This window comes from Odocoileus virginianus, chromosome 13, assembly GCF_023699985.2.
Source record: "Odocoileus virginianus isolate 20LAN1187 ecotype Illinois chromosome 13, Ovbor_1.2, whole genome shotgun sequence".
Classification (NCBI taxonomy): Eukaryota; Metazoa; Chordata; class Mammalia; order Artiodactyla; family Cervidae; genus Odocoileus; species Odocoileus virginianus.
Window position 1 is genome coordinate 60,946,452 of NC_069686.1, and position 288,358 is coordinate 61,234,809.

The 288,358-nt window shown below is 43.2% G+C and overlaps 3 protein-coding genes, 2 long non-coding RNA genes, 1 other non-coding gene and 2 pseudogenes across 16 annotated transcripts in view; 5 read left to right on the forward strand and 3 right to left on the reverse strand.

The window, feature by feature from the left end:
* The first annotated feature begins 768 nt into the window (after positions 1-768).
* Positions 769-159,839, forward strand: EPB41L5 (erythrocyte membrane protein band 4.1 like 5). 6 transcript variants are annotated; one of them, XM_070476323.1, is made up of 26 exons: positions 769-914; positions 6,691-6,877; positions 28,042-28,146; positions 42,147-42,251; positions 49,864-49,906; positions 50,875-50,953; positions 51,889-51,933; positions 52,102-52,154; positions 55,578-55,698; positions 55,818-55,905; positions 56,831-56,919; positions 60,012-60,081; positions 64,366-64,535; positions 66,021-66,127; positions 67,499-67,526; positions 73,567-73,609; positions 74,031-74,146; positions 110,426-110,577; positions 114,972-115,069; positions 129,699-129,827; positions 132,700-132,764; positions 144,292-144,382; positions 146,271-146,345; positions 149,597-149,638; positions 149,994-150,115; positions 155,552-159,839. In XM_070476323.1, exons 2-26 carry the CDS (start codon positions 6,698-6,700, stop codon positions 155,616-155,618), a joined length of 2,283 nt encoding a protein of 760 aa, XP_070332424.1. In that variant the 5' UTR covers positions 769-914; positions 6,691-6,697; the 3' UTR covers positions 155,619-159,839. The 6 variants fall into 6 exon arrangements, with proteins under 6 accessions (XP_070332424.1, XP_070332425.1, XP_070332426.1 ...); XM_070476324.1 differs by having other exon boundaries at positions 149,997-150,115; XM_070476325.1 differs by having other exon boundaries at positions 110,426-110,565.
* Positions 15,099-16,096, forward strand: LOC139038083 (kidney mitochondrial carrier protein 1-like; annotated as a pseudogene).
* LOC139038084 (zinc finger CCHC-type and RNA-binding motif-containing protein 1 pseudogene) lies at positions 18,013-20,991 on the forward strand (annotated as a pseudogene).
* On the forward strand, positions 108,922-109,059 carry LOC139038122 (U4 spliceosomal RNA). The gene has a single exon (XR_011491065.1). It is a non-coding gene; the product is annotated as a U4 spliceosomal RNA (small nuclear RNA).
* On the reverse strand, positions 147,039-153,792 carry LOC139038085 (uncharacterized). Of its 4 annotated transcripts, none has more exons than XR_011491023.1 (3): positions 152,207-153,768; positions 150,680-150,949; positions 147,039-150,151 (listed from the first exon to the last, which is right to left on the reverse strand). It is a non-coding gene; the product is annotated as an uncharacterized lncRNA (long non-coding RNA). The 4 variants fall into 4 exon arrangements; XR_011491024.1 differs by having other exon boundaries at positions 150,680-150,757; positions 150,860-153,761; XR_011491025.1 differs by having other exon boundaries at positions 150,680-150,757; positions 152,207-153,756.
* A 15,642-nt stretch (positions 159,840-175,481) lies between the features above and the next one.
* Positions 175,482-177,283, reverse strand: TMEM185B (transmembrane protein 185B). The gene has a single exon (XM_020894623.2). The coding sequence runs from the start codon at positions 177,269-177,271 to the stop codon at positions 176,219-176,221; it is 1,053 nt and encodes a 350-aa protein (XP_020750282.1). The 5' UTR covers positions 177,272-177,283; the 3' UTR covers positions 175,482-176,218.
* Positions 177,284-177,579: 296 nt separating this feature from the next.
* RALB (RAS like proto-oncogene B) lies at positions 177,580-247,747 on the forward strand. Of its 2 annotated transcripts, XM_020894642.2 has the most exons (6): positions 177,580-177,668; positions 183,182-183,278; positions 231,647-231,806; positions 239,068-239,276; positions 242,836-243,013; positions 246,142-247,747. In XM_020894642.2, exons 3-6 carry the CDS (start codon positions 231,693-231,695, stop codon positions 246,259-246,261), a joined length of 621 nt encoding a protein of 206 aa, XP_020750301.1. In that variant the 5' UTR covers positions 177,580-177,668; positions 183,182-183,278; positions 231,647-231,692; the 3' UTR covers positions 246,262-247,747. The 2 variants fall into 2 exon arrangements, with proteins under 2 accessions (XP_020750301.1, XP_020750304.1); XM_020894645.2 differs by lacking the exons at positions 177,580-177,668; positions 183,182-183,278 and adding an exon at positions 203,217-203,375.
* Positions 246,965-288,358, reverse strand: part of LOC139038086 (uncharacterized) — a 43,966-nt gene continuing 2,572 nt past the window's right edge. For both annotated transcript variants that reach the window (XR_011491027.1, XR_011491026.1), the window contains one exon: positions 246,965-248,414. This is a non-coding gene — a long non-coding RNA (uncharacterized lncRNA). The remainder of the gene's footprint in view (positions 248,415-288,358) is intronic.

A 288,358-nucleotide genomic window follows, 5' to 3' on the forward strand; every position in this document is an offset into this window, starting at 1 on the left:
GACACAGGAGACGCAGATTCAATCTCTGGGTCTGGAAGACCCCAGGGAGTAGGAAATGGCAACCCATTCCAGTATTCTTGCCTGGAAAATCCCATGGACTGAGAAGCCTGGCGGGATACAGTCTATGGGGTCGCAAAGAGTCCGACGTGACCGAAGCGACTTAGCACGCACGCACGCACGCACGCAACCCTAGTGCCCAAGGAGAACCACGAATAGTGCTGAATTTTACTAACCGGTGACATGCACTTTCTCTCTTTCCTGCCAGCTCTGAACGCCTACGAGTGCTCTTTTTGCCCCTTTTATCCGTGGTATCGCCACTGTCCAGAATACACCCTGGCCCATCGCAGGCACTTCCCTGAATTCTCCGTACACAGAAAGGATGCAACGTTCCCTGCTAAGCAGAAATTTCCTATCTCCCGCCGCTGCCTTACTGTTCTTGTCTCCAGAATACAGCCGGGCAAGTAAATATTTGCTGAGTGAATTAATTTGCTGAAGGGCTGACAGCATGTCCTAGCGGTACCTGACGCCGGACTCCGTCTGCAGGGTAAGCCGCCTCTGTGACAGGACTAACGTGGGGGCGCCGCGGGCGCGCACCCTCAGGGGACCCGGCTTTGGCAGCGCCCCTTTAAACCTGCGGTCAGCTCTCGAGCCAGGTCGGCATTGCCGCTTTAACCCGAGCATCGCCCCGCCCCGCCATTTCCGGGGCGGTGTCATTGCCCATTTAAGAGTGGCGTGCCCCGCCTCTAGGGCGGAGCTTAGAGGCTTTAAGGGAGGGGCGGTTGCGGCTGGGGTCCGCCGGGATTAGTGCGGTGGGCGCGCCTCTGGCCGCCATTTCTCAGCGTTTCCCCGGAGCCGCCCCCTCGCCGCCTCGCGCGGCCCTCTCCCCTCCAGTGGCCTCGAGTGCTCGCCGCCAGGTAAGGGTGCCACCCGCCTGGCTCCTCACGCCCTCCTCGCCTGCACCGGGGCTGCGGCCTCGCCGGGGACCCTCAGGCGGCCCGGTGCTTCGAGGTCGGCAGCCGAACACGTCCCGCGAGGGGCGGGCGGGCGGCGGCCGAGGGGCCGGCGTGGAGGGAGGGAGGGAGGCCGGACGAGCGTCCACCTGCGGGCGGACGTGGTCGCTCCGGGACGTACCGAGGACTGGTAGCGAGCGCGCTGGGCTGACGCGCACTGGAGGCAGACGGGCAGGTGTCCGGGGCGGGGATAGGGGTATGGGGGCTCCGGGAGCCGCTCTCCCTTGCGCTCCGCGGCCGGGCCCAATGCATGGCTTCTGGGGTCGGCTTCAGTAGTACCACCGTTTATGGTTCTGCTGTCTGACCAGCAATAGCCGAGTGTTTTATACCTTTTGCCTACGTTTTAATATCGTGTGTTTTTCAGAGTTAGGGAAAAGTTTTCTTTGATTCCATTTCTGTCCTCTTAACAGATTGCTGAATCTGACACAGTGGATTGTTTGTAAATAAGCTAGTTTGCAGGTTTTCTTTAGGTAAAGTTCCCTGGGAAACCATATGTGTGATTAACTGTTGAATTATTCCCTTGCAGATAATTTCTGTGTTGGGATGACTAGGATGAAGGGTGTTAATATCATGATGGTGTTCGCTGTAGGTTGGCTTATAACTTTGTCAGAAAGCAAATACTGGAGACAGGGTTTTAGAAAGACCCAGGGTGTTCTTAACTTGCTGCAAGTAATAGTTCCTTGGGGTGGGGGTAGCAATTGTTTATCAAAGGTTGCGTCCACCAGTCACAGGAGAGTGTTTACATGTCACGACACACTTTTGAATTTTAGGTATGTATTTAAAAAAAGTTAATTTAGGTGGTAAATGGATGACTTCGGTTTGCAGTTTTCCACTTAAAACTCTTCCTAGTTCATAGCTGAAAAGTCAGGCGTAATAGATTCAATACTATTTTTTAAAAAATGTGTGTACACACACACATACATACACACACACACACATACATACATACATACACCTACCATCCAAAAATTCCATTGTGTCATTTCAGACACGCTCCTTATTGAGTGCCTGATGCGCATATTGCATTGCCCGCTGGGTCAGCGTGGGGAACGAGTCAGACTGGGTCTCTGCCCTTGCGTCTTGGTGGGGGAACAAGTTGGTATCTTAAGGGTGGCAAAGAGCACCCTGGTGGTACTAAAAGGAGACCCTGATTTAGAAAGCAGGGATTGATTTTCTGAATTAAAGACATTTCAGCCAGAAATCTGAAGATGGCCATGTGAGGTGGGAGGCGGGGGTTAGGGTGGGGTTGGGTAGCGATGGGAGTTGAAGGAGAAGTGGCATTCCAGAAAGCTGGAGCAGCTAAGGCGGAAAAAAGGCCCCCAGTTGAAAGACGCCTGGGCCGAGTGGAAGAGTTATTAGAGCGGAGCGAGCTGAGGGGAGTGGGCGCCGGAAGGGTCGGGGCGGAGGAGGAGCTGGAGCCGGGAGCAATGCAGTTAAAGATTGTTAACAGGAATCTGATTGGTGGTAGCTTAAATCCACTGCTGCGGCTTGGAGAAGGGTGCTGGGAGTGGGGGCGGGGTGGGAAAAGCGTGACGGGGGGTGGGGGGGAGAGTGAATGTGGCAAGGCTTTTAAAAATGAACAATAAATTTAAAAAATAAACTCCTAACATATTCATATATTCTTATTATAGAAAAGTTAAGTACCTCCACACGACCCTTTCTAGAGATAGCCTCATTTAAGTTTGTGTGTCCTAATGCTTTTGTGTGTGTGTATATATAAAGTGTCTGTGTCAGCTGTATTTTATAAAAACAGCTGTATTGTATGCCATTGGATGAACCATTATTTAACTACTTGCGTGTTGATAGAGGCATTTAACGTTTTCTTAATTATGCCTTGGAAATTTTTGTTTCTATGGCTTGGAGCGCATATGGGACATTTCTTTTTAGGATATCCTACCAGAAATAGAATTGCTGTGTGAAAGGGTGTGTGTGAGCGTCATTGTTTTTCACATGTCCTTTTCAATACTGGATATCTAGAGTCTTTTAAAAGACAATATCTTTTCTTAATTTGGATTTCCTTGGTTACTGCTGAGGTTGAACATCTTTGTAATGAGTATTTCTTTATTGCATGTCTTATTTTAGAGCTTGTTTCTTCATATCGTGTCCATTTTTTGTCTTCTGGGTTGTTTATCTTAACTATGTGTGATAGTTCTTTATTAAACTGCATGTTAATCCTTCAAAAATTTTTTTTGCAGAAAACAATTTAAAAGCCCATCACCCTAATAGAATATTTGTTTTCTCCTAGTACTTCTTTTACTTGTTTAGCCCATCTGAAATTTGTTTTCATATAAGTGTTTTCATATTTTTTTATTAAAAAACTTGCTTGTGGCATTGAGTTTCATAGTTCAAATACATAGTTATTAAATAAGAAAGAAGTTGTATTTTTCCTTAGCAAGTTAACTCTACTTTTATAATGAATTTTATTTTTAAGATGTAGGATGAGGTGAAAGAAAACTTGTTTTAGAATTCAGTTACTTCCTAAGAACCATAAAGTTGTAGTGCATTTGAGCATTTTTTCCCTTAAAAAAGCTTTTTTATTATGAAAAATTCAACATGCACAGAAGTAGTCAGAAGAATATTAGTAGTCTCTATGTACCCATCAGCTTCAACAGTTGATGGCCAGTAATCTGGTCAGTTTGTCTCATCTCTTCCCACTTAACTCTCGTCTTGTATTACTTTGATGAGTCCGAGAAATCATATCATTTCTTCTATAAATGTTTCAGTATGTATTTTTAAAAGATTATTCTTAAAAAACGTATTTTTAATGCCACTATTTTATCCAAAAGAAAATTGGCAGTACTTCCTTGATTATCATAAACAATCCAGTTGGTGTTCAGATGTGTATGTGTATAATTTGTGTCCTTAGAAAGTTCAGATGACAACTGTCATGGTTTTGCGAGTTTATCTAATTACATAGGAGTATTCATACTTGTAAAATGAGGTTGTAATTCTCAATTTATAGCTACTGAATTATTACTTAATATTTCAGCTTTTATTTTTATCGTGTTTACAAATGCATTTAGTTTAAAACATCAGCTGGTTATGCAAGACTTCTTGTAAGTTTTATATATATAATAGTAAATGTATGATTGACAAAATATTTTAGTTTGAGATAATTTTAGACTTAGGTCAAATTTACAGTAGTACAGAGTTCCCATGTATATTTCACCTAGCTTCCCTCATTGATAACATCTGATAACTTAAGAAGAGTCTAAAATAGGTCCACACCTTGTGATTATCTCTGAATCTGTAGTTTCCCTTGTATCTCTTTTTCATCCGCTTGCCGTTTATTTCTTGAATATGCCAAATTAAGTTTTAAAAAACAAATTCATCATGTATGTTTTATGATTGCATCTTTTAGCTGTGGTCTTTGATAATTTCTTTCTTATTTCTATAATGTGAGTTTGGCATGAAAGACCAAGATTTGGAGTCAGAAAATGAGTTTGAGCCCCTGTCTTCACTATTTACTAAATAATGGACTTGGTCAGTGGTTTAATTTCTGTGACTTTTAGTTTGCGTATCAAAATAAGACAATATTTTTAGGGAGTTTTTCTGAGTACCAGCGGAGATTGTTTACTCCAATCTCCCAAGTAAACATTTGTTGCATTTGATGATGAAATGTGCTAAGTGGCTAAGTATTCAAAGTAGGAATTGTATCCTCAGGAGCTTACAGTAAAGGAGACAGGCATGTAAATGAATAATTAAAATCTGATTAGTGAGACAAAAATATTTTCATGGTTCAGTGAAAGTCTTGTGGGAATGACTAACTCTTTAGATGGCAGAGAATGTTGCTCAGGAGAGATACAGGTAGAATTAAGTTAAAAGGAACAAGTGGGGATCTTCTGACATAAGGGTGTTGGAAGCCTCAGGGTGACAAGTACAGCCTTTTGGAGACGGCTGAGATAAGACTGGCCAGCGAGGTCCAAAGGGAGCGTTGTCCGCGGGAAAAGAAGCCTGAGGAGGAGACTGGGCCCAGATGCTACGTGCGAGCGCTTTGTAAACTGGAACACTGTCTGAAATTTTAGCTATTTCTTTAAGGTGTAAACAGATGAATGTACAAATGAATTATGCTGGAAGGTGGCTCAGCTGGTAAAGAATCCACCTGCAATGCAGGAGACCTGGGTTCGATCCCTGGGTTGGAAAGATCCCCTGGAGAAGGGAACGGCTACCCACCCCAGCATTCTGGGCCTATAGAATTTCATGGGGTCCATGGGATGACAGAGTGGGACACGACTGAACGACTTTCACTTACATCCTTACTTGTAATGTGTGTACAGTAATCTTTATAGATACTTATGTTTTCATGTAATAGCATTTGTTTATTTTTAAATTAGCTTTTATATTTATGAAGTTTATTTAGTGGTAAGAGTCATCTGATATTGTCTTCTTCCACAAAAGAGCATTCTCCTGAATTTTTCTTCCTCCTCAAGGCAACCACTTTCATATTTTAAATAATAAGCTCATTGTTGCTTCTTGATTTTTAGTTTCCTGTAGTTTCATGAACTACCTATTGAATTCCTACCAGGCAAGATGAGGAATTAACTCTAAGTTCACCCTGACCTGTATTAGCCACCTCCTCTGAGTTATCGTTACTTTATACTTAGGGTTCAGTCAGTCAGTCAATTCAGTTGCTCGGTCGTGTCCGACTCTTTGCCGCCCCGAGAATTGCAGCATGCCAGGCCTCCCTGTCCATCACCAACTCTGGGAGTTTACTCAAACTCATGCCCATCGAGTCGGTGATGCCATCCAGCCATCTCATCCTCTGTCGTCCCCTCCTCCTCCTGCCCCCAATCCCTCCCAGCTTACTTAGGGTTAGATCAGTATTAATGTTAATATATTATGACTTAATTATTAGCTGAGTCATAAAGTGCACTGTGATTTTTTTCCCTCTCTGCACAACTTGTTTTCTCTGTAATTAATAATTTATTTCTTGGCTTAGTTACATGTACTTATTTTTCTCAAACTCTTCTTAGTTTTGGAAGTTAAACTTTAGATTAGCAAGGTAGTTTTTAATATTTTCATTTTATATGTGCTGTATTTAACCTCTTAATTATTTCGATTAATAATTGGGAAAAAAATTATTTCGATTAACTTTAATGTTCTCAATGGAGATAAGGAAAGAAGTAGCATTAATTTGACATTGTAAACAATTGTTTCTATTATGTAGCAGCTTAAAGTCTGTAAATAATAGTAGAATATGTGATTAAAACGTTCATTTGAATTACATTTGTATTTTAGCTAAAATAGGTGATTATTTTTGTGTTAGTACTATAAATGGTCAGAGAAGGAATGAAGCTTGTTAGGATGGTTGTTATCATCAAAGGGCACCTTAGTGTATGGCATTGTATCCTAGTGTTTGTAGAGGTATATGACTGTTGTATACATAATTTATTGACTCAAAAGACCTGCTGAATTTAATAAATGCTTACCCCTCTCTTGGCAGATTAGCTTCTTACAACATAGTCCAGAAAGCTTAAAATTGCTCTGAGCTCAATGCCGTGAGGTCTATTTTATGTTAAGGTCTTTAAAGTAGCCAGTTTTCATTTTTTTCAAATTTACTTGACCAGGTGTTTTTTTAAATAACATATCTCTAATGTCCACAGAACTATACTAAACTACACCCTTTGTCTGAGAGCTTATTGTGGGAGACTACTGACCCCTTTTTCTCTTGGTTCCGCAGTGACAAGATGCTGAGCTTCTTCCGCAGGACGCTCGGGCGCCGCTCGATGCGCAAACAGGCCGAGAAGGACCGGCTCCGTGAGGCCCAGCGCGCGGCCACGCATATCCCTGCGGCCGGGGACGCGCGGGCCGTGATCACCTGCCGGGTGTCCCTTCTGGATGGGACCGACGTCAGCGTGGACTTGCCGGTATGGAGGGCAGGCTGACTTGTGTGTTCGTCCTGAGGTCACTTGCTTCTTCTGAGCTGGTACCTTCCTGGGGGACGAGTTCATACCAGCTGGTGCCAATGAGACGCCGTGGTGCACAGGTGCCTGTATCAGGTGGCCTGAGATAGCTGTAGGGATAGTAAATGCTTCGCTGGAATTAGTGGCAGCTGACTGGTACTCTCAGATGTCAGGGCAGTTTCTGACTGAGTCCTCTGTGTGTGTGTGTGCGTTCTTTGGGGTGGCGTTATGCAGTGTGCTTTCTGGGGAGTTCTCACAGTCCTGGTTGAGCAGTTATTAAAGCAGTGAGACTCTTTGGGAAGAATAATGATACTTACAGGGATCCCGTAAGACTCATAGTTCTCTGAACTTTTTTGTAATTTTCAAAACACTTTCCTTTCCTCAATACAAGTACTTTCTCCATCCTTGGGTGTGCTTGTAGTAATTTTAATGGAATGAAGTGAGGAAAAGGACTCTGTTGATATCCCTCAACTCGACTGCCCATCTCTTTCTTCCCAAAGTAGTTTGCAGGGTGGTTTTTCCATACACTGTACTCTTTATTTCAAGATTGGATGTTGTAATTATATTCAGATTTGGGTGTTATTTTTTTTGCAGTTATGAGTAATCATAACTCAATGTGAAACAATCTAGTGTGTTTGAAAGGACTTCACTTATTCTTAGCAGGTCTTTTTCTGAGGGAGAAGAGGTAGCTGTATGGTTTGGGGGGAAGTAGAGTTTCTTTCTGAGCTGTTTGCTAATACCAAATCTCTTTCTCATGCCTTTGTCCTGTATAAAAAACTTTACATAACTAAGCTGTAAAATGTGTGATTTGAGGTGTCGTTGAATGTTCTCGTATCTTCCCTCTCCATAGATTCTTTTTAGTACACGCACCTTCACCCAGAATGCAGTTTTTAAAAAACCCTTTGGGTGAGGTGATGGCTTGGATGCTGCTATAATATATAGTCCAATAAGTTCTGGAAGACCTTCAACTCAAAGAGTGAGAGGTTAAGGAATTGGATGACTTGTTTTAATGAATATTCTGATTAATTGAATAATTTAGAACATACTAGTATATATTTTTTACATTTTAAAAATAATGGCATATGATAAAATTGCTCTTAAGACACAGGATATCTTGAAATGTTTTGAAGTCATGTTTATGAGTATTTATTATATTTATACATTGCTCAGTCGCTCAGTCATGTCCTGACTTCACAGCCCCATGGACTGTAGCCCACCAGGCTTCTCTTGTCTGGAGTTTTCCAGGCAAGAATACTGGAGTGGGTTGCCATTTACTACTCCAGGGGATCTTCCTGAACCAGGGATTGAACCCACATCTTTTATGTCTCCTGCATTGGCAGTATTGTCCAGTATTCCAATATGTGATACTTCGTGAGGATAGTTTGCATATTCGTTTCTTATTTGACAGGTATCCTAAGAGTTTTGTGTACTAGTCGATTAACATATTCTTAGGTATGTGGCAAAAAACTTGAGATTTCTGTATAAGAGAGTAGAAAGAAGTCTCTTATTACCTAATGTTTGAAGTCTCAAGTTTGCTGGTGGAGGAGAAGATACTAGGAAAGAAGAATTTGGAAAGGAGTTTTTTAGAAAGGCAGTGTATTGTGGAGGAGAAAACAGCACTGGGTTTTAAACAGCTAGTGACTGGTATGGAATGGTTTCCTTTGCTTGTGCTCAGTGAGGGCCTCTGATGCTTGATCAAGGCCCAAAATGTTAGCCAGCCTCTCTCATGCAGACAGTTGCGGTGAAAGAGCCAAGAGTTTTAGATTTGACTCTTTGTGGAAGTAGAATAGTTGCCTATTCAACTCTGCAGTGCAGGTGAAACCCTAGAGTTGGTAAACTCTTGATGCTTGTGTGGATATAAAGTGGGCATATCCCCCCTCCCCCTCGCCCCAGTTAAACTGCCTTACTGAAGCAAAAGGCTAGAGGAATAGTGATTTCTGGGAAGAAAAGTCTTTCTCTTTTTCTAATTTAGCTTTTCAACCATTAGAGTTAATTTTGGAAATTGAATGAAGCACATATGTATCTCCCATTGGGGTTAGCATCAGTATTGATCGTGTCTATCAATACGGAACTCAGATGATTGCCCAGGCAATCTGTAAGAGATTACCTGTAATTAAGTAGAGAAATCTAGGTCTATACACTTCAAATTAATATATACTAGTAGTAATGGTCATTTTCTTCAGTTCTCTTTTCCTCTCAAAATTGGAGGAGGGATTTAAATATCTTCTACTTTTTTTTTTTTAAGGAACTAATGCCTCTTAGTAAATGATAAAGGCATCAGGTAGAAATTCCTAATTATCTCTGATTTTTAAACTTTCTCTTTGGAAATGCCACAGTATGTCCTTTGACTTATGAGCTTAGAATTGGTTAGTAAACAGCTTGTATTGTAAAACTCTGCTTTTCCTGAGTTTTAAATTAATAGGAAATATTTGATTAACCATTACATAATTTTTATATATCTGCTGGTATAGATGCTGAAGTCTTTGAATTATGTAGACCATTATATCTTAAAATAAATGAAAAACACCCCATGTTCACTAATTGTAAGACTTAACATTATTAAGATGGCAGTACCCTCAAAACTTTACAGGTTCAATATAATCCCCAACAGAATATCAGCTGATTTATTTGTGGAGATAGACAAACTGATTTTAAATTTCACGTGCAATTGCACTGGACCGGAATAGTAGGACTTATATATCCCAATTTCAAGACTTACTATAAAGCAGTAGTAATCTAGATGGTGTGCTTTGCTGGTACAAGGACCAATGGAATACAATAGAGAACCCAGAAATAAGCCCAGGCATCTATGGTCAGTTGAATTTTGATAGGCTGCCAGAGCCATTCAGTGCAGGGAAAAAGAAAAGTCTTTTCTGTAGCCTTTTGTATGTGAGTAACACACAGAAAAGAATGAAGATGGACCCTTAACTCCTACATACACAGAAATTAACTCAAAATGGATCAAAGTCCTAAACGTAAGACTATAAAAGTCTTCGGGGAAAATATAGGAATAAATCTTCGTGACCTTGGGTTTCATACTAGTTTCTTGGATAATGACACCGAAAATATGAACAATAAAAGAGTAAATAAATCGAACTTTATCAGAATTATTACCTTTGTGCCTTAAAGGACACCATCAAGAAGTGAAAAAACTGTCACATAATGAGAGGAAGTATTTGAAAATTATATATCTAATAAGTAGCTGGAATATGTGGAGAATTGTTAGAACCCAATAATAAAAAGACAACCCAATTTAAAAATGGCCAAGGGATCTGAGTAGACCTTCCTCCAAATAGGATATGCAAATGACTAGCAAGCACATGAAATGCTTGACAACATTAATTGTCAGAGAAATGCAAATAAAAACCATACTATTTCATACCAACTAGGAATGCTAGAATGAAAATGTCAGATAATATCAAGTGTTGGTGAGGAAGTGGAGAAATCTGAACTGTCTTACATGTTTCAACAGGAATGTTAAAGTGGTCCAGCTGCTCTGAAAAAAAATCTGGCAGTTCCTCAAATCATTAAACGTAGTTACGATGTGATTCAGCAATTTCATTTCTAGGCATCTGCCCAAGAGACTTGAAAACACGTTTACACAAAAACTTGTACACAAATATCCATAGCAGCATTATTCCAGATAACCAAAAGGTAGAAACAACCCAGCTATCTGTCAGCAGGCCAGTGGACTAACAAAATATGTCACATCTGTAAATAGAATACTGCTGGACCACAAAGGAAATAGGACTGATAGCTTCTACATGGTACGTGCTACATAGGTGAACTTTCAAAACACTATGCTGGGTGAAAGAAGCCAGTGACAAAAGATCACACCCTATGTGATTCCATTCATGTGAAAGTCCAGAATAGAGAAATCCAAAAGGGGGAAAAGGTACGTTAGAGGTTTCCTAGGGTAGAAGGGTGAGAGAATGGTGAAAAGGGTAGTTGGGCCCATAGCTAAAGATTATGAGGGTTCTTTTTGAGGTGATGAAGATTTTCTAAAATCAGTTTGAATATGTCTTTGAATTGTATACTTAAAAAAATATTTGTTAGGCTAAGCCAGGTCTTTAATACAGCATATGGGATCTAGTTTCCTGACCAGGTATTGAACCTGGGCCTCCTGCATTGGCAGCACAGCATTTTAGCCACTGGACCACCAGGGAAGTCCTGAATTGTATAGTTTTAATGGGTAAATGATGATGTTGTTCAGCTGCTAAGTCATGTCCTACTTTTTGTGACCCCATGGATTGCAGCACTCCAGGCTTCCTTGTCCTTCACTATCTCCCAGAGTTTGCTCTAACTCATTCCATTGAGTCAGTGATGCCATCCACACATCTCATCCTCTGTTGCCCCCTTCTCCACCTTCCCTCAATCTTTACCAGCATCAGGATCTTTTCCATTGAGTCAGCTCTTCACATTAGGTGGCCAGAGTATTGGAACTTCAGTTTCAGCATCAGTCCTTCCCATGAATATATTCAGTGTTGATTTCCTTTAGGGTTGACTGGTTTGATCACCTTGCTGTCCAGGGGACTCTCAAGAATCTTCTCCAGCACCATAGTTTGAAAGCATCAATTCTGCAGCACGCAGCCTTTTTTATGATCTAGCTCTCATATCCGTACATGCCTACTTGGAAAAACCCATAGCTTTGACTATAAAGGACCTTTGTCAGCAAAGTAATGTCTCTGCTTTTTAATACACTGTCTAGGTTTATCATAGCTTTTCTTCTAAGGAGCAAGAGTCTTTGAATTTCATGGCTGTGGTCACCATCCTCAGTGGTTTTGGAGCCCAAGAAAATAAAGTCTCATTGCTTCCACTTTTTCCTGTCCTGTTTGCCATGAAGTGATGGAACCAGATGCCAGGATCTTAGTTTTTTGGATGTTGAGTTTTAAGCCAGCTTTTTCACTCTTCCTCTTTCACATTCATCAAGAGGCTCTTTAATTCCTATTCAGTTTATGCCATCATCATCTGCATATCTAAGGTTCTTGATATTTCTCCCGGCAATCTTGCTTCCAGCTTGTGATTGATCCACCTCAGCATTTTGCATGATGCGTTCTGCTTGTAAGTTAAATAAGCGAGTTTACAGTATACAGCCTTGTTGTAAATGATCTGGTATGTGATTTATATCTCAAAGCTGTTTAAGGAAAAGAACGCATAGTTTTTTTGTATACTTATGTTTTATTCCACTTAAGGTTTTTCAGTAGTTAAGGAACGTGGTAAAGATGATACATAGCTTTTATTTAGAAGTGATATGGTTGATTTATTACAGGGAAGAGAAGCAAGAGACTGTACAGTAATATAAAATGAAAGTGAAAAGTGTTAGTCAGTCATGTCTGACTCTTTGCAACCCCATAGCCTGCCAGACTCTGTCGATGGAATTCTCCAGGCAATCAGACTAGAGTGGATAGCCATTCCCTTCTCCAGGGGATCTTCCAGACGCAGGGACTGAACCCGGGCCTCCTGCACTGCAGGCAGATGCTTTACTGTCTGAGCCAGCAGGGAGGCCCCGTAAGATACTGGGGCTGCAGACTGAGCGTGGCTGTGGGTTTGCAGTGGAAGAGATGTGTATATAGGAGGAGGAGAATGAAGGTGAGAAGTGAGCGAAATATAATTCGAACTCTGGTATGGAGGGTAATGTTGATTGTGTGGAAGATTGTGAAATGGTAGTCAGGCTGTCCTGGAAATAAGGGGCGAAGTGGGGAAAAGAGCTTCATTGTGATGTGTTAGAAGGCTTAAAGGAATTATTGGGGACTGCCTTATTTTTTGGCTGTTTTAGAGTCCTTTATGCCTATTGGGTATTTAATAAATAGATATTGTTTAGTTGTGTGAGGATATGCATGAAGGGAAAATGGGGGGTTGGAGAATGGGGAAAAACGAGATTTGGCAGCAAAAGGAAGACAGGAAAACAACACAGTGAAAGGAAGACAGCACAGCAGGTGGAGAATGGCTGCCTGGGGAGAGCTGAGTTTGTTTATATGGATTTATATACACAGGTGGGAATGATAGGAGTGTTCTGGGAGACTGATGGGAAGATGCTATCTTAATGCTCTTAGTCTTCATCAAAAAGAGGATGTGAAGTAAGCACTGGGTCTGAATGAGGTGATGACCTAGATGAATTTGTTAGGAGAGAAAAGGATGTGAGTAATGAGCACTGGTCTAGTTTTAACGAAAAAAATTGTTGTTTGTCAGAGCTGTGTGGATCTTGTTTTCACTCTTTGTTTTCTGCTTGGTTCATATTCAGTAGCTGCAAGGTGAGAGAGTATGTGAAAATGAACAGGATGTTGACCCTGGGATTGCGGATTTCACATCCATATTCTACACAGTATGGATACTACTGGACCTTCTTAACTCTTTGCCCAGGCAGTAGACCACTTTGCAACTGTGTGCCTTTGCCCAGGTTTGTACTAACTAGAATTACAGAGAAGCACAGGAAGGAGGATTTAGTGTCACCTTTTTGGACAGTAACACAGATGTACTGATTGTTGAAATCAGAGTTCATTGGAGACCTAAAGTACATTCTAAGCAGAAAGAACTGCATTTTGCTAAGGCTCAGGTAAGACTTACCGGGGAAATTATAAACAGGTAAAAATGCTAAAGTGTTAGGAGAGAAGGCTGTAAGAGTAAGCAAGAAACACTTGTTGTTGTTTTCTAGTTGCTAAATCTTGTCTAGCTCTTCTGGACCCCAGGGACTGTAGCCTGCCAGGCTCCTCTGTCCATGGGGTTTCCTTCTCCAGGGGGAGCTTCATGATCCAGGGGTCAAACCCATGTCTCCTGCATTAACAGGCAGATTCTTTACCACTGAGCCGCCTGGGTAGCTCAGGGAACGGTTAGGAAAAACTGTTTTATGCCCTGGAATTTGCACCTTAATCTGTAGAGAAAGAGGAATAATTAAAGGGTTTTAAAGATGAGAGTGTCGTTCTGCTTTGCAGTTTTAGGAAGAAGGACGTTGGCAGTTTCTGCCTCTTGATCTTCTGACTCTTGCCTGTCTTGAGCGTCTCTGTTCTCAGCCCCACCACAGACTGTCAAGATTCCGTATCTTTCTTCATTTTGTTTCTGCCTAAAGTGGCAGAGTTGTGTTAACACTTTCCTTTACTACTTTTAGGCAGATTTAACTCACCTGCATTTCCTTGGCGTTTTGTTTATACTGCAAGAATAGCACACATATGTATTGTGTTTAAACTAGTTGTGAATGATTTTATTCTTACTAAGAACCTTGTGATTGAATTGAGGATGAGAAATACAAGCATATTCAGCCATATGTCTCTAGCGGCTAGTACATAATAGATGTCCGTTCAGTAATTGTTAAATAGAATTGAAAGATATACTATGTCAAAAATGTTAATTTTCTGTAAACTAGGAAGTGCATAATGAAGTGAAAAATCTTTAAGAAAGTAAGGGATGAGAAAGAAACAAAAACACTAATTCAAAAAGATACGTGCACCGCAGTGTTCATAGCAGCAACATTTACAGTAATAGCCAGGACATGGATGCAACCTAAATGTCCATAGACAGAGGGATGTATAAAGAAGATGTGGTACAGATATACAATGGAGTATTACTCAGCCATAAGAAGGATGAAATTTTGCCATTTGCAACAGTGCAAATTGACTAGGAGTATATTATGCTAAGTGAACTAAATCAGATAAGAGAAAATCAAATACTGTATGATATCACTTATATGTGGAATCTAAAAAATAAAAGAAACTAGTGAATACAACAAAAAAGAAGCACACTCACAGACGTATGGAACAAACTGGTGGTTACCAGTCGGGGGAGGAGAGATGGGCGGGGCAGGCTGGGGAGGGAGCTGTGAGATACACATTACTCTGTATAAAATGAATCGGGATGTGTCCTATAGCAGAGGCATACAGTCAGTAGTTTACAATAGGTGTATATAACCTTTAAAGATTGTGAATCACTGTATTGTACTTCTGTAACTTATATAATATTGTACATTAACTATACGTCAATAAAAAAAATTTTTTTAAAGACACTATGTTAAAAAGATATAATGGGATAGATCCAATTGTTTCAGGAACTGTTTCCAGGGTTGATAGTAACAGATTGATACCTTTAAAAATTATGACTGAGTCAGGTGTTCACCTACCCAGGATATTATCCAGATCACATTTTCTGTCCAACTGCTGCTAAGCCTGGGCAGGAGAAGGTGCAGGGCTGCCCCTACCTAGAAAAATCCTGTTGGAGGCTATGGTTCTGTGAACCAAAGGAGAAGGGACAGCGATGAGCTTGTCGGCCCTGAACTGGAAGCCCTTTGTGTACAGAGGCCTGACCTCCACCCTAGCTGAGTTCAGTAAGTTTCCAGTTGATTTAACCAAGACACGGCTCTAGATTCAAGACCAGAAGAATGATGCAGACTTTAAAGAAATCAAGTATTGAGCAATGTTGAATGCGTTAGTGAGGATAGGCAGAGAGGAATGCCTGAAAGCACTGTATTTGAGGAGTACCCTTCGATGTTACACCAGGCTTCATGTGGAACCATCAAGATAGGCACCTACCAGAGCTTGAAGCGGCTATTTGTCAAGTGCCCAGAAGATGAAACCCTTCTTATAAATGTGGGTCTGTGGAATTCTCTCTGGAGTCATATCCTCAACCGTTCCATTCCAGCTAATGTGTTGAAAATTCAGATGGCAGCACAAAACACCACCTTCAAGGAGGAATAATAGGCGACTTCATTAACGTTTACTAGCTAGAGGGAACCAGAAGACTGTGGAAGGGCGTGTCCCTCGTTGCTCAGAGGGCCACCGATGTTGGCTGCATGGAGCCGTGGGTTTACTGCCTCACTGAGAAGCATCTGATCTTCTCGTGCCTGATGGGAGACACTGTGTAACCCATTTCCTCTCAAGCTTCAGCGCTGGCTTGGCAGGGGCCCTGGCCTCAAACCCTGCCAGTCTGGTGAGAGCACGCACACTGAACTGGAATCCTTCAGAATGGCAGACACCCTGGTCTCACAGGCGCTCTGCAGTGCTTGCTACAGACGTGGGAGGATGAGGGGCTTTTTGTTCTGTGTAAAGGGTTTTGGCTAAGTTGATTGAGACTTGGTCCTTGGAATATTATTTTCTTTGTGACATACAAGCAGTTGAAGGAAGTGAATTTGTGACAAGACTGCATGAGACATCCTTCTGAAAATGCTCACTTCTGAAATAGCAACGCTTCCAGTCTTTCCCACTGCTTTGCCCGCCACAGATGCTTAGGTGTCCACAAGTGAGGACTGTGTTAGTGTGAGTTGCTGTATCTTGGCCTTGGGTGCTCTGCACCAAACATTTAATGGCATAAACTGTAACGTCCAGACACTAGTTCTTACTATCCAGGTACCCTTCCACATCAAATAAAACATGAAATGCACGTTTCTTGCTAAGGAAAACTTGCATGAATGTCAGGAACTGTGGGTCATTTCCTTTGCAGAGAGTAACTCCTGCATCTCAGATCATAGCGGAGACTCCCGGATGTTCTAAAGAAGCTCATCCAAACCATGGAATAGAGCCTCTGAGAAAGTGTCATTGTTCTGAACTTCTGGGGGGCTTTGGCTTGGTGTCTGCTGAAGAAGTTCACACATAGAGACATGGTATACCTCAGGTATAAACAATGCAGGATATGGATCCCTGGAACGTTGCAGTGCTTTGTAGTTTCTTATTTTGGCAGGGTCTTTCACTTATTAAAGTAAGTGATTTTTAAACCTTTACCACTTGAGGTTTGTGAGGAATTGTTGTGAAAGTGTTAATTTCTAAACTCAGGATGGTATAATATGTTAGCTTGGAAGGTGGCAAAGTCTGTGTTGGTGGGAGATGTTTTTGAGCAAGTTGGGTCCTTAAGTAATGTTCCTAATTTTAGATTTTAGCAAGTTTCTGTTTCCCAGTCTGTAAGATGATGGTGATAACCTCTACTGATACTGAGAATAAAGTGAAGAAAACTTGACTTGTAGGATAACTGTGTTTACATCATGCTTTCATATAGCCATAATACAAAATAAATGGTCTGGTGTATTGAAGAGAATTATTTTATCATGAGCTGCTTCTGAGTGAGGTTCTTTGATAAAAGCCATGTGAAAGAAAGAGGTTAAGGTTTTATTATGTTTTCCTTAGCAAGAGGTTGCAAGTAAATCAAAGAGTTGATTTTTATAGATTTCCCAGGTTTCACTTTAGTTCTGGTCCTGTTTATTAAAGTATTTCTTGTCCTGGACTTCCTAAGCGGTTTGGATGGAAAATGATTGCTTGAAATCTCAAAAGCGATTTTTCATGTACCTAGAGTTTGAGAAGAGGTACGTAGTGTCTTCCTTCTTGTTTTTCTGAAGACAGGATGTCATTCTTCTTTGCTGTGTTCATCTTACTCTTTTTAAAATAGTGACTTTGAGCTCCCCATGACCTTTACACTTCAAGAAGACATCCCCAGAAAAGGAAATATTTAATATTTACGTGGGTACCTTTGTTTCTACCCTTTGAGAGTAACTTAAATACATACTTGCTGGGGCTCTAGGACAGACACTTCTGCAGTAAATGCAGGTTCCCAGTCGGTCGAGTCCCTGGGCTGCTTCCTCCCTAGAAGTGACATAGAAGCCACACAGGTTTTTCTGGGGGATTGGACAATTTTCCTCCCAATCACCTTCACCTTGTCTTCTTTGTTAATGCTGACTTTGAAAACAAGATTTTTGTGAAGCAGAATTTTAGTTCCAAAAGTAAGATATAAGGCACGAAAGGAGGTTGGAGGAGCAGGTGAGTGTTGATTGCTTCAAGACTCAGGTGGAAGTCCAGTCAGTTCTCCCTGACCAGCTCCAAATGTGATGCTGAAGAGCTGAGCCCTTTCAGGCCTCATCCCTTGTAATGAATCATATCTTTACAGAGGAATTTTTTTTTCTTCTTACCAGAACAGTTCCACTGAGCTGGTAATGGTTTTCTATTAGAAAGGCTTTCACTTTTGCGTTCCTTGAGTTTAAAGGATGACTATTTTATGAGATTTTTTTATGAGCCACTCTTTTTTTTCTTTTAATGTAGAAGACATTTTAAGTGTACATATAATCCCTAGGACAGTAGAAGCAAGTTAATTTTGAAGACCATGTAAAGGTTGAATACCATTCAATATTCATTGTATCAGTTTCTTCAAATATGTACATGTTTGTGTGTGTATGTATTTGCTCAGTTGTGTCTGACTCTTTGCGACCCCAGGGATTGTAGCCTGCCAGGTTCCTCTGTCCATGTCCACACCAGAATGAAAAGAAAGCCAAGCCTCATTGTAAAAGCACATTTTTAAGATAAAAATATAGTATTTCTTTAGTGCAGATTTATTAAATACCTTATGGAACAGTCTTGTTTTGATTTTTTTCTTCTTTTTTTGCTGCTTCTTGAAAATGTAATGTAGTTGTTGAAGTTTCTGACCCAAGAAAGAAGTTGAAGAACTGGGAGACTCGGTCGCCTTGTTTCCAGGGCTGTGACTACAAGTCCCCGCATCCCCCCATTCCCTTGGGCAAATGTGGCAAAGGGAATTTTACCTTTTATAATCAAAATGAAGAAAGTGGATTTTTTTTGTTTGCTTGTGGATTTGTTTAATCATTGATGCTAAGTATTGCCTGATTGAGATATAAAAAAAGTTTCTGTTCTCAGTATTTGTTCATGTGTTGGAAATAGTGTATGTTATATAAAAACTATAAAAGTTTTCGTAAGCCTTTATATTTCAAGATCTTCATTTAAACATAGTTGGAATGTGTCGCATAAACCTTGTATCATTATTTAATAAACTGGAATAATATTTAAAAGAAGACCACATTTCTAACTCATCAGTGATACATTTTTTCCTGGATTAGAATCAGAACTAGAACTTCTAGAACTAACACGAAAAAAAGATGTCCTTTTCCCAGGACCCGTGATGCTGAGGCAGCTGCAAGGAGCGACGAACTGTCGGGGTTGAGCCCCAAGTGAGCTGAGGGCTCACGCTCTTCTGGCCCTATCCTCCGGGCCCGCCCCACTTGAAGAAATGAGTAGTGGATTGGCCCCAAGTAAAAGCACAGTGTGTGTATCCAATCTGCCCTTTTCCCTGACCAACAGTGACTTATATCGGATATTTTCCAAGTATGGCAAAGTTGTAAAGGTTACTATAATGAAAGATAAAGATACCCGGAGGAGTAAAGGGGTTGCACTTATTTTATTTTTGGATAAAGACTCTGCACAAAACTGTACCAGGGCAATAAACAACAAACAGTTATTTGGTAGAATGATAAAAGCAAGCATTGCTATCGACAGTGGAAGAGCAGCTGAGTTCATCCTAAGACGAAACTACTTTGATAAATCTAAGTGTTATGAATGTGGGGAAAGTGGACACTTAAGTTATGCCTGTCCTAAAAATATGCTTGGAGAAGTGAACCTCCAAAGAAGAAAGAGAAAAAGAAAAAGAAAAAAGAAAATTCCTGAGCCAGAAGAAGAAATTGAAGAAGTAGAAGAAAGTGAAGATGAAGGGGAAGATCCTGCTCTTGACAGCCTCAGTCAGGCTATAGCATTCCAGCAAGCCAAAATTGAAGAAGAACAAAAAAAATGGAAACCCAGTTCAGGAGGTCCTTCAACATCAGATGATTCAAGACGCCCAGGGATAAAGAAAAGCACATACTTCAGTGATGAGGGGGAACTTAGTGATTAAAACTATATATATTATGTAAATATCATTAAAATCTTTTTTAGGTCTTGGAGTACCAAGTTCCCTTGGGATTAAAAATTACTTTTAGAATTTGAACATAAGAACACTTAGTACCAAATACTTTTTTACTTTAGAGAGTTGATAGGAAATGGTAATTTTATAGTATCATGTTTATCTTGCATCAAGATTTGCTAATAATCATTAATATTTAAAATAGTTCATTTGAATAAAAAAGAAAATGTAATACTATCATAACAATGCTATCCCAAGAAGAAAGTGAAAGTCGCTCAGTCATGTCTGACTCTTTGTGACCCCATGGACTATACAGCTCATGGAATTCTCCAGGCCAGAAATACTGGAGTGGGTAGCTTTTCCCTTCTTCAAGGGATCTTCCCAACCCAGGGATCGAGCCCAGGTCTCCCGCATTGCAGGCGTATTCTTTTACCAGCTGAGCCAGAAAGGTAGATAGTAAAAAGATTTGAGAAGTTCATTATAAAAGTTTATTCATGACTAGTTTATATAAGAACTTTTGAAATAAATTTCATCTTTAAAACAAAAACTTCATAAAGACTGTGGAAACTTTGGAGTGATTTATTGTTATTTGTGTTAATAAAGTTTTCTCAAGAGACCTTTATTTAAAAAAAAAAAGATGTCCTTTTCATTATAGGGGACTGGAATGCAAAAGTAGGAAGTTAAGAGATACCTGGAGTAACAGGCAAATTTGGTCATGGAATACAAAACGAAGCAGGGCAAAGGCTAGTAGAGTTTTGTCAAGAGAATGCAGTGGTCATAGCAAACACCCTCTTCTAACAACACAAGAGAAGACTCTACACATGGACACCACCAGATGGTCAATACTGAAATCAGACTGATGGTATTCTTTGCAACCAGGGGTGGAGAACCTCTATACAATCAGCAAAAACAAGACTAGGAGCTGACTGTGGCTCAGATCATGAACTTCCTATTGCCAAATTCAGACTTAAATTGAAGAAAGTAGGGAAAACCACCAGACCATTCAGGTATGACCTAAATCAAATCCATTATGATTACACAGTGGAAGTGGCAAATAGATTCAAGGGATTAGATCCGACAGAGTACCTGATGAAGTATGGACAGAAGTTCCTGACATTGTACAGGAGGCAGGGATCAAGACCATCCCCAAGAATAAATGCAGAAAGGCAAAATGGTTGTCTGAGGAGGACTTACAAATAGCTGTGAAAAGAAGAGAAGCAAAAGGCAAAGAAGAAAAGGAAAGATACAATCATATGAATGCAGGGTTCCAAAGAATATCAAGGAGAGATAAGAAAGCCTTCCTCAGTGATCAGTGCTAAGAAATAAAGGAAAACAGTAGAATGGGAAAAACTAGAGATCTCTTCAAGAAAATTAGAGATACTAAGGGCACAATAAAGGACACAAACAGTATGGACCTAACAGAAGCAGAAGATATTAAGAAGAGGTGGCAAGAGTACACAGAAGAACTATACAAAAAGTTCTTCATGACCCAGATAACCACGATGGTGTGATCTTTCACCTAGAGCCAAACATCCTGGAATGCAAAGTCAAGTGGGCCTTAGGAAGCAGCAATACAAAGCTAGTGGAGGTGATGGATTTCCAGTTGAGCTATTTCAAATCCTGAAAGATGATGGTGTTAAAGTGTGGCACTCAATATGCCAGCAAATTTGGAATACTCAGCAGTGGCCACAGGGCTGGAAAAGGTCAGTTTTCATTCCAATCCTGAAGAAAGGCAATGCCGAAGAATGCTCAAACTGCCACATAGTTGCAGTCATCTCACATGCTAGCAGAGTAATGCTCAAAATTCTCCAAGCCAGGCTTTAACAGTATGTGAACTGTGAACTACCAGATGTTCAAGCTAGATTTAGAAAAGGCAGAGGAACCAGGGATCAAATTGCCAACATCCTAAGATATGCAGATGACACCACACTTATGGCAGAAACCGAAGAACTAAAGAGCTTCTTGATGAAAGTGAAAGAGGAGAGTGAAAAAGTTGGCTTAAAATTCAACATTCACAAAACTAAGATCACGGCATCCGGTCCCATCACTTCATGGCAAATAGATGGGGAAACAGTGGAAACAGTGACAGACTATTTTGGGGGGCTCGAAGATCACTGCAAATGGTAACTGCAGCCATGAAATTAAAAAGACGCTTACTCCCTGGAAGAAAAGCAATGACCAACCTATTCAGCATATTAAAAAGCAGAGACATTACTTGGCCAGCAAAGGTCCGTTTAGTCAGAGCTATGGTTTTTCCAGTAGTCATGTATGGCTGTGAGAGTTGGACTATAAAGAAAGCTGAGCGCAGGAGAATTGATGCTTTTGAACTGTGGTGTTGGAGAAGACTGTTGAGAGTCCCTTGGACTGCAAGGAGATCCAACCAGTCCGGCCTAAAGGAGATCAGTCCTGAATATTCATTGGAAGGACTGATGTTGAAGCTGAAACTCCAATACTTTGGCCACCTGATGCAAAGAGCTGACTCACGAGAAAAAAGGCCCTGATGCTGGGAAAGATTGAAGGTGGGAGAACGGGACGACAGAGGATGAGATGGTTGGATGGCTCACCGACTCAATGGACATGAGTTTGAGTAAACTCTGGGAGTTGGTGATGGACAGGGAGGCCTGGCATGCTGCAGTCCATGGGGTTGCAAAGAGTCGGACATGACTGAGCAACTGAACTGAACTGAAGGTATGCAGTTGATAACACTTTAATGCAGAAAGTCAAGAGGAACTAAAGAGCCTCTTGAAGGTGAAAGAGGAGAGTGAAAAAGCAGGCTTAAAATTCAGCATTCAAAAAATGAAGGTCATGGCATCTCGTCCTATCACTTCATGGCAAATAGAAGCAGAAAAAGTGAAAACAGTGCCAGCCTTTATTTTCTTGGGCTCAGGAATTACTATGGACAGGGACTGTAGCCACGAAATTAAAAGACACTTGCTTCTTGGAAGGAAAGCTGTCACAAACCTAGACAGCATATTAAAAAGCAGAAATATCATTTTGCCCATGAAGTGTTAGAGCTGTAGTTTTTCCAGTAGTCACACAGATGTGACAGTTGGACCATTAAGAAAGCTGAGTACTGAAAAATTGATGGTTTTGAACTGTGGTGCTGGATAAGACTCTTCAGAGTCCCTTGGACAGCAAGGACATCAAACCAATCAATCTTAAAGGAAATCAGTCCTGAATATTCATTGGAAGGACTGATTCTGAAACTCCAATAGTTTGGCCACCTGATCCCAAGAGCTCACTCATTGGAAAAGACCCTGGTGCTGGGAAAGATTGAGGGCAAGAGGAGAAGGGGGCAACAGAGGATGTAATGGTTAGATGGCATCACTGACTCAATGGACATGATTTTGAGCAAACTCTGGGAGATGGTGAAGGAAAGGGAAGCCTAGCGTGCTGCAGTCCATGAGGTCTCAAAGAGTGGGACATGACTTAGTGAATGAACAACAACATCAAAAATAAAAGCTTGTTTCCTTTAAAGGACACTCACTATCAAGCGAGTAAAAAGACAACTCAGAATGGGAGAAGATATTTGCAGATTGTTTATCTGATAAGAGATGAATGTAGAGAATACAAAAAGAACTCCTACAACTCAGCAACGAAAAAGCAAGTCAAATCAAAAATGGGAAGAAGACTGGAATAAATATTTCTCCAAAGAAGATACGCAGATGTCCAGTAAGCACATGAAGCATGCTTAACATGACTAGGCATTAGGGAAACGTAAATCAAAATCACAACAGAGAGACTTCCCTGGTGGTCTAGTGGTTAAGAATCTGGCTGCCAATGCAGGTGACACAGGTTCAATCCCTGGTCCAGAAAGATCCCATGTGCCATGGGACAGCTAAGCCTCTGCCCCACAAATACTGAGCCAGTGCCCTGAGCCCGTGTTTGCAGCCTGGAGCTCATGCTCCACAACAAGAGAAGCCCACATAGCACAGCTAGAGAGGAACCCCCACCTGCTGCAACTAGAGAAAGTCTGAGCACAGGAACAAGACCAGCACAGTCTGCTCCCCCCCCACCAAAAAAAATTCACACGAGATACCCTTTTACACCCATTTTGTTGGCTGTTACCCACACAGAAAAAGAAAGTAAAGAACAAGTGTTAGATTAACAAATTGAGAGATAAAAACCATATGATTATCAATAGATGCAGAGAAAGCCTTTGACAAAATTCAGCATACATTTATGATTAAAAACCCTCCAAAAGCAGGTGTAGAAGGAACATACCTCAACATAGTAGAAGCCATATATGATAAACCCAGAGCAAACATTATCCTCAATGGTGTAAAATTGAAAGCATTTCCCCTAAAATCAGGAACAAGAGATGCCCACTCTCACCACTACTATTCAACATAGTTTTGGAAGTTTTAGCCACAGCAATCAGAGAAGAAAAAGAAATAAAAGGAATCCAGATTGAAAAAGAAGTAAAACTTTCACTGTTTGCAGATGACATGATCCTCTACATAGAAAACCGTTAAGATTCCACCAGAAAATTACTAGAGCTAATCAATGATTATAGTAAAGTTGCAGAATATAAAATTAACACACAGAAATCCCTTGCATTCCTGTACACTAACAATGAGAGAACAGAAAGAGAAATTAAGGAAACAATTACCATTCACCATTGCAACAAAAAGAATAAAATACTTAGGAATATATCTACCTAAAGAAACAAAAGACCTGTATATAGAAAACTATAAAACACTGATGAAAGAAATCAAAGAGGACACAAACAGATGGAGAAATATACCGTGTTCATGGATTGGAAGAATCAATATTGTCAAAATGGCTATACTACCCAAAGCAATCTATAGATTCAATGCAATCCCTATCAAGCTACCAACGGTATTTTTCAGAGAACTAGAACAAATAATTTCACAATTTGTATGGAAATACAAAAAGCAATCTTGAGAAAGAAGAATGGAACTGGAGGAATCAACCAGCCTGACTGCAGGCTATACTACAAAGCTACAGTCATAAAGACAGTATAGTACTGGCAGAAAGACAGAAATATAGATCAATGGACCAAATAGAAAGCCCAGAGATAAATCCACGCACCTATGGACCCCTTATTTTTGACAAAGGAGGCAAGGATATACAATGGAGAAAAGACAATCTCTTTAACAAGTGGTGCTGGGAAAACTGGTCAACCACTTGTAAAAGAATGAAACTAGAACAGTTTCTGACACCATACACAAAAATAAACTCAAAATGGATTAAAGATCTAAAGGTAAGACCAGAAACTATAAAACTCCTAGAGGAAAACATAGGCAAAACACTCTCTGACGTAATTAATAGCAGGATCCTCTGTGACCCACCTCCCAGAGTAATGGAAATAAATGCAAAAATAAACAGATGGGACGTAATTAAACTTAAAAGCTTTTGAACAATGAAGGAGACTATAAGCAAGGTGAAAAGACAGCCTTCAGAATGGGAGAACATAATAACAAATGAAGCAACTGACAAAGAATTAATCTCAAAAATATACAAGCAACTCCTGCAGCTCAATTCCAGAAAAATCAACAGCCCAATCAAAAAACTGGGACAAAGAACTCAACAGACATTTCTCCAAAGAAGACATACAGATGGCAAAAAAACACATGAAAAGATGCTCAACATCACTCATTATTAGAGAAATGCAAATCAAAACCACAATGAGGTACCATTTCATGCTAGTCAGAATGGCTGCTATCAAAAAGTCTACAAACAATAAATGCTGGAGAGAGTGTGTCGAAAAAGGAACTCTCTTAGACTGTGGGTGGGAATGCAAACTGGTACTGCCACTATGGAGAACAGTGTGAAGATTCCTTAAAAAACGAAATAGAACTGCCATATGACCCAGCAATCCCACTGCTGGGCATATACACCGAGGAAACCAGATCTGAAAGAGACACATGTACCCCAGTGTTCATCGCAGCACTGTTTACAATAGCCAGGACATGGAAGCAACCTAGATGTCCATCGGCAGATGAATGGATAAGAAAGTTGTGGTACATACACACAATGGAATATTATTCAGCTATTAAAAAGAATGCATTTGAATCAGTTCTAATGAGGTGGATGAAACTGGTGCCTATTATATAGAGCAAAGAAAGTCAGAAAGAAAAACACCAATACAGTATATTAATGCATATATATAGATTTTAGAAAGATGGTAACGATTACCCTGTATGTGAGATAGCAAAAGAGACAGATGTAAAGAACAGACTTTTGGACTGTGGGAGAAGGCGAGGGTGGGAGGATTTGAGAGAATAGCATTGAAACATGTATATTATCATATGTGAAACAGATCGCCGATCCAGGTTCGATGCATGAGACAGGGTGCTCAGGGCTGCTGCACTGGGATGACCCTGAGGGATGGGATGGGGGAGGGAGGTGGAAGGGGGTTCAGCATGCGGAACACATGTACAGCCATGGCTGATTCATGTGAATGTATGGCAAAACCACCACAATATTGTAAAGTAATTAGCCTCCAATTAAAATAAATAAATTTAAAAAATAATAATAATAGAAAAGAACAAGTATTGGTGAGGATATAGAGAAATTAGAATGCTGTGCATTTCTGGTGGAAATGTAAAATGGTGCAGATACTATAGAAAACTATTTGGTGTTTCCTCAAAAACTTTTAACTGGGGATCCTCATGTCCAGTGGTTCAAACTCCCATTTCTGCAGCAGAGGGCACAGGCTTGATCCCTAGTAGGGGAAGATCCTGCACATGCTGGCTGGTGAGGAAAAAAAGTAACAGAGGCAAGGTTGAATTGACATCACACTTTTCAACAGCAGCATAGACAGTGGGAAGACAATAGAGTTATATATTTTGACTAATAGAATATTGACAGAAAATAGCTTTGAACCTAGAATTTTATATCCAGCCAACTGTCATTCAAGTATAAAACTTGATTAAAATATTCTCAAACATAGAAAGTTACATATTAACATAAAGTACCACATGGGAAACATTTCTTGAGGAAAAACTCAAATGAGTAGAGAAATCTAGCATATGCTGCTAGGTGTGTGTAATGTCCCTGTGTAAGACATGTAAAGAGTGACTGAATACCAAGGTAAAGATTGTTAAAAAAAAAAAAAAAATTAGCCACAACCAAAGAAAAGAAATAGAGGAGTTGTATCCATGAAATCAGATGAGGGTTGGGTGGAGTCAAGATCAGAGCATGGTGTTCTGTCTTGATGAAGGGATGACAGTTTATCAAATAGAAAGATGTCACAATAGAAAGTGCAAGGAAAGCAGTGGACAAATTGTAAGTCATCAAGTCATCAATTAAAAAGCAGAAACTGATGATTCAATAAAAAAGCTAACTACATTTTTTTTAATAGGAAACAGTCTTAAATAATTTAAAGCTATATAAGAGAGGGACATGGATAGGACATATATAAAAATTGAGGATATGTGGGTTATATTTGTGGTTAGTTACCGTATTAGAGATTACAGCTGAAAAATTGTGGACTGATCTGGTCCACAGTGGATCAGTGGTTAAGACTTGACCAGTGGTTAAGACTCCATGCTTCCAGTGTAGGGGGCACAGGTTCCATCCCTGGTTGGGGAACTATGATCCCACATGCCACATGGTACAGCCAAAAATAAAAAACTTTACTGATTAATTTAAAAATAGCAATATATACCTTTTGAAGGTTAACAGAAGTAACATTTTATGAAGAGTCTTACTGAACAACATAGGAATTTAGTGAGAAGAGTTTTTGCAGATTTCTTTAATGCCTGATGTATATAGACTGTACTGAGAGTCTCTTACCTGCTATTATAACACACTCTGTTGCAATATGCTCTGATTGAGGGTACCTGAGGAGAATCCTGGGACCGTGTGGATCTTCTGTGTGGGGCCCCTCGGAGGTCCTGAGATCATACTTGACAACCTGCCTTTTCCAGGCAAGTTTCTTCATCACCATGACTGCTTCCAGTTTGGTGTCGTCTTGTTGATCTCAGAGGTTTCCTGCTGTCTGTATTCCCTCCCCCTTTCCATTTCTGCTTTTGTTATTTCCCACCCTATATTCAAGTCCAGTTTGAGGCTGATCTTCCTGTCTTCACTGACAGTTCCTCAGTAACTCTTCTTTTTGGCAAAACAGTTTCACATAGTTGGTGCTTAAGTGTTCTAAGTTTTCTTGTTTACTCTTTCCAGCTATACTATAAAGCTCCTTTAAAATAGGGACCCTAAAAATTGAAAAGATAAAACGAGTTGCTCCTTACATGAAGTGCTAGGTAGAAAGTAATACTTGTTGGTTGATAGGTATTAGCACTGCCCAGGAAAGCAAATAATAGATCACAACTCTTTTTTGGTCTTAAACGGCTTATTGGAAAACCATAGCGTCTTCCCCATTACCTGCTACATGGTTATGCTTTTGGTGTTGCAATTAATATTTCTTTAAGAGCTCTTGTGTGATTAAAACTATCCTCAGTTCAGGCTTGTTGATCTTATAAGCCACTCACTGATTTATTTTCTTGCCATTTCAGAAAAAAGCCAAAGGACAAGAGCTATTTGATCAGATTATGTACCACTTGGACCTTATTGAAAGCGACTATTTTGGACTGAGATTTATGGATTCAGCACAGGTAGCGGTGAGTATCTGGTTTTTGGAGGCTCTAAAATGGGTACAGAAATGGAAAATGTCAGATGGTGTTCTCAGTGATAGAAGGTTACATATACTTAAATGTCTTCTTTTTTCCTGTAATCTTCTTGGAATAACCTGAAGTGCTTATTTTTTTTTTTGAAAAGTTCTAGCCCTAAACTGTGTTCCCAGAGCATGATCTCTGCAGGTGAGGCTTGGAGATCTCAACCACTGGATCGGTCTTGAGCAGAGTAGAGTGACTGCTGTGGGAGGGGAGGGTGCTGGAATGGGAGTTTTTTGGGCTCTTGGGTGAATGATAGAAGTTCCTAATGTGCAATTAGGGTGAATATTGGACTAAACTATTTCTAATATCCCTTCCAGCTCTGTGATTCTCTGTCTGTAAATAGATGCTCTTTGATGTGCATTTCAGGTTAGAGAACAGTATATATAATAGGATAGGAAGCTGGGGGCTTTTCAAAGAATTTGCCCAGTATTTGAAAAAGAGTAGTGATTAGAAGATGGATCAGTGGCCACATCATCCACACTGAGCTGCAGAAGTATTAATAATAAGTTGGCAGTATTCTCTAATAATTGGGATTAGGGGTTTTTCATTCAGGGAGGTTATGTTTTGCTTTAGGAAGTTTTACATAGGAATATTGGGTAGGATTGTTTGGAGTGGACAGAGATGGAAGTCAGAGTTAGTGCAAACATTTTGGGGATAAAAGTGATACTAGGGTCTAGAGTAGGGCATTCATAGGGGTGTGGGGGCAGAAGAGGGTTAGGATATCAGGATGTTGAGTCTTGTTTTCTGGACGTCTGTGATGGTGTTTTTGTGTTTAGTGACACAGTAACTGCAGTATTTAGAACCACAGGAACAATATATATTCTGTAAGAATCTCAAAGTCCTTTCCGGAGAAGGAAATGGCAACCCACTCCAGTACTCTTGTCTGGAAAATCCCACGGATGGAGGAGCCTGGTGGGCTGCCGTTTATGGGGTCGCACAGAGTCGGACACGACTGAAGCAACTTAGCAGCAGCAGCAGCGAATTCCTTTTGAGTGGGTTTGTGTGTGTGTGTATGTGTGTGAGGGGGTGATATGGTGTGATGGATAAATTAACTGGAATACCTCTGTGAGATACTTTACAAAACCCACATTTCTTGGAGATGAACTTCAAGACTGATTTTATAGAACATCTTCAGTAAATGTACAGCTCTTAATAATGTCAGCCTCACTTGTTTTCTCTGATTTCCCTGTACCTCAATTTAAAAAAAGCATGAGCATTTATTTGCAGGGAATTGGTTAGGTAAATTTTGATACATCTTTACAATGGAATATCTGCAGCTCATTAAAAATGGTGATTTTTAAGTACTAATTGACATGAATGATGTAAACATTAAAAGGATTTATAAAATAACTTACAGTAAAGCCCACTAGGCTCCTCTCTCCATAGAATTCTCAAGGTAAGAATACTGGAGTGGGTAGCCATTCCCTTCTCCAGGGGATCTTCCCAACCTAGGGATCGAACCTGGGTTTCCTGCATTGCAGGTGGACTCTACCGCTTGAGCCACCAGGAAGCATATAAAATAACTGAATTTTTCTATTTTTAAGAAATTCTGGGTTTATGTTCACACATAAACATGAAAAAATTTGAAAAGCTATTTTCTCTAGTTTGAGTTCTGATCTTTGGATGGATGTTGTATAAGAGGCATTTCTCTTATTTCTTCTTGTTAATCTTATTTCTTTTCTATTAGACGAAATCCACTAAGGGTAGGAAATAAATCTTAGTTACCTCTGTTATTCAGTATGTATTAAGTAATAAACTAGACTGTTTATTGAATTTAATTCTGGTCTGCTACTTAGTTTGATACAGGCTTGGTTGACTGTTGAGTTTAATATCATTAAACTCTCATCTCTAGAGTTTAAGTCTTCCATTCAGATGAAACAGCAAATGATTCTGGGGGTAGATAGTTTGTACAGCTTCCTGTTTTTTTGAGGAGTCAATATTAGGTTTTAGGTACTTTCTTTTCATTTCTTAACATATTTAAGTAATTATGGGAAGAAACAGACATGCAACTGTTCCTGAATTGCATTATTTGTTCTTTGCTAATATCAGCACTTACTGAGTTACTAGATCCTGTCTTTTTTCCTCTCATTTGATTCACATGGTTATAACAAGCGTCTGGTAAAGCCGGCATTAGGACTTGTAATCCCTACTCTTTTTAGTTTTAGTTTATGCCTCCCAATGCACAGAAATCTAGGCATTAAGATTAAATTTATTTTATTTTTATTTTTTTAAGATTGAATTTAGATAGGCATACGTTTTCCAGTCTCTCCTCTGGCCGTCACTCAAATACTTTTTGAATTAAACTGTAAGAACAATAATTGGGAAATTAAAGCTATTAAAAATCAGCTCTCGGTAACACTTTAAATATTCTTAAAGTGTTGACTCACTTGATTCCATAATGGTCTTAGGACATAAGTAACCATAGAGATAGATGAGTGTCAGTTGTTTATAGTGTGGCCAGATTTAACCCCAAAAGTAAACAAAATTGATACTTGACAAACAATTCAGTTTGTCAGTGAAGATAACGAACTTGGTAGATCATGTGGCTTTTTTGGTGAGGATCATCTGTTTAAGTTAACCCGTGGTTTCCATAACTATTTATCATACTTACTTTGTTGACATAACTATGAAATCTAAAGGGAGTGAGACAGGGTGAAAAAGAGCCAAGGAATTACATGTTACAGTTTAACCTTGGATATGTGGCATGTCCATATTTGTTAAACTAGTGTATTAAAATTTAATTTATTGATCATTTTAAATCAGTTCAATATATGTATGATTAGAATTATGCATTCATCAAGGAGATAGTCAAAGTAAATTGATGAGGTCATAATTCACTTTTCTTCTTATGTAATCAGATAATCTGAGTTTGCTGTTTTTTAAGTTACTTACTTTTGGTTGCACTAACTCATTTTAGTTGAAACTATAGTGCATTTATAGAAAAGTTGCAAGAACAATATAAGTAATTATTTTTCTGGAATCATTTGAGAGAGAGTTGCAAGTATAATGTCTCATTTCCCTTGAATTTCCTACAGACAAGCATGTTCTCCTGCACAACTCAATATAGTCATCAAAGCCAGGAAGTTATTGTGACATTACCACTATCTAATCTTCAGACCCCATTCAAATTATGCCTTAAGAGTGTCATTTATAGCCGGAGGTTCACTGTTTACCAGTTGCTCCCCATTCCTCCTCCCCATAGCTCCTGGCAAATGCTAATCTTTCTGTTTTTGTGGATTTGCCCATTTTGAGACTTTCATAGAAGTGGAATCAGGTAATTTGTGGCCTTTGAGTCTGAAAATGCACTTGGCATAATGTTTTCAAGGTTCATCCATATTGTAGCATATATCAGTACTTGATTCTTAACAGCTGAATAATATTCCACTGTATGGATATACAACATTTTTATTCATTCACTGATACACCTTTAAGTTTATTCGTTTTTGGCTGTTAAAAACAACACTGCTGTGAACATTTGCACACAAGTTTTTGCACTCAGCATAACTCTTCAGTTCTTTTGGGCGTGCATCTAGGAGTGGAACTGCTGGATTACAAGGCAACTTCACATACAAGTCTTTGAGGGACCGCTAAGCTGTTTTCCTCAGTGACTGCGCCGTTCTACATTCCATCAGCGGTGGTAAGGCTTGCGATTTCTACATGTCCTCACCAACATGACATTCTCCCTTCTTTTTTTTTAAAGTTCCTTTTTTTTCTTTTTTCAAAAAAATGATTTATTTGGCGGTGTTGGGTCTCAGTTACGTCGTGTGCTGCAGGGACTGTCTACTTGGGGCATGTGGGCTCCAGAGCTGCTGCGTAGCTTGTGAGAGCCTGGTTCCTTGACCAGAGACGGAACCTGCATCCCCTGCACTGCGGCAGATTCTTAATCAGTGAACCACCAGTCAGGTCCCTCCCCTTCTTTTTGATTCTGATCATACCATCTGATATGAACTGGTCTTATTGTAGCACTGATTTGCACTTCTCTGATAGAAAAGATATGTGAGCATCTGTTCATGTACTTATTGATCATTTGTATATCTTTTTTGGTAAATGTCTGTTCAGATTTTTTATCCACTTGAAATTCGGTCATTTCCTTCTTACTGAGTTGTAAGGGTTAACTGTTACCTAGTCTGCAGTCACAAACATTTATATATTTTCTTCTGTATCCATTTGGAGTTAATTTTGGTATAAGCTCTAAAGTAGGGGGTCAGACTTCATTCCTTTGCATGTGAATGCATGTGTATATCCAGTGATCCTAGAACCACTTGTTGAAAGGGTGGTTCTTTCCCCATTGAATGGTCTTGGCACACTTACTGAAAGTCAGTTGAGCATAGATATTTGGGTTTTTCCTGGGTTCTGAGTTCTGTTACTTTCACCTATATATTGATTCTTAGGCCAGCACCACATTGTCGTCACGTGGTGAAGTAAGTTTCAAACTTACTTAATTTGTAGTAAGTTTGAAAATTGGGAAATGTGAGTCCTTCAATTTCATTCTTCTCTTTTAAGATTGTTTTGGCTGTTCTGGGTCACTCATACTTCCATATACATTTTGGATCAACTTGTCTATTTTTGCAAAGAGGGCAGTTGGGAGTTTTGATGAAGAATTGCCCTGAATCTGTATATCTGTTTGGGAAGTATTGTCATCTTAACAACGTTAAGTCTTACATATGAATTATGTTTTTATATTTCTTAAAACAATGTTTTATAGTTTGTTTACACGTCTTTCATCTCCTTGGTTAAACTTACTCATAAACATTTTATTCCTTTGATGTTATTGTAATATATAATTTTCTTAATATCATTTTTAAATTTAGTTTGGATTCTAGTATATAGAATTCATTTTTGTGTACGTTTCTTACTGAAACATACTTACTGAACTTGTTTATTAGTTTTTTTGTGTTTTATGTATAAGATCGTGTCATCTACAAAAAAAGGATAGTTTTAACTTCTTCCTTTTTAATCCGAATGCCTTTTATTCCTTTTCCTTTTCACTTATCTCTTTTTCTTGCCTAAGTGCCCTGGCTTGAACATTTAGTAAAGTGTTGAATAGAAGTGTTAAGGGTGGACATCCTTGTCTTATTCTTGATCTTACGGGGAGTGTTCAATATTTCACCATCAAGTATGATGTTACCTGTGGGATTTTTCTAGATGCCCTTTATCATTTTATCATGAAACAGTGTTGAGTTTTGTTAAATGCTTTTTCTGCATCTGCTGAGAGGGTCATATGGTATATTTCCTGTATTCTGTTAATATGATATATTACATTGACCACATTTGATGGTTTGTTGAATCATCATTGCATTTCTGGGATAAATCTCACTCACGGTGTAAAATTCTTTATATATGTTGCTTGCTTTGATTTTGTTGAGGACTTTGATGTCCATATTCATAAGGGATATTGGTCTATAGTTTTTTTGTGGTTTTTTCCTTGTGATATCTTTGGTTTCAGTAAGAGAAGTACTGGCCTCAGAATGAGTTGGAAAGTCTTTCTTCTATTTTTTTGAGGCTCTCATGAAGGATTGGTATTAATTCTTACTTCAGCACTTGGTAGAATTCACCAGTGAAGCCATGGACTTTTCTAGAGCTTTTTGATTAGCAGCTCAGTCTCTTTACTTCCTACAGGTGTATTCAGATTTTCTGTTTCTTCAGTTTTTAAACCAGGCAAATTTAGAGAGCCAAAGTTGGATTTACTGGATGAGAGGTTGGGATAATAGGAGTAAACCAGGATTATTCTGGCATACTAGGATTTGTTGTTAAATTGCTAAGTCATGTCCCACTCTGTGATCCCATGGACTGTAGCATGCTAGGTTTCCCTGTCCTTCACTGTCTCCCAAAGTTTGCTGAAACTCATGTCCATTGAATCAGTGATGCCATTCAATCATCTCATCTTCTGTTGTCCCCTTCTCCTTCTGCCCTCAGTCTTTCCCAGCATCAGGGTCATTCCCAATGAGTCGGCTCTTCACATCAGGTGGCCAAAGTATTAGAGCTTCAGCTTCAGCATTAAATCCTTGCAATGAGTATTCTGGGTTGATTTCCTTTAGGATTGGCTGGTTTGATCTTGCTGTCCAAGGGAATCTGAAGAGTCTTTCCCAGCACCACAATTTGAAAGCAGCAATTTTTCAGCGCTCAGCCTTCTTTAGGGTTCATCCTTCACATCCATATGTGACTACTGGAAAAACCATAGCTTTGACTATGTGGACTCTTGTCAGCAAAGTGATGTCTCTGCTTTTTAATACACTGTCTAGGTTTGTCATAGCTTTCCTTCCAGGGAGCAAGCATCTTTCAAATTTGTGGCTGCAGTCACTGTCTGCAGTGATTTTTGAGCCCAAGAAAGTAAAATCTGTCCCTGTTTACACTTTTCCCCCATCTGTTTGCCATGAAGTAATGGGACCAGATGTCATGATCTTCATTTTTTGAATGTTTAGTTTTAAGCCAGCCTTTTCACTATCCTCTTTCACCTTCAAGAGGCTCATTAGTTCTTCTTCACTTTTTGCCATTAGGATGGTGTCATCTGTGTATCTGAAATTGTTGATATTTCTTCTGGCAATCTTGATTCCAGCTTGTGATTCATCCAGCCCAGCATTTCATGTGATGTATTTTGCATATAAACAAGGGAATGATACATAGCCTTGACTTGATCTTTTCCCAATTTTGAGCCAGTCAGTTGTTCCATATAAGGTTCTGTTGCTTCTTGACCCCATACCAGTTTCTCGGGAGACAGGTAAGGCACTCTGGTTGGTATTCTCATCTTTAAGAACTTTCCACAGTTGGATGGAAGCACAAGCTGGAATCAAGATTGCTGGGAGAAATATCAATAACCTCAGATATGTAGATAACACCACCCTTATGGCAGAAAGTGAGGAAGAACTAAAGAGGCTCTTGACGAAAGTGAAAGAGGAGTGTGAAAAAGTTGGCTTAAAACTTAACATTCAGAAAACTATGATCGTGGCATCCGATCCCATCACTTCATGGCAAATAGATGGGGAAACAGTGGAAACAGTGGCTGACTTTATTTTTGGGGGCTCCAGAATCACTGCAGATGGTGATTGTAGTCATGAAATTAAAAGATGCTTACTCTTTGGAAGGAAAGTTATGACCAACCTAGACAGCATATTGAAAGGCAGAGACATTACTTTGTCAACAAAGGTCTGTCTAGTCAAGGCTGTGGTTTTTCCAGTAGTCGTGTATGGATGTGAGAGTTGGACTACAAAGAAAGTTGAGTGCAGAAAAATTGACGCTTTTGAACTGTAGTGTTGGATAAGACTCTTGAGAGTCCCTTGGACTGCAAGGAAATCCAACCAGTCCATCCTAAAGGAGATCAGTCCTGGGTGTTCATTGGAAGGACTGATGCTGAAGCTGCAACTCCAGTACTTTGGCCACCTGATGGGAAGAACTGACTCATTTGAAAAGACCTAATGCTGGGAGAGATTGAGGGCAGGAGGAGAAGGGGACAACAGAAGATGAGATGGTTGGATGGCATCATTGACTCAATGGACGTGGGTTTGGGTAGACTCTGGCAGTTGGTGATGGATAGGGAGGTCTGGCGTGATGCAGTTCATGGGGTCGCAAAGAATCAGACATGAGTGAGCAACTGAACTGAACCTAATCAAAGGCTTTAGCAAAGTCAGTGAAGCAGAAGTAGATGTTTTTCTGGAATTCTCTTGCTTTCTCTGTGATCCAACAAATGTTGGCAATTTGATCTCTGGTTCCTCTACCTTTCCTAAACCTATCTTGTACACCTGTTAAGTTCTTGGTTCACATACTACTGAGCTTAGCTTGAAGAGTTTTAAGCATAACCTTACTAGCATGCGAAATGAATGCCATTGTATTGTTGTTTGAACATTCATGGATCACATCTTTGTTGTGGCAGAAGAGCTTGTGTAACTCAATGAAGCTATGAGCCATGCCAGGCAGAGCCACCCAAAATGGACATGTCATAGAGGAGACTTCAGACAAAATTAGCGCACTGGAGGAGGGAATGGCAAACCACTCCAATTTTCTTGTCATGAGAACCCCATGAACAGTATGAAAGGGTGAAAAGATATGACACTGGAAGATGAACTCCCCCAGGTCGGAAGGTTCCAGTATGCTCCTGGGGAAAAGCAGAGGGCAATTACTAATAGCTCCAGAAAGAATGAAGTGTCTGGACCAACACAGAAATGACACTCAGTTGTGGATGTATCTGGTGGTGAAAGTAAAGTCCAATGCTCTAAGGAACAATATCGCATACTAGGATATACAGTTACCCTTGTTTTAGTTGACTGCACAATACTGCTCCATCTTCTGTTTTCAAATGTAAACTTAATTTAGTATCCTTTTATATAGTGTAATGATGATCTTAAACCTTAAGTTATGGTGATGAAGTCTGTGGATGCTTTCCCTAGAAAAAGGCATGTACATATAACCTGATGTGCACATATATAGGTAATTCAGGTATGGCTGAAGCCCACCTAGGAACTCTTGTTTAGTGATTCTTTTTTAGTAAATAAATAACCTATATTTTAAAGAAAAACAGATGGTGGTATTCATTTCCATGAATTTTCTTCAAGTCTTTATGATAATAGTGTGTTTGAAAATTTATTATCTTTTATACTGTTGGTGAAACCTTGTTACTAAATCTCATTGTGTGACTCTACAAAGAAGTTTATGGTAATTTAATATTTTTTGATGAACAATTTAAGGAAACTTTCTTCCATGAAAATGACAGGATGTGTAAAGAGTTGCCTTATGACAGCAGAACTGCCAATATTGATGGTTTTAAAAAATGATAATTTGTAATTTTATTGTACAATAGAACTTTCCAATGTGTAAATAGTATGTCTTAAGCCAGGCAAGAAGGAATTATTCTTTTGATACCAAGTGGTTTTAGGTGAGTCCATTAAGAATTTGCCAAATTTTGGAAAAATAACAATTAATTGTTAATTAATTTAATTAGTGGTAACAATTTGCCAGACAACATGTATGATTTATTTTGAAGGAATAATATTCAGTTGAGAACAAAAGAGAAGGAAGATGTCATGCATATTAAAGAATGGGAGTTTTATTTACTTCTAAGAAGTATAAGTTTTCTCTTTTTTTGAATTGTGCTATCTGCTTGATATGTTTTCTCTTTTTTTAATTAAAAAAATTTTTTAAAAACATATATTTTTAAATTGAGGGATAATTGCTTTACAGAATTTTTGTTGTTTTCTGTCAGACATCAGCAGGAATCAGCCACAGGTGTACGTATGTCCCCTCCCTCCCGTCTCCCTCCCCATCCCACCCCTCTAGGTTGATACAGAGCCCCTGTTTGAGTTTCCAAAGAAATTGAGCAAAGTCCCATTGGCTATTTTACATATAATAATGTAAGTTGCCATGTTTCTCTCTCCATAGATCTCACCCTCTCCTCCCTTCTCTGCTTGTCCATAAGTCTGTTCTCTATGTCTGTTTCTCCATTGCTGCCTTGCAAATAAATTGATTGGTACCATCTTTCTAGATCCCATATATATGCATTAGTATACGATATTTACCTTTCTCTTCTGACTTACTTCACTCTGTATAATAGGCTCTAGGTTCATTCACCTCATTCAGTTTAGTTTAGTTCAGTTGCTCAAGTTATGTCCGACATTTTGTGACCCATTGGACTGTAGCACGCCAGGCCTCCCTGTCCATCACCAACTGCCGGAGCTTACTCAAACTCATGTCCATTGATTCGGTGATGCCATCCAACCCTGTCATCCTCTGTTGTTCCCTTCTCCTCCACCTTCAATTTTTGCCAGCATCAGGGTCTTTGCCAATGAGTCAGTTCTTCCCATCAGGTCGCCAAAGGATTGGAATTTCAGCTTCAGCATCAGTCCTTTCAGTGAGTATTTAGGACTGATTTCCTTTAGGATTGACTGGTTTGATCTCCTTGCAGTCCAAAGGACTCTCAAGAGTCTTCTCCAGCACCACAGTTCAAAGGCATTAATACTCCAGTGCTCAACTTTCTTTATGGTCCAACCTTCACATCTATACACGACTACTGGAAAAACCATAGCTTTGAGTAGATAGACCTTTGCTGGCAAAGTAATGTCTCTGCTTTTTAATATGCTGTCTAGGTTGGTTATAGCTTTTCTTCCAAGGAGCAAGTGTCTTTTAATTTCATGGCTGTAGTCACCATCTGCAGTGATTTTGGATCCCAAAAAAATAAAGTCTGTCACTGTTTCCATTGTTTCCTCATCTATTTGCCATGAAGTGATGGGACTGGATACTATGATCTAGATTAGTTTTGTAAATGTTGAGTTTTAAGCCAACTTTTTCACTTTCCTTTCTCTTTCATCAAGAGTCTCCTTAGTTCTTCTTTGCTTTCTTCCGTAAGGGTGGTGTCATCTATACATCTGCGGTTATTGATATTTCTCCCGGCAGTCTTGATTCCAGCTTGTGCTTCATCCAGCCCAGCATTTCGTATGATATACTCTACATATAAGTTAAACAGGCAGGGTGACAATGTACAGCCTTGACATACTCCTTTCCCTATTTGGAACCAGTTTGTTGTTCCATGTCCAGTTCTAACTGATCACGGTGATGTGATCACCAACCTAGAGCCAGACATCCTGGAATATGAAGTCAAGTGGGCCTTAGGAGGCATAACTACAAACAGAGCTAATAGAGGTGATGGAATTCCAGTTGAGCTATTTCAAATCCTAAAAGATAATGCTGTGAAAGTGCTGCACTCAGTGTGCCAGCAAATTTGGAAAACTCAGCAGTGGCCACAGGACTGGAAAAGGTCAGTTTTCATTCCAGTCCCAAAGAAAGGCAATGCCAAAGAATGCTCAAACTACTGCACAATTGCACTCATCTCACACGCTTGTAAAGTAATGCTCAAAAATCTCCAAGCCAGGCTTCAAAAGTACGTGAACTGTGAACTTCCAAATGTTCAAGTTGGATTAAGAAAAGGCAGAGGAACCAGAGATCAAATTGCCAACATTTGTTGGATCATCAGAAAAGCAAGAGAGTTCTATAAAAACATCTATTTCTGCTTTATTGACTGTGCTAAAGCCGTTGACTGTGTGGACCACAACAAACTCTGGAAAATTCTGAAAGAGATGGGAATACCAGACCACCTGACCTGCCTCATGAGAAATCTGTATGGAGGTCAAGAAGCAATAGTTAGAGCTGAACATGGAACAACTGACTTGGTCTATATAGGAAAAGGAATACATCAAGTCTGTATATTGTCACTCTGCTTATTTAACTTATATGCAGAGTACCTCCTGTGAAATGCTGGGCTGGAGGAAGCACAAGCTGGAATCAAGATTGCCAGGAGAAATATCAGTAACCTCAGATATGCAGATGGCACCACCCTTATGGCAGAGAATGAAGAGGAACTAAAAAGCCTCTTGATGAAAGTGAAAGAGGGGAGTGAAAAATTTGACTTAAAACTCAACATTCACAAAACTAAGATCATGGCATCCGGTCCCATCACTTCATGGCAAATAGAAGGGGCAACAGTGGAAATAGTGGCAGACTTTTTCAGGCTCCAAAATCACTGCACATTGTGATTGCAGCCATGAAATTAAAAGACACTCCTTGGAAGAAAAGTTATGGCCAATCTAGATAGCATATTAAAAAGCAGAGACATTACTTTGCCAGCCAAGGTCTATCTAGTCAAAGCTATGGTTTTTCTAGTAGTCATGTATGGATGTGAGAGTTGGACTATAAAGAAAGCTGAGCACCGAAGAATTGATGCTTTTGAACTCGTGTTGGAGAGGACTCTTGAGAGTCCCTTGGACTGCAGGAAGATCAAACCAGTCCATCCTAAAGAAAATCAGTCTTGAATATTCATTGGAAGGGCTGATGCTGAAGCTGAAACTCTGATTCTTTGGCCACCTGATGGGAAGAACTGACTCATTGGCAAAGACCCTGATGCTGGGAAACATTGAAGGCAAGAGGAGAAGGGACGACAGAGGATGAGATGGTTGGATGACATCACCAACTCAATAGACATGAGTTTGAGTAAACTCTGGGAGTTGGTGATGGATAGTGAGGCCTGGCGTGCTGTAATTCATGGGGTTGCAAAGAATTGGACACGACTGAGGGACTGAACTGAACTGTTATTCCATGTCCAGTTCTAACTGTTGCTTCTTGACTTACATACAGATTTCTCAGGAGGCAGTTAAGGTGGTCTGGTATTCCCATCTCTTGAAGAATTTTCCACAGTTTGTTGTGATCCACATACTCAAAGGCCTTGACGTCGTCCATAAAGCAGAAGTAGATGTTTTTCTGGAACTCTCTTGCTTTTTCAGTGATCTAACAGATGTTGGCAGTTCTAATTCACCTCCTAAGAACTTTTTCCTTTTTATTGACATGTTTTCTTTTCCCATTTTTTGATAGATTGAGAGACAGGAAAAGACCAACACGTTGCTAAATGGTAGCTGACATGTAGCTGTCTGTTGATTTGTAGAGGAATTGTGGTGAAGTAGGGAGCATAGCACTTTTCCCTCAGAGAGGAATTGGAGGGGCAGATACCACCTATCTCTCGCCATTTGTTGCCAAATAACCTTGCTGGATCTTCAGGTGTTAATATTTTAAGAGAAGTTAGAGATCTATATTTTTAGAGTAAATCTTTCACTTTTAAAAAACATGGGTTAAATTTTAAAAAGCAATGTGACTGATGAAAGAAATCAGAAAAGGGCTAAGTAAATGGAGAGGCATACTGTGTGCATGGCTTAGAAGACTCGGCAAAGTAATCAGTTCTTCCGTAGTTGATATTCATGTTTAATGCCATTTGTGTCAAAATTCAGAAAATCCTTTGTAGATACAGGCAAAATTATTTGAAAACTTACATGAAAAGGCACAGTATCTAGAATACCTAAAAACCAATTTTGAAAAAGAAAAATATTGGGAGGTATTCCTCTATTTAGCTTCAAGACGTATCAGTTCAGTTCAGTTCAGTTGCTCAGTCGTGTCCAGCTCTTTCTGACCCCATGAATCGCATCACACCAGGCCTCCCTGTCCATCACCAACTCCCGGAGTTTACTCAAACTCAAGTTCATGGAGTCAGTGATGCCATCCAGCCATCTCATCCTCTGTTGTTCCCTTCTCCTCCTGCCCCCATTCCCTCCCAGCATCAGGGTCTTTTCCAATGAGTCAAGTCTTCCATGAGGTGGCCAAAGTATTGGAGTTTCAGTTTCAGCATCAGTCCTTCCAGTGAACACCCAGGACTGATCTCCTTTAGGATGGACTGGTTGGATCTCCTTGCAGTCCAAGGAACTCTCAAGAGTCTTCTCCAACACCACAGTTCAAAAGCATCAATTCTTGGTGCTCAGCTTTCTTCACAGTCCAACTCTCACATCCATACATGACCATTGGAAAAACGGTAGCCTTGACTAGACGGACTTCTGTTGGCAAAGTAATGTCTCTGCTTTTTGTCTCTGCTTTTTAATATGCTGTCTAGGTTGGTCATAACTTTCCTTCCAAGGAGTAAGCATCTTTTAATTTCATGACTGCCATCACCATCTTCAGTGATTTTAGAGCCCCAAAAAGTAAAGTCTGACATTTTTTCCACTGTTTCCCCCATGACGTATAACTACTGTAAATAGGACTGTGTGGTATTGGCAGAACCACAGACAAATAGATGAATGGAACAAAATAGGGAGCTCTGCATGAGTATGGCCGGCCAACTGACTTTTGACAAGATACCCAGTATAATTCAGTCAGAGACGGGTAGTCCTAATAATTGTGCTGGAGCAATCGGATATCAAGCAAAAATATGAACCCTGACCTAAACCATATACCTGTACAGAAATTAATTCAAAAATAGTGTATATTAGTATAAGATGTAAAGCTATTTTAAACTTAAAAATATGTGAGAACCTCTTTGAGACCTGGGGCTTGAAGAAGAGTTATTAGGCATGATACCAAAAACATGATGATTTTTAATCAACAAAGTGGATTTTATACAAATTAAAACATTTTGCTTTTCCCCAAAGAGGATATATACAGATGGCAAATTAATACAGAAAAAGATCTTCAGCATCCCTTGTCATCAGGGAAATGTAAAGTCGACCTTGGTGAGATGTCATCAGTATACATCTGTGAGTACAGCTAAAATAAAAAATTATGGTAACTCTAAATGCTTGTGAAGATGTGGAGAAACTGGATCTCTCAAACATTGGTTTTGGGAGTGGTACAGCCAGTATGAGAAATAGTCTGGCAACTTCTTAAAAAGATAAACTTACATCTGACTCAGCAGTTGTGTGTGTGGTCATTTATTTCAGAGAAATGAAGATTTATTTCTTCACAAAAACTTGTGCATGATTGTTCATGACAGCTTTATTAGCAATAGGAAAAAACTTGAAAAAGCCAGTGTCCTACAGTAAGTTAATGATTAAAGAAACTGTGACACATTCATACCTTGGAATACTACTCAGCAATAGAAAACAAAAATCTGTTGACACACATAACTTGGATGGATATCAAGGACATTATGTGGAGTAAAAACAGTCAATCTCCAAAGGTTACATAGCGTGTACTTCCGTGTGTGTAACAGTCTCAACAAAATTAGAGATCAGGTTAATGGTTGCTGAGGTTTAGGGATGTTGGAGGTAGGAGTAGATGTGTCTATAGAGTAGAAGTATGAGGGAGCTATTGGTGGTAATGGAATATATCTTTATCTTGATTGTGGTATCAGGTCAGGAATTGAGATGTGTGATAAAGTGACATAGAACTGTATATGCACGCTGTGCAGTGTCTGATTTTAGTACTATACTGTAATTATGTAAGCTGGAAACCTTGGGGGAGAAAGGGGAGATAGCAGGACCTCTTGTTATTATAATTGCAGCTTCCTGTGAACATTTCAGTAAAAGAATGTGAAAAGTATAGCGTGAGCCAAACAAAACATGTCTCAGCAAAGATTTAATCCTCTTATCTGTCTTATATGTTTGTGACCTCTGGTTGATGAAGTTTTTCAAACTTCATATTTGGAGCTTAGAATTTTAACTGGCCCAATCAAGGTTTTAAAGAAGAATGAATTACATAGATTGTAGACATTTATGTTTAGGAAAGGGAAACATGGATAGTAGGTCTCATAATACTTGGGAAACAAGGAGAACACCACATCAGCAGTTACTTTTTGCCTTTTTCTTAAATCAGTTTAAGTATTGGTTTGTTTATATATATAAATTCACTTGGTCTCTGTGTAAAATCCTAAGTAAAATAGCAGCATACTATGTGTGTTATTATGTGTTATTTATATGTATTATTATATTTAATATAGCATTTTCTCATGTATTTGTGTTTAATGTTCATTATATGTGTTTCTAGGACTTCCCTGGTGGCTCAGACGGTAAAGCGTCTGCTCATGTATTATTTATACTATTAAAGGTATATACTATTGAATAAAATAGAATACACTATTAAAAGTATGAACAATACATAATGATCAGGTGGGGTGTATTTTCAGAAACGTAAAGATGATGCAGTATTAGTTGATGTAATTCATCACGCGTTGTATGTCATGGGATTGGTTCCTGTGTTTGCTGGAAGGCGCTGCTCCTTTCTTGCTCGGTTGATGCTCGGTTTTGGCCGTTGTGCTCGCTCTCACATGTGATAGAATGTGAGTTTGTCTGATGTGTACCACTTCTGAACAGGCACCTGACACTTCACTTATGCTCACCTCCTTCTACCATATAGTTAAGTGAAACTGCATTTAAAAAAGATGGACACTCAAATACCAACCACAAAAGAAAGGTAAGTAACTCAGTGAGTTGGAAGTTTAAGGCCTTTAGTTCGCACAACGCTCAGTGCAAATGGAAATGGAGGTGCTTGATCCAAAGTTGAGAGCTGGAGAACGCTTGACTGGGGGGCCACCAGGGAGGGGAGGTGTTCCACAAGTGTACCCCTGGAGGCTGCCGCAGTGGATCCTTCCATGGTGGATCTCCAATCACTGAGCCAAGGGAAGAGGCAGTTCTTGTTCAGGGTTAGAATGCACCTCTTTCAAGCACTGCAGACGTTGTGTGGTAAGCTCTGTCTGGCCTGCAGATGCTTGCTCATCTGCAAGGTCGGGCAGATAATACTCTTCTCTCAAATTCTTATCAGATGGTTTTGGTGGCCTGTGAAGCCCCTTCTTCTTGGCACCAGAGTGCCTTGAATAAACCTCATGGACTTTCACCTATGTGGAGCTGACCTTCCTTCTCTCTGTGTTGTGGGTCTAGCCTAGCTTTGGAAGGTGTGCCCATCTCCAGGGATGTTGGTAGATGTTGGGCAGATAGGTGGCCCACCTGTGAGAACAGACCTGTGGTTGCTCGAGGGCTCTACTCCCTTTATGTGCAGAGTTTTGATGATTTAAATACAACAAACAACTTTAATAGAGAAACGATAGACGCATTCCTACTGCAGACAACATACCTGCATGCTTAGTTGCGTCCAACTCTTGGAACTCTGTGGACTGTAGCCCACCAGGCTCCTTTGTCCATGAGATTTCCAGGCAAGAATACTAGAGCAAATTGCCATTTCCTTCTCCAGGAGGTCTTCCCAATACAGGACTCTAACCTGTGTCTCCTGCATTGCAAGTGGATTCTTTCCCCACTGAGCCATCGGGAAAGCCCCTATTAACGACAGGCAGGTGACAGAGATACCCCTTATTACCACTGCTATTAAATTATTTTAATAGAAGTAACAGCAAATGCAGTTGTAAACATTATAAACTTTGGAAAGGAGGAGGTGAAATGATCACTGTTGGCAGCTGATTGGATGGGATTGTTACTGAGAGCTTAATAAAATTCAGTGAAGTAGTGGGGATTGAAAAATACATAGAAATAACCTATATGTTAAGTATGCATATATATTCTATATTGTAAGAAACACACACAGGCACATATATTTGCTAAACAAGGAGGAACTGTTTTTGTTAAAATAAGTATATTTCTGAAATAGTTATGTGCTCTTATTTCCAGAGTGGATGTATAATCTGCTTAACTCACTTACATCTCCATTATAAATTTGACTTTCAAGATTCCTAAGAAGGCGTACTAATAATACACAGAAAGGTATTGTGGGAAATATATTCTAATGGCTCTTTGAAGCCTGCATTTGGAATTTTTTATAATACAGAGCTTTAAAAAAAAGAATTTTATTTATTTCTCTTCGGCTCTGCTCGGTCTTGCTTGCTGTGTTGGCTTTTCTCTAGTTGCTGTGAGCCAGGCTGCTCTGTTTCGCAGGCTTCCCTCCAGTGGCATCCTTGTTGTGAAGCACAGGTGGCAGGGCTTGCGGCTTCAGTTGCAGCGCGAGGCCTCAGCAGTTGCGGTAACCAGGCTCTAGACTCCACGTCCAGTAGTTGTGGCATACGGACTTAGGTGCTGTGTGGCATGTGGGATGTTCCCAGATCAGGGGTCAAAACTGTGTCTCTTGTATTGGCAGGCGGAGTCTTTATGACTGAGCTACCAGGGAAGCCCAGCACAGACTTTTATCACCAGAAGAGTAATCCCCCAGGTAGAATTTATGATGGAATCTAAAGTAAATTGAAGTGTTTTCAGTTAGATTGATCTTCTGTTTTCATGGCATTGATTTTTAACATTTGTTAATTGGTTAAAGTGTTAAAATTTGCTTTAAAGTAATAATTTAATGTAGAGCATGAGCCAGGAGAAATATTTTTTGCAGAGGCAGTTGTTTGGAAAGATGGCTTACATTTCTCTACCACCAGCTTTTTGCCCTTTGAGCAAAAGTGGTGTATCTGCTGCTAGCTGTGTAGGTGTTAGAAGTCAGGAGTCATTCATTTGAAGAACTGTAGGGCCCGAGGTGAGGGTGTATGTATGGTAGTGTTTTGGAAGCTTCCTAGGTGACTCTGTATGGTTTAGCTATGGCTGTTATGCTTGTGATTACATATTATTTATATTTTAAGGTACACAAGTAAATAATTGTTCTTTTGTTCCTAGCTCAATAGGATGGAAATAAGTGTAGCTTCCCATGTTCTTTGAATTCTAAGTTTACCTACCACACTTTAGGAAATTAGGCGATTTATTTTGTTTTTAATGTACATGAGGAAGAAGAGCCATATGAGCTTCACTCTGTGCATCCAAAAGTCTATATCTGCATGTTCTCACCTTTATCTTCTGCTGTAATTTAACTCAACCCCTAAAGGCCTTGATTCAGAGAAAATACTATCAGTGCCTGTCTCTGAGCTCTGAATTTTCCAGTCCCAGGGCTTGGAATGTGGAGGAGATGAAAGAAAACAGACTTGAGAATATGCAAACATGAACTCAGACCTTCCCCAGAGCATCACCAGGAACTCCCCCAGTTGCTGAATTTCACTTTAGAATGTGCTTGATGCTTTATCTGAGTTTCGGGTTGGGTTAAGGGAGTGCAGAGTGTAGAAGCTATTAGATGCACATAGAAAGACTGAAATGCTTACTTGGAAGAAAACTCTGAACCTTCATCTCACCAGGAGAATTGTATGTTTAATGTGCTTCTTAGACTTTTAGGGCACAAATTAGAGATTACAGGTTTGCTTTTAAGACTAGCCATAAATGTTCTTAAACTGGAAAAATTTTGTTACAACCGTTCAAGAAAGACTGAGTTGTTCTTGAAGTAGTGTTGGTCTAGCTTATGTTAATGGTTCCTTACAATTTATTCTGTCAAAATTTATATTCAGCCTGTTGATTTCCAGTCCATTGTTAATGTCTTTACTCTTTACTAACACACAGGTTTTTTTTTTTTTTCCTTTGAAGAAACTTGAGGGAATCAGAAACTAGTAATCTTGGGAGGTGGGGGAGTGCATATGGTGATAGAAATTGGTATTGCAGGGGTTGGAGGGACTGTTGACTGTACAACTTTTAATATTACCAAAAAATTAACCTTATAAATATTTATATAAAATATTAAAGTAAGGGGGGCCTAATTGTTGTGTAAAAATGTGCTTGTTGTAGAATAAGTTGAAAATATAAGAAAATACAAAGAAAAATTATAGTCAACAATCTCAACCATCTAGATGTAACATCTCCTAGGTTGCTTCGGTCTGAAAGAAAAGCTGTGTTTATACGTACAGTGTTGGCTCAGTCACTCAGTCGTGTCCAGCTCTTTGCGACTCTGTGGACTGTAGCCCGCCAGGCTCCTCTGTCCGTGGGATTTTACAGGCAGGAATACTGGTGTGGGATGCTGTTTCCCCCTCCAGGGGATCTTCCCGACTCAGGGATCAAACAGGTTCTTCACCACTAAGCCACCTGGGAAGCCCATATACGGTGGAGCCATGACCAGTGTTGGGGTTTGGGACGCAGTTGAAAATCAGTGTATAACTTTCATAGTCTTCTCTGTGTCCAGGGTTCAGGATCTGTGCGTTCAGCCCACCAAGGATTGTATGGTACTGTGCTGCTTATCTAATGAAAAAACTCCACATGTGAGTGGACCTGTGAAAGTCAGCTCCTCGTTGTTTAAGGATAACCTGTACAAATTTGTACATTTTGACAAAACAATTTATAATGTGTTGTTATTTGAATGAAAGCAAAATAATTAATAAAAACTAAAATTATTTAATTTTCTAGATTATTAACTATTTTGCTTTCATTCTTTTTCATTGCTGCATAGTTCTACCATGTTGAAATACTTGATTTCACCAGTTCACTATTGTTGGATATACAGATTGTCCTACTTTTCTTTGATTATAATTCCTTGTGAGTTAAACCATCCATAATGATTATTAGATGCAGAATTGCTGAGTCAAAGTCACAGGTTTTTTTTAACTTTTTAATTTGCACTGGGTATCGCCAATAACAATGTTGTAGTATTTTCAGGTGAACAGAGAAGGGACTCAGCCATCCATATACATGAATCCATTCTCACCAAACTCCTCTCCCATCCAGGCTGTCACATAACAATGAGCAGAGTTCCATGTGCCATACAGTAGGTCCCTGCTGGTTATCCATTTTGAATATCCCCGACTCCTTAACTGTCCCTTCTCCCCATCCTTGCCCCCTCCCCCCATCACAAGTTAGTTCTCTACGTCTGTGTTTTGTACGTTCATTTGTATCTTTTCTATTTAGGTTCCACATATGAGGAATGTCATATATTTCTCTTTCTCTGTCTCTGACTTAACGTCACTCCCTATAACAGTCTCTAGGGCCATCCAGCCACATAGTTATTTTTAAGGCATAATCAGATTGCCTCCCAGAAGGTGTGTGCTTATTTGTGCTCATTACGTGTGTGAGCATCTCTGTCACTGTGGCTGCATGACATGCCCTGTTGACTGGCCACTCACTTAGGAATTCATTGCAGTATAATAGATGGGAAGATAGGCAACTCCCAGATTCCTGGTTGTATAGGGCATGCAAGTAAAATTGAGTAAAATTGATCTCATACCCAGTATGTGATTGCCATTAGGCTGTAGTAGGTATTTTGCACAATTTAAGTCTAGAGTATTTGAATATTAGGTTCCTGCACTTAGCCATGATGGGTGAACTTTTCACTGTCCTAGTTGAACTCTTCTCAGCTGATAGATTGAATTGTATTCTGCCTGCTGCTGGCCAAGCATTATAATGGAATGATGTATAAAACTGAACATTTGCTAGATTAAAATATTCCTAAAAATGGATATCTAGCTGAATTTATCAAAAGATGAGAGATGGTTGACTCAGTAACTTGCACACCTGAATCCAGAGAAGACACTGCACCATATTTCACTGCCTTTCGAAATGTTTACTGACCATCTTGTGTCCACGTGCAGAGGCACTTTGCTGGCACATTAGTGGTTCTGTGAATTTCGCTTTTGGATCTTGGCAGAGAAGGGGGAGAAGAGGCTAGGCAAATAATTGGCAAGAGAAGCAAATAGTTACAAGTCTGTTAACAATGAAGTCTTGTTTGCCCATGCTTGGCCTGTCTGCGGTTCTGACTGGATTTCGTAGCTCTGTGAACTGTGTCACAAGAGCACTCCTTTGGTTTAGGGTGCGTGGGACTGTAGCATACTGAAGAGAACACAGTCATGTGTATCTTATTGGGATGAGTATGTCCTGTCCCTGTTAGTGTAAAGGCATTAATTGTAGGAAGTGGGCTAGGAATGGTTTATCAGTGCAAGTCTCTGGAATTGCTTCTTACATCTGTTTGTGTTTTCTGTGTTTCAGAGTGAAAAGGTTACAGAAATCAAGACTTACTTTTTTTTTTTTTTTGGTAAAGCAAAGGAGCAAAGACTGCTTGTTTAATAGGGTCTTGGTTGTGAGAAAGATCTAATTTTATAGTGTAAGCTTTTGCAACGACTACTACTTTAGTAGTATCTATTTCTAATAAGTAAAATTGTTATTTCACCTAACTTGGGGTTATGCTCTGTTAATAAATGTCATAGTTTTATTACAAAAGTGAACTAAGAATTAGAAAATGATGATATATACTTATAATTTTACCAGTTTTGAAAGGGTCCTCTTTTTTGGGAACAGTGAGAAAAACTGAGGGCAAAATTAAAAATACCATCTTTATTACTAAGAGCACATGAAATGTTTTTAAGAAGTCATGTATCTGATTGTAGGTCTTTTGTTCATATGTGTCCTATGTTTCTGTGTTATGGATAAGTAGATTAGCATTCACCTGCACCCCAATTTTTAGTCTCACTGCTGTTTTTCTCTAGTGAAATATTTCCTTCAGCAAAAGCATGATGAAAATTAACTTGTAGTAATTAAAATGTTAAATTCTCTCTCGGCTTAACAGCTCACTTTTTGTTTTTGTTTTCAGCATTGGTTGGATGGTACAAAAAGCATCAAAAAACAAGTAAAAAGTAAGTGTTGAAAATTTTTTGAAAAAAAATTGGAAACTGAATTATATATAATTGCATATTAGAAACTGGTTTCTCATAGTTGGGACATAAATCCTGTTTCTGATGAGCTTCTTAGCATCTCCATTTTTGTAAAAATAATTTCAATCTGATATATTGACACACTCCTTAAATTATGTAGGGGTGATGGTAATCTAGATTCACGTGGTTTGTTTGTTTGTAGTTTGTTTCTAGGACAAAGGCTTGCAGTTTGGAAATGAGATTGAGTTCCCATGAGATGCTTAACTTCTGTTTAGTAGTTATTTACATTGGAATTTCTCTGTTTGGTATCTGCCCTGCTTTAGAAAGTATTTTGAGACTTTAAGGCTGTAACTTTTTTTTTGTTATTAAGACTAATGAAAAGAAGTTATTCACATAAAATGTTAGTATTATTCCTAGCGGTAGGGAAAAATACCAGTGTCCAATCCATAGTCCATCATGTTTTTTTGTAGAAAAATCCATCAGATTTTAGGGCACCTCAACTCTTTTTACAAAATAATGGGATCTCTGATAATATAGAGGTTAGTGAAGTGCTGAAGTGAATTGGAAAGAATGTGAGTGAATTTGCCATGTTCAGTTAACAACACGTGCTCTCTTTGCTCTCAAGAAATACAGCTCAGCAGCTGCGTAGGGCTGTTAGTGTACACAGTCAAGACTTTTTTATTTGACACATTTGCCCCTAAACTTTTGGAATTCATCTGGAGCTGTCTGTTCTTGGGAGGACAGGTGATGTGACATGGTGGTTGGGACATTTAAAAAGTCTACTGATTGTGTTAGGCTTAAGCCTACAGTGTAACCTCAATTATTGCTGCAATAATCTAGTCTCTTCTGTCCACTTCAGTAGATTTTTGACAAGTTTACTGACTGAAAATCCTATTTAAATAGCTGTATTGAAAAAATTACCCCCCCCCCCCCTTTTCTTTTAATGGCAGTTGGTTCACCCTATTGTCTGCATCTTCGAGTTAAGTTTTATTCCTCAGAACCAAATAACCTTCGTGAAGAGCTGACCCGGTAAGACCACTATCTAGAGTTATATACAAGAGTCTAGTTTCAGGTAGACTAGCTAAAGATGTTGGAAGATTACCTCATTAATTCCTTCAGTTTTACAGACAGCTTATGAAATGGATACTTTGTCCTGGTAACAGGAGACCTGACAAGTGAATTTCATTTTGAGACAGTGTTTTTTTAAGTGTAGGATGTTTTCCTTTATTTACCAATTTTCAAAATAAACAGTTGGTTCTCTAACATCCTGCAAAAGTAACTAGTGAGTTCTGAAGTATCACTATCAACTCATGAATAACAGGGCTGTCGTGTTTTAATATATTACCTTTTTATGTTTATTAATATTCAAAATTATCTATTTTTCGCCACTGAGAGTTATTTCAGGTTGGCTCCTGACTTTCTTTATTGACATACCATTGAGTAATGAAAATATTGAATCCTGATTTCTCTTGAATGGTCTTAAATAACTTTAGATAAGTTACAGAAACTTATTTTTATTTTGTCTTGCCTTAGTATTTATCCATTGAGTCTATATTGTATTTCTGTGACTCATGCACATGTACTACTTTTATTAAGTAAAAAATTGAATTGCTGAATCCCAGTAGAAGGGTTTCCTCTGGAATATTCTCCTGATGGGTAAGAGCGTAGCTGCCATCTGTGTGCATGTAGCTGTATCCCTTTACTTATGAGGCGGCTGTGTTGTCAGATCACAGAGTTCATTCTCAACGAATTTGCTTTAAACCTTGTCTTTTGAGAGTGTCCTGAACTCCAGTGCTTCCTTCTGGTGTTGAATGCCCCTTGTTTCATATTCTTTTTCCTTTATAGACTTTATTGTGGGTAAAGTTTTGTAGTTTAGAATGTTTCTTCTCAAATTAGAAGGGCAGGATTATTTTTCACGGTAGATTGTTCTGTTTAGTAAAATTTGTGCCTTTTATTTTTCTTAGGTATTTATTTGTTCTTCAGTTAAAACAAGATATTCTCAGTGGAAAGTGAGTATTAGTTTAAGGTAAACCATGTTTTCTTGAGTAGTTGAAAAAATAAGTTCATAGTTAAATATGAAAAAGAAGCAGTCAACATAAAGTATGTCTTATTTCCATTTATCATAAAACAGGGGTTGTGACATTGGCTCATTTAACACATTTATGTTTTGGTCTCAGATTAGAGTGTCCCTTTGATACAGCGGTTCAGTTGGCAGCTTATAACTTGCAAGGTAAGCAGTTTTTATGTTCACTGTTAAGAGTGAAGCATAATTCTTCTTTGTGTGTGTTTGAAGCCTCTCAGAAGATTCACAGTGACATGCCAGAAAAGAAACACCTGTGTTTGTGTAATCTTGCATCAGTATCCAGCTCTGACTCCCTTGTTTCAGAGCAGTGCCTTCTTTTCCTTCCATTTATTTGCTACGTTTCTGTCCAATAGTATTTTCAAGCAGAATTTGCAGTCTACTTGATAATTCAATACATGATATGGTTGGACCCTCAGCAAATTTTTTCTTTTTAGAAAGAATGCATGATGTATGAGTAAATTGTTGCTGTCGCCACCTGGCCTGCTTACTTTTGTCTTATTCTTAAGAATCAGTCCATGAAAAGAAATACTAGCATGTATTTAGAAGTTCCTGATGGTTATTGTAAGAATTTTTTTAAAAGTGTTTTCTAGTCAATGAGATTAATGAAAAACTTACCCTTTTGTACCTTGTTACACTGATCAAATATTTGTTAAACTTAGGCATTTTTCTTCTGAAAAAATTGGCATTTTAGGCATTTATAATTTGCCTTTGTTGATAAAATGGAAAGAAACATTTTGGCTGGAGTATCTGTATATACTAGAATGAAAATAATATTTAATAATTAAGACATTAATAATTTTATGCTTTTTGGGGGGTGATTCTGTATTATCCCCAACCTCTCTAAATCAGTAGTATTTATTTTCCATTGTATGGCTAATAGACTAAATTTTCATGTTTTATGGTAAACCTAATCTGCTAATTTTGTACTTCTATTTTGGAAAGCATATTTTTCTGTTGATAGAGTAATTGGTGGCTGAAAGAAATTTCTGTACTTCAGAAATTTGCTGCTAATGTAAATTGTAGTCTGTCTACAGACTAAAATTTGTTTTCTCTTGCTGGAGAGAAACATTCTTGCTGCAATGTTGAATGGATACTATTTGGAAGTGCTGTACCTTTAGAACTGTAATGATCACAGTGCATAATTGCACGCATCATTTTTTGAAAGCACATTTTTAATGTTCTACTAATTGCTGTGTGAGAATTCTGAAACTCTCAGATCTATAGAAAAGCTGTCATTTTCAATATCTGTGTTCCATCACTTATGGCTTCATACATTCTGTGTCTCATTTTGTAAGTTTCATGGCAGCCAAAGTTTATACTTCTTGAAAATGATCTTTGTGCATGTTTGTGTGTTTAACAAAACACTTAAAGTAATGCTCACTAAATATTTACTGTCTGATTCATGCATATAGCTCTGTTATATTGTCTCTTAACCCTATTTATATTTTTTTCCCTAAATAAAATCTCTTTCTTACTTTCTCTTTTATCCATGGTTACCATTTTTTTTGGGCGGGAGACAGGAGTGGACACGAGTAAGGAGGGGACAGTGCCAGGGCTCTCATGAGTGCAGGGCCCACCATTTGTCCAGGGGGTCACAATTAGGGATGTATTTGACCCCACAGCTATCTGGGATGAGCTGTATTTTCAAATTCATCCATATTAAACTTAGTAAATACACCTTCTTGGAGATGTGGATCTATTAGAAGCCAAGAAACTTGAACTTGCCTCTCAGTAGGGCCTCAATCTCAAGCTCCGTGTTCTGCAGCTTGACATTATGATTTGGCCAATGTGGACCCTAGCCTCTGTGCCCTGGGCTTTCCAAAGGTACCCTGCATGCCTGTCTGGAGCTTATCAGCTCCAGTGCAGGACAGCATGGTGCAAGGGATGGAGCCCACTCCGATGTGAAAACCGTCTTTGCCACAGCTTTTCGCCATGTACTTATTGGCACAAATACGGGCAGCCCTCAGGGCCTCCGAGGAGAGCTGCTCATACTCACCTGACACTGTGGCTGCAGAGTGGGCGTGGTGCAGTTGTTTTTGTGATTCCTCGAAACTTCATACTGTGTCTTATGCACCTCGTTGTCCTGTGTCTAATAGGTTACCAAATCCTACTGATTATTAAGGTCCTTAAGAGTAAATTAACTGAAGTGTTACTCACTCTTCATAAAATTAGCTCCTTGCTTCTTGTTTATGACTTTTTTTTTGCCCACACCTTGTGGCACGTGAAACTTCCCCAATCAAGGATCGAACCTGTGCTCCCTGCAGTGGAAGTGTGGAGTCGTTAAGGCCCACCATAGAAGCCCTCATATATGGTTTTCTGTTTTATCAGAATAATCTTTGTCAGTTTTATCACACACTCAAGCTTAGTTTTTCTACACCGTATTAGTGTATATCCTGAACAGCATTATGTAGCAGATTTAGTTTGGGGCTTTTAAAGAACCTGTGTTCTACTTATGTTGCCAGGAGGGGGTGAATGGAGGAAGGGATAGTTAGGGAGTTTGGGGTCCGTGTACACACTGCTGTATTTGAAATGAACAACCAACAAGGATCTACTGGATAACACAGGGACCTCTGCTCAGCGTTAGGTGGCAGCCTAGAGGCAGGGGCGTCTGGGGGAGAATGGGTACATGTACATGTATGGCTAAGTCACTGCTGTCTGCCAGAAACTAGCACAGCATTGTTAATTGGCTATACTCCAACATAAAATAAAAAGTTAAAAAGAAAAAACAAACTTATGTTCTAGGCAGAAGAGCAATTTCTTTAGCAGTGAAGTGGGGGTGAGAATATTTTCCAAGGTTGTTGTGAAGTTAAATGACAGTATGTCTGCAATATGACTATTGTGTAAAGTAGATGCTTGGTAAACAGTTATTACCATTTTTATGATTATCTCAAAGTAGGACTCATGTACTTTTTCTCTCCATGGCCGAATTTTTTATCAAAATTGAAGTGTTTTAATTTAATATAAGTAAAATATTTTTTAAAGGAAGATTTTCTAAAGAACAGAAAATGAGAATCATCATTTTCCCTCCATCCCCAAACCCCGTTCAGAGGTAACCACAGATGGGCGCATAAATGTGTCTGCACTATCCAGTACTTTTCTTTTTTATTTCTTTGGGATTAATAATTTAAAATTCCAGGGGGACAGTGATTATATCTTACAATGATGTTTGATGTCATGTTCTGTGCATAATAGCTTCTTCGCTGATGCTAGCTAATTGTTTTTTTTTAAAGGATTGCTGAATATTTTTGTTTATTCAATATACAGTCAAAAGCTCTTTCTCTGTGGAAGGCTAAAAGAGATTTTCAAAAGCTAAGCATCATACAGTATGACTCAGTTAGGAGTAAGACATTTAATTGAAAATATACTACTAGGCACAATTGTGATTTGTGCATACAGACAGATAAGTCACAAGTCTAAGATGGATTTATTTTTGGTAATGGTCTGGGTGTTATGAATGCCTTGTAGTTTAAGAAAGTCTAATCTTCTATTAATAAGTGGGTTTTGAAGAAGGATTCAGCAGGAAGTAAACTTACCAACAAAACATAACCTTGTGGAACTTACCATTTGTAGCTGAACTGGGAGACTACGACCTTGCTGAGCACAGTCCTGAACTCGTGTCTGAGTTCAGGTTTGTGCCTGTTCAGACGGAAGAGATGGAGCTCGCTATATTTGAGAAATGGAAAGAATACAGGTACTTTTAACATCACCACAACAGTGATTCCATGTTTGTTTTCTTCTGTTTTTCTTACTTAGCATAGAATTCCTTGTATATTTGTAATCATCTTAAAAGGTGTTGTTTTTAAATTTCAGGGGTCAGACACCAGCGCAGGCTGAAACCAATTATCTGAACAAAGCCAAGTGGCTGGAAATGTATGGGGTTGACATGCATGTGGTCAAGGTGAGCTCTGTGTCGGGGCGCTTTCTAAGGAAGTTATTCCTGCAAGACTCAAAGTAGCTATGGTATCTCTTGGTGTGAAGGAGAGTGTGTAATTTGCAGGGACTATACTGGGCGCTTTGGATGTGTGGTTATGAAGATTGAGAGTAGATACTGAATGATGAGAGTCTCACACAAAAACTTGTTATAAGAAAGAAGACAGCCACAATTTCCAAAAAGGTGTGTGTGTGGTTTTAAGTTATCACTTTTTTTTTTAGTTTTTGAATCACTTTTTATTCTTTCACTTCATATTAATATCATCTTTTATCATGTAAGCTTGAGTAGGCTCTGTAAATTTGTAAATAATTTAGAAGGTAAAGTTGAAAATTTGTAGCTTGAGGAGACTTTGATAAGCTGTGCCTGCATGCGTACTAAGTCTATTCAGTCATGTCTGACTCTTTGTGACCCTATTGACTTTTAGCCTGAGGGAACTTCTGTCCATAGGATTCTTTCTCCAGGCAAGAATACTGGAGTGGGTTGCCTTGTTCTTCTCCATTGATAAGCTCTAGTCTAGTATAACTTATGGAGTGATTTGTTATTTTTAGTTTTAAAAGCTCAATTTTCCCAGAAATGCAGTCTTTTTCAAAATCTGATTTAAATAGTGACTAGGATTTGGGAAGACTCTGGAAATTTGGTGTGATAGTGTCACTACCTGTATGTCTTCCAGTGAACACATACCTTAAAACTATAGTGTCTCAATGAACTACATATGCATGAGTTTTCCTGAAAATGTTATTTTGGATGTTTTAATTGTTGAAAGCACCTTTCACATTAATATTAACCTCTATGTAATTAATATAATTCAGTATGAAAAGAAAAACAGTCCTGTGAAAATGTGAACCCTGTTTTATGCAGATAAAGCTAACATATGTTGCTCCCCTGAAATTAGGCCAGAGATGGGAATGACTACAGCTTGGGACTGACCCCAACAGGAGTCCTTGTTTTTGAAGGAGAGACCAAAATTGGCTTATTTTTTTGGTAAGCAGAGTTAATGTCAAAGATAACTACTGTTGTTTTGTTTTTTAAATGAATAAAAACACTTATATGAAGTTAGACCATAAAATAGAATTTGGACATAGTTCTGACAAGCTTGAAAGTGAATTGCAACTCTCTCCTATTCATCTGTAGTCCTCCTTCCCCAAGCCAGTTTTTAAAACTCTGAATTGCATTTTCTGTTAGTTTCAACATATGCCAAAATACATACCTTAGCATAAATACTATCTGGTTCTGTGTATTAGCTGTTGACATGGACATGCCCTCTGTCATGTGGTTATGTGTCTGTTTTAGTGTTTCTTGTTCCACAGGGATCCGTTTACTCCCTGCTCCTCACTGTATGCTGTGCTGTGCTTAGTCACTTGGTCATGTCTGACTCTTTGCGACCCATGGACTGTGGCCGGCCAGGCTCCTCTGTCCAGGCAAGAATACTGGAGTGTGTTGCCATGCCCTCCTCCAGGGGATCTTCCAATCCAGGGATTGAACCCGGCTCTCCCATGGGTTCTTTACCGCCTGAGCCACCAGGGAAGCCCAAGAGTACTGGCGTGGGTGCCCGTCCTTTCTCCAGGAGAGCGTCCCTACCCAGGAACTGAACCTGGGTCTCCTGCATTGCATACGAATTCTTCACTAGCTGAGCTACCAGGAAATCCTGCCCCTCACTGTATAGGAAGGAGATACTAATACTTTTATCCTCCTCTGGAGCTGTGCTTCTCTTTCTGAGTCCCAGCTTCTGTCATCCATATGTTTCAATTATATTTGCATGTTACTTTTACATTAAGGATGGATATTACTTGGATTTCATAACCATAATTAAGTTCTTTAGCTTTTTTTTTTTTGGTTGCTTCTAAAAGCTGAAAATCAGGAAATAGTTTTTATTTTATAATGTCTTTGTTGGAACTGGTGTGAAGCTTAGTAGTACACTGGGGTTATATGCAGGGGCTGAAGAGGGTTCTTGTATAATATACTAGTTTGTCTGTTCCTCTGTTCTTTCCTCCTTCAAAGCACGTCAGGACCCTTCACTTGAAGTCTGCCAGTGCCAAACTCAAATTCTTACACACCCAGTTGCTTTAAATATAGGCCAGCAAGTAATAGTTTAGCCTTTCAGAGGCTGCATGGTTTGCATGTCTCATTGCACACTGCACTTCACATCTGTTAGCTGGCTCTAGATAAGCAAATCCTGTAGCTCTAAGAGCCCCCACACCTCTGATGCCATTTGGAGCTCTGTGCCTCAGAGGCCTCTCTGGGGAGAAACCCATCCCTGGCACCCGTCCTTCCTCAGGGACCTTCTTCTGCTTCTTCTGTCCTGCATGGGGGCCTGGGCTGCTTTCTTGGGAACGTCTGCGGTATGAAGGGATACTTCTCAGGAGAGCTTATTGTTGATACTGTTGTCTTTGCTCCTGTCTTTTTCTTGATGAGCTCTGAAATCCTTGAACTCAACTGGGATTATGTTTCCTTTGTTATCCGAGAGCCTTAGCTCTTACTCATCCCACACATCCCTTTAAGTGGCCTGCCTTTGTCGTCTTCAGTTCAGTTCAGTCACTCAGTCGTGTCCGACTCTTTGCGACCCCATGGACTGCAGCACTCCCGGCCTCCCTGTCCATCACCAAGTCCCGGAGTTTACTCATAACTCACGTCCATTGAGTCGGTGATGCCATCCAACCATCTTATCTTCTGTCGTCCCCTTCTCCTCCCACCTTCAATCTTTGCCAGCATCTTAAATTATTTCGAATTCCTGAGATGGCTCTTTTCCAGTTGTAACTGTTGACTCTTCCAGGCTGCTCTTTGTCTTAGGACTTCTTTTTCCTGTTTCCTCAGTTATGAATCTATGTTGTCTTCCACATTTTCCTTTCTTTGCTTTTGTTTTCTGATATATATCCTCAGGTGACGCTTAAGAGGTAAATTATTTTAATCCTTGGATGCCTTAAAATTATTTAGTCTTCTTTTGTGCTTTCTTGATAATTGGGCTGAGAATGGATTTTTAGATTTAAAATTATTTTCCCTCAAAAAATTGAAGATAGTATTTCATTTATGTGTGCATCTCCTAGAGATTCCCTAGGAGATTTGAATGTAACACGTTTTTATAATTGTCCCTTGATGGGCTGTGTATTTCCCTCGTTCTTTATGTGTTAACTCTCTGACCTTTCCAGCCTGCCATGGGGCAGATGAAACATTCTTATGGCAGAAAAACTCCAGGTCAAGAGATAAGGAGAGCATCTTGTGTACTACCTCATAAAAATCTATTGAATTAATAGACCACATAAAACACTTGGGAGAGCACCTGCCACTTACTCAGCATTGTGTAAGAATTTGTTACACCTAAGTGCCAGATTCTCCTATGACATTTCTTCACTCCTTGTTTTAGTACAGCTTTTGTAAACAGGATCTATTGTGCAATTCTATTTTATGTAAGGTATATTTAAAAATTAGTGAGAGTCTTATTGTTTTCACACTCACAGTTCATAGAAGCACACAGATAAGTTTGGTGGGTTGCTTAGGATTTTAGTACAGGGGGAGATGGGTTGGAAAGTAGGCCATGAAGTGAGGTTTACGTTTTTTATTTTTTAAATTAAAGATGTCTTTGACCATAAAGTGGCTATAGAAAAGAACTGAAAATCAGTAATCTGGGTTTTTTAAGGCCTTTAGAAAGCTTTTCTCTTTCTTCCTGCATCCACTTGGTGTGCTGCTGCTGTAGCATTATTAGGCTTGGAGAGTTTCTTCTACCATAATAGGAACCTGTGGATATATATGGTGCATGTGTGTATATATATGTGTGTGTGTATATATATATATATATATATATATATATGTTTCTTCAGTTTATTTTTTCCTTAACCCTTTTAATGTCTTATATATATGCAGCATAAGTTTTGCCAAAGGTATTGCTTTTGAAATTTTTTTCTGGTCTCTTGACTATTTTTTAGATTGGAGATGTTTTTGCTGAGCAGTACAGGTTATGTTTACCCTCTACCAGCTTTCAATTCAGAAGTTAGATGATCAGTGTACTTGAAGTAACAGCAAATTTTTAAACTTCTAGGACATTTATTTGAAATCTGACTGTTATGCTCATATTGTTATAGGCCCAAGATAACCAGATTGGATTTTAAGAAGAATAAACTAACATTGGTGGTTGTAGAAGATGATGATCAGGTAGGAATTATATTGTATTACATATTTAACAGTGACTGTGTTATATGGTAACTTAATTCTCTAAAAGGGGAAACTTAGTATAATTAATAACGTAATTCCTTGCTTTATGTCACACCATCTTCAAACTATAGTTTTCTGTCTTTAAGATTAAAGAATAAATAAAGACTATTCTTGTTCCTTTGTTGATGAGTGTGTATCTCAAGTGTATAAAAATTATAACTAAATGGCTTTGTGCCTTTAGTTCCTGATCAAAAAGATTAATCAGAAAGATGTACCTAATAATATTTTTTAATAAAGCCTTCTATACTAAGGATTATCTGTTTTTCAGTTAAGTCTAGTTCCTAATTGATAAACTCATAACAACATGAATGAATCTAAATGAGTTGTGCAAAGAGTAAGAAGCCTGATTAAAAGATTATGACGGTATGATTCATTCTGTGACAGTCTAGGAAAGGCAGCCCTTACAGGAGTAGGGAGTCACTCACTGATCCTTGGGGCTGGGTGTGTGAGGAGGCTTGACTGCAGAGAAACGGCATGAGGAATTTGGGGCTTCAGAACTATTCTGTATCCTGATTTGGGTGGTGGTTGCATGATTCTGTGCATTTTCAAAAGCCACAGAATTATGAGTAAATAAAAATAACTTTATTGCATGCCAAGTAATACATTGGAAATATATAGACAGATATAAATAAAAGCAGACAGGTCAAATGTTAAAAAGATCTGTATGCTCAGTAAAGTGTGAGTAGGGCTACTTAGCAGAACCTGAAAAAAGGAGACCCTGAAAATTAGATAAAACAACTCCAGGTTTTTGGAAAGTTTTCAGTTGTATTACTGAGATACATGCAAAGGATTACCCTGTCACACAGCTTGGAGGAATATCAGAGACAGTAATCGAGCATTTATTGACAAATGAGTTGAAAATGCTTCAGAAGAGTCAGGTTTCACATCTAAAGACCATCTATTTTACAAATATTTTCCTTTTAAGCACAGATGTGATTAAATGATATTTGTATCTAAATCTAAAAGAATCACTCAAGAAGAATAAGGTACAGTTCTATATGATAAAGAATATGGTCATAGTTTAATTGGTGATACTTGTTCTTTTTGGGCCATAAAATAATTGTACATCTTAGAATTGATGGAATTTCAGATTTAATCTAATACATTGTTAACTTCTAGGATATCTTTTTGAGGGTGTTTTATACACAAGCAAATGTGTGTGTCATTTCTGTGCAGAGGTCGCCATGCTTATGTGTTCCTGCTTATCTTTTTTAAACTTTATGTTCTGACTTGGAATGCTTTCTGTATCAATATGTAAAGTTGTTCTCCATTCTTATAAAAGCAAACTAAAATGCATAGTGTTCTAGTATATGGTGCACTCTTATTTAATCAGTTATCCGTTAAGTGACATTATTCACTGTTCATTAGCTGAGTATAATTTATACATTGGTGAGTATCTATATGCATAGTGTTCTAGTATAAGGTGCACTCTTATTTAATCAGTTATCCGTTAAGTGACATTATTCACTGTTTATTAGCCGCGTATAATTTACACATTGGTGAGCATCTGTAAGATAACTTCCTTAAGGGGGATTGGTGGGACCGAATGGTCACGTGTGTTTGTCCTGGGTGCACAGCGATCCTACCCGCTCACATAGTTCTTAGTGTTCAGGCTTACCTCCAGGAGGGAATTAATCACGTTTGTATCTGAAAGGTTAAAAAAAAATGGAATTTCATTGTAGGGTTAAATTTTATTTCTGGGTTTATGAGTGATACTGAACATCTTGTTATACATTTGAATTACTTGATTTCCTTTTTTGCCCATTTTTCTTCTGGGTTATTGGCTTTTTTCTTACAGTTTTACTGTTTGTCACTGACATTATAAATAGTTTATCTAATAGTTGTTTGTCCTTTAACAGTGCTTATTGTGGGGTTTGTCATGCACTTTAAGAGTTTTTAAATAGGTGAATATATTCATCTTTTATGGATCCAGGGTTTTATGTCACAGAAGGCTTTTCCCTGTCTTGAGAAAGACATTCTCTCTCTCTTTTTTTTTTTTCCTTTGTGTAGATTTTGTTGGTACATTTCATTGAAATATAACCTCCATTCAAAAAAGTTTAAGAATAAATGTACAGCTTGTTGAGTTTTTATGTACACTTTTATGACCAGTACCAGGGTGAGAAAATAGAATTCCAGCAGAATTAGGGGATTTCCCTTGTGTGCCACTCCAGGTCCAGTTGACCAAGGGTAACCACTCACCTGACTTTTGAACTTGGTATAAATGACACCTGACTGACTGTTCTCTTTGAGTCTTCCTTCTGTATTTCAGGGCTGTGATTCTGAGCTTTCAGCCCTGCTGTAGGAGGTGACTGTAGTTGGCTCATTCCTACTGTTGAGTAGTGTACAGTTACATGAATAGACCAATATTTATCCATCCTGCTGCTGATGGACATTTGAGGTTTTTTTTAAATTTTTGGCTGGGGAGAAGAGTGCTACCCTGAGCCACGGGATGTGCATCTGTTTGGCTTTTATGGAAACAGCTGGACTGTGTGCCGGTGTTGACACAAGTGAGCCACTCTCCCACCTGAAATGTGTGATGGTTTAATCTGTTCTTCTTTGGCTTGTGTTCAGTGTTCTCTTTCTCATTTCATCCATTCTGGTAGAGGAATTATTTTAGGGTTTTACTTGATGACAGTTTCAGTATAGCACTTACTTATATTTGTTGCATGTTTGGATATTCTTTTTAATGAAATGCCTGTTTAAGTTTTTCATTTGTTTTTCTGTTGTGTCATGTATTTTTCCTCTCACTAAGGAAGTTCTTTTTCTATCTGGGCCTCATTTCTTTGTCAGATGTATATGTTGTAACTATCTTCACCTTGGTTTGCCTTTTGACTCCTTTATTAGTATCCTTTGGATAAAAAAGATTGTAATTTTAATGAAATGTAGTTTATACATTTTTTCCTTTGTGACCAATGTATGTTTTGTGTCTTAAAGTATAAGGATCTCTGCCTGTATCAAGGTTATTAAGAAACTGTGTATAAAGTTTATGAAGTATTTTTAAATGACAGAATATTCAAAAATATACTGAAAAGTATAATTGAAACTGTTAACCATTTTACTCACTTTAATTTAACATTTTTGGCATTGCTACTTCAGATCCCTTTTAGAACTGATAAATTAATAAAAGTATATTTGATACAGCTAAGGTCTAAGCCAAAGCTTGTCCCTTTCTTCCTCATTCTTTCAGGGTATCAGTCTCATATTTTCTAACCTTTTGTAAATATAACCACATCATGATACATGGTAGAACGTTTTAGAAATCTGCATATATATGTATATTGCATATATACATTAAGTTGGGGATTTTTTTTTTTTTGCAGCTTGCTTATTTTACCTAAGCATCTGTAGCCATGTAGTTCTAGTTCATTCACTTTAACCTATGTATCATATTCTGCAACATGAATCACCAGTAGTGCATTAGTTCATTTATCTTTTATTCATTTATCTATCTGTGTACTTTTAAAATAATGTTATTGTTTACTTGATTACTTTTCTCATGTTTTGAACAATTAGGGTTTTATGCCAGCTTTTACTTTTATAAATGAGATTGAAGAAAATCTTGGGGTGTAAATTTTGGTTTTGAGAGTCTTTTCCCCTGGAGACACAGTATAGCTTAGTTGTTATAAATGTAGGTGCGGGTGTCTCAGTGGTTAGATTCAAAGTCTAGTTTCTTTTCTTACTAACTTTGTGACATTGGGCTTAATTTCTTGATCCTCAGTTTCCTTATCTGTAAAATGGAGCTAATGATAGTATCTACTCATTGAGACAATTCATGTGAAATTCTTAGAAAAGTGGCTATGAATATTAACTAGTATAATTTGATTCCTGTGAGTATGGTTACTAGGACCAGGAATGTGGCCATTTTTAAGGCTCTTAGGTATATTGCCATATCTTATGTGAACCTTTTAATTATAATTATACATTCATTTATCCTGAAGTATGGCAGAGAAAGGTTCATTTAATATCTCTGAGAAATGAGATCGTGTAACTAGAGAGGAAACTCTTGGGAATAATTTTATATTGGCTGAGAAAATGAACAGTTTGATTTTAACTCTGCCTGTCTCTGTAGGTGACTCTAGAGAGTGTCAGAGTTTCAGGAAGCAAACCAGGTGCTTCATTAGTATTTGACTTTTGATATTGCTGTGGTTATATTTGTAGCTGAATAACAGGCGACAAGAGTATCCAAGTTAATAATTATTTCTGTTAACATCGTTTCTTTTTCAGGGCAAGGAGCAGGAGCATACGTTTGTCTTTAGACTGGATCATCCCAAAGCATGCAAACATTTATGGAAATGTGCTGTGGAGCATCATGCCTTCTTCCGGCTGCGAGGCCCTGTCCAAAAGAGTTCTCATCGCTCAGGATTTATTCGATTAGGATCACGGTTTAGATACAGGTGAATGTTTGTGGCTACTTGCTGTATCTTTCATAATTTCATAGAGGCCAGAAAATGTAGCCCAGTTCCTCATTTGCAGATGTGGAAGCTAGGGCATAGAAAGATGAATCAGTTTGCCAGTGTTTTTCATTGGCCAAAATCAAAGAAAAAATGGTATATATTGTTATTGGTTGTAATTTCCTGAAAAAGTATTGTAAAGGTATAATGGATTTCATATCCCTCTTGATGTTTTCTTTTCTTTTTTCTTTTTTTAAAGGAGTAATTTAACAGAATTTTTCCTGTTAAAAAAGTTTAGTTATGTAAAATATTGGGCATATTGCCTGTGTTGTGTGCTGTATCCTTGCAGCTTGTTCATTTTATGCCTGGTGGTTTGTACCTCTTAGTCCTCTACTCGTCTTTTGCCCCACCTCCCTTCCCTCTCCCCGCCAGTAGCCACTAGTTTGTTCTCTGTGTCTGTGAGTCTGTTCTGGTCACTAGTTTATTTTTTAGATTCCACGTGTAAGTGCTGTCATACAGTATCGTTCTCTTTCTGACTGACTTCACGTAGCGTAATGCCCTTCAGGTCCCCCATGGTGCTGCAGATGGCATTGTTCCATTCTTCTTTAAGGCTGAGTAACAGTCTGTGTGTACATCTACTACATCGTCCTTATCCTTTTATCTGTTGATGAACACTGATGTTTGCTTTATATATTTATTAACCCCTAGTTTAAATCCACGTAGCAGGAGTTTTAAGGAGTCTTTATCCAGCAGCTGGATACCATGTAGAAAATGGGTATGGTGTTCTAGTGGGATATTAATCTGGATAATATTTCTGGTCCTTATAAACCTGATGTTCCATTGTTCTTGCATATTCCATGTTTGTTAGTCATAAGCTAGAAACATTTTGGTTTACTCAGAGTAGCTTATTGATGGTGAGCATGATTTCAGCATGTTTCAGTGTGATTTAAAGAAGGAATGGATATCAGTAATGTGGCAAGTTGACTGTATGTGGAATTCATGTAAGAAAGCTTCTATTTTACTTACATTAAGCAGGGGGGGCATTTTCTTGGCAGAATTTAAATGGCAATGAAGATAAGTATCAAATATTAAAATAGTTTTAATATTTCTGAAAAAGTCTTCTGAAAAACATATCACAATTAGAAAAACTAATGGAAAATCTTGAGTTAATTGTACATCTTGCATTGAGGAGTGTGGGTGGGAAAGAGAGGAGTTCCATAAAAGCACAGATATTTCAAACTCACTTATTATGTTCTTAGGTGATGTGCATAATTAGGAAAAAACAACATAAGTTGTGTTGCATCTTTCACACAAGCCTGAAGAGTGAAAAGAATGGTGTGATAAAGAGAGTCATCAAGACTATCTTGATAAAGTTCAGGAAGGTTCTTTTAAGGAAAACCTCAGGATAGACTTTCTATTGTTTTCGTGTATCTGGTTACTGCAAGCCTGAAATTCTCTTGTTCCTGTTAAATGTCTCATTTATTTTAGTGGGAAAACTGAGTATCAGACCACTAAGACCAATAAAGCAAGAAGATCAACATCCTTTGAAAGAAGACCCAGCAAACGGTATTCTCGACGAACTCTGCAAGTGAAAGGTGAAATGCAGTCCTGTTTTCCAAGGACTGTTCTTTCTGACAGTTTATCTTGTGCTGTATTGGAGGGGAAGATGTCTCAGTCTTACCTCTGTTATATCAGAGTGCTAAAATACTCTTAATTTAAATAATTGCATTTGCTCCTGGCATAATCAGTTCTAAAAAATACAAGGGGTAAAACTGCCTATACTGTTGCTGAGATTAAACTTGAAGCTAATCACTGCTCAGACACTGTGCCAAGTTTGTGTTCAGTTTTTGTTCTTACTCTTTTAGTTCTTCTGTAGAGCAACATCTTCCCTCCCTTTGTGACTTTCAGATCTCCCTTAAGTATTTTTTAAAACATTGGTATATGATGAATAAATTTTAAGTACAGATTATTTTGTATTGTGTTAAAATATTAAAGATTCTGTTAAGTGTAATTTTTATATCTAATCATCAGTGTACATGGTACATAGATGTTTCCAAATTCATAAATGTTCCTTGTGGTTTGTTACTTTAGTTATATAATACAAAGAATGGTTTACTTTGACCAGTAAGCTAAAACTTGCGATTGTTTTCAAATCAGAGTTGAATTTTTAAAAATCATTTGTTTGGCAGTGCTGAGTCTTGGTTGTGGCACGCGGGTCCTCAATCCCTGTTGGCGGCATGTGTGACTTTCAGTTGCAGTGTGTGAATTCTTAGTTGCAGCATGTGGGATCTAGTTCCCTGACTAGGGCTCAAACCCGGGCCCCCTGCATTGGGAACACAGAGTCCCAGCCACTGGACCACCAGGGAAGTCCCTAGATTGCATTTTAAGTATGTCCAGTGTCAGAGTTAGAAATAATTGCCATGACCTGATGTTGGCAGTATCAGTTTTTTCAAAAAACTGACTTATAGTCATATGTTTTGATGTACCTATAAACTAAGTAATATGTAGCTATAAATAAAACCATTTCAGTTTGTTTAATATCCTTAAATACCTCATAGACTCCATTGATGATTTTTCACTATCAGCTTATTCTAGAGGCTTGCAGATGATTCTTTTCTTTTTTTAATGTATACTTATTTTATTGCCTTATTTAAAAATTGGAAATAATTGTTATTATGCACTTTAATGGCATGAACCCCAGAACACCTTTTGTGAAATGAAGATTTTTAAGTACAGTGGAAAGTAGCTTACAAAGCAGTTAATCAAGATTTGCTTTTGTAGGCACTTCCCTTGGTGGGCCAGTGTGCTTCCCGTGCAGGGGGCACGGGTTCAGTCCCTAGTTGAAGAACTAAGATCTTGCATGCTGTGCTGTGGGACAGAAAGTTAAAAGAAATAATACTAATAAGTGGTAAAGCAGTTTATCATGTTGGAGGGAAACTAATGGGATGTTTTCTCTTTTCTGTCAGCAAGTACCGGAAAACCTGAAGAACTCAGGTGGGTGATGTCTTGCTCCTTAGGAGTTGACACTAGAATGTTTTAACAGTTCTGTCGTTGCTGTTATTAATCCCACCAATATTTGTTGAAGGCCTGTTAGAGTGTTCCCTTGTCCGTGAGCATGGTGGACATGGCAGGGAACGAATGAATTCATAGTGCCAGATAAAGTTGGCGCAACGCAAATAAAGCGATTTAAAGAAAAAGTGGAGTTGGGTAGCTGTGCTGTTCATAATACATGCATCTGTTCTTGGTGTGTGACTGAGGGTATGCAGATGCATAAACTGTCACCCTTGCTCTCAGGGAGCTCAGAGAACAAAGGTTGATTTGTAGATAAACAGTTCATTTTATTCCTGGGTAAATCCCACTTAGTCATGGTGTATAATCTTTCTTTATGTTATACGTTGCTGGATTTGGTTCACTAGTTTTGTTGTGGATTTGTGTGTCTGTATCATCAAAGACACTGGTCTGTAGTTTTCTTGTACTATCTTTATCTGGTTTTGGTATCAGGGTGGTTCTGGCTTCATAGAATGAGTTGGGGAATATTTCCTTCTAATTTTGGGGAAGAATTTATAAAAAATTCTTTAAATATATGGTAGAATTCACCATTAAAACCATCTGGCCTGGACTTTATTTATGTCAGATTTTTAAATTTCCAGCTCAGTTTCTTGTTGTAGATGTATTCATATTTAATTTCTATCTTGAATCAGTTTAGGAGTTTGTGTCTTTCCAGAATTTTTCCATTTTACCTAAATTATCTAGTTTATGGCATATAGTTGTTTATATTTTTCTCTTTTCCATTTTATTTTTGTAAGCTTTGTGGTGATGTCCCCTCATTCAGGACTTCCCAGGTGGCACAGTGGTAAAGAACCTGCCTGCTAATGCAGGAGATGCAAGACACACAGGTTTAATCCCTGGGTGGGGAAGATCCCCTGGAGGAGGAAATGGCAACCTACTCCAGGATTCTTGCCAGAAAAATCCCATGGACAGAAGAGCCTGGCGAGCTACAGTCCATGGGGTCAAAAAGAGCTGGACACGACTGAATAACTGAGCACACACACCCCTCATTAATTTCTGATTTTGGTTCTTTGTCTTTTTCCCTTGGTCACTCTAGATAAAGGTTTGTCAGTTTTGTTGGCCTGTTTGAAGAACCAGCTTTTGGTTTCATTTGGTTTCAGCCAGCTTTTGGTTTTGCTCTATAGACTATTTCACTAACTTTCTCTCTGCTATATTTTTTCATTCCTTCTGCTTGCTTTTTATTTAGTTTTCTTTTTCTGGTGTCTTTAGGTGGAATATCAGTTTATTGCTATTTGAGGTCTTTATTGTTTTATAACATTTATAGCTATGAATTTCTCTCCAAGCACTGCTTTGATCATATTTCATAAGTTTTGGTCTGTTGTATTTTCATTTTTATTCCTTCAAATTATTTTCTAATTTCTCTTGTGATAGCTTCTTTGGCCTAGTGACTGCTTGGGAGTATCTTGCTTAACATACACATTTGTATGTTAAATTTTCCTCTCTCTCTATTTTATTCCATTGTGGTTATAGAATGTACTTTACATGATTTTGATCCCTTTGCAGTTGTCAAGGCCTGTTTTATGGCCCAGAATGTAGTTTGTCTTGGAAAGTGGTCCAGGTGTGTGTACTTGAGAATACTGTTTATTCTGCTGTTGAGCATCATGTCCTGTAGATACCTGTTAGGGCTGTTTGGTGCTTACTGTTGTTCACTTCCGTTTCATCATTGATCTTGGGCTAGTCCTATCCTTTATTAAACATGGACTGTTAAACTCTCCAGTTAGTTGTCTGGTTCTTTCTTTGTGCTTCATGTATTAGAACTTCATGTGAGGTGCACATATTGTTTATGATTATTTTATTCTTTTATTACAAAAAAAGTTCCTCTCTTTTTCCAGTAACTGTTTTGTATTAAAGCCTACTTAGTCTGGTGTAAGTGTGGTCAATCCAGTTCCCTTCTGGTCGCTTTTTTATGGCTTACCTGTTTTTGTCAAGTTTCGGAAGTTTTCCCTCATTATTTCTCACATTTTTTCCCTGTTCCTTTCTCTCTCCTTCCAGGACTCCCATTACACGCATGTTGCTCTCCTTATGGGACCTGCAGACCTCCGAGTCTGTTCATGTTCCCTCATTCTTTTTCTTTCTGTCCCTCAGACTAGATCATCTCATTTGACCTACCTTCAAGCCACTGGTTCTTTCGTCCGCTAAAATCTGTGTGTTCCTCTAGTGAACTTTTTGTTCTAGTTATGGTACATTTCAACACCAGAATTTCTTTTTTTAAAGATAATTTCTTTGTTTAAAATACTCTTTATTTGTGAATGCACTGTTGTCATACTTTTATTTCTCCACATGTGGTTTTTTAGTTCTCAAGTATATTTAAAATAGCTGATTTACATTCTGGATGCAGGGAGCGGATTGTCTTCTTGGCCTCACCTACGTGGAGTGAGGCTTCCACAGCACTGAACACAGGAGAACCAGGAGGAGAGAAAACTGGGTTTCAGGTGCCAGACTCAGCTCTCAGACTGAGTAGATTGTCTTGAATAAATGTCTCCACTTGATGTATTCCTTTTAATGATTTTTTTTAAAAAATAATTTTCACCAGCCAAATGTTTGTTTTGCTGGGAAGAGGATTTGCCCCGTCTTCAAACCATGATTCTTGAAGTCCTGCTTCTGATGACTCAATTAATAGTAATAGTGTAGTTTCATGTAATGCTTCTCAACCATTGGTGTGAAGCAGAGGCTCCTGGAATGCCTGGTAAACTATCAGATTCGAGTCATACAAATCTAGTATTGTTCTCTTAAAAAAAAAAAAACTTGTATAATCTCCTATGCAGCAAGTGTATAACTAGAGCTCCTTCAGAAGGAGTTGTTTTGGGTGCTGAGTAGGGTTGGTCTCACCTTGTGATGTCGTATTCAGTTTTGTTTTCATTTAGAAAGCCGGTAAAGCCAGGCTATGATTAGTGACTCATCACAGAAGCACTCTGTTTTTTGAGTAAGGATTCCTCTAAAGTTCCTTTAAATGTCAGTAAGCGGTTAACAATAAATAAATCGGTAGAGTAGGAAGAAAGGTGAGGGATTTTTTCACTGTAAATTTTTGAAAGTGAAAGTGTTAGTTGCTCAGTTGTGTCCGACTTTGCAGTCCCATGGACTGTATCCCGCCAGGCTCTTCTGTCCGTGGGATTTTCCAGGCAAGAATACTGGAGTGGGTTGCCATTTCCTTCTCCAGGGGATCTTCCCAACCTGGGGACTGAACTCAAGTCTCCTGCATTGCAGGCAGATTCTTTACTATCTGAGCCACCAGGGAAGCCCTGTGAATTTTTAGTTAAGTAAAAACATTTTCTGCCTTTTCTGAGCTATGCACTTTAGTTTTTCTTGGGTTTATTTTTAAGTTATGCTTTTAAGAAGAGTGGTGGAGAAATGTTAAGAGGTGTTCCATGTAAAGTATTTTATTTGTCTTTTGTTTGTCTAATTAATCATGTCTTGCTTCCCTGAAAAACAGGCTGGGACAGAATATTAGAGCTTAAAGTGAAGAGATTCTTGCAGAAATGTAAAAGAAAACATTCAAGAAGTGATATGTAGTTGAAAAAGTATTTTATCTGCAGGAGTTTGTCCTCCTTTTAATTTTTATGAAATATAGATTTCTGACCAAAAAGTGAATATGACTATATAGTCTCTTTTCTAGAATTGAGATTAGTTTAACCTTATTAAATTTTACTCTGTCTTCCTGAGCGATGCTTTTGGCTCTGGAAAACAGAGCAAAAATGGGGTAGTTAAGCATATACTTTATTACTTTTTAATTAGAATAAAATTTTAGGAATGACACTTATAGGAGGGCCACTCTCCTGAAAGTTATTGAGCCCTGCTCCTAACAGTGCTTGAGAGAACCTGGCCTGGGACTGGCAGGAACGCCCTTTCATTCCTGCCCTTGGACTTCTGTTTGCATGAGCAGCTCTGCTCCAGTGAACCATGGAAAACAGTACTGTTTGAAAAAGCACAACCGTTTGACCTAAAAAACTGTGCTTGTTTGAATAACAGGTTTTTAAATTGGCTGAGGTTAGTTTCTAACTACTCCCTCATGAGTCTTGACTAATATAAACTATCTTAGGAAGAGGTGACATTTTAAAGGACAGTTCACATTTCATTTAGTAGTACTTCTTGCACAGACTTAGTGAACAGTCTTGAAGACAGAAAAGAGAGGAAGAGAAGAAATGGTGGAAGAAATGATACATAGAGACGGCATTAGAGCAAAACATTTCTTTAAAAAAGAAGCTGCATTGGGTCAGTAATGAAAAGTAATCTGTTACTTTCATACTAGTGGAGGTGAAAGAATAGGTGCAGTGATGAGAGGATAGTGCTTCCTGTCTTCCAAATTGTTCTAAAACAGGGAGCTAGAGTCCTGTATCACTTATTATAAGTGCTTTTTTCCCTCTCGTTTTATTCCATCATCTTTTACCTATCACCTACTGGAGTTATTCCCAGTTGAAGGAAAAGCTTCAGAGTGTAACCAAAGGGCCATATAGTGATGTGTCATTTTTGAACCATACAGATTGAGTGGGTTTTCATTAACATGGAGATTTAAGAGTTCCTGAATATAACACAGTGTGTTTTGGGAATTACAGCAAGATTAGTAAAAGAAATTCTGCCTGACAGGTGTTTTCTTCCCCACTGGCCTTGGCAACAGATTCTACACTAAACATATTTTTTTAAAGATTTAGTTTATTTGTTTAGTTGTATTTGTCACTGTTCTTTGTGCTTTGCTAAGAGCCCCATGCAAATAAGGAAACTGCAGTTAAGAGAGCAAAGCTAGTGGTTCTGTTTGGATTTGAACCCAGGCAGTGGAGGTGCTTGTTCTGGTGACTTTGACTTGTAGTAGAGCTGTGGTTAGTAAAATACGAGATATAAAATGGTTATTCCTCCTCCCCTAGCCTTTTAGCAAGGCCTTTTCATCTTGAGTTCTTTCTTAATTGGTGTCTTCCATCATCATTTACTTCTGTTCTGTTCTCCCTCTCTGAGAAGGCTCCTGGATCCTGTATTCAGAGTAGTTTTGTGTTTGTGAAGCTTTGCCCATTTCCTGTTGCTGGCATGACATCCTGGCTGGGTATGGTATTCTTTGAGGGTTGCCGTGGAGAACTCTGTGCTGGCCTGATACTGGCAGTGATGTGCTTTTACATTTCTTTAAACTCTTCTCTGAAGTGTTATTTCCTTGTCCTTGAAGGTCAGTAATATAACAATAAGGAACTGAATGTATTTAATTCTGCATTTTATCTCCTTGGAATACAATGTTCTCGTTAAATCTATAGATTATTTTTCTCACTTTCAGAGAAGTTTTTTTTGTTTTGTTTTTTAATGATACTGAATATATTTTCAGTTACCTTAGCTGAGTTCCTTTTCTCAGGATACGAGTTACTCTTGTGTTAGTAGGTCTGAAGTTAGTGAATTCTTATATTTACCTTACTCTGTTGTGTCAGTATCTCATCTTTGAGTTCTTGTTGAATATTTGTTCTTTTTTTAGCCAGCTTTGAGGTTTGTTTTTGTTTATTATGTTGTATTATATGCTGAGTTTTTTAAGTGCTTTTTTGGGGGAAGTGGGAAGGGAATGAGCACAGCCTAAACTAAAGATTTAACGGCATACTTGTAAATCATTTGGAGGAGAAGGATGTATAGAGAAGCTTCTAAGTTTATAGTAAGGCCTATTGAGTTATAAAATGCTGAGTGACCTTGGAAAATCTTGAGAGGGTAGGAATATACAGAAGTGACAGGTAAGTTTATGTGGATGTTTGCACTTAATGCCTCAAGGAATCATTTGTGCAGCTGTCTTTATTTTGCTGTCTTTGACAGATGTTGTCCAGTGAATAAACAGGATTAGGAGTGAAGTGTGTATCTAAAGCACAAGTAGAACACAGGTATATGGAAGCATCAAGCGAGCAGCAGAGTGTCTGCCAGTGAGAGCAGGTGTTTTCTGGACGTCGTCTGTGCTTAGTTTTAGGGGCTCATGGTAATTTTTTTCTTTTCTTTTTTTTTTCCCCTGTTACAGTGTTCACAACAATGTTTCAGCTCAGAGTAATGGTTCCCAACAGGTAAGAGAGATAAGCTTCTAAAGCACTAGAATACTGTGGTTAATTATCAGTGTGATAGACAGCAGTAGTATTAACCCAGTTCTCATACTAGTATAACCTCAGGAAAGTTTTATGCATTTTCTTTTTCTTATCTGTAAAATGGCTCAACCATATGAGACCTGCTACTTTATTCCCTTAAGATGTTATAATAGAAAAGGTTTTAATGTTATAATAAAACATTTTCTGACCCTATAAATCCTGTAAAATGGAAAAAATACTAATGTTCAGTTAGATTATTATCTGTCCCAAAGGTGGTATATAACTTTCAAGCATTTGTTTATTGCTGTGTTTATTACTATCATATCTGTTCACTGTGTAGCTAGTATTCCATGTTAATATTCTACTTACCAGTGAAGAGATCTTTTATAATTTATGTCCAAAGGCTTGGGGTGTGAGGTCCACTGTGCCTGTGATTCCTTCTGTTCCCGCTGGTCCTGTGGTCGCGGAGGTCGAGAATCTTCCAAGGAGTCCTTTAACAGACCAGCGCGACAAGAAATGGTTCGTTTATTCATTAAACCAAAATAAAGTGTTGCTTGCCTAAGGGTGTTCTGAATCCCCAGCCATAATCTTAGGCTACTTGAAATATGATTGAAAACAAATTATTCTTATTTGTAAGCTGACAAAAAAAGCATATTGTTGAGCTATCATATTGGGATGAGTAAGGGATGCAGATGAAACAGGGTGACAGTGTCAGTGAAGCCTGTGAGATGGCTCTCCTGACTGGTTAGCGTGAGCTGGGAGTGGCAGTGGTTTTCTGTTAAAAAAAGACTTTAGTGCTACTCGATAGGACCTTTCATGTCTTCAGTCCACGTTATTCTACACAACGTGATGCTATTGCTTTGGCTGTGTTTTCTTTCTTAAAGACTAGAGATAAAGCCAAAACAGAACCGTAATTATAGTCCAGTAAAACAAAGCATGAAATATTCCATGGGGAAGAGTTGGAGGAATAATCTTATGATGGGAAGATACTTCATTTGTTTAGAGTCCCAGGGTTTTTTTTTTTTTTTTTTTGAGACTAATAGTGCACAGATATGGATACTTTGTGGCTTACGGGGTTAATCCATGAGGTTCATCCCTTCCTGAATGAATGTATGTGGCCTGGGGGGCTCCTTGGGGATTATTTGATTGAGTGGTCATGTTGGGCATCATCTGTTCAAGTTTTATGTCTGTTTATGAAATGAACTTTGATAATTGATAGGGTCTTTCTCTTTTTCTCTTGCTCTCAGTTTATGTAGTACCTGAAATCTAATGAGTTTCTGTTGGTGATCTCAAGGTTTGGGTCAGCTTTCTGTGCAACCAGCTCTTCCTTCATGGTGGTGGGTCAACAGTGGTTGGTGATTATTTTCAGTCTTTGCCATGTAATTGTTTTTTCACTGTTATTTTGGCTTAACTAACTGCAAGGTGCTTTGCTTTTGATGATTGGACATATTTTTGCTTCAGTTCCAAATAACTTGATGAGTTTCTAAGATCAAGGAGATTTTTGCCCTTGTTTTCTCCCATTATCCTTTTTTCCCCCCTTTCTACTTGAGAATGTGGTTGGGGTACTTTGTGTGTGTGTGTGCACGTGGGCACACACTTAAAGGACAAACAGTGAGGTTTCTACATGTCAAATTTTAGTCTTTTTTTTTTTAAGCCATTAAAAACAGTTTCTTCAGTTTCCTATGAAAACGCAGCTCCAGTAAGAGGCTATGTTTTGTCTCCTCGTTACTGCCACGTCTTTGGCAAGGAAACATAGTACTGAGATTTCAATTAGAAAAGAGCTCATTTAATACATGCTTACATTTTATGTTAATACAGAATGAGAATCTGGTTTGTTTGTATCTGTATAATGTTTAAATCTTTAGCTTCTCAGTTTTAATTGGTACATATTTAAATCTGTTTAAATGATTTGTTAGGCATTTACTCAGTTCCTTTGATGCAAACTTTGAAAAAAGAATGCTGAGTCTCTGAGTATTGAATTTCAGGAAGAAGGAGAAATCTGGAGCTGTGTGTCCCCCTCTATATAACTGTATTGTGACCACCTCTGCGGAAATGGAGCAGAGTGGTGGCCCTCCGGCCCAGCACGCCTCTGTGTATGTCAGCAAGGCCTGGCACTAGGCGTGGAGCTGGCCTGTCTTGGAGCTGATGGGTTCCCCAGCCTTAACTTAAGATAAATCTACATTTCCATTTCTGTTACTGCATGCTTTGATTCTAATACTTTCACATGAATATAAAACAGTCCTCCTTTAGAAAGTGATGTTAATGAAATTTGGAAATGCTCCCTGGGTTTGGACGGTTGGGTGGAATAATGGACTATTCTATTTCTGGCAGATAACTTTTAACCAGTTTAATCTAAATGTACTCCTTGTTCAGTTCTGTAGCTTTTTATTGCTGATATCTTCTAAATGACATCATTATTTGAGTGAATGATTTGGTATGTTAGTATAGAATTACCCAATATTTAAACTATCTTTTGAGAATGTATGTATTTAAAATTCATTAACTATTTATAAACAAAACTGAATACTATGCGGAAAATCTTGCATATGTACGGGAGAACATAAACCTAATTTTCTAAATTTTTAGAGACCCTATATTGAGGGCTAGATCTGCTATTTCTGGGTTAGATCTGATGAACAGCTTGTATTGCAGTTGAAGGCGATAATTTTATTGTTTAAAAAAACAAAAAAGGCTTCCAAATTTGTCCTGAAAATCCTTTTAGCTAATTTATTTTCAGTTTCCTTAAGGAAGAAAGATGAAGATGCAGGCCTTAGTTGAATAGAATGTCTGTCCTTAGACATTTTTATAACTGGGGTGATTTTTTCCCTTTGTAGTTACCTTACATGTGTGCTGCCCTTTTGGTCATGCACAAAACTCTGGCAGCTGTTTTCTTTCTACGGGAGGACTCTGATCATTTCTAATCAGAAATTGCTTCTTTGCATGTTTCACTCTCTTACTTTCATATGTTTGCTTATAGCACTTGTGATAAAAGGCACTAACACTTTCTTGGAGGGGCTTTTTCTCATCACATTATCTGTATCTGTTGAATTTAATTCACTGTAGAAGGAACAGTGTTTCTCCATTGTTAATTGGAAACATTGATGTCCAATTACATAGCCTCTGTGAGGGCAGATTTTTTTTTTTTAATGTTCTTTCTGAATTTTGTTTCATGGACTTCAGTTTTATGCCACTTGATTTGTGAAATAACTTTTCACAATTGCCCTTTGCTGTATGTGGCTTTGTCCTTATGTAAACTTATCCTTTCAGATACTTGAATGAAGTAGATTATAAGCATTTTTTCTTCTCATTAGGACCTCAGGCAACTTTTCTGCCTCTGATTTTGATAGCAGGATTGGGGACAGATGCAGAGTGTCTTGCTCTCGGTGAAATTCCTTCTTCATTTAATTCACCTGACTCTGATTACTTGACATGTTTCCATATTGCCATTTTCCACTACATGTAACTTTGTGGATTTCCCCATTTGTTGCTCTTGAATACTCTCCTTGCATGGAGTAGATGCTGGTAACTGCTTGTGGCAGTTTTGCATGCTGGTCCCATGGCCGCCTTTATTGCCTCTTACACCTTCATCTTCTCCTGTTGACTAACTGTGCTCCCCTCCCACCCCAACCATCCAGGCTCTCGGCTGCCGGTGATCGCTCTCAACGTGGTGGAAACCAGTGGGACACAAGGGCCTTGTCCCCACCCCATCCTGCACCTAGAAACTACCCTGCCTTTGTCCATGAGCACAATGTGAAGAATGCAGGAGCCCAGCAGAACGCTCATTTCCCTGGCCCTGCAGCCATGACTGACATATGAGTGTTGAGCCTCTTGGGCACTGGGACTCTGTTGTGCAAGTTGACGGTATACATTTCTAGAGTTTATAGAGGATCAGTGACATTAAGAAAATTTGCAAGAAGATATTTTACACGAAATCACTCATTGGGTAGTGTTGTTTGTAATTGAAATCTTCTGTGAAAGGGAAAAGGATCTGAAGAAGCTAGATGCCATCAGTGATAGTGACAAATATTTTTGTGTTGCAAAGGGTATTTTGGAAAGATTTTCTGTGATTTTAATATGTTAACACATCACTTAGAAGATGTTTCAGGAGAAGATTTGTGTTTATGAATAAACTGCCCATTATCACCCCAGCCTCCATGCAGCACCAGTAGATGGAGGTGAGAAGAATCAGTCCCACTGAAAATGCACACAGAAGGGAGCATGTCCAGGCCAGGCGGATCAGCCTGTGGCAATACTTTTATAGACTGCTCTTACACACTATCTTTAATACTTCCAAAGTGACCCAAGTCTTAATTTCAGTTGAGTGCCTGAGCTTCTATTATTTAATTACTGTTTAAATCAAGTTTAAAGCTTACTTTTTAATAAACACAAGTATTTTAAATTAGCAGAAGGTCTAGAAATCACTGTAATGTGCCTCATGTGAAGAGAGGCATGTGAATGGTTACTTTGCATGATTAACTGAATCGATGGTGAGCTTGAATGGTTATATTACTACTGAATGATTGTATACATGGAACATGTATTTACTTTTGCCTTTTCACTTTTCTCTTTTATCTCACGCATCTGATAGATTTCTCAGGTTTGCAAACAGGCTCATAGTCTGGCCTTGCACAACCTCTAAAATAAAATTCTGAAGCCAAAACTATATCACTTTTAATACTTAATGCATATCACTTTTAATCACTTTTTGCATATGTTATTATTTTTGGTCCTTTTTGAACTTCAGAATGTAATTGTGGTCTTTGGTTTAACTCAGAGAGGCAAATTAACTGGAAGAAATATATTTCTGATGTAATGGGAAATGATGTAAAGGGAAGAATTTCTTTTGTCTTTTTAGAGTTTTAAAAATTTAAGTTTTTAAACATTTAAACTATATTTATAGAGAGAGTCATTTTATAGTCTGAGAATTCATAGTACATCAAGATAATGAAGATTTAATTAAAAATAACATAACTTGTGTACCATTCTGCTCACCTCAGAGGTCAGTCTTACTGTCTGCTAGATGAAGGTGAAGTTTCAGAGGGCCTTATATTAGTGAGTTCTTGGTTGCAAATATAATACAACTTGTCAGTAGAAGACATAAATAAGTGGAAGTAAGTAATATTTAGGGAATTTAATTTATAGGCAGATTTCAATCTGAATTTATTAAGTCATGTATAAGTATTCTTTAATGTATCTACATATGAGCAGATACATATCTTAAATAGCTCAGCTGAAAACTCTGGAAGGCTATCATCATAGCATGCTTAAACATGGCCACTAATGTGTACCCCTCATGATTCTGCTAGACTTACATAGCTCAGACTCTTATTGTCAATGGTGATTATTTTTTTTAAGGGAATTTGAATCATAACATTTTAAGCACAGAAACTCTGATTTGTTCCATTTAAGAAAAGATTTCATGTGTATGAATATGATTAAAACCTTACAATGTTTATAATAGAAACCAGAAAGAGGGATAATATGAACACAGCTTTCTGGTCTCTTAGAAAGTCCTAAGGTTTGACTTCTCTCACTTTGAAATTAATCTTAAAATCTGAACCCCTGATACAGTGCCTCATGTTCGTCTTACCCAGAATCTTAACTTGGGGAAGTACAGAAGGACTGTGATTGAAGAATAAACTCTTGTTTATAGTAAAAGTGGTCATTTCTGTACTTAGAATCTTAAGTCAATGCTGTTACATTTAAGTAATAGAAGAGTCACGTGGTTTTCCTTTGTTTGAAAGCATTGTTATAAAATAGCTCTTTGCATCAGTGGGAGCATCATAATTGTAAATTCCTGCTGATGGAGTCTGGGTTGGAGGGGTGACGGAGCAAGAAGTTGGCAAAGGGTAGGGGTGTGAAGGGCTAAAGGCTGAATGGTCGTGGAATCAAACCTTTCTGCTTCATACAAGTTCCTGTGCTCCAGGGTCTCAGAGTGCAAGTGTTGGGAATGTTTGCTACTTGTATTTTCAAGGTGGTTATACAGATTGTTTCCAGAGGTATGAAGACTTTATCAGCGGTTCATCCTAAATTAAATAAATTGTCACCAACGTTTTTATACTCTGCATTTTATTCTAAAAGGTCAGTGATCCTACGTCGTTGATTGGGGACCTAATACACTCCAGAAGCACCTTACTTGGCTGTTTACTCTCCTTTTGATCAGAGGGATCCATCAGCCCAGAACACCAAGATCATGTGATTCAACTTCAGGGCTTTGGCTAATTTTGTTTAACTAATTTTAACATCTTGAATTAAGTTGGTTTTGTGTCAGCTGCCTTTCTATAGAAACAGCAAAGATAGTGAAGCGACCTTTACACTTTGATGCATGAAAATACATGCACTTCTTAATATCATTATTTCTTTTGATAGTAAAAGCACTTCTGAGGCATTTACCTATCTCTGAGTATAATCTAACATTTCTGATCTTGATAGGGTGTAATCACAGATAAACTTTTAGATGAATTTACAGAGAAAAATGAACTTTATCCTATTATATATGTCTATATATTACAGAGAAAAACTTTATCCTATTATATATATGTCTCTATTTTAAAAAAGCAGCCCGTGTACAAATATTGTAATATCAGTATAATTTAGATCATTTTTAAGTGTTTAGATCATTTTATTTAAAGTGTTGACCTGGAAGCTGTTGTTCATGACAACATTCATGACAGTTGTATCATTCTTTATTGTTAAAATTGTTCAGGATGTAGAAGGTGCCATGTAAACATATCAGGGTTATACAGCTTATGTTTCTCCTGAATGGAAGACAGGGAGGTAGCTTATTTCATGGGATAAAACCATTAGCTGAGCCTTATTTATGGGAGATTCTCTTATTTACTAGATTTTTGCATATTTGTTGATTTGCTAGAAAATAATTTTGTTTAGTAACCTTACTTTATAACTTTCATGTGTCTTGATACCCCGTGTTTCATCTTTCTGTCTTGCCAAACAGGAAAACAGATGAAAGGGTAAGGAGTGGAGGGCTCTAGTGTTTGGGTTTGAGGAGGAAGAAGAGTATTGTGAAAATGACTGGCTTTATAGGCATAAGAAGACACTTTGATCCCCTCTGCTTTGATCCCCTTCCTGTCCATGTTCACAGCCATAAACTGAGGGAAGTGGGAGGATGGTTGTCCTGCGTTACGGCCGTGTGCTCTGACGGTGGAGTGGTCAGCGCTTGAACCACAGTGCTCTATCGTGGTTGAAGCAGACTCTTCATTCGTAAATCATCATTAACTGCTTTGAAAAATCATTGTTTTGTGTGCTGAGCTTTGAGTATTGAGTTAGAAAATATCACATTGCATTAATTTATTTTATATCCTGATATATAGGACTTACATGAATTTGCAGAAATAAAATCATCTTGTGCCAATGACATTTAATCTCTTTACCCCCACATACTTCTTAATTTTAATATACATCATGCCACATTATCACTTACACCTTGCTTCCAGAATTGCTGTGAATGCTTGCATGTGAGATGCTTTTATGTAAGGGACAGAATGTGAAGATATGCCTGTGGTGGGGAAGTCCCTCTCCATGTGCCTCTGTCTCATGCATAAGATGTGATTTGTCAGACCTTTTCTAGATGTTATGAATCATGTGAATTTAGGTATGGTGTTCTTCCTCAGCTTCTCCTTTTCAAGAACATATATCTTTCTCCTCCTTTCTTCATATAAATTAACTTTTACTTCAGTCACATGAAATCGTTGTGAGAATTTTGTTTGCTCAGCTGACATTTACTTGGATGGTAAAGATACTAGGGCACAGACCTGTGGAAAATGTGTTTTTATATGACTTCAATTCTTGACCCCTGCTAATTTGTAACATACTAGCTCCTTTGAACTCTTTGCGCTGGTGGGAGAATCGCAAGAGCCTCAGAGAAAGTGAAATCAGAGAAGAGAAAATTTCAAAAGAGATTGCGGAAAGGAAAAAAAAGTTTAATGATATATTTTATTATTTATGCCAAAGTAGAAAAATAAGTGTTCCTCTTTTTCCTGAAGAAATTGTTCTCATAGACTTTTTGTTTTTAGAAGATTACATAAGCCTCTGTTCTCCTAACAGCAGGCCATGGCCTTAATTCTGGGTGATGGTGCTTGAGTGAACTTTTTCCCTTTTTGTTCCTGACAGCTGGCCAGCATTTTGTTTACATTGGCATGGGAATAGATACCTGCCTCAGTGAACAACATTCTCTAAGGAGTGTGACTGGAACCTCCCTTGGTGGTGTAATAAACCTATACCTCCTCCTCTTGAAAACAGGTTCAGCAGCTGCAGAGCTCATTTCTTGTTGTCAAAGGAATTCTTGTTTGTTTGTCTTTAACTAATTTTAATATGTTAAAAACAAAGACATATACCAAAGTATGATTAGGATTTGTAAGAGGTTGCAGATTTCTTAATAAAGGCTTGATCTGCAGACGAAACTGATTATTGTTAATATATAATGGAAACTTTAAATTATTAGGGACGGAACAAAAGAAAAGAATGAAAGGTGAGATGATATAGGAAGACAGCTGCTATCTTGGTTTTTCTTGTGGAGCTAGTTAAGAGGGGCATCCAGAGAACTGTGGACACACCCAGCATGTAAATACCATCAGAATCTATATTACACAGAAGGATTTCCTACAGCAAAGTTACATTTGCAGCCCAGCCACTAGGTTCAGTGATTATTTAATTGCAGGCTTGCTAGTTTGGGCTTCCCTTGTGGCTCAACTAGTAAAGAATCTGCCTGCAGTGTGGGAAACCTGGGTTTGACCCCTGGGGTTGGGAAGATCCCCTGGAGAAGGGAAAGGCTACCCACTACAGTATTCTGACCTGGAGAATTCCATGGACTATACAGTTAAAACTGGACATGGAACAACAGACTGGTTCCAAATAGGAAAAGGAGTACATCAAGGCTGTATATTGTCACCCTGCTTATTTAACTTATATGCAGAGTGCATCATGAGAAACGCTGGGCTGGAGGAAGCACAAGCTGGAATCAAGATTACCGGGAGAAATATCAATAACCTCAGATATGCAGATGACACCACCCTTATAGCAGAAAGTGAAGAGGAACTAAAGAGCCTCTTGATGAAAGTGAAAGAGGAGAGTGAAAATGTTGGCTTGAAGCTCAATATTCAGAAAACTAAGATCATGGCATCCGGTCCCATCACTTCATGGCAAGTAGATGGGGAGACAGTGGAAACAGTGGCTGACTTTATTCTTCTGGGCTCCAAAATCACTTGCAGATGGTGATTGCAGCCATGAAATTAAAAGATGCTTATTCCTTGGAAGGAAAGTTATAACCAACCTAGACAGCATATTAAAAAGCAGAGACATTACTTTGTCAACAAAGGTCCATCTAGTCAAGGCTATGGTTTTTCCAGTGGTCATGTATGGATGTGAGAGTTGGACTATAAAGAAAGCTGAGCACAGAAGAATTGATGCTTTTGAACTGTGGTGTTGGAGAAGACTGTTGAGAGTCCCTTGGACTGCAAGGAGATCCAACCAGTCCATCCTAAAGGAAATCAGTCGTGGGTGTTCATTGGTAGGACTGATGTTGAAACTGCAACTCCAATACTTTGTCCACCTGATGCAAAGAGCTGACTCATTTGAAAAGACCCTGATCCTGGGAAAGATTGAGAGCAGGAGGAGAAGGGGACGACAGAGGATGAGATGGCTGGATGGCATCACCGACTCAGTGGACATGGATTTGGGTGGACTCTGGGAGTTGGTGATGGACAGGGAGGCCTGGCGTGCTGCGGTTCATGGGGTCGCAAAGAGTCGGACGCACCTGAGTGACTGAACTGTTAAGATATAGTCCATGGGGTCGCAAAATTGGACACCACTGAGCGACTTTCACTTCACTTCGGCTAGTTTGAAGATAAGGCCCATTTTTAACAACTTGTGTTAATTCTTTCTGGTTGAGGACGAACTTCTTCCAGCAGAGTCCCGGGAAGCCTTTAGAAAAACTTGGGAAGACTTGGTACCAGAGGGTTTGCAGGTTGACTCTGTGGCTGAAACGCCAGTTATGTTGGAACAGTAGCAACAACCAGTGATTGAATGGGTTGGAAAGACATGGACTGTCCGTTGGAGGAGTTTGGATTTGGTGAAGAGACCTGGGGCCATCACTGCAAGGTTTTAGGTGAAAGATTTTGGGAATCTCGTATCACTGTCTCCTTTTATGATTCACCTCAGCATTTGCTGAATATCTTCCAGAACACCTCCTCCTCTCTCTCTTCCTCACACAGTCACTTTGCATGATCCTTCCCCTAATGTACCTGTGCTGTTTAGTTGCTTAGTTGTGCCCAACTCTTTTGCGACCCCATGGACTGTGTAGCCTGCCAGACTCCTCTGTCTATAGGATTTCCCAGGCAAGAATACTGGAGTGGGTTGCCATTCCCTTCTCCAGGGGATCTTCCCAACCCAGGGATCAAACCCACGACTCCTGCATTGGCAGGTGAATTCTTTACCACTAAGCCACCAGGGAAGCCCCCCCCCCCCACCCCAATTGTACACGTCTAGCTAAATTCTGGGCCTAATCATGGGTAAATCCAACTCTGACCTCTGTGCACTTGGATGGGAATTGTGAAATGCCACGTCATTAAATGGTCTCACTTTAAATGTTGGCTATTGAGCTCGTTTCAGTCCTTCAGTGCTGCTGAAATCCTGTCACACTTCCTGAGTCTGTCGATTTTCCCACTTGGCGGCAGTAATGTCTCCTCTTGCAAACCTCCACCATCTCCTTGCTTCTCATTCACTCCGTCTCAGGTCATGACCTTGCTTCCTGTTCACTGAGAAGATGAGCCATCAGAAGTGATCCGTACATCTTGCAGTCTGATGGTGGATTAGTGTCTCTCTGTCAGAGCATCTGTGCTCAGTCTGGCCTCCTGTGCCCGCATGGACTGACCCCAGTGAGGCCCAGTGCTGTGCACGTGCTCTCCTGGAGACGCTGCTCCCCCTGAGGCAGGAGAATCGCTGGCCTCGATCTCGGCACCTGTCATCGTCTTGGCTGCTCCTGTCTCTAGTCAGCCAGTAAGTTCTCCCAGTCCTGACTCTGTATCCAGAGTTTGCTTGTCACTGTTTACTGCTCCTGCCCTGTTCCCATATAATTCGTCTTAACCTGGTCTCCCATCGCCCTTGGCGCCGTCCTGTCTCGTATTCCGCATTGATGGTAGTTTAGACTATATCACGTTCTGCTTCTGCTCAGACCTTCCAGGGTCCTCGTCTCAGACTGAAACCCAAAATCTACATGTTGAAAAAAATTTAATTTTTCCTGCTCCTTGACTTTGCCCACCTTCCTCCAAAGACTTGGTCAGACATACTCTGCATGTTCCATCTCTAGATTTCTGAACTTTACCTCTGCCTAGATATTCCTTCCTTGAATTTCCTGTGGTTCATTCTTAAACCTTCAGGCTTCTTACTGGAGAACATTGCTGACCTCTGTAAAATAATAATGGGCCCCCAACCTTCTTGGCCTTTTGTGTCCCCGTTACCTTGCTCATTTTTTTTTTTTCTCTTCATTTCATCTTACATGTATGTTTTCTTTTCTTTCTTTATTTTGTGGGTATGTTTTCTTATTTGTCATCTTTACTTCCTTTAATAGAATATCGGCTCTATCAAGGGAGAGTGTTTTGTGTATTCCTCCATCCCTGGAGCAATCCTGGGCTCAGCACTCCATAAACGGTAATTGATGGTTTGTCACACTTGATGATGAAAGGATAGTCAAAATGTTGTCCCTGGCTTCAAGACGTTTACACTCTAGTTGTGGAGAAGAGCAGATTTACAAATAACAGATACACGTGCAAAGTCATTTAGTAAGTGAAGTCATAGAAGGTAGATGAGGTTGAAACTAAAGAAGGCTTCCTGACATTTACGTCAGATTTTGAGGGTCATAGAGGCAGAAACACTGGGTGGATAAATCATTAGGGACGAAAGGACTGTAGCAAAAGAAAATTTTAAAGTAGCATAGGCAAGTTATGGGTTTCTCTGGTGGTTCAGATAGTCAAGAATCCGCCTGCAATGTGGGAGACCTGGGTTCCATCCCTGAGTTGGGGAAGATCTCCTGGAGATGAGAATAGCTACCCACTCCAGTATTCTTGCCTGGAGAAGTCCATGGGCAGAGGAGCCTGGCACGCTACAATCCATGGGGTTGCAAAGCTTTGGACATGACTGAGCAACTTTCGCTTTCTTTCAGGGCAAGTTACAGTCAGGAGTGATGAATGGGATTTGAGTAGTTAGTACAGAATTCATGAGGATGTTTAGTAATAATGACAAGTTGACATTTGAGTGCTTCTGTGCCTGGCCTCATTCTGGAGTTACAACAGTTATCATTTACCCCAGCAAGTCACTGAATTCTAATACAAATCTAAGATGTTTAGGCCAGTGAAGAAATGAGGCATGATGAGAGTGTGTAAGTTCTCCAAGCTATGTTCCTGGCACGGGGTACAGCTGAGCTGCAGACTCAGCTTAGTCTATGGCCCAGACTGGGGTCTGCTCTGCTGACTTGCTCCATCACAGTGAAAAGCTCTGTGAGGCCTGCACTTCTTTAGAAAGTGCACTCTGGAGGCCTTGTGAAGAGTTAACGTCAGTTGGTGGGAGATGGGAATAATTAAGTCATGCCGTATCCATAGCATAATTGTTAAGAAATGAGGAAAGTCTCCAGGAGTTGCTCATTGGAATGTGTCAGTGCTACATTGTTGAGTTAACAAACTCTAGTGAAGTGGCTCCTTGAGGTATGTCCCCGCTTCTGTAAAAACCACCAGGCCATGTGTCTGTCTGTAAGGTGCACAGAAAATGCACCTGGATAGAGTGAATTTTCAGAGAGTGGGGTGAAGGAGACATGGGTTTTCTTAGCTAGCGTGTACTACTTTAAATAAATAAATACAGATTAAAATGCCCTAAAATGTCATGGGGAACAAGACAGATTGCTTCAGTGTGTTCAGGTAAGTGTCCGTGAAAAGGAAGGAGGTGGACAGGTGTGATAATGCCCTTGCGTGTTCCTTTGTGCATGTTGAAGAATGGATGTGTGCAGAAACATTGCCAGAAGCCACAGAGTGAAAGTGCAGCATCTCACTTGTGTTTGCAGACTTTAAGTGTATTCATAGAAGCGTTAGAGCCATCACCACTTCTCAAATTCCAGAACGTTTTCATCATCCTCCAAGGAAACCCTCACCTGTTAGCAGTTACTGCCCACTGTCCTCTCCCCCAGGCCTGCAAGCACCAATCTACTGCTGTCTCTGGATTTGCTCATTCTGCGCATTTCCTATAAATAGACTCGTACAATATGTGACCTCTTGTGTCTGGCTTCTTTCACTTAGCACAGTGTTTCCAAGACTCCTCCATGTGGTAGCCTATGTCAGTATTTGATTCCTTTCAACGGCTCAGTAAATTCCCTTGTGTGATATACAGCATTTTGTCCAGCAGTGGGTGGACATTAGGTTTTTACTTTCTGGCAGCTGGGAACTTTAATGTACAGGTTTTTCTTTTTTAATAAACATGTGTGTTCGTTCCTTTCAGGCATGCATCTACATAGGAGTGAAATTGCCCAGTCATATGGTAACTGTTTAAGGTCTTGAACTGCCAACCTGTTTTCCAAAGCAGGTACACCAGTTTACGTGACATTTTCGTCTCGGCCGTCCCGGTTGTTGTGAGGGTGTTCTCTCTCCTTGTGACTTTGTTTTGCTTTTCAGGAGGCTAATGATGTTGGAATTTTTATAAACATACTGGCCATTTGCATATTTCTTTGAAGATGTGTCTCTTCACACCCTTGCCCATTTTAAAAATTGGCTATAATAATCTTATTTACCTATAGCTTCTGAAATTTTGTCTCCTTTTTTGTTTGTGAGTTTTTTCTTTTTATTCCCCTGAAGGCAAATTTGTGTATTAAGTTTTTTCAGAGAACTAACATTTTGCTTGAATGTTCTGAGGCATTGTCTATGTTTGTCCCTACCTACGCAAGACAGAATGTGTAGAGTGAAAATAATGCGCAGTGACATTTACATTAAATAGTCTTCAATATATGAACAACTCTTATGCCAGGACAATTAGTTGTTTCTCTGTTTTAGAGAGAATAAAAAGTTTTGTAGTTTACATCTACAGAAGATGGGATGCTCAGGGATGAATTACTCGTATATTATTACATTTAAAAAAATTCTCTCTGTTGAACCTTGCCTATTTTTAGATGGTAATCCTGTCTATTTGTGAGTTGCAGTGGGACAGTTAAATTCATCTTTCTTGATGAAGGGCAGTAAGAATATTCTGTTTGAATGACATGTGTATTTCCCTTGAGAGATTGCAATGAGCCTGTTTGGGTGACTAGGGGTAAGCCCTGTAACAGGTTATCCAAAAATGACGTAAGTCCTCACCTCGTTTTTGCAGACAGGCTTCAATCGGGAGAGGTGTTTTATCTGAAGTTACCTATTAAAATCTCAGTAACTCACACAAGCGTCCTTGAGATAAACCACAGCCTGTACTCAAAGGCAGGGGTGTGGTGGTGAGCGAGGAAAGATTGCTTAGAATCTTTGTGACTCAGATGTATCAACCACAGTCTTAATAGAATATGAGGGGTTGGGGAATGAATTCTACTACCTTTTTGGCTTTGTTTTGAGACAGAGTTTGGAAAAGATTGAAAAAGAAAACGTTGCTGATGTCACTCACAATGGATGTGCTGCTTTTAATCCCTCTCCCCTTGTTTACGCATCCTGTCCCCTTAACCCCTCTTACCGTGGAATGAAATGGTTGGGAGTCAGAGGGGGTGTGTGGAGTGTTGTTTCTGTGTGACTCCTGACCTGGTGACGGTGTGTTTACTCTGTAGAAAGTTGACAGGCCTTGTTTTTTCTTGCCTTTTTCCTCCTCAGTACTAACCATTTAAAGTTACACTATTTTATTTTGGACTGTTCTGTACTCTTTTGAGTGGCTTCTAAATGAACATTTGAGATTTCATGAGGATTTTCATTATCATTATAGTTTGTGTCTTTGTACACACAAAAGTTAGTAACTCAGTTATTCAGTGACTAGTTGTTGAGCACCTGCTGTATACAGTCACTGGCCTGTATTTTAGAAAACAGTAGTGAGCAAGAAAGGCATCAGTTCCTACTCACGATACCTACATTCTAGTGAGGGAGACTGATAGTAATTATACACACAGATGAAGGTGCTGGGGTTTCAGTAGTGGTAGATACTGTGAGGAAAATAAGGTAATGTCAGTGTGAGTGTAGGGGAGGGGCGGGCAGGCATTGGAGGAGACCCTTCAGTTGACATGTAAGTGGTGTAAGGGTCAGCCATCCGGAAGAGGAGGAATAACTTGGGCAGAAGTAACAGCTGGCACAGGGGCCTTTGAGTTGCCTTTTGAGGGTAGAAAGGAAAGTGGATGGAGCATAAGTGAGGAAGACACTGGTGTGATAAAGGTTCTGAGGGTGCTCGGCAGGGTACCGGGCAGGTGGGGCCTTGTATATCAGGGACAATATTCAATCAATGGACATGAGTTTGAGTAAACTCAGGGAGTTGATGATGGACGGGGAAGCCTGGTGTGCTGCAGTCCATGGGATCGCAAAGCATCGGACACGACTGAGCAACTGAACTGGACTGAATTTGGATTTTATTCCATGTGCACTGGGGAGCCTGTGGTGGATTTTAAGTAGGAGAGGGATGGGTTCTTTACATGCTCTTAACTTTTTATTTTTCTTTTTTCTTATTTTTGTGATACACTCTTTCAGAAGATGACTTTGTTGTAGAGGAATCTAAGGCAATGCTAGATTTTTTTCCTGACCAGCCAAGAGTTAATTTCCATAGATTTTTGAGCCTTCCCATCCAAATTCTTCAGCAGGTATGTTTTTTTAGAGTGATAACATTATTTTCTGTGGTCCATGTACAAGGCGTTTACTACATACATCCAGAGAAGCCCGTATAATACCCTATTGTTAGCTAATACACACTATCCACATTCAGGTTTCCTCATTGTCCTCATACTGTCTTTCAGAGCAGCTTCTTTGGTGCAACTCAGGATTCTACATTAGTGTTGTGTTGATTCTTGAGCGTCTTAATCTGCAGCAGTTCCTTGACCTCTCTTTGTTTCGTAGCATTAGCATTCCTAAGTAGTACAAAGTTATTGTTTCATATAATGTCCCTAATTTGGGTTTCACTGATTGTTAAGTCACTATTCAAGCTAGGCAATTTTGGCAAGAACATTGTGACGTGTCTACAGGTCTGCAGACACCGGGTGTCGGTAGTGCATCACATCTCGGGGTACTTGGCATCTCTCTCCGTTACTGATGGTGTTACTTTACTTGGTTAGAGTATGTCTTTGCACTAAGGGAGTTATTTTTCTTTGGTAATTAAAAAGTTATTAAATTCCTTGTGTAAGGTTATTTTCCTTTGTAATTGAAAAAATATCAGATACTTTGTGTAAATATTGTTTCCCAACAAACTTGTACCTAATGGTGAAAATGAGTTATTACAGTTGTTAGAAATGGCGACCTGCTAACCATCATTCTAAACCAGTTAGTTGGTACTCTACGGGAAGAACTTTTCTCTCTCTACTTACACACGGATCAAGGGTACTCTTAGTTGGTTTTGATTGAGTTATCCATGAACATTGTTACTTCTTTCTTTAAATTTTACTGGAGTAGAGTTGCGTTACAGTGTTGTGTTAGTTTCTCCTGTACAGTGGAGTGAATCGGCTGTGTGTGTCTGTATATTCCCTCTTTGTTGGGTTTCCTTCCCGTGTAGGTCACCACAGGCCATTGAGTAGACTTCCTTGAGCTGTATAGTAGGTTCTCATTAGTTATCCATTTTATAAATGCATGCCAAGTGGCTTCAGTCATGTCTGACTCTTTGTGACCCTGCGGACCGTAGCCCGCCAGGCTCCTCTGTGCATGGATTTTCCAGGCAAAAATACTGGAGTGGCTTGCCGTGCCCTCCTCCAGGGGCCTTTCCCCACCCGGGGACCGAACTATGTCTCCTGCCTTGGCAGGTGAGTTCTTTACCACTAGCGCCACCTATTGTGTATATGCCAGTTACTGTTACTCCTTTTGTCCCAGGGACCTTCCCAACCCAGGGATCGAACCCAGATCTCCTGCACTGCAGGCAGATTCTTTACCAGCCGAGTCTCCAGGGAAGCCCGTGAATACTGGAGTGGGCAGCTTATCTCTTCTTCAGGGGGTCTTCCCGACGCAGGAATTGAACCAGGGTCTCCTGCATTGCAGATGGATTCTTTACCAACTGAGCTACCAAGGAAGTCCAAAGAACCGTCCCACATTGGCCAATGAGACCCTATACACTGCATGCTGTACCTTTTAATATGTCCTCCCACTTTTTAACCACTTTCTTATTTTTTCAGCATAAGAGTTTCCATATTCATCTTACACTTTCCTTGCCTTAGCCCTGAAATCAGCCATTTCTTTAAGAGCCCTGATTCCTTTAAGTTAAAATGGTGTTTAGGAACCAGGATCTGGGTACTGCTTATGTTTTTTACTGCTATAAATGTTACTAACCTGTGGACAGTTAAAAAACTAATATGTAGGGCTTCCCAGGTGGCTCAGTGATAAAGAATCTGCTTGCCAATGCTAGAGATGTGGGTTCAGCGCCTGGGTCGGGAAGATCCTCTGGAGAAGGAAAGGGCAACCAACTCCCGTAGTTTTGCCTGGGAAGCTACAGTCTGTGGAATTGCAAAGAATCAGACACAACTTAGCAACTAAACAACAAACAACAAAATGTTGAAATCACAAATACATTCAGATACTCTTATTCCCAGTCTAGTACCTCAGGTTCTTCTCTGCCACCCAAGTTCCTCACTTCCACCTCCCTTCTCTTCTGGTGAGAAACCTGACCTGGCATGGATACCTCCGTGTTCACCCAGTCATACTGTAGATGCTACATAGTTTCAGAGTTGGTGTATTCATATCTCCATCGGCAGCAGGCCTACTAAGTACACTTCAGTATTTCTTCACAGTTCTTCCTCCCCGTGCTAAGAGTAAATAGTTCCAAGTGTGATGCTTAAATTCACTTGGATTAATTCCTTTTTTTCCCTTCTCCAATTATGGCATTCTTTCTTGGTAAACACATTTTAATTTTTCTAAATGATGACATGTTCCCCTTCATTGCAGATGAAGTATATATGTTTTTTTCTTACAGCTTTACTGGTGTACTGTGACATACAGTAAAATACATTTATGTAAAGGGTGAGATGGTTGGATGGCATCACTGACTCAATGGACATAAGTTTGGGTAAACTCCAGGAGTTGGTGATGGACAGGGAGGCCTGGCATGCTGCAGTCTATGGGGTTGCAAAGAGTCAGACACGACTGAGCAACTGAACTGAACTGAAAGTCTTTGATAAGTTTTGGCACTTACACACCTGTGACACCAATACTAATAAGGATTAATGATGGATATGTTCAGTGTAGTTTTAATTTAGATTTCTTTTTTTATGAGCATATTTTTTATATGTTTACTAGTCTTTGCATATTTTTTTTGTGAATTGACTTTTTATCTCTGGTGTCTCTTTTTCTTTTCTATTTTTAACCAGTTTTTTATAAATATTAAGGATATTAACTTTTATGTGGGAAATGGCAACCCGCTTCAGTATTCTTGCCTGGAAAATTCCATGGTCAGAGGAGCCTGGCAGGCTACAGTCCATGGGGTTGCAAAGAGTCGGGCATGCGTGCTTGCACACACACACATATGATATCAGTAACTAACTCATGTAATATTAATCCAAGTACATTTTCAGTTTGTCATTTGTCTTTTTATTTTGCTTTTAGTAAGTTTTAAATTTTTATATAAACAAATTTGTCTCTTTTTCTTCGGTAGTTTCTAGATTTTAATAGGAAAGTTTTTCCCCCTGCCACATTTTAGAATTCAGCCGTTTTTGTTTCTAGCACTTTTGTGCTTTCATTTTCTTAAAATATATATTTGAATCTCAGATCCACTTAGAATTGCCTCATTACTAGGTGCGAATAATGAGTCTGTTTTATTCATTTCCAGATGGCTTTCCAATTATGTCAACACTAGTTTTTTAAAAATTCATTATGGTGCTAGGATAACTGGATATCCACATACAAAGGAATGAAATTGGACCCCTACCTCACATCATATAGACAGTGAACTCCAAATGGATCAGAAGCCTAAAGTTAATAGCTAGAACTATAAAAATCCTAGAGGAAAACATGGGACCAAATCTTTGTGACCATGGACTCAGCAATGGTGTTTTAGATGTGATACCAAAAGCACATGTGACAAAACAAAAAATAGATAAATTGAAATTCATCAAACATGAAAACTTTTGTATCTCAAAGGATGTCATCAGGAAAGTGAAAAGCATCCTGTGGTATGGGAGATAATATTTACAACTGTTCCTGAGTTCTGTGGAGTGATTTGGCTTTTTTCTCGGCTTTCCCTCCTCCTGGAGAGGGTTTGCCTTTCTTCGGTCTTTCTAATCAGTGAACACTTGTCCATCTGCTCCACCACCTGCAAACTGTTCTCTCCCCTCCTGTGCCTTTTTTTTGTTTGTTATGAGTGAATGTGATTTTATGACCTTACACTGTCATTTTCGAGTGATTTTATAAGAAAGCAGGAGTAAATCTTGGATGTTCAGTGTGCAGCACGTAATCCCCACGAATGTCTTTTGCAAAGTTTATAGTCCTGTCTCCTCTAATATTGCCCCTCTTTTGTTATCTCTTTTCCTTTCTGAAATGTCTATTAAATGTATGTTGCAACTTTCAGTCTATGTTCGTCTCTATTTCCTGCCTCCTATTCACCATGCCTTTTTATCTAGTGCCTTCTTGTTGGTTTTCTTCATTTTTATCTTTTAATTCAGTAATTCTTTAACTCTGTTTAGTCTACTGTGTCCCATCTATTGAATGTTGAATGACTCATTTAATTTCTCATTTCTCAGAATCTACTGTTCAAGTTTTACAAGCTCCTTCCTTGTTTTACCGATTCTGTCCTTGCTTTCTGTCTTTCAGCACATTTAATATACTTACTTTAAACCCTCTTTTAGATCGTGTTATCCTTTCAACTTCCTCAGCTATAACTGCTCCTTCTCGGGTCCTTCTGTTTGTCTGTCTCAGTATCACATTTCTTAACTTGCTTTGGAGGCTTTGTGAGCTCATAGACTTGCCTTGTTTTCTTTCAGTGTTGTGTTCCCCCCCCTCCCTTCTCCCCCTTCTTCCCATGCTCACCCTCTCCTCTAAGGCACTTCTGAAATTGCCGCAGCCTGACCCAAAGTACTGGAGTTTCAGTTTCAACATCAGTCCTTCCAGTGAACACCCAGGACTGATCTCCTTTAGGATGGACTGGTTGGATCTCCTTGCAGTCCAAGGGACTCTCAAGAGTCTTCTCCAGTACCATAGTTCAGAAGCATCAATTCTTCAGCGCTCAGCTTTCTTTATAATCCAACCCTCACATCTATACATGACCACTGGAAAAACCATAGACTTGACTAGACGGACTTTTGTTGACAAAGTAATGTCTCTGCTTTTCAATATGCTATCTAGGTTGGTCATAACTTTCCTTCCAAGGAGTAAGCACCTTTTAATTTCATGGCTACAATCACCATCTGCAGTGATTTTGGAACCCAGAAAAATAAAGTCAGCCACTGTTTATGTTCTCAGCTCTGAAGAAGTCTTACAATAGGATCTTTCAGGGAAACTGCCTTCAGTCCTGAGTGAGCATACAGAGGTTTGATTGTCATTTGCAAAGATACTTCTAATTCTTCCCTTTGTCGCAGGTAGGTACTTTCTGTTCATTTGAAACTGGATTAGAGCTTTTTCACCTCTGTTGCTGTCCAGAAGGTCCAGTCCCCTGACTCTGCGGTGAATCTGACTCTTGTTCTCGGCCTCCCAGGAGCTGTCACAGGTTTCGTTTCCTCCGTGGAGTTGGGTTTCTGACCCCAGGGCTTGTTTTCCCTCTCAGCTCCCTGAGTCCTTCTGGCTCCAGCACCAGTTCACCACTGGGAGTTTATGGCTCTTGCGTCTGGAAAGGACTGAGTCCTCTGCTTTGTCTGTGTGGTTTTAATCACTGTGTTCACCTGTTTTTCCAAAGTCACCTACTCTCTTCCCTTTCTCGCCTAGCATTTGTACATACAAAGACTGTCTTATTTTCAATAACTGAAGTGTACTTTTAAGTTACAGAAAGTTCAGTTCTAATCTAAAAGATTTCTCCTTTGCCCATACATACAGTAGTGGGAGTTTGTTCTTTTAATCTTCACATTCTCCCACTTCTGGTGGTGCATGCTTTCAGGGTTGAGGAAGAGGAAAGAGAAAAGGAGCAGGGTCTGATGTGTGTGACGCTGCTGTGATCCAGCCAGGTGTGGTGGCATGAACATAACCATTGGTCTTGCGTGCCACACTTCAGTGTTTCCTCCGCGGCCCTCGCAGAACCCAGCCATAACTTCCCCAAAGAGGCAGTTTTCTTCCTACTCACTGTTTGCCACACTCTGTCTCCCGTATTGCTGGCTTTGGCTCTTGACTCTGCATACACTTCTTCGCTTGGGTCCTCTTACCCTGAGACACCTGTCCCAGAGTTCCAGTGAATATGCTTCAAACTGCACTCTCACGTGGCACAAGGGAAGCATGCATTTTTTTCTCTTCTCGTAAGTTTTTATTTTGAAAGAGCTCAAGCCCACAGAAAAGTTGAAAGAATAGTGAACGGAATAGTTATATGACCTTCCCCCTAAATTTTCTACCTGTTAATATTTTGCCTATTTGCTGACACTGAGTTTTTCTAAACTGAAATAATTGAGGAGCACAACGCGGACGCTACAGTGCCGTACCCATTAATGCTTCTTTCTGCACGGCGGCGGCGTAGGCACTAAGTCGTGTCCAGCTCTTGTGACTCCATGGACTATAGCCTGCAGACTCCTCCACCATGGGATTTCAAGGCAAGAATCCTAGAGTGGGTTGCCATTTCCCTCTTCAAGGGATCTTCCCTGACCCAGGGGTCAAACCCACAGCTCCTGCACTGGCAGGCGGATCCTTTACCTCTGAGCTGCAAGGGAAGCCCTTTATCTCCAACAATCAAGGATAATCTTATGTGTAATGTATTTGTTACTCAGAATTATTTTTTCCCCCCGCTGTGCTGGGTCTTTGTTGCAGCACATGGCCTTTCTATAGTTACCATTTGCAGGTTCAAAAGTTATGGCGATCTTAAGTTCCCTGACCAGAAATCAAACCCACGTTCTCTACATTGGAAGGTGGATTCTTAACCATTGGACCACTAAGAAAGTTCCTACACCCAGAGATTTTAACACTGCTGTAACTATTAAAGTCCACATTAAAATCTTTCCAGAAATCGCGACAAATGCCCTTCATAGTTGTTTTCCTGCCTGATTCAGGATGCAGTGAAACTTTCAGTTAGTTTCTCATATTTCATTGCTCATGAAAACTTCCCCCTCCTGTTTAAAGAGCCTATGCTGATTTCTTTGTGGAATACCTTGCAACTTAGATTTGTGAGATTATCTTAGATTCAGGTTAAACATTTTTACTGTTATTTCGGTTAAGGCGATGTCCACCAGATGTCTCTATAAAAGTACCTTTTTCACCTTTAATCTGTGGAGTGTCATTTTAAAACTGAGAGTAGATAGCCTATTCCCTCAACTCTCTTATCTGGTGGTTTTTGCATCCATTGATAATTTTTACCTGAATCAATTATTATTTTGGTATTTATAATATGTTGGTTTTTAAGTTCTGTCCTCCTTTCTACAAATATAAGGTGGCATTCCTCTGTAAAAGAGGGCTTCCTCTTTCTTCTCACCTTTAAAGGAAATAATTTGTTACTCATAGATTCGTGGATTTTTTAAGAATGTAGTGTTATCTACTCATGTTACTCATTTTGATGTGTGTCTTACTCTAAATTTGGCCTCTGAGAATCTATACATGCTTGCCCTGCCCAGCACTAGAAATGTACCTTGTCCAGCTGCTGGCCTTCCCCCAGTTTTTACAGTAAACTTCCTTCAGCTCGTGGAGCTAAATCTCTCCATGCTCAGAAATGCACTTCCCTGCATGGGAGGTGCACTTCTATATACTCCAAGACTTGCAGATTCATGCACCATGTTTCCTGAGAGCTCTCTCAGCATACATGATGTGGGCCTAGCAGTTGGTAAGCTTCAGTTCAGTTTAGTTCAGTCACTCAGTCGTGTCCAACTCTTTGCGACCCCATGAACCGCAGTACGCCAGCCCTCCCTGTCCATCACCAACTCCTGGAGTTCACACGAACCCATGTCCATTGAGTCAGTGATGCCATCCAACCATCTCATCCTCTGTCATCCCCTTCTCCTCCTGCCCTCAATCTTTCCCAGCATCAGGGTCTTTTCAAATGAGTCAGCTTTTCGCATGAGGTGGCCAAAGTATTGGAGTTGCAGCTTCATCATCAGTCCTTCAGTGAACACCCGGTTCTGATCTCCTTTAGGATGGACTGGTTGGATCTCCTTGCATCTAGAGTCTTTTCCAACACCACAGTTCAAAAGCATCAATTCTTCAGCACTCAGCTTTCTTTATAGTCCTTTCTTTATAGTCCAACTCTCACACTGGAAAAACCATAGCCTTGACTAGATGGACTTTTGTTGACAAAGTAATGTCTCTGCTTTTCAATATACTGTCTAGGTTGGTCATAACTTTACTTCGAAGGAGTAAGTGTCTTTTAATTTCATGGCTGCAGTCACCATCTGCAGTGATTTTGGAGCCCAGAAGAATAAAGTCAGCCACTGTTTCCACTGTTTCCCCATCTATTTGCCATGAAGTGATGGGACCGGATGCCATGATCTTAGTTTTCTGAATGTTGAGCTTTAAGCCAACTTTTTCATTCTCCTCTTTCACTTTCATCAAGAGGCTGTTTAGTTCTTCTTTGCTCTCTGCCGTAAGGGTCGAATCATCTGCATATCTGAGGTTATTGATATTTCTCTCAGCAATCTTGATTCCAGCTTGTGCTTCTTCCAGCCTAGCGTTTCTCATGATGTACTCTGCATATAAGTTAAATAAGCATGGTGGCAATATACAGCCTTGACGTACTCCTTTTCCTATTTGGAACCAGTCTGTTGTTCCACGTCCAGTTCTAAGTGTTGCTTCCTGACCTGCATACAGGTTTCTCAAGAGGCAGGTCAGGTGGTCTGGTATTCCCATCTCTTTCAGAATTTTCCACAGTTTATTGTGATCCACACAAAGGCTTTGGCATAGTCAGTAAAGCAGAAATAGATGTTTTTCTGGAACTCTCTTGCTTTTTTGATGATCCAGAGGATGTTGGCAATTTGATCTCTGGTTCCTCTGCCTTTTCTAAAACCAGCTTGAACATCTGGAAGTTCACGGTTCACGTATTGTTGAAGCCTGGCTTGGAGAATTTTAAGCATTACTTTACTATCATGTGAAATGAGTGTAATTGTGTGGTAGTTTGAGCATTCTTTGGCATTGCCTTTCTTTGGGATTGCAATGAAAACTGACCTTTTCCAGTCCTGTGGCTACTGCTGAGATTTCCAAATTTGCTGGCATATTGAGTGCAGCACTTTCACAGCATCATCTTTCAGGATTTGAAATAGCTCAACTGGAATTCCATCACCTCCACTAGTTTTGTTCATAGTGATGCTTCCTAAGGCCCACTTGACTTCACATTCCAGGATGTCTGGCTCTAGGTGAGTGATCACACCATCGTGATTATCTGGGTTGTGAAGATCTTTTTTGTAGAGTTCTTCTGTGTATTCTTGCCACCTCTTCTTAGTATCTTCTGCTTCTATTAGGTCCCTACCATTTCTGTCCTTTATTGAGCCCATCTTTGCATAAAATGTTCCCTTGGTATCTCTAATTTTCTTGAAGAGATCTCTAGTCTTTCCCATTCTATTGTTTTCCTCTGTTTCTTTGCATGGATCACTGAGGAAGGTTTTCTTATCTCTCCTTGCTATTCTTTGGAACTCTGCAAATGGGCATATCTTTCCTTTTCTCCTTTGCTTTTCACTTCCCTTCTTTTCACAGCTATTTGTAAGGCCTCCTCAGACAGCCATTTTGCTTTTTTGAATTTCTTTTTCTTGGGGATGATCTTGATTCCTGTACAATGTCACGAACCTCCATCCATAGTTCATCAGGCGCTCTATCAGATCTAGTCCCTTAAATCTATTTCTGACTTCCACTGTATAGTCATAAGGGATTTGATTTAGGGTCATACCTGAATGGTCTAGTCATTTTCTCCACTTTCTTCCATTTCCATCTGAATTTGGCAATAAGGAGTTCATAATCTGAGCCACAGTCAGCTCCCGGTCTTATTTTTGCTGACTGTATAGAGCTTCTCCATCTTTGGCTGCAAAGAATATAATCAATCTGATTTTGGTGTCAACCATCTGGTGATGTCCATGTGTAGAGTCTTTTCTTGTGTTGTTGGAAGAGGGCATTTGCTATGACCAGTGCATTCTCTTGGCATAACTCTATTAACCTTTGCCCTGCTTCATTCTGCACTCCAAGGCCAAATTTGCCTGTTACTCCAGGTGTTTCTTGACTTCTTCCTTTTGCATTTCAGTCGCCTATAATGAAAAGGACATCTTTTTTGCGTGTTAGTTCTAGAAGGTCTTGTAGGTCTTCATAGAACTGTTGTTCAACTTCGGCTTCTTCAGTGTTGCTGGTTGGGTCATAGTCTTGGATTGCTAAGCTTAGCAATCCCTTTTCCCCCTTGAAGTAAAATGGAATCCTCTTCTTTCACAGGTTCTTTCAGAGCCTCATTTTCTTCATGTGACTTTTTCTCTGCCCTGGTGTCCTGCCCTTGCAGAATGTCCCTTTGGATGTCTTATATTTTCTTTTATGGTGTGGATAGTGCAATCTGCTCAGACCCTTTTTAGTAAGATCTGCTCAAATCTTTGGAATGTGACATGTATTAAGTTTCCTAGGACTGCTGCTATAACTAGGTGACCACAGAATTTTCTCATGATTCTAGAAGCCAGAAGTTCAAGAGATGAAGGTGTAGGCCGGATGCTTCCTTCTGAGAACGGTGAGAAGATCTGTTCCACCCTCTTCCCTGTTTGCTGGTGGTTTGCTGGCGGATTGCAGAGGTACCACCTTGTCTCTGCCTTTATCATCACATGGCCTTCTTGAGTGTATATCTGTGTCCATACTTGCCCCTTTATAAGGATGTCTTTTCAAATGGGCTGAGCTGAAGGATGTCAGTCATGGTGCATTAAGTGCCTGCCCTCCCCTCCAGTATGATTTCAGTTCAGTTCAGTTGCTCAGTCATGTCCGACTCTCTGCCACCCCATGGACTGTAGCACAGAAGGCTTCTCTGTCCATCACCCAACTCCCAGAGCTTGCTCAAACTCATGTCCATTGAGTCAGTGATGCCATCCAACCATCTCATCCTCTATTGTCCCCTTATCCTCCTGCCTTCAATCTTTCCCAGCATCAGGGTCTTTTCAAATGAGTCAGCTCTTCACAGCAGGTGGCCAAAGGATTGGAGTTTCAGCTTCAGCATCAGTCCTTCCAATGGATATTCAGGACTGATTTCCTTTAGGATGGACTGGTTGGATCTCCTTGCAGTCCAAGGGACTCTCAAGAGTCTTCTCCAACACCACAGTTCAAAAGCATCAAGTCTCAGCACTCAGCTTTCTTTATAGTCCAACTCTCACATCCATACATGACTACTGGAAAAACCATAGCTTTGACTAGATGGACCTTTGTTGGCAAAGTAATGTCTCTGCTTTTTAATATGCTGTCTAGTTTGATCATAGCTTTTCTTCCAAGCAGCAAGTGTCTTTTAATTTCATGGCTACAGTCACCATCTTTAGTGATTTTGGAGCCCCCCAAAATAGTCTGGCACTGTTTCCATTGTTTTCCCATCTTTTGCCGTGAAGTTATGGGACCTGATGCCATGATCTTAGTTTTCTGAATGTTGAGTTTTAAGCCAACTTTTTCACTCTCCTCTTTCACTTTAATCAGGAGCCTCTTTAGTTCTTCTCTTACTGCTATAAGGGTGGTGTCATCTGCGTATCTGAGGTTATTGATGTTTTTCCCAGCAGTCTTGATTCCAACTTGTGCTTCATCAGCCTGGCATTTCGCATGAAATACTCTGTATATATGAGGTTGAAATGCCAGTACTTTGGCCACCTGATGCGAAGAGCTGGCTCATTTGAAAAGACCCTGATGCTGGAAAAGATTGAAGGCAGGAGGATAAGGGGACGACAGAGGATGAGATGGTTGGATGGCATCACTGACTCAATGGACATGAGTTTGAGTAAACTCTGGGAGTTGGTGATGGACAGGGAGGCCTGGTGTGCTGCAGTCCATGGGATTGCAGAGAGTCGACATGACTGAACGGTTGAACTGAACTCTGTATATAAGTTAAATAAGCAGGGTTACAACATAGAGCCTTGAGGTCCTCCTTTCCCAATTTGGAACCAGTCTCTTGTTCCATGACCAGTTCTAACTGTTGTTTCTTGACCTATACTATATATGGATTTCTCAGGAGGCAGATAAGGTGGTCTGGTATTCCCATCTCTAAGAATTTTCCATAGTTTGTTGTGATCTACACAGTCAAAGGCTTTGGCATAGTCAATAAAGCAGAAGTAGATGTTTTTCTGGAACTCCCTTGCTTTATCGATGATCCAGCAGATGTTGGCAATTTGATCTCTGGTTCCTCTGCCTTTTCTAAATCCAGTTTGAACATCTGGAATTTTACGGTTCATGTACTGTTGAAGCCTGTCTTGGAGAATTTTGATCATTACTTTGCTAGCATGTGAGATGAGTGCAATTGTGTGGTAGTTTGAACATTCTTTGGCATTGCTTTTCTTTGGGATTAAAATGAAACCTGACCTTTTCCAGTCCTTTGGCCACTGCTGAGTTTTCCAAATTTGCTGGCATATTGAGTGCAGCACTTTTACAGCATCACCTTTTAGGATTTGAAATATCTCAACTGGAATTCCATCAGTTCCACTAGCTTTGCTCATAGTCATGCTTCCTAAGGCCCACTTGACTTGAGTATGATCTCATCTTGACCTAAGTAATGTATACCCGCAACTCTCCTATTTCCAAGTAAAATCCCAATCCAAGGTCACGGGCCTGAGGACTTCTGCATATGAATTTGGGGTGGGGCACAGTTTAACCCATAACATGCGTACTTTTAAACCATTGTTCTTCAGAATTCCAGGATAACTCAACATTCTTTTAGATATGAATATCTATTTCATTTCTGATTCATGAAGCTTTTAATCTTATTTTTGAGTAGGATGGACTGAGCATTTGTGTCCCTCCAAAATTCATATGCTGAGATCTAGTCCCCAGTGTGATGGTGTTTAGAAGTAAGACCTTTGGGAAGTTATTTCATCAAGGAGGATTTAAGCCCTGGTGAATGGGATTAGTGCTCTTGTAAAAGAGACCGCAGAGAGCTCCTTCATTTCTTTCTGCCACATGAGGATGCAGCAAACAGACAGTCTCTGAACTAAAAAGAGGGCCCTCACCCAATACTGTTTCTGCTGGTAAGACTTAGCAGACACTAGAATTGGGAGAAATAAAGTTCTGTTGTTAATAAGCTACCCAGTCTCTGGTATTTCTGTTAAAGTAGTCTGAGCAGGCTAAGACATATGTGTGTAGTTAAAATAAAAAATTTCTATCATATGTCCATCTTAGGACCACAGGAAGTGAACTACCAGTTCTCACATTCTTTTATCCAAAAATATTCGTATCCATATTTTTAAGAATTTATAATGAAAATTTCAAGATTATATATAGGTACAACATATGGTGAACAAAAACGTTCTTATCAGTCATTCTCATTAGTCGGCTTCAACAAACTCCTGTATTCTGTCATTTTTGTTTCATCTCTTCCTTGTTACCACCATCATCTCTTCTTTTGATGTTGTTAACCTTTTTTAAAAACCCAAGTTGCACTGGTTCACATTTAGGAAGGATAACCTTTGGAGCAGTACAGAAAGAATTGAAAATGAGCTGAATAGATGGTTTTACATTAATAGATTTTTTTTAAGTGTTGAAGATGAAAAGTGCCTAAAGTACCTTTACTCCTGTGGTTTCCAAGTGAGTTTTAACTGAGAAACCCTTCTAATTAAATTTATCTGGGAGTTCCAAATAAAATCTCATAAAAAAGTTACCAGGGGAAAACCAAAATTCTACCATCTTCACCACTTTCTGTGTAGCTCATTTGAGTTTGAAATCCTTTGGCCTCTGTAGAACACACGTTGATGACCACAGGGAAGGAAGTTGTTTGAAACTGTACAGCCAAGTGGTTGCAGAGATAGGGCTGGGACACAGAGGTCTTGACTTGCAAAGAAGCTGTCTTTGTTCTCACTATCTCTTTTAAAATCAATTTTTGAAGTGTTTTGTTTTTTTTTTTTTTCTCATTTGTGTCCCAGACCCAGGCTGATTAAAGCACGGCCTTCATTCCTCTAGGAAAGCACGCAGCAGTGGCAGTTGGTTTCCTTCAGCCTCACTCAGTATTAGGTCAACAAAATAAAATGTCTACATCGACCTTGGAACTTTGCCACAGCAGATAAATTGAAAATCGTGTTTTTTAAAGAACTGTTGCAGGGCTTCTGTGATGGCTAAGTGGTAAAGAATCCACCTTCCAATGCAGGAGACACGGATTCGATCCCTGGTCTGGGAGGATCCCACATGCCATGGAGCAGCTGAGCCCGTGTTCCACAATGTTGAGCCTGTGCTCTAGAGCCCAGGAACCGCAGCTCCCGAAGCCCGCTCGCCCCAGAGCCCACGCTCCACAATAAGAGAAGCTAGAGGGTAGCCCCCGCTCACCGTAGTTAGAGAAAAGCTTGCCCAGCAGCGAAGACCTGGCGCGGCCAAATAAATAAAATTATAAAAAAACATGTTAGAATACTTGCGTTTCTAGATGATTTTTTTTTTAAACTGTTTGACTGTACTTCATAACATGCAGGATCTTAGTTCCCTGACCAGGAATTGAACCTGCACCCCTTGCAGTGAAGTCTTAACTGCTGGACTGCCAGAGAAGTCCTGGAATTGTTTTCGTATTTCATTTTCCTGTTGTTCATTTCCTGGATACAGATACATAGTTGATTTTTGTATATTGATCTTGTATCCTGCAACTTTGTTATTTCAAGTTGAACTAGATTAGTTTTGAAATCCTAAATTTTGACTAAGGTTTTTACATACTCAAAAATATTTGTGCACATTATAAAATTCATTTATTGGGACTTCCCTGGTGGTCCAGTGATTAAGGACCTGCCTGCCAATGCAGGGAACACAAGTTTGATTTCTGGTCCTTGAAGGTTCCACATGCTGTGAGGCTGCTAAGCCCATGCACCACAACTACTGAACCTGTGCCTTAGAGCCTGTGAACCGCAACTAGTCAAGCCTGCGCTCCACAACATACGCCGCCGCAGTGAGGAGCCCACGTACCTCAGCTAGAGAGTGACCCTCACTTTCTGCGATTAGAGAAAGCTCGAGAGCAGCCACAAAGACCCAGCATAGCCAAAAAATAAGAATAATAAAATTTAAAAGTTCATTTACGGTAAATGTACAAGTCCATAGTTTTTAGAAATGTATAATATTGTACAATCACTACAGTCTAGTTTTAGAACCTTTTCATGATCTCCAAAAGTTCAGTCTTTATAAATTTTACTTAACTAGACATTTTGTATGAATGAAATTATACAGTATACAAGGTTTTATGTCTGGTTTTCTCCTAGAGTAATGTTTTTCAGATTTATCCATGTATTCTACTGTGCTGCTTTCAGTTGTGGATTAGTAATGCATTTTATGGATATACGGTGTTTTGTTTATACATTCCCTAGTTGTTGGAAATTTGCATTTGTTTCTATGTTTTGGCTGTGAATAATGTTATAAGCATTCCTGTACATATCTTAGTGTGGACATAAAATGTCATTTCTCTTAAAAAGACTCCTGGAGGAAAATTGCCGGGTTGTATGGTGAATTTATATTTTAACTTTTCAAGAAATTGACAAATGATTTTTAAGAGAGGAAATGCTTGAATGTTCCAGGTCTTCACATCCTCGCCAACATTTGTATTTTCTATCTTTTTGATTGCAGCTGTTTAAGAGAGTGAATAGTGGCATTTCCTTGTTTTGATTTGCGTTTTCCAGAGGGTTACTGATGTTGAGTATCTTTTCATGTGCTTGTCAGCTGTTAATCGATTGTCTTTGCAGGAATGTCTATTTGAACCTGTTGCTCATTTTTATATGAATTATTTATCTTTTTGATATTGAGAGTTCTTTGTATATGTTGGATAGCAGTTCCTTATGAGATACATGATTTGCGAAATTTTTCTCTTCATCTGTGACTTCTCTCTTCATTTCAATCAAGACTGTTTTTTTGAAGCTCAGGCATTACATGGTGATGAAGTCCAACTTCCCATGCTTTTGTTTTTATGGGTGGTACCTTTGGTATCATATCAAAGAACATTTTGCCAACCCCAATTCACAAAGATCTTTTCCTCCTGTGTTTTTTTCAGATATTTATAGTTTCAGCTCTTAACATTTCAGTATGTTATCCATATTGGTCTAACTTTTGTGTCTTGTGAGGTAAGAGTCTAAATTCATGTTTTTGCATGTATTTTTAGTTGTCTTGACACCAGTTGTTGAATGCCTGTTCTTTTATCCATTGATTTGTCTTGGCGGAACTCAGCCATAAATATAATGAATTCTAAACTCTCAATTTCATTCTGTTGATTTGCGTATCTATTTTTTAAAATTTTTATTTATTTCTTTTCGGCTGTGCTGGGTCTTCATTGCTGCCCAGGTTTTCACTAGTTGTGGCGAGCGGGGGCTCTTCTTTACCATGGTGCTTGGGCTTCTCATCATGGCAGCTTCTCTTGTTGCGGAGCATGGGTTCTGGGGCACATGGACCTCAGTAGTTGAGTACACGGCCCCTGGTTGTGGTTCTCAGGCTCTAGAACACAGGCTCAGTAGCTGTGGCGCAGGGGCTGAGTTGCTCTGTGGCATGTGGGATCTTCTCAGACCAGGGATCAAACCCATGTCTCCTGTGTTGGTGGGCGGATTCTTCACCACTGAGCCCAGGAAACCAGGGAACCCCCTACATACCTATTTTTGTGCCAGTACCACACTGTCTTAATTACTGTGTTTTTATAGCAAGTTGCAGTATGTATCCTCCAACTTTCTTCTTTTTCAGAATGCACTTGCCTGTTCTAGCTCCTGAATTTTCACATGTTTTTTCCATCTAATTCATGAGCATAAAGTGTCTTTCTGTTTATTTAGATACCGTTCATTATAGTTTTAAGTGTATAAACTGTGCATGCGTGCTCAATCACTTCAGTCATGTCCAACTTTTTCAACCTTATGGACTATACCCTGCAAGGTTCCTCTGTCTATGGAGTTCTCCAGGCAAGAATACTGGAGTGGGTTGCCATGCTCTCCTCCAGGGGATCTTCCCTACCCAGGGATTGAACCCAAGTCTCTTGTATTTCCTGCATTGGCACGACGGTTCTTTACCACAAGCGCCATGTGGGAAGCCCAAGCTCTGCATATCCTTTATTAAATTTATTCCTGTTTTTATCCTTTTGATGCTGTTGTGAACAGAATTATTTTAATCTCAGTTTTCTATTGTTCATTGCTAGTTTATAGACATAATTGAATTTTGCATGTTGATCTTGTGTACTGCCTCCTTGCTCAACTTGTTTATTACTTTCCAGGAGCATTTTGTGGATTCTTTTGACTTCTACATATAGAATTCTGTCATCTGCACATAAAAACCTCTTTGTATATCTTTCTTTCTAGTTTGGGCCCTTAATTTACTCTGCCTTTTTTTCATACTGCACCTTTTTTTTTTTTTCTTCTTTTCTTTTTTTTTCGATACTGCACCTTTTAAAACCTTCTGTGTGCTGTTGAATAGAAATGATAAGAGTGGAATCTTTGTCTTGTTTCTGACTTACAGGATAAATGATTTGGTCATTCATCGTTCAATGTAATGTTGTGCTGTGCTGTCCTTAGTTGTGACCCCATAGACTGTAACCCACCAGGCTACATGGAGCCCTCCAGGCAAGAATACTGGAGTAGGTTGTCACACCCTCATCCAGGGGATCTCCCCAACCCAGGGATTGAACCCAGGTTTCCCACATTGCAGGTAGATTCTTTACCATCTGAGCCACCAGGGAAGCCCCAATGTAATGTTAGCTGTTGGGTTTTTTTTTTTGGGGGGGGGTATATTTCCTTTATCAGATTGAAGATGTTCCTATCTATTCTTAGTTTGTTGAGAGTTTCACCATTAGTGTTGTTCAGTTCAGTTCAGTTCAGCCACTCAGTCGTGTCCGATTCTTTGCAACCCCATGAATCGCAGCACGCCAGGCCTCCCTGTCCATCACCAACTCCCGGAGTTTACTCAAACTCATGCCCATCGAGTCAGTGATGCCATCAAGCCATCTCATCCTCTGTCGTCCCCTCCTCCTCCTGCCCCCAATCCCTCCCAGCATCAGGGTCTTTTCCAATGAGTCAGCACTTCGCATGAGGTGGCCAAAGTATTGGAGTTTCATCTTCAGCATCAGTCCTTCCAATGAACACCCAGGACTGATCTCCTTTAGGATGGACTGGTTGGATCTCCTTGCAGTCCAAGGGACTCTCAAGAGTCTTCTCTAACACCACAGTTCAAAAGCATCAATTTTTTGGCACTCAGCTTTCTTCACAGTCCAACTCGCACATCCATACATGACCACTAGAAAAACCATAGCCTTAGTGTTGTTGGATATTGTCAAAGGCTTTTTGTGTATCTATTGAGATGATCATGTGGTTTGTTTCTGTTAATATGTAATATTACATTAATTGAATTTGGAATGTTAAACCAACTTTGCATTCCTGTGAAAAGTCCCAGTTGTTCATGGCGGACGGTCCTTTTTATTTCTTGCTTGATTTCTTGTTGTGTGTTTGGTATTGCTCCTCTGTCAGGACAGTAATGGGCTCATAAAATGACTTGGAGAACGCTGCCTTTCCTCTGTTTGTAAGATAGTTTGTTGATGGTTAGAATTATTTCTTCTTTTAAACATTTGATAGAATTTTTCAGGAGGTTCCCTGGGTCCGAGCTTCTCTTTGTGAGAAGACTTTTAATTACCAGTTAATTTCTATACTTTTCTGCATCTATTATTAAGATTTTCTGTTTTCCTGGAGTGAGCTGTGGTGGTTTGTGACTTCTCAGGAATTTTTGCATATCATCTTAAGTTGTTGAATTTATTGGCGTGCAGTTTATAATATTCCCTTAAGCCTTGTTAATGTTTGTAGTATCTGTAGTGATTTCACTCTTCTCATTCTTGATATTGTATATACATATTCTCATGTTTCTTTTTATCAGTCTAGCTACAAATTATTAATTACATTGAGCTCAAAGAACTAGTTCTCACTTTAATTCATTTTCTCTATTATTTTTCTTTTATCTTTATTATTTCCTGCCTTCCTCTTCCTTTGCATTTAATATGCTCTTTTTTCTAATTTATCAAGGTATAAACTGAGGTCATTGATTTGAAAACTTTGTTCTAATGTAGATGTTTACTGTTATAAATATTCCTCTAATTATTATTTTAGTGGAATCCTGCAAATATATATGTGTTGTGCTTTTGCTTTCATTAGTCTTAAATTCTTTTCTAATTTTCCTTTTCATATCTTTTTTGATCCAGTGGTTATTTAGAAGTACATTATATAGTTTCTGAATATTTGGTGATTTTCCAAGGAACTTTCTGTTTTGATTGATTATTTATGTTCTGGTCAAAGAACATACATACTTTGTATGATTTGAGTCCTTTTGAATTTATTAACTCTTGTTTTATGGCCCAGAATATGACCTATCTTAGTGATGATTGTGTATGCCCTTGAGAACAGCATGTGTTTTGATGTTTTCGGTAGAGTATTTTCTAAATGTCAATCAAGTAAAGTTGGTGGTTAGTGATGTTCAGGTCTACTGTTATCCTTGCTGATTTTCTGTTCTATCACTTATTGAAAGAAGGGTGTTGAAATCTCCAACCATAATTGATTTGTTCGTCCTTGCAGTTCTTTCAGTTTTGGCTTCATGCATTTTAAAATGCCACCATTAAGTTAATAAATATTTAGGATTTTTATGTTCTCTTGATTAAATGACCCCTTTATCCTTGTGAAATGGTCATCTTCATTTTAAGTACTGTTCTTTGCTCTTAACTCTACTTTGATATCAATACGTTCACTGTAGCTTTGACTAGTGTTAGCATAGCATATCTTTTCCTGTCCTTTTATTTTTTATCTTCGTTAATTTGTTTCTTCATAGTTAAATTGTTTCATGTAGGCACCACATAACTTGGTTTTGCTTTTTAAATTTTAACTGATAGTCTCTGCATTTGAAAATTGGTGTTTCATCTTTGCATTTGAAAATTGGTGTTTCATCTTTGCACAGTGGCAGTACAGTCAGTGAGGTTTATCTGAGCCACAGTTATTGTTAATTGGAAACTTTTCCCAATCCTCTGCTGTGATGACTTGAAATAGAGTTGACATTGGCAATTTTTTAAAAGTATTGAATTATTGACTAGACTGCATCTCAGTTGAGGCATGTTGGCTCTTTAATGGGCATGTGGGATCTTGGTTGTGGCATGTGGCATCTTAGGTCCCTGATCAGGGGTTGAGCCCAGCTACCCTGCCTTGGGAACTCAGAGTCAGCCACTGGACCACTAGGGAAGTCCCGACATTGGCAATTTTTGACAGTCTCTGCAGGGATTGATTTTTTTTTTTTAGTGGTATGTTTATACTGTTTCCTTTTAATATGATTATTGATATGATTGAGTCTGTCATCCTTCTGTTTGTCCCATGTGTTTCTTGTTTCCATCTTCTTCTTTTTTCATTTTTTAAAAATTTCATTTATGTCCTTTTCTTATTCCTTAGCTATAACTCTTGTTTTGTTTTGTTTTGTTTTTAACTTTAATGATTACTTTAGCATTTATCAGTCAACTTTCAAAGAATATTATATGGTCTCATGTGTAGTGTAACAACTTTACAGCAGCATGCTTCTATTTCTCCTCTCCCAGCCTTTTTACTGTCATTTTTCAAACATTTTTCTTCTGTATATGTTTTAGACCCTATAATACATAGTTCATTTTACTTCTGCCTGTGTGTCTTCTTTTAATATTTTTTTAGTGCTGGTCTTTTGGTCATGAATTCCTGTTGTCTTTCTTCTTTTTTAAGATATAATTCACATTGTTTACCCATTCACATCCAACAATTCAGTGTTTTTAGCACTTTCATGAAAGTGCAACCTTTATTACAATTTTACTTTAGAATATTTTGTCCCTCACTAAAAAAACCCGAGAAAACCCACTCAGTATTCTTGCCTGGGAAATCCCATGGCTAGAGGAACCTGGCAGCCTACAGTCCATGGGATTGCAGAAGAGTCGGACACAGCTTGGCTACTAAACAACAAAAAAGAAGCCCCGCACCCACTCTCAGCTGTGCTCCACACTCACGCACCCTTTTGGTAAGGGAGGGATCCTCTACCCTAAATACTGTTAGATGGCCCAACATACAATGCCCAGCCCTGTCAGCAGTTTATTAAACACATATGCTCATGGCCCTGAGGAGGACGAAACCTCACAACAATGGGGATGCATCATGCCTCTCTTGGGAGCAGTGTGAACAAACATGGGCTTTTTTGGGAGGCAGGCTTTATAGGAATGTGAGAATGAGTTGACCCTTGGTTCCCATCAGGGAACATCCATCTTGGATGGAAGAGAATCTGCTCAAAGGTTTTAACAGATGAATAAACCATTTGGCATATGAACTTTTATATGAATTTTTTTTTCTTAAATGAAATTTTTTCCAACAGATTTTCATTAGTATTTTAAATTCTTTTCATGATAAATGTCTTGGTCTAAGTATGTTTTCTGTTACCTTTACAGCTTGCCTCTGCTAGATAGTCCAGACTTATTGGAAACAACCATTGATGAGGTAGCTGGGGCAGCTGACACCGTGGACACCTCCCAAGCCCCGGGTGAAGTGAGCACAGCCACCAGGCAGGCTGGGTTAGAGGGACCTGAAGGTGAGCACAGGAGTAAGTAAACGTTCTGTGCGATGTCAGTGTCATTAATCTAGTCTGCGTCTCTTGAAATTAGCTGTTTGTCAGTCACTTCAAGAGTATTTTATGCAGCAGTAGCTGAATTTAAAATTTTAATGCAGAATAGTTTACGCCTTCTTGCTTTTTTGACTTAAAGGTGCATTGAAATGTTTAAGATCACATAATTGATACCATTAAACATTTGTGTCATTTATAAGTCATTAAACGTTTTTGAATTTTCAAATTTGCTTTTTGTTTCTTGAGTGAAAATTAAGAGAAAAATGTTTCCTTAGAGATGACCTAGGGCACAGGACTGAACAAATGTTTGGACATTCCATTAGCGCATAGGAAATATTTTGTTATTAATGAGAGCTGTTGTTGCCCAGACCCACAAAAATAAATAATCAAGAAAGAATGCTGCTCTCCTTAACTTTTTAAAAGGTTAAAAGGAAATAATAAATTGCACGTATTTCTGTCTATTTGTGAGTTTGGCTTGATATTGAAACATAACTGTCTTTAAACAAGAGCTTTCTGTTGAATTTCAGTGTAACTGTGATCATTTAAAAGCAGCTTATGTTTACATGGCTCTTGGCAATTTTGATTTCTTTTTCTAAAATTAGGCACCATCTTTTAAACAACTTACAGGAAATTGCCAATGAGTATGCTGTTCTCTCTGAAGAGTGTAGAATACAGCAATAGGATTTAGTAATTTAGAAAGACGTGATAAAACCTGTCACAGTGCTTCTGGTTCATAGAACATGCTGGCGTGGGCTTCCATAATTACTGCTGGTGGTGGGCTTCCCTGGCGGCTCAGAGGTTAAAGCGTCTGCCTGCAGTGCAGGAGACCTGGGTTCGATCCCTGGGTCAGGAAGATCCCCTGGAGAAGGAAATGGCAGCCCACTCCAGTATTCTTGCTTGGAGAATCCCATGGATGGAGGAGCCTGGTGGGCTACAGTCCACAGGGTCACAAAGAGTCGGACACATCTGAGCGACTTCACTTTCAGTTGATTTTAAAAATCTGTTCTTTTGTTCCTGAAGTAACCACTACGAATGCACTGTTAAACAAATGTTCTGGCATGTTATATGTTATGTTTTTATTGACATCTACCATATTTAAATTGTTATTCTGAGTCTGAGGTCCAGGAAACATAAATTAGCTTTGAGTTATTCATAATTTCAGAATGATGTTCTAATTTGATTTTTTAAAGGTAATAGCTATCAGGTTAAGAAAACATATCTGTTACTCCGAGCACTTTGTTTTATTATACTTTGCAAGTATTATGCTTTTTTGCAAAATGACAGTTTGTGGCAACCCTACATTGTCAGATAATGGGTAGCATTTTTTAGCAATAAAGTATTTTTTGACTGAAGTGCGCACATTAATTTTTTAACATAATGCTATTGCATGTTTAATAGGTAGACTGCAATATAGTACAAACATAATTTACATGCACTGGGAAACCAGGCAATTCACATGACTCAGTTCACTGTGGTGATCCCGAGCTGAACCCACAGTATCTCCAAGGAATGCCAGTATTCCTCATGTACTTTTTTTGCAGCAATTGCTTTTGGTTATTTTCCAGTTTTCACAGCCTTGCTCTGGACTCTGTCTCTTGTTAGAAATAGTCACTCTTTGTCACTAGAAAGTTGTGATATGTAACAGATAGAGGCCATCGGTGTTTAGAGTCAGCCAGAAGCAAGACTAGCTTAATGTGAAGTATTTTCCAGATTAAAATAAAAAGTCTCTTTTATAGAATGGCAGCATTGATTCTATTTTCATTTTATATCTGTCCATTGTATGTATTAAAAGTTGCTTAAATTAAAATTTTAATTTAATTAATTAATTTGGAAGAAAAGCTATGACAAACTGAGATAGCATATTAAAAAACTGAGACAGTACTTTGCCGACAAAGGTCTGTCTAGTCAAAGCTATGAATTTTCCAGTAGTCATGTATAGATGTGAGAGTTGGACCATAAAGAAGACTGAACACCAGAAAATTGATGCTTTTGAGCTGTGGTGTTGGAGAAGACTCTTGAGAGTCCTTAGGACTGCAGAGAGATCAAATCAGTCAATCCTAAAGGAAATCAATCCTGACTGTTCATTGGAAGGACTGATGCTGAAGCTGAAGCGCCAATACTTTGGCTACCTGATGCAAAGAGTCGACTCCTTAGAAAAGACTCTGATGCTGGGAAAGATTGGAGGCAGGAGGAGAAGGGGACAATAGGGGAGGAGATGGTTCGATAGCAACACTGACTGAATGAACGTGAGTTTGAGCAAGCTCCGGAAGATGGTGAAGGACCGGGACGCCTGGTGTGCTGCAGGCCATGGGTCGCATGGAGTCAGACTCAACTGAGCCGCTCGAACAGCAACAGCAGTTGTCTGGGCTTGAAGAGTGTTTAAAGTTCCTTCAGCACACTGCAGTGGTGTTGTGTGAGCAAACAGTGTTTATTTAGTGCACACTTTCTAGGAGGTTATATTGGTTTTTAGGAGTTTGGTAGAACAAACTAAGGATGCTTAGAAATGACAAGACCAACTGAGACGTAACAACTTCAAATATTCAGGGAATTTATGTCACCTTCTTAGTGAATCTTGGATCAGCAGTTTGAAAATACAGCAAAGCCAAATTGAAATGAGTTTAGGGAAGAATCTTTTAAACTGTTCTTGCCATATATCAGAAGAAGCTATCTTATAGTGAGTGGGCCCCCCATTACAGAAACTATACAAGCAGAGCTTAAATACTGTTGAAAGTTAGGACAGAAGAAATTCTTGAATCATGTAGAGGTTTCATTAGTAAGACTTACCCAGTTGAGACTCAACACATTTGCTCAGGGTCAATCAGTGAAGCTAGAGCATTTTGATATTAAGGTTTTATACCAAGATATGAATCTTGGTGTCCAATTTATTCTATATTTTATTTTGGTTATGATGTCAAAACCCTGATTGACTTAGGTAAATAGTTAATAAATAGTAACTTGAAAAGCATTTATCCTACAGTCTCAGGATATTTCTCAGTCAAACAGGAATAGCAGAATAAGTTTTATTTTAACCAGTTTCCCCTCACCACCATAAGCCAGCAGTATTAACAGCATAAGCTAAAGTGTTGTGGGCCCAGCATCATCATGTTAAAATGTAATGTCAAATCATTTGAAGCATAAGAAAAACAAGAGGTGGCCATTAAGTAAGAAAATGAATGTAGAAGATTTTGAGATTAATGTTGAATTAGTGATTCTCAGTTTTGATTGTACATTAAAATCACCTCGAGGGTCTTAGAAACTACAAGTGCCACTCAGAGCTGTACACTGGGACAGCCCTGAGGGATGGGATGGGGAGGGTCCTGGGGGGGTTCAGGGTGGGGGACACACGCACACCCGTGGCTGGTTCCTGTCAACACAGGGCGAAAACCACTATTGTAAAATAATCAGCCTTCAATTAAAATAAATACATTAATTTAAAAAATAAATAAAAACTGCTAGTGCCAGAAAACTACCTTCAGAAATCTGGTATTGTTATTCTAGGGTCAGCTCTGGGAATCAGTATTTCTTAAAAGTTCCCAATCTGATTCTAATGTGTAGCCAAGGGACAGATTTAGAGTTAATTGATGAACACTTTAGAAGATCTCTTTCACTGAGAGAAAGTGACTTCATAGTTTTCCCTCCTTTCTTCTACTTGATTGCTTAGAAATTATTAGGCATTCAGTAGCTTTTTCAGTTCTGTGGACAGTGTATAAATTCAAATTCCTACCAAATTGATTTCTGCACAATAAGAACAACTATCAGTTGTTAGTTGAGATAGAATTCATTGTATTTAATGTATCTTCTTTTCAGTGGTTGGAGGATTTGACTTGTAATGTATTGTGCAGCCTGGTTGCAGGTAGTGAAGATAAGATGCTTGTCCTGCATCACACCTGACTGATGGCACCAGTATGTAATAGGTTGAGTCAGTGAGTGAGTAGATGTGTGCTCTTCATCGGTGTAGTTTTAGGCCCCATGTAGTCAGGAAACGAGGAGGAGAACGGCCGGGTGTAAGGTTTGCAGGAGGAGCTTGGGTTGCACTTAGGAAGGAAGGGTGGTGTCCCCGCTGCTCTGTGCCTTTTCTTTGAATCATGTAGCTGGTGAGCTTTCTTAACCCCTCATGCCATGGAGAGTCTGCATCCAGTGGCGTTTTAGGAGCAGAGCAGATACAGGAAATGTTCCTGTTCAGGTTAACTCTTACTGAAATTAACGGTGAGTTTCCTGGTTATAGGAAGAATGTCTGGTCCGAGGTGATCTGGATGGTTGCCTTTTACTGGTGGTACCTGGCATTGGGGGGGCGGTGAGGAAAGCCTGAGTCTCTACACTTAGAAGCCGTGACAGCGTGGCAGACTAAGTGGCTGTTTTCCTTTTTCCCCCAGCATTCATAGGTGCCTCAGAGAAGCTCAAACACCTTGAAATGGAAAACAGTCCTGTGCCAGCTCCTCACCCCAACGTGGATGTTAACATTAACAACCAGGTATTCTGAGTTCTCCTTCGCATGCCTGTCATACAGCCCCAGACTTCCCAGAAGTCTTTTCCATCCAAAGCTAATATTTTTTCTTTTCTTTCACTGGGAAATCTATCTGTGCTGAACTCTTAAAACTTGCTATATAATTTAAAAAGGTGAAATTTGTGAATATTTAGGAGGAAACTTGGACAGCAGTGTTAAGAATTATAAGATCATCTCATGTTTTTTCTTTAGATTCAGCCCATCCCTTCTCTAATTCTGTTCAGTGAATCTTGATTTAGTTGAAAAAATTAATTGAACACCTTTTAAATTATAAATGGATTTGTTTGGAAGGAAACTGCTCTGAAATAAGCGAGCATGAGATGCTAAAGTATCATCCCTCATACCCTTCACCATCCTGTCCTCTTGAAGTCTTTAGGCATGTGGTGGGGTGACATACCAGTTAAACCAATTAAACCTCAATTAACTATTTGACTGTAATTAAATTTTTTTATTATTTCTACATTAAATAACTTATAGCAGTAACTAAAGTGGGAATAGGATAAAAATAATTGTCCCCAATAATGGAAGAGTGAATTTTAGGTAATAATCTGGAGACAGCCTTTTATTTTTTTTCCTATATCTAGGCAATAGATAACAAAGACCTGCTGAATGAATTTTGTTTGGCTTGATTTTAAAGAGGAAAAAGGAACATCTGACTTGCAGTTCTCTTTCATCCTTGGATAACTAGCTGGACTTCTTCAGAGACCAGTATGGAGCACAGAGTGGCTTCTTTCCTTCATAGTCATTGTTATAACTGTCCTTTAGAATGTGTTTTTTTTTTTTTCATCCTATTACGTTTTTCATTGAAATGTCTTTTAGAAGCTGATTCAATTTCAGAAAGCCTTTCCGTTTTTGACCCCTCAGTAATTCTCAATTATATGGTCTCTTTCCTTCACATTGTCAGTTTTTCTGCTGTCTTTGTAAGGTAGGGGAATGCAGGGTCAAAGTCAGAGGGTTAACTGAAAGCTTTCAATGAAAGCTTAGGTAGTTGACAGTTTGACAAAAATTTAGTGGAGGCCTGGAGTGAACCTGAAGATTGAGGCCCTGACAGGGAGTTGAAGGGTAATTGTTGAAGGGTAATTGTTGCACAGGAAATTCATTGAGCTGCTGCTTGTTTTTTTAGCAACATTCACTGCACATTTTGCTGTAACTTAGCTGAACCTCTGGACCAGACGATCTATTAGATTAGTTATGAAACCTTGGAAAAATAAGTACGAGTGTGGGTTTAAGATAGGAAAGGGAATATGAGAGAGGGTTAGGTGAAGGATGATGTGCCATGAAGAAGTGTTTGGGGCTCACGTAACTAGGAAGATAATAGCTAATATTTGGTGAGGGCTTACTCTATGCCAGGCAGAAATAAAAAGAAAGAATTCAGTGCTGTACTGACAAATAAGAGATGTCAGACTACCCTACCTCAGTGCTTCAACTAGTGCTGTGTACAAGTTTGTTAACTGAAGAAAAATAAAGCACAGCCTAAAAGTTGAGAGTTATGTTATTTGACAGACTTTCTTAGGACTTCAAGCGTGGGAGACAGTATCTCAAATAACTGAGAGACTGCTTCAAAGAGGGGAGGATGAGCCTGGATTCATAGGAGTTTTTGCAACAAAGACCTGGTCATGATCATCAAAAAATTAGTGTTAATAAAAGAAAACCAGCTATTTCACATTAAGGAATTTAGTACTTTTCTATATATTAATGTTCAGTCTCTTAAGTTATGTTTAACTCTTTGCCACCCCATGAACTGCTGCACACCAGTCTTCCCTGTTCTTCAGCGTCTCATGGAGTTTACTCAAACCCATGTCCATTGAGTTGGTGATGCCATCCAACCATCTCATCCTCTGTCGCCCTCTTCTCCTCTTGCCCTCAGGATCTTCTTTAGTGACTCAGCTCTTCACATCAAGTGGCCAACATATTGGAGCTTCAACATCAGTCCTTCCAATAGTATTTAGGGTTGATTTCCCTTAGGATTAACTGGTTTATCTCCTTGCAGTCCAAGGGACTGTAAAGAGTCTTCTCCATCACCCAATTTGAAAGCATCAGTTCTTCAGCAGTTAGCCTTCTTTAGGGTCCAACTCTTACATCCATACGTGACTACTGTAAAAACCATAGCTTTGACTGTATACACCTTTGTTGGCAAAGTGATATCTCTGCTTTTTAATATGCTGTCTAGGCCTGTCATAGCTTTTCTTCCAGGTAGCAAGCGTCTTTTAAAGTTGTGGCTGCAGTTAACATCCGCAGTGATTTTGGAGCCCAAGAAAATAAAATCTGTCACTGTTTGCACTTTTCCCCACCTATTTGGCATGAAGTGATAGGACTGGATGCCATGATCTTTGTTTTTTCAACGTTGAGTTTTAAGTCAGGTTTTTCACTCTCCTTTTTCACCCTCATCAAGAGGCTCTTTAGTTTCTCTTTGCTTTCTGCCATTAGAGCGGTATCATCTGCATACCTGAGGTTGTGGATATGATCCCGGCAGTCTTGATTCCAGCTTGTGAGTCATACAGCCCAACATTTCACATGATGTACTCTGCATATGAGTTAAATAAGCAGGGTGACTATGCACAGTCTTGATGTATTCGTTTCCCAATTTTGAACCAGTCTGTTGACCTCATAGACTGTAGCCCGCCAGGCTCCTCTGCCCATGGAATTCTCCAGGCAAGAATACTGGAGTGGGTTACCATCCCCTTCTCCAGGGGAATCTTCCCAATCCAGGGATCAAAGCTGGATCTCCTGCATTGCAGGCCAGGGAAGCCCTGGTTTACTGTGTATGGGAAGATGTGAGTCTGGGCTCACTGCAGTCATTCCTGTGATATGCACTTCGGCTGTCTGGGGCCAGCATCGTGAGTTTCCTCGGAAGCACCATCAGGGCGGCTGCGGAGGCTGACCGCTGCGTGGGCTTCAGTGGGCGGTCGTCTGTCTGCATCCTGAGTTGCCTCAGGACTCACTGTCCGGTGGCTGAAATGTGTTGGCGTGATGACTGCAGCATCCTTTGTTTACCGTTAGAGCAGCAACATTTTAGTTCTCAAGTTGATTCATGTGTTTTCTTATATCTGTTTGTTTGATGGTGCTGGATCTTAGTTGCAGCACGTGGGATCTTTTATTTACAGCTTGTGGGATCTTTTTCCCTAACCAGGGTTTGAACCAGGGCCCTCTGTATTGGGAGTAAGGAGTCTTAGCCCCTGGACCAGCATGGAAGTTCCCTTGATTAATGGTTTATTTATATGATGCACTTTTAATCCACTCTGATTTCTCTACCTCTGCCACTGACTGTTAATGTTTGCTTAAGGAATGCTAATTAATCTTAATATCAGTTTTACTAAGTATAGTAATTTTAGGATGAAACACCTACTGTAAATAGAATATATTCTAAAGCAAAGTGTCAGATGTTGGATGTTTAGCTCTAAAAATTGGGTAACTGAGAAGGTTTTAGGCTAATGGAATTTTCAGATGGAAACAACTGGAAAGTACAGTGTGAGAGACAAAGTCAGGATCTATGAATACTTTGAAAGGCTGGAATGACGGATTGGGTTTAAGACTAGTCTGACATAAATGTAGGCATTAGGATCAGGAGGTAGAACTTAACAGGCATGTGTAAAAAAAGTTTGAGAATTTTGTAAACATTATGAAGTGTAACTGCTGAAACATATCCATTATGTTAACTGAAAGGGCTTAAAAGGGGAGCTCCAACCATAGTATTAAAAAGGAAGAGAGATAAACATGATTTCGGAAAACTAAAGTGGTTTGAGAAGAGGAGGGGTACAGTGAAGAATCTTGAAGCACAGTTGTAATGATGCTCAGCGATCTCAGGAAAGAAGACTTCAGTTATCTGAGGAGCTATGATACGACAGGAAGTAAAGTATTGATCATGTTTTTTAACAGTCTTGGAGAAGAGCTAACGTCAGTGAGTGGCGAAATTAGGCAGATTTCACCTTAGTATAAGAAAACACATCTTAACACACCTGGAAATTGAACAGATAGCTAAGAAAGCAGCAGCTTCCCTAATGTGGGAAGTTCCTCAGGCTAAGACTGAAGTCAGCCTTTGGATATTTTGGAGGTTGGATGTACTTGGAGGTTGGAGCATTCTTTCCACCTTGGGACACCCTGAATCTCGGGTTCATTTTTCTGGGTGCCTCCTGGTATGGGGAATGTGTTCACAATGTCTGCCTGATCTCTGTCTTTGGAGTCCTTTAGGGCTTATGCTGTGTCAAGACTTGAAGACTTTTCAGTTACCTTCCTCCTCTTAATTACTTGAGACAATTCCAGAATTTTCTTTATCTTCAGATTTGAAGGATAATTTTTTTTCTTGGTCCTTGATCAGAAAATTTTTTAAATGCTTAAAGTAACAGAATCTAAGCTGCATTTGTTAGTGAGGATGGGGACATGATTAAGGCATGACCTTTAGCAGCTAGTCGTTCTAGTGTAAAGGTTTGAAAGAAAGGCGTGATGACCATGTTCTCTTGACCACGAGTTGGCAGCCTCTTTCATTAAAGGTCAGTAAATATTTAAGTCTCAGTAGCCGTACGGTCTCTGTCATTGTACTCAACTGTGCCACCGTGGCATGAGCTAGCCATAGCCATGTGGGCCTGGGCATGGCCGTGTTCTGGTAGAGTTTACTTACTAAAACAAATGGCGGGCCAGCTGTGGCCTGTAAGTTGTCTTTCTCTTGTTGTTGGGAATGTAATCCTACAGCAGATTGCTGCCACATGTGACTTGGAATAATCTTTGTCACTTTTAATCTTTTGATTTTTTTTGTACCCAAACCTTAAGAAAGTATAACCAAAAAGTATAACAAAAATCAAAATCTGCAGTCTGAAGAAAGCAAAGGAGAAAGATGAATATATTACCTGGATTTTGACCCATGAACCTTAGAACTCAAGACTGTGAACGTAGTAAGTTCTGAGTTGCTGACAAATTTAAGTGGTTTTTATGGGATAAATACAGGGGTTATTTGTTATTGTCAGCTGGTTAGTTGCCTGGTGGTCTTCTTTCTTACTTGGATCAGAGTAGCTGAGTCAGGGGAACAGGGAAGCATAGAGCTGCCATGAGCTGGCTTGCGTGGGGGCTCGGCTGGTGTCCTGTGCCAACCTCTGGGAAGAGTTGTACATCCCCATGAGGTTAGGTTAAGTGTCCTCTGTGTGCCTACAGTGGCTGTCTTCATTTTGTCCCTGACATAAGTGACTCTAGGCGTTTCAGTTTGGTTCTATAAGTAGTTAACTTTCTTTCCTTCTACTCTCAATTTGGACACAAAAGTGTGGCAGTTGGTCTGACCTCCCTTTGGGAAATTGAGCTTCAGATGTTAGCCTTACAAAGGCCACACTTCTCCAGGGATCAGTGAGCTATTGCATATTATATAAGGTAAGTAGAAATGATACTTTTACAAACACAAAGGCTAATAATACTGTCTATTTAACAGTAATTGCTGTAGGGGAAAAAATAATTTTTCCCTCTACTCCTCTGAGTTGTTGGCTGAGACTTCTGTGATAAAAGACAGATTAACAAGAAAAAAAACAGAAGTTTACTGTTATGTGTACCTCATGTTCAGATGGGCGATAGCAGGGGAGAATGAGTAACTCTCAGGCTTAGAATTCCAGTTAAATCCCATCTTCAGCTCAAGTCAAGCAAAAGGAAGTGTAGGGGAGGGCTCAGGGAACAGCAGGGTAAACAGAGGCAAGGCTTCTCATGCAGCTTCGAGTCCTTGCTATTCAATGGTGAGGGTTTGAGTCATTTGCAGGGATGAATGTTGGTCTTTCCTAGTAGAAAGGAAGGAGGGACTCCTTTTTAGATAGATAGGAGAAGGACAAAGCTTTTCTTATATCTCCTGCTTCCCAGTTGCCTTCAGCTCAAAATAACATGCCACAAGGTGGCATATTTGGGGATGGCACATTCTGCTACCCTCACTGCCATGACCTTTTCAGCTGGAACAATAGTTGCTTGCTAAGTCACTTTAGTTGTGTCCAACTGTTTGCGACCCTATGGACTGTAGCCCACCAGACTTCTCTGGCATGGCATTCTCCAGACGAGAATACTGGAGTGGGTTGCCATGCCCTCCCTCAGGGGATCTTATTGACCCAGGGATCGAACTCATGTCTCTTGTGTCCCCTGCATTGGCAGGCAGGTTCTTTACCACGATTGCCACCTGGGAAGCCTGAAACAATAGTTACTAATATTATACTAATATTATTTGTACAGGTGTTTTAAAAAATGATTTTTAAGTCTGGAAATCAGGCTGTTTAACTACTGGTATCTTAGAATTTATTAGTTTATATAGTAGGCCAGACCTAAAAATTCACATCCCCTTTTTCATGATCTCAGGGACTCTTCTGAATTTATGTAAATACTTTCAGCACTTTAAGGGGAAGAAACAGTTTATAAAGTGGTTAAAACCATTGTGTATATTTAGTAAAAATTCAAGGTAAATTGTATTTATTCTTCTAAAGCAAGATTCTTGCAGATCACAGATCGACCCACAAATAATTATAAGAGGTGTCTTAAACCCTATGAAATTGAACACATATTCTTTTTTATTTTTTGTTTTACTTATTTTGGCTGCACTGGGTCTTAGTTACAGTGAGTGAGGGGCTTCTTTCTGGTTTCAGAGAATGAGCTTTAAAGTGCTTGGGTTCAGTAGTTGCGATGTATGGGCTTAGTTGCTCTGTGGCATGTGGAATCTGGTTCCCTGACCAGGGATTGAACCCACATCTTCTGTATTGGACAAGGTGGATTCTTAATCACTGGACCACCAAGGACGCTCCTATTCTTGCTTTAATTCAGTTACGTATTTTTCAGGAAAGTGGGTCCAAATTTTATTAAATTCTCAAAAAGAGTAAACCATACCAATCTTAAAATAACTCTTTGCATCTTCCCAAAGTTAGTGCTAAAAAGAACTCCACTTTACTTAAAAGGCTTATATAATTTTTTAAAATTAAATAATTTCAAATTTTCTGAGGCATTTAAAGAAGGAGCTCTCAGAAATAAGATCTCTCTGTGTTTGAAAAAAAAAAGTACCATTTTTCTTTTGAGTTTTACTACTTACACCAATACTTTGCATTATGTGTTTGAATGTATAAATGGCCTACCTATGTTTTCTAGCCAAGATTGTTTCAAGAGTGGTTTTGAGTCTGGATCTAATGGCATTCTGGTTCAGAACTTGAAACCAAGTCCCCCTAAAACTGACTTCCCCTGCTGAGTTTGTGATTAATCTGTCTAAAAATTGATTCCCTTCCTAATCTTACCCCTTTTCCCCTCAGAATTGAGGAGCATCAAAGAAAAGGGAGAATTGGACCCCAAACAGGACCCTGTGGGGCCATCCCAGGTACAAAAAGCCTCTCCACATCCCTGTTTCCTGTTTGTAGGAAAAAGACGGTAATCTCCTGGACCTTCCCCAAGTTCCAAAGAGCAGAGTCTAGCAGTTAATGTTTAGGACAAGAGCATCGCAGGACTCCTCGTTCGTTCTGAAGGGAAATGGATAACTGTGCCTGTCTTTGAGTTGTTCTGCAAAAACTAAGACCCACCCCCCCCCACCCCTAGGTGGGGAATGATGACTACATGATGACCACAGGCAGGTGGTCCCCAGACTGGTTGGAGCCAGAAGGTTGAGGTTCTGAAGATATCACCCTATTACCTCATCACCAACCAATCAGAGGCCTTCCCCAGTGGCTGAGACGGTAAAGAATCCGCCTGCAATGTGAGACACCTGGGTTCAATCCCTGGGTTGGGAAAAGCCCCTCGAGTTTTGAAGGGCCATCACTGCTTCAAAAGGTGACGATGCCTGACTCCTCTTGAACATTGACAGGAATCCCAATATCCCTGTGGCTACTGGAAAGGGACCCTGGGTCTCCCGCCTCACCTCGAGAAGCATCCCTTTTGCCCTGCCAAGCCTCGAAGAGATTCCTGAGGTGTCCCTCGTAACTAGACAGGAGTCCTGACGTCGCTGAACAAACAGCCCTCGAGGAGAGCATGGCAACCCACGCCAGTATTCCTGCCTGGAGAATCCCACAGACAGAGGAGACTGGTGGGCTACCATCTGTAGGGTCACACACAGCTGGACATGACCAAGCAACGAAGCACAGCCAGTCAGAAGAAGGTCTGCAGGCTGACCACACGTCCTGGACCCCATCCCCTCACGCTGTCTTTAAAGGCCTTTGCCAGAAGGCGTCAGGGGGTTCTGGTCCTTGTACGTGAGCTGCCTGTCCTCCTTCCTGGGTGCCCTGCAAATACACCCCTAGTTTTCTGCAAACTCCTGCCATCAGTCTGGCTTTCTGCACTGCAGGCGCCCGAGCCCTGGCTCGTTAGCAAACTGAAGTGGACTTTGGATCCTCTTTAACCTGACATTAGCGCCTAACTAAGCTGATTCTGACAGTGAGGACGGCTCTGCAGGAGAGTTTGAGCATCCAGTCTTGTTAGAACAGGTCTAACTTGGGGTGTTTAGGAATCAGGGTGTCTTTTTAATTATTTTGGTTCTCTGTTTGCACATGTTGGCCATCCAGGGCAGACATATCAGCAGCATAGTAACTGGATATTGTTGTATTTGCATCCTGTAATAAAACTATATGAAAGTATTTTATAGCTGTTACACTGAACTTGTATTTTAGTAATCTTTTTCTTTTATATACATGGAAGGTAACTTTATAAAATACAGATTTTATTTATGTTTATTTCTGGGGTTTTTTTTGGTCATGCTGTGTATTTCCAGGATCTTAGTTCCCCAGTCAGAGACTGAATTTGAGCCCTGACTGAAAGTGCTGAGTGCTAACCACTGGACTGCCAGGGAATTCCCCACAAAATGTAGATTTTAAAAAGCAAGAAATTATAAAACTTCCATTATCCCAGTCCTAAGAGATAACTACAGTTAACATTTTAGAGATACGTACTTCCAACCATTGATATGTGATAAATGTTTTTTAAATTAAAAATGCAATAATATTGTTCTATAGCTAATCAATTGTAATCTCTTTATTTCAATGACACATTACAGATAATAGTTAAATGGCATGCATAGGTCAGTGTTGTGTTTACTCAGTCTCATATTAGACATTTTGCTAATTTTCAATGTCATAATCAGTGTTGTGACAGTCTTATAAATAAATATCCTGCATTATCTTTGATTATTTTCCTAGGAAGTAGAAGTGTTAGGTTTGGGAATTCCCTGGTGGTCCAGTGGTTAGTACTCAGCTCTTACACTGCTGAGGGCTCATGTTCAATCCCTGATCCGGGAGCTAAGATCCTGCAAAAGCCACTTGGCATGGCAGAAGTGTTAAGTCAAATTTCAGAAATAATTTTAAAGCCTTTGGTACTTTTGCAAAATTGCCTTCCAGAAAGATGGTAACAAGCACAAGTACTTTTGTGATGTGTGTGTTGAATTCTTGATTTTTCATGTAGGCAGGAAGAGAAATATCTGCCTAGGTCTGTGGCAGGTTGCTTTGAGATGCTATGACATGGAAATATAAATGTTGAGCATATAATACAAAGTCTGTAATGTAATTCTCTCTGAAAAGAAAATGTCAATGCACTTGAACTAGCCGTTCTTGTTCAGTCGCTCAGTCACATCCAACTCTGCGACCCCGTGGACTGCAGCAGGCCAGGCTTCCCTGTCCTTCACCGTCTCCCAGAGCGTGCTCAGACTTGCGTCCATTGAGCTGGTGACGCCGTCCAGACTCGCATCCATTGAGCTGGTGATGCCGTCCAGCCGTCTCGCCTTTCGTCCTCAGCGGGCTTCCCTGGAGGCTCAAACAGTAAAGAATCTGCCGGGAATGTGGGAGACCTGGGTTTGATGTCTGGGACGGGAAGACCCCTTGGAGGAGGAAGAGAGGAATCCTTTTGGACAGAGGATCTTGGCAGTCTACAGTCCATAGGGTCACAAAGAGTCAGACACACTGTGTGACTCAACTAGCTAAGTATGCTATTTTTCCTGCCTTCATCAGTCAGTTCAGTTACTCAGTCGTGTCCAGCTGTTTGTGACCCCATGGACTGCAGCATGCCAATCTTCCCCATCCATCACCAAGTCCCAGAGCTTGCTCAAACTCCTGTGCATTGCGTAGGTGATGCCATCCAACCGTCTCATCCTCTGTCGTCCCCTTCTCTTCCTGCCTTCAGTCTTTCTCAGCATCAGGGTCTTTTCCAGTGAGTCATTTCTTCTCATCAGGTGACCAAAGTATTGGAGTTTCAGCTTCAGCATCAGTCTTTCCAATGAATATTCAGGACTGATTTCCTTTAGGATTGACCAGTTGGATCTCCTTGGGACCCTCAAGAGTCTTCTCCAACATCACAGTTCAAAAGCATCAGTTCTTCAGCGCTCAACTTTCTTTATGGTCCAACTCTCATATCCATACATGACTACTGGAAAAACCATAGCTTTGAGTATATGGAACTTTGTCTACCGTATTTAATATGCTATCTTTGTTGGTCATAGCTTTTCTTCCAGGGAACAAGCATCTTTTAGTTTCATGACTGCAGTCACCATCTGCAATGATTTTGGAGCATAAGAAAATAAAGTCTCTCACTGTTTCCATTGTTTCACCATCTATTTGCTGTGAAGTGATGGGACTTGATGCCATGATCTTAATTTTCTGAATGATGAATTTTAAGCCAGCCTTTTCACTCTCCTCTTTCACTTGCATCAAGAGGCCCTTTAGTTCCTCTTCACTTTCTGCCATAGGGTAGTATCATCTGCATATCTGAGATTATTGATATTTCTCCCAGCAGTCTTGATTCCAGCTTGTGAGTCACACAGCCCAGCGTTTCGCAGGATGTTCTCTGCATAGAAGTTAAATAAACAGGGTGACAGTATACAGCCTTCTTGTACTTGTTTCCCAATTTGTTTCATGTCTAGTTCTAACTGTTGCTTCTTGACCTGCATACAAATTTCTCAGAAGGCAGGTTAAGTGGTCTTTTATTCCCATCTCTTTAAGCATTTTCCACTGTTTTTTTGTGATCTACACAGTCAAAGGCTTTAGCATAGTCAGTGAAGCAGAATGTTTCATGTTCCAGATTTTTTTCTGGAATTCTCTTGCTATTTCTGTGACCCAACGGATGTTGGCAATTTGATCTCTGGTTCCTCTTCCTTTTCTAAATCCAGCTTGAAATCTGAAAGTTCTTGGTTCACGTACTGTTGAAGCTTTAACTCGGAAAATTTTGAGCATTACTTTGCTAGCTTGTGAGATGAGTACAATTGTGCAGTGGTTTGAACATTCTTTGACATTACCTTTCCTTGGGATTGGAATGAAACCTGACCTTTTCCAGTCTTGTGACCACTGCTGAGTTTTTCAAAATTTCTGGCATGTTGAGTGCAGCACTTTCACAGCATAATCTTTTAGGATTTGAAATAAATCAGCTGGAATTCCATCACCTCCACTAGCTTTGTTTTTATTGATGCTTCCTAAGGGCCACTTGACTTTGCACTCCAGGATGTCTGACTCTAGGTGAGTGATCACACCATTGTGGTTATCTGGGTCATTAAGATCTTTTTTGTATAGTTCTGTGTATTCTTGTCACCTCTTCTTAATATCTTCTGCTTCTGTTATGTCCATGGTGTTTCTGTCCTTTATTGAGTCCATCTTTGCATGAAATGTTCCCTTGGTAGCTCTAATATTCTTGAAGATATCTCTCGTCTATCCCATTGTATTGTTTTCCTGTATTTCTTTCCATTGATCACTGAAGAAGGCTTTCTTATCTCTCCTTGCTATTCTTTGGAATTCTACATTCAGATAGATATATCTTTCCTTTTCTCCTTTGCCTTTTGCTTCTCTTCTTTTCTCAGCTATTTTTAGGTCTCCTCAGACAACTATTTTGTCTTTTTGCATTTCTTCTTCTTGGGGATGGTTTTGATCACCGCCTCTTGTACAATGTTATGAACCTCTGTCCATAATTCTTCAGGCACTCTGTCAGATCCAATCCCTTGAATCTATTTGTAGCTTCCACTGTATCATCATAAGGGATTTGATTTAGATTTAGTGGTTTTCTGTACTTTTCTTCAACTTACGTCTGAATTTTGCAATGAGGAGTTCATGATCTGAGCCACAGCCAGCTCCCGATCTTATTTTTTGCTGACTGTATAGAGCTTCTCCATCTATGGCTGCAAAGAATATAATCAATCTGATTTCAGTATTAACTATCTGGTGACATCCATTTGTAGAGTCATCTTTTGTGTTGTTGGAAGAGGGCATTTGCTATGACCAGTGCGTTCTCTTGGCAAAACTCTGTTAGCCATTGCCTTGCTTCATTTTGTACTCCACGGCCAAACTTGTCTGTTACTCCAGGAATCTCTTGACTTCCTACTTCTGCATTTCATTCCCCTGTGATGAAAAGGACATCTTTTTTTGGTGTTAGTTCTAGAAGGTCTTCTAGGACTACTAGAACCTATCAACTTCAGCTTCTTTGGCATTAGTGGTTGGGGCATAGACTTGGATTACTGTGATACTGAATGGTTTGCCTTGGAAACGAATAGAGATCATTCTGTCATTTTTGAAATTGCATCCAAGTACTGCATTTCGGACTTGTTGACTATAAGGGCTACTGCATTTCTTCCAAGGTATTCTTGCCCTCAGTAGTAGATACAATGGTCATCTGAATTAAATTCACCCATTCTAGTCCATTTTAGTTCATTGATTCCTAAAATGTCAATTTTCACTCTTGCCATCTCCTGTTTGACCACTTCCAATTAACTTTAATGTGTGGACCTAACATTCCAGGCCCCTTATTGAACTGTAATTGACAAAATTTAAACACATTTAAAATGTGCAATTTGATAAATTGATAGAAGTTTACATTGTGAAATGATTCCGACAGTCAGATTGATAGTTAACACAATCTCACCTCACTTTAGTTAGTTTCCTTTTTGTTTGTTTTTTGGTGAGAATGCTTGAGATCTACTCTCAGCACGTTTCAAGTATAAAAAACAGTGTAATTAACTTTAGTCACAGTCCTGTACATTGGGTCCCCAGGATCTGATAACTTTTACCAACCTCCCCCTATTTCTCCACCCCTAGTCTCTGGCAACCGTTCTACTCTCTGAGTTGGATTTTTTTTTAAGAATCCACAGTTAAGTAATACCATGAAGTATTTGTTATTCTCTATCTGACTTAGTTCACTTAGCATAATTCCTTCCAGCTTTGTCTGTGTTGTTGGAAATGACAGGATTTCCTTCTTTATAAAGGTGGAACAATATTTCATTGTGTGTGTATATTTATGTGTGTCTGTGCATTTTACATCTTCTGTATCCTTTCATCTTGATGGACATTTAGGTTATTTCCATGTCTTGGCTGCTGTGCATAAAACTGCAGTGAATGTGGGGGGTGCAGATGCCTATTTGGGATCGTGAATTTATGTCCTTTGGATGTGTACCCAGAAGTGGCATTGCTGGCTCATATGATGTGAACTAGTCATGACTGAAAAAGGATATAGGGTCTTCTCTCAATTACTGGGAGCCATTCTGTAGACTTGGAAGATACAGTCTAGTACAAACTAGTGATTCTCAAACTTTTATATATATCAGAGTCACATGGGAAAGCTTGTTAAACGTTCAGATTATGGGATCCCAGCCAGAGGCAGGTATGTGGAGACCACACTAAGAAAAGCCAGATTAGAATAAGCACATAGTTAAATTTTTTCAAATCTGAACAAACGGTGCAATATGTAATCCTGTACTTTGGCAGATGGCCTGTTTTACAGAACAAAAGCTATATCTGAGGCTAAGAAAATGTTCAGAGTGAGTTTGTTATTTAGAGCAGTGTTAAATGGTAACCATAGTAAGGACAGGGCTTCTCAGGTGTCACTAGTGGTAAAGAACCTCCCTGCCAGTGCAGGAGACGCAGGAGACACAGGTTCAGTCCCCGGGTCGGGAAGGTCCCCTTCAGAAGGAAATGGCAGCCCATTCCAGTGTTCTTACCTGGGAAATCCCATGGACAGAGGAGCCTGGCAGGCTCTGGTCCACAGGATCGCAAGGGGTTGGACATGGCCGAAGCGACTTAGCATAGCACACAGTAAGGATGATGGTGATGGTGATTGTTATTATTGATTGTCATTTATTTTAAATTAGGTAAAATATCAGCTGTAGTGTAGACAATTAAAATTATTAATTTTTCTCCCATTTCTTTTCTTAATAGTTAATGTATGTTGTTTTAATTATGATCTTCATTCAATGGACTTATGCTTTATTTTATCATTTTAGTAAGTTTTTACCTGAGAGTGGCCTCTTTGTTGTCAAATAACTTAAGTCTCAAGCACAGTCATCTACCCAGTAAGAGCTCTAGGGATCAGTTAGTTTAGGGCCCGACCTAAAATCTGTTGAAATTAATTACAGCAGATGGCACATATTCTTCAGGTGTGGTTTAATTCAGGCATTTTTCCAGGGTGGTATCGTTAGTTATTCAGTTGGCTTAAAGACAGGAAATTGGGCTCAATGATTTTCAGGGGTCCCTGCCTTATTTGTGATCCCTGATCTTAGTTCAGAGCCTCAAGTAAGAGCTGACTCCTCCTGGAATAAGATGGCTACCTGAAACACGTGACTCCCTAGTTGTCTGAATAGGAACTTTCATCTGTCCCTTTCTGTTTCCATTTAGTTGAATCCTCTCAGAGTTGCTTACAGTGTGTTTTTAATGTGCAGGAGGAAGTGGTAAAATTAACTGAGAAATGTCTGAATAATGCCATCGACAGCCCAGCACTGAATACCAGGAGAGTTCCTCCTGACTTGAAGAGTAATATTTTGAAGGCTCAAGTAGAAGCAGTGCAGAAGGTAAGCTGCCTTCACTAGGGTCCCACTGAGGTGGAAGGAGACCCTATGGAACAAGAACACACGCAGATGGTAGACATGAGTGAGCAGGCTGGTGGTGAGATAGAGGGTAAAACCAGGAAGCACGCTCAAGGTGGCAAATGCCTTTCCAGCTCTAAATTCTAGTCAGAGTAGATTAGGATGGGGCAGTCATGAAGTAAAAAGAATGAAGTTTTTTAAAGTCAAATTCCTATAGAAGTGAGTCCCTTATCTTTTGTCACTTTTATAGCTGGAAACCCTAGAGTGATTTTAGGTCTTTGTCAATTCACTTTTCTTCCCATCCGTCTATCCCAATTCAGCAAAATTATTAGCTGAATAGCTGATTCAGTAAAGTTATCAGTCATATTATTAGCAACTGAGTGATGGTTGCAAGACGAAGCGTTGGTTGTGACATCTTGTGAAGGACGCAGTGTGACCAGCCCCCAAGAAGTTAATGGCATCCGTGCTCTCAAAATCGGCTTTTCCTTGGCCCTCCCACCTGTCAGATTTACGCTCTGTGCTGAAACAGGGCAGATGCCTGTCTTACTGCATCCTGTTGTCAACGAGGATTTCCCAGCACCTTGTTGTTGAGAAGAGGCTCTTTACCCATCCTGGCCCAGGCTCAGGCCTTGAAGAGAACTGGGAGAACTTGAGGAATGGTGTTCGTGTGCTTTCTGTACCTTCTCACCCAGATGGAGATGTAAAACATAATGCTCACATGTAAAAATAATTACAAAATACGTCATTACAGGCTCTGGAATTAGACAGCTGGAATTTGAATCCTGTTTCTTATCTACCACCTACTAGCTTTGTGACTTGGCAACTTAGTTTATGTCTCTGAGCCTCAGTTAAATTATGTTTAAATGGGGGTAATGGTAATACCTACTCTCAGGTGGATTGTGAGGATAAAATAGAATAATAAACATGAAGGCCATGGGGTGACTCCTGAGGCACATAGTGAGTGTTTAACAAATGTCGACCCCGCTGCTGACACTGCCTCTTGTGGCAGCAGAGGTGGTGGCGGCTGTCATCACCTGGCATTTCAGTTGTGTTTCGTAATCTATCTTGGCTGAAATGAGAGAGAGAAGTAACTTCAGTAGCTCTAAATGAAAGAGATTTTGTTTTGTAGTTTAAAATCATCCTGCAAGGAAAAACTCAGGACCAGATGCCTTCACTGTTAAGATTACTGAACATTTAAGGAAGAAATAATAACAGTTCTGCATAAGTTCTTGCAGGAAATAGAAGAGCACGGAGCATGTCCCAGCTCACTTCCAAGGCAGGTTTTACCCTGATACCAAAGCCAGAGAGTGATTGTACAGAAAAAGCTGCTACAGACTGAAAGCCCTAAACAAAATAGAAGCAGGTTGTACTCAACAGTTTATAAACAGGGTAGTAACCATGGCCAAGAGTTTATCTTGGGGGAAAAGGTGGTTTATCATTCAAAAACCAGTATAGTTCAACATATTAAAAATTAAGAAAAATGTCTCCACTTACATGGAAAGGACATTCCACAGGATTTAAGACCTGATCATGATAAATATTCACAACAAAATAGGAATAGAGTGGAACTTCAGCTTGATAAGGGGTGTCTATGCAAATAATCTACAGCTAACCTCATACCTCATAGCTAAAGTTAACAACTGACCATCCCCATGTGGGCAATAATGGACTGCCTGCAATGCACACAGCTGGTAAGAACATAAAATATTGCAGGTAATTTAGAAAGGAGTTTGGTGATATATTAAACATACACTTCTCGTGTGACCCAGCAGTACCACTTCACTCCTAGGTGTTTATCCAAGAGAACTGAAAACATAGGTTCATACAGATACTGGTACATGAATGCTTTGCTTCTGGCAGCTTTGTTTTTAATAGGTAAAAACTAGAAGTGATCCAAATGTCCATCAGCAAGGAAACAGATAAACAAATCAGGCTATATTTGTAAAGTGTAAATCTACTCAGTACATAAAAAGGAATATGTTGATGCATGCAACACCATGGGTGAACCTCAAGAACATCATGCCTCTCTAAAGAGGGAGGCACAGAAGACAGGTGTTATGAATCCACATATATGCGGCTATAGTGCTGCAGCTACTGAAGCCCACGTACCTAGGAGCCTGTGCTCCACAGGAGAAGCCGCCACAATGAGAAGCCCATGCGCTGCAACGAAGAGTAGCCCACGGTCCCTGCAGCTGGAGAAAGCCTGCGCGCAGCAACAGAAACCTGCAGGCCAAAAAAAGTCCAGATCATGGCTGGCTGCATGTGCGGGTTTTTGATGGGATTGCATTGGAAACCTCAAGGGAACATTTGGGGGCAGTGGACATGTTATGTATGTTGATTGTAGTCTTGATTAGGTACCCCTGTATATTTTTCAGAACTCATCATCATACATTTAAAACATGTGGCATTTTGCTGTACGTACATGATATCTCAATAAAATTAAGGGAAAAACTGACTTCAGAAAGATTTTTTAGAATTCTCTTCTGAAATATTCTGGGAAAAGTAAAAAGCCAAATACACAGGTTAACATCTGTTTCTTCTTTTGATAAATTTGAATCTTTTTGGATTCTGTGTATATTGACCAACATATGGTGGTGTCTTAAATCATGGAGAGCTGTCTAGTAAAGCATATGGATTTGCATACCTATGTATTGAAATGGGCACTTGGTGTGTGAGTTCAGGTGTGAATAGGACTGCACTGGGTGCAGTTAACTGATATTGCATGGATGAGCTGTGATTGCCTGTTTCTAGAGCAGAAGGAAACTGGTGTTTCAGTTTTTACTGCAAAGGAATATAAATTTCTTCTTACTTTAGTATCATCGATAGAGATTTAATTTTTGTGGCTTCCTTTTCTTAGGTTGCAAGAGAAGATCGCTTATTAAGTCATAAAAATGCCAGTGTTCAGGATGCTTCCACAGACAGGTACAGTGCTGGGAAGATGGGAGTAAACTGATGCTCTTTTCCTCTTACCTTTCTTTGGGGGTGCTTTTTTCCCTCTCTTCAAGTCTGTGACCACATGGTTTCGGAACATCTATTTGAAAGATTGTTTGACTCACTCTTCTGTCCATTAATACATAGCTTCTTAAGCCCTACTTTTAGATCATTTGAAGCTACTCCTGATTAGCCTTTTTCAGTCTCATCCTTCTTCAGCTGATTGAAACCTGTGAAGGTAGTGTCAATGTTGTAAGGTGCCTGCTGAGGAGCACGGGCAGCGTCTCTCCGGTGTGGCAGCTGTCTTGGTGCCACGCTGTCAGCACAGTGGGTTGTTTCTACAAACTTCGTTTCTACAGGCTCTCACGTGACGCACGCAGGTGTCTTCACGGTTCCCTCTTGAGTTATTCTGCGTCTTTTTTCGTTGACTGTTACACCATTTATTTATCTTACTAGATTTCTGCCCCCTGCTTTATGCCGGTTTGTTTCGTTCATCTCTGTGTATCCAGTGTTCTGTGCTTAGTTGGTGCTAAACGTTGTTGAGTGAATATTCTGATTAATGCTCTTCAGTTCCAGGTGCTGTCATCAACATAACACTTAAGTGCATGCTTTGTATAGAGGACTTTACAGTTAGTACTCAGCAAATGTACTCATTGGTGATCAGGGGACAACTGGAATTCCAGCCTAACGTTTTAATTAATTCTAATAAATCAAGTTTCCCACATCCTTTAAAACTTATTGCTTTATTTTGCTGCATCAGGTCCTAGTCGCAGCATGAGGGCTCTTTGTCTCGTTAGGCGGGGTCTTTCAGTGCAGCACATGGACTCACTCGTTGCGGTCCGTGGGCTTCAGTAGTTGCAGCTCATGGGTTCAGTTGCCCTGTGGCATGTGGGGTCTTAGTTCCCTAACCGGTGATCAAACCTGAGTCTCCTTCCGTCAAGGTGGACTCTTTACCACTGGACCATCAGGGAAGTCCGTTGCCCACAACATTTCTAATACTGTTATTACTGAAGCCTTTTAGAGTAACCTCATCATAAACTTTTTTTGTGAAGAGGGGAATAATGAAGATGTAACTACCCAGCTGTTTATCAGAAATTTCACTGAAGCTGGAAAGATGTTAGAATATCCAACTTCCACATTTATTTCTCTTCATGGCTGTTGGTGTTCTGATCATCTATTTTCCTTCCAGCATTTGAGATGGATCCTTTAAAGCAGAAATACCCAACCTTTTTGGCTCCAGGGACCAATTCCATGGAAGATAGTTTTGATGGTTTCGGGATGATTCAAGCACATTACATTTATTGTTCACTTTATTTCTATTATTATTACATCAGTTATGTCTCAGATCATCAGGCATTAGATCCCAGAGGTTGGGGACCCCTGCTTTAAATAATACTCATGTTCTTATATACTTTTATATAAATTTGAGTCTGTTTCTGGGTCTTTTCCTTTCCAGTTACTCTGATTTTTCTTCCCCTTGCCATACTAGACTTTTAAAAAATTGCTGTACCCCCTTTCTAAAAGGGAATATTTCAGGCATAAGAGAGCTGTAGAGATTGCATAATACATATCTGTGCACCAAATGTCAAGCTTTGTCACCTTTTCCTATTTTGCTCTAGTAGATTTAGATCATTTTTCTTTTATCCTTTTTATAAAGTTGTAGTTCCCGTGCATTTACACTTTATAGGTGTGCGATTTAGTGCTTTTTAGTACTTTGACAGAGTTGTGCAGCCCTTACCACTATTAATTCCATAATACTGTCATCACACCTGAAAGAAGCATTCTCCCCGTATGAGTCTCTCCACTTCCTCGTCCAGTACCCGGCAGCCATCCATCTGCTTTCTGCCTGTACTGGATTTTCCTACTTTGGATGGTTCATATAACTGGAATTGTACAAATATGTGTCTGACTTTTTTCATTTAGCATAATGTTTTCAAGGTGTACCCATGTAGTATGTTTTGGTACTTTATAGCTGAGTAATAGTCCATTGTGTAGATATGCCATATTTTGTTTATCCATGTGTCGATGGATATTTCCGTTGTTTGTTGTTTAATCACTAAGTCATGTCCAGCTCTTTTTGCAACCCCATGGACTGTACCTTGCTGGGCTCTGTGCATGGGATTTCCCAGGCAAGAATACTGGAGTGGGTTGCTGTTTCCTTCTCCAGGGGCTCTTCCCGACCCAGGGATGGAACCTGCCTCTCCTGCACTGGCAGGTGGGTTCTTTACCCCTGAGCCACGTGGGAAGCCCTTGTTATTTCTCCTTTGTGGCTGTTTTGAGTAAGGTCATTCTTGAACATTTACATGCAAACAATTTGTAGACTTGCTTTCAGTTCTCTTTAATATGTGCCCAGGAGGGTTGTTGTTCAGTCATGTGCTAAGTATTTTTAGCTTACTGCGGACCTGCCCAGCTATCTTCCAAGGCAGCTGTGGCATTTTCCAGTCCCACCTGCCAATGTATGATCATTTCTGTTTCTCCATATCCTTGCCAATGTTTATTATTCTCCATTTTAAAAATTATACCCATCCCAGGGAGTATGAACCACAAAACTCTATGTGGTTCTAATTTTCATTTACCTTAAGCATAATGATGTTATTGTATGACAGAAGGCAACCCAACATCGTAAAGCAATTATCCTCCAACTAAAAAAATAACAATGATATTGAACATCTTTTCTGCTTTAGAGAAATTTCTGTTCAGACCATTTGTTTTTGTAGTAACAGCTTTATTAAGATACAGTTCAAATACTGTGCAATGCAGTTCACCCATTTACAGTGTATAATTCAGTGGGTTTTGTTTTGATATATATGAATTTTTAAAAATTATCCATGGTTTCTTCATAGTCTTTTTAAAAAATTTATTTTTTTAATTGAAGGATAATTGCTTTATAATATTGCTTTGGTTTCTGCCATACATGGACATAAATCAGCCATAGACACACACATGTCTCCTCCCTCTCGGCCCTCCAGCCCACCTTCCCCGCCCCTCTAGGTTCTTACAGAGCCCTGGTTTGAGTCCCCTGGGTCACATAGCAAATTTCCACTGGCTGGCTGTTTTATGTGATGGTGTGTGTGGTTCCGTGCTGCTGTCTCCATCTGTCTCACCCTCTCCTTCCCCCTGCCACCCGTGTCCATAGTCTGTTATCCACGTCTGCATCTCCATTGCTGCCCTGCCAGTAGGTTCCTCGGTACCGTCTTTCTAGATTCCATATATGTGCATTAATATACAATATTTGTTTTTCTCTTTCTGACTTACTTCACTCTGTGTAATAGGCTCTAGGTTCATCCACCTGATTAGAATGGACTCAGATGTGTTCCTTTTTATGGCTGAGTACTATTCCATTGTATCTACGTACCAGAGCTTCTTTATCCACTCATCTGTTGATGGACATCTGGGTTGCTTCCATGTCCTGGCTATTGTAAATAGTGCTTCAGTGAACACTGGGGGTACACGTGTCTTCAGTTTTGGTTTCCTCAGGTATATGCCTAGAAGTGGTATTTCTGGGTCATGTGGTAGTTTTATTCCTAGTTTTTTAAGGAATCTCCACACTGGCTTCTGTAGTGGCTGTATTGTTTACATTCCCACCAACACTGGAATATTGATATATTTATTTACTTTTGGCTGTGCTGGGGGTCTCCATTGCTGCGCGCGGGCTGTCTAGTTGCAGCAAGTGGGGTTACTCTGGTTGTGGTGCACAGAGCTCTCACTGCAGCGGCTTTTTTTGCTGTAGAGCGCGGGCTCAGGAGTCATTGCGTACGGCCTCAGGAGTCGCTGCGCACGGGCTCAGGAGTCGCTGCGCACGGCCTCGGGAGTCTCTGCGCACGGCCTCAGGAGTCTCTGCGCACAGCCTCAGGAGTCGCTGCGCACGGGCTCAGGAGTCATTGCGCACGGCCTCAGGAGTCGCTGCGCACGGCCTCGGGAGTCTCTGCGCACGGCCTCAGGAGTCTCTGCGCACAGCCTCAGGAGTCTCTGCGCACGGGCTCAGGAGTCGCTGCGCACGGCCTCAGGAGTCTCTGCGCACGGGCTCAGGAGTCGCTGCGCACGGGCTCAGGAGTCTCTGCGCACGGGCTCAGGAGTCGCTGCGCACGGGCTCAGGAGTCATTGCGCACGGCCTCAGGAGTCTCTGCGCACGGCCTCAGGAGTCGCTGCGCACGGCCTCGGGAGTCTCTGCGCACGGGCTCAGGAGTCATTGCGCACGGCCTCAGGAGTCGCTGCGCACGGGCTCAGGAGTCTCTGCGCACGGCCTCAGGAGTCATTGCGCACGGCCTCAGGAGTCTCTGCGCACGGGCTCAGGAGTCATTGCGCACGGCCTCAGGAGTCTCTGCGCACGGCCTCGGGAGTCTCTGCGCACGGGCTCAGGAGTCATTGCGCACGGCCTCAGGAGTCTCTGCGCACGGCCTCAGGAGTCGCTGCGCACGGCCTCAGGAGTCTCTGCGCACGGCCTCGGGAGTCGCTGCGCACGGGCTCAGGAGTCGCTGCGCACGGCCTCGGGAGTCGCTGCGCACGGCCTCGGGAGTCGCTGCGCACGGCCTCGGGAGTCGCTGCGCACGGGCTCGGGAGTCGCTGCGCACGGCCTCGGGAGTCGCTGCGCACGGCCTCGGGAGTCGCTGCGCACGGCCTCGGGAGTCTCTGCGCACGGCCTCGGGAGTCGCTGCGCACGGCCTCGGGAGTCTCTGCGCACGGCCTCGGGAGTCTCTGCGCACGGGCTCGGGAGTCGCTGCGCACGGCCTCGGGAGTCGCTGCGCACGGGCTCAGGAGTCTCTGCGCACGGCCTCAGGAGTCGCTGCGCACGGGCTCAGGAGTCTCTGCGCACGGCCTCGGGAGTCGCTGCGCACGGCCTCGGGAGTCTCTGCGCACGGCCTCGGGAGTCTCTGCGCACGGCCTCGGGAGTCTCTGCGCACGGGCTCAGGAGTCGCTGCGCACGGCCTCAGGAGTCTCTGCGCACGGCCTCGGGAGTCGCTGCGCACGGGCTCAGGAGTCTCTGCGCACGGCCTCAGGAGTCTCTGCGCACGGGCTCAGGAGTCGCTGCGCACGGCCTCAGGAGTCTCTGCGCACGGCCTCAGGAGTCGCTGCGCACGGGCTCAGGAGTCTCTGCGCACGGCCTCAGGAGTCTCTGCGCACGGGCTCAGGAGTCGCTGCGCACGGCCTCAGGAGTCGCTGCGCACGGCCTCAGGAGTCTCTGCGCACGGCCTCAGGAGTCTCTGCGCACGGCCTCGGGAGTCGCTGCGCACGGCCTCGGGAGTCTCTGCGCACGGCCTCGGGAGTCGCTGCGCACGGGCTCAGGAGTCTCTGCGCACGGCCTCGGGAGTCATTGCGCACGGCCTCGGGAGTCGCTGCGCACGGCCTCGGGAGTCGCTGCGCACGGCCTCGGGAGTCGCTGCGCACGGCCTCGGGAGTCGCTGCGCACGGCCTCGGGAGTCGCTGCGCACGGCCTCGGGAGTCTCTGCGCACGGCCTCGGGAGTCGCTGCGCACGGCCTCGGGAGTCTCTGCGCACGGCCTCGGGAGTCGCTGCGCACGGCCTCGGGAGTCTCTGCGCACGGCCTCGGGAGTCGCTGCGCACGGCCTCGGGAGTCGCTGCGCACGGCCTCGGGAGTCGCTGCGCACGGCCTCGGGAGTCGCTGCGCACGGCCTCGGGAGTCGCTGCGCACGGCCTCGGGAGTCGCTGCGCACGGCCTCGGGAGTCTCTGCGCACGGCCTCGGGAGTCTCTGCGCACGGCCTCGGGAGTCTCTGCGCACGGCCTCGGGAGTCGCTGCGCACGGCCTCGGGAGTCTCTGCGCACGGCCTCGGGAGTCGCTGCGCACGGCCTCGGGAGTCTCTGCGCACGGCCTCGGGAGTCTCTGCGCACGGCCTCGGGAGTCGCTGCGCACGGCCTCGGGAGTCTCTGCGCACGGCCTCGGGAGTCGCTGCGCACGGCCTCGGGAGTCTCTGCGCACGGCCTCGGGAGTCGCTGCGCACGGCCTCGGGAGTCTCTGCGCACGGCCTCGGGAGTCGCTGCGCACGGGCTCAGGAGTCGCTGCATGTGGGCTCACTCGTCACACACGGGCTCAGGAGTCGCTGCACACGGGCTCAGCAGTTGTGACTCTCAGGCTCCAGGACACAGGCTCAGCGGTTGTGCACATGGGCTTTGTTGCTCTGTGGTGTGTGGGATCTTCCTGGATCAGGGATCAAACTGGTGTTCCCTACATTTCGAGGCAGATTCCTAACCACTGGGCTGCCAGAGAAGCCCATGGTTTTTTCATTTTAACTGCCACAGTATATTCATTATTTTATTAAAGGACAAATATTTGTTACAAATTAACATTGTACATGTTCTTCCATATACACATATGTTGTAAGGATTTTTTCATCTGCTTTCTGTGTTTTGTAGCAGTGTAAACTACTAGAAGAACTAATCTCTCTTTTTTAAAAAAATTTTTTGGTATGGCCTCAGGATTCTTATTCATTGATTTACAATATTGTTTTAGGTATACAATGTAATGATTAAATATTTTTATGGATTATATTCTATTTTTACATTTATTATAAATTATTGGTTATATTAATATTTTTGTAACTTATGTATTTTATACATAGTTCAGTTGCTCAGTTGCGTCTGGCTCTGTGACCCCATGGACTGCAGCACACCAGGCCTCCCTGTCCATCACCAACTCCCAGAGTTTACCCAAACCCATATCCATTGAGTCGGTGATGCCATCCAACCATCTCATCCTCTGTCATCCCCTTCTATTCCTTCCCTCAATCTTTCCCAGCATCAGGGGCTTTTCCAACGAGTCAGCTCTTCGCATGAGGTGGCCAGAGTATTGGAATTTCAGCTTCAACATCAGTCCTTCCAATGAACACCCAGGACTGATCTCCTTTAGGATGGACTGGTTGGATCTCCTTGCAGTCCAAGGGGCTCTCAAGAGTCTTCTCCAACACCACAGTTCAAAAGCATCAATTCTTCTGTGCTCAGCTTTCTTGATGGCCCAACTCTCACATCCATACATGACTGCTGGAAAAACCGTACCCTTGACCAGACGGACCTTTGTTGGCCAAGTAATGTCTCTGCTTTTTAATATGCTGTCTATGTTGGTCATAACTTTCCCTCCGAGGAGTAAAGCATCTTTTATACATAGTAGTTTCTGCTTATTGGTTTCCTACCACTACCCACCCCCTCCTCACTTACCTTCTCTCACTGGTAACCCCTAGTTCTTTATATCTGCAAATTTGTTTCTGACTTACTTCACTTGTATATTCATTTGTTTATTTTTTAGATTTCACATGTAAGTGATAAAATATAGTATTTGTCTTTCTCTGTTAGACTTATTTCACTAAACATAATACCTTCTAGGTGCATCCATGTTGTTGGAATTTTTCATTCTTTTTATGGCCGAGTAATATTCCATTACATATATATACACCACATTTTCTTTATCCATTCATCTTGGTGAACACTTAGTTACTTCTGTATCTTAGTTATTGTAAATAACCCTACTATAAACACCGGGGGTGGGGCACGTATCTTGTTAAGTTAGTGTTTTTTTTTCTTCAGATACACACTCAGAATTGCTGGATCATACAGTAGTTCCATTTTGGTTTTTTTGAGGAGCTGCCATACTCTTTGCCATAGTGGCTGCACCAGCTTCCATTCCCACCAACAGGGAATTCTCGCCAACAGGGAATTCCCACATCCTTGCCAGCATTTGTTATTTATGTTCTTTTTGATGGTAGCCATGCTGACAGGTGTGAGGTGATGTCTCATTGTGGGTTTGGTTTGCATTTCCCTGATGATCAGTGATGTTGAGTATCTTTTCATGTGTGCCTGTTTTCTATTTGTATATATCTTCTTTGGAAAAATGTTTGTCACATCTTTTGCCCACTCCCCCCCGCCCACTCCTTTGCCCACTTTTTTTTGGTTTGTTTATTTTTATTAAATATTGAGATGTTTGAGCCATTTATGTATTTTGAGTATTAGCCCCATATTGGTCATATCATTTGTAGATTTTTTTTTTCATTCTGTTATCTTTGTTTTGTCACTGGTTTCCTTTGCACCACAAGAGCTTTTAAGTTTAATTAGATCTGATTGTTTATATTTTTGCTTTTGTTTCCTTTGCTTTGAGACAGATCCAAAAAAAGTATTGTTACATTTTATGTCAAAGACCGTTCTGCCTGTGTTTTCTACTAGTTTTCTGGTTTCTGGTCTTACTTTATTTTTAAATCTATTTTGAGTTTATTTTTGTGTATGGTATAAGATGTTCTAATTTCATTTTTACATGCAGCTGTCCAGGTTTCCAGCTGTTGTTATTGAAAAGACTATCTCTTCCCTACTGTATGTTCTTGCTTCCTTTATTTTGGCTTAATTGACCAAAAGTGCGTGGCTTTATTTCTGGGCTCTCTATTCTGTTCCGTTGATCTATGTGTCTGTTTTTATGCCAATACTATACTATTTTGATTACTGTAGCTTTATGGTATAGCTTGAAGTTGGGAGTGTGATTCCTCTAGCTGTATTCTTTTTTTCTCAGCGTTACTTTGGTGATTTGGGGTCCTTCATATAAATTTCCATATAAATTTTATGCCCCAACCACTAATGCCAAAGAAGCTGAAGTTGAACAGTTCTGTGAAGACCTAAAAGAGCTTCTAGAACTAACACCAAAAAAAGATGTCCTTTTCATCATAGGGGAGTGGAATGCAAAAGTAGGAAGTCAAGAGATTCCTGGAGTAACAGGCAAGTTTGGCCGTGCAGTACAGAATGAAGCAGGGCAAAGACAAACGTTTTGCAAAGTGAACACACTGGTCATAGCAAACTCCCTCTTCCAACATCATAAGAGATGCCTGTACACATGGGCATCACCAGATGATCAGTACTGAGATCAGATTGATTATATTCTTTGCAGCTAAAGATGGAGAAGAAGCTCTATACAGTCGGCAAAAAACAAGACCGGGAGCTGACTGTGGCTCAGATCATGAACTCCTTATTGCAAAATTCAGACGTAAATTGAAGAAAGTAGGGAACATTCAGGTATGACCTAAATCAAATTCCTTATGATGATACTGTGGAAGAGACTGATAGATTAAAGGGATTAGATCTGACGGACAGAGTGCCTGAAGAACTATGGACGGAGGTTCGTAATGTTGTACAGGAGGCAGTGATCAAAGTTATCCCCAAGAAGAAGAAATGCAAAAAGGTAAAATGGTTGTGTGACGAGGCCTTACAAATAGCTGAGAAAACAAGAGAAGCAAAAGGCAAAGGAGAAAAGGAAAGATGAACCCATTTGAATGCAGAGTTCCAAATAGCAAGGAGAGATAAGAAAGCCTTCATCAGTGATCAGTGCAAAGAAGTAGAGGAAAACAATAGAATGGAAAAGAGTAGAGATCTCTTCAAGAAAATTATAGATACCAAGGGAACATTTTATGCAAAGATGGGCTCAATAAAGGACATATTACAATAATGGCTATGGGCATAACAGAAGCAGAAGATATTAAGAAGAGGTGATAAGAATATATGGAAGAACTATACAAAAAAGATCTTAATGACCCAGATAAACACAATGGTATGATCACTCACCTAGAGCCAGACATCCTGGAGTGCAAAGTCAAGTGGCCCTTAGGAAGCATCAATAAAAACAAAGCTAGTGGAGGTGATGGAATTCCAGCTGATCTATTTCAAATCCTAAAGGATAATGCTGTGAAAGTGCTGCACTCAATATGCCAGCAGATTTGGAAAACTCCGCAATGGCCACAGGACTGGAAAAGGTAAGGTTTCATTCCAATCCCAAAGGCAATGCCAAAGAATGTTCAGACTACCACAGAATTGCACTAATTTCACACACTAGCAAAGTAACGCCCCACATTCTCCAAGCTAGGCTTTAACAGTCCTGAACCAAGAATTTCCAGATGTTCAAGCTGAATTTAGAAAAGGCAGAGGAACCAGATCCAATGCCAATATCCATTGGATCATATAAAAAGCAAAAGAATTCCAGAAAAACATCTGCTTCATTGACTATGCTAAAGCCTTTTACTGTGTGGATCACAACAAACTGTGGAAAATTCTTAAAGAGATGGGAATACCAGACCACCTTACCTACCTCCTGAGAAACCTGTATGCAGGTCAAGAAGCAACAGAATCAGATATGAAACAACGGACTGATTTCAAATTGGGAAAGGAGTACATGAAGGCTGTTTATTGTCACCCTGCTTATTTAATTTAATGCAGAGTACATCATGCCTAATGCCAGGCTGAATGAAGCAGAAACTGAAATCAAGATTGCTAGGAGAAATACCAATAACCTCAGATATGGAGATGACACCACCTTTTTTAATGGCAGAAAATGAAAAGGAACTAAAAGAGCGTCTTGATGAAAGTGAAAGAGGAGAGTGAAAAAGCTCGCTTAAAACTCAACTTTCATAAAGCTAAGATCACATGAAGTCCCATCACTTCATGGCAAGTATATGGGGAAACAGTGAGAGACTTTATTTTCTTGGGCTCCAAAATCACTGCAGATGGTGACTACAGCCATGAAATTAAAAGACGCTTGCTCCTTGGAAGAAAAGCTGTGACCAACGTAGACAGCATATTAAAAAGCAGAGATATTACTTTACTGACAAAGTTCTGTATACTCAAAGCTGTGGTTTTTCCAGTAGTTGTGTGTGGATGTGAGAGTTTGCCCATAAAGAAAGCTGAGCGCTGAAGAATTGATGCTTTTGAACTGTGGTGTTGGAGAAGACTCTTGAGGGTCCCTTGGACTGGAAGGAGGTCCAACCAGTCCATCCTAAAGGAAATCAGTCCTGAATATTCATTGGAAAGACTGATGTTGAAGCTGAAGCTCCAATACTTTGGTCACCTGATGAGGAGAACTGACTCTTTGGAAAAAACCCTGATGCTGAGAAAGATTGAAGGCAGGAGAAGGGGATGACAGAGGACGAGATGGTTGGATGGCATCACTGACTTGATGGACTTTAGTTTGAGCAAACTCAGGGAGATGGTGAAGGACAGGGAAGACTGGCGTGCTGCTGTCCATGGGGTCGCAGAGTCAGATACGACTGAGCAACTAAACAACAACAGCGTTTCCATCTAAATTTTAGGATTACTTGTCCTAGTTCTGTGAAAAGGCCTGATAGGCATTTTGAAAGGGATTGCATTACATCTGTAGATAGCTTTGGATAGTGTGGACATTTGGCAATATTAATTCTTCTAACACATGAACATGGGATATCTTTCCATTTCTTTGCATCATCTTCAGATTCTTTCATCAGTTTTCAGAATATGGTTTTCAAAATAAAGGTCTTTTACCTCCTGGATTTGCTTTATTTCTAGATATTTTATTATTTTTAATGCAATTTTTTTTAATTTTTACTTTTAATGCAATTTTAAATGGGATTGTTTTCTTGATATCTCTTGTTGATAGTTTGTGTGTTGAAAAGCAGGACTAATTTCTTATTGAAGAGTTCGTTTTTCTTCTTCCTGAGGAGGCTGCTTGTGACCCCTGAGTCACCTCTTGTCAGTCCTTCATGATGTGAACATGCCTTTCTCTCCCTAGTGCTGAATTAAAGGAGAACACTGTGCCCGTCCGTGGAGACTCTGTGGCTCTGATGCGGACCACACCTGCAGAAAGTGGGTCTGCTCTAAAGGTAACAGTTCCTGCCACTTCTTAAGGTTTCTCCTCACATTCTACTGAGTTGAATCTTGGTTATACAGAACATCTGGTGAGTTCTGATGGACACCAGAACTTAAGCTGTGAAAAAAGCACTGAACCTCACTTCTCTAGGGAGAATCCTATTGTCAAACCCTCTTGTCAAACCCAAGAGTAGCTCAGGGTATCTTCCCCATTTTTGAGTTATTTGTTGTTACTTTGTTTTTTTTTTAGATGATCTCTTATTTTTGGTTTCTGTATGCTGACTCTACTTCCCTAGTGTTTGAAACAGAACACTGCACATAGTAGGCAGTAAATAAGTATTGATTGATCAAAAGTAACATTCTGAAATTGTGCTGTATTATAACCAGCTTATCTCAAATCCTATCTTGTATACACTTGTCACACACCCATTGTTGTTTAGTTGCTAACTTGTGTCCGAGTCTTTTTGCAATCCCATGAACTGTCGCCCATCAGGCTCCTCTGTCCATGGGATTTTTTAGGCAAGAAAACTGGAGTGCTTTCCCATTTCCTTCTCCAAGGGATCTTTCTGACCCAAGGACCGAACCTGCCTCTCCTGCATTGCAGGCGGATTCTCTACCCCTGAGTCACCTGGGAAACCCCACACACCCATACCAGTTCAGAAATCATGGAAACCCAGTTCATTGCCCTGGGAATGTTTTAATTTGCTATTTAAACAACAAATTAGTTTTGTAAAGGAACAGTTACCATTTGTACTTGTATTGCATAAGCAAATTTATCATAGAAATTTACCAAATAATTTATAAAAAGGAAAAAATTAGCAATTACCTGTATTCCCACGAGTCAAAAAAACTTTGGAGTTTTAAAAAAGGAACCTAAAATATTTTCAACCCAGAGATTCCTTTCTTCTAATTAAAATCCTAAAATGATATTTTGACATGTTTGATCATTGAAAATCTTTAGGTGGAACCTCAGATGTGTTTTGAAACAGAGAAAGACATTTATCCCCCAAATTTATTGCATATTGTGTATCAGGATAGCATGCTAGGCTTTGAAAATTAAAAAATGACTGAGACATGGCCTCTTCTTTCAAGCTGCTTTGTAGTACAGTCGGAGAGAGAATTTTAATACGTGTGGTGGAGATAGGCACAGGCTCTTTCGGGGCTCCTCAGGTCCCACAGGGTAAGGAGGAGTGGGACAGGAGGAGCGAGAGGGCAGTTACTTCATACGAGGGACTAAAATTCAGCTAACACTGAACTGGAGATGTCCCATGGGCTGAGGACAGACAGACATCTATAAATAAAGGGTACACCCTGGCTACTTATTGCTCTTATTTCCAGACTGGAGTTCCATCTTTTATCCTTTTAACATTCTTCCTATGCATCCCCCCAACACATACACACACACACTGCTATACAGAACTCTGTTTGTATAAGGCGCTTCAAATATTGATTAGACAAAAGCATTAAATAATGTTTATGGGGGAAATTTACATTATACTCCTTTGTGAACATTGGAGCACCCACCTGTGTGAATAAAGAAGCGCTGGGAGTTCAGGCCTCTCCTTACGTGCTGGCTTCTTGCTGGCTGAACCTTTTACCTCTCTTCTCTAGTTCAAGAGCTGAGAGCCAGGATAGTCCTAAACCCTACCCAAGTCTTGTCTTATCAGAAGGAATAACTATATGAAAATTCACAAAACCCTTGCGTGTTTTGAATTTTGGGTTGTAGGCTAGGTTCCCTCCAACACAAGTAAAGTCACTGATACCTGTGGCTCCTGAATGTCCCGTTGGTTTCAGGATTAACACCAGCCAGGCATGGGTCCAGATTATACACTGCAAGGATACGGAAAAAACTGTTCGGTGATTAATGGGTCATTTAACATCTGTGTATCTTGTCTTCCACAGGATGCTACAGATGAACTGGATGCCTTGCTGTTGTCTCTAACTGAGAATCTCCTTGACCACACAACCACACCTCAGGTAAAGATGCTTTAAAACGGGAAGATGGAAAGGTATTTCTGTTTGAAATTGTCCCTGCTGGATTCCAATTTTTACCTTGTCTATAATTTAGTAAGACTTTTCATTTCATGAATTTATATTTCAGTAACCACATAGCATTGCTTTTCTATACTAAGTTCTGCCAACTTGAATCTGTGTGTCATTACATAACCACATGTTAACTGTGAGCCTATTTGTAACTAAAGTGAAAGTCATTCAGCTGTGTCTGACTCTTTGCAACCCCATGGACTGTAACCTACCAGGCTCCTCTATCCATGGAATTCTCCAGGCAAGAATACTGGAATGGGTATTCCCTTCTCCAGGGGATCTTCCCAACCTAGGGATTGAACCCAGGTCTCCCACATTGCAGGCGGATTCTTCACCATCTGAGCCACTAGGGACACCCAAGAATACTGCAGTGGGCAGCCTGTCCCTCCTCCAGGGCGTCCTGCCAACCCAGGAATCGAACCGGGGTCTCCTACATTACAGGAGGGTTCTTCACCAGCTGAGCTACCAGGGAAGCTCTTTTTGTAACATAATCCTATTAAACAGCATGAGAGGAACATGTGGGGTAAACCAGCTTCTTCTATTGTCTGAACTTCCAAAGAGTTCAGACAATAAAGAATTTTAATTTAAAAATAAAACATTTACAGAAAGATGGAATCATAAGAATGGTTGACATTAAACACATTGATCTTTATTTGAGTTTGGGAGATACTGTGTTAAGTACTGTGTGTGCATGCCAAGTCATGGCCAACTGTGAGCATGATACAGATAAGAAACAGTCCCTTCCCTCCAGAGACATGGAGACTGGTTGGGATGGAAGGTACACAGAGCCTCATTTAGCGCCTAATGACTTGTGTGCTGGGACCGCTGTGACATCACCTGAAGGCTTGGAAGTACAGGTGGTGCTCGGGTGTGTGTGTGCATCACTGGAGAGCAAGAGCACGCACAGACCACTGGTCTCCACCCCCGGAGTTTCTGACTTGGTGTTTGTGGGGTGGAGCCTGAGAAGCTGCATTTCGGACCGTTCCCGGGGGGTTCAGATGTGGGCCAGGACCACCAGCTGATATCAGTAAACACAAAGACTTTACCAGATGCACAAACAGAAAATACAAGGGGTGTTGGCGGTTTTGGGCCACAATAATCCTTTAACCAGGACGAAGAGGTAACTTCTAAGCCTAATGAAAGATAGCCTGAAGCTGGAGAAGGAATCCTTGGGGCCCAGCTCAGAACACTTACTGTGTGTCTGCGCTTTCTCTCAGGTGGGTGGGTGATGAAAATGAATTTCATTAAAAGCATTTTCTGTCACTAGTGTATTTTTACTTCCCTGCAAATTTAGAATGTTTTCTTTGTTTTAAATAAAAATGTAGAATATGATGCATTTTAGATTCTGCATATAAGCTATCCTACTATCCTTACTAATTTTTAGTTAGTAGAACTGTAATACTCTTTTAATAAATTGAGCTTTTTAAGTGATTTTGATATGTGATGAGGCCAGTCCAGCATCATTATACTGATATTTTGCTGTTTTTGATTGTTAGTTCTTTCAGATGGTTTTTAGAATAACTTTGTCAAGTTTCACTCCCTTGAAAGCCTTTGAAGTTTTTATTGTGATTGTATTAAATCCATAAGTTACCTTGAGGAAAGAACTGATATATTTGTGATTGTCTTCTTGGCCAAGAGTATAAAATGTTTTTCTCACTCAAGATTTCCTGTTTCTCCTAAAAGTTATGTAGTTATAGTCTCCCCAATATAAATTTTATGTTTTCCTATTTTTGTTATTTCCAGACCCTTTATGGTTTTTTTGCTAGTAAGATTTTTTTTTACCCATTAAAGTATTTAGGACTTAACAGAGCATAGTCTGTAATGTCCTCTGTGATGTCTTCTGCAAGTCTTCTCTGTTCTTTGTTAGGTTAAATGCTAAATGCTTTATAGTTTTGTTGATGTTGTGAATGGTATTTAATTTTTTACTATTGAATTCGTAAGTTGATTTTGTGTTTAGGAAACTTGCTGAGTTCTTTTCAGTAGTCACTCTGCTGATTCTCTCAAATATTCTGTCAGTTTCTGGGGTGTGTTTAGTATCTCTGTCTGCAATTATTGGTTAATCCATTTCTTAACCTATTGTTGGATCTTTCAATTTTGTGTGTATTTTGAGGATAGATGCATGTTTGTTGATTGTAATTATACTTTTCTTGAGCTCCTTTTAACACTTAAAATTGTCCTTGTTTGCCCCTTTTTCCTCTCTTTATTTCCCTTTTGATCAATGTAGCTTTAAGTTTGAATTGCCTTAAATAGAATTTTATATTAATTTATTTTCAGTCAAAAGTCTCTATGCTTTGATTGAGTTTAAATCCACTTATATTTACTGTAATTATTGTTATTATAGGACTTCTTTCTGCCAAACCATTTTTTGTTAACTTTTACTGTACTTCTTTTCTCTCTGTTTTATTTTCTATGGTTAAAAATTCATTTCTTAATATTGATGGGAAAGTCATATTTTATATATTTTAAAAATGTTTATTTTTTATTAATTTGGCTGTGCCTTATCTTAGTTGTGGCATGCAGGATCTAGTTTCCTGACCAGGGATAGAACCTGGGCCCCTTGCATTGGAAGCGTGGAGTCTTAGCCACTGAACCACCAGGGGAGTCCCTTTATTTTGTGTTTTTATTCTTTTGGTAGTTACCTAAATTACTAAGACCTGGACTTATATTAATTTTTTCTTATCAGAATGTCATCAGTGCAACGGCTAGTGTTAAGTTTCCATTAAACAGGGAGAGTTGGGAGTTGATTAGATGACTGTTCTACACATAAAAGTGAGATCTAGAAAATCAAACATTAAAAAGACTATAACAAAGGCCCTATGAGTCAGTAGCAGTGTGGGTGTTTTTATTCTGTTTGCTGCATGCATAATTAGAAAATGGACTGTATAGAGACAGACTTTTTTTCTGTGTTCTTTCTTTTTTGCTGTTCCATTTGAATTAGTCACAGTCCCCTGTTCAAGAAGGCTGTGATCATTTGTAATGAACTGAAATGAAATTTCAGAAAATAAACGGTAAATTGAATGCTAGGGATTGGGGAAATCCCTAGTAAATGACCTGAAAGTAGTAGTAGCATTCAGGTTCCACCCCCCGACCCATGCGTTTCATAGCAGAAAAAAGCATTATGAGTATAATTATAAAAATTCAATCTTCCCTAAGAGTAAATACATGTATATATACATTTTTTTCAGGTGTCTTCAACATCAGCGATCACACCCCGTTGGATTGTGCCAGTAAGTTAATGATATTTAGAATTTTTCTTTCTGTTCTCCTTACAGAATGAGGCCTGAAGGAGTACCAGGTTCTTATTTTCCCTTGAAAACCTGGGGTCATCATCAAAGCTCTTTTAATTAAACTTACTGGCTTCAAACTAGTAATTTAAGTTTTCTGTTTGTAAATGTGTAAGGGTGCTAACAAAATAAAAATCTGATGTGAAGGATAGTAAAAGCAAATAAAAAACCAAAAAGCAGCTGTGATCATAAACATCCTCGCCGTTACCGTAATTGTTGGAGAAGATAGCTTGGAGCTGAAGTGCTGCTTGTCAGGGGGTGTGATCACCTGCTCTCAGACGTGTTGTGTCTTTCTCAGCAGAGCACTGTCCTTCCTAATGGGCTTGCAGGAAACGGGTTTTCCCTGACGGGGAAGGAAGGGCTGGGCAGCAGAGAGCTCATTTCCCCCCCAGCGCCGTTCTTGGTGGACGCCGTGACCAGGTGAGGAATTATTTCTCAGTTGCACTTCTTAGGCATCTGTTAGGAGGAAAGAAATAATAAAATTAATTGTATTTAAAGCAATAATGTCCATTCTTCTTTAGCCAAACTTAATTGAAACTGAATAAATCTCTTCCTCTGTTAATTTTATTTAGAGTAGTGTTTTTCCTTTTTTCTTGTCAGTAGCAATTTTCTACAAAATTATGAAGTAGACCTTATTTTTTTTAATTACAAGTCTTTGTTAGATAAAGATGTTAATAGATCTATCTTTAAAGTTTTATATTTGTTTTAAAATTGATTTATATCTTTTCCTATCATGCTTTACTGTTACGTTGTCCATCAGTACAGAGGAAGAGATGCAGATAAGGGTAGGGCAGGGGATTCCCAAGGTGAGGGCTCTGGTGTAGCTTTCACTGAAGCCTGCTTGTTGCAAGCTCATCTTATCTCATTGCTTGCCACAAACAGAAACTGAACTCAGAAGAGCTTTTGTTCAGCATGTAATTCTTCAGCTTTTGTTACGACCAAGACTGTGCCTGTTTTGCAAAAGATTTTGCCTTCATTTCTTACCTCTGACTTTTTCATGGGTGTGTTTGCTGTTTCTCACATCTTCCTGGTGTTGAGAATGCAGATCAGTTTTAGTAGATGCTTTAGAGAAGAAAAAAAAAAATTCCTAAGTATAAAGGAAAAGTTACTAGAGATGGTTAATTTGAGAGAAATTCATAGTTCATTTTAAAATTGTTGTCTTACCTCTGTAGTCTTTAATATAATTGTTTACTCAGCAAGCAACTGCTTGAATATTAGGTACCAGGCATTACTTCTGTCTGACATTGAAGAGAGCTGTGAACAGGAAGGATGTGGGGCCTGTTTCCCTAACATTTGTATGGCTAAGTAGTACCCACTGCTAAACTAGAGATTACCTGCAGAGAGCCAGGTAATAATTCTCTGTAACTGAATTTACACAGTAAAATGTGAGTTCTTACAGACTTCCAAATGTTAAGTCACAGATGACACCAGGGCCTTGTCTTCATTTCCTTCCCAAAGTAAATAATCATAAAGGGATTAGATTAAAAATGACAGACAGAACACCTGAAGCTAGTATAATATGTCAGGACCTTAATGAGGAGAACATGGCAGTAAATCAGCAAAGCAGACCCAGAAAGCAAGCAAACTCACACAAATACAGTCCCTGATTTACACAGTGCTAAAGGGAAAGAGTGGTCTCCCAGGCAGTCAGCCTAACAAGTTAAGTATCCTTATGGGAAAAAAGTAATCTTGACTCAGCCTCATACTGCACACCAAAATCTACTGTAAGTGCATTGAAAATCTGAAATGTCCATAAATAAAGGTTTTAGCAAAAAATATAAGTAGACATCCTTGTGGCCTTGGGATAAGCAAAGATTTTTTAAACAAGTCATAAAATGCTATATTCATTCAGGAAAAAACGGACAACTTGGATTGTATCAAAAAGCTTCTATTTATCAACATACAATTTCAAGCACTCAAAAAAGAAGCCACACAGTAGAGAAGACAGCTGCCACTTCCCCTCTCTCTGACTCTGTCTCTCTCACAAAGGACTGATCCAGAATATATAAAGAGCTCTTGTGAATCAACAAGAAAAATGCAGCTCAATAGAAAAATTGGCAAAAGAGTTGAAAAGCAGTTCACAAGAAGGATATCCAGATGGCCAATAAACCATTAGATGATGCATATCTTGACAAGTCATTGAGAAATACAGATTCAAACCACTGTGATACCACTCCATACACCTAAAATGGCTCAAGTGAAAGAGACATGTAGTACCAAGTAGAGATGAAGTCATAGGGTGACAGAAACTCTGTAAATTTAAATAACTGTGTTGCATGTAGATTTGGCAGTATCTATGAAAGCTGAAAATACTCTTACATGCATACTCAATAGAAATACAAATATACATCGATTAAAGGTATGTACAAAAATGTTTATAGCAACTGTATTCATCACAGTAATTGAAAACTTAAGAAAAAACCCATTAGCAGTCTACTAGATAAATACTAGACTAGAGCAGTGAAAACGAACAAACGAAGTATGTCAGAGAAAGACTGATGAGTTGCTTACCTGAGTTAGGTTAAGCGTTTGTTGCTGTGTAGCAGGTTACCACACATCTCACAGCTTAAAACAGCACAGGTTTCTGCAACCTCTCCCTGTGGGTCAGGAGTCTGGATACAGCTTCGCTGTGTCCTCCACTGCAGACTCCCCCAGGTGCCGGTCGGGGAGGGGACCAGAGCTGGGCCGCCAGCTGAAGGCTCAGGTGGAGGGGCTCTGCTGACAGGACGCAGTTCCTGAGGGCTGCAGGCCAAGGGCCTCCATTTCTAGCTGGCGTGAAGCCAAAGGCTGCCCTCAGGACTTGCCATGGAGCCTTTATTTCCAGGAAGGCACTGGGACACTTGCCTGCCACCCGGAAGTGCCCTGTACTGTAATCCCAGGGGTGAGGACCGGTTACTTTTGCTCCAGTCTGTTGGTTAAAGCAAATCACGGGCCTGCAATGCTCAGGGGAGGAAGTCACGTAAGAGTGCCAGGATGTTTGGGTCACCGGGGGTTGTCTTACAGTGTCTGTACACAATAATGGTGAGCAAAGTAAAGTTCAGAAAGAGGCCCAGCCCTCGAGGAGCCAAGCGGTGACTCCTCTCGAGGTGGCTAGTTTCAGAGCCCTAGTGACGTTCTGTTTCCTGACCTGTACAGGAGCGGCTAGTGTGTGAGGGTTCCTCAGCCTCCAGGCTCCTGCTGCTTTGTGCACGTCAGCATGTGAGCGTTATAATCAGTAACATGTTTAAAAGGATGGTGCTGGCGTTGCATCTCTGAGGATTCAGATTTAGTGGGGGTGTGCACTGTGCAGATCTCATTTTAAAGGCTTAAAACAAGAGCGGAGACAACGGCAATTGAAAGAATGAATAAGTTTGGGGAGCAGCGAAATGACAGATGAGTGGTAAATAGCTTGACAGGAGAAAACTGAGATCTAAGCCTGAAATGGGGCAGGAATGGAAACTGGAAAAGTAAGAGCCACGTTCTCACTGTAGCTCTGAGGAAAGTCTCAGGAGGTAGAGGGACCAAATATGAAGATGATCCAGGTGGAGCTGAGAACCTGAGATTTGGTTGAAAGCATCTAGACCCTCCCCACGAGGTATTCCCGGAAATTATTAACCAAGTTAAAAATAAGACCCAAAGAATGCATGGAAGATAAGATTCAGGAAATCTCCAAAAAAGTAGAATAAAAAGCTGGAAATTGAGACAGAAGAGAAAGTTCGAGAATTGGTCTAGGAAGTCCAATGTGTGAATCATTGGAGAGCCAGAAGAAAGAACAGAGTAAATAAAAGTGACCAAAATATTTAAAAAAGGAAATCAAGATTTTTCCAGAACATAAATACTTGAGTTTTACATTAAAGGAGCTCAGTGAGTACCCAGTAACACAATGAAAATAGATGACGCCGTGGAACATCATGAAATATCAAATTTAAGAGAGGATGTATGTCTTCAGAGAGGGCGGGAGAAGAGTACTTACAAAGGACTGGTAATCAGATGACAGCAGACTTTACTGAACCTAGGAGATAATAAATAGAACAGTGCCTGCAGAATCTGGAGAAGAATCGTTTCCATCTCGTATTTATACCCAAACTACCAATGCAGCGTGAGATTAAAATGACATTTTCAGGCGTTCCCTGGTGGTTCAGTGGTTAGGGCTCAGTGCTTTCACTGCCGGGGCCTGAGTCCAGCCCCTGGTCAGGGAACTAGGCTCGCTCTCCCACATGCCACATGACATAGCCAAAAAAAAAGAAATTTTAAAACATAGAATTCCCCTAAAATATATGCTTCTAAGGTGACCTTTGTCAGGAAACTACTTAACTGGAGGATGTGTTCCATCAAAATAGGGTGATTATAATTGGCTATACCCCAATACAAAATAAAAAGTTTAAAATGTGAAAATAAATAGAAGGTTTAAAAAAAAAACAACAACCAGCTGACTATCCCAGAAAGAAACCATGGGACCCAGGAAACAGGTGCAGGAATTTACCAGGAGGAAAGTGAAGCAGGCCTAGAAGGGATCCTGTGTGGATTTGAAGAGGACGTAGCATTCCGGGAAGGATATTGCCAAGGGAAAATGAGAAAACACAGAATTGCCCACCCCTAAATTAAAGAAAACTTACAGGAGAACAGAACCATGGTGCGTTTGCCAGGTTAGGGACACGTTGTTAGACACTCGGTATTAGACACTGGGCAGGCAGTCGCAGTGAAAACCAAGGCGCTCCCTCAGTCCAGGGACAGCGGACTCTGAGGGAGGAGATGCAGCACACGCAGACTGAGCCGTGAAAGTGTTTGTGTGATTACAGCAAGCACTGAATGTTAACATGGTCACAGTTGTTCCAAAACTGTGTTCAAAAGATAGGAAGGGAGGGCCATGGCGGGGTGTCCTTGTGGAGCCACATGCCCTAGGGCAGTCAGGATGCTGCAGGGAGCCTCCCCAGAGGGCAGCTTAGAGCTGCAGGCACTGGGCTGCCCTGAGTCTCTGGTTCAGGGAGCCGGAAGCGGGGCCTGAGAACCTGCATTTATGACAAGTTCCAGGGACCACACTTTGAGAAGCCGAGATCCAAAGCATGAAGGGAAACACCAGGAGAAACCAGTGGCAGTGTTGTCTCTGCCGTGTAGGAATGGAGAAGCGGGTTCCAGCAACTGCTGACTGCTTTTTCATTTATGTGTCTTGCTAGTGCTTCTGACATTAATCTCTGTCCTTGGTACTTTGATACTGTTTTCAGTTTTTGTGATACCGAAGTAGGTGCTGTTACGTCTCTGCACCTCCATCCATGCTCTTCACCTTAGGCAGAGCCCACGCACTTTTTAAAAAATATGTATTGGCTGTACCACATAGCAGGAGGGATCTTCGTTCCCCAGCCAGGAGTCAGGCCCACACCCCCTGTGTTGGAAGTGCAGAGTTTTAATCACTGGACCCCCAGGGAAGTCCCAAAGACCAAGTACTTGTACTCTTCCTGTAGCTGCAACAAGCAGAGGAGGTGGTCCCGGAGCTCAGACCCGGCCGCGGGCGCCGGCCGTGAGCGCAGAAACCCATGCGCTGCTGCTGTCTGAGCGTGCGGCCATCCTGCTCTCCGCGCTGTCCACGTCCGTGTTCTAGTGACAGCCCTGACTCAGCAAGAAACTGGGTATCTGCTCAGTGCGTTTTATTCAAGGAAGTCGGGGAAATCTATGTCTTTTAGAGTCCCTTTCAAGATGAAAAGCATTGGTTATCTAGAAAGTGACCTTGTGTGAAATTGCTGAATTACGTTTACAAGGCAGCCCCCCTTGCTCTCCACGTGCCCTGTGGGGCGCTGGTGGGGAGATGCATGTTGCTGTCTTGTGGGAGGGTTGTCTTTTCCTTGTCCAGAAACTGAATAACACATTCTTTCCTCCTGTCAGCTCTGCTCCAGCCTCAGCTGGAGAAGCCACCTTGAAGCAGAAGTGTTTGCTGACGACTGAGCTCTGAGGGATGGTGGCTCTGCCTGTGGCCCGAGGCCGGGCCCCCAGCCGTCCATCCCAGAGTCCACTGCTGCCGGGGCCAGTTCTGCACCAGTGGGTAGAAAGCGCACCTGGTTTAGACTTCAGTTCCATAAAAAGCAGCTACATTTCCGTCCAGCTGGAAGGGCTAATTACACTACACTCTTGCCCAAGTGACGCAGTACAGTCTTCCACTCCCCCCGATTCTGCTGCAGTCGTGAATCCCTAACGGTGGGAATGCCGCGTCCTGTGGTTTCCTCCGTGCTCTTGGCTCCGCCTAGTGGCTGTGAGTGTTCACGACGCCCCTTTGGGTGGGCTGTCCTGGCGGTCGTCATCAGCCTGGCAGAGGTTCCTTCTCTCGCTGGTGTCAGGGTGAGTGCCCCTGAATGCCTGCTGGAGAAACTGTACCTTTCTGTCCTTGCCTGGAGATCGGGGACTTAGATAGATTAATGATTACTAAAGAGAAGTTTTTAGAATTCAGAGGATTTTCAGATGCTTCCCATACTTTTGACTTTTTGCTGGACTGGCTGTCTTGACACTGCAAGTTTACATCAAGGTGAGATAGACCTTGAGAAGAACTACAGAGAAGTCAGTTGCCTGGCGTGCATTTTCAGCCCAGCCTCCCCTCAGGAAGCATGTCTCCATGGTCCTCACACACCTGTCCCTGTTTGTTCTGGAACGGGTGGGGAGGGTTGCAGAGAGCCTGAGGCATTTCCTCCAGGCAGCCACACTTCTTCCTGGGCCACAGGGTGCTGAAGGCCATGTGACTCGGGGACGGAAGGAGAGCGAGGTAGTTTCTGGGCGCCTCTTTGGATGAAGGCTCCATTTCTTTTTAATGTAAGCTGAATAAACTTAGATGTTGTAAACTGAAGGAAAAAATACCAGGATAGAAATAGGGAATTGGGTTAGGGGGATCCACATCTGAAACTAAATGCAGGTATTGAGAGAATGTTAGGGTTTTGTGTTAGTTTAAAGGGGTTCTTTCGAATTTCCTCATTACTTTCCATCTGTACAGAAAGTTTTGGATGTTAAGGTGGTATATTCTCATTATAGAAAATAGAGAAAAGAATTTCAACACCCAGAAAAATACTCCTTTAGCTTTAAAACTTCGGAATGTGTAAAGTAAACCTCAGTTGCTGTGGGGAATGAGGGTGATCTGGAAACCGTGCTGGGGAGTTGTCGTTAATCCCTGTTATCAAGGGCTGATGTTAAAGTATACCTCCTGGAATTTGGTTTTGGTTTCCTGCCCTGCAGAAACCAGAACTTAATTGAGTGTTAATGTATGCTGTTCTCCATAGAAAAACACGCAGTTTTCAGATCTTTAAAACTCCATGGTCTAGACTGGCGTGGGTTCCCTGTAACGTAGTCAGCTCAGGCAGTCACACGCTTGTGTCTGACTGGAGAGGTTTTCTTCCTGTGCTGTTCCCGGGACCTGTAGAGGTTGGAAACTGCTTTGCAGCAAACAGTTTTGCTGAAGGAAGGGGGTTGGCTCTTCTTGCTGGCTGCCTCCTGTAGCCCTTAGGCTGAGACTGCGGACTTGACCCAGGACGAGCCGGACTGGACGTTGTGTTTTCAGCACACTGACCACCCTGCAGGCAGAGCGTAAGGCCGTGTTTCTGGTCACAGAGACGTCTTCTAGATTTTGGAGCTAGGTTGTTGAAAATATCCCGTTACCTTTGTGTCTTCTGGTACCTGTATCCTTGCCAGTCAGAACACTGAGGAGACTTTCTTAAAATGCATTTGAATCTCAAGCTAAAAGGAAACTTTGTTTCAGGTCCTGACAAAGAGTGTTAAATATGGAAATTGATATTTTAATGAATTAGCCCTGACAGAAAAGATGCCTGTCAGATATACATCTCGTTCCCTGTCTGCCGTCCCCAGGCGACTGTGAGGCTCCCCCTGCTCTGCTCACCTGAGCCGGGGGCAGGGGGGAAGGGGGAGCAGCAGCAGGTGTGAGTCAGGATGCTGGCAGAGAGTGTGGGGCCTCTGGATGGACCGGGGGGCAGGTGGTCACGCTGCGGGGGGCAGTGGGGGTCCTGCTGAGGTGGCCCTGTGACTGCTGGCCCTCAGGCACAGTTCCTGATGGTGGAAGATCTCAGCGCCCTCCTGTGCGTTGGGACCAGCTCGTCCGCTGAGTGCAGCTCTGAGGTGACACGCCACTGCGGTCGGGTGGGAAGCTTCGCCATATCTAGAGTCTCCTCTGCATTCGTGCTGTGCAGCTGGAGAGGGTCCTGGCCGCGTCTGATCCCATCAGGAGTGAGGAGCACGTGTCTGCAAAGAGCAGGAGTGACAGTGTGTGGGAGCACTGTGAGCACCCCTGCATTGGAGGGTGCTTGGAGAGGGTTTGTAGCTGGGCTGACAGACCTGTTTGGCGGAAGTGACCGAAGCCTGCTTGAGCCAGAGGCTCAGTTCTATGTCACTTTCTTTCCAGTTTTCACTCTGGTGACTCCCTAGGAGCTAGGATAACGGCGCTTGTGGCCGTGGGCAGGTTTAGGGGCTCAGGGTGGGTGAGTGAGAGGGAGCTGCTTTTGTTCTCTTGCCATTGCCTGGTTGGTCTGTGAGGATCTGCAGTTTCTGGTGATTTGCAGAGTTCAGTTACTGCTGAGCCCCTAGTCTCCTGCCACCTTAGGGTGGAGGTTGTCAGTGTTTAGGGCTAAGGACGTGCAGATTGGCTCACGTCCTGGCTCTCAGAGAAGGTGGGGGAATGGAGAGCTGGCCTGGGTGTGCAGGTGGGATTTAAAGTCAGGTTGGTAGATTTCCGTTTTCTCCCGTAGACTCTTCTTGAGAACTTGTGAAGTAGCACATGAAATCCTGCTTCTCAGGACCTTACAAAGGTCATAGCATCTGTGCGCACACGAAGGGCTCATTGTTCTTGCATTCCTGCCCTCGTGGAAACCCTGCTGAACAAAGGAATGATTAGATTCCTTTGATCCTGATAAGTTTAAAAATACCCTTAGGTTCTTTCCTAAAATGTTGATGTTGTTTTGAGAAATTTTTTATTAAACATGTCATATAGTCTCCTAAGTTTTTGTCTTTACCTGTATCTACTTGTGTGGTCACAAAAGTTCTGTGGACACTGGAAACCCCTGCTTCCTGACTGCTTGTTCCTCATGCGTCTCATTTCCGGCCAACACTGCGTCTGTCTCCTCTTGGACAAGCCCCTGCAGACTTAGACAAGTCACTGCAGAAACCCCCTCAGATTGGATTATTTGGCAGTCATTTGCACAGAGGGAAGTTATCTTATTTTTCTGTAAGTCAGGCTCTTGAGAAGCCAAATTCTCAGCTTCTCATTCAGGGCTGGGACAGCAGGCAGAAAAGTGAGGAGCGGAGGTGGTGAAGACTCGGCCGCCCCCTGCCGCCCGAGTGTGGGCGGTGTAGATGGAGGTGAGTGTCCCGGCTTGGCTGCAAGCAGGGACATCTTCCTGGCCGTTTCCCGCAGATGGCTCCCGGGGGCCAGCGGGTGTTCAGACGGGCTCTGCAGGGTCTCTGTCCCTGGAGGCCCTGGCATTTCTCTGTTGGCATTCTCACTCCCGTGTGGACAAGACAGTCCTGGGCTCCCATCCCTGAGAGGCTGGGAGGGCTCCCAGTTCTGATCATCATGCCCTCAGCGTTTTGGTTGCTTGGAAACCTGGAGTCTTCTAATGCATAATACACATTCCATATTATTTGTTCTTATTCCTCTCACAAATGTAAACCTATGGTTCCTGAATGTTCAGAGGAACGTTGGGAGCTTTTCCTGTCTGTTAGCCTGCAAGGTGAGGAAGTTTGTTTGGTTCATTGAAATTTGCCCTGAACTCTGCTGAATTCACATGCTGGCAGAGCTGTGATTGTCTCCAGCTCTGAGAGGTGGGATCCGTGAGCCACTTTATCACATTGATGGAGACAATGATTCTGTCCCTTTCCAGGGTTTTTATTCATCAGAGGAGTGTTTGGGTGCAGACCTCTGCTCTTTAATCTTCCTGTCTGGATATGATAGATGGTTATGAGGACCTCACTAACTATTTTGTGTTTACTTTTTATATGTATACAGCTTTGAAGTAGCTTTTAAAGTGTAATTTATTTTTTTTTTTATCGAGTGCACTATTCCTGCGGTGTGTCCCACAGTTTTATATGACTTGTACTAGGAGCACTGTACTCACCTGTGAGTTGTTTGTACAATGAGATGACCGCTGTAGACGTGACCACCAATAAAGTTTTCGTGAAGCACTTAGTTCTGTGAGCTGTTGCAGTTTCTTGGACGTGTGATGCACGCCTCCTGCGCCCTTCTCTTCTCGGCAGAGCTGTTGGCAAGAGTCGAGCAGAAGCAGCACCACAGTATACAGTGTTCATTTTGATGTGAATGGTGTAAATCTGGATGTCGATTCTGACAGTTAAGAAACCCCATTGGCCATCCCCAGCACATCCTGGGAAGAGCAGCTGGTGCAGGAAGAACCCGCTCACTACCCATCGGGCCTGGTGGAGCCGTCCCGGTGCCACTGCCCCTGCACCCTGCTCTCCCTCCCCCGCCCTGCGGACCACACCAGGCCCAGGGAGGACCCCTGAGAACTGGCTCAGACCCAGCCAGCTGGGTTGTCCTGCGTGCCCCAAGCTGCAGGCCTTCCCACAAACCGAAGGCAGAAAGAAGTGGACAGCTGGGGGGAGACTGCACCTCCCAGGACTCTGTCCAGGAGGGCACATCCGCCCCCAGGTTCCAGGGTTGGGAGGTGAAGCGAGGTCCCCAGAGACCTGGATGGTCTGCTGTCTCAGCAGCCCTGGTTTACCTTCCAGGGTCCCAGGCCCCCCCCTCCCCCCAGCCCAAGAGTGAAGCCCATTCTGCCTAACCCAGAAGGCAGACAGGCCGGGCTTTGCTTTTCCGAGCCCAACATGCTTAGGTGGACGGACAAGCACCCAGTGACTCACCATCTCCAAGGTGTCAGGCTATCTGTGCAAGGGTGTCACGTCCCCGCCAGTAACACCAAACCTCCCGCCACCCACTGGCACGGGGAAGCCCTTTCAAATCAACCAGTGGTGACCAGCAGACACCATTGCTGCAGACCGCACGGCAAACAGCGGGGTCCAGGCATCAGGCCCCGAGCCCTACGTCTGGGACATCCAGTGTCCTGGGAGCAGGACACCTTTAAGAGCTGAGTGGGGAAGCTGGGTTGGGGACCACTGTGCAGAAACCACGGGGCCGCCGGGTGGTTCTGGTGCTGCCCTGCTCATCACCGCGTTACGGCAGCGGGGGCTCGGCCTTTTGCCGTCTCCACCTCGGGCCCAGGTGTGCCGAGTGGGATGCCAAGTGGTGCCTCTATCCTGGCCCCCTGGGGGTGGGGACCAGGGAAGCTTCATGAGATACATTTTTCTCTCCTCCTATTTAGCCGCAGACCCAGAGGAGACTTGCAGGCCAGCTGCTGTCCCAGGTTTGGGCTGCAGTTGAGGGCGCAGAGGGGGCCTGGGAGGCCCTGGAGGCAGGCAGTGTCTAAGCCAAGGTGGCCGAGGGGCAGGGAGAGGCCTGTCTGGTGGTGACGCAGAGAGAAACTGCTCTGTGGTCACCCTTCTGGGAGATAACCCAGCCTGTGGGTCAGCAGCGTCCACGGGCAGTCAGGCCGGAGGCCCAGATGGACCAGCGTTGGAAAGAAGCTGCAGGAGGCCCCCAGGCCATCTCCCAGCATGTATGATGGAACTGTTGATGCCATATGCCCCAGGAGACACAGACGGGGTGTGGCTTTGGACAGACTGAGCTCTCTGCAAGGACTGGATGTGCCCACAGATGTTCTTGCACCAGAAAGAGTTTCACAACAGCTCAGGCTGGGTGTGGCCAGCAAAGGCTCACTGGCAGTGAACTGGAGGGCTGAATGGACTTGTGCTTTCAGAACCGCAGGGGACCCAGAACTCGCCCATCCATCTTGAAGGAGCCGTCCTCACACCCTTTCCACAGGCACACCAGAGCGTCCATGCCCTCACCTGCCACTGAGGATGCCTGGCCTGCACAGCAGCCCCACCAGCCCCCTCCTGCATCTGCTTTCAGTGGAAGCCCTGCCTCCCTGGTGGCAGATCATCCCGCTGTTCCTGATACGGGGAGGAAGATGCCCTTACAAGTGGAGATTTCCCTTAGAAATGTCCACATTCCTTACCAGAAGGTGACTTCTACTTGGTTCAGAGTTTCCCAAATGTCTGCTGTTCCTTATAAAATAACCAAATAATTAATATGCCCCAAAGACACATCTTGGGGTAGAAAATCCTGCTCTCCTACACCTTTTGCTACTGTGAATAGCACTGCTGTGAACACGCATGTATGAGTGTCTGTACAAGTCCATACTTTCAAATCTCTGGGCCGTAAACCCAGAAGCAAAATTGCAGAACCATAATGTCATTCTTTTTGAGGAACTGCTGAACTCATTTCCGCAGCAGCTGCGTCATTTTACATTCCCATCAGCAACACATAAGCGTTCCGGTTTCCCCACATCCTTACCGATACTGTTCTGTTTTAGTTTGTTAGTTTTTTATAATAGCTGTCCTAATGGGTATAATGGAGAAGGGCATTCTCCCACTGCAACCCTGCAACACTGCAACCCACTCCAGTGTTCTTATCTGGAGAATCCCATGGACACAGGAGCCTGATAGGCTACAGTCCACAGGGTTGCAAAGAGTCAGACACAAAAGTGATATCTGATTCTCATTTTTATTTCCCTATTTTATTAGTGGTGCTGAGTATCTTTTCATAGGTTTGTTGAACATTTGTGTGTATTCTTTGGAGAAATCTCTATTCAGATTCTTTGTCCATTATTAAATTGAATTGTTTTTGTTGAATTTTAGGAGTTCCTTATATATCCTGGATTTTAATCTCTTACCAGATACATGACTACAAATATTTTCTGTCATTCTGTGAAATGCGTTTTTGCTGTGTTGAGAATGTCTTACTATGTACAGATTTTTAAATTTTGGTGGTCTGATTTATCTTATCTTTTTCTTATCTTGCCTGTGCTTTTTGAGTGTCATATCCAGAGAAATCACTGTCAAATCCAGTATCACGAAGATTTCCCCCTGTATTTTCTCCTAAGAGTTTCATAGTTTTTAGCTCTTTTATGTCTTGATTCATTTTGATTGTTATGTGTTGTATACGGTAACGATCCAACTTCATTCTTTTGCTGCGAATATCCAGACAAAATTTTACTTCTTCCCTTTGATTTTGGATGTCATTTCTTTTTTCTTGGCTAGTTTCTTTGGCTAGAACTTCCAGTATTCAGTGGAAGTGACCCCCCAGAAAGGGCATCTTTGTTTTTTCCTGATCTGATTAGGTTTAGATGAAGTCATGAGCGTGGAGCCCCGTGATGTGACAGATGCGGTTAGAGAGAGGGGAAGGGACACAGGCACCTGTCTCTGCCCTTGCCTAGCATTCGGCTGGGCTGGAACACTGCTCCCAGCCTCCAGAACTGCAGGAAAGAAATGCTTGCTGCTTAAGCTGCCCAGGTTATGATCGTTTGTTAGAGCAGCCTTAGGTGATGAGACAAAAAGCCTTCAGTTTTTCACTGAGCATCACATCAGCAGTGGGCTTTATGTATATGGCCTTTATCACGTCGAAGCAGTTCCCTTCCATTCCTACTTTGCTGAATATTTTTATCATGAAAGGGTATATTGAGTTTTGTCAGATGCTTTTTCTGAATCGATTGAGATGACCACATGTTTTTACTTTCTTTCATTTTGTTAATGTGGTGTCTTACATTCACTGGTTTTCATATGTTGAATGTTGCATCTCCACCTAAATCCCACTTGGTCATGATGTATAATCCTTTCAACATGTTGCTGAATTCAGTTTGCTGGTATTTTTAGTGGGATTTTTATACCAATATCCATAAAAGATATTTGTAATTTCCTTTACTTGTAGTGTCTTTGTCTGGCCTTAGGGTCCTGAGTTCTTAACTTCGACTTCCAAATCCCAGATCCTTCATTCATGTGTTAATCCCTGAAACTCACATCATGGAGATGCCAGCCTCTGAGCCAGCACTCACTCACTGCAATTTTGGGGGGCCCAGCCCATGGGGGCTCACGAGACAGGAAGATACTGAGAAAATAATTCAGTCTAAAGGTTTTCAAAGTTGAGTTTGGGGAACCTGGGGTTTGGGAAGTCAAAGCTATTTGTCTAATAATGTTGAAATACATTTTCCCTTTACCATGTTGATATTTGCACTGATGGTGGTAAAACCAGGCACCTTGGGGATATCAAGGTTAATGACACCAAAGAGTATGAGATTTCCACTGCTACTTGGTGGGGATTTGGGGGAGCCTGAAGTGGGGGTGTGGGAACTGACATGGCTCTGAAAGACCATGGAATTTAAGTCCAAAGGAGTCAAGATAGCAGCTAGAAGAAGTGTGTATCATTTTCATCCTGTTCTCATGTTGCTTAAATGGCAAACAGCTTTCCTTGGCTTAACAAGCATCCTCACTCGTCATATTTCTTGTAGGGCGTGGGCTAGGTGTGACGAGCACCATCCACCCCCTGCGGGGAAGGAGTCTTTCCCTGGCTTGTGCAAGTGTGTGCACGCCCACCTGTGTGTGAGGACATGTGTGGGGAGGGCAGGTGGGGTCTGACCCCTTGGAAGCCTGGTGCCTTATGAAGAGAGCAGACGTGATCGTGGTGGCAGAGGACAGTCTGTAAAGTCGCTGAGGGTCCTGGAGGGTCAGAGGAAAAAACAGTCTGGGCTGGGGAGGCACCACTTGGCTTTGTTGTAGCAACAAAGTTACTGCCAAATGGTGGAAGCCGCTCAGTTGCCCATGGGTGGATGAATGGATTACAAAATACGGTCTGTCTCTACCGCAGAAGAGCGTTTACCCACAGAAAGGGATGAGCTGTGTGCTGCAACATGGATGAGCCTTGGAAACATCGTGCTACGTGAAAGAAGCCAGGCACAAGTCATACATACGCGGTACGATTCCACCAATACGAAAGGTACAGTGCAGGTGAATCCGCACAGATAGCAAGCAGGTCAGTGGCTGCCAGGAGTGGGATATTGAGGGGAATGTGCTTGATAGGCGTAGTGTCTCCTTTTGATACCAAAAGCTTGGCCTCTGTGCCAAACTGCATCTCAAAGACAGAATTTGGAGTGAAGTAGAAAAAAATATATCTTTATTGTTTTGCCAGGGAGAGGGAGTCACGGCAGGCTTATGCCCTCAAAACTATGTGTCCCAACCTGAGGAGATTTGGTGAGGAGTTTTTTTTTTTTCCTTTATTTTTATTAGTTGGAGGCTAATTACTTTACAATATTGTAGTGGTTTTTGTCATACATTGACATGAATTAGCCAAGGATTTACATGTATTCCCCATCCCGATCCCCCCTCCCACCTCCCTCTCCACCCGATCCCTCTGGGTCTTCCCAGTGCACCAGGCCCGAGCACTTGTCTCATGTGTCCAACCTGGGCTGGTGATCTGTTTCACCCTAGATAATATACATGTTTCGATGCTGTTCTCTTGAAACCCTATAACCCTATATGCAAAACAGAAAAAGAGACACAGATGTATAGAACAGACTTTTGGACTCTGTGGGAGAAGGCGAGGGTGGGATGTTTCAAGAGAACAGCATCGAAAAATGGTGAGGAGTTTTATAGCAGTAGTTCAAGGGCAGGGTTGCTGATAAGGATCAGGGTGTGCACAGGGCCTGGCTCCTTTGATCTGGCCTCATGTGGTCTCCTGATGAGCTGCTTTGATTCTTGAGGTTATCAAACTGTGACTTCCCTCTGGAATGTAGAATGCTTCATTAGGTAGTTAGCATCTTCCATCTGTTGGGGGTTTTAGTTCTGCAGAAGAGCTGAGATATTCCATGTATCTCTTAAAATGAAAGCAGGATCCTTTCCCAGGTCTGCCCTGTAGCCACGCCTCCCTTATCTCTGCATCCCCTCCCTTCCCTGATTAGCAACTGTTCAGACCTGCCCTTTGGAACTCTGGGAGTCCCTCAATGGAGGCTGGAACCTATTCCCTAAAAGCAACAAACAGGCGTACACAGAAAGGCCTCCATACCCGGGAGCCCCACAGGGTCCTGCTTGGTTTCACTTTGGACTCTGAAAATGCTGGCGCTAGATAGAGGTGACAGCTGCACTGCCTCGTGCCTGGACTAAATCCTGATGGACTGTACACTTTAAAATGGTTTAGTTTATACTATGTGAGTTTCGTAATACAAGGAACACCACCAGGAATAAAGACAGATAATACATAATGATAAAAGAGTAAAGCTTCACCAAGGAAACCTAAGAATCTTAAATGACCGTGCACTAAACAGCAGAGCCTCAGAGTACGTGAAGCAGAACTAATAGAAGCGCAAAGAGAAACATATGAATACTCAGTTATAGCCAGAGATTTTAGTACTTCTTTAATGTCAGTGCCTTAGAATTCACTCTTTAAAATTTTAAGTGTCTGACATGAAGTTTCTCACTGCCAAGGCATCCATTTCAAAGACACATTGCCAGCTACACAGATAAAGGACCAGGCCACCCCACCCATGGAGTTACCCTTCAGAAAGCCCTGGGTGACTCAGATAACTGGCCTTTGGGTGACACTGCTTGTCCCTTTTCGTACTTTCATTCCTGCTCTTATGTTCTAAGTTCATCAGGAGGAGTAAATGCATAAAACCCTAGCCCCTGCCCCCAACTTCAAATCTAAATGAGTTTTTAAAAGATTCAAATCATACAAAGTATATTGTCTGACTGTAATGGGGTTAAGAGGCTTCCAGTGTGGGTCAACGGTAAAGAATCCACCTGCCGATGTAGGAGATGTGGGCTTGATCCCTGGGTCAGGAAGATCCCCTGGAGAAGGACTGGCAGCCCACTCCAGTATTCTTGCCTGGGAAAACCATGGACAGAGGGGCCTGGCGGGCTACAGCCCGTGGGGTTGCAGAGCGCACCGCATGATGATGATGATGATGAGCAGGTGAGCGCACACACAAACGGGATCAAACTGGAAACCAACGGCAGGAGGCCATCTGGAACATCCTCAGGCGTTAGGAACTAAAGAGCCCACTTCTAAATGACTTAGTGGTGAAACGAAGAAATCAAACGGGAAATTAAGTGTTTCTAATTGAATGAAAATAAAAACAAAACCTCAAAGCCTGCTGGCTACAGCTAAATTAGTAAAAGAAAATTTATACCACTTAATGCTTAAACCAGAAAAGTTCTCAAATCAGTGACCCCAGATTACACATTTAAAAGAATAAGAGAAAGTAACTGAGTCCAAAGTAAGCAGAAGAAAGAGCATAAGAAAAAGCAGTAATCAATGAAAATGAGAACCAAAAATATAACAAGAGGAAATAAAAGTAACCGAAAAGTGGTTCCTTGAGAAGACCAATAAAATTAATAAATCTCTAATGAGTAAAACCAAGGGGAAAAGGGAGAAGTAAAAAATTACATGTGGAGAGGTTGAAACAGAGCAGGATGCTGTGGGGCTCCTGGTACAAACCCTTTCTGTGTCCCCTCTTTCTTGTTTATGCTTAGTCGCTTAGTTGTGTCTGACTCTTTGCAACCCCGTGGACTGTAGCCCGCCAGGCTTCTCTGTCCATGGGGATTCTCCAGGCAAAAATGCTGGAGTGGGTTGCCATGCCATCCTCCGGGGGAATCTTCCCAACCCAGGGATCGAACCCAGGTCTCCCATACTGCAGGCGGATTCTTTTCCATCTGAGCCACCAGGGAAGTCCTGCTTGTTTATAGGGAATAGGTTTTAGCCTCCATGACCTTCCCTGAGTTCCAAAGTGAAGTGACTCAGTCCTTGCGACTGCATGGACTGTAGCCTGCCAGGCTCCTCTGTCCATGGGGTTCTCCAGGCAAGAACACTGGAGTGGGGTGCCATTTCCTCCTCCAGGGGATCTTCCCAGCACAGGGATCAAACCTGAGTCTCCTGCATTGCAGGCAGACTCTCTACCCTCTGAGCCACTAGCGAAGGGTGAGTTCCAAAGGGCAGGTTCAGACAGTCGCTAATCAAGGAAGGGAGAGGAAGATGAGACAAGGGAGGAGCATCCAAGGAACAACAATGCAGTCTTGGGGGGCCTGGTTCCCCGTCAAGGGACACACAGAGCAATGTGTCTCTAGTTCTGTAAGAATTAAGGCCCCCACCCAGGGGAAGGGTGGAATGATGATGTCAGTGCTCCTGATTTACATCTAGTGAAGCTTGGACTCTGGCTGTCTTGGTCCCAGTTCTGTGCTGAATTCTCTTCTGCTCAGTCCCCCTCATGAATATGCCTGGACCCTTAGCTTACAACTTTCCTGGTTTTGCTATTTGGGGAGACACTGCTTTGGGAAAGATCCCTGGTGTTCTTACTTGCTGCAAGTAATAAACTTTATCTTCTCCTGAGTTTTGGTTTGGTCGTGTCTATTGGCTTGACACCTACCGAGAGGCCAACCCAGTTTGCTGAGTAATAAAATGACATCATAACAGAATCAGTAGACCCTATAGGATGAGGGGGATTATATGAAATTGTGTCTATGAAATTTTGAAAACTGTAAAGCACTATAGAATTTTAAAATAATCTTTCATTCAATAGAAAAGACTAAAAAAATAATTTTAAATAATAAGGGAATGTTATGAGCAACTTTATCCCAATAAAGTTGACAATTTAGAAGAAATGGACAAATTCTCTCAAAGACACAAACTGCCAAACTCGTTCAAGACGTGGATAACCTGAGTAGTCATATAGTTACAAAAGAAATTTCAGGGGGAAAAAAAAAACCCGAGAAAATAAGAATCTACAGTAATATACGGTAATAGTCTTAGGCTTGAGATGAAACAAGCCTTATAGAAGTTGACTGCTGGTATTTCTAGCTTACAGATAAGAAAACTAAGACCCGTTAGTGCTGTGTCACATTCTCTGATGTTTCAGTTAGGGAGGAAAATATCTAAAATTCACATGTAGCTTCGTCAATCAGCTCTTAAGCTCAGGCTTCATTGTCTTAAGCACAGGAATCAGCAGACTTTTTCTGAAAAGAGCCAGATACATATATTTTAAGCTTTGCCGCCCATATTGCCTCCTGCAACTACCGTCAGTATAGGACAAAAGAGCTGTGGACATCATGTAAATAAACAAACAAACTACAGTTGTAGTTAAATATCTTCCCACAAAGAAAATCAGGCCAGATGGTCTCCCTGGAGAACGTTAACTAACATTTAAGGAACACGTAACTCTCATTCTATACAGCTTTGCAACAAATGGGAGAGGGAATACCCCCAACTTATTCTATAAGACCAGCATTTCCCTGTTATTAAAACTAGACAAAGACTTCACAACAAAAAGGAAACTACAAATGAACATCTTTCACAAGCATCGGTACAAAAATTCCTAACAAAACTTGGGCAAATTGAATCCAATAATACATTTAAAAGAATATGACATAATGACTAAGTAGGATTTATCCTGGAATGAAAATCCATCAGTGTAATTCACCATTCACCCAGTTCAGGCCAGTGAGATGGGCGAAGTCTGCTGGAGGGCTCCTCAGAAGGGTTCCCTTGTTCCCGGCTGAGAGTTGGCGAGGAGAGGCTGTTTCTCCCACCTGGTGTCGGAAACAGCGGCGGCCCCTGGGGATGAGGCTGAGGATGAAGCTACCACAGAGGCGGCAGCAGACAGAGCGAGCCTTGATGAAGTCAAGCTGCTGAATCACTGGGCTGAGAAGTCAGTCCTACCCCAGGACTTAGTCACTTCAGATAAGACACTTGGTATTGTTCTTGCTTGAAGGAAACACAAACACTGGAGACAAAAAGCTTGAAAATCCCAGTCTTCTCTTGAGCTCAACAGAGACTTCTCAAAAAGACCTGAAAGATGAGAAATCTATATACTCAGATACGTCGGGCTGAGACCCACCAGAAAGATTGAGAAAATGGACAGAATCACATCCTATTTCAAGGACCTGTGATCAAAGCAACCAAAGCAAGGAAATCCATCAAAGAAAGAACAATTGTAGACAACACTGGAAGATGCTTTGAAGGACAGTCCCATCTTGAGGGAAGAATGGCGAGGAAGGGGCAGCTTGCGGTAGGATGTTAGGACAGAGACCTCCTAGAAGAGGAGCCTTTGTTCAAGTTCAACCTTTATTTGAAAACTTGTGAGAAAGAAACAGGAAGACTTCCCTGGTGCCCACTGGTAAAGAATCGCCTGCCGACGCACGGTACACTAGTTTGATCCCTGGTCTGGGAAGATTCCGCTCGGCACGGGACAGCTGAGCCCGTGCGCCACGACTAGAGAATAGCCCGCACTCGCCACAACCAGAGAAAGCCCACGCGTAGCGATGAAGACCCAGCGTGGCCAAAAAAACCCAACAACGAATAACTCATTTTTACAAAATGAGAAAAGAAACAGGAAATGGAAGGCACACTAAATTACCTGAAAAAGATAGAATAACGGATCACATCAAGATCATTGTAAAAATGTCCAAACTGAGAAAGCCCTGCCGCAGTCGGAAAAGTCACAGTTAGAAAGAGGAGGCAGAAACCACGCCAGCAACTTCGAGTCCTTCCTAGGTTTCCTGAGAAAAAGAGAGGAGTTTTCACCAAGCCAAACTTTCCAAAAGCAGCTGTTTCTGCCCTCCCAGGGCACCTTCTGGGTAGCCAGGAACTGCACAAGTCATGATGGTAAATAAATGTGGGGGGTCTTTCAGAAAGGAGGCTGGGGGGCCCTTCAGGCTCAGAACTGAGGGGTGACTTGCGCTTCCCGCCAGCTCATCGGCTCATTACGGAGATCCAGACGCAGTTCGAGAGGCCCTGTGGATGGTCTTGTTTCTCAGGTCTGTAGGAGAACCTCCCAGGAGGGGCTCACCTGCTCCCCAGCTGGAGAGGAGGGCAGGGCAGCCGTTCTAGAGTAACGGGAGACCCATCCAGCCCCGAGTCCCAGCAGCAACCGGAGCGGCTCGCTGCTTCTGCAGGACTTCCCGCCTGGGCTTGTCTGCCCAGTGGTGCGGCCTCTTCATCCCCCTTGAGGTCCCCAACTTTCCCCCACTGTGGGCCTTTGACCTAAGCCTGGCTGGCATATCAAAACAGCAGGATGGTCGCTGAGCCAGAGAGGTGCAGTGGGTCCGCATGAAGGTCGGGAGGACGCCAGGGCTGGTCTGGATCCATGCGCCACCACTGCACTGAGGCTCTGTGGTCCTGGCCTCAGTGCTGGTGCTGCTGGGCGGGAGGCTCTCTGAACCTGTGAGAGTGCCGCTGGGGTTGCTCTAGGGGGCGGGGGGCAGCAGGGCTTGGCCGTGGCCAACAAGTGAATAGGCCCCCTGCGGTGTCCTGGCCTTGTTAACCTCCCTTGGCTAGGACTTGGGTCTAGGTGGCTGTGGCCCCAATCTCCCAGCTCTTAGGGGTGTATTTGATGCTTCACAGTCCTGTGGTTATAGCATGCACCCCTGGACTGGGGCTGAGACCGGTGTGGTCCTCAGGGTCAGCTGGGAGACCAGGCCCAGGTGTCTTGTCCAAGGGGACAAGAGCCAGGCAGGGACCAAGGAGAAGGGCAAGTCAGGCCTTGACTAGACAAGGGGCCTTAAGTGAAGCTCAGAATATTTAACCACCAGGACAGCAGCCCACCCTTCCACCAACACACACCCAGAGTCCTGTCATTAAACAAGCTGGGTAGTGGGAAGTGGGGTGGGTGGGCCACAAGGGGTGGGACTTCAGCCACATCTGACTGGTCATATCTCCACTCGAGTTGCTCAGGTCAAGGAGACGTGAGAGGGCTGTGCTGTGGAGCAGAGGACGGAGGCGGGAGGCCCTCGTGGGGGTGGGAGGCCCTTGCCCAGGAGGGACAGCCCCTGTGGCCAGGCTCCTGGGAGCAGCAGGGTCGGCAGGGGACAAGAGATGGGATGGACCCAGTGGACCCGCACTCCGCACACAGGGTGGGGAAGGGCATCAGTGGGTAGAGCGGGGACCCAGGGAGCCCGCAGCCTCCGCGGTGGAGGGAGGTGTTGAAACCCACTTCCCCTCCCAGGCCCCTCAGTGAGCGATTTAGCCAACAGGACGTCCTGAGAACACAGAGGTGGCCCATGGCTCCAGGGGGATGACTGTCCATCCCTACTTCCTCTTGGCAGTCAGGGTCACCCTCCTCCAGCCAACACGGCCACCCTTGCAGTGGGGGCCGGGGTGGGGGGACTCGTGGGAAGTGTGGCTGCCACAAAAAGGGAAGGGGGTCACAGCCAGTTTCCAGGCAGTCCCTTAGGACCCTCGTCGTTTTAGGTGAAATTATTAATAAATGAAAACCCAGCAAGACCAGCAAAGGGCTCAGGCCCCACAGAACAAAGGCGTGAGTTACCCCACTGGGTTACATAACCCCACCGCCTGAGGGCTAGCAGAGGCCGACAGGGCCGTGCAGGGTAGCAGAGAGGGAGCATCCTCTAAGCTGTGGGGCAGACCAGTGCCTTTTACTGTCCCTTCCCCGCCATGGGCATGGGTTTCAATGTATCTCACCCAGTTTTCGCTTTCCTTCCTCTCTTCCACCCACAGGAATACAGGGCAGCAGTTCTCAAAGATTTTGGTCACAGGACCCCTTCAACACTCGTAGACGTTGCTGAGGACCCCAAGGCGCCTTTCTGTGCATAGTGACGTTTACGATAGACAGGAAAAACGATGGCTTTAAAAAATATCATTTCTTTTGAAAACAAAAAGTCCGTTACATGTTAACTTTTTTAATGAAAAATAACAAGAAATCTGGTGAGTAGAGGAGTGGTATTGTTTTTGCATTTTTGCAAGCCTTTAGCATCTGGCCTAGTAGGCGCTGCGTCTCAGATTTGTGTCCACATCTCACCTACTATGGAGTGTCGTCTCGGCTGAAGGATGAAGAGAATCTGCCTCCCCCAGAGGTGTCGTGAGGAGGGGAGATACCTGCAGGCCCCTGGGATCCTCGGACTGCATTTGGAGGCCTGCTCTGGTAGTCACTTTAATCCACACATTCTAGAATATACAGAGAACATGACAGGAGAGGAAGAGATGTCTCTAAACGCCGTGGATGAAGAGGTGGATGAAGGAATCAATGCAGCAGCTCTGCATCATCTCCCTTCCCCCTCGGGGAGGGGTGATCCCTGCTTGGTCTCGAGGCCACTTGTGTCCTGCCAGACGGGAGCAGTGATTTTGAAGCATAAGCTCATATGGACACATGACCGATTTGGTCATCAGCTCTGGTCACCCAGTGTCTGAACACCCTTCTCTTCTGGGCAGATCCTCTACTGAGCATGTATTGGCTGAGCCCCGCCAGCCTCCTCCTCGAAGCTCCACAGGAACCAGGTCACCTCCCCTCTCAGTTCTAGAGTCGGAAGGGCGAATGCACACCTGAGGATTGCCCATCACACCCGCCCTCCGGGTCCTTGAGTCTTGAGCTTTTGGCAGGCGGCTGAGGTGCTCATGACAGCAGGGGCCACCCTGGTGGCATCTGTCATGCTGGTGGCAGCGCCTTGTGACAGACGGTGGGGTCCCCAGCTGCAGCACCCTCACCAGATGGTCCCTGCGGTACAAACTTGCTGCGGTTTCTGGCAGCACAACTTCCCTTGACCCGCACATGCCTGCGGAGTTTGGTCCCAGTCTTCCTGCCAGCGTGAACTTCCTGAATGCTCCTGAGGCCGACCTAGATTCCGCTTTTGTTTCCCATCACCTCTTACCTGGCTGTCCCCCTGTGCTCAGGCTGGACCTTTCCAGAACACCCTGCAGGGTCCCCAGGGAAACCCTCTTGAGTCCAGCACTGTTATAAACCCATTGTGTGTGGAGCCCCCAGAACCCTCCACACTATAGGGGTCTTAATGCAGGGTCTTTCTCATCTCACCTCAAATCCCCTCCTCCCTCCCGAGATTCCCTTCTATTATTACAATAGCAAACAGTGAACTTTAAAACATGACAGAATGTTCGTAAAATGTTAGGGGGGAAATAACTCTACCACAAATTTTGTGATTCCATCCTTCAAAACTATCCCATCGGTGAGAACGGTGTGAAACTGCACACATAACTGAAAACTGCACGTCGGTGCAGACTGTCGGTGTTCCTCCGGCTTGAACTGGCCGCCCTGAGGCTGGGCTTGGCCTTGTGCTTGGACCTGCAGAACAGTGTATCACACACCATGTGTGATGGGGATTACGGGGCTGCTTGTGGGACGGGCTTGGCCTCTTGTGCTTCTGCCACGACAAAGGACATCTCCCAGGGACTGCTAGTCCTGCTGCAGGACCTGGAATAGAATCAGGGATGCAGGATGCTTCCTGGGACAGACCTGGACCATAGCCACAGCCTGGAGTGTAAGTGCCACAGGCCCCAGAGTGAAAATTTGTAATTGGTAGAGTGCTAAGATTTTTGAGGATGTTTCACAGTAAAAACTGACTAAGCATCTTACAGAACAAACTAGTTACAGAATTTAACACATGCTACGTACTGTGGATAGTCAAGAGTCGCACTGGCCATTAGGTAAATCCCCAGGCAGAGCTGAGACTGTATTAACTTTTATAGATGAAACAACTTTTCTACAACAGTCATTCCCGCTGTTTTTACTTAGTATAGTCTTGGGGCAGGAAGGTGGCTTGACAGGGGAAGACCCACTGGGTGAGCAAGCGTGTCATCACATCTAGGCACTGGCTTTCCAACTCCAGGCCACCCTGGGGTAATGAGGAGATGTGTAGGCTAAGTTTGGGGGTGACCCCTCAGGTTAGGAGGGATTGCTTCAGGTGTAAACAAGTCCCTGGTCTTAAACTGTAACCAGGAGGGACAGGTTATGTCCCAATGCTGCTGTTGAACCTGCCCTTTGATTCCTCAGGTAACCTTCTCCTTTCCTCCCAGGTCTTCCCAAAGTGTAAGCTAAGCTGTTTGGGGTATTATTTGGGAGTGGAAGGGCATTCAGGGCAGGGCTCCAGAAAGAAATATGGGCCTGAGGTTCCAGGTGAAGTTCACCCTGAGCCATGGGCATCCTCCTGTGTATGTTGGCCTGGCTTTTCCCATAGGCAGGCTACTGACGAGCAGGCCGGGGCCACCTTTGAACTGCTCTCCAATGGATCTGCACATACATGTCTGGCTCAGAGTAGGTCCTCAATACATATTTGTTGAGAAAGCAAATGAATGAATCCTCGCTTAGGAAACATTACACCCACGGTTGCTCAGGCCACCTCCCACATCCTGATAGCTGGCAGGAGCCAACTATGTGTGGCTCTGACCTCAGTTCAGCTCTAGGTACTAAACTGAGCTATGGCGCCCTTAGGCTTCCAGGGACCCGGGTTCCAAAGGGCTGGCTTTTGCTGCTAGCTTGTCCTCTCACCAGGTAGACTGTCTACTTAAGTTCATATTGGAGCCCAGTAATAATATCAACACTCCTTTTACTTTTAACCTTTTTTTTTTTTTAAAGGATAACCTCCTTTTTGAAGGTATTTATTTGTTCTTAGAAGAACATTACTCTCTTAGGACATGCTTGTCACCCTTCTGATTCCCTGGTACCACCAGTACCTAGAAAAACTACTTATTTAAAAAATAAACTGAGCTATTATTTCCCTGTCACTGCCCGATCAAGAAAGTTGGGCCTTAAAATAATACTTGAATCTGTTGGCCATTTCAGGTTAAGGTCAACTTCTCTGGCTTTCCAATGACAAGTACAATCATCACTGTATCACGGCCAACTAAGATTCTAAGATTCTTAGAAATGCACAAACCATCTGCTTCTTTTGACTGTTCCTGAAGAGATGTTCTTGCCTGTGTGGAAGAATTCAAGGTGCTAAATAACGGTGTCACTTTAGGGTCTGATACCACACTGAGGCATGTCAACTGTTCCCAAAGGTCAGTGGTTACTTCCAAGAGAGGCCTCCCAACTGTTAGAATCCTCTAACACCTGACTAGTAAGATCCTCGGGATCTTCAATCCCTGTATTCATGACTAGAACTGATAAGACCCCACACCAGGTACATATTCATGTTTTAAGCAATTTTTAACATCTGCAGTAGACATATATATCTTCACAAACTTAAAAAAAAATACTTTAACATAATAAAACTGCACAAAACTAGAATTTAACATAATATATATTACATTGCTAAAATAGTCATATAAATATGGGTGGGCTCACTACATTAGAAAAATTCACCTATTAGGCTATTAAAGACCAGTATCAGTAAAGCCCAAAGAAAAACCATTTTAACAGCGGAAACACTGACAATAACAACTATGAGGTTTATATGCAAGTGGTGGGAAAGAGAATTCTTTACATTTGCTATTATGTCACAGCAGGCACAATCTGAAATACAATTTTACGTTAGCAGTGTATAAAAATACTTTTCTAAATACTTTCGATAGGTATAGTACCACTTTAAAAAACCACAGGTAGTTATTCCATTTGAGGACCTACCAGAACAACTCAATTTTCTGCTCTCAGCTAGCTCTGCAAGCATGAGCCTAGAAAACAAGTTCCTCACACATGGGGGCACACAGCACGCGTGCACACACACACCTACACAGTAAAAGAACCTCCTGCATCTCTGGTGAATACTGATGAGTCACCGATAGGCAGCAATTTCAAAGCATGAAATGATGTTTTGAAGCCTGTTTTCAGTTCCAGATTTGGCATGGATGGGCAAAGAGGCCAAAGGAAGGTGGATTTTGCGTGTATATGACTTCTCTTCCACTGGTGGGCACTCCCCAGAAGAGGTTTAATCAGGCATGTCAATATTTAACTTGGGGGGTGGGGGGACATATTTCCCAGGGCTCTGTGTTATCACCACCCTGGCCTTCTTTCCAAACATTGGAGGGATTTTAGGAGCTTCTGGAGCCGACGTTTCTTCAGCATCTTCACTGTCTTCATGATGTAGATCATAGGAAATGTTCCCATATTCTCTTAAAAATGGGAAAATTTCAAGCAGAAACTGACAGAAATCTCTGCGAATACCAAACCACCAATGGTTGCCCCCTTTTCGCCTGAACGTTGTGGCCATTAGTGTGATTAATGACAGCCAAAGGGGGACGAACATGGAGATGAAGGAGAACGTGTTGTGTCCATCCAGCCTGTGCACCAGCAGGACCTCGAAAATGAGCAGCGGCACCACGATCGTCACCCAGCAGACGGCCATGGCCACGTGGGTTCTTCGCTGCTCAGCAACCACATCCAGGGAGCGCAGAAACAGGAGGGACCAGACGATGTAATAGAGGACCACCAGGCAAAGGAATGACATGAGGATCCACAGTGGCACAAACACCACCAGCCACGGCCAGTGGATGATCCGGTCCAGCCTCAGGGCGATGAAGATGAACTGCAGGATGTTGACGGAGCACAGGATCTCCAGCTCCAGGGACCGGTCGTGCCGGAAGCCCCAAACGCAGGCGGCCACGGACACAGGGGACACAAAGAAGAGTGGCATGAAGACCAGCAGCCAGAAGTGGGTCCCCCGCTCCACCCGGTCGCAGACCAGGAGCTCGAACATGAGCAGCAGCAGGTGGATGCCCACGGCGATCAGCATGGCCTTGAACTCCACACACGCCTCTCCCTCCGTGCGGTAGCGCGGGTTTCGCGCCCAAACGCCCGCGCCGACAGAGGCGCCCGCGAGGACCAGAAGCTTCCACAACCAGATGGGGGCGAACACGGCCCAGTAGCTCCATTGGATGACGCCGTCCAGTCGGAGGGGCAGCAGCACGGAGAAGAGCAGCAGGCAAGCGTAGATGAGGAACTTACTCGGGTTGAAGTCCTGGAACAGGCCCCTGGGGTTCATGGCCAGGCCGCTGCCCACCTTCCGGCGGGCGCCGCCTCTGCGCCGTTCCCGGACCCGCCGCCTTGCCGGCTAGCCCGGGCCAGCTCTTGGTGGACAGCGGCTGGGCGCCGGCCGGGACGGCTTCCGGCCCCCGGCCCGCGGCACCTAGAGGCCGAAACACGTGCGCGCGCGGTCACGTGGCCTGGCCGGAAGAGCGGTGGGCGGGGCGTCCGCGCCGGCGCTCTCCCCGCGACCCGAGAGGCCAGGCGGCGCGGGGCGTCTGTGAGCGGCGTTAGCGCCAGCTCTGCCGCCCGCCTTCACTCTGTACCCATTTGGAAAGCAGCTGCTGTGTGGCGCGGGAAGGGTAGGGGCAGAGGATTCTGCCCGGGTTCCTGGCGCGCTGGTGACTCCGTGGCCGGTCCGTTGCTAGCGAGCGGGCGGCGACCTCGGGCGGCCGCTTCCTGGCGGCGTCGGGAGTAGGGAGGCGGGAGTGAGCTCACATCCTCCGGCCGGGCCGGGGGCGGGGCCGAGGCCGAGGAGCGGTAGGGGGCGGGGCTCAGCCCAGGGGGCGGGACCGAAGAGTGGTAGGCGCGGCCTGCCGCGGGTGCCCCACCTTCGCCCGCAGCCGAGCGGGGGGATCAGGCGCCGGCGGTGAGGCTTGGGCGCCAGCTGCGCTGATGGCGGACGGCGTGGGAGCGAGCTGGGCGGGGGCCGGGGGAGTGTGGGAGTTTGTGAGCGAGGGCGTGGGCGCTGCTGACTGGATGCACAGGGCGGGTGTGTGCGCGCGCGGGAGGCGGTGGGCTTGTGCCTGTGCGGAGAGACGCTCGTGTGTGCGATCAGCGTCCGGGTTGTGCCTGGAACGTGCGGCTTCCGCGGCTGGACCCCACCGGGCGGGCCGCCGGCGGCCGTCTGTTAAGTGGCCGAGGCAGAGTGCCGGGGTGGCTCTGGAGGGTGGGCGCTGGAAGGGCACTAGACCCTTCAGGGTCCGTTGGCGAAGTTGCGACAAGCAGGTGCTTCCTGCCGCTGGTCATCCGGCAACTTAGAGCAGAATGGAGATTCCGATTGAGTCCCTCGTCCTCGTTTGACTTGTCTGGTCCTGCCTTAGTCTGATTCTCGCAGATACTGTTGGGGCCAGGGGCTGGAGCCAGAGGTCAAGAAATCTGGCTTCCAGTTCAAGTCCTGCCACCCAGCCGCTGAGAAACCTGGGCAGGACTTATGCTGTCTTGGCCTCAGGGGTCCTGGGCTGTAAGTTGGGGGCCGGCCGTGGTGGTATCTAGGACCCCCTCTTGCCAGCTGCGCCGACGCTGGAGGCCCCTCCCTGCCTTCTCCAGGCTCCCTCTTCAGAGCCCTGGCTGCTCGCCCTTCCTGCCCCTCCAGCTCCCATAGAATCTGCCACATTCAAGTGCTGGGCTCTGAGCCAGTCAATGGGGCTCGGCTGATGTGGGGTCTCCCAAGGAAGGGGTTCCGGAGAGAAAAGTGGGGGCCATGGTCCAGATTCAGGAGCCGGCCTTCCCAAGTCCGCTTCGAAGTTGGTGAAGCCTGGTGAAGGGTGGACAGTCCCATCTCTCAAAGCTCTCCCACAGCTTCACCACCCTCCTCTTAGCCAGGCCAGTTGGGTGGTCCTCAGGAAAGGGACTCCAGCTGAGTGAGCCTTGATCTCAGACTCCAGTCCTCAGGGCCCCTTGTTTGTTAGGACCCCTTGGGAGTCACTGTGGGAAGAATGTTGACTATGTGGGACACCAGATTCACCCTCCACCCCTTCCTCCCAGGCTTCAATCCATCTGTTTCGCATCCTGGTTTTTCTTTTACTGTTTCCTTTCAAGGAGGGATTTGTCAGCTAAAACAAAATTAAAAATTCAAAACCCCTCTGGACCAGTCCAACTACAAAATGGGCTGATAATAGCACTTAGGACCATTTTGAGGTTGAGATGAATCCATACATGAAAAACACTTTGCATTTAGAGAAACGCGAGCCACTAGTATTTAGCACACGGGGGCAAGCAAATCCTTTAGGGGTGGGGCTGACTGGCAGTCCCCCAGGGAGGCGGTGGCTGGGCCAGGTCTTCTGGACCCTGTTGGAATGGGCAGAAATCCTGTAGCCAGATGACCTCAGGGTCATCTGTCTTTACCATCTTTGTGGCAGAGGTTGGAGTTTGGAGTATATTGTCCCATACTTTACTGTCTTTGTGGCAGAGGTTGGGGTTTGGAGTATATTGTCCCATACTTTACTGTCTTTGTGGCAGAGGTTGGGGTTTGGAGTATATTGTCCCATACTTTACTGTCTTTGTGGCAGAGGTTGGGGTTTGGAGTATGTTGTCCCATCTCTGCAGCTCCTCAGGACAGGTACCTGGTTCTCTCCCTCCAGGAAGGGGGGATCATATGATGGCCGGCCACCGTCCAATGAGTCCTTGTTCCCCCCTAGGGAGTCAGAGCCTGCTTATGGGTTTGAGGTGGAGCCACAGAGAGGCCACTGTCTGTTGCCCCTGCAGCTGGCTTTCCTGGGCCCCCAGGCCTGGACCCTCAGTTCTGTACAAGACTCCTCTCCTTTGCTGCTTTCCCTGATGTGGTTAGAGTCTCAAGGACCTCCCCCTGACTTTACATTGACCTTTCAAGCTAACAGAGGCTGTTTGTTCTGTGCCAGGTGCTGACCACCCAGCCATCTTGAGGCTGGCAGACACCCCACGGTGTAAATGCCCTGGTCCCCCAGTGCAGGCCTGTCATGCTGATTCTGGGCGGCGGCCTGCAGTGCGTCTATGTCGCATGATCTCAGCCCTGCTCAGCATCCTCGGCTGACCTGGGAGGCCCCCGAGGTTGCCCTGGCCCACTGTGGTCCCCTGCCAGTCTGCTGCCCTCCCTCAGAGCTTGCCATGCTGATCTCTGCGTTTTCTGTTCAGGGCCGGCCCACCATCCCGGCCTCCCTTCCTCCTGAGCTACTAAGGCCCAAGACAAGGCTTCAGTCCCGGGAAAACATTCTCGACTCCTGGTGGATTGATGACCCTTCTCTGACCTCCCTTCACTTCAGGGGCTTTGTTCCTGGGGGGCGTCTTTCACTGGGTTGAGTCTGTTTGGCCATCTTTTTGTCCGTGGAGTGGAGCTTGGACCCCTGGAGAGCACTTCTGTTGCAGCTAGTGCTTGAGGGAAGTCGGTTGAGTGAATGAGTCCATTTGCACCTGCTCAGGATGGTGCTTCCCTGCCCCCTTGCTCTGAGCATGTGCGGTCAGCAGCCAGGCCCAGGCCCCAGGCCAGCATCATGGGCCCTGTGCTCTCCCTTCCCCCTCCCCCGTCCCTTCTTTCCAGCTCGGCGTAACCGCAGCCGCTCACAACAGTGGTCAGGAGCCTGGGCACAGGGTGTACAGTGGGGTCTCTGTTCAAGTCTCACAGGCCAGAATCGAGGGCCGCGTTCCCTTCTGAAAGGCCCTGATGAGAATCAGCTTCTGGGTTCATTTAGCTTCTCTGCATTCAGTTCCCTGGAGCTGTGGGACTGAGGCTCCCCTTTCCTTGCCAGCTGTCAGCCAGGGATGGCTCTGGGTCACCGATTCCTGGTCAGTGGCCCCCTTCACAACCACCAGCCTTGGGTTGAGTCATTCTTCCACTTTGAATCACTGTGGCTCATCCTTCTGCTGCCTTTTCTTTTTTAAAGGACTCCTGATCGCATGGGGCCCTGCTGGACGGTCAGTTCTCCTGAGCAGCTGGGACCAGGGCAGGAGTCTGGCCCCAGGAGACAGGGTCCCCCTCTGAATGTCCTCCTAGTAGTGACTTGGGCCAGAGAACGATCTGTACAGAAGGCCCACGGACAGTTCCCCTTTCAGACACATTTGGGTTTGCGCAGCTCAGCTTCTTCTCGAGGCCACAGCCCCCATGGCCCTTTGTGCCCCCCTTGGCGCCCCGGCGCTCTGTGGTCCCCTCCATCTCCCAGGCCAGCTTTTGAACCCTGGCACTGTGGTCCCCAAGCTCTGTGACCTTGGCAGGTATTCCCACCTCCGGTCCGTCAGTGAGATGGAGATGAACTCATAGAATTGTAAGTGTAAACAATGTAGAAAAACTCAGAACTCACTCACTCACCCCATCCTGTGGCTGGCCTTGGTCTCTGTTTTGGCTTTAGAGGAGGCGTCCCTCCTTCGAGAAGCCTGTCTTCCCCTGCCATGAGGTCAGTCCTGGGGCTCACACCCCCCAGGCATTGGGGCCCTATCCTTGCTTGCCTGGCTGTTCCTGGCGCCCTGAGGGCAGAGCCCCTCTTTCGCTCAGGACTGTATGCAGCAGATGTGTCCAGGAAGGCACAGGCAGGCAAGAAGGATGCAGCTGATGTGGCAGCTTTCCCGTGTGCTGAGCGGCAGAGCAGAGCAGCTTGCCTAAGGCTCAGAGATGCTGCATTTGCAGGGAGGCGTCTGGGCCCCCAGGAGTGCGCCCCGGAGCACCCCAGCCCTGCAGCTGTGCTGGGCTCAGTATTTCAGAGCTCCGTATTATCTGAAGTTCACGTGGTGGCAGAGGCATGACCTTCATTTCACAGATGGGGAAACTAGACGCAACCATAGTTTTCTGCCGAATTTTCAGCTGCAGACTTTTTCCCTGAGTCCTGCTGTTGGCCCAGCTGGTAGCCTGGCCCTGTGCAGCGGCTCAGTCCGGTGAGAATGGGCCCACTGAAGAGCCAGACTCTCTGATTGAGGCCCCTGGAGGCTTAGGCTCACGTCTTAGCAGATTTTCCTCAACTTGTGTATTTATTTAACAAATACGTATCCAGCATCTGCCCCATCACCTGGGCCCCATCCTGATGTGGGATGCAACCGTGCACAGCTCTGGCTGCTCCCTTGCCGCCCCCCTTCCCAGTTCAGGAAGCACCTCCTAGAAGCCCTCCCTGACCACTCCCTCCCTCTGTGCATCACCCTATTCTATTTCTCCTGTTGCCTCTATGACCACTGAATACATGCTTGCTTTAGGAAAATCTGGAAAATGAGTTGTTTAGAGAGAGGGGGAGAAAGCTCTCATCTTACTACCTACACAAAACCACTATTAACATTTTAGTGTAGTTTGTTCCACATGGTCGCCTCTGCAAAAGACATGTCATTATCCACATACCATTTTAGTCTTCTTTTTTGCTTACGTTAATCCTGCAACTCACTTATTTTCACATCTCTGAGTCATGCATTGATGGCTCAACTGTAAGACGGTGTCTTACAAGCACTGTCAGCCCGTTTTGAAATCCAGCTCTTCCAAAGGAGGGTTCTGTTGGCTTCTGATGGTCGCCTGGGGGGCGCTGTCAACTTGAGAGCACTTGGTATTAAATTTCACATACATTCAGTTGCAACTCGTGTTTTTAGGCCGTGGCGTTAGTGCAAACTCAGACTCCAGCCTGCCTGAGTCCTGGCTTGTTCAGGTTCTCAAGGCTAATTTTGTTCCCTCCTTACATCTTGGGTCAAAGTCGAATGCCGTTTCTCTCTGACAGGGCTGTTTATCATTCCCCTTCCATGCAGGGAATAGCCCTTGGTGGGGCGGGGGTGGGGGAGGGGTGTCCCAGTTTTACTTAGATGCCTCTTACTAGCTGCCCCAGCCTGAGATTTTGTCTTGGTGATACATGAAACAGTGGTTTGTCTTACAGTCAGTGATGTCTCCAAGGTGATGAAGTAATATAAAGAGAACCATCTCGGGTCCCCATAGCTTCGTCATGAGCGTCTTTCTCGTGGCCCCGCAGGGTTGCCCCTAGCTTTCCTCACCTGTTCCCTTACTGCATCTTGGGGTTCTTCCTGTTCTTTTCTAAGAGAAGAGGGGCTGTTGTCGCTCTCACTCCACGCAGCTTCTTCTGCACTCAGTTTCTTACGGGTAATTCCCCAAAATCGAATTGCTGGATTGAAGGAATGAGTATTCCTAAGGCTCTTGACATATAAAGTCTAGTGTTTTTAAAGGTTGAGTCTTTTTTCCTTCTGGTTGTCTTTGCAGAAACAGACTCAGTACGAATCTGCCACTACTGAGAGCAGCTGGTCGAGCGGCTTTCGGTCTGGAAAACTCCACAAAGGTGAAGGACAACGTTAACAAGGTAAAAAGGCCCCAGCCACATGGAGACTCAGGTGTCGGGCTGCGTAAGAGTGAAAGTCAGCTAAAACCCAGGACTGGCTTTGATGTGTGTGGGGTCAGTGGCTTATTTGGGGTCAATCACAGTAATCGCTCAATATTAGGGACCCATAAACCGAGCCCTGGGATTATTTATTTATTTATTTGTTTATTTTTTCCACTTATTTTTATTAGTTGGAGGCTAATTACTTTACATCATTGCAGTGGTTCTTGTCATACATTGAAATAAATTAGCCATGGATTTACATGTATTCCCCATCCCGGTCCCCCCTCCCACCTCCCTCTCCACCCGGCCCTGGGATTATTTAATTTGTTGTTGTTATTGTTTAGTTGCTGACTCGTGTCTGACTCTTTGTGACCCCATGGACTGCAGCACGCCAGGCTTCCCTGTCTTTCACCATCTCCCAGAGTCTGCTCAAACTCTTATCCATTGAGCTGGTGATGCCATCCAACCATCTCCTCCTCTGTCACCGCTTTCTCCTCCTGCCCTAAATCGTTCGAGCATCAGGGTCTTTTCCAAATTCCAGTTTATTCTGAGGCATCCAAATATAGTTAAACTTCATTAATTCAAAACTTTTTTTGTAGTTGTGGGTAAGAAACTTCCTAAATGATGGGATATTGTTCAAAAAATGGTAGGCCACTCAAAATCCACTGTTTGTACTTAAATCAGCACTCCCAGAATATTTTCAGCAGTTCACATGTGAAATCTAAGTCTTTTTCTCCCAGTCTCGTGTACACTGTTAATTTATTGCCCAAAAAGTCTTCTATGGCATAGGGTTAATCCTCACTCCTCTTCTCACCTGGCTTTGTCATAAAGTGTGGGAGCATGTGTCGTGCATGGATGATGTGTTTACTGGGGCAGAAGCAAGACATTTGTCAGCTTTAAATCATGATTTCACTCTGGAGTACCTCTCGTTCTTCTACTAACTGGTGCAAAGTAGCAAATGATAATAAACAAACCACCAAGTACAAGAAATGCCTCTGCCTGTCACTCAGTGACCCCAGGAACTGGATGAGGTTCTTGCCTTTAGGGGACCATGAGTCTGGCCTGCCTGGTACATGGAGAATGGGTCACAGGGTGGAGTCTCCCTGCCACAAAGCTTTGGCAGCTTCTCATTTCTCAGGACCGAAGCCAAGCGCCTTCCCGTGCCCTTTGAGGCCTGGTTGACCAGCCTCCCTCCTCCCATCTCTCTGGCCTCAGGGACCTCCTGGGTTTGCATGTCTGTGCACACCCCTTTGGGGGCAGCTGGGACTGAGCCTGGCTCCGCACTCGGACTCAGGCCATCCACCGTCACTCTGCTGTGGGCACCTCCCAGGACGCTTGTGTGCCGGGCCCTGTGGCCTTGACCCCAGGGACTGCTTACTCAGCCATACAGTCACGTGGCACAGACGTTACACACGGGGCAACCCTGGGGGAGCCAGAAAGTGGACCAGAGGTCCCTGAAGCTAATTAAACGTCAGCTGAAAATGAGAGAAAGAGAAGTGTTGGGAATAAGCTGTCGGGTGAAGACTGGGCCGGCTGTGTGATGGGGAAGAAGGATGCTGGAACAGAACCCTGAACTAGACGAATGAGGGAGGCCCCTGGTGGATTTAAGCATGAACCACAGAAGGGACCACCTGGATTCGAAGCTCAGCTCTGTCATTTATGCAGATATGTGTCCTTGACCAGACGACCCAGCGTCTGTGAAATGAGGATGATGACTTGCCCCTCATAGGATAAAGGCAGGCTGATAGAGATGCAGGGCTGGCACATTTGGGCAACGACCACCCTGTGTGCGTACCCTCCGCTGGCCCTCTCACCTGTGCTGAGGCTCAGAGAAGGGTGTCTTCGCAGGAAGCGAAGGGGAGGGGGTCACGCTTGGGGGGCACAGGTAACAACCAGAGGGGGACTTCAGCTCTGCGGCGTAACTCAACCCCGGTGACTGCCCCTCAGTCACGTCTCCGCCTGGACCCAGGTCTGCTTTATCAGCGAGAGGGAACGGACAGGACTGGGCTCTCCCAGTGCAGCGCTGCTGGCTAAACAAGCAGGTCCCTCAACTCAGCCCCAGCACCCAAATCAGAGTCCTTGCAGCTTGGGTTCGGAATCCAGAGTTTTTGTAAAGCTCCCTGGTTGATTCCAGCGTGCTGCAAGCTTTCAGAACCCCCAGCCAGCTGACCCCTGACAGGTTATCTTAGTCCTTGTTAGTAGGTTTAGTTGCTAAGTCGTGTCCGACTCTTTGCGGCCCTGTGGACTGTAGCCCACCAGGCTCCTCAGCCCATGGGATCCTCCAGGTAAGAATACTGGAGTGGGCTGCCATTCCCTTCTCCAGGGGATCTTCCCCTCCCAGGGGTTGAACCTGGGTCTCCTGCCTTGCAGGCGGATTCTTTACCCACCAGGGGTTGCTCCTTAGAGTCTGTTTCTGTCCCCATCAAATGCCCTGTGCCGCCATGGGGGCACCTGGTCCGGAACTCACCTTCTGTCATCAGAGATGGGGCGGGTCCCCTGGTCTGACTCAGGTGATGAAACAGCAAGGCGGGGGGACCACTAAGTCTAGAACTGAGTCTCTAGCCGCCGCCCAGTGCCCTGCCCTGGCGGTCGTCTTTGACGAGAGGAAAACAGCAAACTTCAGACCTGGGCTGCTTTCTAACCATGGATCAGCTGACTGTAAATGGAAAATGTGTTTTTGAGGCTGGAGATACATTACAGTAGCAGTCCCCCAAACTTTTTGGCGCAAGGGACTGGTTTCACGGAAGACAGCTTTTCCACAGATGGCTGGGGGTGGGGGGAGATGCTACAGGATAATCCTCGCACAGCTGTGGGGAGCGGCTGGAAATACAGATGAGGCTGGGCTCGCTCGCCCACCATTCACCTGCTGTGAGGCTCAGGTCCTAACAGGCCACGGACTGGTTCTGGGGTTGGGGATCCCTGAATTACAGGACAAGAGCCAAGACCAAGCAATCCCTCCTTTTATAGCAAAGAAGATGAAATTCTGCAGGGTTCCTGTTGGTCTTGGCTTTTTGTCTTGTAAGAACATAAAAATTATTTACCATCATTGAGGTTCTTTCTGAATTGCCGGAAACAGCTATAAACTTTCCGGTGTTATCCAGGGAGCCCTCAGGGCAGTGAGTTACTGCTCATGTGATGAATTCCTATTGCAGATCAGCACTGGCAGATTTCCCCCATAAAGATAGATAATTTCTTGAGCCCCAAGTGCTTTTACAGAGCAGAGGTTGGAGAAAAGAGGTTTTACTTTATAGTTTCTAAGTGGGTGATTTTTAAAACTCAGTGAAATGGTTTTACTGGCTGTCAGGCCCATCACAACAGATGTATCAGCGAAAGGGAACGTCATCAAGTGCATGTTGGGAGCTGGGGTGTGTGGGGGCAGAGGTATGAAAACCACCTAGGATTTTTTTTTTTAATGAGAAAACAGATACACATTTAGAAGTAAATAGCAGGCGTTTCGGGCTGAGAGGGTCTCTGGAAGCAAGAGGCCAGGAAACAGTTTTTGCTGTCACGTACAATGAGGATGGCCATGGCAGTGATGTCAGTAGGAAGAACTTGCTCAGAGAGACCAAGTGCCTGACCAGGCTCACAGCCGGCTTGTGCACCCTGGGGTCACCGCACTGTGCTGCCTTATCTGCACAGAGAGCGGGGAGGAGACAGAACATCATTCTGGCTTGCGCTGAGTCGGATGTACTCCTAGGGAAGTCCTGGAGGGATTCTGACGAACAGCTGGTGAGAAGTTGCTTTTCAGGAATCATTTCCTGACTGACCATGTCTCACCACTAAGAAAACAAAGTGTGTACTGACCTCTGGTGAACAGAAAGGAGTGGATAAGAACCCCTTTTCTGACATCATAACACAGGTGGTGCTTCTGGGTGGGATTTTGAGAAGATGCTGGGAAGGGTCTTTGCCCTTCCCGCAAGGCCTGGGTTGCTGGGAGTCCTGTTCACCCATCTGGGTCACAGCTGCCAGGGAGGGGGGAGGGGGGCACTCCTGACGAACTGGTTTTTCTCCTTTTCTTGTGAGTTGATGTTCCTGTTTCTATCCCAGGGAGTGCCAGTCCAACCAGCAGACTGCCTGCTTCCCGTGAGCAAGGCTGTGACCTCGGTGTTGCCCTCACCTTTCAGGGGAGAGGTCTGCATGGATCACTCCTGCATTTCCACCAGTCCCAGGGGAGATGTGGTGGGGGGAGCAGGGCACAGACCCAGGCTGGGTTTGACTTCTCAGCACACACAGCAGGCCCTGACGTCAGGCTGTTCCCTCAGCAGAGCCGGGGAGGGTCATGGTCTGGGGCCCTGCTTCTTCCAGCTCCTTGGTCCACTGTCTTGTGGCCCATCGACTTATCCTACCCCCGTCTCCTGAGCAAGCTGCTTCCTGGCCTTGTCCCCCTGGGCGGCTTCTCTGTGTGGTTGGTGGTGGCGCTGTGAGCTCAGGGCTGAGCTTTCTCTGGGGCAGCCCTGGTCCAGATCCCACCTTTGCTGCTTACTGGGCACACAGCCCAGTCATGGCACCTCTGTTCTCTTTCCTGTAAGATGGGGTGATGCAGGGACTCAGGAGCGCAGCCGTGGGACTGGCTGAAGGCAGGCTTGGGAAGCCCTGGAGCAGTCCTGACGCGTGGGGAAGCCACCCAGAGCTGTTAGCCACCCTCCTGTGTAGAAAGCAGTCTTGCTTCCTTTTATCTTCACGCAGTGAGTCCTTTCAACAGAGCCTGGGCGGGCTGGCTGCCGGCTGCAGTGTTTCCTCACCAACCTGGTCCTTTCTCGTCTGCAGCTTTGGAGAAGGGAGTAGGATTTCACTGCCGCTCTGGTGGGACAGTGACTATTTGTGTGTGTACTCAGTTCTGTTCAACCCCTCAAGGGCTGGAGCCTGCCAGGCTCCTCTGTCCCTGGAATTTTCCAGGCAAGAATACTGGAGCGGGTTGCCATTTCCTTCTCCAGGGGATCTTATTTTTGGGGTCTGTGATAAGAACCTGATGACCCGTGTGTGACAGTGGGGCTTGCTGTAGCAGTCAGTCCATGAGGGAGGCGGCAAGCTCACACAGAAATTTCCGCTGCTCTGCAGAGCCAGGGCCTGTCTCTGGGTGGCAAAGGAGACGGTAGAGACCCATGGTATCAATGTCCCCATGCCTTGGGCTGGATTCAAGCTTTTTTTTTTTTAATTTATTTTATTGACATGTAGTTGATTTACAATGTCATGTTAATTTTTACTGTACGGCAGAGTGACTCAGTTGTACACGTGTATACTTTCTTTTTCATATTCTTTTCCATTATGGCTTATCACAGGACATTGAATATAGTTCCCTGTAGGAACTATACAGTACACAAGTACACTGGAGGACCTGGCTGTCTGTTCATTCTGTGTATAACGGTTTGCACCTGCTCACCCAAAAATCCCAGTCCAGGCCACCTCCCTGGGTAACCAGAGGTCTGTCCTCTATGTCCGTGATTCTGTGTGTGTCTTGTAGACGAGTTCATTTGTGTCATATTTCACATTTCACATATGAGCGATGTCGTGATGTCTTTCTCTGACTTACTTTACTGATGGGACGGTCTCTGTGTCCATCCATACTGCAGGTGGCATTGTTTTATCCTCTTCTATGCTGAGTGAGAGCCTCAAGATTTTAGTTTGCACTAATCCCTCGTTTGGACACAGCCAGACTCCTCTCTTAAGGTAAATTGTAGCAGACACTTACAGAGCCTGTGCCAGCCCAGGCGCATCGCACAGGTGGGCACAGGTGTCTGACAGTTTCAGCTTTGGGGTCACGGCCTCCCCGTCTAAGCCCTCATAGGACACCCAGGAGTGCTGACTCAGCGGTTGGGTTGTGGACTCCAAAGCCCAGTTGATGTGGGGCTCGAGGGGAAGTCGTCTTGCAGCGGCATGGCCAGACCTTCGCACTCTTGTGAGATGGAAGGCGCAGGGTGTGTGCTGTGGCTATTGCTTGGGATCGGCTGCTGCCAAGCGGGCTGGGCCCCCCACCCCGAGATGCCTTGTCCCGCCTCAGCCATGCCTTCCGCCCACCCAGAGCAGCAGGGCTGAAGCCGGGCGAGGAGCTCTCCAGGCAGCTGGGCCTCCACTGTGCGTTCCCCCAGACCCACGTTTCTCGTGTCCCAAGCAACAGGCGCGCCAGCCCAGGCAGTTCCAGGGCTGCTGGATCGCGTGGTCAAGGTGAGGGCTGAGGCGCCAGCTGAGGGTAGAGCCAGGTGCCCGGGGGAGCCTTGCGGCAGAGGCAGTGGCGTGCTGGCCGCCTGGCCTCTGTGCAGACTGTGTCTGCGGCTGCCCTCTGATGGCTCTGGGACACGTGCAGGGAGCGTGACTTGGGGCGCCCCCAAGTTGTAACAGGCCTCCTCCGTCTTGGTCACTGGGCTGACGGTCACTCTCCACGCGCCGTGGGGGCATGCACTCCCCGGCAGAGAGCTGGGGGTGCAGGGGCTTCTGCAACCAGTCAGCGGGCTGAGCTAGTTGAAGCCAGAGCTGGGTACAGATGGTGGGTGGGCCTCAGAGAAAGTCCACCGGGCCCACCCTGGCTCATGCCTGTGTGCAGATGGGTACACCCCCCACACCCCTCATAGGAGCGCTGACCGCAGTCACGAAGACCAGAGCCGACGATGAGGGAAGCTGAGTCGGGGGTTACCGAGCATGGAGGACTCCTGGGGGAGGCAGAGATGGGCTGTGGAAGGGTGGTGAGAGTGGCTTTGCCTTCCAGAGCCATCTCTGGAGGCGGGGATGTTCAGGTTTCTCCCACTGGCCCCGCAGCCCCCTGGGCAGGGCCTTCCATGTGAGGTTGTCAGCAAGGGCTCCCCAACTCTGAAACACCACCTCCCACTGCCCCAACATTGCCCCGGGTCCACAGCACGCCATCCTTGCCCTGCTGGGCTGGCGAAGCCGCCCTGCCCGCCCCTTCCTGGGCCTGCCCGCCGCCGGCCTTTGTTCCTCTCAGCACCGGCCGGTGCCCTCCTCCTCTCTCACCCTTGTGTTTGGCAGGATCCTCTTGGCTTTTTCTTGCCTGGTTCCGCAAAGCTCCACCTGTCGTGGGACACACCTGGCCACCTGCTTCATTCTGCTGCGTTTCTACTTTGCCCTGAAGTCCTCTGAAAGCCTCTCCCCATTCAGGGCCTTGGCTTCCTGCTCTGTAAGACAGGACAGTACCATGTTGGGGATCGAGTATGAAGACGGTTTGCCGTGACCTTCGTGGAGGCGCCTGCACACAATAGGTGCTAAATAAAGCCGTCAGTCTTTCCTGCTCTCCACCAGGCCTGAGGCCGCTCCGGCGGAAGACACTGGAAGCCTCTCCGGGCACTGACCGGCAGACAGTGGGGCGCTCCAGGGAGGGAGGGGAGGCGGAGGGGCGTGAATGACAGGGCGCCCCTCCAGGTGCTGGGTGCTGTCAGGGAGCAGCCGGGAGGAGGCCAGGATTTGCGACTTTCCTGGGAGACAAGGAGGTCATGGAGGTTGTTGCGGGGGCAAGGCCAGGCCTCGATTGTGGAGGGGCAGGAGGGAGTGGAAGGAGGGGAAAGGGGAAGAGGCTTTGGGAGAGACTCTGGTCCAAGCCTCCCTTCCCCCTTCACCCATCCTGGGATAAAAAGGGGAGCATTTGGAGCCCTCTCTGGAGATGTCTTGCACTCGGACTGGGGAAGGAAGATGGAAGGTCTTTCCTCAGGACCCCAGCTTCCCTTCCCCTGTGCCTGCCGACTTCCTTGGGTTGAACTCCAGTCCTACCCCAACCACTGTCTGTCTGTCTGCTGGGTGCCGGCTGCTTTCCCTCCGCTTTCCCTGCTCTCAGCTTCCAGTGGGCAGAGCTTTGAGCACCAATCATGTGAGGGAAGGGGAGGGGGCAAAGCAGGCAGCGCCTTCCCTGGGCCCCACTCCCTGGGCCCCCCCGCCCCAGGGGCCTGAATTCCCGGCACAATGCCCAGCCACTGGCGTGTGGTTGGCATAGCATCATGAAACGACTGCTTGTTGGATGCTGGAGTCTCCGGGTGTTCAGTGAGTGCCCGATCATGCCTCTCTACCCCTGCCCCTCATGTCTGGGGTCCAGGATTTGGTGGGGGCAGGAGCGACAAGCCTGGAGGAGGTGACTGTCTCCACCCTCATCAGGTTATCTTTGGGCATCTCAGCACATTCCTGGAGGCCACGTGCTAGTGGGTGTGTGGCCCAGGTGACATGTGTCTAAAGGTGGAGGGGGTGAGGGGGTGACCACAGGAGCAGCCGTGTCACTGTTCCCTGTCTGAAATGTGCTGGCCTCCTCCAGGAAATGGTTCACTTTTCTTCTCACTGAGTTTGGCAGCCTTTGGGGAATTTTGGGAGGGAGGGGGGACCCTGGAAGGAAGCCACCGGGGACCCTTTGTTTCCTCAGAAGCCCGAACACAAAGAAAGGATGAAGTGGAGGTGGGGCCGCAGAGGGCTTGTTTTTTCCCTTCAGAGCTGGCCAGCCGGAGTCAGGAGGAGGGTGTTATCTTGTAATCTAGCGCTTTCTTCCTTCTGATGCTCTGAACGTAGAGGGGGATTTCGGCAGCTGGGGCGGAGGGCAGTTTCTGTGTGAAATAGGCAGGCAGGTGGGTGCTGCGATGCCAGGCTTCATAGTGCCCCTGGGGTTTAGGGGTGACCTTCTCACAGGGAGACGCCCAGAGAGATGAAGGGGCTTGCGTGGCATCACACAGCAGGTATTGATAAGGCTGGGATTTGAACCCAGGTCTCCATGGCTCCAAAGTCCTGCTGAGGCATCCCCCTTAATGTAAGGAACAGCAGGATACACACAGGCTCCCTTCCCAGTCTTGTTCTGGATCATTCCAGGCCTTCCCTCCATCAGTGTTTACCTCGACCACATGCCAGCCATGGTCGTGCCTTCTGCCCCGCGTGCTGCTGGCTTAGTGAAGGGGTGGCTTCCAGGCATCGAGTGTGAGTGCTGGGGACTTGGGGAGATGCTGTCCTTGTGGTGGGACTCCCAGCTGCCACTCAGACTGCTTCTGGGTGGGACAGTGAGGGCTTAGCTCCAGGGGGAGCGAGAAGACCCCTCTGGGGAACCAGGAGCAAAGTCAGTGGTCCCCCCAGGGAGAGAAAAACCTGTTTGCCTCCCAGGGACCCAGAGGACCAGGGGAGGAAGCTCAGGACAGACTCCTAGGACCAACAACCACAACTCCCTGCTGGGCACAGGTCCAGAAATACGGGGACTGGCCCCCTCAAGCCCCTAGGACAACTGCTCTGAAAAAGCAGAAAGTGAGTGTGGGTGAGGCTGTGGAGAGAGTGGAACCCTCCCACACTGTCGGCAGGAATGTGAAAGGGTGCAGCCACTGTGGAAAAGAGCATGGGGTCCCTCAAGAAGTTAAAAATTACTATATGATTGCAATTCCACTTCTGAGTATGAAACCTAAAGATCTGAAACAGGGTCTCAAAGAGATATTTGAACGCTGTGTCCACAGCAGCGGCATCCATAATAACCAAAATGCGGAAGCACCCCCAAGTGTCCACTGTTGGATGAATGAAATAACCATATATATATATATATATATATATATATATGGTTATTATATGTATGTGATAGAATACTACTCAGAAAGGAAATTCTGACACATGCTACTACATGGACGAACCTTGCGGATGTCAAGGGAAGTGAAACAAGCCAGTTACAAAAGACTGACACTGTATGATTCCATTTACACAAGACCCCTTATAGAAGTCAGATCCATAGAGGCATAGCTCCCCCTGGAGCTAAGCCCCAAGGAGGGTGGGAGCCAGGGGCTGGAGGGGAGGAGGGTCCTGGGAGTTCCTGTTTAATGGGAAGAGTTCTGGCCATGCAGGATGGAAAGAGTTCTGGAGATGGATGGTGGTGATGGCTGTACAAGAATGTAAATGTGCTGAGTGCCACTCAACTGTGCACTTAAAAAAGGGCTGAGATGGTGAATTTTACAGTGTGTATTTTGTTTTTTTATGTTTTGTCTTTTTTTTTTTTTATGTTTTGACTTTTTTTTTTTTTTTTTGGCTGTGTGGCATGTAGGATCTTTGTTCCCCAACCAGAGATCAAACCCATACCAGCTACATTGGAAGGCAGAGTCTTAACCACTACATCACTAGGGAAGTCCCCTATAGTGTGGATTTTGCCACAGTTAAAAAATAATAAATTAATTCAAAACAAAATATGGGAAACGGATATGAACCAAGGTCTCCTACAGGCCAGATTGGCAGCGAGCTCCCTGCATTGTGTTACTTGTGTTAGCTGACTCTCCTGCAGACAGGAAAACTCAGACTCAGAGCCCTGACATGTCTTGCTTGGGGTCCCTCAGCTCGGCTGCAGCAGGCCAGGATCTAAGTCAGCCTCCCATTCTGGCTGAGAGCTGGCTCCGGCGCATCACGCTGGGCTGTAGCATCAGGCAGGCGCTCAGCCTGCTGGGGTCTAATGATTTCAGCTGGGGCTTCTCCAGCCCACAGGACAGCAGAAGGGTACATGGAGCCATGCGATTGGTGGTGAAAACGTGTGCACAGATCAGAGGCCTGAGGCCGGGAGAGTTAGTCTTAGAGGAGGGGCTGGGATTGGATGAGACCTAGAGGGCGCCTCCCTGCACCCACCTTCCCGAGGGGTAGGGCTGCCACACACCATCTCACTGAGCCCCGCTGTCCTTGCTGGGGAGGGATTCTTGCATGCCCTGGGAGGAGTCACTCTGTCCAGGCCTGCCACTCTGGCTTCCCTTCTCAGCAAACCTTGCAGCCGGGGCTTTGACAGCATTGGTGGGTGTGGACCATTGAGATCTGCCCACCCAGAGACCCCTGGGCTTGGGTAGCATTGTCACATTTTGCAGGTAAAAATACAAGATGCCTAGCTGATCTTGAATTTCACCAATGAATAATTTGTAGTATAGATATGCCCCCAATATTGCATCTCTAGTTGATGTGGCAGCCATAGTAGTCTTGGGACTTTGTCCACTGAGGGAGGGGCAAGTGAACGGATGCTCTGGGTGTTCCAAATCAGGGGCCTGCTGGCTTTGGTCATCAAAGCCCAGGCTCAGCCTGTCACAGCTCTGCTGAGACAGCAACAGACACCACCTCATGTGAGTTGACAAGGCTGACAGCAGGGGCTGTAATCACTAGGTATGAGTAAGATGGGCCGTAGGCCACGCTGCTCTGCGGGCCACGCGGGGCCTGCAGTGGAAGACTGGCACTGTTGAAACGGGGGTCTGTGTTCCCGACGCTGGTCGCGGCATGTGTTTTCCCTGTTATGTGTCTTTGTCTCCCGCCTGTATTCTCAACACCTCCAGACAACCCTCTGGCTGCCCTTCTCTTGTGTCCACCAGCTCACACCTACCTCATCAGGGTGTCTCCACTTCAGTGAATGGCACTCTGTCATCGTGGAGCCTCCTAATCGTATTCCTCCAATCCCTCCATTCCCTCATCCACACACCCAGCCATCTGCCCACCTGTCCATCCACCCAATCAATTGTCTGTTTATCCATCCATCTACCCATCCCCCCATCCAACCACTCATCCATCCATCCTCCCACCCATCTACCCACCTATCCATCCACCTGGCCACCCATTCATCCATCCATCCTCCCATCTATCCACTCACCCATCCATCTGTGCACCCACTCAGCTGCCCATCCCTCCATCCACCCATCCATCCTCCCATCCATCTACTCATCTACCCACCCATCTATCCATCCACCCATCTACCCATTCACCGATTCATCCACCTATCCTCCCATCCATCCACCCACCCATCCATCCATCCATCCATTCATCCATACAGCCAGCCATCTACTCATCTACCCACCCATCTATCCATCCACCCATCTACCCATTCACCGATTCATCCACCTATCCTCCCATCCATCCACCCACCCATCCATCCATCCATCCATTCATCCATACAGCCAGCCATCTACTCATCTACCCACCCATCTATCCATCCACCCTTCATCCACCCATCCTCCCATCCATCCACCCACCCACACACCCAGCCATCTGCCCACCTCTCCATCCAGTCAACTGTCTGTTCATCCTCCATCTACCCATCCACCCATTCATCCACTCATCCATCCATCTACTTATCCGCTCATCTACCCATCCATCCATCCATCTGTTCACCATCCATCCATCTACTCATCTATCCATCCACCCATCCTCCCATCCATCCACCCACCCACATATCCATCCGCCTTTTCATCCATCCATTAGTTAACGAGTATTTCACTGCAGCAGGCACTTTGATGTTTAACATCTCAGCTGTAGGAGGGACTAAAGGAATTAATATTTAAATGTAAGTGGCTGACAACAGCCATCAGACCTCCAGTGAACCGAAGGACCTGATCGCCCACGTTTCAGCACCAGGTCATCTGGGGAGAGGTTCTCTAGCCTTGCGTTTAGATGGCAGCCACTCCTCCAAGGAAGCTCCCAGAGAAGACTTCAGGCTGTGATGAGATGGGAGCAGAACACTGTGGGGCCAGGAGTCTTGGGAGGCCTCAGCAGCAGGGAGCTAAGCTGGCTCTGCCAAAGGTGTGGTGTCCCCCTTGTCTGGGCACCCCCCGGGAGCGGTGAGAGCCCAGGCCGTGAGGGACACTGTTCCCTGGCAGCTGCTGTCTGGCGGAGCTCTGGCCCAAAGCAGGTGCTCAGCAGACTTGAGACTGCCATCAGACAGGAAACTGAGATCCAGAGAGGGGAGGTGACTTGTCCAAGACACATGGCCTCGCCGCCGCGGGACTGGGATAGAGAGTGTGTGGACTTGTCAGGCACAGCTGGTTTGAACTCTCAACCTCACTGACCTACCTGTGAATAGGGATCTCACCTCCCTCTTGGAGTGTGCTGCATGAAAGATGCCGAAGGGCGTTGTGAACCGTGCAGCCGGGGACCTGGTGATGTGCTCGCCTGAGGGGCAGGGCAGGCCCCCGTCTCAGTTGAGAGGTTTCCCGTGGCCTCAAACCCATCCCTGTGGCTTCCCGAGCTCTGGGCCTCACCTCCTGCCTGTCTAAGGTGAGGGCAGCGGCCCAAGGGGCAAAGGGCAGGGATCTGGCCTCAGGCCGCTTGACCCTTCCTGTGTGCAGGGGTCTGCACAGCCCCCTGAGTTGCTTCCTGCAGAGTCCGGCCCGAGTGTCACCCACTGTGGCTGGATTTGCCTCCTGCATGGGTTCTGGAAGGGGGTCTCGGGAGTGTGACTCGCCATCTTGTTCTTCCCGAGCCGTCCCAGTGGGGGCCCAGCCTCCCTGGGAGCCTGCGGCTTTACCCAGGTCATACTCACCTCATTGCCACTTTCATTTTGTTCCTGTCTACCCAGTTTCTTCTTGGCCATTGTAAAGAATTAAAACTCCCCAGAAAAATGGATGCTAGGAAAGGGACTTGTTCCCCAAGCCCCAGCCTAGAGATGTTCTTTTTTTGGCCATGCTGAGACCAGGGCTCGAACCCAGGTTCCCTGCGGCAGACATTGTAATATTTTGATGGTCTTGTTCTGGAGGAGAGACTCGGGGCTGGGGGTGATTCTGCTGATAATAGCTTTCTTTCTTTGTAAAGCAAGGGTCTCCCAGCTCAGGGGTCCCTTATTCCCTGCCAGTCACCCCCCCATCCCTCAGACCGCTGACCTGGTAGACTTGTCCTACTTTCTGGAGCAGCTGCAGGGAAGAGATGGGGCTATGCATAAAAAAGAAAAGCACATTAAAAAGTGTTCCATGAAAGAGTCATGGCTGGGGGTGGGGGATTGGCAGAGTTTATGGGTGGGAGGGGCAGAGTGACAGTGTCTGCAAGAGCAGGTTGACTGTGGGGCCTCGCGCCCGCTGCTGGGGCAGGGGCTGAAATGCAGTTCCAGCCCTCTCCCAGGAGCAGGCAGGTGGTGATGAAAAGGCCGGGGGCTCCCTGGAACACACTGCCGGGGCCGTGGTGGAGGGGTGGGAGGAGGGAGGAGGGGGCCCCCCGCCAGGATTGCTGTGAATGCACTGGGGCAAGAACAGAGCTGGTCAAGGCCAAGCACCAAGCCTGGCTCTTCCCCTGGGTCCTGTGGGCCCCTGAGGCCCAAGGTCCTCATCTGTAAAGTGAGGAACAGCAGCCCCATGGGCCACGGCAGAGGGCATGAGAGAGCAAAGGGCAGGCTCGGCAGCGCAGGCCCCTAGAGGGCATTGAGCTGCTGGAGAGGAAGGACTTTCCTTGGCCCTTTTAGGTTCTGGTTGGCCTAAGAGTTAACTAGAGATTAGCAAGAGAAATGAAATTTAATTACGTACATACAGGGCCTCTCTACGCATGTGGAGCCCCAGAACAAGTTAGGTAGTTGAGGGTTATATGCCATTCTAGAGGAGAAGGGGTAGGGTGGGGACTTCAGAGAGGAGGAAGGTAGTTTATAGGAAGATGAAACGAGCAAATGTTGGTAAACAAATGCCTGCTGGGCTGTGCAGTGACATAGGGACGCAGAGGTCCTCTGTCCTATTATGGTTTTCTATAGCGATGGGTCATCCTGCAACAGGTCCTCCATCTAAGTTTTTTTTGGCCATGCTGAGTCTTCGTTGCTGCAGGTGGGCTTTCTGTAGTTGTGGTGCATGGAGGCTCATCTCTGGTTGTGGTGCACAGGCTTCTCATCGCGGTGGTTTCTCCTGTTGCACGGGCTCTAGGGCCCGTGGGCCCAGTAGTTGTGGCTCACGGGCTCTGGAGCTCAGGCCTGGTATTGCGGCGCACGGGCTTAGCTGCCCAGTAGCATGTGGGATCTTCCTGGACCAGGGATCGAACCCCTGTCCCCTGCATTGCAAAGCAGATTCTTAACCACTGAACCACCAGGGAAGCCCTATCTAAGTTCTTTTAAGCAGTTAGGGGGAGGGTCAGAGTCTTTTGGGCCTTGACTGTTTTTAGCTCAAAATAATCTTCAGGCCAAAGAGACACACTTTGGGTTGGCAAAGTTTGCTCCCCTACACAGCTGACATCACTTATTTCCTCATCCCTCTTCCTCACTCAGGCTTTGGTGTCCTCGCGTCCTTCTTGTCTGTCTGCCTTGCTGCCCAGAGCTGGCTCGCTCCATGGGGCTCATGCAGATCAGGAGAATGTCTGGGCTGGGAGAGAGGCAGGGTGTGTTCACCCCGTGAGAAGGGGCTGGCTTCCTGGGAGACTGTGGCGGGTCGAGCTCAGAGGAGGATGCGGGCACTTGGATCTCATTTTCTCTCACCCTTGTGGGCCTTACCAGCACCCTCCAGGGGTTTTTCTCTGGTTACCTGGAGGTTAGTACTGGATCTTGGCAGTGGTTTTCTGCAGAGTTTCAGAAGCACAGAGCATGTGTCCACAAAGTGGGAAGGGGAGAGCATGACCTGGCATGTGATGGGGTTTAGCCATAAAGATGAAGACATTACTTAATGACAAGACAAACTTGTCCTCATTTCTAGGGAGCTAGCTCATGGTAAGCTGTGATGGCAGAAAGATAAGTGCAGCTGATTCAACTATTCAAAATAGCAAGGATTCAGTTTTTTTCTAATGTGTTTCCCATGTGGATTAATTTCTCTTGGAAGATGAAAACATCTCCCCTAGCTAATTCCCAGCAGAGCAATTCCTGGGACACCTGGTTAGTTCCTGCAACTGGGCTGGAGCTGTAGAGACCACATAATGGTAATGGAGAAACAGAAGTTCTAGATAAAATACTTGGCAAAAGTGGTTGAGATCACACCTGGGAAGTCTTTTTTCAATGACAGGAACTAAATTGAACACCAAAGTCAAGATTTTGAATACATTTGGGAACCAGGGACTTTTGTTGGTAGCTGCCAGCAGAAGGCTACAAGGGCAGGAAGGGTTGGGACTACTCCCCAGGCTTTGGGAAAGGATCCTAAGAATGCATTCTTGGCACTTTGAATGAGAACCCAGGAGCTTAAATCTTTTCCCAGGGAGGGATAAGTCACTCCATCCTAGTTGTGTAAACTGAAGATCTCTGGTCCTTCCCTAAAATCTTCCCCCGGCCTAAGACTTCAGCTTTTGGTTTTAGACGATGTAAACCCCCAGGAAGGAGTGGGTACCCACGGAGCTGTCTTCGGTCATTTATTCCTGCATGCAAATGAGCCCATGGGACCTGTTCCTGAGAAGAGGATGAGGTAGCAGGAAGTGCAGGGCATTGAGAGCTGAGGACACAGAGAGGAAAGATGATGTGAATGCTGGAGATGAACCCCCGTTTGGTTTTGCTTTTACAATAGATTCTTCCTGCAATCGTCAGTGGGTGAGAATGGCTCTTCACTGTCTACAGATGAGCAGCTCCCCTCTTTTTTCTAGTGGAGGTGGTCACCAAGTATCAAGGGCCCACAAGGATGGAGGAGCTTGTCAGACTCTTTCTAATAATACCATCTATTTATGTAACACGGCAGCTCATGGGAGCACGTCTCTTCTGCTGGCTGATGTTTTAGGAAATTGGCCAGCTGCTCCATCCACAGCCTCCCTTCTCCTGCCTTTTGAGCACCCGTTTCACTGGGATCAAGACATCTCTGGGGGTCCCAATTTCCAGCCTTGCCTCTGCTTTTTCTAGGAGTTGGCCGGAGGATCTTCTTTTTTGTCTTCAGTGCTTTTGCTCCCCTCCTCCTTCAGTCTCCCCAAGTCTCCTGAGGGCAGATTTCTCTTCCCACCTGTGGCCCTGTGGACCTCACTTTGTCTGGACCCTGGAACAGCCTTCTAACCCCGAGGCCCACATCTGCCCCTTCTAGCCCACCCTCTACACAGTAGTGAGAGTGGTCTTTCCAGAATCTAAATCAAAGCATGTCAGCCTCTGGGCTTGAAATGCCTCAGTGGCTCCGAGTCACAGCTGGAATAACTTCAGTCTCCGTACGACCTAGACGCCCTGCCTCCCTCTGCCCTGGCTGTGGGCGCACTTCCCTCCTGGCCCATGGCGCTCTCTCCGCAGCCCCTGCCCTGGTCTGTTGTCAAAAGGACCACACTTTTTTCTGCCTCAGGAGTTTGTGTAGCTTGTTTTTCCTCTCAAAATAGTTTCTCCTTCCCTCGCTCCCAAACTCTCCTGGGGCTGATTCCTTTGCATCCTTCAGGCCCTAGCCGAAATGTCACCTCCCGAGAGGAACTTTCCTTGATCACTCACTCTAAATTAGAGTTATTTATCTAATTTAGTTTTATTATTTAGTTGATAGTTTAATTATTTAGTTATCTAATTTAAATTAGAATTATCCGGGATTCTCCAGTCGCTTGTCTGTTCACTGGTCCTCTCATCTGAGCCGCTCACCAGTACCCCCCATCTTGGTACACATCAAGGCCTGGCACCAGTCAGAGGAGGCTGAGCTTTGCAGCCAGAACAACGACCCACCAGCTCTCAGTACCTTCAAACCACAAAGGTTTATTTCTCAGCCACGCTAAATGTTCATCGCAGGTTGGCGTGGGGGGTCAGGGGATGGGGCAGGGGCTGCTCATTGCAGGGGCCTGGGCTGATGGAGCAGCCACACTCCCAGACATTCCCAATGGCCATAGAGAGGCGTCTCTCACTGAGAAATTCTCCACCCCCAAATGATGTGTGTGTCACTTCCACTTCCAAATCACTGGGGAGAACTCGCACGCAGCCTCACTCAAGCACAGGGAGTTGGAAGGTCACGCCTCCCCAGCACCCGGGAAGGAGAAGTGGAAATGTACATCAGACGGCGCTCAAGACTCACACAACACTCAAGTGATGCTTTTGGGTGGGGGGTGCGGGGAGCATCTAGAATGTTCTTTCTAAAGCTGAGAGTGGCCTTTCAGGGTCCTGCTGGGGATCTTGTGTCCCTGCTGTTCAGGCCCCTGGTGTGTGGGGAGTCAGGGTTCCGTCAGGAGAAGCTCAGCAGACAAGGGAATCCCCTGAGACCTGACTGGACCAGTCTCAAGAGCTTCCAGGGCCAGTTACCTCCCAGAGCTCACCCCCGCTGGGACGTGTTCCCCGGCTGTGTCCTCTGTGAGACAGCTCTTCCTAAAGGCTCCTATAATAGCCTTGAGTGTACATCTAGGCCTCTGGTGGCCATCACTGTTGAAGCTAACGTTTGTTAAGCATTCATCAAGCTCCTGGCACTGTACCGAGCGCTGTACAAGTAACTGCATTTACATCCTCACATCTGCAAGGTGCAGGTGCTGTTCCTATGAGGGTGGCAGAGGCCAACTTCCTAATGAAGTCACTGCTAGTTTTGTGATTGAGCTTTCCTCTGAATCTATGCTTCCTGATTCTAAACCTGTGCACTTAGTCATTACTTCATAGGAAAAAGTTTCGTCTGATTCCCCTTCTAGGTTATAAATAATAGACAGCTTCTGTTAATTAAAAAAAAATTTTTTTTATTTTAAAATTTATTTCATTGAAGGATAGTTGATTTACGATGTTTTAATTTCTACTGTACAGCAAACTGACTCAGTTATGCACTTACATAATTTTTTTCATATTCTTTTCCATTATAGTTCATCACACGGTATTGACTATAGTTCCCTGTGCTACACAGCAGGCCTTTGTTGTTTATCCATTCTGTATACAAGTGTTTGCATCTGCTAACCCCAGACTCCCATTGCATCCCCTTGGCAACCACAAGTCTATGTCTGAGTCTGTTTCTGTTTAGTAGATTAGTTCAATTGTGTCACAAATTTAGATTCCACATATATAAGTGATATCATATGGCATTTGTCCTTGACTTACTTCACTCAGTATGATCATCTTTATCCTTTTTGAGAAGTCTTCTACCTTATCCCTCATAGCATCCAGCAGAATTTTCTGTCATATAATGAGCAAGCAATATAAGGCTTTATGGAGAAGGAAATGGCAACCCACTCCAGTATTCTTGCCTGGAGAATTCCATGGACAGAGGGGCCTGGTGGGCTAAAGTCCATGGGGGTCACAAAGAGTCAGACACGACTGAGCAACTAACACACACACACAAGACCAATGTGTATGAGAAGGACAAAACAGACTATTTAAGATAGCAGGGTAACACTAGGATATTCTGGTGACATTTTGTTATTGTTAAGCTCCTTACTTAAAGACTAAGTAAAAGCTTCTGTGCTTTTTGCTTCAGCTCTCCGCAGAGTGCCTGAATCTGTTTGTTGCTTATACATAGCAATTTAATCACAGCACAAAGCCTCTCACATAATACACACAGCACTCTGATGTATAATTATCAGCAAGGAAAGAATTAATTATACCGATGCTAGCTACTGTGGATATCAAATTGAACAAGAGATAGTTTCCATCCCTGGAGATTATGGAGGCGGTCATTTAAACAATTAATTACCAAAGGGTGTGTGATGGACATGCTGTGAGCTTTGTGTGGGATCAGTGGGGCCACAAATCCTACGGAGGCAAGTGGAGTGAGGGCAGGACTCAGCTCTAGGAACGCGCGGTTAGGAAAATTAACCCAGACCCTATTTGGATCGAAAGAACAAGTTCCCCGGCTTTGGAGGACCTTAACGGGACATACTGTGGGTGGAAAACCTGTCGGCCCGCTGAACTTGCTGCATCAAGGCTACGGCTGGGGTGAGGATTCCAGCCCCTGTTCGTGACCTGGGCCAAGTTACTGCTGGCACCGACAGCCGCGTTACTGCTAATGGGGTGTTAGCCGGGCGAATCCCGGCGGCAGGCGGAGGTCCCGCCTCGGCAGGCCCTGGTCCGCGCGCCCCGCGCCGCCGCATCGTGATTTACCGTGGTTTCTCTATATCAGGCCTGACCTTCCCTTTTGCTTTCCAGGGCTCTGGCCTCGCCCTGACCTAAACCCACAGCGGGAACACCCCGGCCACCACACCCAGCGTCCCCAGACCGGCTGGGATTCCTTCACGGCCGCAGCGGTCACGTGCGGCGCGTCGGCCGCGGACAGGAAGAAGCGGGGGTGGGCGGGGCCAGGGCGCCGAGCCCGCCCCTGCCGCCCTAGGCTCGGAAGTTCCGCTTCAGATTGGCTACCTCGCTCCCGATGGGCGCGGCCTCCGGGGGGGCGGGCAGGAGAGAAGGCAGGGCGCGCTCTGGAGGGGCGGGGTTGCCTAGGCGACGCCGGGCGCGCGCTCAGGGGTGGGGAAGCCGGCTGGCTGCTCAATGACAAATCGGCGGGGCACGGCTGGGGTCCGGCCCCCAGAGGAGGCGAAGAAGCGGGCGGAGCCGGTTTAAGGGCAGGGCCGGGTGCGGACGGCCAGGCGGCGCGGGACGGGTCCCAGGTAAGGGTGTCCGCGCTCCAGGGGGGCCCCGCCAAGGCGAAGTGGGGCGCGCGCGGGGAGCGGGTGCGCGTCCCGGGCCAGTGGCCTCTCCGCCCAGTTCCGCGCAGGTCTGCGGCCGAAGGGCGACCTGGCGGCGGCGGCCCCACTCGGGCGGAGGTTGGGGTGGGTGTCCTCCCAGACCCGCTTGGGGCCGAGGAAAAAGGGGCGGCGCCCCGCCTTTCCCCCCTCCCCCCGAGTCTGCCACTTCTTCCCTTTTCCTGCAAGTGGCCTCTGCCTCCACTTCCTGCCCTTCGGGCCTCCTGCCGAGGATGGTCCACTTCCTCAGGCCCGTAGTCGCCGCTGTGGTGACGGTGTGGGCGAGTCTGTGAATGTTGCAAAAACTTGTTAGTGCCGTAGGAGCTTGGCCGTGGATCGACCCAGGGCCGCTCTTCGGAAGTCGTGTGGTCTCTTTGCGGACTTGGTTTGGTCCTGTGTTGGAGACGAGCTTGAGTTTGCCCCCTAACCCTAGCTCCTTCCCGACGGGGGCCGGCGTCGGGCGGCTTCTCCTCGGGCGCACCTGAACCTGCCCGTGCTTCTCTTCTCGCCCCCGGTGGGTCTAGGAGGTCATCCGTGGTGGATTCGGACGGCCAGTGGCAGCAACAGCTGCGCCCAGGCTCGTATCCGTGTTCGTTTTCAGGTGAATCTGGAAACGACGAACTTCGTTGCCTTCAGGTGATTCTTGTAGAGAGAAGCTCTCCTGTCTGGCGGAGTCATTTAGAATTGCCAGTGAGGGAGACGTGGCTGACTGCTCTCATTGCAGTTACCTGCGACTTGGTTTCAACCCTCGTACAACAGTGAGCTTTCTACTTTGTCCTGGTCTCCTAACCTCTTTTGGGGGGGTAGGATTAGCTTTTGAGGATGGTTAGTGGGTACTAATGATCGGAGGGGATAGGGTATCTTTTCAGTGGGTGAATGCCCCATGTTATAAGCACGGCAGTAAGATTCTCGGATGTAAGAATTCAAACAGTTTAAGGCAATGGTCCTTCAACCTGGAGCTGTATCATTGGAATATCAGATATGGGCTGAGCATGAAAGGTAGCATTGAATATTGGGAAGAACAGATTCTGAAACTTGATTCGATGTGTGATCTTGAGCAGGGCTTTGCTCCTCTCTGCTGCAGAGTCCAGCTGGGAAAAGGTGATAATAGCTGACCTGCTTGTTAGTATTAAACAAGGTAAGGAATGTTTGAGGTGCTGTTTGTGGCAGTGGGGGTAGATGGTTGTTGGGGTGGGAAAAAGGCCAGGGACACACATCTCTTCTGTGTGGTTTCAGTTGAGACAGCTAGTCTGTCTTATGACCCCATCTGGGTCTTTCCTTCCTTCCTCTTCATGTTATTTCCTCCTGGAAACTGGGTGTTCTGATCTGAGAGATCAGCAAGATTTCCCAACTATGCCAAAGGAGTAGAACCTTTCCCAAGATTTCCTGTGAAAAAGAGTGGAGGGATAAGTTAATTAGATACTTTATTTGTGTGTGTGGGGGGGGTATAGGGCTGGACATCTAAAGATAGGGAAATAGAATTAGAGCTGTAAATGGGGTTTCAGTGAGTCTTGGTAGAAGGTGGAAGAAGCGTAAAAGTTCTGATTTCTTGCCTTAATTCTTCAAGGTTCTTGCCTTGGCCCAAGATTGGCTTGAGATGCTGGAAATTTTTAAATCACCCAGTTGAGATAATTCTTTGTGCTACATCACCCCATCCCACAATACTTCTTTGCATTGTTACTAAATTCTTATCTTAGTGAATTTGTGGATGTTAGAAACATAATTGGAGCTCTTTTCTGAAAGCTAAATGTGGAGAGTGCAACGACCTAGAAGGACAGTACTGAGTAGTCCCGGGAGCTGTAACTTGTCTCTGGGTGATAGCGAGAGGCCCGCTTTTCACTGGATCCAATTACAGATCGTCCTTGACTTAGGGTGAGGTGCGTCCTGGTAAGCGCATCATAGGTTACAAATATCATAAGTCACGGATACATGTAATACACTTCTGAACCTCATTGCTTATTCTGGTCCACCTTAGACCTGCTCAGAGCACTCCTCAGCCTCCATTTGGAAGAAAATAACCTAGCACAAAGCCTGTCTTGTAGTGCTGAATATCTCATGTAACCTATTGAATTCTGTATTCAGAGTGGAAGGCAGACTGGCTTTGTGGGTTTGGAGAGTATGGACGGTTCCTGTGTGAGTTGTTCACCCTCATGATCCCATGTTGAGTGGGGCTTCGGCCCGTCATAACAGGAGAGGGTCTTTTTTTTTTTTTTTTGCAGTATAGTTGGTTTACAATATTGTGTTGGTTTCGGGTGTACACCACCGTGATACATACATACATACATATATATACACACACACACATCGTAAATATATACACATATATACACGCATGTATGGAGAAGGGAATGGCTACCCACTCCAGTATTCTTGCCTAAGAATTCTATGGACAGAGGAGCCTGGTAGGCTACAGTCTATGGGATTGCAAGAGTTGGACACAACTGAACAACTAACAGACACATATACATACATATATATATTCATCTTTGGATTGTTTCCATTAAAAGTTATTGCAAGATATTGGATATGTAAGTACCCTGTGCGATACAGTAGGACCTTGTTGTTTATCTGCTTTATATATAGTAGTGTGTATATGTTAATCCCAACCTCCTAATTTGTCTCCCCTTGCCCCGCCCTCCCCCACCTCACCCTCCCTTTTGGTAGCCATGAGTTTGTTCTCTATGTCTGTGGGTCTGGTTCTGTTTTGTATATAAGCTCATTTGTATTATTCTTTACGATCCCACTTGTCAGTGATACCACGTGGTAGTTGTCTGTTTCTGTCTGACTGACGTCACTTGGTGTGATCATCTCCGTGCTCATCCATGTCACTGCAGATGACGTCATTTCATTCTTTCTCTGGCAGAGTAGTGTTCCCCTGTATATATGCACCACATGTGCTTTATCCATTCATTTTCCCATGGACGTTTAGGTTGTGAATAGTGCTGCTGGGAACACAGAGGTGCCTGTATCTTTCTGAATTAGTTTTCTCTGGATGTGCCCAGGAGTGGGGTTGCTGGATCATATGGTGGTTCTATGTTTAGCTTTTTAAGGAACCTCCAGATGGTTTTCCATAGTGACTGCACCAGTGTATTGTATATTCCCACCAACAATGTAAGAGAGTTCCCTTTTCTCCACACCCTCTCTGGCATTTTATTATTTGTAGACTTTTAAATGATGGCCATTCTGACTGGTGTGAGATAATTGTAGCTTTGATTTGCATTTCTGTAATGATTAGCAATGTTGAGCATCTTTTCATGTGCTGGTTGGCCATCTGTATATCTTTTTGGGAGATATGTCTATATAGGTTGTCTGCACACAAGAGAGTTTCTTACTGTATATTGCTAGCCCAGAAAAAGATCAAAATTCAAAATTTGAAGTATGGTTTCTACTGAACATATATTGCTTTTATGCTGTCATAAAGTTGAGAAATCATAGGTTGCATCCTAAGATGGGGGCTGCCTGTACCTCTCAACAAACAGCCCCTTGGATGTTTTTCTAAAGTGAATGCAATTTGCTGAGGAGTCCGAATGAAGGAGAACTGAGCCAGTACCAGAGTAAATGAAGCTGTTCTCACCATACCGGGGAGCCTGGGGGGAGGTGAGGAGGAGGAAGGAAACTGGTATTCATTGAGCATTAGCTGTCTGCTCACACAGACCCCCTGGTCTGACTAACGGCAGCTGAGTATCTGGTCTTGGACACTTGACCGTGAGCTGTCTCCTTTTGCTCCTGATTTTTTTTGGTTCCTGTGAATACAAATATGAATGCATATGTACATATACTTGGATGTTCCAAAAAGTAGAGGGGCAAAGAAGGCAAGAGGACGTGGGAGCTTTTGGGTGGGTGAGAGTAGGAAGAAAGTGGAAGAGAATGTGAATGCTGCTTGTCAAAGAGGGCAGGTGCTTGTGGTTTCCATAGCAACTACAGAATGCCGGCCGGGTCTCAATTTCACGTTTATGTTACCCTTACAAAAAAAAAGCAAGTGCTTGTCGTTTCCTGGGTGTTCTCTGTTACTGCTATAGACAAATCTTTGAGGAGTTTTTGCCATTAGAAAAGTTTAAGCCTAAATGCAGAAACAGGTGCTGTTAATTGGTAATTGTGGAGAAGGCAATGGCAGCCCACTCCAGTACTCTTGCCTGGAAAACCCATGGACAGAGGAGCCTGGTAGGCTGCAGTCCATGGGTCGCCAAGAGTCAGACACGACTGAGCGACTTCACGTTCACTTTTCACTTTCATGTATTGGAGAAGGTAATGGCAACCCACTCCAGTGTTCTTGCCTGGAGAATCCCAGGGACGGGGGAGCCTGGTGGGCTGCCGTCTGTGGGGTCGCACAGAGTCGGACACGACTGAAGCGACTTAGCAGCAGCGGCAGCAGGGACTTCTTGGTGGTCCAGTGGTTAAGACTTATCCTTCCAATGCAGCTCCCCTGGTTGGGGAGCTAAGATCTCATGCTGCGTGGTCAAAAAGCCAAAACATAAAGTAGAAGCAATATTGTAATAAATTCAATAAAGATTTTATAATGGTCCACATTTTTAAAAAAAAACTTAAAAAAATAGGTAATTGCTAGTACGTTGTTGTTCTTTGTTGCTTTTGCCAGTGGCTTGTGGGCAATTTTTATATAGTATGTTTTAGGCCCACCGATTGGGAATTGGCATACAGAATATTAAGTTCAGTCTGATCCAAATTAAAATACTGACACTCCAAGCTATGTGACTTCGCTTGGTGTGTGACTTGGAGGAAGTAAGAGTAGTTTGGTCCTGTGTGGCTACCTACCTCTGAGGTTTATCTTTTGAATGATTTTCTACTGCTGTGTAATAAATTGCCCCGAACACAGCAGCTTGAAACAACAGACATTCATAAGCATCTGGCTCCTGGAATGTGGGAACAGCCTGGCTGGGTGCTGTTGTCCAGTCCCTGCCGAGGCCGTGGTCACTGCCCCGGGGTGGGGCACTCACATGGCTGCTGGGTGGAGGCCTCAGGCCTTACCACGCGGCCGCCCCACAGGACTCTTCACAACGCGGGAGCTCCCTTTCTCCTGGGAGCAGCTGGCCTGAGAGGGACAGGGAGGGTGATCAGGCCGGAAAGTGTGGTATCCTGGCACCTAGTCTGGGCGTACACCATGGCCTCTGCCAGCAGGTGGACCAGCCTGGTGCGCTGTGGGAGCGGCCTGCCCTGGGGAAGTTTAAGGACCATTAGCCTTCTTGGACACTAGCTGCACAGTTTCTTTTAAAGGTTTCGTTTCATGTGCTTCCTGAAGTCTGTACCACAATAGATTAAAATGCAGCTGGATTATATTCTAGAACTTTTAATGTTATACTTGAAACTTTATGTTCTTTCTTCTGGTCCTTCGTTGTCAGATGCTAGGATTAATTAGCCAAATATTCAGTAGCTTTGGAAATTAGAAATTAAAATCTTGCTAGTCCCTAAACCAAATGGAACAGCTGAGTATTTTTTTTTAACACTAAAACAAATTGGTTAAAAATGATTGCCAAAATGATCTCCTTGATGAGCAGCATAAAATTAGTCATTAATCATCTGTGTATTTTTTAAACATAAAACTCACTGGCAAAGTTGCTGAAAAAGTCTCAGAGAACCTGGGTGATAGGTACAAGGCTGTTTATTAAACACTTCTTCCTACCCTTATGTATGTGTGAAACTTTCCACAGTAAAAAGTTTTTTTTTTTTTTTTAAAGAGGGGAGGGAAGAGGCATAATCACAAGAAAAAGTGCTTATAGAGCCCTGACACTAAGACCAATAAATAAACTATGGCATTCTGGGGGAGGGAGGGGGGAAAGCCACTCTTCCAGTTACCTTAAATCTTCCGACAATATTTGCCTAGCAGTTCTTCATTTCTCTTTGAAACCCCATGGTTGCTCTGCTGAATCGTGTTCAGCTCTTTGTGACCCCAGGGACTGTAGCCAGCTAGATTCTTTCCATGGGATTATTCCAGGCAAGAATACTGGAGCGGGTTGCCATTTCCTCCTCTTAGGGAATTTTTCCCGACCCAGGGATTGAACTCGTGTCTCCTTTGATTCCTGCATTCACCGGCGGATTCTTTACCTACTGAGCCATCTGGGGAGCCTGACACATTTAATTATCCACCTGGAGAGAAGGGCCTTATTCTTCCAGTTTCTCAGTGAAATCTTTCTGGGTTGTCTGTATGTGGAGACAAGGGTTTAGGGGCCCCGAGCCAGAAGCCTGAGTCAATGATGGGCAGATTTTTCCTGTCTCTAAAAATTCTATGATTCTAATACTTCCATGTGACAAATATCCTTTGACTCAAGCATATTTATAACAAGAAGCTTCATAAATCATGTTAAATTGTAATTTCAGAAAATGAAGTCCTTTGAGAATTGCTTTTGTTCATTCCAACCCAGTTCAAGGCTGCTAAGAGTCACCAGGAGGCAGACTGGAGAAGTCAGCACAATTTGCCTCTCCTTTCTTCCTGTTTTTGGCCCCTTTCCCATCTGCTGCCCTAATTTATGAGCTAGTATCTTCGTCTCCTCTTATCCTGCCTCTCCCATCATCCCCCTCCTTCCTCCCACCCCCTTCCGCTAGTAAAAACAGGAAAAGATCTGTGGCCAGTCATTCACTGTGCATGAGTTGATCCCATCATAGGGATGGATTTCAGCCAGATGGGTACCTCTGCTCACCCTTGAAAATTAAGCGTTTTTAAAATCTCAAATTATATATATTTGTTCACTAACTGTGCCATTTTTTAACTCCTAAAAGGGTTCTACACCCAATTCCAATGTGGGTTGTGTGTGGGGTCACATCACCGAGGAATTCTCTGACCCCAGTGGGGTGTCCTGCAGATCAACTCACCCGTGACACTCGCTACCCAGAGGCAGCATCAGATACCACAAGTCAAGGACTCAGTCCCACAGGACTGGCCCCATTTCAGACACTAGTCACAGGTCCAGGCTGTGTATCTGCCCAACTGCCTACAACTTGGAGGTACCCACAGCACCCTGACTGGATTTCACAGGCCAGTCACAAGCCCAGTCATCATCTGTACTCCTGACCCACTGGCTAACGACTACGGGGTCTCAAAACCCTCTGCTTGGGTTCGGTTAATTTGCTGAAGCGGCCCACAGAACTCAGCAAACCCGTTTAATCACTAAATTACCACTTTTATCACAGAGGATGTTAGCAAGTATGAATCAACAGTCAAGGGAAGAGGTTCACAGGACAGGGTCTTCGTGGAGTTTGGAGGCTCCCATGGTCACTTGCTCCGCCACCTGGAAACTCTCCTGACCTCACCTATTGGGTTTTTATGGAGGTCCCGTTCCATAAGCATGGCTCATCACATCATCAGCCGCTGGTGGTGGATTCAGCCTCCAACCCCGCCTCCAGCCCCCCCGCTGCCGAAATCAGGGGGTGGGGCTGAAGGTTCCAACCATCTTTGCAAGGTCGGTTCCCCTGGTGTCCTGAGATGGAGCCCCAAAATCAGCTTGTAGGTGTGCCCCAGTTGTGGTCATAAGGGACTTGTTGTGAGCGAGGCGACCATTTCACCTTTATACCTCTGAGTTGGTTTCCGGAACTGAGGACAGGACCAGACACAACGGCAGATGCTCCCCCTGCTCTCGTCACTCAGGAAATTCCGAGTCGGAGCTGTGAGCCAGCACCTGTGGACACAGACCAACTACACATGAGCATGGGTCTCCCTGGTGGCCCGTTGGTAAAGAGTCTGCCTGCAGTGCAGGAGGCCCGGGCTCAGTCCTGCGTCAGGGAGCTCCCCTGGGGAAGGGAGTGGCAGCCTACTCCAGTGTTCTTCCCTAGACAAATTCCGTGCCTCGTGAGCTACAAACCGTGGGGTCGCAAGGAGTTGGATACCACTGAGTGACTAACACTTTCACACACGAGCACTTCAATTAGGTCGTGTGAATGACCAAATATATATCCTTTATAATCACAATATCATAACCTCCTAAGTAGTTCTAAAGTCTGGTCCCCTTTCCCGTGACCACTGCCATTCCCTCCGGCCAGGCCTGCTGGCTCCACCCTACCCCTCCTCATCAGCTCTGGGCCCCTCTGCTTTTCTACCCTGCAGCTACCAGGACCGCAGCAGCCAAGGCTAATTGTGCCGCCCACTTGCTTGTAACACGTGGAAGGCTTTTCTGCGTTCTCGGCAGAAGGTCTAATATCTCTGAACTGCTGAGCTCCTGGTCCCACTTTAGTCTCCAGCTTCATCTCCTGCCAGGCCCTGCCTCTTCTGCAGGCAGCCGGAGGGTCTTCCTTCAGTTTCTGACAGTGCTGTGTTTCTTCTTGCTTCCCGTCCTCCTCAAAGCAGGATGAGAAGGGGAGAGTGTATGGGAGGGATCCTGCAGGGCAGCACTTGGCAGGCCCTGCTGAGTGGAAGGAGGCACACCAGCCGGAAGGGGCCTCCGGGTCTTGGGGGCCTGGTGGGCGGAGAGCTTGGATTTCGTTCACACTGAGCCATTGAAGGGCCTAGACACAGTTCACCTGTGGGGCTTTTGTTCACAGCAGGGACTGTGTGGAGAGATGTTGCCGAGGGCTGAATAGGCGCTGAGAGGCAGCGGAGAGGCTGTGACTGGCCGGTGGCTGCTGGGCGGGCGGGACTGTGGCGGACGAAGTGGAGGAAGCAGGTGGCTTTGGAGGCGGAGTCAGCAGGGCTGGTCGTGAACTGAGTTGGGGAAGGAGCAAGGGTGAATCAAAGGTGACTCATGTGTTGGCTTTAGTGATGAGACCTGGATGTGATTGGATGTGGGGAACCATGGCGGAGGAGTAGGTTTTAACAGGCAGGGACTCAAGAGTTGTACTTTGGGAATGTTAAGCTTGAGATTCTTGGGAGACACCCTCCCTGGGAGAGGCAGTACAGGGCTGAGGGGAGTGAGTGAGTCTGGAGGTCAGGCGAGCACTCTGGCCGGGTTCTGAGAGTTTGGGGCTGCTGATGAAGCTGCTGAGACACATGGGACCCCCGAGGGGAGAGTCTAGAGAGGTGAGGGGGAGCCTGAGCTCTGGGGGCACTAACACTAGGAAGCCAGGTAAGGAAGGAGCCTCTGCTGAGACACTGCTGTCGGAGGAACAGGAGGTGCAGGGTGCAGAGGCCCGAGGGAGATGGAGAGGGGTCTGTGGGTGGTCCACCAGGGCCCTGCCCCTTCTGGGCACAGTTTTATTCCACTTGCTACAGCTCAATTTTAAAGAACCGGAGAGTATTGGAGAGGAGGAAGGAATGCTTTGATTGGAGTTTGCAACATGGAGTTTATTGGTGACCTTGATGGGACAGGTCTCCTTGAAGATGGGACGGGTCTCCTTGAAGCTGTGCCGGGGCGATTAGGAGGGATTTTGTACATGAAGGTGTGAGGGAAGAAACACTGGGCTCTGCTGTTCAGAGTGGGGTCTGTGGCGGGAGCAGCATCTGGGGGGGGCCAGCAGTACAGAAGCCTGGGCTCCACCCCAGACCCGCTGCATCCCATGTGCCTTTGAACAAGACTCCCTGGCAGTTTGCCTGAGAGGCAGCGGTCCAGATAACCAGGCCTACAGGGAACTTGTGTCACTGCCTAGAGGGACAGATGGGGGCCACGGGGGTGTGTTTAGGATGCAGGTTAAACAGAATGTGTCTGTGTGCTGTTGGAGGGCACCCCGTAGGGAGTAAAGGCTGATTAACGATGAGGAAGAAAAAGGATGACGGCAGAATGACGTTCTTGGGCGTGGGGGTGGGAGCAAAATTGTGTGCAAGGCTGGCCTCTGCTGAGAGCAGGAGGTGAGGAGGGAGTGGGCACAGGCGCTGGTGCTTGTAGATTTGGAGGTGGGCCCTGAGGCAGGTGTGTTCCATGGCCTCTGCCTGGGGAAATAAGGTCAGGTCACTGGTGGAGCGCTGGCATGGGGAGGGCCTGGGGAGCCTCACAGGGAGATTTCTGGGTGTGTAGCGTGAACGCTGGCTCCTGGTGTGTGGTGACGCTTCCCAAGGCTGGCTGCGTGACTTGCTTTCCCACTCCAGCAGCATTTGCACACCAGGCGCAGGTGCTGGAAAGCGTCGTGAGCCGGGGAGGGAGGAGACCGTGTTTGCATCGGGGACTTGGGGCCTCAAGCTGGGGAAAGAGGAGAACGGGCCCACGGCGGGGTGGGGCACCTGGGAAGGTGCAGGAGTCCAGTGCGCCCGAGTTCAGAGGTGGAGGTGGCAGCAGGCGGGCACATGAGCCGGTGAGCTAGTAGGTAGAGGCTGGGGCTGGACAGAGGAGAGGACACGGATGCTGGCGATGCCCGGCCGTGGGTAGCTTCGGCTCCTTGGCCAATTTCTCTCAAGACTTTTCTAGAATATCAGAGGGGTATTCAGAAAGCAAAGTGCTTACTGAGAACCAGGTATCGTGATAGGTGTTTTCTCATTTCATAATGACCCTGAGGATACAGATCTCCTGTGTATTTTATGCATTAGACTGAGGCTGAAAAAGGTAACTTAACCAAGCTCATTAACTGCCTTGGGGCAGGCTTCAGACCTCAAGCTGAGCAGTTTTTTCCTCCTGATCCACACTGCAGTTGGTATATAGCTACAACAACAAACAACAAAAAGACAATTGTGGTAAAATATACATAAAAGTTACCATTTTAATAATTTTTATGTGTATAGTTCAGTGGCATTAAGTACATTCATATTGTTGTACAGTCATCAACAGTATTCTGTCTCCTAAACATTTCTGTCATCCCTTTCTGAAACTTCAGTTCAGTCGCTCAGTCGTGTCCGACTCTTTGCAACCCCATGCACCGCAGCATGCCAGGCCTCCCTGGCCATCACCAACTCCCGGAGTTAACTCATGTCCATTAAATCGGTGATGCCATCCAACCATCTCATCCTCTGTCGTCCCCTTTTCCTCCTGCCCCCAGTTCCTCCCAGCATCAGGGTCTTTTCCAGTGAGTCAGTTCTTTGCATCAGGTGGCCAAAGTATTGGAGTTTCAGCTTCAACATCAGTCCTTCCAATGAACACCCAGGACTGATCTCCTTCAGGATGGACTGGTTGGACCTCCTTGCAGTCCAAGGGACTTTCAAGAGTCTTTTCCAACACCACAGTTCAAAAGCATCAATTCTTTGGCACTCAGCTTTCTTTATAGTCCAACTCTCACATCCATAAATGACCACTGGAGAAACCATAGCCTTGACTTGTGCCCATTAAACGCTCACCCCCTCCTCCCTGGCCCCCAGTCTGGCCCCCACTAGTCTCCTGTTCATTTCTGTGACCCTGACTGTCCCAGGGACTGTGCATTTCCTCCCAGGTGTTTGCTTCAGAACTTGTACTCTGCTTGCCTGTGCATTTCTGCCGCTCGTTGAGCTTTCTGATCCATCAGTCCCAGGATTGCACACCACGTTTGCAGGTCTCTCTTGCCCCACCCCAGTCCACTAATGGAGCCACACAGTGTAGGGCTCAGAGTGGGGACCCCGAGGCAGGACAGTGGGCAGCTGTTGCCAGCCCTGCAGTTCAGTGACCTTCCAGGTCACACGGCTCTGCCTGTGTGCATGTGATGCGCCAGTGGACGATGCAGAAACGGGAACGGAGCACACCTCCAAGCAGGGTCTCACGTGGACACGTCACCCAGGACAGGGCCATGTGTGCTGGTCCCGGACACGACGTTCAGCCATCGGGGCGAAGTGGCTTTCGTGACTCCTTTGCAGGTAGAAGGGATTTACGTCTGTCTGAATAGGCGGCCTTCATCAAGGCCTGTGAGATCCCCAGGTTCTACTGGGGGTGAGGGTCTCGTAGGAGAGGTCTTTATTGCAGAAGTAATTACACATTCTTTAAAAAAAACACAGAGCTTGAAAATTACCTCCCCTTGTTCCTTCTTTGCTTGTAGGTCACGAACGTCGCCCTTTAAGCGAATTAACTTTTTAGATCTTACTAGTTACCACTTGTCCTTTTGAGGACTCTTAACCCAGATGGAGAACTTGCCTTTTTTCAATCCACCAAGGACTGAGCGTCTCCTAAGTGTCAGGCACACGGCAGCTCACCTAGGAGGAAAACACTGTTCATCTCAGTGCAGCTGTGGATGGTGGTGATGGGCCTGGGAGCCCACTCGGACTGGGAGGGTCAGCTACGCTGGGGCCTGGGGTCCGGGGAGTTGGTGGAGGAGATATTCAGATGGACCTTTCATCAAGAGGAAGGAATAACCTGTGCCCTGAGGTACAGACCAGAGGCTTACAAGGAGCAACTCAGAGCTTTCTCGTGGTTTTGTTTTAGTCAATTCAGTTTGTTTTTATTTAGTTGTGTCTGTTTGCCACCGCCCCGCCCCGCAACTGCCTTAGGCAGGAGAACAGATTAGAGATACGCTTTAGGCAACAGAAACACCTAAAAGAAATTTCCTTAGGTGGAGGGGAGCACTAATTTGTTTTGCAGACCTAATTCCAGGAAAAAGAAAAAAAACTGCAAAAAATTGGAAAGGAACTTAGATCATTTAACTCAACTTCCTTATTTTCACAGAGATGGAAACTGAGTCTATCTGTATGAGAAGATAAAAATATTCTGTTCCCCGGTGCTGATGGCTGTAGCAGCCACACACAGGGAGGGGACACAGAATTTCCTTCTCTGAATCAGTCCATTTGGGAAAGGCTGAGACTACAGAAAGACTCAGACTTCAGTTGTTTCCTGCCAGGATCATCACTCCTGGAATCCCTGTATCATGAAAAGCAATAAGACAGTACAAACTTACCAACCAGAGAGGTCCAGTCTGAGCATCTTCATTTGCTAGATTTACTGGAGGCTGAGCAGTGGCTCTCATGAATCTGTGGTTGTAGAGACCCTTGGCTGGGTGACCAGCAGTCCCTGGAGCTCAGAGCCACTGTCCTATTCCCGTCACCTGACCATCCAGGTTCAGCTGTCCCCTGCAGAGGCCCTGGTTCCCTTCTAAGAAGCAAAGTCATATAAGAGATGGCCAGTCAGAAAGGTCACTGCCAGTCAAATAGTAATCAAGTGACCGTAAATCCTCATTTAAAGCAGTGGATGAAATGATGAGATTCTATAAAAACTAGGTGCTCTAATTTTTAGAGTATCTCTGGTATAATTGTATGGAGTTTGCATATTGGATTGAAACACCCAACTACTGAGGCTACAGTTTTTTGTTTACATGTAGACTTGTCAAATGAATGAGCTTACTTTACCTGGGGCTGGTAATCTGTTTTGTGGGTATCTCATCAGTAATAACAGCAGCCTCAGAATAAGTTCAAAGAAGACTGAAATAACAACCTTAAGAGATTAAAAATTTTTAGTGGCAGCTTCTCAAACCTGAGACAATATATTAGTATTATTCACCTGTCAACCTTTGTTTTTAAAATAAGAAAGTAGTGGCTTACAGTTTTTAGGCTTTTGACTATAAGTACCAGAAATAAGATATGGATGAATCCCCAAATGTCATATATATTCCATGTGCTAGATTTCATGCTGACCATAATTATGTAGTGTGGGTTGCTCAGTCATGTTCGACGCTTTGCAGTGCCATGGACTGTAACCCACCAGGCTCCTCTGTCCGTGGGGATTCTCCAGGCAAGAATACTGGAGTGGGTTGCCATTTCCTTCTCCCATGATGATTGTAGTTTGGGTAAAACTCATGTTACTTAGGTTGCAGCATGCTTTCTTTGATGATAAAGGGAAATATCCCTACAGTGGCAGCATACGAGGGGGAAAACACAGCCCTGGGGCCACCCTCATGGAGCTTCACCTGCAGTGGGATAAACAGCAAAAAACAAGGAAGTAGGAGGGAAAAAAAAGGAACTGCAGGCTGCAGTCAGGGCGGCGAAAGATGTAAAGAGCCGAAGTGGGGGCTGTGAGGTCCGGGAGGCCTCTCTGAGCACAGGAGGTGTCTGTGGAAAACCACAGGAGGAGGCATCGGGTCTGAGCATTGACGGCGAGGGATCTGGGAGTGGGGGCGGCTGCGATGCTTGGGGGGACCAGCAGCAGAGAGAGTTTGGATCCCAGAGTTGCTGTCTGGGTCCCTGGAGCGAGCTCTGTTCCTGAACATCAGCTGTGTGAGCCAATCCAGGACTTTTTGCTTAACCTGCTTTCACCTGGGGGCATCTGTCATCGTGGACCCGAGTCCTGACGTACTGGGGCAGAGTGCTGGGATTCCCTGGAAGCTCCTTCAGCAGAGCTGATGCTGGAGTTCATGCTTTATTCCTTCGGGGGGCAGTGTTCTTGTGTATTTCCCCGACCCTGCCTGGGTCGGTTCTGGACTCGAGTTGTCTGTACACTTCCGAGCTCTGTGTGCCTTCCCCTAGAGCCCTGGGCAAGAAGGGACAGAAATGCCAGGCAAGCAGCGTCACGCCACAGAGGGCTTTCTTCCTTCTAATTGAGGTGTGATTGATTTACCTTGTCATGTTAGTTTCAGGTGTACAAGAGTGATTCGGGTGTGTGTGTGTGAAGATTCTTTTCCATTATAGATGATTGCAGGATATTGAGTAGAGTGCCCTGTGCTGGAGCAGTAGGTCCTTGTTCCTTACCTGTTTTATGTATAGTAGAGTGTATATGTTAACCCCAAACTCCTAACTTGTGCCTCCCTCGCTTTCCCAAAGGAGGGTATACTGGGAGGGTACTCAGAACATGAAGCCACAGAAAGGAGCAGAGGGTGTGCAGGGCTCAGGCCTGGCTGGAGCCACCACCCCAGCTGTTGCTGGGACTGGCCAGTGCTTCTCGCCACGTGCGGCTCTGTCCCTCTTTCTTGCTGTAGATCAGCTTCTCCTACTTGGCCAAAAGGACAGCCGTCAGTTTGTGAAACTGACTGGCCTGCAGACATGCTTTGTTTGCTCACAGTGCTTTTAAAAATAGATTTGAGTTACTAACGTTGAAAAAAGGGACATTGCATATAAAAACCCAGATTTCTGGTGCCTCATAAAAAATCAGATGACCGACATTCCCAAACCCCAGCTGGGAGACGGCCCTCCTTTTGGAAGGAGCAGTGCGGGGTTTGAAGGGCTCAGGGTCCTGCTTCTCTCCCACCTCTGCCCAGGGCTCCTCTGCCAGCTGCAGCCACCGTGGACCCAGCCCTCTCAGCCTCCCACCCAGACTTAGGTCAGGCGCCCTCCTTGGAATCAGCTTCTCCCCCGGGCTGGGGCCGGATACTAACGTGGAGACCTCATCTCCCTCAGCCCTGTCCTCCTGTAATAGCCGTGAGGATGGTGGAGGGGAGCCGTCTCTAGAAAAGGATGTAGGCAGACTGTCCTTTAATTGTGTATGTTGTGTGTTAGGTAGTGAAATCTTCTTAAAATTCATTTTACCACATGTGCTTTTGCCATGTGTATGTATATATACACACACACATTCCTTTTATTCTTTTCCATTAGTATTTATCTCAGGAGGGATATAGTTCTTTGTGCCATATAGTAGGACTTTATTGTTTATCCATTTCCTATGTAATAGTTTGCATCTGCTAACCCCAAACGTGCAGTCCAGCTTTCTCCCTCTCCCCACCACGGCAACCTGGGAGTCTGTTTCTCTTTTGTAGTTAGGTTCATTTATGCCATATTTCAGATACCACATATAAGTGATATTATATGGTATCTGTCTTTTTCATTTAGTATGATAATCTCTACTTGCATCCATGTTGCTGCAGATGGCATTATTTTGTTTTGTTTTGTTTTATGGCTGAGTAGTATTCCATTGTATGTACCATCTTTTGTCCACTCATGTGCTAAAGGACATTTAGGTTGCTTCCATGTCTTGGCTACCATAAACAGTGCTGCCATGAACATAGGGGGTGCATGGATTGTTTCAAATCAAAGTTTTGCTGGGATATATGCCCAGGACCGGGATTGCTGGATCACATGGTAGTTCTGTCTGTAGGTTTTTAAGGGACCTCCATACTAGCTGTATCTGTTTGCATCCCCACCACCAGTACAGGGGGCTTCCCCTTTCTGCACACCCTCTCTAGCATTTATGTTTGTAGAGTTTTTGATGATGGTTGTTTTGATCTGTGTAAGGTGGTATCTCACTGTAGTTTTTTGATTTGCATTTTTCTGATAATTAGTGACACTGAGCATCTTTTTATGTACCTCTGTGTGTCTTCTTTGCAGAAATGTCTATTAAGATCTTTTGCACATTTTTTGATTGGGTTGTTTGTTGTTGAGTTGTCTGAGCTGTTTGAATATTTTGGAGATTATGCAAAGGGCCTGTTATTCTTAATGTGTTATTATTGTAAGCAGTCCTCTGCTTTTTTATTTTGAAGGAGAGTTGGAAGAGCTTTGGAGAAGTTTAGTGGTTTATGGCAAGAATCAAAATAGCATGTGAAAGTACACATATGATTAATGTGTGTGATTAAATGCGTGGTTTGACAACACCGTGTCTGGAGACGTGCAATCTTGCCGTAGACATGTTCTCCCACCACATATGTCATATGCAAGATTTGAGTGTGTAAGCAAGTCTTTAAAATACTGCCCTGAATTGTATTTCTAGGTTTCGTTGAGAGAAGATGAAGCAATTTGTACTTTTTTCCCCCTCAATATAAAGATTGATAAGCAGACCATCATTAAGAAACTAAAGTAATAATTTAGTTCTGAGAGTGTATCCATCAAAAATTGAAACATGAATTGGAATTTATGATGTAACATGGCTCATCCATTTGTTTTTATGGATGATTTAATGTAGGATTCCAAAATGTTGCTGTAAATGCTAAAATGTTCCAAACCTGATTTAGTAAAAATTTAAATTTAGGTATTGACAGAATCTGATAAAGTATTAAAAGACGCATTTCCTGGTTTGTAGAGTTTCTGTCCTTTCTTTTTTGGCCCTGCTGGGTCTCCAGGGGCTTCTCTTGTACGGCGTGTGGGCTGTCTCCTTGCGGTGTGTGGGCTTAGTTGTCCCACAGCCTGTGAGATCTTAAGTTCCCCAACCAGGGACTGAACCCATGTACCCTGCATTAGAGGGCGGATTCTCAACCACTGGACCACCAGGGAAGTGTCTTCTTCTTTAGAGGGTGGATTCTCAACCACTGGACCACCAGGGAAGTGTCTTCTTCTTTAGAGGGTGGATTCTCAACCACTGGACCACCAGGGAAGTGTCTTCTTCTCTATTGTGAAAATTCAAGAATGATTTTCTAAATCAGAATCACTTTGTTTATTTAAATTTATTTCATTATTTGGAAGTGAGCATTTGTTCTAAACCTTCATGATTTTGCCCTATCCTTGGTAAACTTCTATATTTTCCCAAGACAGTCTTTTAAAAACTTTCTTTGTTATTTACTCAGGGATCCTCTATTTCCATAGGCTTTACGTAAAAACTGCAGAGTGAATACATGGAGATGATTATTAGCACTTGAATTTGAAGAACAGAAGTTCAATAGAAAAGTCTATGATGAGTAAGATTCTCTGGTTGGTGAATATGAAGAGAAAAAGAATTCATTTGATGGGCTGAATGAAAAATAAAGAAGATCATCTCTAGGGATGACATCAAAGAGCTGAGTGATGGTATTTCTCATGTCCGCCAGGATACTAGAAAAATCAGGAAAATAATTTTGAATCAGTTTGTGAAAAGTGAATCTATTTTCTTAAGATAGCAATGAACCATGGCCCTTGAAAAAACAAAAGTGGTAGCATACTGTTAACTGTGAGGTTGTCAGCTAACAGTATTAGAAAGTAGGAATTACAGATCGGTTCCACCCAGATGAGTATTCTAGTTGTAGAATTTAAGGTGACAAATTGGCTCCAATCTTAGTTCGTTCACTTGGTATTTAAATATGCTTTCTGTGATAGGTAATGGGTGATATGGCAGTAAACAACATACAGACTCTGTTCTCAAAGAAGTCCGTCTAATGGGAAGGTTTTCAATCTACGTGTGAACTGGAATCACCTGGACACAGAGAACCTAGGTTTCCGTGTGCCTAGTTTGGAATCTCTAGGGGAGTGGGACCCAGGCACCTATATTTTTGTCTTCATTATTTTAAAAAGCTGTTTAGTGTGGAAATTTTCAAATATAAACAAAAGGGCAAAGACTACTATAATGAACTACCTTGTGTTTGTCAATCAGCTTCAACAGTTTCTGACCAGTTTATGGCTAATCTTATTTCCTCGACATCCCTACTCACTCTCTTCTCCTTGATAACTTTGAAACAAATTCCATATTCCATTTAGCTTCATTTGTAATGAAGTTAAATGTAGTCACTTGAAATTTTTTAAAAAAATAATAATTCCTTAGTATTATCCAATCCAGCCAAATGTTCAGAATTCTCTAGTCTTCTTATTGTGTGTGTGTGTGTGTTCAACTTGGGATCCAAATAAGGTCCATATATTTTAATCAGTTGATATGACTCTTAGGTCTCATAATTTACAGGTTCCCTTTTCATCTTTTTTTCTTGCACTTTGTTGACAAAACTGGATGACTCATTGCATAGAGCTTCTACAGCTTCTGTGTTGCTGATGGCGTGTCTGTGGTATATTCAGCATGTTCATCTGTGTCCTGCACTTCCAGTAGTTCAGTAGTGAGATTTAGAAGTTTTTGTTGTTGTGTTGTTGTTTTTGAAAAACTATGTCTTTCATGGTTATGTGTCTTTCTCAAAGTGTCAAGTTGTATCTTTTTTGTAATGTTAGCAGCCACTGATACTGAACTTCTTTTCCTATTTTTTGGCTGCATCACACAGCCTGTGAGATTTTAATTCCCTTTTCAGGGATCAAACCTGCACTCTTATCAGTGAAAGCACAGAGTCCTAACCACTGGACCACCAGGGAATTCCCCCCTGATACCTTGATTTCTTAACTCATGAGGACTTGCAAAGTGGTGATATCCCAAATTTTATTGTTCTTGATTAGTTAGAATATTTTGTTAAGGGAATCTTCGCTTCATCTATTATTTGGTACAGTTGGTATGAGAGAAGCAAGATACATTTTTAACTTTTTTCCTTTACCAGTTTTAAAAATAATGACTTGTTTACTAGTCCTCCAAAGGTGATGAATAAGGTGCTTTTTGGTATAATATCATTGTGAACAAACTAGATATGTTTCAAACTGTTGCAGTTATTGTCTTTCTGATCTATAATTATTCATCTTTGACTCGTCTCTTCAGATTGGCTGCTGAGCATGTGTGTGTACATGTGCACATGTGTGCATTTAAAAGTTATGATTTTTGTAGGTAACAGCATATATTGCTAAACTAGAATAAAAACCTCCGGGGAGGGCTGCTGCTTTACTAGCTTACCTTCCAGAATCAGTGTTCACGATGTAACATTCGAGCCAATGTTTCCTTGACAGGTAGATGAGAAATGTACTTTTACTACAGAAAATTGTTTAAAATGTGTCCTCATTTTTATTTTTTAGAACTCTTCTCTCATCGTTCATTCATTCTTTATTCCTTCTCTGGGCATCTCTAGGTCTCTGATTCTCTGTAGGCCCTGGAGACACACACATGGACAAGATGCTACCTACTTCTCTGTCCAGGGAGTGTGTGTGAGACTGTTTACAGATTACCTGAAGTTTGTGTCATGTCATTAAAAAGACAGTGATTGTAGGGACTCAGCGCTGTCAATTCCTATTCTCACACACACCCACATCTACAGTCATTCTGTCACAATGATGTAATAATTTGTGTTAGATGTAATAATAGGTGTTAGATGCTGAGAAATAGGATCTTCAGTGTTAATGGAAATGATGTTACCTGCATAGACGGCATCACTGTGCTCTTGTTTTTTCATATTCACAGTTTACTGTACCTGCAAATCCATCTGTTTCCTGTGCTCCTTCATATCTGAGAATGCTGTTTTGGAGGGAGGGTCCTTCCTGACCTAATTTAGATCAGGTTGTTCCTAGTTTGGATTGTAACAGGAAGTGGTATGAACAGTTGGGAGTTGTCTTGACACTTAGAATAGTGCTGCTTACTAAAGTGCAGAGTCTGATTCATAAGTAATCTGTGGAGACACTTTAAGACCATGCAAATATCCTGTTCCTCATCTCCGTCTCCCCTTTAGATTTAGCATCTACTAATGATTCTTGTGTGTCAGACTTTATTTTTTGGGGCTCCAAAATCACTGCAGATGGTGATTGCAGCCATGAAATTAAAAGACGCTTACTCCTTGGAAGGAAAGTTATGACCAACCTAGACAGCATATTAAAAAGCATAGACATTACTTTGCCAACAAAGGTCCGTCTAGTCAAGGCTATGGTTTTTCCAGTGGTCATGTATGGATGTGAGAGTTGGACTGTGAAGAAAGCTGAGTACAGAAGAATTGATGCTTTTGAACTGTGGTGTTGGAGAAGACTCTTGAGAGTCTCTTGGACAGCAAGGAGATCCAACCAGTCCATCCTAAAGGAAATCAGTCCTGGGTGTTCATTGGAAGGACTGATGTGAAGCTGAAACTCCAATAGTTTGGCCACCTCATGTGAAGAGTTGACTCATTGGAAAAGCCCTTGATGCTGGGAGGGATTGGGGACAGGAGGAGAAGGGGACGACAGAGGATGAGATGGTTGGATGGCATCACTGACTCGATGGATGTAAGTTTGAGTAAACTCTGGGAGTTAGTGATGGACAGGGAGGCCTGGCGTGCTGCGATTCATGGGGTCGCAAAGAGTCGGACACGACTGAGCGACTGAACTGACTGACTGAATAATTCTTGTCTGAATCAGTCTTTACTCTGATAGCTGCAAAATGTTGATTTTTTGTTTTTTTTCACTTCCCCACCCCTATGTTTATTTGCCTGCTGTTGGCATTCTTCCCTAAGGGGGAGCCCTTCTGTCTCCCTGGTTTAATATTTTTTATAGGTGTGGATTCGTGAATTCCTCATTTTTTAGTGTCTGCTTTCCTTACTGCCCGTAATTATTTTGGTGCTTAAAGTTCCCCAGGTTTAGGATTCTCTCCCATTTTGATCATCTCAAGGATTAAAAACATGAATAATGTTCTGAGAGACTGAAATATTATGATGATGGCCTATGAGTAATATCCAGGTTACTATCTGGAGAAAAAGTGCAAAATGCAGTTCCTGGCACGTGTGAATGCTGGGTCATTCACTGTGCACGTTTGTGCACCGTGTGACCCAGGACACGGGAATTTTATGAGGACTGAGGAGTAAATTTGTTCCTGAATTTTCAAATTCTCATTTGGTTTTTATGACAACCCTATGATACAGACAAGGTACTATATTTTTCATCTGGACTCTACCTACCAATTTGTTTTCTTCCAGCCTAAGAAAGACTCATGACCGTGGTAGCCCAGGGGACTGGGGTGCAGTAGAAACCACCCCCTCCTCATAACACATTTGCACAGTTTATGTTTGTATATCATGATTTCCTTTCAGAGTTTTACTTCTCAGACAAATATGTTTCCTTGTATTTGAATCAACAATAAGTGGTAGTGAGCCCAATCTAACACTAGTGTATCCTACAGAACATCACACAGGATGAGCATTGCCCAGCTCTCTGCTTCCCTGCCAAGACATCTAAATGACGGCATCTTGATTTTCTGTATGGGAGGGTACGTGTTCATTCTTACTGACCCAAAGCCTTACAGTGAGGTTGGGTTGGGGGACCCACCCTGCAGTGGCTCCCTGTTTCTATAGAATATGTTTCTAAAGACTGTGTTTTAGGTTCATTTGTAGATGAACAGGGCTTTGCAGGTGGCACTAGTGGTAAAGAATCTGCCTGCCAGTGTAGGAGACGAAAGAGTTGCAGGTTCGGTCCCTGGGTTGGGAAGATGCCCTGGAGGAGGGCATGGCAACTCCACTCCAGTGTTCTTGCCTGGAGAATCCCAAGGACAGAGGAGCCGAATGGGCTGCAGTCCATAGGGTCGCAGAGTCGGACACGACTGAAGCGACAGCAGACACGCATGTAGAGGAACAATCTATCTTTGGAGACACAACACCTGGCACTTTCCTTCCTCACACCTGTGCTTCCCTGTCACATGACATCAGGACCCGCCAAGACACTTCCTGCCCCCACTGCTTGGCACGTGCCCTCTACTCCACGTGGAGAGCATCCGTCTCTCACGCCCACTGCTGAGTGAACTCAGACTCGATGTCGAGCATCTCCCTGTGTTACAGAGTTCGTTACACTTTCCGTCAGACCTTGGCCCTTCTTTATCACGGCGTGTGGACAGTCCTGTTTCCATGCTCTGTTTATATATCTTCCCTTAGATTGAGTTTTCTAAGGGCAGAGATGCATAGCTTAGCACAGAGTTATATGTTTTTTGGACAAAAAATGCAGCCTACTTTAGAGCTTCCCTGTTGGTGAGTAGAGACATAGTAAAGGGTGTCTGCTGGTGTGTTTCTCAAGTCCCCAGTAAAAGACCTCCTCCTCTCAGGTGTGAACTTGCTAGGACTTGGTGTCATGGGCCTGAAGGAATGTCTGTGTTGTGGCTTTTGGGTACTGGTGACAAACTCAAACAGTTCATGAAAAGAGATTGAGTGTTCCGGGAGAGGTATAATTGCTTTGTAAAAAACAGATGTCTGCTGGTTAGGGATGGCAGGTACTGATGTCTGCAGCTTCCATGGAAACACGTGAGAAAGCCAAATGGATTGATGGATGGGGAGAGGGATGCCTGGTGACTGGGTCTGCGATAAAGCAAAAGTAGCAACATGTTGACTGTAGAATCCAGGTGGTAAGAATAAGGGTTCCCCATGCAATTCTTTCTACTTTTCTGAAAACTTGGAACTTTTCATAAAATGTTGGGGGAAAGGATTGCTGTGTTATTTTTTAAGAACACAATTATTGGTGAAGCTTATCTGCTATAAGCATGAAATCATCAATGTGACCTTTCTGAGCCTCACTGCCGTGTTTTCTTCCTGGTGTTTCTCCTCCTTTGTAGCCACTTCCTTCAGGGCTCAGTTCTGCAGAACTGAGGGTCACGTTCCCTGACCTTCTGCTCTGCTTTAGAAGTCCCTCCTCTGTACTTCTATAGCCCCTGTGGCCACTTCTTCAGGGCTCAGTTCTCCTGAAGAACCGAGGGTCATGTCCCCTGACCTTCTGCTCTGGTTTGGAAGTCCCTCCTCTGTACTTCTGCCATAGAATCTGTCATCCCAGAACTAGAATCATTCGCTCAGCCTCCGAAACTAATCACTAGACTGAGTTTCTTGAGTGCAAAGAGTGCTTCTGCAGTGCTTTCGGTACAAATAACAATAAGGAGATTCAGAATGACTCCAGGGACAGGAGTCTGGAGGGTTGGCATTGGCCGTCTCCAGGTCAGGTCCAGGGCCGGGCACGTGGCTGATCCTCCTGCCCTCTCCCTCTTCATGTCAGGCGCTCACGGGTCATACAGACTGTATGGCCACCATGGTTATTTCAGCTCTTGAGCTCTGAGCACAGACACTTCGGCAATATCTGTGGATTTGTCAAACCAGTCCTCAGTCCATTTATTATGGTTTCTTCTAGAGAAATTGACTTTGCGTTTTGAAAATAACAGCTCAGAATTAGATGTCTACATGTGTTTGAAAGCACCCCTGCCTCTAATCTGGAAAAGGATTTCCCTATTTTCATCCAACTGTAATAATTCATGGAAGCAAGGTTCCTTCAGAGAAGTCATGTGGCAGGCTGGTGTTCTGGAGTCTCCAGCCTCAGGCACCGACCTCAGCCCTGTAATGGGTGATGCTCATGGCTCAGAAATTCGGTCAAAAGCAGTTTCACCTCCTGAGCCTCTGGGGAGGCCTGCTCCTCATCCCACTTACCCTATTTTAGTCACAATTCAAATGTGCTTAATTATCTAGTTAATTGCTTAGAACACTTATTAAAAAGCACATAATTGGAAAAGGGGGAATTGGGACTTCCCTGGCAGTCCAGTGGCTAAGACTCCATGCTCCCAACACAGGGCGCCCAGGGTCGATCCCTGGTCCAGGGAACTAGCTTCTCATGTGCCACAAGAAGACCTGGAGCAGCCAAATAAATATGATTTTTTTAAAAAAGAAAAGGAGGAGTGGACTGAGGATCCAGCCTGAGGGGAGCAAGCAGACATGTGATCCCAGCTGGAGCAGCCCAAGGTTGGTCACACAGCTGGTTTTCATAGAGATGGTGATCCTTACATCATCCAGAAACATATGATTATGTTCGGTCTTCTCTGTTTAAGAAGACAGGTAGATATGATACATGAAAAATTAAATGAAAAACCTACATATATATGATCTTAGAAAGATTTAAAATATAGGAATATATGGATTAAAGTATAAGAATATATTGATTAAAATACAAGCAGGAAATTATACCAATAATAGCGAATATCTCTGGATGACAGGATGTTTTTCTTTTTTAAAGATAGTTTTGTGTATTTTCTAAACTTTCTACTGACCATTGAAGGGGGTCAGGGTATGCCTCCCCCAGAGATGCCACTTTGACATGCTTATTTGAGCTGAAGGCAGTTGAAAAGTGACAGACACGAAGAAAAATTCTCTGCCTTCCCCTCTGTACCAGGAAGGGCGGGGTGATTCTTAATCACCCAGAGGTGGCACCACCTAGAGCTGGCACCATGCATTAGTCCCCCGTGTATTTATCTTCTCCCAGTTTCCCACTCCTGGAGGTGCAAGACCCTTGTCTTATCACTTCCCTGCAGTACTCATTGTTTTTAGGTTCAGATGCTCTGGGAGCCCAAGTTCTAAGTGTCCCCTTGGAATCACCACCGCTGAGCTCCGCTATGTGTGTGCAAGATGCACCTGTCCGGTTTTTCCTCCTTGATCTGTCTCTCGTCAGTCTGGTTTTCAGGGCCCCAGCCAGTGAACTAAGAAGCGATTGTTCCCCCCCCCCCCCCACTACATTTTTATTACTTTCTGTGGTAAATACTTTAAAAAATATACTGGAGACATTCAGAATGATTCTCTTCAATTCTTGGCCTTTTGATAATGCAGTCCTCCTCACATTTTGGTTTTGTCTTTGTGAAAAATGATCAAATACCACTCTTTAAAATGGCTGTCTGTGAAGTCCTGCTTGTCACAGATGCCAGCTCTCCCGGGTGGCTAGTTTCTTAGCTGTCTCACAGGATGGGGCTGTGGCCTCCCGTCTGGCCTTTGGCTGCAGGAATCCTGAGCGGTCTTCACTGCATGCTGTCCCTGCTCCTCAGGGGTGTGTTTGGCCCCCTGGCCAGCTGGGGTTGCTTTTACGTCCTGGCACTGGAGGAGTGCTGTGGTCACAGTGTCAGGACACACTGTCCTCGGCCAGGGCTCAGGCAGACACGCTCCCTTGTCATCTCCCCTCTTGGTGCTGTAGGGAAGTGACTGTTCCCAGATCTGTCTCTCTGGCTTACTAATGGTGGCTTTTCAGGAAACGACAGACATGGAAAAGATTCCAAAAACCACATAGGCGCTCAACTTCTGTAGGAAACATTGACACTTATCAGGTACAGCTCCATTTGTAAGGGCGTCTCCGTCACTGTACCAGGAAGAGGAGGATGATGGAATCTCTAGAATCTCTTATCAGTGAAGCAGGCAGGATTTCAACCTGCATGACAACCTTAGCTTGTTTACTGGGCTTCCCTGGTAACCGCTTGAGCTGACTCTCCCCACCCTCAACATCCTCCTTGGCCATTTGAACAAGTGATTCAGTCTGTGTGGGTCTCCTAGGTCTATGTGTTACTAAACTTCGTTGGATTGTCTCTGTTAATCTGTCTCACATCCGGTTAATTCTCAGACCAGTCAGAAGAACCTAGAAGGGCAGAGGGAACTTCTTCCATTCCTTCAGGGGTCTTGGCTTCTCAGTTCTGACTCCCACCTGGCATGGGCCTCTGGTCTCCAGGCCCTGTGTGGTGGTCATTGCTCAGTCACCAGGTTGTGGCTGACTCTCTGTGACCCCATGGACTGCAGCACGCCAGGCTCCCCCGTCCTTCACTGTCTCCCAGAGTTTGTGCAAATTCATCGTCCATTGAGTTGATGATGATATCCAACCATCTCGTCCTCTCTTGCCCCCTTCTCCTGCCTTCAATCTTTCCCAGCATCAGGGTCTTTTCCAGTGAATCAGCTCTTCCCATCAGGTGGTCAAAGTATTGGAACTTCAGCATCAGTCCTTCCAATGAATATTCAGGGTTGATTTCCATTAGGGTTGACTGATTTGACCCCCTTGCTGTCCTGGGGGCTCTCAAGAATCTTCTCCAGCACCACAGTTCAAAAGCACCAGTTCTTCGGGGCTCAGCTTTTATGGTCGAAACTCTCACATCCATACATGACTACTGGAAAAACCGTAGCTGTGACTACAGACAAGAGCAGCAGCCATCCAGAACTGTGGAAATAGCAGCTCTTACTGCTCCGATTTTTTTCTCCCCAGCTTGGGGATTTCTTACTTTCTCCTGAGCTCCCCTGTGCATTTAATAGAAGTTCTCAGCCTTGGCATCTACTGTCATCGCCTGGGAAGCGTTTAGATGTTCCCAGGTAGCCCAGACCAAAATCAGAACCTCCGGGGATGTTTGTAAAGCTCCCCAGGGGTTCCCTTTTGCCACCGACGATGGGAACCACCGAGTTAACATGATGTTTTATGTTACCCAATGGTATGTGTGTTTAGACATATTTTATTTTTCTACTGGGGGTATTTTCAAATTACTTTGTCAGAAGCAGGTTTCCATCATGTCTAATTAGAAAGAAGAACTCTCTTACTGTGAGACAGGAAGGAAGCCGGCTCTTAAGCTCCTCTCACATGCTAGGCTCAGTGCATTGGTCTTTCACATGTGTTATCTCATTTAATACTCAGAAAAATCCTGTAGGGTGGGTGATGGTTTACTTGTGTTTGCACATAAAACTGGCTTGGAGAAAGTGAGTAACAAGCATCTGGGTCCACATCTCACAAATGACAGAACCAGACTTGGGCCCATGACATGCCCAAGCCCACACCCTTTTTCCTTATGCCTTGGCAGATGTGAAAGAGATTTTCCATACAGATCTTTCAAAATAAAAATTGGCACTTGGTTTATGTAGATCATATGGCAACTGTTTTTAGTTTTTAACGGAGCCTTCATACTGTTTTCCATAGTGGCTGTATCTTTTCACCACACTCTCCAGCTTTTATTGTTCATAGATTTTCTGATGATGGCCATTCTGACCAGTATCTCATTGTCGTTTTGATTTGCATTTCTTTAATAATTAGTGATATTGAGCATTTTTTCCTTTGTCTATTGGCTGTCTGTATGTCTTCTTTGAAGAAATGTCTGTTTAGGTCTTCTGCCCATTTTTTGGTTGGGTTTTTCTTCCTTAAGATTTATTTATTTCTGGCTGCGCTGGGTCTTTGTTGCTGGGTGCAGGCTTTCTCTCGGGCTAGTTGTGGCGAGCAGGGTCTGTTCTCCAGTTGTCGGGCGCAGGCTTCTCTTTGTGGCGTCTTCGCTGGCTGTGGAGCGCGGGCTCTCGGCCCTTGGGTCTCTGGTTGTGGCACATGGGCTCAGTGGTCCCACGACGTGTGGGACCTTCCCAGACCAGGGATGGAACCTGCGTCCCCTGCCGTGGCAGGCGGATTCTGAGCCATTGTACCACCAGGGAAGTCCAGCTGGGTTGTTTTTTGATTTTGAGTTGTGTGAGCTGTTTCTGTATTTTGGAAATTAATTCCTTGTTGATTGCATCATTTGCAAATATTTTCTCCTATTCTGTAGGTTGTTTTTTTGTTTTGTTTATGATTTTCCTTTGCTGTGCAGAAGCTTTTAACTAGATCCCAAGTTTCAGGTGTGTGTTAAATGTACTTGTTCAGAATACTTTCTCTTCCCACACCACCAAGGTTGCTCTGTTCTACATACTTCATCTCACTTCTGATGAGGCTAAACTGATTTTTAGTTAATAGACAGTTGTTTTAGAAAAGTTTAACTCACTTTAGTTCATCAGTGTAAATCAGTGTGGAGTAAAAAACCGAGTTTTCCTCCTTTTTACTGTCCTGTATCGTGAAGGGATGTTGATTATTAAAGCAGGTTTCCTCACCCTTTTCAGAGCCCCTCCTGGTCCCTGGGGCAGGCTGTGTACATGTGTGTGCTGGTGGTGGGGGGTGGGGGCAGGGGCGGGAGGATACAGAGGACAAGGCTGGGCCCCTGAGCAGTTCCCAGGGCACAGATGATGCGGGGTCACCGTCTGGTCCCTCCACGGGTCTGATGGTGGCCGTCCTCCCTGCCTCTCTGGTGATGGGGCGTCAGATGTGCACACACGCTTCTTGTCTGTGTCTCGCCTTCACTCTGCTCCTGGTCCATGACTCTGGAGTGGTTGGGGCGTTCTCGCTGCCTGGAGCCTGGATGAATGGCTCCCCTGTTGGAGCATCTGGGTTAGGCTGTTACGGAGCACGGCGTTTTCATTTGATTTCCTTCGGGTGGAAACCAAGCCGCCTCTGAGTCTGTTTCTCTCCTTGGCAGCTCTCCCCCTGGGTCCTCCAGCCGCGTCTCGCAGAGAACCAGCAGGATGGCGGCGAACAAGAGTAAGAGCCAGAGCTCCCTGGCCCTCCACAAGGTGATCATGGTTGGCAGCGGAGGGGTTGGCAAGTCAGCCCTGACTCTGCAGTTCATGTACGACGAGGTAAGACACGCAGCGCATGCCGCCTCCCCGTCGGGCCTGCTGGTGCCCTGTCCCTCGGGCGCCTGCTCCCCCGCGCACACTAGAGTCGGGTAAATTATGTTACAGTGGCGTCTGAGCGGCTTTCAGCAGGTTCTACCCAGGGTCAGCTCTGCACTGCTGATGTAGGTGATCATTTCAGCTCTGGCACGGGGTATTTGGGGTCCCTGCTCCCATCATTCCCAGGATTGAATTATGACAGGAGCATGGGGGGGCGCCTTTGCACGGGTGTATCTGAAGAGTGAGCCAGGCGCTTAGCTTTGTGACCGTCGGTCCAGGGGACACACTGACAGCAAAAATTCACCTTTTCTCAAGTGACAGACGTCACGTGCGTTCTAGTTGTCTAGTGTCTAGTTGTCAGGGTAAAGTTCCACGTTTCCATCGCCTACTGAGTGTGATGGCTCTGGTGCAAGTCCAGTGTGACGACACAGGCTTGGTTCCTGCGGCAGCAAGTGTCTCTACTTGGTGGCCAATTGCCAGTCCCGCAGCAGAGCCCCCAGACCAGAGCTGGAGCCGCGGGGCCTCTTGCCGGCCATGTGTTCGCATGACACATGCCTTCCAGAATTTGTGAGACAAGATACTGTCACCACAGTCAGTTAAGATCATCCTCTCTTTTCACGAGACTTGGACCCCCCGTCCAGCCACCTCCTATGTAGCGTGGGGCTGGACGGCCGTGACATTTTGGGATATGGCTGAGGGAAGTGAGGTTAAGGATACATCTAGCAGAGGACCAGTGATGCACATTTGTGTGGTTTGGAACCACTGGACATGTGGTTGGGTTATCACCAGCTGTCCAAGTGTCTGCTGCCCGCCAGGATGATTCCTACCGCCCACCTCACTCAACCTGGCATCGTGATGGGTGGTGCGGGGCCAGGGGTCCCGGCACAAGTGTGTCCAAGGCACCAGGCACAGAAAGTGTGTGGGAAGGAGGAGGGGCGGGCTTGAAACATGGAGTCAGAAACCAGTCTGCAAGATGCTTCCAGATCGTGCAGCCTCTTACAGGGAAGATGGATAGAGGTTGCCGAAATTTGCCAAGCGTCCTCAAACCTTCATTACTAGCAATGCCACGTGGTTGTGAAGTTGTAAACCATCATCAAAGAGAAATTTAGATCAACTATGCTAGAAGGAAGACTACATGAGTTTTTAATGCTCTACAGGAGGTATTTCAGGATCACTGGCATATGACAAGACAGTTCAAGCGTATACAGCAAGTGTGTACAACATAGGAGCGTATTCTAGAGGTGTGCCAGGCAACGTTAGTTAACAAGACTGTTATTGTGCTGGATTTGGGCCGTCAGTGGTATTTGTAGTGGTGCTGTATAATAAGTTACCATACGATCGGCAGCTGCAAACTACACACAGCCGTCACTTCCGGTTTCCAGGGGTCAGGGCTGTAGCCTGGCTGAGCTGGGGCGCTGCCTCGGGTCTCAGGCTGCAGGGAGGGTACCCAGCTTCCTGCCAGCTCGCCGGCTGCTGGCGGATGCAGGATGGCGCCCTTGGCTCCTGGGGGTTGCCCCTAGTTCTCTGTTGTGTGGTCTGTTCCACAGACAGCTCTTGCCCAGCCAGCAGGCAAATCTCTGGTAGTTTAGACAGATCCTGCTGCACAGAAATGTAGCCATGAGGCCATTTCATCACAGCTGCCATACTCCATAGGTTCGAAGCCAGCCTCGGGGTCCCCTGCAGTCCAGGGGAGAATGTCACACACGGGACTCCCGAGGGTGGGTTCACCAGAGTGTTTCTACATTTAATAAAACGTATAATGAATTGTGATTTCTTTTCTCCTTCGAGATAAGCATTTTTGTATTCAATATTATATGTGATCTTGTATTTGTTTCTTTAAAGAGTACCTGTCAGTGAATAAGCTTCAGACCAAAACCTCCATCACCTCCCGAGTCATACTCCCCTGTACCTTATCATGAGAAACTTTTTGCTTGTATGTTTCTGCATGACCAATTTCTTTTTTTAATTGGAGTATAGCTGATCTATAATGCTGTGTTGGTTTCCACTGTGCATCTGAGTGGCTCAGTTACACACACACTCTTTTCCATACTATCTCCCATCATGGCTCATCACAGTACACGAATATAGTTCCCTGCGCTGCTATTCAGTAGGGCCTTGTTTTATCCATCCTGTATATGACAGTTTCATCTGCTAATCCCCAGGTCCCAGTCTGTCCCTCCCCGAGCCTGCCTCCCCCATGAAAAGCAAGGTCTGTTCTATGTCTGTGAGTCTGTGCCTGTCTCATAGATGAGTTCATTTGTGTCACATTTTAGCTTCCATGTGAGAGCGACATCATATGGTCTCCATCTTTCTCTTTCTGACTTCACTTAGTGTGATACATTCTAAGTCCATCCATGTTGCTGCAGATGGCATGATCCCATCCTTTTCTGTGGCTGAGTAACGATCCACTCTACATGTGTAGCACATCTTTACCCGTTCACCCGTTGATGCACATTTAGGTTGCATCCATGTCTTGACTATTGTAAATAGTGCTGCTGTGAACAAAGAGGTGCATATGTCGTTTTGAAGCATCATCATGTCTGGATACATGCCCGGGAGTGGGACTGCCTGATCATATGGTAGTTCTATTTTTAGTTTCCAGAAAAACCTCCATAGTGTTCCCCATAGTGGTTGCACCAGTTTACATTCCCCCCACCAGCAGTGTAGGAGGGCTCTCTTTTCTCCACACCCTCTCCAGCATTTGTATACTTTTGTTTCTGACACTTGCTTTTATTTATTATATACTAGAGGCCAAAGTGGGGAAATCTAGCAGAATCTCTTTAATTTTACCCACAACATTTTTGCATGAGAGAGGCAAATCTCAGGATCTGCTATGGAAGTCTTTGTTTTTGCTCAAACATGTAATTTGCTCCCTGAAGACGCCTTATTTTTCTCGTGTAACAGAGGCTAGGGAAGAAGAGATGGTGAGGAGAGGAATTAAGATTCCTTAAGGAGAAGGGGTTAGAGGAGCAGCTATTAATGGAGATGAAGGAGGGGGATTCTGTGCCCCCTCCCACCCAGAATAGCGGGCGGTGTCAGGAGCTGTTTGCACCCACTGGGTGGAGGGCGGGACCGCTGCCAGACACGCACGGGAGACCCCACCCGGGGAACCATCCAGCCTGAACGGTCAGTCACGCTGCTGTCAGGAGGCCTGGCCAGAGACAGCTCGGCGCGGGGAGGCTCCTTTACCGCCTGGGGGACTGAGGGCCCTGGACGCCGGCTTCCTTACGACTGAGCCGCCTTCTTGATCCTCGGCCTAATGTGCGTGGAGATTTTAGCTACCTGCTTGGCTGATAAAGTGAGGTTGGCAGGGGGGCGGTTTCGGTGGCAGCTGCTTTGAGACTTCGGCAGTGGCTGGCAGTCGGCTGAGCGGCAGCTCGGGACGAAGGGTCTGTGAGGCTGGCCGTGGGCTCGGAGTCTCGGCATCTGAGACAGAACCCCAGCAGCCCGGCGAAACCAACCGCGTGGCTCCTGCTAACAGGAGTGTCCACGTCAAGGCTCTGCGCTCGCGTTCCCGTAGTGCGCGCTGTCCCCGGCACCGGGGCGCCTCCGCGCAGCCACGTGGGGACGTTCGGACTCCAGCGGCAGGGGACCCCGCGGGGGTTCAGAAGCAAGCAGCTGAGGGCCTTTACAGCGGTGTTGAGTTCACGCTGGGTGTTGGGGTGGTGTTTGGGGGAGTCATGTATTTGTCTCTTTGGAAAGACGTTAACAGGAGGATACTGCTATCAACCATGGGCAAATTTTCATATTTTCTCGATTATAAGATTGTTATATGAGTGTAAGAGAAATTAATACTGAAACTTTTAGTATCTTACTTTTAGAATGAAAATCATTTGAATTAATAGTTGCTGACTGATAACACAAGGCTCTTTTTCAGTGTTCTGCAAAGGGGTCCATAAGTTCATGTTGATATTTTCAGTTTCATCTTTTAATTAATTCAGCTGCTTCAGGCCTAAGCTGTGGCACGTGGGCTCTAGAGCTGGGGCTCGGTAGTTGTGGCACACACAGGCCTAGTTGCTCTGCGGCATGTAGGGTCTTCCTGGACCGGGGATCGAACCCGTGTCCTCTGCGTTGGCAGGAGGGTTCTTAACTGCTGGACCACCAGGGAAATCCCTCAATTCGACTTTTGAATTTTTAAAAAGTTATAGCTCTATGAAGAATTCATGTACCATGAAACTCACCCTTTAAACTGGACCACTGAGTGATGTCTAGGGTACTCACACGGGTGTGCAGCCGTCACCGTGAAGTAATTGTGGAACATATTTTTCACCTCGAAAAGCGCCCCCGCACAGCAGCAGCATCCCTCCTCATCGCCCCCACCCCGAGCCTGGCGTCTGCTTTCTGTTTCTGTGGCTGTGCTGTTGAGGGCCTTCTACATACATGGAATTAGTACGTGACTAGGCGTCATGTTTCCAAAGTTCATCCAGTGTTACAGCTGTATCAGTGCTTCATTCTTTAAAAAAAATTGCAGTATAATTCACACACCAAAAAACTGATCCTTTTATGTGTACAATTCAGTGGTTTTTTAATATATTTACAAAACTGTGCAACCATCACTTTTGTAATTCCAGAAAGTTCCCATTCCCCCAAAAGAAACGTCATACTGAGTGGCAGTCACTCTCCACCCCCTCCCCCAGCCCCGGCCCCCACCATGAATCTGCTTTCTGTCTCCACAGCCTTGTCTGTTCTACACGTTTCATGTAAATCGATTCATATATGATCTTTGGTGTCTGACTTCTTTTACCTACCAAAATTTGTCAGGGTTCATCCAGGTTGTAGCATGAATCAGCATTTCCTTACTTTTTATGACTGAATAATATTCCATTGTCTGGATATGCCATATTTTGTATATTCATTTGTCATTTGATATTTGGTTATTTCTACCTTTGGCTGTTATGGGTAATGCTGCTGTGAATATTAACCTACAGGTTTTTGTGTAGACCCCTCACATTCTCTTGGGTGTGTACCTCGGTATGAAATTTGCTGGATTATATGGTAACTCTGTTTAACTTTTTGGGAACTGCAAAACTGTTCTCTATAGCAGCCACACCATTTTACAGTTTATGAGGGTTATAGTTTCTCCATGTTCTCAGCAATGCTTGTTATTGTCCATCTTTTATTTATAGCATCTTAGTGGGTACGAAGTAGTAGCTCATGGTTTTAATTTGCATTTTCCTAATGACTAGTCAGGTTGAGCATCTTTTCATGTGCTTTTTGGCCATTTGTATATCTTTTTTGGATAATGTCTGTTCAGATCCTTTGTCTTTTTTTTTTATTTATTTCATTTGGTTTTTTCTTCCTTTGCCCATTTTAAAATTGGTATTTAACTTCAAAATTGTTTTCTTATTGAGTTTTAAGAGTTATTTATATATTCTGGATACTAGTTCCTTATTAGATACAGTCTTTTACAGATATTTTCTGCCATTCTGTGGGTTGTATTTTGACTTTGTTGGTGTCTTTCAAAGCACAAAATTTAAAAATTTTGATAAAGTCCAGTTTATCTATTTTCCCTTTTGCTGCTGTGCTTTTGGTGTCCTATCTAAGAAGGCATTGCTAAATTCAAGGTTATGAAGATTTTCACCTTATGTTTTCTTCTGAGAGTTTATAGTTTCAGCTCATGCATTTAAGTCTCTGCTCCATTTTGAGTTAATTTTTGTATGTGACATGAAGTAAGGGTCCAAGTTCATTTTTTCACATGTGGATATCCAGTTATGCCAGCATGAAGTCAGTTTTAATAGTGCATTGCTGTCATTAAAATTATCCCCTGAATAGCCGGGCTTATAACATTAAAATACTTATTTCATGAATGATGCAGTATAAAGAAAATAACTCTGTATCATTATTACTAAATAATATAACCACTGAGGGAAGTTTAACATTTCTTTGAAATTTTTTTGTTTTTAGTGTCTTTGAGTGGGATGTATTCTATCCAGATATTCTGTTTGAAAGTCTCTTGAATTAATTTCTTTCCCTGCTGGGCTACATTACCAATTTAATATTCATTTACATTCCTTTGTTTCAGTTTTCCTGTTTAACAGCTTTTATTTGCTTTGTCCTCCCAGGGTGTTTCTTCTCTTTTTAGATAGCCGCATAGTATTCCATTATGTAGACCCCTGGCCTGGGCAGTGGGGTGGTTCTTAACCTTTTGTTGTTACGTATGGTACCACGGTGAATAACCTTGTGTGTTCCTGTGCAGGTGTGTCTGTAAATTAGATTTCCAGGAGGACGGACCTTCTCTAGCTTGATTAGGTGTTGCCATACTTGTCTCCATACAGACCATGTTGTTGTCTCCTCCCACTAGCAGTGTGCAAGAAGGCCTTTTCCCCAGAGTATGTTGTCAGACTTGGGGATTTTTTGCCAGTCTGGTAGGTGAAAAATCGTATCTCTATGTAGTTACCATTTTCATTTTATTAGCGGGTATGAGCATCTTTTCTTGTGTTTAGCATCATATATATTTATTTTTGTGTATCTGTCTGTCGCCACTTTTCCCCATCAGCTCGGTCTTTTGTGTCTCCCTATTTCTAGTTAACATGTAGCTCTTCGTGACATGGCTTTAAATACTTTCCCCCTGTTTGTCATTTGTCTTTGTTTATAGTGTGTTGTGCCATACAGAAGTTTTACAATTTTTTATGTAGTCTAATTTATCAATTTTTTCTTACATGGCTTCTGGATTTTGAGTCATAGTTAAAAAGGCCTTCCCCACTTCAAGGTAATAAAGGGATTTCACCCATGTTTTCTTCTAGTTCTTGAGTGTTTTGTTGTTAACATTTAATCTTGACCCATTTGGAGTTTATCTTGTTGTTCAGTTATTTAAGCCTCTTGGTACCTCTTGACCAATTACTTTTCAGATGAGGTTTATAATTCTGTTGATTATAAATAAGAGCTCCCATTTCTTACCCTCACCAGTGTTTAATTATAATTGTATACTGACAAGAATATTGCCAAGCATTCTGCTCTCTGCTTGGTGTCCTCATTTGTAAAATGGGAATATCTGCTGTTACTGTTTTTAAGCAAAATTTTAAAATGAATTGAAAGGAGCAAAGAACAGAAATACTCCGTAAGGGATTATCTTTACTTTATAGTGCCTTACACATGGTGTGATAATTACCCACACTCAGTACTAAGTTGATAATAAGCAAAGTGCCCATATATTGAAATTTATTTTTTTGGCAGCTTTTCTTCTTAGAACTTTGTTAATTGCTGATCGTGTTGTCTGTTTGCTCAGTTCGTGGAGGACTACGAACCTACCAAGGCCGACAGTTACAGGAAGAAAGTGGTCCTCGATGGGGAAGAAGTGCAGATAGACATCCTGGACACGGCGGGGCAGGAGGACTACGCAGCCATCCGAGACAACTACTTCCGCAGCGGGGAGGGCTTCCTGCTTGTGTTCTCCATCACCGAGCCCGAGTCGTTCACCGCGACTGCCGAATTCAGGTGCGTCTGACGAGAAACAGCCTCCAGCAGGCCCTGTGCCTCCGTCGGGTCTCACCTTGGAAGGAGTTTGGGGTTAAGCTTACACCTTCAGAGTTGAGCCTTCTTATCAGGAGGAAATCTGTCTAAAGAGCTTTCTGGGGCTTCATGGATCTTGGCACATTATAGCTCATCGTTTGTTATACTCTCTTTGGGCTTCCTTGGTTTACAATTTCCAAATATAAATGATCTTTTTGAGGGATTTGTTGTCCCTAAAGAGGACAAAGCCATTCCATACAGTCAGGAACCTGTTTTTTTTTGTTTTCATGTAAATCCTGAGAGGCAGGGGTTGGTAAGAGTTAACGATCTTAACCTCTTTGTATAATTTTGCTAGAAAGTGAACAGTTCTGCTCTGGGTTTCTGAGACCTCCGATGTCGGGAGATGGACGCCAGGGTCAGAGTGACTGTGTGCCACTCCCCTGGGGACACGGGACCCGTGGGGTGGGAAGCACCGGCTTTAGGTCACACGGAGCCAGGGCTGGGTCCCCGCCCTGTCAGCCTTGTGACCCAGGGCCAGTGTACTTGGCGTCTGTTTCTTGTCCTGAAAATCTCACTGATGAAGTGAAGTGCTGTGTTAGGCTGAATTTCCCAAGCAGAACCGTCATGGCACGTGGTGAGCGTTCACTGCCATCACTTATCTAAAATCATGAAATTCATTGTTACAGAGAAATGGTGAGTGTGCGGCCTCAGTGCTCCAGGGACTCTAGCAGGGAAGATCTCCGCCTCATCCCCTTGCCATCTTTTACACACCTGTGGTTCTTCATCCCCCTCCTTGGAAGCAGACCTGTCTAGGTGACTTTTCATTTTTTTGGTTGCCAGGCGTGGCTTGCAGGATATCTGAGTTCCCTGGCCAGGGACTGAACACGCAATCCCTTGGCAATGAGACTGCCAAGGCCTAACCACTGAGTGGCCAGGGGCTTCTCAGGTGACTGTTCTAAGAACCAAATCTAGAGGGGAAAAAGAAAATAGTGGTTCTTTTTTTCACTCTTTAGCAAGTTCTGGTCAGAAATGTAGGCCATCAGCCAAAGATGAAACTGAGGAAGCTAAAAATCCCCTCAAGGTGTGGAAGGAGCATCAGTGACCTGGGAGGGAGGCCTTGGGGACCCTGGCGGAGCAAGGGGAATGGAGGCAGGTAGAGCCTCACTTGTCATCTTCACAGTCTCAAGTCTCCCAAGAGTGAATATCAACAGTTCTCGGCAACTAGGGTGTGTGTGTTATGAGCAGTTAAATGGCTAGGATTCCCTGGGAGAAATCCTGTTAATTTGGATCTCTTTCTGACATAGCCAGAGGTTTCCGTAAATAGCCCCCATGTTCACAACTAGGCCTGCATCCGCATAGTCCTGTTGAGATATCTTCTTGAGGCAGAATGGGATAGCGCACACGCCACCTTGTCTTTTGCCCTGTCTTGAGTCTTTGCTGTCCCGTTGGCCCCAAGACTCCCCGAGAGAGAATGTGCTGACTGTGGACGTCACCTCCGAGAGTAACAGGGCCTCCATGTCCTGTCCCTCGGCCACCACGGGCGCCTCCTCCTGGGAGAAAAGCTTTGTTTGGAAAGAAGAGAAAGGAGAAGTCCTAACCTTAAAGAAAAGGAAGGGGAAGTTAGTGCTTGCGGCTTGAACTCTGGGCAGTTAAAGAAAAGCCCTAGAGCTTTCCAGGTTCCCACGGTGCACAGGATGCATGTGGGCTATCTGAGCCCTTATGGTTAAACTCAGGCGCTTTGCGTCTGTTAGTTTAAAAACAGCACTTCTGCATTTATCTTCCAAATGGAAAGGCCCCAACATAAATAAAACATTAATATACCATCTTTTCCTTGAAACTTTGCCTGGACATAATCCATAAACTAGAGAAGTTGTTTAAACTCAGTGCTTCTGTTTTTCAATCCATATGTTTATCAATGAGGTAATTAGTGACGCCTCTGTAAGCCTAATGAGCCAGAAAGCAGGCAGTTTTATTGTTCATCACCTATACTGACCACATAACTTCTAAACACAGCATGCGCTTTGACGCCTGTGAAATGCAGGATGTGGCAAAACTACTTAGAGGCAATTTTCGAGCATCTACTTGTTTTTTTTTTTTCTTTTTCATTTTTCTTAAAGGGAAGGATATATATATTAGGAGTTTGGAATCCACATTACTGTATATAAATTAAACAACAAGGCCCTATTGTATAGCACAGGGAACTATATTTAACATTTTGTAATAACCTGTAAGGGAAAAGAATACGAAAAGGAATTATGTATCCAGCTGAATGACTTGGTCATACAACTGAAAGTAAGACAACATTGTAAATCAACTGTGCTTCAACAAAAAAATTTGATATCTGGTACTTAAAGTGACAGTATGAAAAAAATTTTAAGTATTTTTATTATTATGAAATGTCACCCTATATTATATAAAAATCAATACAGATCTCCACAAAATGTTTTTGAAGGGGTCTCATAGAAGTAGACATGTTCCTCCTGGATCAAAATAATGGAAGTGGAATATTTACTTCTTTAAAATATGTCATTTTTCAAAAAATAATTTTAGAAAGCTGATTATTTTTAGTAGAAGTGTGATGTGCTACAGGTAACAGTTACTTTAGAGAAGATGTTTTTGAAGTACTTTTCCGTAGGCCTTGAGTATTTCATTTTCTCCCACCCCTCTGTAAGTAGAAAAATCACGCACAGTGAGGTGGGGCTCCTGCCTCACAGAACTAGGGGGAGGGCGGGCGGCCCACATGCAGATTCGAGTTGAAGCAAGAGTTTTACATCCCTGCTTGCTGTTAGCACTCGAGCATCTCTCTGCTGTTTCTTTGCTTTTCTGTAATATTCTATTTCACTGAGGTAAAAAGAATGACCAGTTGTAACTTGCTACACTGATTTCATGGTCTGCTAATAGATCGTTCCCTTCTATATTCCTGTGGCTCAGACAGTAAAGAATCCGCCTGCAATGCAGGAGACCCAGGTTCGATCCCTGGGTTGGGAAGATCCCCTGGAAAAGGAAATGGCTACCCACTGCAGTGTTCTTGCCTGGAGAATCCCATGGACAGAGGAGCCTGGAGAGCAACAGTCCATGGGATCACAGAGAGTCAGACATGACTCTTTACAGCTTACCACTTGAACTTTCTATATTCTTACAAAGAACTTACTTTTTTTCTCCCAATGTGATTATTAGCATTTTGTATATGAAAATATTTCTTTTATTTCTATCCCAGAGGGTCCCAAGTTTACCTTTTTTTGTTTCATTTTTGCAGAAGCATAAATTGGGGGTGCTGTTGAAGTGCAAAATCTTGGGCTCCTACCCAGACATGTACTTATGGGCCCAGGAACCTGCATTTGTCATGAGCACCCCGAGTAACTAGTGCAGCGAACTGAAACCAGACTTGAGGAACTCCGGTTAACCGCAGGGTGGAGGGGTGCTTCCTCAGGGTGGGCTGTAAGCGGCAGCTCCCTTAGCCATGCCCGCCGTCTCGCACGGGTTGGCAGAACTGGGCTCCTAATCCAGCCTTCTTAGCTGCTTTCTTCTTGATCCACCACCACAGGGAACAGATCCTCCGTGTTAAAGCTGAAGAAGATAAAATCCCACTGCTGGTCGTGGGGAACAAGTCTGACCTGGAGGAGCGGAGGCAGGTGCTAGTGGAGGAGGCCAGGGCCAAGGCCGAGGAGTGGGGCGTGCAGTACGTGGAGACCTCGGCCAAGACACGGGCCAACGTGGACAAGGTGGGTTGGCCTCCGCCTGCTGCTCCTGGGGGAGCTGTCCTGGGGAGGCCGGGGTGGCAGGGTGGGGAACGGATCCTCGCATCATGACGAGCAGCACAGGGATGGTCCGACCCCAGACTCCACACCCAAGCCTTTCTCAGGTGCGCGCCCGTGGCCAGATGGAAGCCCAGCGGGCGAGGCCGTGACTGTGGCCGCCCTGTCCTTTCAGACTCTGTGGCCTGTATCCTCTGGGGCAGGGCCGGCTGTGTCAGCTGGCCTCTTGGTTTTGCTCTCATTGCCGGATAGGGTGGGCTTCCCTGCGAGCTCAGCTGGTAAAGAATCCACCTGCAATACAGGAGACCCCAGTTCAATTCCTGGGCTGGGAAGATCTGCTGGAGAAGGGATAGGCTACCCACTCCAGTATTTTTGGGCTTCCCTTGTGGCTCAGCTGATAGATGAAGAATCCCCCTGCAATGCAGGATCCCTGGGTTCGATCCCTGGGTTGGGAAGATCCCTTGGAGGAGGGAAAGGCTACCCACTCCAGTATTCTGGCCTGGAGAATTCCATGGACTGTATAGTCCATGGGGTTGCAAAGAGTCGGACGTGATTGAGTGACTTTCACTTTTCACTTTCATGAATTGGGCAGATTTGTTCTTTTCACCTTCCTGTCCCTCTGCAGAGCCCAGGAGTCCTGGCTTTATAACTTAGTCCCTACATCGTAGTTTCTCCCGAGAATTGGCTCTCTAGGGAGCTCTTCTCTCTTCCTCAGCCCCAGAGTACTTTCCTATTCAAATGCCTGTAGCTAACCTTGACAGTGACAAATACCAACAGTTGAAAACCCACCTTCCAGCAATGCAAGGCCTTTTAAATATATTAACTGTATTTTTTTTGGCCATGCTGGGTCTTCAGTGCTGTGTGGGCTTTCTCTAGATGCGAGGAGTGGGGGCTGCTCTTCATTGCAGTGCATGGGCTCTAGGGTGTGTGGGCTCGGTAGTTGCGGTTCCCAGGCTACAGCACACAGGCTCAACAGCTGTGGTGCACACAGACTCAGTTGCTCTTTGGCATATGGGATCTTCCCGGGTCCAGGATCGAAGCCATGTCTCCTGCACTGGGCGGTAGATTCTTTACCACTGAGCCACAAGGTAAGCCCTTTAACACATTATTGACTACAGACATGTTACAGCAACAGGCGTTAGTGTCTATAAAGATCTGTTTGTCAATAATGTGTTTTTTTTAAAAAAAAAAAAAGTTCACAGTGGTTACCCCAGAGCTTCTAAAGCTGAAACTTTCTCTCTGCCGTCACCGTGTTCCTTAGCTCTGATGTCACAACCTGGCTCCTGTAAAACCCGCACATAGCACTTTGCAGCCAAGTAGTGGACACGTCTGCTCCATCTGCACAGCATGAATCCCCCCACTTCTTTCTCACTTCTCACTTGCTCCCAAAGAGCAAGAAATCTGATACCAAGTGCTACTGTAGCCAGTGAGCTGGAAGGTTTAGGATGTTGGTGTCAGGAGGGGTTCACTCCAGAAGCCTCTCCAACAACATTAATCTGTTTCCTTGTGTCTGGAGTGTGAAGCAGGTTCCTTCGGAAGCTCCTTTTTCTCTGTTAGCTCTTAGGTTGCTTCTTGTGTGTTTCCAAATCTTTCCATTTTTATCAAATAGTTTTCTAGCCATAGAATTACCACACACAGGAAATCCGGTCACATACTTCATTTTTAAAATATCAGGATGACTTGCCAGGCATGGAACTGTGGACGTGGGGAGCAGGGGCTGTCACAGAGCGGCTTGTCATCCCCCCTTCCTGCCCTGACCTGCTGGACCTGCCAAACGGGAACCGGCAGAAACTGATGACCGACAGGCAGCATTGTACGCACTTGTCAGCAGTTCACAGGAAAGGGGATTGTTGATAAGACTGGCCAGCGAACAGCTTGGTCACCATTTGATGTTGGACATGCACCCTTCCCGCTTCTGCCTTTTGCTGTTAGAAAAACCAATGATATTTGAAGCTGTTCTCAGTCACTATTGGGCTTCCCTGGTAAAGAATCCACCTGCAGTGCAGGATACCTGGGTTTGACCCCTGAGTTGGGAAGATTCCCATGGACAGAGGAGCCTGGCAGGCTGTAGTCCATGGGGTTACAGAGTCAGACAAGCCTGAGCAACTGACACTTCAGCCACTATTGGGCAGAGCAGGGGGTGTGCTTTCCTGAGAGACTGAAGGGAAGGAAGGGATACTTAGGTTAGCCTGATCCAGTTTGGGGGATCCTTCACTGCACCCCGAGCTGGTGGTCAGTGCTTGTGGAGCCCTCACTCAGAAAGCTTGATCTCACTTTCCCTCGGAAAGTAACAGGAGCCTGTTCTGTGCAAGTGTCCCAAGGTGAATGCCTACGCTCAGTCTCACACTTGCCATCTTCTCCATGAGAAATCATGAACCGTTCTTTGTAGGAGGTTGTATAGTCAGTACCCGGGCATGGCTGCTGGGAGCAGAGGGCAAAAACCTTGTGATGAGCGACAGTCCGTATCTAAGTAACACACTGGCATTCACAACAGTCTCATCAGCTTCTGATGAAGCTCCTTCAGCTGACATCGGGGAGTGGGGGCGCAGGTGTGAGGAGGAGGAGACAGGCTGCTCTTTCTGCTTCTCCCCGACCCCTGCGAGTGCAAGCCTGCTGCTCGGGGATCGTGATGAGGTTCCTGCCTTTAGGGTTCATTGTTTCAGGAGTGGGTACTAGCACCTTCCTTCCGTCTCCTGGTGCTTGGGAGGTGCCGGGAAGTTTGATGACTGTTGTCACTCCCAGTGTCTGTAAGTTTCACAAACTGCTGTGGCTGTGTCCGGTGATGTTTTATCCCTCATCATACTTATCCCGAGAACAGCTTTTATCATTCTGCAATAAGCCACTGGATGCAAGAACAGCGTGATGCTTCTGTCCTTAGCTTGACCCGTCGTGTGATGTGAGCAGAGATATCTCCTTTGTAGAACCAGAAAATGCTTTTAATGTTAATTGTTCTCCTTTGCTTTAAACCTTTTGTTTTTGATGGCGCGTGGTTTCTAAGAATACATTTGGCTTGATGCTTTAAAATGTAACCACATATCCTGCTTGGTCATACTGCCTCATTACATCATGAAATGGCTTTTTCCTCCCCACCCCAGGTGTTCTTTGACCTCATGAGAGAGATCAGGACAAAGAAGATGTCAGAAAACAAAGACAAGAATGGCAAGAAAAGCAGCAAGAACAAGAAAAGTTTTAAAGAAAGATGTTGCTTACTGTGAAGGCCCAGGTGCTGGACCAAGTGGGTCGCCACTAAGGACCGAGGGCGGGCTCCTTGAGACAAGACTTCCGTCGACCTCTCAGCCTGTTCCTGCCCTCCCCAGCCTCTTCACACACGCTTCTGTAAATGGGGAGAATATCTTCACACACGCTTCTGTAAATGGGGAAAAATACCTGTGACTCGCTGGCCGGCAGAAGGAATAAGGCCTCGACCCTGCTGTGGGACGGCTCCTCTGTCAGGAGGTTGCAGAGACTGAGCGCCGCCTCCCTAACGTTAACCGTGAATGTGGGGCAGGCGCGAGCCAAGTGCAGTTAAAGAGACTGCCCCTGTTTCTTCTTTTCCCCCCCAGTTTGATAGCATTAGTATCTCTTTGAAATAAAATGTCTTATTAGCTCTTGAGAGGCAAGGAGTGGGGTGAGACTCCCCTACTCTTGTCAGCTCCACAGTAGTTCTCAGAAACACCCGTTAGGTTCTAATGATGCTGGAAAATTCAAAGACTTTTTGGAGAAGCCTTTTGGCCATACCCTGTGAACTGGAAGCAGAGCTAAAAAAAAAAAAAAAAATTTTTTTCAGTTGGGCCAAGCAGGTCAATACCAAGCTCAGAAATCCTTCTCAGTATGAAAGTCGCATTCTTCAGAGTTAAGTGTCAGCCAGGCACAGTCTGCTGGTTCCTCTTCTGCGGCGTCCTGATTTTTGTGAAGGAGCTTCTTTTTAATAAAGGAAGATTCAAGATTAGTGTACTTTATAATAAATTAAGATACAAGATCAATATACTTTATAAATGATACTTTTCTAATAAGAATTTTTAAAAAATCCCTTGGCCACATCCTCTCCTCGTTGCCAGTCGTGAGGGCCTGCTCCTCTCCTCTGCCTGTGACCGGCACATGCCATCCTGCCGTCTCCTCGCTGCAGGGGCTGAGAGGACCTTTTCTCTTCTTTTCTTTCAGTGTCTCCTCAGTTCTGAAGTACGTGGTGAGTTAAAACTGTGTTCTGAACTCCTGGAGCCAGAGCTGTGCCCCACACCTGGCTACCTCGTACAATTGCTCAGTAAATGCTGAATTTAAAATCAGAAGAAGTGGAGCAGGCTAAGAAAAGCCAGCACCCCTTCACATCTGAGAGCTGGTTGCTGTATCTCATATAAATTTGTTTCTGAGATAACCATCTAGTTAAAAAAAAAGATTTTTATGGATGACATAGCATTCGCCTTTTTTGTGTCAATATTCTAAATTCAGCAGAGAGTTTTTCATCAAGAAAAGATGACTATGATAAAAACCTAGTACTCAGCATATTTTTCCCCATTTTTCAGAAGTGACATTTCACATAGGTGCCAAAAGTGAATTGGGGTGGGGAGAATGGGAACCTTTGGAATTTATGGTTATTACAGAAATTGTAGAAATTATGATCTGACTGGAAAACCACCTTGTTATGACCTCCCAAAGAATCATGGGCTTTTTTCAATAAAAGCAGAAATTCAGAGTTTTTCATAATTGCAGTCTTTTTATCTTTCTGTCATACATGTGAAATATAAGAATTAAAGAAATTGACCATAAATTATCCATTATTGTTCTTATTAGATGTTCTACAAACTTTATTTCAATTATTTTTTTGAATTGTGCTTAGGTAAATAAGTTTTTTGATATAAACAGTAATTTTAACTAAATCTTTCCTTTGGGAGAGAAGACTCTTCCTAAAATTTTTTGAAGGTAATCACGTTGAATTTTTTTGAAATTGTCTTTTTCATCATAGTTTGTCACCTTTTGACATCAGTTCCAGTCAAGAGTAAGAAGATTTGGAACATGTGCAAATTAATTAAGTGCAGTATGAACTGTTGCATCCTATGGAAATTATTCTAGGTGTATGCCAATAGTGCATTCCTGAAATTATGTTTAATGGAACGGCAATCAGAAATGGATTGTCCCAACACAATAATTTATATAGATGAGATTCTCATAGAAAAATAAGTAATGTTATTTATAAATTTGAAACATAGTACCTTGCTACATCACTTGATACTGGATCCGTAGCCTAACGTCGTTTTTCTGAAACCTTCCTCCAGACGTATCTGAGCACCTACTTGGTGTCAGGCTCTGTCCCAGGTGCTGCCATACTGTGTTGAACAAGACAGGCCAGAGCCTGATTCTCCTGGAGCTTATGCTTTAGTGAGGAAAGAGACATAAGTGAAACTATCATAGCTCTGATGACCATAAAACTGGGTAAAAGGAAATGTTTCTGGGCCATAGAGCTGATTTCAGTTGGGATGGTCAACAAGTTTGTGCAATGTCGCTACATTCATTAAGAGACCCAAATGAGCCACTTAAGCTCTGAGGCTTGGGTGCAGCTGGTCCAGAGGTCATAAGGTGCCCAGGAAAAGGCCCCAAAGACCAGCAGATGGCCACAGTGGGGTGAGTGGCAGAGTAGCAGAAAAAAGTGTAACAGGCTATAGTTCCATAAAGTGACGTAGAGGAAAAATACCCACACACATCAATTTCCCACAAGTGCCCTAGTTCATCAGATATCATACACCACTGATTTTAAGACATCACCATAATCTGTGTACCACTGAGAAAAAGCCTGCCAATTGTGTGAATCCATCCTGATTTCAATGACATGAATACATGGCGGGGAAAGGATGCTTTAGATTAAGTGAAAAGGATATGTAAATTTACACTGAGATATAAAATTCACCTCTATTGGTCTAAACGCGGTATTATACTACTACTGAAGCTTAACCACGGATAAGCATTAACAGAGGGAAAGTACCCGGAGCTGAGGTGGGACCCGGAACAGCACCAGCCACAGGGTGCCTTGCGAGCCCGCACGGCACGTGACAGGCGACACCCACAGCGCAGGTGAGCGGCTCCAACCGGGGAATACTCCGTGGCTCCTCCCCCGGGGGGGTCCTCCAGCCCCACCTGCCTCCCACGCAGCTCAGACGCCAGTCTGGGGGCTTCTGTTCCAACAACTGGAGGGTATAAGCAGATCCTGCCACCGACAGGGCTATGACAACCACAGAGCAAAGAGAAGGCCCTGCTAACCAGAGGTGGCAGGCATTCGCACTAAAAACAGTCCTGGTGCCAAAAATACTAAACCCACACATGCTACACAGGCGCTCTCCTGCATATAAATACCCTTCCAAGACCATGGTGGGTAACTGCTTCTCCTAAACTTAAGGAGTGAGAGAAATGTAAGTAGAATGGAGAAGTAGAGGAAACACTCCTAGTTAAGAGATCAAGAAAACTCTCCTGAAAAAACAATAAAACATCTCTTCAGTCTATTGCACAGGTCAAAAAAAAGGTAATGAAAATACTGAAGGGATTAAGAAACGTAATCAATAGAAATGCACATTATTGTAAAAAAAGAACTAGAAACTACAAGGAGGAGTCAAGAAAAACTAGAAATTTACAGAAATGCAAACAGAGCTAAAGGCTATGAATAGATTGAAAAATGCGGAAAAAGGAATAAGTGATCTAGAAGATAGAATAACGGAAATTACCCAATCATAACAGCAGACAGAAAGCCAAATCTTAAAAAATTAATGAGAGACCTATGTGCCAATATATGTGTATTATGGATTCCAGAAGGAGGGAAAAAAAAGGGATAGAAATGTTTTTAAAGAAATTATGGCTGAAGACGTCCCAAACCTAAAGAAGGACACAGACATCCAGGTATAGAAAGCACCGTCTGTCTGTGCTCACTCGCTCAGTTGTGTCCCACTCTTTGTGACCCCACTGACTGTAGTCTGCCAGGCTCCTCTATCAGTGGAATTCTCCAGACAAGAATACTGGAGTGAGTTGCCATTCTCTTCTCCAGGGCATCTTCCCAACCCAGGGATTGAACCTGCAAAGCACAGAGGGCCCCAAACAAGATGAACCCAAACATGCCTACACCAAGACAGATTATAATTAAAATGGGTTCCAAAGGCAGCAAAAGAAAAACAAACAGTTAATTACCAGGAAGTGCCCATAAGGCTGTCAGCTGATTTCTCTACAGAAATGTTGTAGGCAAAGAGGGAACTGCAAAATATATTCAAAGTCTTGAAACAGAAAAATGTGCAACCTAGCATACTCTACCCAGCAAGTTTATCATTTGGAAGAAGAGATAAAGAACTTCTCAGAAGGGAAAAACTAAAAAGAATACAGCAATATTAAAATATTCCTAAAGGAAATATTGGAAGGTCTTTTTAAATAGAAAAGATGCAAGAAGCTATAAGAAAGAGGAACTCACAATTGAAAAATAAATCACTTAAATAAGCCAGCACACAGATTAAAAGGAAAAAATCAATTCTAGTGAAAGCAATGATAAGCACAATGAATAGTAAAACGATAAACATGAAGAAGTAAGGGAAGACATCAAATCACAAAATACGGAGGAGGAGAGTAAGAAAATTTGTAGATTTTTTTAAAAAGAATGTGTTTTAGTCTATACAACTATCAATCTAAATCAAGTGGATATAGGAAGGAGTTAACATGCTTGAGAGATAGCATAACCACAAATGAAAAACATATAATCGATTCATAAACACCAAGAAGAACACAAACATAAACAAACATAAACATAACATCAAACCACAAAAGGAAAAATGAAGGAACAAAGAAGAAATGTAGACTCAACCGGAAAACAAGGTTGAAATGGCAATAAAGAATGTATTTATCAATAATTACCTTAAATGTCAATGGATTAAATGCACCAATCAAGAGACACACAGTGGCAGACTGGATAATAAAACAAGAGTCTACAATATGCTGCCTACAAGAGATTGACTTTAGGGCGAAAGACACAGAGACTGAAAGTGAGGGGATGGAAAAAGGATATCTCATGAAAGGGAAATGACAAGAAAGCAGGGTCACACACTCATATCAGACAAAACAGGCTAACACAATGCCATAAAGAAGGAAACTATATAATGATAAAAAGATCAATACAAGAAGAGGATATTATGTGTGTCAATATATACACACCCAATATAGGAGCACCCAAAGACATAAAGCAAGTGCTAACAGACATAAAGGAAGAAACTGACAGGAATACAGTAACAGGAGACTTGTGCATCCCACTCATACCAGTGGAGAGATCTTCTAGACACAATATCAATATATTAGGCAACAGAGATCCAAAATGATACACTAGAACAGTTAGATTTTTTTACATTTTTCAGGACATTACATCCAAAAGAAAAATATATACTTTTCAAGTGCACATGGGAAATTCTCTAGAATTGACTACATACTAGGGCACAATAGGGAAATTACTTCAAGTATACTTTCTGACCACAATGGGGAAACTATAAATCAACCTCAGAAAAAGAAATGAGAAGAAATGACTACAGAAGACTAAACAACATGTTACTAGGAAAACCAGTGTGTTGATGAGAAAATCAAAGAGGAAATTAAAAATACCTTGAGACAATGAAAACCATGCAAAATCTATGGGATGCAACAAAAGCAGTTCTTAAAGGGAAGTTTATAGCCAAATAAGCCTTCTCTAAGAAACAAGAAAAATCTCAACCTTACCTCCCACCTAAAAGAATTAGAAAAAGGAGAACAAACAGAACTTAAAGTCAGCAGAAGAAAGGAAATAACCAAGATCAGAGAGGTAATGAATAGAGATTTTGAAAACAAAAGAAAAAATTCAATAAACCAAGAGCTGGTTCTTTGATAGGGTAAACAAAATAGACAAACCTCTGGCCAGGTTCACCAAGAAAAAAGAAGAGAGAACCCAAGTAAACAAAATTAGAAATGAAAAATGAGTAATACCAACTGAAAATGTAAATATGCAAAAAAATAAGAGAATAATATGAACAATTAAATGCCAACAAATTTGACAACCTAGAAGAAATGGACAAGTTTCTAGAAACAGCCCACCTAAATTGAATCAAGAAATAGATAGTTTAAACAAACAGATCACTAGATGTGAAATAGAATCTGTAATTACCAAAAAAAGGGCAACATAAAACCAACTCCTTACAAACAAAAGTCCAGGACAAGATGGCTTCATAGGTGAATTCTACTAAACATATAGAGAATAATTTATACTGATCCTTCTCAAACTCTTCTGAAGAGGAAGGAATACTCTCAAAGACCTTCTATGAAGCCACCATCACCCTCAATACCCAAACCAAAGATAGCAGAAAAAAAGAAAATTACAGGCCATATATTATCTTTCATTTATATAGATGCAAAAATTCTTAAGAAAATGTTAGCAAATTCAACAATGCATTGAAAAGACCATACATCATGACCAAGTAGGATTCATCTCAGGATCATAAGGATGGTTTAACATATGCAGATCAATCAATGTAATAAACCACATCAACAAAAGACAAAAACCACACAATCATCTCAATACATGCAGAAGCAGCACTGGACAGAATTCAACATCCATTCATGATAAAAACTCTAACCAAAGTGGGAATAGAGGGAATATATCTCAACATAATAAAAGCCAGCTATGACAAACCTACAGTCAATATAATACTCAATGGTGAAAAGCCTTCCCAATAAAATAAGCCAGCTATGACAAACCTACAGTCAATATAATACTCAATGGTGAAAAGCCTTCCTAATAAAATCTGGAACATGACAAGGATGTCTACTCTCATCACATTTCTTCAATGTATTACCAGAAGTTCTAGCCACAGACAAGGAAAAGAAATAAAAGGTATCCAGATTGGAAAAGAAGATGTAAAACTGTCATTGTATGCAGATGACATGATACTATATTTAGAAAACACTAAAGGAACCAGAGATCAAACTGCCAACACCCGTTTGATCATTGAAAAATGCACGGGAGTTCCAGAAAAACATCTACTTCTGCTTTATTGACTATGCCAAAGCCTCTGTGTGGATCACAACAAACTATGGAAAATTCTTAAAGATATGGGAATACCAGACCACCTGACTTGCCTCCTGAGAAATCTGTATGCAGGTCAAGAAGCAACAGTTAGAACCGGACAAGGAACAAATGGACTGGTTCCAAACTGGGAAAGGAGTACATCAAGGCTCTTTACCCTGCTTATTTAACTTATATGCAGAGTACATCATGCAGAATGCCAGGCTGGATGAAGCACAAGCTAGATCAAGATTTCCAGGAAAAATATCAATAACCTCAGATATGCAGATACCACAATTATGGCAGAAAGTGAAGAACTAAAGAGCCTCTTGATGAAAGTGAAAGAGGAGACAGAAAAAGTTGACTTAAAACTCAACATTTAGAAAACTAAGATCATGGCATCTGGTCCCATCACTTCACGGCACATAGATGGGGAAACAGTGGAAACAGTGACAGACTTTTTTTGGGCTCCAAAATCACTGCAGATGGTGACTGCAGCCATGAAATTAAAAGAGGCTTGCTCCTTGGAAGAAAAACTATGACCAAACTAGACAGCATATTAAAAAGCAGAGACATTACTTTGCCAACATAGGTTCATCTAGTCAAGGCTATGGTTTTTCCAGTAGTCATGTATGGCTGTGAGAGTTGGACTATAAAGAAAGCTGAGCGCAGAAGAATTGATGCTTTTAAACTGTGGTGTTGGAGAAGACTCTTGAGAGTCCCTTGGATTGCAAGGAGATCCAACCAGTCTATCCTAAAGGAAATCAGTCCTGAATATTCATTGGAAGGACTGATGCTGAAACTGAAACTCCCAATACTTTGGCCACCTGATGCGAAGAACTGACTCATTTGAAAAGACCCTGATGTTGGGAAAGATTGAAGGTGGGAAGAGAAGGGGACGACAGAGGATGAGACGGTTGGATGGCATCACCAACTTGATGGATATGAATTTGAGCAAGCTCTGGGAGTTGGTGATGCACAGGGAGGCTGGCGTGCTGCGGTCCATGGGGTCGCAAAGAGTCGGACACGACTGAGCGACTGAACTGAACTGAATGCACCCAGTGTGTAACAGCCATAAAAGGGGAAATCAACAGTAACACAGTAATGGTGGGGGACTTTAACATCCCACTTACACCAATGGACAGATCATCCAGACAGAAAATTAATAAGGAAATACAAGCTTTACATGACACATTATATCAGACAGATCTAATTGATATTTAGAGGATATTCCATCCAAAAGCAGCAGGATACACTTTCTTCTCAAGTACACATGGAACATTCTCCAAGATAGATCACATCTTGGGTCACAAATCAAGCCTTGGTAAATTTTAAGAAAACTGAAATTGTATCAAGCCATCTTTTCCACCCATAACACTATGAGATTAGAAATCAATTACAGGAAAAAGCCTGTGAAAGTCACAAACATATGGTGCCTAAACAATATGCTACTAAATAACCATGAGGGGAAGACTTCCCTTGTGGCCTAATGGTTAAAAATCCATCTTCCAATGCAGGGGACACGGATTTGATCTGTGTTCAAGGAACTAAGATCCCACATACTGTGAAGCAACTAAACCGGCCCACTGCAATTAGAGCCTGTGGACTGCAACTCCTGAGCCCACACACGGCACCTACTGAGCCCACATGCTCTAGAGCTCATGCTCCACAACGGCATCTACTGAGCCCACATGCTCTAGAGCTCACGCTCCACAACTGTAGAAAGCCAGCACATCACAACAAAGAGTCTACACACTGCAATGAAGACCCACCACAGCCAAAAATAAATAAATAACCAAGAGATCCCTGAAGAAATCAAGGAGGAAGGAAAAGAACACAGAGAAGCAAATAACAAAAACACAGCAACACAAAACCTATGGGACTCAGTAACAGCAGTTCCAAGAGGGGAGTTTATAGCAATACAATCCTACCTCGAGAAACAAGGAGAATCTCAAACAAACAACCTAATCTCAAGCAACTAGAGAAAGAAGAACAAACAAAACCTAAAATTAGTAAAAGGAAAGAAATCATAAGTAAATAAAATAGAAAAGAAGAAAATTATTGCAAAGATCAATGAAACTAAAAGCTGGTTCTTTGAGAAGATAAAATTGATAAACCTTTAGCCAGATTCATCAAGAAAAATGGGAGAGGATTTAGATCAATAAAATTAGAAAAGAGGAGAAATTATAACTGACACCACAGAAATACTATGGATCATAAGAGACTACCACAAGCAACTATATGTCAATAAAATGGACAATCTGGAAGAAATGGACAAATTCTTAGAAAAGTACAAATTTCCAAGACTGAACCAGGAAAAAACAAAGTATAAACAGACCAATCACAAGTAATGAAATTCAAACTGTGATTAAAAACTTCCAAGAAACAAAAGTCCAGGACCAGATGGCTTCATGGGCAAATTCCATCAAACATTTAGGAAAGACTTAACACCTATCCTTCTCAAACTCTTCCAAAAATTGCAGAGAAAGGACCATTCCAAACCTCATTCTATAAGGCCACCATTACCCTGATACCAAAACTAGACAAAGATATCACACAAAAAGAAAATTGCAGACCAATAATCACTGATAAATACAGAAGCAAAAATCCTCAACAAAATACTGGCAAGCAGAATCCAACAATATGTTAAAAGGATCATATACCATGATCGAATAGGATTTATCCCAGTATATGCAAATCGATATTAACAAATTGAAGATTAAAAACCATATGCTCATCTAAATAGATGCAGAAAAAGCTTTTGACAGAATTCAACATCATTCATGATAAAACTCTACAGAAAGTGGGCATAGAGGGAACTTATGGCAACATAATAAACGCCATACAAGACAAACCCACAGCAAACATCATTCTCAATGGTGAAAAACAGAAAGCATTTCTCTAAGATGAGGAACAAGGTAAGGATATGCCCACTCTTGCTACTATTACTCAACATTGTTTTGGAAGTCCCAGCCATGGCAATCAGAGAAGAAAAAGAAATAAAAGGAATCAAAATTGGAAAAGACGTAAAACTGTCCTATTTGTAGATAACATGATACTATACATAGACAATCCTGAAGATGCTACCAGAACACTACTGATCCATCAATTTGGTAAAATTGCCAGATACAAAATTAATACACAGAAATCTCTTGCATTCCCATGCAGAAACAACGAAAGATCAGAAAGAGAAACAATCCCACTTACCATCACATCAAAAAGAATAAAATTCCTGGGAATAAACTTACCTAAAGAGACAAAAGACATGTATCCTGGAAACTTTAAGACACTGATGAAAACAATCAACGATGACACAAATAGATGGAGAGATATACTATGTTCTTGGATTGAAAAAAATCAATATTGTCAAGATGACTACTTCCCAAGGCAATCTATAGATTCAGTGCAATCCCTATGAAATTACTAATGGAATTTTTCACAGAAATAGAACAAAAGATTTTAAAATTCGTATGAAGACATAAAAGACCCCCAAAATAGCCAAAGCAATCTTGAGAAAGAAAAACAGTGCTGGAGGAACCAGGCCCCCTGGCTTCAGACTATACCACACGGCTACAGGGCCAGGATGGTACTGGCACAAAAATAAGAAATATAGATCAGTGTAACAGAAATGAAGGCCCAGAAATAAAACAATGCACCTATGATCAATTAATCTACAACAAAGGAGGCAGGAATATACAATGAAGAAAACACAGTCTTTTCAATAAGTGGGGCAAGGAAAACTGGGCAGCTATATGTAAAAGAATGAAATTAGAACATTTTGTTACACCACACACAAAAATAAACTCAAAATGGACTAAAGTCCTAAATGTAAGACTGGATACTATGAAATGTCTAGAGGAAAACAGAAGCAGGACACTTTTTGACATAAATCACACCAAAGTATTTTTGTATCTGTCTCCTAGAGTAATGTAAACAAAAACAAAAATAAGCAAATGAGACCCAATTAAACTTAAAAGCTTTTGAACAGCAAAGGAAACTATAAACAAAAGAAAAGACAACCCACAGAATGGGAGAAGATATTTGCAAAGAATGTGACTGACAAGGGATTAATCACCAAAATACACAAACAGCAAGTACAGTGCAATATTAAAAAAAACCCAATAAAAAAATGGGCAGATCTAAACAGACACTTCTCCACAGAAGACATTCAGATGGCCACCAGGCACAGGAAAAGATGCTCACCATTGCTAATTATTAGAGAAATGCAAATCAAAATTGCAATGAGCTATCACCTCATACCAGTCACAGTTCAGTTCAGTCGCTCAGTTGTGTCCGACTCTTTGCGACCCCATGAATCACAGCATGCCAGGCCTCCCTGTCCATCACCAACTCCTGGAGTTTACTCAAACTCATGTCCATTGAGTCGGTGATGCCATCCAACCATCTCATCCTCTGTTGTCCCCTTCTCCTCCTGCCCCCAGTCCCTCCCAGCATCAGGGTCTTTTCCAATGAGTCAACTCTTTGCATAAGGTGGCCAAAGTATTGTAGTTTCAGCTTCAACATCAGTCCTTCCAGTGAACACTCAGGACTGATTTCCTTTAGGATGGACTGGTTGGATCTCCTTGCAGTCCCAGGGACTCTCAAGAGTCTTCTCCAACACCACAGTTCAAAAGCATCAATTTTTCGGCGCTCAGCTTTCTTCACAATCCAACTCTCACATCCATACATGACCACTGGAAAAACCATAGCCTTGACTAGACAGATTGTTGGCAAAGTAATGTCTCTGCTTTTTAATATGCTATCTAGGTTAGTCATAACTTTCCTTCCAAGAAGTAAGCATCTTTTAATTTCATGGCTGCAATCACCATCTGCAGTGATTTTCATCCAAGGTAAGGAGCAGCGGCTGTGCTTTGCTGGAGCAGCCGTGAAGAGATACCCCACGTCCAAGGTAAGAGAAACCCAAGTAAGACGGTAGGTGTTGCGAGAGGGCATCAGAGGGCAGACACACTAAAACCATGATCACAGAAGACTAGCCAATCTGATCACAGGACCACAGCGTGTCTGACTCAGTGAAACTAGGCCATGCCGTGTGGGGCCACCCAAGACGGTCGGGTCATGGTGGAGAGGTCTGACAGAATGTGGTCCTCTGGAGAAGGGAATGGCAAACCACTTCAGTATTCTTGCCTTGAGAACCCCATGAACAGTATGAAAAGGCAAAATGATAGGGCACTGAAAGAGGAACTCCCCAGGTCGGTAGGTGCCCAATATGCTACTGGAGATCAGTGGAGAAATAACTCCAGAAAGAATGAAGGGGTGGAGCCAAAGCAAAAACAATACCCAGTTGTGGATGTGACTGGTGATAGAAGCAAGGTCTGATGCTGTAAAGAGAAATATTGCATAGGAACCTGGAATGTTAGGTCTATGAATCAAGGCAGATTGGAAGTGGTCAAACAGGAGATGGCAAGAGTGAACGTCGACATTCTAGGAATCTGCGAACTAAATGGACCAGTCAGAGTACCCATCATCAAAATGTATAAATAACAAATGCTAGAGAAGCTGTGGAGAAAAGAGAAGGCTTCTACACTGTTTGTGGGAATGTTAATTGATACAGCCCTTATGAAGAACAATACAGAGGTTCCTTATAAAAGTAAAAACAGAGCTATGATCCAGTAATCCCACTCCTGGGCACATTATCTGCAGTAAATCAAAATTCAAAAAGATACACGCACACCAAGGTTCACTGCAGCACCATTTACAGCAGTCAAGACATGGAAACCACCTAAATGTCCAACAGAAAAATGGATAAAGAAGATGCGGTAATATTTACACAACAGAACACTACTCAGCCATGAAAAGAATGAAATAATGGCATTTGCAGCCACATGGATGGACCTGGACCTTATCACACGAAGTGAAGTGAGTCAGACTGAGAGAAACAAATACCATATGATATCACTTAGGTGTGAAGCGAACAAAGATACAAATGAACTTATTTCCAAAACAGAAAGAGGCGCAAAGACAGAAAATAAACCTATGGTTACCAAATGGGAAAGCAGGGTCAGGTTAAATTAGGAGGTTGGGATGAACATATACACACTACAATTCATGCACAGAAAATAAACAAGAAGCTACTGCACAGCACGGGGAACTAACTATACTCATTTTGCAGCAACCGATTATAGAAAAATCTGAAAAAGAATACATATACATATTTTATATTTCCGTCAGTGTGCTGTACTTGAAACTAGCATGATGTAAATCAACTGTTCTTCAATTAAAATAAAAAACAATTAGAGACAGTTTAGACAATTAAAACAGTTGATTTTTCTTTTGCAGTCTAGCCCTAACATGCCTCCAGTGACCAGAAGTGGACACAGAATGGATTCTATTAATTTTCACACCCTTTTACAACTGGACCTATTTTGTAAGCAGTGCCCAAGATGGAGAGCGGTCCCATAGGTGCAGGCTTGTCTGAGACTTTGTCAAGAGTCTGGTCTGAGGGATTCCTGTCGTGTGTGTATGTAGCCTCTATTCCTGTGATGCCCCCAGAAGGTTCAGAGACTCACCTCCTCATGGACCCCTTCTTTCAGCTGCTACTAAGCCTCCTTCTCAGGCCCTCACTTCTTCTGTTTCATCATCTTCTTTAGCCCATGGGCCCCCACCTACCCTGTCCAGTCAGAACCCCTCATATCAGAACCCCCAGTGTTTTCCCCAGTGGAGCTCCAATTAGGTTCAAAATTAGACTGACTTTTGCCCCACAGGCCTTTGCTCCCTCTGGAATTAGCTTATGTGATTGGAAGGATTACCAGAGTGCATTTCCCCTTCTCAGTGGGGTACTTGGGAGAGGTTTGGCAGGTTCTTGGAGAACACTGCCAAGTTTAGGGACTAATGGATCAGGCCAGGGTTAGTATTCTCTCACCTGGCCAGACACAATGGTGTTTCTGGCCCACTGTTCCATCCTGGATGAAAAAAAGCATATACTGAGAAAGGCCAGGGACCACATAGATGACCTACTGGCTACCAATCCAACCACCAAATTTATCAGGCGGGTGGGGATACAATCCCAGAACACGACCCACAACTTCATGACTGGGATTGTGAAGATCATGTAGGCCAGGCTAGGATGTGACATTATATTACTTGTCTGTAAGAAGAAATGAAAAGGTGTATGATGAAGCCTGTAAATGATAAGGTCCAAGAAAGATGAGTCTGGCAGTCATCATGAACTGGGTAACAGGCATTCAGGAAGTCCACCAATATAGACCCTGAGTCTGCAGAAGTGAGGTCTCTGTTGGCCCTGCATTTCCTCATCTAGGCCACGGCTGCTATCAGGGGAAAGTTACCAAAGCCTGAGGCTGAGCCCCCCAGACCACTGTCAACATTGGTAGAGGAGGCCTTCAAGGCCTACAACGCCAACTGAAAATTGTCACTTGCTATCTGCCTCTAGAAGGACGAAGCCACTGCAGCTGCTGATCTTCAACACACCCTGAAAGGAGTTCAGGGTGGAGACCAGGAATGAGGCACTGTGCTCTGGGAAAAACTGGCAGAAGAGGTCTTCAGATAGTTAAGACATTTTCAGGAGAAGATCTTATAAGCCCAGTTCTTTTATAAAAATTTTATCTCCTTAATTTGGCCGCACTGGGTCTCTGTCGCTGCATGCAGGCTTTCTCCAGTTGTGACGAGGTGGGGCTACTTTCCAGTTGCAGCGCAGTGGCTTCTCTTATTATGGAGCTTGAGCTTTAGGGCGCCCAGGCTTGTTGCCCCATGACATGAGGATCTTCCCAGACCATGGATCGAGCCGATGCCCCTGCATTGCAAGGTTTGGATTCTGAACCACTGGAATACCAGGAAAGCCCAAGCCCAATTCTTGTATCTCTTCATATCTAGAAAAGCACTAAAATCATAAATGGTGACACCTGTTCCTTGTGACTAGCAGCAACTTTCTGCAAAAATTGTATGTGCTTGATTGCATGAACTCCCCCTTCACTGAAATCACATATATACTGACCTTCCCCTACCTCTTTGGAGCAGTTTCTCAGAGCTCTCCGAAATGCCATCTCCTGGGCTGTAGTCATTTTGCCCAGAAATAAAACTTAACTCGCAACTCTCACATTGCGCTTCTCCCGCTCGGAGTTGACAGTTTCGGTGACCACAAAGGGACCCGGAGCAGACTTCCCTCCTCTGCTGACCTCTACGAGGACCTGGAGTCGCGCACCAGCTGAGGCCCCTGCACAGCCTGCCTCCTCAGGGAGTCCAGGTGAATGTCAGGGAGGCTCTCCCGGTTCTCCGATCTCCCATACTGGTTGATGACCCTGATTTTTATTGGGCAGTGTTACAACAGTTACGTAACCTCCCAGTTAAAAGCTAGTGGGGGGCCTGGTTGAAAGATACCAGGGAATACCCAAGCAGTCCAAAGGTACTGGGGAAGACTGCTTGAGAAATACTGGAGTTTGCTCAGTTATAGGAGACCGAGTGGTCTGGGCTGAGTGGTTAAGTAAGAGGCTGATCTGATGCTTTGCCTCAATTGCCTTAGTAGAATTTGTCAAGATAAAAGTGAAGATATTACCTAAGAACTTCTGCTCCAAAGGAAAGGGACAGAACACCTCCAGGCTGGCTACAGCTATCTTAGATGACTAAGAAATTTACAGGAATTGCGGAGGCAGAGTTCTTGCTTATCTGGGGGTCATTATAACAATCGGTCATTCATGATTCAAGCACCTGCAGTGCTCCTAGACTGCTAAAGGAAGACATCGAGACAACTAGAGGGCTGAAGAGATTCTAGGGTGATGCCTGGAGGAGCTCAGCTCACAAGCTATGGTCTTCCCCGTGGCCACGTATGGATGTGAGAGCCGGACCGTAAAGAAGGCAGAGTGCCAAAGAATTGATGCCTTCGCACTGTGGTGCTGGAGAAGACTTCTGAAAGTCCTTTGGACAGCAAGGAGATCAAGCCAGTCAATCTTAAGGGCCATCAGCCCTGAACATTCTCTGGAAGGACTGATGCTGACGCGCCAGTATTTGGGTCATCCAATGCAAACAGATTAACTCACTGGAAAAGTCCCTGATGCTGGGAAAGATAAAGGGCAGGAGGAAAAGAGAGCATCAGAGGATGAGATGGCTGGATGGCATCACCGATACACTGAACATGAACTTGGGCAAACTCCAGGAGATGGTGTATAATTTGTTCAAACAAAACCAACCTCAACTTCTTTGCTAGGATGTAGAACATTTTGAAGCCATGGAGACCTTTAAAAAAAACTTCTGGCCAAGGCCCCAGTCCTGGGGCATCCAAATTATGATCTACCCTTCGCCCTCTTTGTTCATGAAAAAAGAGGGACTTACTAAGAGGACTAACCCAGCAACATGGTAGTTATTATCGACCAATAGAATATTATAGCCAATGACTAGATTTGGTAGCCAGGGGCCTTCCCCCTGCCTCTGGGCTGGCACAGGAGATAGTCACGAGTCAGTCTCTTACTATCTCTGTTCCTCACTCTGTGGAAGCCTCATTAAGCTCTCATCACACACACCCATTATTCAGCAAGTCGATTAACTTCCTATGAGATTGTATTGTTCTCACTGAATATAACTCTTCATAGAAGCAACAAGCTTAATCCAGCCACCTCACTACCAGAGGAATCAGAAGTCAATGATGAAAAACATGATTTTTTAAAAATTGTTTTTAAAATAATTTGGCTGCTCTGGGTCTTAGTTGCAGCATGGGGATATTTAGTTGTGGCATGTGAACTCGTAGCTGAAGCGCGCGGGATCTCGTTCCCTGACTAGGGATTGAACCCAGGCCTCCTTCAGTGGGAACACAGAGTCATAGCCACTGGACCACGGGGAAGTCCCCAGTTGTACTGTTTTAACTGAAACACCCTTATCTCCCAGGATCCATCTTCAAGAAAACCCTATGGACAATCCTGCTTTTGTAATATCTACTGATGGTTTGTATTTGCGGAGACCTCATAGAAAGTAGCAGGGTGGTTATGCTGTCATTTCCCCATTATCAGTCCTTGAGAAAGTCCCTTACCTCACGGCTCTTTTGCGCAACAGGCTGAATTAATAGCACAAACAAAAGCCTTCCAGTGGCAAAAGGGAAATCCACTAAGGTTTATACCCAGAGCCGCTGCGCTTTTGGGGCAGCACTTGATTTTGGCGTGCTTTGGAAACAAAGAGGATTTTTAACATCCTCAGGGCAGCCTGTTGAAAATGGAAGACAAGGAGGGAGCCAAGACGGCGGAGGAATAGGACGGGGAGACCACTTTCTCCCCTACAAATTCATCGAAAGAACATTTGAACGCTGAACAAATTTCACAAAACAACTTCTGACCGCTAGCAGAGGACATCAGGCGCCCAGAAAAGCAACCCATTGTCTTCCAAGGGAGGTAGGACAAAATATAAACGATAAAAAGGGAGACAAAAGAGCTACGGACGGAGACCCGTCCCGGGAAGGGAGTCTTAATAGAGGAAGTTTGCAATCACCAGGAAACCCTCGCACTGGCGGGTCTGGGGGAAGTTTTCGAATCTCAGAGGGCATCCTAACTGGGAGGGAAAAATAAATAAAACCCACAGATTACATGCCTAAAAACAACTCCCAGCAGAAAAGTACCCCAGACGCCCGCACCCGCCAGCAACAAGCGGGGGCGGAACGGAGAGGAGCGGGCGGCATTGCTTAGGGTAAGGACCGGCCCGAAGACCCTGAGAGCAATCGGAGGGAGCTTTTTTAAACTGTGGGATAGCAAGGGAGAAAATTAACCGGCCCAAACACACTGCCAGCGGTTCACAAAACAAAGGGACTGAGAATCTCCAGAGAAGAGCCAGCCCATCCCCGCTGGAGGTAGGAGGCAGGGGGGAGGGGAAAAGGGCAAACTCAGCCCCTGAGAAGCCACCCCCTCCCACACTGCAAACAGGCCCCCGGTTCCTATCTAAAGACTTCCTGAGACCCGACTGGCGGCGCGCGCTGGGGCCGTGGAGGGGAAAAGCGCGCCGTACCCGGGGAGAGTGCACCCAAGCCTCTGGCTGCCTGGGCCGCTCGACGAGGAGGGAAAAGGCCCGCCTCACCCGGGGGAGTGCACCAAGCCTCTGGCTGCCTGAGCCGCTCAGGCCGGGGAAGGCACAAAACGCAGGAGCAACCGAATCTGCGTGTTTGTGGAGTACCCGAAAACTGGAACCGCACTCAACGCAGGGCCCGCTCCATATAGAGCAGCCGGGAGCCTGAGCAGTATAGACGGGGAAAGCACAGACACCCGTGAGCGGGGCAAACCCAGTGTGACCGGAACACGGTGAGCGCTATCCACACAGAGCGGTATCTGTCTGCAGCGCCCCGCCCTCCCCGAAGCAGGACTGAACTGAACTAGCGAACCTAAATAAGAGATCACCTCCGCCCGCCTGTGTCAGGGCGGAAATTAGACACCAAAGAGACGGCAAACAGAAGCCAAATAAACAAAGGGAACCGCTTCAGAAAGGACCGGTGCAACAGATTAAAATCCCTGAAGGTAACACCGAATACCCGGGAAGGGGCCTACAGATATCGAGAAGTGTAAGCTGGAAAGAGGAGCTATCTGAAGTTGAACTGAACCTACACTGACCGCAACAACTCCATAGAAATTCCTAGATATATATTTTTTGTTATATTAAAAAATTTTTTTTTCTTCTTTCCTTTTTTAAAAATTTTTTCTCTTTTATTTTCTTTTAAAATTCCCTACTACTCCCTCATTACTCCTCAACTTTCATTTTCATATATTTTTATGATTTTTTTTAATTAGGGAAAATTTTTTTTTCTTTCCTTCTTTTTTTTTTCTTTTTCTTGTTTTTCTCTATTTCCTTTTAAAGTCCTCTAATACTCCTCTATTATTCCTTAATTTTCATTTCACTATAACCTTGCAAAAAAAAGAGAGAGAAGCCCTATTTTTAAACTGAACTTCATATATATTTCTAAATTTTGTGTTTTTGTTTTTAAATATTGTATTTCAAAGAGTCTAACCTCTACGCTAGATTTTTAATCTTTGTTTTTCAGTAGTATGTGATATAAATTTTGGACATTTAAGAATCCAATATTCAGTTCCCATTTCTATTCAGGAGTGTGGTGATTACTCTCTCCCACTTTTGACTCTGTTTTCTACCTCAGAACACCTCTATTTCCTCCATTCCCCTTCTCTTCCCAATCCAACTCTGTGAATCTTTGTGGGTGTCTGGGCTATGGAGAACACTTTGGGAACAGATAACTGCGTAGATCTGTTTCTCTCCTCTTGAGTCCCCCTTTTCTCCTGCTCACCTCTATCTCCTTCCTCCCTCTCCTATTCTTCATGTAACTCTGTGAACCTCTCTGGTTGTCCCTCACGGTGGAGAATCTTTTCACCATTAACCTAGAAGTTTTATTATCAGTGCTGTATAGTTGGAGAAGTCTTGAGACTATTGGAAGAATAAAACTGAAATCCACAGGCAGGAGACTTAAGCCCAAATCCTGAGAAAACCAGAAAACTCCTGACTACATGGAACATTAAGGAATAAGAGACCATCCAAAAGCTTCCATACCTACACTCAAACCAACCACCACCCAAGAGCCAATAAGCTCCAGTACAAGACATACCACGCAAATTCTTTAGCAACGCAGGAACACAGACCTGAGTGTTAACATACAGGCTGTCCAAAGTCACACCTAACACATAGACCCATCGTAAAACTCATTACTGGGCACTCCATTGCACTCCAGAGACAAGAAATCCATTTCCATGCACCAGAACACTGACACAAGCTTCCCTAACCAGGAAACCTTGACAAGCCAATCGTCCAACCCCACCCACTGGGTAAAATCTCCACAATAAAAAGGAACCACAGACCACCAGAATACAGAAAGCCCACTCCAGACACAGCAATCTGAACAAGATGAAAAGGCAGAGAAATACCCAACAAGTAAAGGAACATGAAAAATGCCCACCAAATCAAGCAAAAGAGGAGGAGATAGGGAATCTACCTGAAAAAGAATTTAGAATAATGATAATAAAAATGATCCAAAATCTTGAAAACAAAATGGAGTTACAAATAAATAGCCTGGAGACAAAGATTGAGAAGATGCAAGAAATGTTTAACAAGGACCTAGAAGAAATAAAAAAGAGTCAATTAAAAATGAATAATGCAATAAATGAGATCAAAAACACTCTGGAGGGAACCATGAGTAGAATAACAGAGACAGAAGATAGGATAAGTGAGGTAGAAGATAAAATGGTGGAAATAAATGAAGCAGAGAGGAAAAAAGAATCAAAAGAAATGAGGACAACCTCAGGGACCTCTGGGACAATGTGAAACGCCCCAACATTTGAATCATAGGAGTCCCAGAAGAAGAAGACAAAAAGAAAGGCCATGAGAAGTTACTCGAGGAGATAATAGCTGAAAACTTCCCTAAAATGGGGAAGGAAGTAGCCACCCAAGTCCAAGAAACCCAGAGAGTCCCAAACAGGATAAACCCAAGGCAAAACATCCCAAGACACATATTAGTCAAATTAACAAAGATCAAACACAAAGAACAAATATTAAAAGCAGCAAGGGAGAAACAACAAATAACACACAAAGGGATTCCCATAATGATAACAGCTGATCAATAGAAACCCTCCAGGCCAGAAGGGAATGGCAGGACATACTTAAAGTAATGAAAGAGAATAACCTACAACCTAGATTACTGTACCCAGCAAGGATCTCATTCAGATATGAAGGAGAACTCAAAAGCTTTACAGACAAGCAAAAGCTGAGAGAATTCAGCACCACCAAACCAGCTCTTCAACAAATGCTAAAGGATCTTCTCTAGACAGGAAACACAGAAAGGTTGTATAAACACGAACCCCAAACAACAAAGTAAATGGCAACGGGACCATACCTATCAATAATTACCTTAAATGTAAATGGGTTAAATGCCCCAACCAAAAGACAAAGACTGGCTGAATGGATACAAAAGCAAGACCCCTATATATGCTGTCTACAAGAGACCCACCTCAAAGCAAGGGACACATACAGACTAAAAGTGAAGGGCTGGAAAAAAATATTCCACACAAACGGAGACCAAAAGAAAGCAGGAGTCGCAATACTCATATCAGATAAAATAGACTTTCAAATAAAGGCTGTGAAAAGAGACAAAGAAGGACACTACATAATGATCAAAGGATCAATCCAAGAAGAAGATATAACAATTATAAATATATATGCACCCAACATAGGAGCACCGCAATATGTAAGGCAAATACTAACGAGTATGAAAGAGGAAATCAATAGTAACACAATAATAGTGGGAGACTTTAATACCCCACTCACAACTATGGATAGATCAACTAAACAGAAAATGAACAAGGAAACACAAACTTTAAAGGACACAATGGACCTGCTAGACCTAATTGACATCTATAGGACGTTTCACCCCAAAACAATCAACTTCACCTTTTTCTCAAGTGCACACAGAACCTTCTCCAGAATAGATCACATCCTGGGCCATAAATCTAGTCTTGGTAAATTCAAAAAAATTGAAATCATTCCAGTCATCTTTTCTGACCACAGTGCAGTAAGATTAGATCTCAATTACAGGAAAAAAATTATTAAAAATTCAAACATATGGATGCTAAACAACACGCTTCTGAATAACCAACAAATCATAGAAGAAATCAAAAAAGAAATAAAAATATGCATAGAAATGAATGAAAATGAAAACACAACAACCCAAAACCTATGGGACACTGTAAAAGCAGTGCTAAGGGGAAGATTCATAGCATTACAGGCCTACCTTAAGAAACAAGAAAAAAGTCAAATAAATAACCTAACTCTACACCTAAAGCAACTAGAGAAGGAAGAAATGAAGAACCCCAGGGTTAGTAGAAGGAAGGAAATCTTAAAAATTAGGGCAGAAATAAATGCAAAAGAAACTAAAGATACCATAGCAAAAATCAACAAAGCTAAAGCTGGTTTTTTGAAAAAATAAACAAAATTGACAAACCATTAGCAAGATTCATTAAGAAACAAAGGGAGAAGAACCAAATTAACAAAATTAGAAATGAAAATGGAGAGATCACAACAGAAAACACTGAAATACAAAGGATCATAAGAGACTACTACCAGCAGCTCTATGCCAATAAAATGGACAACTTGGAAGAAATGGACAAGTTCTTAGAGAAGTATAACTTTCCAAAACTGAACCAGGAAGAAATAGAAGATCTTAACAAACCCATCATAAGCAAGGAAATCGAAACTGTAATCAGAAGTCTTCCAGCAAACAAAAGCCCAGGACCAGATGGCTTCACAGCTGAATTCTACCAAAAATTTAGAGAAGAGCTAACACCTGTCTTGCTCAAACTCTTCCAGAAAATTGCAGAAGAAGGTAAGCTTCCAAACTCATTCCCTCATGGCCACCATCACCCTAATTCCAAAACCAAACAAAGATGCCACAAAAAAAGAAAACTACAGGCCAGTATCACTGATGAACATAGATGCAAAAATCCTTAACAAACTTCTAGCAAACAGAATCCAACAACATATTAAAAAAATCATACACCATGACCAAGTGGGCTTTATCCCAGGAATGCAAGGATTCTTTAATATCTGCAAATCAATCAATGTGATACACCACATTAACAAATTGAAAGATAAAAACCATATGATTATCTCAATAGATGCAGAAAAAGCCTTTGACAAAATTCAACATCTATTTATGATTAAAACTCTCCAGAAAGCAGGAATAGAAGGAACATACCTCAACATAATAAAAGCTATATATGACAAACCCACAGCAAGCATTACCCTCAATGGTGAAAAATTGAAAGCATTTCCCCTAAAATCAGGAACAAGACAAGGGTTCCCACTCTCACCACTCCTATTCAACATAGTTTTCGAAGTGTTGGCCACAGCAATCAGGGCAGAGAAAGAAGTAAAAGGAATCCAGATAGGAAAAGAAGAAGTGAAACTCTCACTGTTTGCAGATGACATGATCCTCTACATAGAAAACCCTAAAGACTCTACCAGAAAATTACTAGAGCTAATCAACGAATATAGTAAAGTTGCAGGATATAAAATTAACACACAGAAATCTCTTGCATTCCTATACACTAACAATGAGAAAACAGAAAGAGAAATTAAGGAAACAATACCATTCACCATTGCCACAAAAAGAATAAAATACTTAGGAGTATATCTACCTAAAGAAACAAAAGACTTATACATAGAAAACTATAAAACACTGATGAAAGAAATCAAAGAGGACACAAACAGATGGAGAAATATACCGTGTTCATGGATTGGAAGAATCAATGTTGTCAAAATGGCTATACTACCCAAAGCAATCTATAGATTCAGTGCAATCCCTATCAAGCTACCAATGGTATTTTTCACAGAACTAGAACAAATAATTTCACAATTTGTATGGAAATACAAAAAACCTCGAATAGCCAAAGTAACCTTGAGAAAGAAGAATGGAACTGGAGGAATCAACCTGCCTGACTTCAGACTATACTACAAAGCCACAGTCATCAAGACAGTATGGTATTGGCACAAAGACAGAAATATAGATCAATGGAATAGAATAGAAAGCCCAGAGATAAATCCACGAACCTATGGTCACCTTATCTTCAACAAAGGAGGCAAGGATATACAATGGAAAAAAGACAACCTCTTTAACAAGTGGTGTTGGGAAAACTGGTCAACCACTTGTAAAAGAACGAAACTAGAACACTTTCTAACACCATACACAAAAATAAACTCAAAATGGATTAAAGATCTAAATGTAAGACCAGAAACTATAAAACTCCTAGAGGAGAACATAGGCAAAACACTCTCTGACATAAATCACAGCAGGATCCTCTATGACCCACATCCCAGAATATTAGAAACAAAAGCAAAAATAAACAAATGGGACCTAATGAAACTTAAAAGCTTTTGCACAACAAAGGAAACTATAAGCAAGGTGAAAAGACAGCCCTCAGATTGGGAGAAAATAATAGCAAATGAAGCAACACACAAAGGATTAAACTCAAAAATATACAAGCAACTGCTCCAGCTCAACTCCAGAAAAATGAATGACCCAATCAAAAAATGGGCCAAAGAACTAAACAGACATTTCTCCAAGGAAGACATACAGATGGCTAAAAGACACATGAAAAGATGCTCAACATCACTCAGTATCAGAGAAATGGAAATCAAAACCACAGTGAGGTATCATTACACGCCAGTCAGGATGGCTGCTATCCAAAAGTCTACAAGCAATAAATGCTGGAGAGGGTGTGGAGAAAAGGGAACCCTCTTACACTGTTGGTGGGAATGCAAACTAGTACAGCCACTATGGAAAACAGTGTGGAGATTTCTTAAAAAACTGGAAATAGAACTGCCATATGACCCAGCAATCCCACTTCTGGGCATACACACCGAGGAAACCAGATCTGAAAGAGACACATGCACCCCAATGTTCATTGCAGCACTGTTTATCATAGCCAGGACATGGAAGCAACCTAGATGCCCATCAGCAGACAAATGGATGAGGAAGCTGTGTACATATACACCATGGAATATTACTCAGCCATTAAAAAGAATTCATTTGAATCAGTTCTAATGAGATGGATGGAACTGGAGCCCATTATACAGAGTGAAGTAAGCCAGAAAGATAAAGACCATTACAGTATACTAACACATATATATGGAATTTAGAAAGATGGTAACGATAACCCTATATGCAGGACAGAAAAAGAGACTCAGATGTATAGAACAGACTTGTGGACTCTGTGGGAGAAGGCGAGGGTGGGATGTTTCAAGAGAACAGGATCGAAACATGTGTATTGTCTAGGGTGAAACAGATCGCTGGCCCAGGTTGGATGCATGAGACAAGTGCTCGGACCTGGTGCACTGGGAAGACCCATAGGGATCGGGTGGAGAGGGAGGTGGGAGGGGGGATAGGGATGGGGAATACATGTATATCCATGGTTGATTCATGTCAATGTATGACAAAAACCACTACAATATTGTAAAGTAATTAGCCTCCAACTAATAAAAAAAAAATAAAGTGGCTAACTGCAGCTGCTGCTGCTAAGTTGCTTCAGTGGTATCCAACTCTTTTCGACCCCATGGACTGTGGCCTGCCAGGCTCCTCTGCCCATGGGATTCTCCAGACAAGAATACTGGAGTGGGTAGCCCTGCCCTCCTCCAGGGTATCTTCCCAATCCAGAGACTGAACCCGCATCTCTTACCTCTCCTGCATTGGCAGGCAGGTTCTTCACCACTAGTGCCATCTGAGAAGCCCCAAATTGGCTAAAAGCCCATCCTAATGAGAATGTCCAAATCATAAATAATGTGTTTGCTGGAAATGAATAAAAACAAGTTTTAAAAAGACAAAAAAAAAGTGTAAGACAAGATGCAGAATTACTGGATGCAATTCTGCTACCAAGTGCCTTGGCTATTACTAAGGTATGAGGTCATTCAAAGCCTGAGACCACAGAAACAAAAGGGAACTCTTGAGCTGATCACACCACCAAGACAGCAGTTCTGCAGAATGGTGACAGTCAACTAACAGCTGGTTTTTTTCAGTCTCCCAGTAACCTTACTGACACCCTGTTAAGTTTTTAGGAAATGGCACCAAATGGAGAAAAAGTTATGTGGAAACAAAAAGGAGGCATATTTGACTCCAACAAAGGGCTCTGGGTAGGCCCAAATGGAAAGCCTAGCCTTCTGTTTGGAGCCCAATACCCCCATTTTACAATATACTCATGAGTTTACTCACTGGAACCCAGATAAGATGGTACCATGGGGTAAACAATATTTCTGGAAGCTTTCCTTCATGAAAGCTCAGAAAATTTATTCTCGATGCACCACATGTCTAAAATACAACCTAGGAAAGCCATTACATAGTTTTCAGGCCACCCTTTTGAACTTTGGCAGACTGGTTTTATCCAAATGCCCCCCACTCAAGGTTACCAGGATGTACTTGTCATGGTCTGCATGTTTTCACATTGAGTTGAGGCGCTCCCATGCAGAAGAGTCACTGTGCTAGCCGTTAGGCAGATTAATATTAGAAAGGGTAATTCCCAATTGGAGAGTTCTTGCAAAAATGCAAGTAAATGGGGAACCCATTTTACTGGACGAATTGTCAGGAAATTTGCTAAATCTGGCCAATTATGCAGCATTCCTATTCTGCTTACTATCCCCAGTCCTCTGGGCTATTAGAAAGAACAAATGGAACAACTAAAAGTCATTTGGCTAAAACTGTAGATGCTTATTCCTGACCCTGGCCAAAGACCCTTCCATTGGTCCTCCTCAACCTAAGAAATATCATTTGTCTCCCAAGACACCAATGAGACTAGATGAAGGACTGTATGAACCTGTATTATTAAAAGGGGACATGTTACAAATGTAAAAGCTTAATCAAACTCTTAAAAGAGCATTCTAAGCTTGTTTCTGAAGCTCATCAAAGTAATCTATCTTTGGATGAAGATCAGATACTCCACGATATACAACCTGAAGATTATGTATATCAGAAAAGACATCAATTAAAGGACCCAGGTGGAAAGGCCCTCATCAGGAGCTCTTAACTAGTTCACTAGCAGCAAAATTAAAGGGAATTGACTCTTAGATTCATATTTCCCACTTAAAAAGGGCCCCTGCACTGGATTGGTTACAGAAAGACTGCTGATCTCAAACTTACTTTAAAACAACAGTCAAGCAGAGGAGAAACTACACACCTACTAGGACGAGAAGATGATGACATCAGAAGTTGACAACCTGAGATCCTGGATCTGACCCGTATGATCATTAAGTGTTTCCCTGACTTCTTGGACCTTTGCATATGAATCAAATGTTTTATTGTCATGAGCAGGATCCTGTTAACTTTAAAAATCAATCCAGCTATTGGATTTGTGGCCAATTAACTATGTCTGGTAACTCTGGGTTACCTTGGTGGATTTCTCCATTCCCAGGCTCTGATTGGATGGCCCTTAGGAAACTTATTTTAGAAGAAAGAAAATCCAGTCCTATTCTGGTTACTGATATTACTAGGTGAGATTTCTTCACCTGGCCAATTAGTAATACCTGATCTGACTCACCATAAGTATGAATTTCCTTTTAGGATCACTCAAGTTCAATCAGAAAAATGACCTAAATCTCAATCAAAAACCATAACCTCCCTTTTATTAGAAGGAAACCTCCCACAATTGTGGGATAGATTTATGTGGTTAACACCAGGATATGGTCTATAAGGCTCCTCTATCTTGGAACAATTAAATCATACTAATGATGATCAGCCTAGTAACATTAGAAAATCAGGGTGGGTGCCTTATGAACAATGCCTACATATTATTACTCTTAGAGATAAGGACTGGTACAGTACAGATTGAGTCAGATGACCAGAGATTCAATGGGCTGCACCTAAAGAAAGTCAGTAGATTTGTGGTACTAATACGTGGCCTTGGTTTGGACAGGTATCCCAGGATGGATAAGATGATGTATCCTAGGATCCTCTTTGACTCAAGGTCATAGTGTAACAATTCAGAGATGGTCCCAGCCAATTTACCATTGGTACTAGCCTGATGGGTGAAGAGATCTGTATTCCACTAATATGACCATTTAGTAGCTATTTTTGTGCCTTCAATAGAACTGAAAGATGTGTATTCAGTCATATCTGACTCTTTGAAACTCCACAGACTAAAGAGCCCACCAGGCTTCTCTGTCCATGGAATTTTCCAGGCAAGAATACTAGAGCGGATTGCCATTTCCTTCTTCAGGGGATCTTCCCTAACCCAGAGATCGAACCCACATCTCTTGCATCTCCTGCACTGGCAGGCAAATTCTTTACTACTAGTGCCCCCTGGGAAGCTAAGTAGTCATATCAAAACCTTAACAAAATTTAGTCAAGAGGCTTTACATGATAGTAATCAGAGTATTAACCTACTGAATTCTGAGGTCTCCACTGTTTTTCTCCAAACAGTGCTACAAAATCGCATGGCCCTTGACATCCTTACAACATTTCAGGGAGGCACCTATGCCATAATTCATACTGAAAGCTGTGTTTTCATACCTGATGAATCCTCTAATGTAACATGCTTAATAAACAATATGAAAAATCAGATCTCTGCCTTAAGTGACCCACTCCCTAGTCTTGACTTCTTCAAAAACTAGTTTGGTAAAGGAAGCTCTTGGCTTAAATATTACAACTCTAGTAATGTTATTAGATGTATTATTTGTATTTTGACTGTTTTACAAGATTATTGTTTCTCACATTACCAAATGTGTGATTGAGCCTCCAATAAAAATAATAATAACTAGAAGCTGTTGACCAAAGATACAGTTCTATATGAGATCAATGATTGTAGTAGTGTAACTCTAGACATGTAAAGAAGCAACAAGAGGGAATATAATATTTCTCTGAACCGTAAGAGGCCAGAGACTGGTGGTCCAGAGACTTCTGGCTACTGTTAAAGCCTAGGCCAGTAATAACAGCACACTGAATGGCCTGTCAATGAAGTCTTTGCCCGATCTGGGAATGAGCATTCCTAACACCATGGGATGAAATGCCTCCCAAACCATGACCAAATTTCTTACTATGATGGAGTCCTGGCCACTAAAAATTGGCACTTGCCATCTGCCTCTGTAAGGATTAAGCCACTGCAGTTGCTGACTTTCAACACATCCTGAAAGGAGTTCAGAATGAAGACCATGAATAAGGCACTCTGTGCTCTGGGAAGAACTGGCAGAACAGGTCTTCAGAAAGTTACATATTTTTAGGAGAAAATTTTAAGAGTCCAATTCTTACAACTCATCATTTCTAGAAAGCAGTAAGATCACAAATGGTGATGTCTGCTCCTCATAACTAGCAGTAACCTTCAAGAGAGTAGCAGCAACCTTATGCAGAAACGTGTGCTTGATTGCACATACTCCCCCTCTTCACCAAAATCACATACATACTGACTTCCCCCTCCTCCACCACCTCTCTGGAGCAGTTTCTTAGGGCTATCTAAAATGCTGTCTCCCAGGCTATAGTCTTCAATTGGTCCCAAATAAAACTTAACTCACAGCTCTCGTGTTGTGCATTTTTTTTCTCAGTTGACAGTAATATCTGAGACTTAATAGAGGCAGCCAATAAGAGTAAGAGGCTAATAAAGAAAACACAACTTTTGGCTGCTCTGATTCACCCCACACATCAAGGGGACTCTAGAGGGAGAAGAAGGCTGGACAAACAGCCAAGAAGCTGCCTGGGCCTGAACTAATGTTTCTTTTGTCAGCAGAAGGCGTACTGGGAGGGAGAATGTCAGAGCACCCTCCTGTGGGATGCCCAAGGGACAACCCCAACTGACCTCAGTTCCTCACAAATCTCTCAGATGAGAGATTCTCACATACCAACTGAAGGGGCTGAGAGCCTGCTAGCTTCCAGATCCCACTGATCCATCCTCATTACATCAGCAGAGTTTCACGTCACCCTTGATGTGGCAGGGAGGAGAAATGAATGTCTTGTAGACACTGGAGCTGCCTGCTCTGTTCTGATTTGGCCAGCTCTCTCCAAACATGACTATGCTGTGATGGGAGCTGATAGACAGCCAAAAGTAGGGTGATTTACGTCTCCCTTTGCCTGCAGAATTGGGCCCATTACTATTACACATTCCTTCTTGTATATGCCAGAATGCCCTGTTCCCCTCCTTGGGAGAGATTGGCTAAATAAGTTAGGAACTAGTATGTTCAGGTGGTACAGTGGTAAAGAACCTGTTTGTCAATGCAGGAGACACAAGAAACCAGGGTTTGATCCCTGGGTTGGGAAGACCCTGTGGAGGAAGAAATGGGAACCCACTCCAAGCCTGGAAGCTTCCATGAACAGAGGAGTCTGGTGGACTACAGTCCATGGGGTCCCAAAGAGTCAGACATGACTGAGCGATGGAGCACAGCTTTCTTGGGACAAGGTGAAGTCCAAGGAGGTAAAGAATTTGAATAGAGAATGTCTCTATTAGGAGCCCCAGATGACCAGTCAGTTGTGCATCAAAGTATTCCCCAAGACATCCCCCAAGAAATTAGAGAATAGATGGATCCTGCAGTTTGTGATACCTCAGTGTCAGAAAGGGCAAAACAGGTTCCTCTGAAGGCCTGGGGAAAAACACCCCTGCAAGAGATAATATCCTTTAAAGCCTGAGGCCCTGAGAGGGATCCAACTGCAGCTCACCAAATTCCTAAAACATGGACTCATTAGGCCCTGCCAATCCCCTTGTATCACCCTGATCCTCCCCATTCAGAAGGCTCACAGGGAAGATGGGTTTGCTCAAGACTTATAAGCAGTGAATGAGGCAGTCACCCCTATTCACCCACCAGTGACAAGCCCACACGCCCTCCTCACCCAAGTGCCAGGGAGAACCCAGTATTTCTCTATTTTGGACCTCAGAGATGCATTTCTGTATTCCCTGACCTCCAGACTCTTAAAGCCTTTTTGCCTTTGAATGTTGTTGTTATCTAGTTGCTCAGTCATTTCCGACTCTGTGCAACCCCATGGACTATAGCCCCCACCAGGCTCCTCTGTCCATGGGATTGTCCAGGCAAGAATACTGGAGTGTGTTGCCATTTCCTTCTCCAGGTGCTTTTGAATGGAGGGACCCATTTGCCCCGGAGGCTACCCAATATACCTGGACAGTGCTTCCATAGGGTTTTCAGGAGAGCTCCCATCTTTCTAGAAACGTGTTAGCAAGGGGGCCGAGGGAGCTGAGCCTTGAGAAGGGAACTCTGCTACAAAAAGTTGATGACTGATTGATACGTAGTGTGACAAAGCAAGACTCAGACCAAAACACTGGTAAAGTCCCACGTTTTCTGGCAAAAAGGGGATGTAAGGCTCTGGCCATAGATTGAAAGCAGCAATGAGGGCATTACCATCTCCAGCCACAAAGAGGTGGATCTGAGGCTTTCTCAGGATGCTGGGTTCTGTCCTATCTGGACTCCAGACCATGGCCTTGTACCAAAACCCTGACTTCCCTGGTGGCTAAGGGGTAAAGAATGCGCCTGCCAATGCAGGAGACACAGGTTCGCTCCCTGGGTTGAGAAGATCCCATGGAGAAGAAAATGGCAATCCACTCCAGTATTCTTGCCTGGGAGATCCCATGGACAGAGGAGCCTGGTGGGCTACAGCAAACAGGGTCACAAAGAGTCAGAGATGACTAAGTACACACGTGCAGCAAAACCCCAATATGATGCTCTAAAGGGAGGAGAAAGGGAACACCTTTAGTGGAGTAAGGACCACCAGCAGGCCTTTAAGACTCTAAAGACTGAGCTGAGGAAAGCACCAGCAACTGGGCTTCCAAATTTGGACAAGCCCTTTACCCTATACATTCATAACAGCACTAGGAGTTCTGACCCAAAGGCTGGGCCAGAACAGAGACCAGTGGCTCTGGGATGGCCAAGTGGCCTGCAGGCAGCAACAGCCACAGCTGTTGGTTAGTGAGCTTCCAAGTTAACCCTGGGACAACACTTGGATGGATTAACCCATCATCAGGTACAATCCGGAGAAGGCAATGGCACCCCACTCCAGTACTCTTGCCTGGAAAATCCCATGGTCAGAGGAGCCTGGTGGGCTGCAGTCCATGGGGTCGCGAAGAGTCAGACACAACTGAGTGACTTCACTTTCACTTTTCACTTTCATGCATTGGGGAAGGAAATGGCAACCCATTCCAGTGTTCCTGCCTGGAGAATCCCTGGGACGGGGGAGCCTGGTGGGTTGCCATCTATCGGGTTGCACAGAGTCAGATACGACTGAAGTGACTTAGCAGCAGCAACAGGTACAATCTATGCTGGAGATCAAAGGACATCATTGGTTGACTAGGGGAAGGTTAATAGATGTCAGCCTCTCTTAATGGATACCCTCAACATTCCCTTAAAATTGTGCCAAACCTTGAACCCTGCAACTGTGCTTCCGGCTGTCAAGAATAGAGACATGTTGCATCAGTGTATAAAGACCATAGAGAAAACTTACTCCAGCAGGTCTGATCGTTTACATGAACCTTTTAACAGCCCTGAGGACAAATGGTTTATTGACAGGAGTGGTTTTACAGCCACGGTAACCAGAAAGGCAGTGTCTGTCATGTCGGTCTAGTTGAAGTCACAGAAGCCAAGGCCCTGCCACCCAGACATCGTCTGAGCTAACTGTATGAACGAGAGTTCTGCAATCAGGGAAGGAGAGAAAATTAAATACTTTTACTAACTCTAAACATGAGTTCCATGATGCTGCCACATGCTCTGGGGGAAGGCGCTAGCCACCACGCCTACTCCTCCAATTAAGGGAATAATGGTCAGCATGTGCTAAGGAAAGATGAAGCAGGCATGCATACTAAAAACAGCCTTCACACCAAAAATATTAAACCCAGGCAAGCTACATGTGCACGATCTCACACAAAAATAGCTCTCTGAGACTACAGTAGATAATTGTTTTTTTCCTAAACTCAGAGTAAGAGAAATAAAAGAAAAAATGAAGAAGCAAAGGAACCACTCCCAGTTAAAAGATCAAGAGAACTTCCCTGAAAGAACAATGGAGCAGACCTCTTCAGTCTGACAAGACACCCAGTTCAAAAAGGAGACAGTGAAACTACTGAAAGAATTAATTATGTCTACTGACAGAACCTCTTGATGAGGGTGAAGGAGGAGAGTAAAAAAGCCAGTTTGAAACTAAATATCAAAAAAAAAACTAAGATCATGGCAGCCGGCCCCATTACTTCATGGCAAATAACAGGGGAGAAGGTGGAAACTGACAGATTTCATCTTCTTGGGCTCTAAAATCACTGAGGATGGTGACTGCAGCCATGAAATCAGAAAAGGATTGCCTCCTGGCAGGAAAGCAATGGCAAACCTAGACAGTGTGTTGAAAAGCAGAGACACCACTCTGCCAACAAAAGTCTGTAAAGTCAAGGCCACAGTCTTCCCAGTAGTCATGTACCATTATAAGAGCTGGAACGTAAAGAAGGCAGAGTGCCAAAGAATTGATGCGTTTGAACTGTGGGGCTGGAGAAGACTAACAAGGAGATCAAACCAGTCAATCTTAAAGGAAATTAACCATGAATATTCATTGGAAGGACTGATGCTGAAGCTCCAGTATTTTGGTCATCTGATATGAACAGCCAACTCATTGGAAAAGGCCCTGATGCTGGGAGAGATTGAGGGCAGAAGGATGAGAGGGCATCAGAGGTTGAGATGGCTGGATGGCATCACCAATGCAATGGAGGTGAACTTGGGCAAACTCCAGGAGACAAGAGTGAGCGACAGGGAGCCCAGGCATGCTGCAGTCCACGGGGTCGCAAACAGTCAGACACGACTGGGCAACTGAACAACAACAACACTGACAGAAATGCAGATTAGTGTCTCAAGGTGGCAGAGTAGAAGGCCATGTGCTCATCTCCGGTGAGAGCACCAAAACTGCAACTAGCTGTTGATCAACCATCAGCAGGAGGACGCTGGAACAAACCGAAAAAGGATACCCCACATCCAAAGACAAAGAAGAAAGTGCAATGAGACTGTAGGATGGGCACAGTCACAATGAAATAAAATCCCATATCTTCTGGGTGGGCAACCCACAAACTGGAGAACAATAATACCAAAGAAGTTCTCCCACGGTTAGGAAGGTTCTTAGTTCCACATCAGGCTTCCCAGCCTGGGGGTCCAACAAAGGGACTGGGAATCCCCAAGGAATCTGACTTTGAAGGTCAGTGAGGTTTAATTACAGGACTTCCACATGCCTGGGGGAAATAGACTCCTCTCTTGGAGCACACAAACCAAGACCCAGGGGAAAGGAGCAGTGACCTCACAGGAGACTGACCCAAACTTACTGCTGGTGTTGGGGAGGCAGGGTCAGCAGTGGCTCGCCGTGGGGAGGGCGATACTGGCAGCGGCAGTCCTGGAAGGGACCCCTTGACGTAAGTCCTCTTGGAGATTGCCACTAACTCTACCATCAGGTCCACAGACCACAGGGCTGGGTCGTCTCCAGCCAAGTAACTAACAGAAAGACAGCACAACCCCATTCATCAGCAGACAGTTGGATTAAAGCTTTACTGAGCACAGCCTTGCCCATCAGAGCAAGACCCAGTTTTCCCACCACCAGTCCCTTCCATCAGGAAGCTTACACAAGCCTCTTAACCTCCTCCATCAGAGGGTAGACAGAAGAAGCAAGAATAACAACAATCCCACAGTGGCTAGAAGATAAACCACATTACAGAAGTAAAGTTATATCCCAGATGAAGGAACAGGATAGAACCCCAGAAAGAGAACTAAATGAAGTGGAGATAGGCAACCTTCCAGAAAAAAATTCAGAATAATGATAGTGAAGATGATCCGGGATCTCAGGAAAACAATGGAGAAGATGTGAGAAATGTTTACCAAAGACCTAGAAGAACTAAAGAAAAAACAAAGACAGACAAATAATAGACTAGAAGGAATCAACAGAGTAACTGAGGCAGAAAAACAGGGGGACAGAAGACCTGGGGGACAGAACGGTGGAAATCACTGCTGCAAAACAGAATATAGAAAAAAGAATGAAAAAAATGAAGACAGCCTAAGAGACCTCTGGGAGAACATTAAAAGCATCAACATTTTCATTATCGATGTCCCAGAAGGAGAAGAGAGAGAGAAAGGACCAGAGAAAATATTTGAAGAGATACTGACTGAAAACTTCCCTAACATGGGAAAGAAAATAGTCAACCAAGTCCAGGAAGCACAGAGTCCCAAGCAGGATAAATCCAAGGAGGAACCCACTGAGACACATAGTAATCAAACTGACAAAAATTAAAGACAAAGATAAAATATTAAAATCAACAAGGGAAAAATGACAGGCAACATCCAAGGAAACACCCATCAGGTTATCAGCTGATTTCTCAACAGGAACTCTACAAGCCAGAAGGGAATGGCATGATATATTTAATGTGATGAAAGAGAAGAACCTACAACCAAGAATAATCAGCAAGACTCTCATTCAGATTTGACAGAGAAATCAAATGCTGTACAGACAAGCAAAAGTTAAGAAAATTCAGCACCACCAAACCAGCTTTACAACAAATGCCAAGGAACTTCTCTAAGCAGGAAATACAAGAGAAGAAAAAGACCTACACAAAATAAACCTGAAACAATTAAGAAAATGGTAATAGGATCATACATATTAATAATTACATGAAATGTAAATGGATTAAATTCACAAATCAAAAGATATAAGACTGGATGGGCAGATGGAAACATGTGCATGTATGCACTTCCACGTACCATATCACTCTGCTTAATCCCCCAAATTGTATGTAATTAGTTTATATTTTTAGGTTAATCATGTTTCCCTTATGACTTGCAATTGTGATGATCTTTTTTGTCTGGTTATTGATACAACTGATAAATGTCTTCTACTATTGTGATTTTTGCTTAATACAATAATTGTATCATAATTTGGAAGGACAAAGCAAGAACAATGTGCATTTGCCAGGATGAAACCTGAGCTGAAGGCAATGAATAGCAGAATGCAGAAGAAAGAATAAGTGATCTGGAAAATAGAATAATGGAAATCACCCAATAAGAACAGCAGACAGAAAGCCAAATTTTAAACAAATGAAAGCAATATAAGAGACCTATGCCAATTTATGCATAATAATAATAATTCCAGAAGGAGAAGAAAGAGGAAAGGGGATAAAAAATGCATTTGAAGAAATTATGGCTGAAAACTTCCAAACCTAAAGAAGGAAACAGATATCTAGGTACAGGAAGCATAGAGGGTCCCAAACAAGAGGAACCCAAATAGACCTACACCAAGAAACATTATAATTGAAATGGCAAAACTTAAAGAGAATTCTAAAGGCAGCCAGAGAAAAACAATTACAAGGGAACTCCCATAAAGCTATCAATTGATTCCTGAACAGATATGTTACAGGCAAGAAGGGAGTGGCAAGAAAGGAAGAATCTACAGCCTAGGATATTCTACCCAACAAGATTATAATTTAGAATAGAAGAAGAAATAAAGAATTTCTCAGACAAGCCAAAAATAAAAGAACACAATAGCACTACCAAGCCTATCTTGACAGAAATATTGAAAGGTCTTCTCTAAATAGAAAAGAAGCAAGAAGCTATAGGAAAGGGAAAACCACAACTGGAAAGTAAATCACTTAAATAAGCCTGAAGACAGATTTTTAAACTAAAAAAAAAAAAAAAAACCAACAACTTGTGAAAACAATGATTTACCACAATGAAAACCAAAACAATAAACATAAAGATGTAAAAGAAGACATCAAAATCATAAAATGTGAAGGAGGAGAGTAAGAAAATGTAGTGTTTTTTTTTAAAGAATGTGTTTAAGCCTAAATGACCATCAGTATATTGTAAGTAGATATGGGAAGGTATTAACATACTTGAAAAACAGGGCAACCACAAGTCAGAAACATACAACGAGCTCATAAAAATGAAAGTGAACACAAGCATAAAATAAAAAGAAGTTATCAAACCACCAAATAAAAAGAAATGAAATGCAGAATCAATGAGAAAACAAGGTTTACAAAGGCAATAAATATATATTTATCAATTGTTACTGAAATGTCAATGGACTAAATACTCTAATTGAAAAACACAGAGTGGCAGATTGAATAACAAAACAAAAGCCTACAGTATACTGTCTACAAGAGGCCCTCTTCAGGGGAACATACACACATACATTGAACACTGAGGGGGTGGAGAAACGGATTTCATGTGAACAAAAAGGACAAAAGAGAGGGGGTTGGAGCACTCACATTAGACAAAACGGACTTTGAAACAAAGGCCACAAAGAAAGAGGACATTATATAATGATAAAAGGATCAATATAAGAAGAGGATATTATAGTTGTCAACATATAGGCAACCCAGTATAGGAGCACTCATATATATAAAACAAGTACTAACAGACATAAAAGGAGAAACTGGCAGGTATACAATAATAGTAGGAGAATGTAACACCCACCCTGACATCAATGGAAAGATCTTCTAGACAGAAAAACAATAAAGCAACAGAGATCCTAAATGATACAATAGTTAGACTCAACAGATAATTACAGGACATCACATTCAAAAAACCCAGAATACACATTCTTTTCAAGTACACATGGAACATTCCCTGGGATAGACCACATACTAGGGCAGAAACAAATCTCAATAAATTTAAGAATGCAGAAATTATTTCAAGCATCTTTTCTGACAACAATGGCATGAAACTAGAAGTCAACCACAGAAAAAGAAAATGATAGAAAACTGATTACACGGAGACTAGATGACATGATATTGATGAGACCAATGAGTCAACAATGAAATCTAAGAGCAGCTGAAAAAAAATAACTTGAAGCAAATGACAGTGAAAACACAACCATACAAAATCTATGAGATGCAGCCAAAGCATTTCTCAGAGAGAAGTTCATAGTGATCCAGGCTTTCCTAAACAAACAAACAAACAAAAAAACCCCAAGAAAAATCTCAATTAAATAACATAACCTACCACCTGAAATAATTAGAAAAAGAACAACAAACAAAACCTAAAGGCAACAGAAGAAAGGAAATAGTGAAGATCAGAGAGGAAATGAAGTAGAGATTAAAAGAAAAATAGAAAAAAAATCAATAAACCTACTTTAGGAGACAAGACACAGAAAACTACAAAACAATGAGGAAAGAAAGATGACACAGATGGAGAGAGATACTATGTTCTTGAACTGGAAGAATAAATATTGTGAAAATGACTATACTACCCAAAACAATCTACAGTTTCAATGCAATCCCTATCAACTTACTAACAGCATTTTTCACAGAACTAGAACAAAAAATTTTACAATTTGTTTGTAAACACAAAAGACTCTGAGTAGCCAAAGCAAGCTTGAGAAGGAAGAATGGAGCGGAGGAATCAGCCTCCCTGACTTCAGACTATACTACAAAGCTACAGTCATCAAGACAGTATGGTGCTGGCACAAACACAGAAACACAGTTCAGAGGAACAGGACGGAAATCTGAGATAAACCTATGCATCTGTGGGCACTTTACCTTTGACAAAGGAGGCAAGAATACATAATGGAGAAAAGACAGCCTCTTCAATAAGTGGTGCTGGGAAAACTGAACAGCTACATGTAAAAGAATGAATTAGAACACTTCCTAACACCACACACAAAAATAAACTCAAAATCGATGAAAGACCTAAATGTCAGGCCAGAGACTATTAAACTTTTAGAGGACAACACAGGCTGAACACTCTTTGTCATAAATCACAGCAAGATCTCCTTTGACCCACCTCCAAGAGTAATGGAAATAAAAACAAAAATAAACAAATGGGACCTAAGTAAACTTAAAAGCTTTTGTACAACAAAGGAGACCATAAACAAAATGAAAAGACAACCTTCAGAATGGAAGAAAATAATTGCAAATGAAGCAACTGACAAAGGTTTAATCTCCAGAATATAAAGTACTTCATGCAGCTCAATATCAGAAAAACAAACAGCCCATTCAAAATTGGATAGAAGACCTAAACAGAAATGTCCTCAAAAAGGACACACATATAGATGACCAACAAACACACGAAAAGATGCTCAACATTGCTCATTATTAGAGAAATGCAAATAAAAACTACAATGAGCTATCACCTCATGTGGATCAAAATGGTCATTATAAAAAAAATGAACAGACTAAATCCTGGAGAGGATGTGAAGAAAAGGGAACCCTCTTTCACTGTTGGTGGGAATGTAAATTGATACAGCCACTATGGAGAACAGATGGAGATTCCTTAAGAAACTAGGAATAAAACTACCATATGACCCAGCAATCCCACTATTGGGCATATACCCTGAGAAAACCGTAACTGAAAAAGACATCTGTACCCCAGTGTTCACTGCAGCTCTATTTACAACAGCTCTGGAGGAGGGCATGGCAGCCCACTCCAGTATTCTTGCCTAGAGGAGCCCACGGACAGGGGCGCCTGGCAGGCCATGGGGTCGCGAAGAGCTGGACACGACTTGGCAACTACAGTTTTACAACAGCCAGGACATGGAAGCAAGCTAGATGTCCACCAACAGATGAGCAGATAAAGATACATGTGGCACATATATAAAATGGAACAGTACTCAGCCTTAACGAAAAGCAATGAAACTGGGTCATGTGTAGTGATGTGGGTGAACCTAGAATCTGTCACACAGAGTGAATTCAGTCAGAAAGAGAAAAACAAATTTTGTATATTAACACACATGTATGTAATCTAGAAAAATGGTACTGATGAACCTATTTGCAGGGCAGGAATAGAGATGCAGATGTAGAGAGCAGACTTGTGGACAGAGTGGGAAAAACAGAGGGTGGGATGAACTGAAAGGGCTGAAAGAGTTGCATCGACATACACATATGCTACCAAAAACAGATCACGAGCAGAAAGCTGCTGTATAGCACGGGGAGCTCAACGCAGTGCTCTGTGGGGACCTCAAGGCAGGGTGGGAGGAGGCGTATGTATGCTCACAGCTGATTCATGTTGTTCTACAGCAGAAATGGATACAACCTTGTAAAGCGATTATCCTCCAACTAAAAAAAAATTTTTTTAATAAAAGCTTTTGTCAAGTCCCACCTGGAAAACCAAAAACTAAAATAGAATTAAAACAAAATCTTTGTCAAGGAAAAAACCAAAATAATAAAATAGAACAGTTAGACTTAGTTGATGTTTTATAGCATTATGTCCAAAACCTCAAGAGTCACACTCTTTTCAAGTGCACATGAAATGCTCTAGATTGACCATATATTAGAGCAGAAATAAGGGTTTAAAAACTTAAGAGAATAGAAATTGTTTCAAGTATCTTTTCTGACCATGATGGCATGAAAGTGTTAATAGAAATCAACCACAGAGAAAGAAATGAGGGAAAAAAACTGATTACATAGAAACTAAACAATATGCTACTAAAAAGCCAATTTGTCAACAGTGCAAACAAAAAGGAAATTAAAAAATACCTGAGACAAATGACCATGAAAACACAGCCATACAAAATTTATTGGATGTAGCAAAAGCAGTTCTTAGAGGGAAGTTCATACAGGCCTTCCTCAAAAAACAGAAAATTTTCAAACAACTTAACCCTACTACCTAATAGAATTAGAAACAGAAGAACAAATAAGATCCAAAGTCAGCAGAATGAAGGATAGATGAAGGTCAGAGATGAAATAAGTAACAATATAGATTTTAAAAAATGGAAACAAGTCAATAAAACCAACAGTTGGTTCTTTGAAACGGTAAACCAAATTGATGAACTCTGGCCAGGCTCACCAAGAAGAAAGAGAACACCCAATTAAACAAAATAAGAAATGAAAAGGGGGAAATAATAACTGATATCACAGAAATACAAAAACTATAAGAGAATACTGTGAATAATCACATGCAAAAAAACTAGATAACACAGAATATATGGATAAGTTTCTAAAAACATACAGTCCATCCAAAATTGAACCAAGAAGAAATAAACAGACTGATCTCTAGAAGTGAAATAGAATCTGTGAAAAAAGAAGAAAATATAAAAAACTTCTTACAAACCTAAGTCCAGGACCAGATGACTTCACAAGTGAATCCTACTAAACAGAAAATAACTTATATTTACCCTCAAACTTTCCCAAAAGATTGAAGAGGAACAAAAGCATTCTATGAAGCCATCTTCACCCTCATACCAAAACCAGACAAAGACACCACCAAAAAAAAGAAAATTATAGGCCAGTATCTTTGATGAATATGGATGCAAAAGGTCTCACAAAGTATCAGCAAACCAAATCTAACAACACAGAAGTATCATACACCACTGCCAAATTGGATTCATCCCAGAGTCATAAGGATGGTTCAACATATGCAAATCAATCAGTGTGATAGATCACAATAAAAGACCAAAACCATATGATCATCTCAACAGATGCAGAAAAACATTTGATAAATTCAACCCCATGCATGATAAAATTTCTTAACAAAGTGGATATAGAGGGTACATATCTCACCATTAAAAAAAAAACTACTTATGAGAAACTCACAGTCAATAGAATAGTCAATGGTGAAAAGCTGAAAGCCTTCCCAGCTAAAATCTGAAACAAGACATTCTCACCATTTCTTTTCAACATAGTATTGGAGGGCCTAGCCCCAGACAAGGAAAATAAATAATAAGTAGCCACATTAAGGGAAGAGGTAAAATTGTCATTGGATGCAGATGGTATGATATTATATATAGAAAACCCTAAAAACTCTACACAAAAGCTACTAGAACTGATAAACTACAGACAGTGACTGCAGCCATGAAATGAAAAGATGCTTGTTCCTTGGAAGAAAAGCTATGACAAACCTAGACAGTGTATTAAAAAGCAGAGACATCACTTTACCTACAAAGGTCTATTTAGACAAAGCTATGGTTTTTCCAGTAATCATGTATGGATGTGAGAGCTGGACCATAAAGAAGGCTGAGCACCGAAGAATTGATTTCAAATTATGGTGCTGCAGAAGACTCTTGAGAGTCCCTTGGACTGCAAGGAGATCAAATCAGTCAATCCTAAAGGAAATCAACCATGAATATTCATTGGAAGGACTGATGCTGAAGCTGAAGTTCCAATACTTTGGCCACCTGATGTGAAGAACTGACTCATTAGAAAAGACCCTGATGCTGGGAAAGATTGAGGGCAGGAGGAGAAGGGGATGACAGAGGATGAGATGGTTGGATGGCATCACCAACTCAGTGGACATGAGTTTGGGTGGACTCCAGGAGTTGGTGATGGACAGGGAGGCCTGGCATGCTGCAGTTTATGGGGTCGCAAAGAGTCGGACATGACTGAGCAACTGAACTGAACTGGAACAGTCAGTGAGGGACTTCTACACCTCTATGGTAGGCTAGGGTCTGCGGCCCCTGTCCAGCAAGAAGTTTGGAGAGACTTTTGCCTCCTTGAAAACAAGGGTGCAGAATCCCTCAGAAGAGAATGACACGGGCTGGGACCTAAATCCTGGGGCCCCTTTCCGTAGTACCTGCGTCTGGACAAATATCTCCTTGAGCTGTGTGCTAGTCGCTCAGTCATGTCTGACTCTTTTTGACCCCATGGACTTTAGGCTGCCAGGCTCCTCTGTCCATGGGATTCTCTGGGCAAGAATACTGGAGTGGGTTGCCATTTTCTTCTCCAGGGGATCTTCCAAACCCAGGGATTGAACCCAGGTCTCCTGCATTGCAGGCAAATTCTTTACCATCAGCCACCAGGGAAGCTACATACAAAACACGAAGAAAACTATGAGACTGAAAATAACTGTGTGCAGGTGCAGCTGGGGCAAATTCTGGACAAGATGCAAAAAGACCAAAAAGCCCAACTGCCATTTCTGAAGAGCTTGGA

Coding starts and splice junctions, on each gene's coding strand:
- EPB41L5 (XM_070476323.1), top strand. CDS start 6,698: ATGCTGAGCTTCTTCCGCAGGACGCTCGGGCGCCGCTCGATGCGCAAA. Junction 66,128..67,498: donor ACGAACTCTGCAAGTGAAAG/GTGAAATGCAGT, acceptor CTTTTCTGTCAG/CAAGTACCGGAAAACCTGAA. Junction 149,639..149,993: donor CACCCCGTTGGATTGTGCCA/GTAAGTTAATGA, acceptor TGTCTTTCTCAG/CAGAGCACTGTCCTTCCTAA.
- TMEM185B (XM_020894623.2), bottom strand. CDS start 177,271: ATGAACCCCAGGGGCCTGTTCCAGGACTTCAACCCGAGTAAGTTCCTC.
- RALB (XM_020894642.2), top strand. CDS start 231,693: ATGGCGGCGAACAAGAGTAAGAGCCAGAGCTCCCTGGCCCTCCACAAG. Junction 231,807..239,067: donor TGCAGTTCATGTACGACGAG/GTAAGACACGCA, acceptor CTGTTTGCTCAG/TTCGTGGAGGACTACGAACC. Junction 239,277..242,835: donor ACCGCGACTGCCGAATTCAG/GTGCGTCTGACG, acceptor CCACCACCACAG/GGAACAGATCCTCCGTGTTA.